At 54.3% G+C, this 244,952-nt stretch overlaps 1 protein-coding gene and 1 long non-coding RNA gene across 12 annotated transcripts; one reads left to right on the top strand and one right to left on the bottom strand.

The window, feature by feature from the left end:
- Positions 1–11,133: 11,133 nt before the first annotated feature.
- DAB2IP (DAB2 interacting protein) lies at positions 11,134–199,647 on the bottom strand. Of its 11 annotated transcripts, XM_047699368.1 has the most exons (17): positions 136,319–136,572; positions 113,949–114,052; positions 95,129–95,274; positions 38,537–38,690; positions 36,584–36,682; positions 35,236–35,790; positions 32,169–32,313; positions 31,941–32,085; positions 29,482–29,718; positions 27,686–27,887; positions 25,889–26,067; positions 23,164–24,052; positions 22,314–22,466; positions 20,011–20,204; positions 15,038–15,125; positions 14,167–14,237; positions 11,134–13,087 (listed from the first exon to the last, which is right to left on the bottom strand). In XM_047699368.1, exons 1-17 carry the CDS (start codon positions 136,440–136,442, stop codon positions 13,078–13,080), a joined length of 3,495 nt encoding a protein of 1,164 aa, XP_047555324.1. In that variant the 5' UTR covers positions 136,443–136,572; the 3' UTR covers positions 11,134–13,077. The 11 variants fall into 11 exon arrangements, with proteins under 11 accessions (XP_047555324.1, XP_047555322.1, XP_047555320.1 ...); XM_047699366.1 differs by lacking the exons at positions 11,134–13,087; positions 136,319–136,572 and adding an exon at positions 199,446–199,647 and having other exon boundaries at positions 13,791–14,237; XM_047699364.1 differs by lacking the exons at positions 11,134–13,087; positions 136,319–136,572 and adding an exon at positions 178,138–178,551 and having other exon boundaries at positions 13,791–14,237.
- Positions 177,301–179,506, top strand: LOC125083235 (uncharacterized). The gene is made up of 3 exons (XR_007122217.1): positions 177,301–177,691; positions 177,898–177,975; positions 178,741–179,506. It is a non-coding gene; the product is annotated as an uncharacterized LOC125083235 (long non-coding RNA).
- Positions 199,648–244,952: the final 45,305 nt, after the last annotated feature.

Below are 244,952 nucleotides of genomic sequence, written 5' to 3'. Positions count from 1 at the left end.
GAACCCACTCCTTGTGTACAGGTTGAGAACAAGAGGGAATGATGAGCAATGGAGCACGTGGGGGCCAGTGCTGGGCGCTGGGGGCTGAGCTCGGGTGCTGCTTGCAGAGACATGATACCAGGCCCCCTGCTGTCCTCCTGTCCTGCCCTCTGCCCTGGGTCTGTCTGCTCATCGCCCTGTCCCTGGCTTCCCTGGCCCTCGCGCACGACCACAGAAGGACCTGGAGCCAGGCCAGCCAGGGGCTCAGCCCCCGGAGCTCACAACCTGGCCGCACCCCAGGAGCCACAGGCCAGGGCTTCTCCCTTCAGTACGGGCCACACACAGTGGCCACGGCTCTACACCAACCAAGACGGGGAACACACCCATGTGGGTGTGCAAGCCACAGGGGACAGAGTCACACACGGAGACACGCCCACAGACAACCCCTCGCATCCCGGCGTGTAGGGTACACGTAGCCCACATGGACACACAGCACACCTCTCACAGCAGGCACACCTGATACACACTCACACACACACGTATAGTCACATACACACTTCCATACACATTTTTGATTTTTAAGCAGCAGATTAACTTTGTTTTTTATTGAAGGCTAATTGACAGACAATACCCGATGAGTCTCGGGTGTACATCATGGGGATTCGATATTTTTTATACAATACGAAATGATCCCCTGGCTAAGGCCAGGGACCATCTGTCACCATACAAAGTTATTACAATATTATTGACTATATTCCCCATGTTGTACATTATATCCCCATAAACTTTTGTTATTAATTCCTGTTTTAGTTGCTCTGTGGTCAAGAAACATGACTTCCTTTTTTGAACCTACCCTGTGCCAAGCACTATGTCCGTGCTAATTACGGAAAGTTGAATAAATTTGGACTCCAGAGCCTAATAATGGAAAAGACAAATCCACATGGACAATTTGATGCATGGATGGCAGAGGGAATGCCAGAACATATATTTTCTTTAATGTATCATATATTTTTTTTCTACTTGGGTTGATTCCTTTTTTCGTTAATTACCTAACCACTTCTAGGCAAAAAAGAGGGAGAGAGAGAGAGATTTCAGTATCACACCCATTTGCTTTTCTTGAATCATCAGCGTCGATGGCCACATTTGCATTTATTGCTGTTTGTATTCCTTCTTTGCAGCTTGCTGTTTTTCTGCTGGGATTAATTGTTCAATTCTTCAAATCTCCAGTTATTTGTCTTTTGCAATATTCTCGGATAAGACCCCAAGCCGATATTCTGGGATGAAGCATGACTTTGACTTTCAAGCACGTGCGTTCTGGGTTTTGCTGTCGGCAATGATATTTTATACCCCCAAGGTTTTTTTTCTGGCTGCACCCACTCCTTAACGACACACTCCTGTGGACTGACGAAGCATTATTTGAATCATCTGAGAGTTCATTCAGGATGGCTGAGGCTCTTGTGCAATCCTGACGCGCTAAGGCTTGGGGCACCGTCGGGGGCAACGCAGGACTCTCCCTTGCCCTGTGGAGAGGACTGAGAGCGAATCTCCCCGAGGATCTGCGTACCATGCTGGCAGGCTCAGCCATTCCCTCCACTCAGTCTGAGCCTGTGCCCCCCGCCCACTGGGGGGGGGGGGCGGGATGGGGAGCAGCTCCGTTTCCCCCGCTGCAGGTGTCTCCCTTCTGCTCAGCCTACGGTGGCTCTTCCTGCCCACCTGATGCGGAGGCCCCCTGACAGCTGCTACACTTCGGATTCCGTGAAATCAGAGACTTATGTGCCAACTCCTGATACCTGGAAGGTGACTATGTATGTTTGTGCGCACATGTGTATGCGTATGGGTGCATATTTGTACTGTACGTGCATGTGCATACATACACACATATTTACACACACATACACAGATGTTTATTTGTTTCCTGGCTCTGCCTGCTGAAAAGGTAAAAAAGAAAGGATGTTCTAGTGGCTCTCAGGTCTTGGTCCGTAATTCCAATCTCCAGAGTTGCTCAGGGAGATGACTGATCCAGAGCTGGAGGAGAGGGTACAAGGTAAGCCTGCTCCTCTTATGATGCTAAAAATAAGGCAATGGTTCAAAAAGACATTGAGGGTGTCAGGGGACATGGGCACCAGCGTGAAGGGCTTCCTGTGGCCAAATCTGGGATTGTCTGAACACCAAAATAATTAAGCAATGACTTATAAACCCTTAAAAATAGGACTTCATGTATCCATATACCGATAATAAATAAATACCTGAAGAGAAAGGAGATCCTTTGTTGGCAGCAAAATTCTGAGCGTCAACTGGTAAGGGAAAAGGGGTGCTGGCATTGGAAAATCATCCTTTGTAGCCATCCTAGTAAAGGCTGAGTCAATCAAGAATCGTTAATGGTTGCTAAATCTAGGGGGACAGTTTGATGAATAGCAAGATATTTGCATGGTCTCAAAATGTCTCCCCCGTAGGCTGCTTATTAGTTGGAACCAAGACGGAAGGAAAAAAAAAAACCAGTAATTACACGATGGAGAAATAGGACCATACCTTGATCAGATGATCAAAATGAACATCACCCGTGAGGGAGAGACGGGTATCATGTGCTTTCAGATGGAACAGAATATGCTCCCTGCATTATTTTGGCCAAGAATGAATAACCAGAAACTAGCCACAAGGAAATATCAGACAAATTGCAGCATTATATTTCTATTAAAGAAGGAGGAGGGAATAGTTTGCCGCAGTCTTCCAAAACATGGTAAAATAGAGAAAAGCCATGGAAATATTCTAGATTAGCAGAGATTAAAGGCACAATACCTAAACACAGTCTCGACCCTCCACTGGATCCCGTGCTGGAGGGGAAAATACTATAAAAGAACATCACTGGTTCAACACAGAAGATTGGAATGTGATGTCGGATTACAGTATGGACTGATGCGAAACTGACTGAGGTTGATGACTATCCCTCGATTATGCAACAGAGGATCTCCAATCTTACTGAATGCACGTGGGAGTACTTAGGGGTAAAGGACCATGACGTATGTCACTTATCTTCAAAGAGTTCAGAAAAAAATTGTGGGGGGGAGGTGGGGAGGAGAGAGACCAAATGATAAGGCAAATGGGGTAACAGCGTTACTAGGAGAATCTGGGTGTTCTTTGTATTATTGATTTCAGTATTATTGATTTCAGGGGGGCCGACAAGGACAGCTTAGGAAAAGGTTTGTATCTGTCATGAATTGTTTGGTGTCCATGATATACTGCCAAGTGTAAAAAGCAAACTGTCCATTGGTGGGGAGTGTGATTGCATTTTTGTCTTAAAGATATTAGTTTGTGTGCTCAGGAGTAAAGTCTGTCAGAAATCTCAGTCAACGGTTCACAAACGATTTCCATCAAGAAGGGGATTTGTGAAGGAGGAAATCCCTTTTAACTTTAGAGGTTTCTGTTTGTTGTGGTTGTTTTTCACAGGTGTCAGGAAAATTAGTGAAAGACTTCAAAATAGGGAACAAGGATTACCCGACTCCTGGACCCAGAAACTGCTTTTCATTATCCTTGAGCTACTTTTCAGCTCCTTCGATCACAAAAACCTGATGAAAAGGCATATGATTTGGGCAGGCGGGGGCCTCAGTTGGCTCAGACTGCCATCAGCTCAGGTCCTGATCCCAGGGTCCTGGGATCGAGCCCCACATCCGGCTTCCTGCTCAGTGGGGAGCCTGCTTCTCCCTCTGCCCCTGCCCCCGCCTCTCATGAATAAATAAACAAAATCTAAAAAAAAAAAAAAAAAAAAAAAAAAAGTCATGTGATTCTTATCCCTATTTGTAGGTAGAAACACAAATAGATCTTGCCCAGTGGAATGCCCTTGATTATGGCCCAGTGGACAGACTAGTTTCACAGCTATTTGTAACATTTGTTCAGCATTTGTGATTTCCTATATAAATGTGGCTCTTTAAATTCTCCTCCGAATGGGTTGTGACAACTGGCGGGTTTCCTCATTAATTAATGAGTTTTAAAAATGCTAAACATACGTTCATTTTATTTGCGTGAGAGGCATGGTTTCATCATTTTAATAAAACGTGTCTTTTAACACAAGCATTTGTCACTTTCATACCGAAAGGTAAAATCTAGAAACATTTTAAAAGAAAGGCAGTCCAGAGATTCTCCAGAGAGCCAAATCAGAATCCTGGGGAAGGGTGGGAGGGGGTGCTTCTTTTTTTTTTTTTTTTTTAAATATTTTATTTATTTATTTGTCAGACAGAGAGAGAGAGCACACAGGCAGGCAGAGTGGCAGGGAGAGGCAGAGAGAGAAGCAGGCTCCCTGCTGAGCAAGGAGCCCGATGTGGGACTCGATCCCAGGACCCCAGGATCACAACCCAAGCCGAAGGCAGTAGCTTAACCCACTGAGCCACCCAGGCACCCGGGAGGGGGTGCTTCTGATCTCAGTGCTGGATTCCCTGATGGGCAAGAAGCCCAACTTCATGCACCAGCAAAGTGTAAACACCAAGTGTGCGCACCCCAATCCCGGGACCCCACCCAGCCTTCCCCGGGGATCCTGTGCCCCCCAGTGAGTGGGGCTTCCGGGCCCCTCATTGTCACTGACCCAGAGTCACTGGCTGGCCGGGAGGACGTGGCCAAAGTCAGACCACCGTCCTCTGGGAAAGGGATTCTTTCTGTTTCCGACTGACTAGGCGTCTCAGAGAGCAAGACATCCTCGGTTAATTTGTTTTCTGGGCATTTCAAGGATATATAAAAACAAAGAAATGCCAAAAGAGAGTCACAAAAATAGAGTAAATTTTAAACATTTATGTTGCATACATGAATGTTTTAATACGAATTCAACAAACAGTGCTGCGTAGTTGTCCTGCTCATCAGAAAATGAGACCAGGATCTGGTGTGTGATTGGGGTGTGCTCTGGAGACGGCCTCTTCCCCTTGCCGGGGGTCCGGGCACCACCCAGACCATGTGGACCACCTCTCTGGGGGATCCAGGTATGAGCGCCCATGGAGAAGCAGTTTCAATTTTGTATATTTATTGCATACGTAGACACTTTACTGAATTGTGACCAGTTTTTAGCTGACCCCCAGGGAAATCCTAAGACAACCCTGTCTTTTGTCTTCTCTTGCGCGGTGGTTATAGTTGGCTGCTGGCATGTGCCGCTGACAGGGCAGTCCTACAACCGAATCTTAACTTCTTACCTCATCAGGTATGTTTCACTCTTGAGGGCGATCTTGGCTATTGGCTTGAGGTAGTCTTTCTTTTTTTTTTTAATATGCTTTTATTAAAAAGCAAAAATATGCTCAGAAAATACTGATAAGCACGGGGGGGTAGAATACAAGTCCTTGCCCCCTCTCTGTCCGTGTTTTGCGATCAGCTCAGTGTACGTCTTTAGTAATAGTAATTATTATTTTAAGATCTTTTTTTAAAAGATTTTATTTATTTATTTGACAGAGATCACAAGTAGGCAGAGAGGCAGGCAGAGAGAGAGAGGAGGAAGCAGGCTCCCTGCTGAGCAGAGAGCCCAATGCAGGGCTCGACCCCAGGACCCTGGGATCATGACCCGAGCCGAAGGCAGAGGCTTTAACCCACTGAGCCACCCAGACGCCCCTTATCTTAAGATCTTTATGAGAATGATTATTATTGCTCCCAGAGCAGGTAATGTTCATTTCCGCATCAGCACCTGTGGACGGACAGGGGTGACAAACAGCATCTCTGCGGACAGTTGCAGAGACGGTCAGTCCCACCTAGAGTCGGGGCCGTTAAGACGAAGCAGACTTGCCCCAATCCCCTAAGCTCACATATCAGCAGACATCAGACTGAAGCCCAGGGTCCCTTACACCCTGGCTCAAGGTCTTACTTACCCTCCACTGCCTCTTAATCCAGATTTGCTTTTGCAAATAGATTTTAGAAACTAAACTCCAATCCTCCTGGACATACGGTCCTGTTATCAGCTTTTACACCCGATGTAGTGTTAATAGCTCTAGCCATCCCTTGTTATTCCATAGATTTAATGGCTGTCCAGCTTTTTATTACATGGATATGTTTTATTTGTTCCTAAAGGGCTCCGAACCAAAACAAGCAATGAAGACTGGTTGGGAAGTACGGACACAATAATAGTATGAAGCAGAAAGGGCCCGTCCTCCTGTCCCACCCTGCTGAGCCCCGCACAGCGGAGGAAATCATCGCTAGTTAGTAACATGTTTGTTTCCACGGCTCGGCCGTGTCACTCACTGTGTAATTTGTTTTCCTTTAAAGGTTGGGGGGCATGTGGATTTACTTCCTGCCATTCACACCCACTAGATCGTGAACACCATTCCAGAACCATCTGTCCTTTTTCATGCACGAGAATCAAGAAGTCTCCCCTGGCTCCTGGTGACAGCGACGGGGAGGATGGCAGTGCCGTTTTGGGGTCGGAAAAGTCCGGAGCTCGGTTTCGGGCACGTGGAGCCGGATGCCAACTGGCGACGCTAAGTGGGCCCATGACCCTGGGAACGTGGAGCTCAGAGAGAGGTAGAGCTGGGTATGGAAACGTGCAGGTCCATCAGAAAAGCCACGGTATGGAAATCCGCGGCTGTGTGCCCTGCTGGGGGGAGCCACGCCTGCAGGAAGGGCAAGTGCTCGGCAGTTCACCCCAGGCCCCACCTGCTGCTCTGGTGACAGTCGTCGCAGGTGGCCCTGCTTCCGTCACTCACATTGCCTGCCCGCTCACTGAGGCCTTGCGTTTTGCATTGTCAGAGAACATTCAGAAAAATCATCCAACTTTGCAATTAAGGCAAAAGAGGCCAGCTCATCGTTCCAGGGTCCCCTAGAGTATTGGGGTTTGTTTGTTGTTTATCTTTTTAAAGTTTTATTCTTTTTTCCCTTTCTTTTTCTTTCTTTCTTTCTTTTTTTTTTTTTTCTAGAGTGAGCCCCCACTCTGCATGCGTGAGCGGGGGCGTGCAGACGGAGGGAAGAGAGACTTTTTAAAAAGTATTTTTATTTCTTTATTTTTTTTGCATGCATGATAGAGACAGCGAGAGAGCGAGCATGGGGGGAGGCAGAGAGAGAAGCAGAGTTCCCACTGAGCAGGGAGCCCGATGCGGGACTCGATCTAGGACCCTGGGATCATGACCTGAACCAAAGGCAGCCGCTTAACCAAGTGAACCACCCAGGCACCCCTGGGGGAGAGAGAGACTTAAGTAGGCTCCACGCTCAAGCCCCGTCCCCATGGGGCTCATCCCCAACCTGAGCAGAAGTGGAGTGGGACGCCCAGCCAACAGGGCCACCCAGGTCTCCTTTTTCCTCTTTCCCCTCCTTCAGGAATTCCCAGTAGTTAGATGTTGGGATGAGCTGGATTGAGCTTCTAGATTTTTTTCCCCTCGCTCCATCCCATTCTCTGCTTGTTTATTTTGTTGTACTTTCTGGAAGCGCACCCCAACTTTGTATTCCATCACTTCTACTGGATATTCTGTTTTTGTGAAGAATCTAATAGTCTTTTCTTTTTTTTTTTTTTAAGATTTTATTTATTTATTTGACAGAGGGAGAGAGAGATCACAAGCAGGCAGAGAAGCAGGCAGAGAGAGAGGGGGAAGCAGGTTCCCTGCCGAGCAGAGAACCCGACGTGGGGCTCGATACCAGGACCCTGGGATCATGACCTGAGCCGAAGGCAGAGGCTTAACCCACTGAGCCACCCAGGCGCCCCTAATAGTCTTTTTTCTTGATCCTGGTTTCTTTTTCGTGGCACCTGTTCTTGTTTTAGCTCCATAACGATATTAGAGTTTGGGATTATTACTGTTTTTTTGTTTTTTTGTTTTTTGTTTTTTTTTAATGATCCTCTCTTTCCTGCATTGTCTCTCTCTTTCCTGTTTCCTCTCTTTGGCTGGTTGGTTTCATCTCTCTTTCACGTTAGAAGATTTGTTTCTTTCTTTTCTTCTCCTCCCTCCTTCTCTCCTTGCTTTCCTTCATTCTTTCTTGAGCTGTTATATTTGCAAATAGGGGCTTTATTGCCATATTGAAGCAAAGGCCCAGAGAAATTCATATCCAGTTCCTTTTACTCACTGGAAGCTTTCCTTAGTCTGGGGGGCGGGGGTGGGGCGTTCCTGGGATGTCCATGCTCTTCCCACTCCCACGCACGCACACAGAACATGTTGATTGCTGGGTGACGTTATGGGATGCTGGGACAGAGATGCAGTCTTGGCATTGGGGAATCTTGGCATTGGGGCATCTGGGGGTCTTTTCTCCAAAGCCAGTTTTCCAAAGAATGTTCCAGTCGGGCTGCCTGGGGGGATGGGCTCCGGGCATTCTGGGAGCAGTGCAGGTGAGTGTGGGGCAAGCACTACTGGGGGCAGAAGCTCACTTTACCCCCTGCCACCAGCTCGCAGACCTATACCTCACAGAGCCCTCTGCTCTGCCTTGTGTCCCCAGGTCTGGAGCATGCCTGGTTTGATTCCTCCATAGAATAAATGTCCAGTTCCTTCCAAGGAGATGAGACGATAAAGAGAAATTTCCTGGTTGTGCAGAGCAGGGGAGGAAGCTGGGGCCTGGTTCTCCTTTTTCCCACCTGGTGTCTTGGCTCAGTCCCATCATGCTGGGACCTCTCACTCCCCAGCCTCTCGGGCGGGGCTGCTCAGCGCACCCCAATTTGTCTGTCTCCCTCCTCAGCTTCCATCTGCCAAGGCTTTTCAAATTCTCCTGTCTACTGAGTCTCCTCCCACATTCACTGCTGATCATCTTTACAGTCCTTTCCCTGTCAGGGTGGCATTTAGGGAGTTAAAGAGATAAATGAGTGTGGTCCTTACGCTTTAATGAGAAGACGTTTCTTTCGAAAATCTAATTCTATTGATTCAATATTTATTTTTTTAAACTTCCTGATGGTAGCTTTTTTTTTTCTTGTTTAAACATTTATTACTGATTTTTAGTTTTATTGCTTCGAGGCACAGAATATGGCCCCAGCTGTGTCTTTGGGTACCTTTCTGAGGATTTCATGTCTCAATATATAGTTGACTTTGGGTCATGTTCCAAGCATACTCAGAAAGAAGGTATGCTCTCTGGGGCAAGAGTAAGGTATCCCTGCTTATTAAACGTTATGAATTATTAAAAGCCTCGGGGTTCTTATTGTCTTCTTCATCCATAATAAACCAAAAGCAGTGGTGTGTTAGTCTCGAAGGTAATTGTGTTTCTGTTGATTTTTTTCCTTTGCATTCCCAGTTTTCGCTTTCTGTTTGATGCTACTTAATGCACACATGGAGGTCATGGCTTCCGGACGTTAGATGAGAGACGCCCTTTGTCAACATGATTTATCTCCTTTGCAGCTACTTCCTTGCCTCCTGTGGTGTTTACGTGGTCCTGCCCAGCGGAGGAATGGTGGTCCTTGATCTTGAGGACCAAGGACAGCGGGATGGAAGCGCTAAGGGGGCCCAGGGGTTTGGCAACGAGGCGGTAGAGGTGTGGGAGGTGAAGCCCGGTGGAACTGGGCAGGGGGAGGAGCGGAGGTGACAAGGTGGAGACAGGGTCCCTGGGGCAGCATACCTTAAAGGTTGGCTGAAGGGGGAGGGAAGAAAAGCCAGCCTGGAGCAGGTGAGCACTTCTGGTGCCGTGGGAAAGAGCAGTGGGGCTGGTTTTAGGAGCGATGCAGATGGTGAGGGTAGGGCCCTGGCCAGGGGCTGCCTCAGGAAGAGGGTCCCCTCCTTCCCTGTGGCTGCAGGCAGTGAGGGCTGGGAGTGAGCCCGGGAAGGGTCAGAGGGTCAACGATGGAGCCCTCTCCCCGCAGGCAGGACGGCCCTCTGAGCAGGCGGGCGTCTGGCTGGGAGATGGGAAAAGAGGGGCGGGACACAGGAACCCACAGGGGCTCGGTGCGAACTGGGGTGTTTTTCGTCTGCCGTGCTCAGCCACCCAGAGAGCATAGGTCATGGGTAGACTCAGGGCTGAGGTGATCCAAGGAGATTGTCAAAAAGGGGGCCCGAGAAAAGAGGGAGACCACAGGGGCTAAGCTGGGTGGCGAAGGCAGCAAAGACACAGCAAAGACACCTGGGAGGGAAGGGGGTCTAAGGCCGGGGTACTAATGTAGACAATGGGGAGGGGTCTTCACAGGAGACCAGAGGGCTCTGGTGACCCAGGCTGATGGCCGGAGGGATGGTGGAGGGGCAGAGTCTGAGGGGCGCTGGGCAGGCAGGCAGCGGTGTGGGGCAGGGGCCGAGCCAGGAGAAGCACAGGTCTGGGAGGTGGGAGGCAGCCCCTCCCCCAACCAAAGCCCCTGGGTTTCGAGGCACCCACGGCCGAGAGGGACACAGGCGGGCTGGTGTAGGTGGGCAGCGACATGGGGCTCTGCTACACCATGCCACGCTGTTCTCGAACCAGGCCTCCCACTGTTTTCAAAGACAAGCACAGGCCCTGGGGTTTCTCTCTGGGAATGCTGGACAGCCGGGGTCCAAGTCCCTGGCAGGAGCCAGAGATACCTGTGCAGGTGACAGACGGGAGGTCTCCATCGGGGATCTGATGAGACACATCCCTGCCCCCTATTGTATCTGGTCCCCCTTCCGAGGGGATGGACTGAGGCTTGGCCATGCCCCCTCTCAGGCAGGTGTGAGTAGGACCGGCACTGACCCCTTGGGGTTACTGGGCGGGGCCTGGCTCCTGCTGAGTTAGCCCCCCGCTGCAATGCCCCCCCTCTATCTGCATGGGTGCAGCCGAAGGGGTTTGGGGGCTGCTTGGTTTCAGAGACCCTGGGTGGGGCCTTGCAAACGGGTCCGGCTCGTTGAGAGCCACATGCATTTCGGCCTTCCAGGCACTGGAAGCTTGGTTTAGCCAGCTCAGCCTTGACCTGCTGGTGACACAGACCAAACTCCTGCCCCGCGCCTGGAGAAAGCATCTGAGCTTGGCAGGAGATGGTGTCTGCCACAGGATGTGCAGGAGCCATGCCATCCCCCGGAGCTGTGGGACCAGCAAAGAACTCCCTTTGGAGCTTCTTGGGGCAGGAAGGGCCCTGCAGACGGCACCAGTCCACTCCCTAAGTGGAGACCCCCACCTGCTGGAGGTGGCGCTCACTCGGTATGCTGAGACCGCTGCTCCCCGTGCTCCGGGAGTCTCCCCTGTCCACGACTACTGCCAGGGTGAACCCCACACTGCCGCCCCTAGGTAAAGCCCACAACTCAAGAGTCACCCCTGGAAAATCTCCTGAGACACAGCTGAAGGGAGGTGAGTCAGGCTTAAAATAGCTAAATAAATCTTTAATATTTCTAATTGCAAATGTACAGAAATTGCACAGCCACACAGTTGTAGAACACCAACAACTTTCTCTGTACATTATTACATGGTTAAAAGTCATAGCTGGAAGGAGGACCTCCAGCCAAGACTCCGACGTTTGCATTTTTTCTTTTTCACATACTTACAAAAGGGGGAGCAAGGAGGTGGTTGTGGGGCTGGGGATGGCTTTGGGGCCAAAGGTGTAGAAAAGAGGGTCTGTTTCCCTGGACAGCCTGCCTTCCGCGGATGGGCGGGGGGGCAGGGAGAGAGGCGTACCCCGGGGCAGATGCTCTGGGGGGGGGGGCGGAGCTCTGGTCTCGGTTCCCCACCCCCCTTTCTGGGCAGTCGGAAAAAAGTCTTCACTTATAGGAAGTTTGGCAGTTTCCTTCACCCTAAACGTAAGAGTTAAGCAAAAAAGTCAGGCCTCTCTGTGTTGGCAGGGGAGGAGAGCTAGCTGTCTCCAGCAGACTCTGGGCTTGGGGCCCCATTGGGCCTGGGGCCTTACCTTCCCAGAGCAGGGCCTGCCTTCCCTCCCTCCCCTTCCCTCTGGCCCTCAGGCAAACCGGCCCAACACTGGGACGAGGGTTCTGCGTGGCTGGGACAGAAGCCACTTTGCTGGTCCCGTCAGGGTGCATGTCCCCAGCAACCCACCCAGACCGCGTGCTGCGAAGCCAGCAAGTACATGCCGTGGGTAGGGAAAACCCCAACACCCAAATCGCAAACCTCTTCCTCCTGCCCAATACTGTTCTCTAGATTAAAAAATAAAATACACACCATCGGAGAGCAGCGGTCCCGGGCAGCCCTCTGCAGCACCAGGACTAAAGACTATGTACAACCATTAGGTGAAATAGTTACATTACAGTCGAACACCAAGAACATTTACAAAAATTGTCAGACTTGCAATTCAGATAAAAATCTGTGAAGAGTCTGTACACTTTTACAGTTTTTGCACTAAGTAAATAAGGCTCTCGGCCTGAGAGCTCACAACCCACGCCAAGGGCCGCCAGCACCAGACCAGCGCTGGCCTCCTCCACCCGGGGCCCCGGGAACCTCCCCGGTATTGCTAAGAGGCGCTCAGTCCGAGGTTGCTCTACGAGGCATCGAGGCATTGGTGGGAGAGGGGTGGGGGGAAGAGGGGAGGAGACCGAACCAGAGGATGTCACTGGGGCTGGGCCCTGCCTGTGTGGGCAAGAGTGGGGGCAGCGCCATAGCCCCCACGGCCTTCCTTCCTGAGGTCTGTGACCCTTGGGGGGCCTGCCCTCTCCTCACCGGCCGATCTCTGGCCACACCGAACTGCAGGCTGCATCTGAGAGGCCCCTCCTGGGGCACGGGCCAGGACAGGGTGCTGCACGATCTGGGCCACCCTTCCCGCACTCCCCGACCCGGCGGGCTCTGCGGGGACCTTGGCCCCTGGCAGCGGCAGGCCTCCAGTCCCAGGGCCGGGAAGGGCTCAGGCTCTTTCCGAGGGTCTCCCCGGCTTCCCGAGGCTGAGGCGGAGGGGGTGGCTCCGCGGCCCTGTGGCTGGGCAAACGACCAGCTCTGGCCCAAGATTACCCAGGGCTAGGGGCAGGGACAGGGAGGGACCGAGACAGACCCAAGCTCCTGCCCACCTATGTCCCACAAGAGGGGGGGAGCAGGGAGGGCTGAGAAGCCACAGAACAGCCTAGAGCTGGGGAAAGCCAGCCCCAGCCGTGCCCCTGTCCTGTCTGCAGCGCCTGGGTCCTCGGCTGGGGGCCCGGGAAGGGTGAGGAGGCGGCTGGCCGCACACACGGGGCCTGGTGCAGGCCGCTGCTGTCTTGGAGAGGGAGCAAGGCTAACATCCTCCAGGGCTGCTATTTCCCATGCAGTGCGCACGCTCAATTTAAAAGGCCCCTGTGTTCCAGCAAGCGAGCAAGCGGGCTTTTGTTTCTAATGCATACTGTGAAAGGAAAAAAAATCACAGTTATCCACCTTCTCAGGGCCTGCTGGCATCAGACTTTCTTTCCACCATCCATCAGGGAAGGTCGGCCTTTCTTTCGGGGTGAGCACCAGCTGGCCACTCCCCGCGCGGCCACCACGTCCTGGCGTGCCAGCCCCGGGAGAAGGGCGGGTACCAGGCACAGGGCCATCTGGGCTGGCTCCGCCCAGATCTTTGGCTTTGGGGAGGCCAGGAGGGTCAACCTGGGCCAGGGGGCAAGTGAGGGAGGCTCTGGATCCTCTCCACAGAGATGAGGGCCCAGAAGAGCGAGCCAGGATCCTCACTGGGTCTATTTGGCCACATGAATGGGGGGGAGGGTAGGGAATCTGGGGACAGGTATGGGGGAAGTCCTCGGTTCCTCACAGCCAGGAAGGGTCCCCCGGCGGACTGCATGCAGGAGCAGGTTCTGAGGGCGGAGCCCTGCAGGGACAGGAACTCTGATGGCTCCATCCCTCCCACCCTCTCCCTGCCTGCCAACTGGCCGGGCAGCCCTGGGAAGCGACCGGGAAGCAATGGGCAAGCCCCCCAGGGCAGGGGCCGGGGCCCCCGCCTCTTCAGTCCTCCACCTCTGCGGTGCTCCCCTCTGCACTGCTCCCTCCCAAGGGAGGGTATAGGGGCTACATGCACTTGGCCAGGTCAAGAAAGAAAGGTGACACACACCAAATTCAATAACCAACAGAGACATATTTTGGCAGGCCGCTGCTCCCACCAGGCCATCCCCCCCACAGCGTGCAGTCTCCTTGGCCTGCACCGAACTCGCTTCTCGGGCCAGAAAAGAGGGGAGCAGGCCCATGCCGCGTCAGTCTGTCGAGGCTCCCTCCGTGGCACCTCCTGGACCGCAGGTGGAGGGAAAGGGGGGGAGCCTGGGCCTCCCGCCCCCGCGCTGGGGCTCCCCGGGCTGAGGTCTGCCCCGCACCACCACAGTCCTCCCTCCTCGGGCAGGTTAACAGTGGCTGCTGTTTCGGAACTCGCCGTTCTCGGTAATCTGCAATTTGGTGGGGTTGGTGGGGGAGACGCCGTTACGGGCTTGCATGCTGTACCTCTCTTTCAGCTGCGTCAGGGCGCTCATGAGGCGGGCGTTGGCGGCGTCCAGCGAGGCGATGCGCTTCTCCTGGGGGCAAAGAGGGCATTAGTTGGGGCCACAGGGGGCTGTGCTGGGACAGGGGTCTTCCCAGGGCTGACGGGGGGAGGATCGGGAGCCCACGGCATGCGAAGGGCGGGAAAGGGGCTGAGGTCATGGGGCTGTGGGTGTGTGGGGAGGAGGCCGGGAAGCAGGCGGTCTCAGCGCCGTGGCCCGAGACCTCAAGCCTGCCTTCCTGGGTCTCTCACATTATTGCTTCTCCCCAGAGTGGCCTAGTGGTGTTGTCCATCAGGTACAAGGGTACGAGGTCTGTGCCCTCGCTCACATACATGTATGTGACACAGAGGTCACAGCTCCTGGCTGGCCCGTGCTGCTCATAATCTGAGCAAGGCCTGGCCCTATTCCTGGGTGAGTGAGAGGGGAGGAGAGCAGGGAAGGTGAATGGAGGCCAGAGTGTCTTCTGTGCCTCCTCTCTCAGTCCCCCGGGAAGCCACAGTTCTGAACTAGAGCCCCTCTGCTCTGTCAGCCCAGCTTGCTGTCACCCCATGCCATCCCCAGTCCCCTCCTGAAAGCTTTCCCTCTTGGGTCAGTACCCACCAAGTTGCCCCGGTAGGGCAGGAGGTGCCCCACCCTTTCCAGAGCCTGTGCTAGTGAGCTTGTGATCCACTGAGACCTCGAAGCCAGACTTCTCAGATCAGAGAGCGTGGCCTCCTGTCCCTCCTCAGCTTTTACAGTGGGGGTATGACTGGGGATGTGGAGATGTCAAAATCAGCCCGCTCCTTCCCCCAGGTCCCTCAATACCTCTGGCTGACCAAAGGGCCAGAACCCACCTGGGCGTCGATGATCTTCTGTTTGGAGTCTACCGCTGCCTGCATCTCAGCATGGTCCTTCTTCAGCTCCTCCTCCACTGACATCAGCCTGTGACCAGACAGAAGGACAGTCCAGCTGGCACTCAAGGGAGCAGCTAAGGAGGTGGGGCGGGGGGAGGGGGCTCGTGGGAAGAAGCCATCACACGGGCACAGAGGGCACATACTAGGAGAGCCCGTCCAGCGGGCCTCCAACCACTGACAAGAGATGGGTCTGTTCCTTCTTATACTTAACCTGCTCCAGAGTCTGTTCCCAAATCCCCCAAAAGCCCTTGGAGGTGCCCATTTCTGGATGTTCTTCCAGGAGCCAAGGTAGGTGGGGAGAGGGTTAGATCTTCACCGCCCCCCAGAGCAAGGCAGGGGGTGTAGCGTCAGAAGATCCGATCTATGGCATGGGGGGAGGATGAAAACTCTGCAAGGCTCTAGGGCTTTCTCCACCTACCCGCATTCACCAAGGCTACGCTAAGACAGGTGCAGCACTCGACATAGTGAGATGAATAGAGATCTCCATCACTCAAAAAGTTACAAGGTGGCAGGGACATAGACAGGCAGACAGCAGCCATGCCCTGCACGGGAGGCCTGGAGGCCATGGGAACGAGAATAGGGAGTAGATAACTGTCCTGGAGGGTGGGGTGGGGTATCAACAAGGTCTGAAGGTACGGTAATCAGTAGGGAAGACGGGAGGAAAGCCATGTGCAGAAGCCCAGAGCTAAGGCACGTGTGTGTCTGTCACCAGCTGCTCCTTCCCTGAAACCCCTCCTGGCCTCACCTCGTGGTGCACCTATCAATCACAGTGGCTCACACCTACCTTCTGATGCTCTTGCATTAGCTTCTGGACTCCACACTCTCTGGGTCTGCCTCCTAGCTGGCAGGCCACTGCTCTGCCGATGCCTGTTTCCCCTGCCCCCAGCATGTCAGGGCCCTGCGGGGTCAGTCCCAGTGCCCGTTGTTCTTGTTCCCCATGCTCTTCTCAGACAAGCTCACCTGGCTTCGTGCCCACTGCTACCTGCACAACTTCTCCAGGCCTGCAGAGCTGTAACCTAACCCTCGGGTGGGCCCTGAGCCCCTGATGCAGAAGGAGCACGGGGAGGTCAACTGTGCTGGGGCAAGTACCCATGTTCGAAGTCAACAGGATTAGCAGTCAGGGAGCACTGATCAGGAGGAAGGGGTGAAGGGCCATGCCAAGGAGGGGGCTTCCGTGTCACAGTAAGATCAGACACTGAGTAAAGTCTGTAAGAAGCAGGGAGGGAAGACCAGGGAGCAGAGGGGCTCTGAATGGCGTCAATCCGAAGGGAAATTACACTAGGGGAGAGAGACTTGGGCTTCCAGTTGGTGGGAAAACAGGGACTGGGTTTACCCTCCTGCCATCAAACAATAATACTAAGAAACTAGAAAACCAAATGAAAAATATGGGAAAAAAAAAAAAAAAAAAAGGCTTCCCGACAATGAACAACAGGCAGCGCATCCTAAGGAAAGGGAATGCATGAGCTGAACCCCCCGCTGACGGCCTGGAGTGTCCAGGTCAAACAAAAGGGAAGTAATGTCATGGAGTTGAGGAGAGCCAGGGAAGCAGTGCCCAAGAAGAAGACACAGGGAAAAGTCCACGTATCTCCTTAGAGTTCCCCTTGAGTCTTCAGCTGGGGATGGGTCTGCAGGCCTGTGAGAACACAGGCTGGGGCAGGAACCACGGGAACATTAGAATAAACAACCCCAAGGAGAGCTCACACTCCTACCTGGCAGAGTAGAAAGAAATACTAACATGGGGACATAAAGTAGACTCCCCAGAAGGAAAGTGGAGCCAGATTAGGTTAAATTAGAGGCTGTCCAGACCCACCCCAACAAAGCTTAAACATAAGCCTCCAAAGAATCAAACTAATTCCAAATAACCTCACTGTGTCCCAGAACAAAGCCTCAGAAATATTTAAAAGAACACAAAATATCCCACACCTACTAAAAGTCACAATGTCTGGCATCCAACCCCAAATCAACAAGCATAAGAGAAAGAGAAAAACAGAATCAATAACCAGGAAGAAAATTAATAAAAACAGACTCAGAAATGTCACAGATGACAGAATTAGCAGACGTTGAAACAGCTATTGTAAATATATTCCACATGTTTGAGAAAATATAGAGGAAAGCATAAGTATGATGAGAAGAGAAATGGACAGAATTTAAACCGAGCTGAAAGTCTGAAAGTGAAAAATACAGTATCTGAAATGAAATGAAAAAATACTAGGTAGGATTAATAGCAGATTAGACGCTGAAGAATAAATGATTATTAATCTTGTAGACACAGAGATAGAAATCACCTGATACATAATGGGGGGAAAAAGAATAAAAAGGGAGCCCCTGGGTGACTCAGTGGGTTACACCTCTGCCTTTGGCTCAGGTCAGGGTCTCAGGGTCCTGGGATAGAGCCCCACATCCAATCCTGTATCCAGCCCTGCATCAGGCTTTCCACTCGGCGGGGAGCCTGCTTCCCTGTCTCCCACTGCCTGCCTCTGCCTACATGTGATCTCTCTCTCTCTCTCACTTTGTCAAATAAATAAATAAAGTCTTTTAAAAAAAAAAGTTTAAAAAGGACACAATGGAGCTTCAGAGTAATGTGGGACAATATAAAGCAGCCTAATGTATGTGGGATGGGATTCCTAGAGGAAGGATGGCATACCTACAGATTCAAGAGCTCAAACCCAAGAAACATGAAGAAAACCATGCCAAGGATCATCATAATCAAATTATCGGCAATTAATGATAAAAAAAATCTTAAAAAGAACCAAAGAATAAAGACAGTTTAAATACAAAGGAACAAAAGTAATGACAGAATCCCTACTATTACAGTCTGACAGGGCCCAACTAGGCCCACTGCCTGTTTTTGTAAATAGCCATACCACACGCACAGCTCTGCTCGAATAGCGTGGCTGAACACTTACAGAGGCCATATGGTCTTGCAAGGCCTAAAATATTTATTATCTGCCCCTTTACGGGACGTCACCAACTCTTGCCCTAAAGTGACAGAGATATAGCTAATAAGCCAGTAAGAGATAAAATGCATCATAAAAATGCTCAATCCAAAAGAATGCAGGAAAAAAGGGAACAGAACAGATGGTAGGAATAGAAAACAGTAGCAAGATAAAGAGATTTAAACCTAATTATATTATAATTACATTAAATGTAAATGGTCTAAACACTCCAATTAAAAGGCAAAATAACTGCCAGATTAGATAAAAAGCAAAAACTAAAAAGGTGTCTACAAAAGAAACTCATTTATATAGAAAGACACAGATTGGTTCAAAGTATAAGAACAAGAAAGGATATACCTCGCTAACACTAATCAGAATAAAGTTGGTGTATCTATAATCAACATCAAAGTAGATTTCAAAGCAAAAAGTATTATGAGAGATAAAGAAGGTGATTTTATAACAATAAAGATGCCAGTTCATCACCAGCACATAACAGTCCTAGATGTGGATGCATAGTTTCAGTGTACACGAAGCAAAAACAAAAGAAAAAAGAAATACACAAATCCACAATTACGATTAAAACCTTCAATATTCTTTTCTCAGTAAGTAATAGAACAATGAGCACTTAACAAGTAGGCAAAAAACTAGTAATAACATAGAAGGATTCAAACCATGCTACCAACAGAATCGATAAGCGACATTTCCATTAGGGAGGAAAAACAGCGGGATGGGTTAGTAGAAATAAATGTATTAAGCAAGCCAGTGAATTCAGAGACCACGCACCCTTCAGAGAAGAGACATGATGAGGAGGTGGTGGTTAGTTTGAGAAGCATGTCCATTCTTGAAACCACACACATGAAGAGAGCTGAGAACAGAGCTGGCTGTCAAGTGAACGGTGGATTTCTAGTCAGCCCGGTTACAGGCCCTCTGCTCATGCTAACCATTTTACAACGAACAAACCCGTAGGTAAGCGAAGCAAACAATAATTAGGAGCAGAGAAACAGGCAGCCTAAAGAGGAAGCACCTGGGAAGGGTTACTGTAGTGGATGAAGGCCGGGTGGGGAAACCTGCTGGCTCTGGCAGTCCTGCGAAGCCTGCCCAGACGACGGACTTGAATCATGCAAATAACAAGCGGCAAAACCCACAACGTGTCCTCCTCAACCTACTACTGTCGTGAAGAAGTGAACGTCACGACCGGGACACCATGGGACGGCCAGGATGCTACACCTTCACTGCACTCCCCGCCTACAGACACGCACGAGGGTGTACCCGCCCCACCCATGGGTGCAGACAGAGAGAGACAGAGAATGAGAGAGAGAGAAAAGCACCACAGCATGTGATATCCAAGCCATCAACAGAGATGAGAGTCAGCATCGAAGCCAACGGAGATCTTTGCTAGATCCCTCACCTTCCAACTCAACAGATCCCAAACTGGCATGGCTGCGACGCCTAAACACCCAAGGACCCTAATCTCAGCAACTGGCACCGAGACACCCCGATGCTCTTGGTAGAAATCTGGGGTCATTCTGCCTCCTTCTCCTTCACCCACTGAATGTAACTGACTTATCCCTACTTTTCCTACCCTGAGTTGGGTCCTCACTGTGTTTCCTGGCACCTCCAATCCTACCTCCCCTGACAGGGCTCACCAAGAGCACAGGACTCCTTCCAGGGGTCACAGGCCATGTCAGCTGGCCTTGGCTGACCTTCTGCTGGGCCCAAATCTGCATTCTACCATCAGTACACACTGATGGCAGGGCTCCCCACGCCCCAGGCTGCTTCCCACCTCCTGGCCTGTGCCACACTGTCTCTGTCCCCTGGGGCACTCTCCTCCTTCCACTCTCATCTCCCCCTGCAGCTGATCAGCCCTTCCTCCCTTTAGGAGGGCGGTGCAAAGGTCTGCCCACTGTGTCGGGTGGGGGGGAGGGGAGAGGGAGACAGGACCAGTTCTGGCCCAGAGCAGGAGAAGGCTGTCCTCACCTGCTGATGATGCCCTTCATCTGGATGTCCTTGTCTTCCTGCTGCCGCCGGAGCCGCTCCTCACCCTCCTCCAGCCGTGCCTGGTACTCCAGCACCAGCTTCTGCGTCGTCTCCTCCTGGCACTTGAACAGGGTCTCATACTCTTCCAGCTTCTTGGTAGAGATTCGCAGCTTGTCCTGCAGCACTGCCAGGTCCTACCAGGAGGGCAGCGTGCCACGGGCACAGCACCCAGGACAGAGAGCACAGCCTCATGAGCCCGAGCAGGAGCACAGGGTGGGAGGGAGCCCAGCTCGGGATGTACCAGGGGTCTTCACCACTTCAGCCCACTTGACACAGTGAGGAGATGCCTTCGGGGCCCAGCCGGAAGGGCCAGGGTGAGACTCCAAGCCTGTCCCCGTCCAGGGCTCCTCCCCTCCAAACTCCCACCCCTGCAGCCTAATCTTACAGCTATGAGGGAATGAAGATTCAAACCTAAATCTCAAAAGTAAGGATTGAACTAGAGTACTGAGTTTTTTAAAATAATAAACAAATGTTAAAACACACTCTTGAATATATTAAGATCTGACAGCGCCCTGAGAGATAGGGACTCCATAGGAGGGGGAACCGAGGCCCCAGAAGGTTCCCCAGTCCCATGGTGACTGACCCGTGGGGTGAGATCCTAGCCTCCCAGCCTCTACTCGACTGTAAAGCAAGGGTAGTGGCATGGGGAAGTGAGGGGGCAGAGAGGCTAAAGGTAAGGTGGGGTTGACACCAAGGGGTTGGGGTCCAGGGTGCTGTGACAATATGGGACTGGGGAAGCAGGGGGAGCCTCTCCTGGAGTCCTAGGCAATGCAAGCCTAGTACACTTTGGCAAAGGACCACCTGAAAGTTAGAAGGCAGCAAGTCCAGACGCTGATGAGAGGCCCAGCCCCAGCCCATGCTAAGCTCCTGAAGCAAAGTTGGACCCACAGGAGAGCCTGGCTCTGGGACAGATGACCCCGGCCCGTCCCAAGTCCTGCTCAGCCACCAGAGCTGGGTAGAGAGCTTCCTTCCTGACAGAGGCAGTGCCATGTCTCTAGGGAGCTCGAGAGAAAAAGGTCTCCCTCGGACCCGCCTGTGGGGGTTAGCAGCAGAGAGGATAAGAGAAGCAGTAGCTCGTTCAGCCATGGAACGGCAAGGAAAGAGGGCACTCCAGCTGCAGCCTGACCCCTGCAAGTCATGAACGGGACTCTGGGTCTCCGAGAGGTGAGAGCCTAGCCCCAGGCTCACAAAGGGAGTCAGGGCTAAGGCTGGCCCAACTTGCCGCCCAACCAAACTCTGGCTCTTGGAGCACCGAGCCCCATGCCCCTGCCCCCTTCACGTAATTATGGTGAAAGCCGGTGGACGCAGCGGACTAGGGGATGGTGGAGGGTGGCGGAATGCAGCATGGACGTGAACCTCGCCCTAGGCCAGGGGGAGGGAGAGCTGCCTCCCTGACCTCCGTGCCCTTGCCTAAGAGGCTGCTAATGGCTTTCCTAGGGCCGAGGCGAGGGCATCTCGGGGAGTGGAAGAAGTGGCTGCCGTTCTGAGGTGGCTTTGCGCTGGGTCCTGCGTCTTCCAGGCTCTGGCCCGCAGGAGGACACAAGAACCAGCCATGGAACCACGGCAGTTGCCATAACAACAGGACAGAAGCCCCCCCCACTGCCCCACTAATTGCGAGATGTGTGTGGTGGGTGGAGTCTGGGTATTTCAGAACCGCTTCCCCCGGGGGAAGAAAACCTCTCAGTAGCAGTCGGACCCTTTACCTGGCTCTTTCTCTCTCATGTCCTGCTGGAGACAGGAACTGGGCAAGAGCCAGGCTCTGGATAGGCGCAAACCCAGAGTGGGGGGCCTGGTTGGGGACAGCCCTCCCCGCTGTCTCGGGGAACCACACCTCTCTGCCTCCTCATGCACGAAACTCCCTATGACGGTCTCCATGTGCCTCTCTGGCACCCCCAGCCCTCAAGTCCCAGCCTCACAGAAGCTCGGTGGCCTGGTCACTCAGGGAAGGGTTTCCAGAGGTCTGAGGACTAGGAACCAGAATCTGGATTCTGTACAATCTCCAGCTGAGCCTCATGTGCAGCCGGTACAGGAATTCTTAGCTCTAAGCGAAATTCCTCTTGCTGCTCTTTTTCCAGAGTCCACGGCTGATGTCCATATGGGGCCCAGGGGTGGAGAGGGGACTGACTGGCCATACGCAGGGAACAAGCAGCACCTCTCACTCAGGGCTCGAGGGGAGAGAACGTTGCCAATGGCCATAGGCAGGCAGCCCCGCCCTACCCCGAAATGCCAGGGTCCAGCTTTACCTTTTCTGCTTGGCTGAGCTCCTCCTTACTCCTTAGCCTATCCCTGTGGGGGGGATCTGGGCCCAGGCCCTCGTCTTCTAACAACTGCGCGTTCATGGTCAAGAGCCAAGCGGCTGTGCGGTCCAGGGCATTGGGGCTCACGGGTGAAGGGCCCTACAATGAAACACAGCTGTGAGGGTCTGGAGGGAGGCAGGAGGGTGGCACCAGGTGAGTCACAGGGACAAGTGGCTCAGGGACATTGCAAGGGTAGGGGACCTCCAACTGGCCAGATAGTTACTGATACAGTCCCTGACTCAGGAATTCCCACTCCTGATGGCAGCCTGGGCAGAGTCAGGAGCCCAGGTGGCCTGAGTGCCCCTCTCTGCCACCCAGGTGACAGCAAGTGAGCTCGGCCAGGCAGGTGGGCGGGCATTCAACCCAGAGCACATCTGTCCCACGTACTGTGTGTGGCCCCAGGGTGACACGAAAGTCCCGGAGGCCAGCTCAGAGCATAAAGGTGGGGGTGCTGGGGGTCTGGTCGACTCCTAACCTGGGTGGGGCCTGGAACTGAAGATGGATGGACCCCTCCCCTCTCTCCCTGACCCCAGCTGCCCCTGGGAGAACTGGCAGAGAGACCCTAAGGCCACACTGTTCCTGGTTCAAAGGATTCCGGCAGGGACCGGTGGGCCTCAGGGGAGAGGAGAGGTGGTATGCGTGGCAGGTTGGTGGGATGGGGCCACGTGTGGCCTTGTTCAGCATGGGATGGCAGCTGAGGACAGGTGAAATGACCCAGAGGAGCAGCACGACACGGGTGGGGTATGCTGGCCTGGCGGCCCGAGAGCACGGCCTGCCCTTGGACAGCACCACTGACCTGCTTGTGCACTGCACGAGGCTTCAGCTCCGGGCTGTCACCCTTGGACGAGGATGAGGGCTGCCGAAGCCGGGCTCCGGGGCCAGCCCAGTCAGGCGAGGCTGACGCCAGGGTCCCACTCGAGGGCCGCGGGTACTGCAGGGTGCTCAGCAGGGTGGGTGGTGTCCGGCCGCGGGGCGCGGGAGGTGGCGGCGGGGGCGGCGGCGGCGGCTGGTCGATCCTCCGCTGGGGGCCGGCACTGTTCTGCCGTGGCACGGTGGGCGGCCCGCCCTTCTCAGTCAGTGACATCTGCCGCCGCGCCAGCTCCCCGGGCCGCCGCGCCAGGTCCTCGGCGGCACCGCTGAAACCTCCCAGCTTGGCGGCAGCTGCCAACTCCTCGCTGTTGCTGTGGGAGCTCAAGGAGCTGTGGCCCTCCGAGCCCGAGTCGCCCAGGCCACGAGGCGAAAGCGGCAGGCCAGCCGCCATCTGGTACACGGGGTTCTGGAAGGAGAGTGGCGCCAGTAGCTGGGGCCGGCCTGGGGCGCCCTCGGAGCTACCCGGCGTGGTCGGCGTCTGGCCGGCCCGCCTCACCGTGGCCAGCCCCGCCAGGCTCGCTGGGGCTGCCCGAGCCGGCCACCCGGCCACCAGCTGTGATGCCGGTGCCTGCCCATCGGCGGTGAGGGCGTCGGGGCCCGCCGGGGAGCCCGCCTCCCCGTCCAGCGTGCGGGCATCTTGGAGGTCCACCATAGACAGGCTCTTGCCACCATTGGCCATCTGAAGATCAGGCTCGTTGGCTTCCGAGTAACTCGAGCTGCGGGCAGGTGAGGGCTGGACCCCGGAGGACCTTGTGACAAAAAACAAGTCCTTGTTTTCGGGGGTTGGAGACGGTAACCGGGTGAAATCTATGAGACTGTAGGGAGACAAGCACACACAGGGAAAGAAGGGGGAAGAGAAGAGCTGTGAGTGCGGCCAAGGCGGCTCCAAACCGAGAGCCCCGCCAGCCTGCCGGGGCCTGGCAGCCTGAGCACGAGCCGGGGCTGCGGGGGGAGAGGGAGGCAGGGCAGGGGAGAGGAGGTGCGCGGGCTGCGGAAGTGGGGTGGTCTTGCGACCAGTGGCCTGGCTGCAGCACCAAACCACAGCCCCGGCCGCAGCCCCGGGTGGAGGCCACCTCAGGGACCGGGAGGCCAGGAAAGCCGCTCCTGCACAGCACCTCCCTTCTAGGGGCCGGTGCTGCTAGTTCCAGGCTAGGCAGCCCGGCACATCCGTTCCTGGTTGAGCTACACCTTGGGACATTGGGTGCCGCGGCCTGGAGTGTTCTGGAAAATTCCCCCTAGCTAAACCCAAACCCACAACGCAGTGGCTTTCTGCTATCCAAGGGTCTGACTTCAAAGCCAAAGGGGCTCCCGCAGCCTCTTCCCTCTTGTTCCTCCCCAGACTGACAACCAGAATGGGGACCTAGTGAAGCCTTCCCCCCCCACCCCCACCCCTACCCCGCCCAGCCTCCTGCTGCCACCTTTGTCTGACTGGCAGGCGGGGGCTGCTGTTCCTGGCAAAAACAGGGAATCAGAGGAGGTATGACTCAGGCAGGAAGGTCTGCACCTGCAGAGGCAGGCTGTACCCTTTCCCCAGTCCCCCAGCCTCTCCCTGGCCCATCCCAGGAAGCCAGCTCCTTAGAAAGCACAATGTGGTAGGTCAAGTGGGCTTCGGAGGGGAGGTTGTAGGGGTGGTGTAAAGAGAGCTCTGAGCAGGCGGGGGCTCAACTATGGGGGGCTGGAGTTGGCCCAGCCTGAGATGGAGAGGTGCCTGGCTCCCTCTCAGCCTGAACTGAACTCTACCTGAACTGCTTTGTCTCGCTCAGCAGCTTGTATGAATGGATGCCCAAGGCTCACAGAGAGCTGGGAAGTGGCGTCCAGTCCTTTGCACCACTGGCCTCCTCCCCGGCCTCCAGTCCGGCACACCACACCCCTGAGGTTCCTGATCTCAGTGCCCTTGCCTGCTTATAGGCCTGCCGCCGCCTCAAGACAGGACCCGACTCCCAGCTCTGCTGTCCAGCCTTGTCCTTACGAGTTGGCCCAAAACGGCTGCTAAAGGGGAAGGCATGAGTGTGGCAGAAACAGTTCCCCATAAACCCAAGTCTTTCAAAGGAACATCCTCATTTTGATATTAACATTCGAGAACGTTCTGCCTCCCTGTCCACCAACTGCTTTATTTACAGGTCACTGTGCCTTTGGGCCGAGGGCTCAGACTGTGGTCTGGACCTCAACACCTCCCCTAGTTTCTGGAGCTCCCAGACTCGGAGCCTTGCAGTCAGTCACCCCGGCGCTTGCTGAAAACACACATGCCTGAGTGCTACTCCTGGAGGTTGATTCAGACGCCGGAAATACCAACAGAGTATTCTGAACACACGACTGGGTAACCTAGAGGTATTTGGGACCAAATAGTTCTTCACAGAGCGTATTTCTCCAAGTCTTTGTGTTAGTTCCTCTATGTAGAAGGCCTTTTCCACCAATGGAAATATTCCTTTTCCTAACGAGCCCCAAACTATGGCACCACCTTCTCCAAGAAGCCTTCCCTGATTTTTCCCAAATGGAGGTTCACTGCCTACAGTCTGCATAACACATTTCAAGTCTCATCTAGCTTACTTTATAAACATTTGTGTAGACCTCCTCCCCAACTGGGGCTGTAGACTGCCGCACCTTGCCTTCGTGCGTACCCTACAACACCCGGTATGCCTAGCAGGTCTTACCCAGAGAGGTCGTTCTCTATCACCATTTTCTGCAGTCCAGCCGAGATGCTGCTACTGCCAGAGCCAGGAGTGGAAGCCAAGTCGTTGGTCCCTGGGAGCTGCCCACTGCCTGGGGTGCTCAGTGCTGTGTGGACATCCCTCAGGATTCGAGGCAGGGGCCCCAGTTTGGATATGATGCTCTGCAAACACACAGTAAGAGGCAGGTGTGATCTGTGGGGGCCCATTGGGAAGGCCAAGTGCTTTGCAGCTGCAGAGGAGCCCCTTGGAAAGGCAGGCCCTGCCCTCCCCCACCTGTCAGATCCAGGAGGTCTGGGAAGCGGCTGGGAAGGCCAGGAATCTGCACATGAACATTTTTCCAGGCCTCTCAGCTATTTCTGGGAATGAGGGAGGGGCGCAAAGCCCAAAGGGAGAAATGGTGACCTAGCCCAAGCCTTCAACCCGGGTTTGTCCTATCCCTGTGCCCCAGAGAGGGGAGCCCAGGGGGTACCCCAGAATCTGCCACAGTGACACCTCCTTCTCTGAGAGGCTTCTGGGATGTCCTCTACTTATACACTGGCTTCCAGGACTTTGTGCAGAAGGAAAGTGTGAAACTCATGTTGTCAACACAGCACAGACTTGAGAAGCGGAAGCTCAATTTCAAATCCTGGCTGCACCGGCATCAGCCGTGACGGCAGCGGCCACCAGCCATGCTTCCACCTGCTGGAGCAGATGTAGCGGTCGGAGGCCAGCTCAGGGACTCGGTGGGCAGTGGCCCTTAGGGCATGACCCCTCTGGTGCCTCTTGCAGCCAAAGGGCAGTGGACTCCCGCAAGCAGAAGGGAGTGCAGCAGCAGAGCGCTGGGACGAACCTGAGTGTCCAGCGACAGTACGGTGGCCTGTGTGCTCCTGTGCCAGACAGCGTGCAGCCATCAGGCCACAGCGGTGATGCGGCAGGACTGACAACAGTGAGACAGAAATGCATACTGTGGGCCCACCAAAGTTCCTGCTTGACCACGAACAAGAGGAAAAGAACTCTGTGCCTGTGTGTGTACTTCACCCACGAGCAGAGGAATCCGGAGAGCTGCACACCAGAGGGCCCTGAGTGGGACTGTGACAGCAGCAGGGAGGCCTTCCAGCCCTGTCTAGCAGTAACTACTTTAGCCAGGCGGTCTCGTGAGGTCCCGGAAAGCAGGAGATATTCTGGAAGCAGATCCTGCAGGCCTGGCCCTTGCCGCCAGGAACCTGTCCACTGTGTGGGCTGGGGCTGCGGGGTCAATGGGGGGACCCCAGGTCACAGAGGGCGCCTGCCAGGTGGCTGCAGCAGGGTCAGAGGTGGCTGGGGAGTAAGATTTTCAACTGACGGTCAAGAGCAGCTCTGGAAAGGTCTACGCCTTCCTGCCTGACATGGGGAGGTACCATATCTTCAGTCTACATTTTTCATGTCAGTAGCCTTAAACCCTGAAGCAAGGACATTTCTGGAGAAGCAGCAAAAGATGATCACATTTCTCACAGGCAGGGAGCACACCGTCATGCACAAACCCATCCACTCACTGCTGAGTGTGCCCAGGCAGAGCGAGAGCCCTGGTACACAGAGTGGGCTCCCGTGGCAGGAGCTGGCCAAGTGAATGGGACACGCCCCTCCCAGGAAATGGGGCCCAGAGCCCCCCAGTGCATGACAAGGCCTGGGCTGGCACCTCCGGCTCCAGCACCTGGGTGAGCAAACACTTTTGCTCCCCGAATTAGTCTGGAGGAGAACTCTTCAGCGCTGTAGCAGCCTCTGGCCCAGCCTGACCCCCTGCAGCCCCATGGGGCCAGGCACCTGCTCCAGCTGGCTGACGGCCTCCCAGAGCAGCGAGTGCAGACTAGAGAGCTCCCGGCCCAGGTCAATGTAGCCCTCGAAGCCGGCCGTGTTGGAGACGGTCTCAGGGTTGGAGATCTCCAACAGGAAGCGCTGCATGTTGGTCCACTCGTGCTCCAGGAACTGGTTCATGAATGACATGTACTCCTCCTTGCTGCCAAACCTGGACAGAGAGCAGGCAGGGTAAGAGCTCCGGGGCCCCGCCCAGGAGCCTCCCTTCTCTGAGGCACTCTGCCTCCTCAACTCCCATCCCTCCTAGCCCACTGCAGCTGCCTCCCCTGCCGCTCACTCCCCTAGCTGACCCATCTGTTCTGATTCAGGGCCCTCGTTCCTGGCTAAGCCCAGAGACCCTTTTCGGGACCTCTTCTCACAGCACATAGAACACTCTGTGGCCCTCACTCCCCATTCACTGCTGGTCAGTCTCCTTCTTCTTTTCCGCCAGGTTCCGAAGGCTTGGCGTCTAGATGCCTTTCAGTTTGTGTCTGGCAGGCCTCTCTGCTGAGCTTTTGGACGTGCACATCCACACGCCCCTCCCCTGCCCCTGGCCTGGCCAAGTGACATCCGCTCTGTTGCCCCAGACCCATGCCCTGCCACCAAGCTGCCTATCCTCGGGGGGACCATCCCCCAGATAGCTGAGCCAGAAGCCTGGTGGTGTCCGGCTTCTCACTTTCTCACCGGTGAGACCTGCTGACTTTATCTTCCAGTAACTCCAGACCCCACAGCCACTGCCTCCTGTACCGCCACCCCGTGCCCCCAACACTTCTGCCACAGTTTCTTTTGTGGGTGGGAACCACGGCTTCCAGCTGCCTGCTGTGCTCCCTCCACGTGCCCCTGACTTTCGGGCTAATGGGTTTAGGACCCCGAACGGAGGACAGCCAACCTCCCTCTTGCTTCAGGCTGTCCAGTGGCTCTCGCTGCCCCACCTGCACCTCAAGTCCCTGAGACCTCTCACATCTCGCCTCCCACTCCCCCTGGCCTGGCGCATGATGAGTCGGGGATGCCGGGGTCCTCATCCTGCCAGCACATGGCCCTCCCGGGGCCTGCCACACCTCTGCTCCTGCTTGCCTCGTCCTGACACGCAGCAGGGGCACGTCTCCCAGGACCACCAGCCCAGGCCCCTCCTAAGAGGCCTGCGCGTCTCTCTCACTGCTCTACTGCTTCTCCCACATCCCTCTCCCTGGGGAAGCATGGGTCCGGCAGGCTGGGGCCAGATGTGACTCAGAGCCCCGCACAGAGATGCCTACATAGGGCCCCATCCACACTGCAAACGAGCCCTTCCGTTTCCACCCACTGGCTCCAAGGGACAGCTAAGAACACTGAAGTGCTTTCTGAGCAAAGACCTCCTTCACGGCATCAAACAAGGGCAGTCTGTAACAACCTGAGAGCCCAGCCGGCCAGGCGGGTTACGGAAACACGGGCCATTCTCCCTGGAAGGCATATTAGTCATTCATTGCAAAATGAGGCTTATGAATGTTAAGTACACGGGATAATCCTTATGATAAAATGTTAATTCAAAAAAGCAGAAGGAAAAAATATCTCCTCTTCTCACCTTTGAAAAATGAAGGAAACGTACCCAAATGCCATGTACTTTCTGTAGGGGGAGGATGAGGGGTGGAGATTTTGTTGTGAACAACGGGGACAGGAAGAACTGAGGACAGCGGGGCCATACATGGGGACTGTGCACCACCCAACTCCAACTCATCCCGGCGGCTCCAGCCGGCGCCCAGACTCCGTCCCGAGGGGCGCCCGGCACTCACTTGGCGAAGTTGGCCAGGTTCTGGGTGACCTTGGCGATGAGGGTGAGGGTGCGGGCGGTGCGGTCGTCAGGGTACTCCTGCAGCAGGTTGAAGAGTGAGGGCGACATGATGGCCGGGCAGAGGAAGCGCAGGAACAGGGAGGCACTGATGAGCCGCTCGCTGATGTCAGGCCGGCCGCGGCTGCTACACTCCTGCCGCCACGAGGCAAACACCTCTTTCAGCTCCCGTGGGAAGACACTGAGGGGACAGAGGACGGGGGGCCAGTCATCGGGCAGGGTGCCAGGGCAGGAGGGTGCACAGCAGGGACCCAGTTCTGGGCCTGGGAGCGGGGGAGGTGGGCTGCGGGGGAGCTAGCCAGCACAGGGGAGCATGGCGCAGCGAGGGCCAAGGGAAAGCTTGGTGGAAGGAGCAGGACAGTTGAGCTCCAGGCAGGGCGGTAGACTCTCCACAAAGGGGCCAAGAGGGGAGGGGCACGGGCACAGAAAGGCCAGGTCTCTGTCCCAACAAGAACCAGTGGCAGTGGCTAGCCTGCCCCGGGGCTTCACTCTCCGCTTCCAACACCAGGCACGAGGCACAGGGAGGAGAACACAACTGGAACCGGTTACTGCTCCCTAAAGCCATCACTGGCTGCTGAGACTCACTCCCTTCGCTTGAATCATGTGCAGGAATTGGACGGCCTCAGCAGAGCTCAGAATGATCAAGATGGGATGAGAAGACAGCTTTCCCCTTTCTCGGCGGGAAGGCAAATGGAGGGAGTGCACCCCCACCCACCCATGGGGGGCCAGTGGGGATGGACAGGGTTCCTAGCACCCAGCTGGGGGCTCTCTCTGCTGAGCATCCACTGCCTGCTCCAGTCAGGCCCCACTGGCCAATCTTGAAGTGGTTTCCCTAACCTTTACCCAGAAAAGAGATGCTTCCCACCCCAGGAAAGACCAGGCCCAGCCCTGCGTAGACTCTACGCCTGGCTCCATCACTGGCTCTGTCACTGGCTCCATTGCTAGCTCTGTCGCTGGCTCAGGGTGTTCTGAGCAAGTGCCCAGCCCTCCCTGACCTTCAGTTCCCTCACTCTTACAATGAGAATAGGGCCTGCCCTGCCAAGTTCACACGACCATCTCAAGGACCATCTCAAGGCCGTAGGAAGCCTTAATCAACTCACAAGGCTTTTGCCCAACAAGCCCAGCACCTGCCCAGCAGGCTCTCCACAGTGAATGAGGCTGAACCGGCAAAAGCATGCTGGAGAGACAGCGACAGGGGAGCAGGCCAAGGATCCTTAGTCCTGGCCCTCGAAATGCCTGACCAAGACCAGGCAGGGGGCGGCTGTGGAGCAATGATATCTGTGGAAGGCCTGTCCAGAAGGGTGCCTCTGGGCGTCTGACAAATGTCAGAAAGAGGAAATGGGAAATTGTCCACGGGTGTTTCCCTGTGTCCCACACCCAGTCTACCCTGGGAAGGTGCCGGAGGGTGAAAGCACAGCCCAGCCCAAGGGCGGGAGGTATGTTCCCAAAGCGTTCAGGGCTGTGTCTCTACCACCAGGTCCCGTGATCACTTCTGGCCCAGCCCAGGGGGCCAGGCTGACCCTAGGTGGGTACCCTGTGCAGCCCAGGGGCAGAGGACATAGTAGGGAAACATCCATTCTGCGGTCTCTGGCTGTTCCCTCTGCTCCCTGCCCGCGGCTCTCACTCACCGAGCAGGCCTATCTCTGCTAGTCTTTCAGGAGCAGCAAGCCATTCCTGGGCCCTCCTAGGTCCAGCCCTGAGCTGGCGGATCAAACTACCCCAGGGAGTTCCAAGTATATGCAGGAAAGATCTGGACACAGGCACAATCTCCCTCTGACAGAAGTGCCCAGGAGGGGTGAGACAACCATGTTTGATACCATGAAGGGGGGCCGCTGAGGGGAGGCAGGCATAAGGCCTTAAAACAGGAAGGGAGGTGGCATGTGGTGGTGGGGCTGCGGCGGGGGAGGGAGGTCCTGCCCAAGAAAGGAGTGAGGTATGGCGCGGGGGACAGGTGGTGGCGGCAACCCTGTGGACAGTGGAGAGGCCTCGCATGAAGCCATCTGCCTGGCCCTGGAGGGTGCCTGGACAGGGCCTTACCCACCTCGCTCCCCGCGCTGCGGCTCTGACACCTGCGACAGCGGCCGGCCCACGGACGGGGCCCGCTAAGAGACTCAGTGACGCGCTGCCCCATCGATTCTCCACCCCGTGTCCTGCACAGATTCTGGGACCCTCTTCTACATCGGAGAGCCCACCAAGGACCAGGACAGGGGGCCAGGCAGGAGGGAGGTCCCCTCCCAGAGCCACTACTTGGGAGCTACGTGAGGCTACAGCTGGGCCACCAGTGCCCTCATCAACCCTCCGCTCTATCATGTAGGAGTCATGGAGGATGGAGCCCGAGGGCCTTGCCCAGCACCCTGTGGACACACTGACAGGAGCAGGGCCAGGGGCGCCGGCGGCACTGACCAGTAGGAGTTGATGATCTTGCAGAAGGCCAGCTCGCAGCACATCTTGAGGTTGCCCTGGTGCTCAGGGAGGTCGGCGGCCGAGCACTTGCTCGGGTCTACTTCGCAGTTCTCGTCCGACTCATACAGTGCTTTGATGAACTCACCTGGGGCAGGAGGCAGCGAGAGGGCGTAAGGACTGGCGAGGGCGGGCCTCCCACCGCCCGCAGCTAGCCTGCATGCTCCCTACCTAGCGCGTCCTGCAGGTACTTCTGGCCCACCAGCTTGAGGTACTCCTCGATGGCCTTAGTGGCCAGGGTGTTCTCCCGGAAAATAAGGTGTTCATTGTCCCCGCAGCGGTCTACCTCTGACATCATCAGGTCGGTCAGGAAGTCCTGGGAAGGCAGGTGAGAAGAGCGGATGTGAGCAGGCCCGAATCGCAGGACCCAAGGATCCCCACCCCCACTCCCCAGCCAGAAGGACCCCCTCCTTGCAGCTGGCCGCTGTGGTGCCCACCTCCGAGAGCCTCGGGCGGGTGAGCATGGGCGGCCCATGGAGGGTAGACACCTGGAGGAGGTAACATGAGAGCTGGGTCCAGCTGCCACATGGATCCCGGAGCCAACTGCACTGTGGTCAGCCCCGCCTGACTCAAACCCTGACCAGGCCTGGCCAGGAGACTGGAGCAGATCTCCCTTCCCGTCGCCAACAGCGCTGAAGAGGACACATAGGCCACCTCCCTCCACTGTATTAACAGCCGCCACGATCCTCCTGCCCATGACTCTGGCAGGGTCTCCCACACCAGACAGACTTGTTTTGTGCCGCCCCACGGGGGAAGCTGTCCAGACGCCCTGGAAGGCCGTGGACCAGGGCTCAGATGGCGAGAACACAGTCCTCGGCTTGAGTGGTGAGGCAGCCCCTCACCGCTGTGGGTCCCAGGCTTCTGGAAGGCAGCTATGAACCTGAGGATACTACAGGTCCCCTACACAGTGTCACAGGGCGACCCTGGAAGGAGCCTGAGCCTATGCCCTCTCTCCTGACTGCGAAGATGAGGTACGGTGAGCCTGCCTCCCTTGGGAGCCCCTGCCTCCTCAAGCCCTCAGCCAACCCTGTGACCTGGGGGAGGGGAAGAGAGGGAATCAGAGACCTAGCGGAGGGAGACAGAGGTGGCAAGGCAGCCAGCATGGGCCAGGGTTTCTGGTGCCCTGGAAATCCCTCACACTAATACGCACCGCTTTGGGCCCTTTGAAATCACAAGTGGCCCCTGAAATAGAGAAATCAGTTCTAGGTGGAGGAGACCTACCGGCCAAAGGGGGAGAGGGGGAGTGGCTGATGCCTCTCTGGGTATCACACAGCCCAAGTACCCCTTCCTGCCCTACGGATGAGATGGAGGGCCCCCTTCTCTGAGGACACAGAAGCAGAGGCAAGTACTGCCATGGGGCCTTGCAGCTCCACTGGGCTCTGGCTCCCGGTCACAGGTCTTCCTCAACTCCTGGGGTGGGCGCGAGGCCCAGGCTGGGACGAGAAGCTCTCTTTAGAGCTAAAACCCAATGAAGGGAAACAGGCACAGAATAGTAAAGTGACCTGTCCAAGTCCACACACAGCTACCTGGGCCAGATCTGGAGTGGGGATGGCAGGGAGAAACCCTGGAGTCCAAGGGCAGGAAATCTACAAAGTCACCGCCCTGGAGGGCAGAGCCTGGGGAGAGGGCAGAAAGGTGCTGAGATGCCCACTCCCACAACCTTTATCTCAGGATTGCAGGGCCCTTATTAGACACTCTGCTTCTCCCCCAGAATGCCCCATTAGTTCCCAAGTGTTCAGAGAGAAGAAGCTCACAGGCACATCACCCCAGCTCAAGTTACTTTCCATGGTTCTAATGATCCCCCAGGCCCACTGAGGGCAGCTAGAGCCGGGCGTCCAACTCCCTCCACGGTGGGGACCACAAGCCTTATAAACAAAGGTCACCGCAGAAGGAAGTCGGATTGCCAGGCCAGCCCAGCCCAGCCCTTGCGGTCGGGTCTTGAAAGAACAGACACAGCAGCAGAAGAGGCCTCGCTCACTCCCTCTCTGGGGGCTAGGGGCTCCCTCAGTTCATTCGGTTTCCCAGCAGCCTACCAACACTGACCAGAGCCTGTCCAGCCTAGTCAGGTCCAAAGGCTGGGGGGGGGAGGAAACTCAGCACTCCCTCCCCGCACATAGACCATGCTGAGGAAGTCCCTCTCCTTGAGGGGGGCCACCAGTCCAATAGGTGGGGGGCTCTAGAGGGCCCAAAGGGGGCCAAAGACTTCTGGGAACAGGTAAGGGAATAAGGGGCCCTGATGGGAGTTATGAGCCTGGGCCCCCACCCCACATCTACCCCTGTCCCAGACTGTGAGGACTCAGGACCTTGACACATGGCGGTCCCTCACCTCCATCACAGGCCACTTGGCTCTCAAACCACACCATGTCCAGAGCACAGAGGCCCAGCTCCTTCTTTTTACTTCGTAAATGTGGATAAGACATTCATGTTTTATTCTCCTATGACACGGGCCAGCACCCGCGGCCTTCCGCACTGTCCAGTCCTTCTCCACTGAACCCCCTTCAGGTAGCTCTCCACCAACGGAAAGGGCAGGGTGGAGGGGTAGGGGTCCACCTCTGAAGCCCACAGAACCACGCTCCACTGTGCTGGGCAGCTGGGCAGTGGGGGCCTTCCTGAAAGAGCCTACTTGTCTCCAGTCAGGTGCGAGGGGCTGAGTGCAGCCTGGAAGATGAAAGCGGGGAGCAGGCAGAGAGATGGGGCCCTCCAACCCTACAGGAGGGCCTGTCGGATGGCTCTGGGACAATCCCCGTTCCGTGGGCTGTGCGGCCAGGAACAGCTGTCACCATAGCAGGCTGACTGCTGAACGGCACAGGCACTGTGTGCACCGTGTATGTGAGCCTGGCTGTGAGCCTGTGTGTCTTACGTGGGAGGGGGAGGCTGGGGGCTAGGACAAGCTGTCACACGTCGGGGATGTCATCCCTCACTGGATGTGTGTCTAGGAGAAGCCAGCCCTCGAGGGCCGCGGAGAGGCCCCTCAAACCTGCTCCTTCGCTCTACGCCGCGACCCCATCCCTCGGCTCCATGCGTGCATTACCAACCAACCGTGGAGGAGGGACACAAAGGCCCCCATTCTGTGACGCAACTCTGGGGCTTAAGGGGCCCACCTGGCTGTGATGGTGCCTCTGTGAGAGCTAAACACCGTGACTCGGACACGGGGGACAGTGGGTAACCTAGTACGCACCACCAGGCCTCCCTGTGGGCCGCACAATGTGCAAAGACCCACCTGTGCCCACACACGCACCTTGACCTTGCCCGTGCTCTGCAGAATGTGCACCAGGGCCGATGCCATCTCCTCCTTAGTCTTGGCACTGAGGATTGGCTCGAGGGCCGCACAGAGCCCCAGGTAGTGGTTGGTGATGTGCTCGGCAAACTCCTTGTACATCTCCATGGGCAGGATGGTGATGGTCTGGTAGCGCGCCTTGATGCGGATCATGGGCCCGGGGCCCTTGCCACCCTTGGGGTTGGGCGTCACCACCGGGTACCACTTCTCCACAAACTGTCGCCCGGCCACGGAGGCAGCCGGCAGGCTCACCAGGCCCAGGTAACTGTTGCGCTCCTTCTTCTTCTTCTTGTCCGTCTCCCGGTACAGGTGGACGGTGACAGTGCGCAGGGGCGGCAGGTTGTGGAACTCAAAGTGCTCCCCCCAGAAGACATTGTCGGTCTTGAGCTTGCCCGTGGTGCGGGCGTAGAGCACGTCGTCCAGGCACAACTCGCACAGGTACTTCTTCTTGGCCGGCAGGTCCTTGGCCTCAATCACCCACAGCTTCAGGATGTGCTCCACACGCCGGCTGTTGTCCTGCACATGTACAAGGGGGCCACGCTCACTGTGGGGGCTGCGGAGAGCTCTCAGACCCGGGAGGGGCCCAGCCCCGACATGGGATCGGGAGGAGGCAGGGACAGCTCTGGAGTCTGGCGGACAAGGGGCTGGGTCTCTGCTCTGCCTTGCGCTAGCCCACTGACCTTAAGCCCGTGACTTAAGCTAAGCCTCGGGTCCCTTTTCTGTGAAATGGGAACAAAATGGAGTGACAGGCCAAGTAAGAGGGCAGCACAAGGCAGAAAACTGTGCCATTTCCCAGCTCTTCTGCATTTGCTGGTCTGTAAAGTCTGTAAAGTCACTTAGAGGTGACCGCTGCTAAGTCCCCTTCTTTAGTGAGGTCACGGCGACCAGGACTCTGCCCAGGCCCTGCAGGCAGGCCATGGAAGCAGGCACAGAAGTGGCCAGTTATAGGAGAGGGATCCATGAATCTGATGGGAGGAGCTGGGGGCCCACCAGCCTAGGCCAGTGGTGCTCCTCTGAAGGAACAGCCGTCCAAGCTGGAACTGGATGCATATGGAACCAGCCATATGCATGGTTAGGGGGCAGGGTGGGGACAGGAAATTCAGGCAGCAGGGCACCAGCACCCAAGTCCTTAATGGCCCCATACTCCGTCCTCTGGCCCGCGTCAGCCTGGCCAAATGGAGCTCCTACTTCAGGGGCCAACACCACTGCCCACTCGGGCGCCGCCTCCACCCCCCATCACGGCCTACACCAGAGAACCCTATTCCGTCCTCCTTGCCAGAGTCTGTGTGTGGTCTGGGTCTAGGCTTACCTTGTTGGGGTGTACCGCTCGCCGGAGGTTCTCCATCCACTTATCCCGCTCGGCTGCCGATCGGCAGGAGAAGCACTTGCTTCCCGACGATGTCGTCACCTGAGGGACGGGCAGGATAGTGTCACAGGAGGGGAGCACAGCAAGGCTGGTATGACGGAAGACCTCTGGGCTCTGGGGACTTCAGCTGCCGGGTCTGCGCCACAGCCACAGAGAGGAGGCAGAACAAGGCTCACAAAGACCTCGTTTGCAGGTGACTCGCTGAGACCCAAGGTCCCAGAGCAGGTCAGCAACAGCAGGACAGCCCAAGCCTATACCAGTTGGTGCCTGGCCCCGGCTCCCCACCCTTGTCTCAGCACCCTTGTCCATAGGAAAGCATCTTTCTGGCTCCAGTCTCTCCCCCAGAGATGGCAGGAGAGAAGGTGAGGGGCCCCCTGTCCAGGTCAGAGGGCAATGCTTACCCAGAACCTCCCTCTATAGGTAAAACCACAGGCACCAAGGAGACAACCACCGGTGAACACAAAGGATCACCTAAGTCCTCAGTTGATGCCTTCTGACAGTTCTTTTCCCAAGTGGCAGTGACAACAGTGATGGTCACAGAAACTTAGCATTTTGGGGCCCACACTGGAGAAATAAGAATTGGGCTATCTAGGGGTGCCTGGGTGGCTCAGAGGGTTAAGCCTCTGCCTTTGGCTCAGGTCATGATCTCAGGGTCCTGGGATCGAGCCCCGCATCGGGCTCTCTGCTCAGCAGGGAGCCTGCTTCCCCACCTCTCTCTGCCTGCCTCTCTGCCTGCTTGTGATCTCTCTCTCTGTCAAATAAATAAATAAAATCTTTAAAAAAAGAAAAAAAAGAATTGGGCTATCTAGGCCTGCTGGGCCCTGGGGTGTTTCTGTCTGAAACCGTTCCCCTCCCCTGTCTTCCTCATCCTTCGGTCTCCTCCAGATGAGGGGACCTAACCCAAGCAGCTCCTACTCTGTTCCTGCTGTCCCCAGCACCAGGCCTAGGGCTCTACAGGGGGAAAGCAGAGTCCTCATCCAGCCACTCAAGGGCCTGCACAAAACAGCACCCCCTGCTGTGGACAAGCCGACAGGCATCAACTTCAGTCTATCCCAAGCAAAGACATCAGAGCCCGCTGGACCAGGAGCCTGGAGCAAGAGGTGGCACCCAGTGAGCACAGAGCGCGCAGCAGGTGCCAGGCTGCACTCCGTTCTTTCCCCAGGGCAGGAGCGCTTGGAGGTTGTCCCTGAGTAGCTGATTTTCATTACCAGGCTCATTCCTCTATCAGAGAGCTCCCCTAATCATGCAAGATTGTTAGGGGTGGGAAGCCTCCCAGAAACAGAGGTGGGAAGAGAATACGAATAATTGGAGAAGCTATTAGGAACTCCCAGGACACCTGCAACATTAGCTACCCTGGCCCTGGTTTGGCCTCGGGCTGCCGTGTGACGGCTGACATCTTCTTGATCACTCTGGGCCTCGGCTTCCCCATCTACAGTGATGGACTGCGCAGGTCACAGCCTTGCACACCCTGCATATGTTGGGTGGCTGTCCCTCTGCTCTCAAACCTTGGGTCACAGAAAGCTAGAAGAAGAAAGGCTCTGGCTCTCATTATGCACAAGGGGAGACAAAGCCCCAAAAGGCAATGGCCTCTCCTACCCCACAATGCGTTTGGGGGGTTTCTGAGGAGTGAGCAGGCTCTGGGGCTTAAGCGATTCTATACAGGCTTTCTCTCCCTCACCCACTGGGACCTTGTGCCCTGCACATGGAGGACAGTGCTGGCCCATTTTCAAGGAGCCCACGGAGCAGAAACAAGCACCCTGTTTCTGGTTTCTTAGGGGCCAAAAGCTATGAGATTTCCAGCCTTGCCCCAAAGCAATCCAGAGAGTGTCTGGATGCAAACCGGCCTGACCAAGAGAGGACACCCATGCCCCACCCCACCCATGCAGGGGGACCCACCTCGAAGCAGTAGTCCTGGCCTAGGATGCTGCTGTGCACCGGCTTGATGACCACCTCCTCCTCCATGCTGAGGTCCAGCGCTTCCACCGCGTTGCTGGGGCTGAGCAGGGACTCGTGGGAGCGAGACTCCTTCAGCCTGGGCATCAGATGGGACCTGGGGGGGGGGGGGGGGCGGGGGTGGCTCTTGCATCAGGCCCAGCCTGCCACGCCCCTCCCTTCCCCCTTTCTCCAGGAAGTCTGCCCAGACCTCCCAGCTAGAGGCAATCACTCCTCCCAAGAAGGGGCATTACAGTCCTGGAGTTACAGGGACCCACCAGGCCCTCTTCCCCACTGGGGGACTCTGGGGAAGTGGCTCAGCCTCTCAGGGAGCAAACTGCTGAGGATGAGGCCACCACGCAGGAGCTGAACATCAGCACCGGGTCTGGGGCAGGGTCCTGGCCTTGGAGACTCACAGCACCCAGGCAACCTTCCCCACCTTCCTTTCCTTGGCCCTGGTCTTCCTCCAAGACCTACGGAGTCAGCCATTTGTCCAGAACGTCATTGTCAACAGAGCCCTTTCACAGAGAGCATCACAGTCCGCGCAGCAGCTCAGGGAGGACAGCAACAGGACTTCCGCCTCTCCCCAGCTACATACAAGGACACGAGGCTCAAACCAGGAAGGATGCAGCAGTCTCTGCTCGGTCCCTGAGATACTGAAACTCGGACAGGGCCCATGTACTGGAGCTTGGGCCCAAGGCCAGGGTCAGTGGGCCCCATGTGGACACAAAGAGCAGAGGTAGAGGGCCACCTGGTGCCCAAATGGAGCCCAGACCAGGATGGGCTCTGAGAGACCTGTGCACACTGCTTACTTACTGTGTGGCCCTGAGGAAGTCAATTCCCCTCTCTGAGCCTAGGTTTCCTCAGCATATCACATGGAAAGCACCTCAGATGGCACATGTACCAGAGCTTGGTGGAGTCCTCAGAGAGGTGAATGTCCCTTCCAGAGCCAATGGCACAGAGCAGAGCCCTACCGCAGCCCCCTCCCACAGCTGGGACCTGAGGACTAGCAGGCCTGCCAAGCCCTCCCCTGGCATGGAAGCTGGGCAAGCCTTGCTCCTACTGTTGTCCATAGCCCACACCCCTGCAACCAGCACAGAACCCACCCTGGGCTTAGCCCACCCAGACTTCCTTCCCCCAACAACTTCTGCCTTTCAGCTCCTGGCCTCTAATGGCCCAAGGCCCAAGCTATCATTCTCTCCCTGTCTCAGCAAAGATCCCACCTCAGGCAGGAAGATCTGGCAGGGACACCAGACACTTCCCACAGGTCACAATGCTGTAGCCCTTATCTCTACGACCATTGGAGGTAAGGGGGAACTGAGGCCCACAATGTGGGGGCTCAGGAATCCAGAGATGAGCCAACAGGCCCTGCCCAGAGGCTTCACAGGCTTCAAGAAGCCACTCTCCACCCTCTAGACTCTCCATGTCCATGGCAGCAGCCTTCTCTAACATGGAGTCCTGTGCTAGGCACTCCATGGGAGTCAGAGCCCGAAGTGGGACCCCAGCCCTAGGGAGCCCCAGAGCTTGACCCAAGAGACCCAGTGAGCCTCCCTGCAACTGCTCCCCACCATGCCCAGCATGAAGCTGGCACAGGGTAAGGCTCAGATCACTCAAGCTGAACAGATGCGTTCACGTAGGACTCCTGAGAGCCCAAGGGGAATGCGCAGACCAGAGGGAAGCTGTGGGGCAGGCTGAGGTCAGGTTAGAGCCTGTGAGCTCACACGTAGAGCCTAGCGAGACTCCAGGCCAGTAGCATACACAGCTACACTGGCTCCGCTTCTCTGGCACCCTGTCCCTGGGAAGTGGCTTTCCCAAACATGCACAGTGGCCCACCACACCACCTGCCCTTAACCAGTTCCCCAGGTCCTGCTCCAGTGGCCCGTTCCCCACCCTCATCACAGCACTGGCCTGGGCTGGGGGTAGGTTTGTAGTCCCTGCAGCTGCAATAGGCCACCCTGGGCTGTCCACCACATGGGGCAGACTCCAGGCCTCCCTCCCAGGATGGGGCTTCACAGCTCAGTGCAAGAGAGGCCCTGCCCCAGAGGCAGGAAAAGTCACCCCACCCAGGAAGGGCTGGGACCCACCACGCCTACACTTGCTGTCTGGGACTAGAAACCCAGCCGGCAGGCCAGGATCAAGCTGCTTTCTGACCCAGCCTGGAAACTCCTGCCAGGTAAGGATGCTGGGAGGGCGGAGTATGGACCCAGGAAGTGCAAAGGGAGTCACGGTTCAACAGACTGGTCCTACCCAGGGAGAGCTAGGGGGCTCTGGTTTTATAGCCCAGGAGCCCCGCAGTCCAGGTCAGACCTCAAAGCAGCCAGAGCCTGGAACCTATGGCTGCAGAACCCTCCTCTTCCTTCCTCATCATCCTGCTCCATAAATACGCCCCAGCTGGCCCAGGCCTCCTTGAGAAGGTTCCTGGCTGAACAGAGGCGGTGGGCAAACTCACAGCTAGGGCAACCTGGCTGCAGCTGGGCAGCCGTGACCCTCCCAACCTCCCGGGGGCTTCTCTAGGCTGGGGGACTGGAGCAGAGGCCACACCTGGGCCAGCCAGTAGCTACTCCGAGGTGTGCCAGTCTGTTTCTGCACAGGAAAGGGCCAGGCTCAAAGTGCTGCCCCATTGGGTAGGGACAGAACCAGAGGGGCGGGGCTCCTGATTCGCAGGCAGACACATATCCTTCCCACTCAGCCTGAGTCCACCTGTTCCCCTCCTCCCCAAAAGGCTCCTGGTGGGAGAGAAAAGGGTCACAAGAGGCCCAGAGGGAGCTGTTCTGCTGTGACCCCGCCAGGGTGAAAGGTCCTGGCAGAGGCTGAGTGTGTCCCTGGTGGTGGCTGATAAAATGACTAGGGCTTGGGAAGGAAAAATTGTCACTTGGTCACTTCCTGAAACCAGAAGTATCACCAAATGGCTTAGGAACCACCTCATCCAGGAAGCCAGCCCTGTCCTAGGCCTGCAGGACCCCCTAATACTCTACACCAGCCCGTGCCATCAATGAGTCAAAGTATGCCTTCACCCAGCCCTGCCTTTGCCTTCGAACAGCATCTTAGGGTGGTGTTTTGCTCACCTAAAGCTCACCTATAAACTGCCCAAAAAGCCCAACGAGGCAGGGAGAAGGGTGGAGGGCACCGCAGACCGCCCAGGCTCCCAGCAGGCAGCAGGAGGCTCAGTCTCCCGACCTAAGAAGCTCCGGAAAAGGAGACCAGCTGCCAGCTACTGCCTTGCTCCCAACTCCATTGCCGGGAGGTACTCCACCCAGAAGCACCCGCCTCCATCAGGTGCAGGACACCCAGCTGCTCACTTCTACATCCCTTTCACCAGCAACATTCATCTACCCATTTACAGAAAGGTAAGGGGCTCAGGGAGCAGCAGTGACCTGATCTGCCCAAGGCCCCTGCTGCAATGGGGCCCTGGTTGGTCTGGGAGCCCTGCCCACGGTTGCCTTGTATGGTACAGGGGTCTGGAGCCTGATGCCATTGTGTACAGGTCTCTGTGACCCCTAACCCCACATCAGGTCCCTCCCTGCCACTCCACGGCTAGCGTAAGAGAGAAGGTGGCCCAAGAGTCCCACTGCATGGCCTCCTCCAGCGCCCAGATTTGTCCCATGATGGCTTACCCCAATGACCTCCTGTGGTCCCTGGAGACCAGAGCTACCACACTAAAGGGAGCAAAAGCCTTCACATTGCTGCAGCCCAGGTCCGAGCTCATTCTCACAACAACCCTGCCAGGGATGCCATGGGACTGCACTGGGCTCAGATCTCAGTCCAGACTGCGGGCTCCGTGCGCCTGGCCCTCCTCACCAGAGCAGAGCTGGCAGCTCTGGGCTGTGCCCACAGGAAATGTTACATATATCCCTTTGCTGAAACCTCACATGGCCGAGAAGCAAATACTGAGCTCACCCCCACTTCACCAGGGAGAGACAAGCCTGCTCCGAGAGGGCAGGCCCAGGGGCTGGTCTTCCTCCTAGTGTCACCTCCATACCTCAACCCCCTGGGGGCCACTTCTTTATCTGAAAAAGAAGGGCCTTGCTTCAAACAAAATCCAACAGAAACAAGCAGACACTGAAGTGTATAAAGAGAATTTTCAGAGAGAGGCGATTCTCAGGGCCTGGAGCAGAAGAGGGGTTCCCGGCCAGGAATGCATGGAATTCAGTACCAGCCCCGCTTGCTGGGGTCCCTCTGCCTGCTCTCCCTCACCCTGGTCTGCTCTTCCCCAGGACTCACAGCTCCCTCAGGCAGGCCTCCAGGGATATGTCGTCCCCTCGTCCTATCCAAATTCAACACTCAACATCAGCACACCCTCCTCCGTGAAGCCTTCCCAGAGTTCCCGGAGACAGTAACCTTGCAATGGTCCCAACCCCTGACAGTCATCAGGCTATGCTAGGAAGGTCTGTCACAGACCATCTTCCTGTCTGGCTGGGGGCTCCTGGTGGGTAGGGCTGGATATGTCTCAGAAAGAAGATTCTGGGCCCCTGGGGTTCCCAGACCAAAGCCACAGTATCCTAGCAGCCAAGGTCAGCTAAGCTCTGGGAAGGGGGAGGAGCTCAGCTGGGATCGGAGCAATCCTCCCTGAGCTGGTTGGGTTACCTCAACCCCAGTGACTGGGAAAAGGGACAAAGACAACCCAAGCGTTGATCACAGTGGTTGTCTGCTTGACGTCAGGTCCCAGGAGCAGCGCCCCAGGACTCCCCCAGAATTTGAGAGATGCCCCTGTTCTGGCACTGTCCAGTTATGGGGAGCTCCCTCCACCTCTCCCAAGGCCAGATGGCTCATCGTACCCTCCATGGCCACACCCCACCACGACCACACCCCCCACGACTGCCCCACCCTCTGAGACGTCTCTGAGTCCTAGACACAATGGATTCTCTAGACCATCATCAGACCCCAAGGACCAAAAGCCCCGTGTCCCCTCCTCAGCTGAGGCCGTCTGCTCAGGCCTTTATCTCCATGGCATGGAATCCTCGTACTTCCTGAGAAGGGGAGGGTACCACGGTTCCCAGGTCACAGATGGGAGTGCCACGGGCCACAGGGGAGGGAGACCTGCCCTGGACTCCTCCGCTTCAGCAGTCTTGGCCAGGGCCTGGGGGGCAGTGCGGGGGGCCTCCCACCAGCCTTCTCCATCTGACCACAGCAGCACCATCCTACCAGATGGGCCCCTCCACCCAACGCAGCGTGACCCCCATCCCTCTGCTGTCCCCTCACATCCCGAAGAGAAACACGTCACTGTGCCTTAACCTGGCACTGAAGCCCTCCCCGAAACGCCTTCTCTATCTCCCCTCACACCACACCCCGACAAGTGACCTAGACTCTCCTCCTGATTCGTCCCCCTTTGGGGCCCTTTGCCCATGCTATTTCCTCCGCCTAACGAATTCTCTCTTTCTCAGCTGTCGAAGCCCAGCCCAAATGCTGCTGCCACCAGCCTGCCGCCTGGCGTCCCCAGGCAGACAGAGCTCACGCCCAGGCCACGCGGCTGAGACCCACATCCCGTACCGCTCTCCCACCTGTCTCCTCGGGACAACCCACCAGGGCCGAGGTGTTGCACCCCGGAAGGGCCGGGAAACTCACCCAAGATCGCATGGGTGGTGAGCAGCCAAGTGAGATCTGAACCCGTTCAGCAGAGTCTAAGGCTAGCTCCATCCGTGCCTCGTTCAACCTTCCATCGCCCCACAGCCAGCTGAGCCACCGAGGGCCATGGCCAGCTGACTTGCTCACCATGACCCACTCATTCCACGTCCAGAGGGAAGAACCAGGGGGGCTGGTGAGGGTGGGACAGCCCCTGCCCAAGAAACGTGGGCCCGGCACAGGCACGGGCATGGGCGGAGCCACGGCTGGAGACAGAGCCAAGCCCCAACCGCAGCTCATTGTGAGGGCCAGGGAGCAGGACAAGAGGACATTGTCCCAGCTCTGGGGCCACAGTCTTATCTGATAGCCTTCCAGCCAACCCACGAGCTGTTTTTCAACTCCAGCTTTTTTTTGCTTCAAAGGTTACTAACACAGAAGTTTAGCAAATACCCCATTATTTCAAGAAGGGAGGAGACCCAAAAACAAGACTTGCGATAATTAAGAAGCCCTTTCTGACAGGGGAGGATGTTCCCAGCGGACAGGGTGAGTTGAGAGGTTATATAGCTTGGAAAACGAGAGATTCAAAATTCCCTTCAAAGTCTTAAAGGGGCAGAGGGAGCTGCCCTGCATGCCCCCAGAGGGCAGAGCTGGGACCAGGAGAGGCCAGTCACTACTCAGGCACAGGCTGGTTTGGTTTAAAGGAGTGAGCACCCTATCTGTGGGAGTGTGCAAGCAGGAGCTGGTAGCCCCTTTAGGCATGCGCAGAGGGGACGCCTGCCCTACCGGAGGACGGCTGGGCACCAGGCTATGCAGGCAGGCGGTGGAGTGAGCCCCGGGGCAAAGGCATGCACGCCCTCCCCACTCACAGCCGGGAACAGGGAGGAGGGTAGGAGGGCCTAGTGTCAATGGTGCCCAGCCACCGCGGCAAAGTTAGTCTCCATTCCTTAAAAACCACTCAACCACAATCACTTGAAAGTCATTCAACTCTCCGGGCCTCAGTTTCTGCACCCATAAATAGGGAGAATGGCCTACCTCCCCTACAGGGCTGTTAGAAGGATCAAGTAAGATGGTGCGGGTGAGTGCCAGATACCACTGTGAGTGCAGGGGTGCAGCTACGAGCAAGGCCAACACAGGACCTACCTGTCTGTCTGAAGGCTTTTTCCAAGGTGGGTGATGCTCCTGACATTTGGGGTGATGAGATAAGGACTTCTCTGGCCATTTTCTGTTCCTTTCCTCTGACCACTCTAGTCTTTTCACCTTCTCCACGCCTCAATTTTCCCCATCTATAAAATGGGGACAAACTACATCTACCCAAATGTTCTGGGATACCTCAAAAAAAAAAAAAAAAAGGCCCTTAATTTCCTGAATGAAAGGAACGGGTGGTCAGTAGACCCCTCGAGGGGCCACTTTAGCCCCTGTGCCTGTGACTCCCAAGCACAGCATCCCCTGACCCAGGCTCCCACTCATGCTGGTGTGGTCCGCTGCCGCTGCCCACGACCACAACCAGGCCTGGAAGGGGTAGAAATCCTGGATGAAGGTTGGTCTCCATGGAGGAGGTGCCCGCCTGAGGGCTGGCGGGAACTGTGGACTCTGGAGTCAGGTCAGAACATGCCAAACTCACTTCTGCCTGTCACAGCCAGGCGGTCCAGACAGCTGTGCTGGAAAACTCTGCCCTCCAAAACTGGAGCACAGTCGGGGTGTGGGCGCCAACGTCCTGGGAATCGAGCAGCAGGACACAAACAGGGCAGCACCCCACCCAGAACACCCAGCAGAGCCATATCTCCCCACACCCAGCCTTGCCCAGTTGGCCTGGGAACCCGATGCTGAGAAGGCCAGTGCTTACTCCTGGCCCAGCTGCGGTCCCAGGAGAGGGGAGAAGAATGCAGCTGCCTAGCGGCTCCCAGGGCCCAGGGGAGACAGAGCCTGTCCTTAAAAGGCAAGGAGGCTGGCTGCCCTGCCTGGGAAGTCTTCCTGGGATGACAGGGCCTGGAAGCATGGTCCCTCTCAGCCTGGGGTTCTCTCATCCAAGGCCAGGGGACAGGCCCTAGCAGTCACTGGAACCAGTGTGACCCCATCTCTATCCACATGCTGAGCCCTGGGCTGGGCAGGGCTGGTCTCCAGCCTTCACCCGACCCCTGGGAGTCCGTGCTTCCCTTCCACGCCGCAGGGCCAAGCTGGCAAAGGAGGTCTACACCACTACAACAACAACAGGCTTATCGTGTGCTATGGCTATGGCGCAGCCCGAGGCCTGGCTCCTAAGAAGTGCCCCATAGGTGCTGATTTAATGATCAACACTGTGGCTGCCTGGACTTAACAGCCACTTACTAATAAGCACCTACTGTGTACCCAACTGTGGGACAGGAATGCCTATTAAGGTGCACACATCACAGCACAGCCTTCTCCCAATAGCCCCGCACAAAAGGCAGCATCGCCCTAGCAGAAACAGGGAACATGAACTCAAATAGGTCCGCAGAGCCCTACCTCATGGGGCAACTTTCCCCCTACATACCCCAGTTAATCTGAAGGATCTGATGAAGGAAGCTTTAAGACAGCAGAGGAGGGGCACCTGGGTGGCTCAGTGGGTTAAAGCCTCTGCCTTCGGCTCAGGTCATGATCCCAGGGTCCTGGGATCGAGCCCGGTGTCAGGCTCTCTGCTCAGTGGTGAGCTTGCTTCCTCTTCTCTCTCTGCCTGCCTCTCTGCCTACTTGTGATCTCTGTCAAATAAATAAACTCTTAAAAAAAAAAAAGACAGCAGAGGAAACAGGCTAGGAGAACGGAGTGCCTCGGCCCGGTGACACAGGGCAGAATGGATGCTGAGAGCCAAAGGGCTTCATCACCCTCAGGGGGCCAGTGCTGGTACTCAGCTCACACTGTGTGGCCAGGCCACACAGGAGGCTCTCACAGAGAGGGAGATGAGAAACCTTTCCAGGAGGGCTCCTGTCCTGGACAACCCTGCCCCCCCACCCCATCCCTCGGACCCCTGGACTTGCTGCATAGCAGCCCCAAACCAGCTCCCTCCTCTCTCTGGGGTGCAGTGCCTCACCCGCTAGGCCACTTCCAAGGGTGCCACAGAAACCCCACCATGTTGACAACCCAAGAGTGCAAGGGACCAGACACAAAAGAGCACACCGCCTCCCCCCGCTGCCACCACCTCCAGCGCCTTCCCAGGGCACCTCACTGCTGCCTGCCGCGGAGCTGGAGCCCAGACGGGGGACGTGAGGGGTGATCCCCATCCCCACCCTCTCCAGTGCCATTCCGCAGCCTAATGGAGTTTTCAAAAAACATTTGGGAACACATTTACCTCCCACCTCTTATGTCTTTTCGGGGGGTGGGAGGGCAAGGGGCACACAGAGTGAGAAGAAACAAAAAACTTTCCATCTAATCCCCCAAGTCATCCTGCAGCCTGAATAATTTCAGGTTTTTAATCAATAGCTGTCAGACTTGTCAAATTACTTTGGGGACCGCAAAGCAGTTTTTAAACATTCATAAACCTCAGTAGAACAGCGAAGTGCCCTGAATTTTAAAAGAAGAGAATCTGAGGAACACTCGTTGAATGGGATGAGATCTGGACAAATCGAAAGTGAGTTGAGGGCCGAGTGCCCCTCCTGCTTCGGAGCGGGGACAGCTTTCCGGCCCCCTCGCTGTTCCACAGGACAAACAGCCAAGAGCCTGGCCAGGGCACTCCGAAAGACTAAAGAGGGTGACGCCCCTAAAGCTTAAGCCCCACACTCCCAGCCCCAGGAGCACTGCCCCCAGCCTCGTGTGCGGCAACCCTGACACTACAGGTCTCCCAGGACCCAGACTGCAACCCACGGCACACACGCTGGGTCCCTGCCGGATGCCCTTCCCACCTTCTCCCTCGGACAACTCTCGAGAATGGTTCCCTCACCGAGCTGCTCCCACCCTGAGGCGGTCTGTACCCTCTCCTTCTCACACACGTGAACGCACCCATCCATCCCCTTGGTCCCACGGATCACACCACCGAGTGTGGGACTGGTTTCTGACTGGTTCCCCAGCAACCCCGCCACCCCCCGGGGCAGCAACCATAAATACCGCCAACAGCTACCTCAGGCCCTGGGGACTCATGACCCAAGTGGGGTGAAAGATGATGAAATAAAAAAACAAATGAATTGAAAACCAAGGACTTCCGTCCCCCAAGAAAGCCACTTTTCCCTCTGGCTAATCTAATTCCTCCCAGCTCTTCACCTCCGGGAAGTCATCCTAGGTTCAGGTTGCCCCTCCAAGAAATGTGAGGATGGGGACAGAGACAGGACCTTCTCCCCTCCTAACACCCGAGGGCCATGCCATGTCCCCTCCTGTTCTGTGCAAGCTGTTCATGTTAGGGTGACAAAGCTATGTGTGGACTATCTTCCCCATCCCTGGTCACCAAGCTTCCTGCTTCAACCAAGGACCAGCCCCTTGTCAACACAGCCTCAGCTCCCGGCACTGTGCTGGCTGATGACTGGTCAATGTGGAGAAGACTCCTTCCTTAAAAACAAACACACGTGAGAATAAAGCTCTAGGACTTTGCTCACATTAGTTACTCCCTATGTCTCCGTTTGTCATCTGTAAAATGGGGGTGACACCACCTCTGACACGCAGTGAGCCCTATGATCAGGCCTGGTTCTGCCTTTGCCTGGACACTCCGCCCCTTCCCTACCCAGCAGCACTGCTCTGCAGGTTCCTGGCTTCTCCCTGGGCACACAGTTATTTCCAAGACGCCTCTCACTCTGCCCAGCATGCAGGGCCCGCCCGGCCCTCCCTGTACGGGGGCTCTTGAAGAGCCTCTCTGCCATCTGAGCCCGGAGAACCTTGGCCATTCCACATACCACCCCCAACAGCAAGGTTGAGAGTGCTGTCATTTTAAGCAGGCACCTCAAGCCCCCATTTGAAGAGAGATGGACAGACATCTGGGAACAAACACAGACACCCTAGGTTCCAGCCCCAGTGCTCATCTCCAGCCCTGCTGTCTTTTTAATTCCAGCCACAATTTGGGACAGAGCAGCTTTGTGGTCTCAGGGAGACAAGAATCAAAGATGGGAACAGGCACTGGGCCAAGAGAGCAGAGTTCTCAAGTTGGCCTCTCCTGCACCTCGGCCTCTTTACCTGACAAATGGGCTGCCCTTCCCTCCTGCCAGAGCCTGCTGGAGGCTCCTTGTGCTCACAAACCTCATTATGCCCCCCACTCCCGGTTTGAGTTAATCCAGCACCCCAGCAGAGAGCTACCAGGTGCCTCCAATACGCCGACACAGCCTGGAGGCCTTGGGACCTGGCCTTCCTAGTCGTCCCTAAGCCTGGTATCTGGGAGTCTCAGTGGGACATCAGAGCTCTGCTTCCCAGACTGTAACTAGCAGGAGACTGCCTGGGTCATTCAACAGCAGCAAACTAGCAGGAGAGGGTGGCCACCAGTGAGCCGCAGGTTCCCAGGCCACCAACAAAGACAGGAATCTAGACGTCAAAGGAAAGTGGGGTGTAGCTGCTGAGTTCCTCCTGCTCCTAGTGACCATAAGCCACAGCCATCTGTGGTTCTACAGTGCCTACCTCACCCATAACATCTCACACCTGGGAAGTGTAATGGGTCCACTAAATGTGGGCTTCTGATGCTCATAAAACCCAGCCCCCTGACTACAGTTAAGGAAACTGAGGCTCGAGACCTCAAGCGGCTTCCCAAGCCCAGACAGTATGCCAGACTCCGAGAGCTCACCAACTCTCCCCACCAACCCCCCACACTGGCTGCCTCTAGGATAAACTAGCCCAATCTGTCATTTGCCACCTGGCCCATGGGATTCCAACCAATAATGCCAAATACTTTTAAATATAGCATCAAGGTGGGTCCCAACCCAGCAGCTATGTCTGCTTTATCCATGAATCCTAGCTCAAAGACCCTCTACCTCCATGTATGTGCCCCAGCAAAACCGAGAACTCCCTCCAGGGTTTGACCCACGCACCCCACCCCCTCAGACACTGGGATGTGGAGGCGAGGAGAGGTCCAGCAGCTTGTCCAAGGTCACCATTCCCAGGTATGGGGCAGAGCTGGAGGCCTAGCATTTGGGCTCCAGCTCCAAACTATCTTCACTGCTTGTCAAAGCCTCAGGCTTTCACCAAAACTACAGAAATCATGTGAGCCCATGCACCAGCTTTCAGAGAACTTACAGAAATTCTGGATCGCCAGACCTGTACCCTGAGCTCTGCCTTTGTCACCTCTGGTGTGACCCTGTCTAGAAAATGGTGAGAAGGACACCCTGCTGGTAGGAGTCGGATCCACCACCAGCCCCCCGGAAACGGCAGTGAGGGTGGCTGGGACCAAGGCTGGAACACGCCCGGCACAGCGCTTGGCGCTTCGCGGCACTGGCTCATTTAATCCTCACAAGCCCTCCACTAACAAGCTGGATCCCTGCCTTCCCTGGAGACAGAGGTACTTCCCCAGGAAAGGCTGCCACATCACAGTGACCCGGCTCCTAACACGGTTTCAGATGTGTACGCGGGAGCAGAACACACTCCAGGCCCGGAGCAGCCTTCCTGATCTTCCACCGCCCGCAGTCCCAGGGATCAGGGAACAGATCCAGGAAGGGAGGGGGGAATATAAAAGAGCCCTACTGGGGGGCTGGGGAGCTGGGGTGGAGATGACATGGCCCCCAAACCCCAGGGCAGCCCCACCCAGTCCAGCCCAGGGTTGGGCCACCCAGAGCAAAGGCCAAGATCCCCAGCTCAGAAAACTTTTCAGCCATTCCTAGCCTTTCCTGGTTCTCAAAGGGGTAGGCCATCAAGGCTTGGCTGTAAAAACGAAAACCAGGAGCAACACTTCTCAGTTTCTCGCTTTTTGGCGCGGCTAATCTAACTGTTTCCACATTTTGGGCAGGCGGGAGATGTCTGCATGAGACACGGAATCCCTCCCAAGACTGAGTACCTGTGACAGCCCCTCCCTACCAGCCTGCTCCCACCTATCTCACTGGGGCTCCCTGGGCCCAGGAGGCTGGTCAGGGGCCCTGGGGCTGGCAACCACCCACATTCCAGCTTCTGCTCAGGCAAATCAGAACAATCAGGCCACTTACCATCCCTCAGCACGGCCACCAGGGTCCCTAAGCCACCAGAATCACCAGGCCGGGGGAAAGCGAGGGGCCAGGCCAGCCACCGGTCAGCCCGCTGTCCCTCAGTGGGCCCAGCCAGTCAGCAGCACTCCGGTCTGGTCCTAGACATACCACTCCAGCCCTGTCCGCTGGGACTAATCACTGCTAGTTAAACAAAGGCTAAGTTCCAACTCTCTGTAATGTGCTTTTAAAGGGCCAGTGTCCCACTCGGGGCTGTCGGCGCCTTAAAGGCACAGATCCCTTTTTCAGTGCAGGAGACAAGACAGCAAAACCCAAAAAAACTCCCCACAAATCATGATCAGAATGGAGGGCTTGGCCTTCTCAGGAAATCTAGACAAAATACACAACAGTAAAAATTCAAATTTCACCCGAAGAGCGCCAAACACCCCCAAACGCAGCTACCTCTGAAGCAGGAAGAGCAGAAAGCATAGCTCTCTTTGGCACTCAGTATGGGCCGGACACGGTGCTCAGCATGGCTAACACTGCCGGGCATTGCTCACAGCCCTCCACAGGCACGTGTCCTCACACCCCATCTCACAGATGAGGAAGCCAGGCTTCTGGCTCCCACCTGCCCCCTCTGGAGGCCCGCTTTCCCTACCCTGACCTGCAGGCCCTACCTGTTCCGCCTTCACGGGGAGAATGTGGAGGGTAGATGGGGACTCACTTATTACAAGTGCCCAGCCACTGGGCTTTCAGTTTGGGCCTCAAAACCCTGTGGGGTCTCTTCTATTGTTTCCCCCTTATAGATGGAAACACTGGGAATCACGCCTGGACACAACACAGCAGGAAACAGACAGATGCTAGGTAAGGGTGAGATACAGGAAAAGGAGAGAGGAGGAGGGAGAGGGACATGAGGCAGGTCTGCAGCCCTGCAGAAGGACTGCTTGACACTCAGGCCCTCATCCCTTTCTGGAAAGGATGTATGGCCAGAGGAAGGGACAGGTGAGGAGAGCCGTCCTTCCAAGCTCAGTGGCCGAAGCCCTTCCACTGTCCAAGAGAAAGGAGAAGGCAGGGCTGCAGGGCTGAGTGCTCTCCAGAGGCCCTGAGGCTCCAAGGGTAGGCAGGGCCTGCCGAGCTGCTAGAACAGGAGTGGGCAGAGGTGAGGAAAGGAGACTTACAGCCTGGACCTTGGTACCTGGTCTAACAAACTCCAAGAGAGGTGGACTGTTTCCTGGCATCTGGAGTGGCTGGGCACGTTGGAAGTGGCCATCCTCCATGAGAACGGCCAAGGCCAGGCAGTGTCCTCGGACCTAACTCTTCGAGGGCCAGGTCCTTCAAGGGTTGACCATTTTGTTTTTGTTTCTGATTCTAGAGAACCCAGCAACCACATAAGTTTGAAGCTGGGTAGGCTGCTGGTTAAGAAGAGACTGAGTTCAAATGTGGGCCATGTGACTTGCAACCCAGGTGGTCGAGGACAAGCCCCTCTCTGTAAAATGGGCAATAACAGTACTTAACCCCCCAACGGGGTGGCTATGAAGAACTGACGATACAGAACAAGGCCCGGCTCAGAGCGAGCACTTTACAAAGAGCAGTCAGATAAGCTAGGCTGCAGGAGGTTGCCCCCCATGATATGCTGGGAATCAAAGTAGGAAACCAGCTCACTGGGTAGTGATCCTGAACAAGTCACTTCTTCCTCGGGTCCTCAGATGCCCACTGTAAAGAGGGGGGATCCACCTGGAACCCTCAGGGGCTACCACACAAGACTACTCTGTAGCTCTTCCCAGGTGCCTGCCCTCCCCAAGAAACATCCAGGCCAGAAAGCCATGGAGACAGTGGGGCGGGGGGGGGGGGGGGGGCAGGCGGCTGTCGCCCAAATCCTTAGAAACCTGGAAAGAACCTGCCTCTGTCCTGCACCTGCCCCAGGCTAACTGGAGTCTACCGGGTAGGAGGAGGGAAGCAAGAGTGCAGAGGCACCTGGCCCATGGGGAGAGGGAGCACAAGAGCCACCCCTCCAGGGGCAGCCTAGCCCCACCCCTGCCGTCTCTGAGTCTCCTCAGTCTCCCCAGTCCCCAGTGATGGGGAAGGCCCTGTCCTGCTCGGGTGTCTCCCCAGGGATGCTGTGCACCTGAGCTGGCTTTCCTGTGGGGATTTCTACAACAGCCATATAAGCCACACACAAACAGCCTCCCAGAAGCTGGGGACCCCCCAAGGCTTGACCCAGTTCAAGGCTACCTCATCCTATCTTCCTGGAGCCTGGAGCCAGGGATGGGAGGGTCTGGACTGCCACAGGAAACAGGTGGTCAGGAGGAATGCCCTACAGCCCGGCATAGCAAATGGCCACTGCTCTGAACGGGCAGGAGGAGACCGTGCGCCCTGCACCCCACCATCCATGCCGCACCCCCGAGGCTGGTCCCTAAGGGCAGCCTCATGGGAGGTCTGCAGGCTTGGTGTGCAATTCTGGTGATGTTACCTAGCAACTGTGATCTCTGGGCAAGACCTTTCACTTTCCTGGGCCACAGTTTCTTCAGGTATGAAATGAAGAAACACCCCCTGCAGATAAGAGATGTGAAAACACTGGTTAACCAGCAGAGGAAGCATTTAACCAAACAACCTGGGAGCCCAAACACGCAAATATCTGAGTGTCATTCATTTGACAGTTACTGAGAACCCCCACCTGAGGACCATTAGAATTTAGGCTGTCCCCAACCCTACCCTGTCCACCCACAAGCCAAACACATTCTAAACTCCCCACACAGCCAGCCACGCCTTGGGGGAGGTCCAGGTTCTGGCCACCAAAATACCTTGAAAAAGACTTCAAACTTCTCTGAATGCCCAACACATAAAGGAGCTTTCCAGAGCAACGTTACCAGTGTAAATGAAGTCCAGCGTGCTCTGACAAAGAAGGAAAGACCCTCCAAGCAAACCCAGTTCCACAATGCTCTCCTCTAGGGGCCTTGGACCCAGAGAGAGACGAAGTAGGGAGATGGGGAAGAACAGGGGTCAGGTGGTCCCACGAACCAGAAAAAGTGAGCCACTACAGGGCGGTGAGCGAGCTCTGCTGAGAAAGGGAGAGAGGAGCCCAGACAGGGGTTCAAGAGCACGTTAGGGCACCCCTCCAGCCCTCTCCATCAGCCTCCAAGGATTCTGCTCAGAGGATTTGGATGGGGTGCAGGGTTGAGATGAATGGGCAAGACCCTGGTAAACCCAAAGAAGAGAGAGGAGGGTCTGAGCCCTTACCCCATCCTCCCCAACTTCCCAGATTGGCTGGTGCTTCCTGCCCTTCCCTGACACCACTGCCTCCTCCTCTACTATCCAACTCACCTATCCTGACCCCAGTGGTTCTCCTCATGGTCCCCAAGAGCCTTCATGGGGCCAAGGCCAACCACAGTTTCTATCCTCTCTTCACTGAGAGAAGACAGCCCACACCCTCCCTGAAACCCAGGCCACCAGACCCTCTGGTGTTCCTCCTCCCTCCCTGCCACCAATACCTAAGGTTCTCCCATCTCCTTTCCTGCTACCTCGGCCCCTTCCCTGGGTTGGGGGGGGGATTGGAGTTGCTCAGGCTCTAACCTGGGGGCACTCCCTTTCAGTAGAGCACCTTGCTTTGGGAATTTCATCTGTTCCTTTGCTTTCATCAACTCTAGTGTGCCCAAGGCCCCTCTGAGTTCTATCCCCAGCCCTCCTCTCCTCTGAGCTCCAGACTCACAAAGGACATGCTGGGCTGACATCTTCTCTTGGATGCCTCAAGGAATCTCAAGTCCGAAATGTCCAAAGTGAAGACTCAGGAGCCAGGACACCCCCCCACCCCAGCCTTCAGAATCCAATCCATCAGCAAAACCTGCCACCCCTCTAACATCTCCCTTGCACGCCCCAGCCCGGAGCCTCACTCCCACCCCTACCAGGGAGCCAGAGGGACAGACAGAAATGTAAATTGGATTATTTAACGCTGGAGTGAGAAACTCCTCCAATACTCCCTACAGCACTCTGAATAAATCCACACTCCTCCCCAAGTGGAAGAAGTAGGCAGGTGCCTACCCTCTGACCTCATCCACCAAACCCAACCCCCACCCACCCCCGCAGCTTCTGCTTTCCCGCCTTGGGGACTACAGCCTTGGGGACTTTGTACTAGCTGCTGCCTCGGTGGGCGGTGGGCGTTCTCCTTTTACCTCCGCAAGGGAAAGGCCTCAGGGAAACGCCAGCGTCTGGAGCTCAGTTGTTCCCCATGGATAGCCCCTGGATAGCTATCATAGGTCCTGCCACACCCCATTACTCCCCACTGAGACACTTGTTTTCTTCAGAGTGTTTGGCTCATCCAGCCAGCAAATATTTATTTAGTGCAAACTCTGTGCCAGGCACTATTTTAGGCACTGGGAAACAAGGTGCCGAACAGAGGAGACAAACATCCCTGACTTACATGTCAGGAGGACAACTTTCCCCAGTCCGAATTACTCTGCTTTCCCACTTATTTACGAGCATCTGTCTCTCCTGACAGAAGGCAAGCTCTGCAAGGCCGCGGCCGCATCTTCTATTTCTGCGTCGGAAGGGAGGCTACAGCAGGGTGTTGGAGCTCAGGAAGTGTTTAGGAAATGAAGAACAAGGCAGCAAAAGAACCAAACCCAAAAAGCCTGAGAAGTGGGGGGCCTGGGTGGCTCAGTGGGTTAAGCCTCTGCCTTCGGCTCAGGTCATGATCTCAGGGTCCTGGGATCGAGCCCCGCATCGGGCTCTCTGCTCAGCAGGGAGCCTGCTTCCTCCTCTCTCTCTCTGCCTAGGTGTGATCTGTCAAATAAATAAATAAAATCTTTAAAAAAAAAAAAAAGAAAAAAAAAAAGAAAAAGCCTGAGAAGTCAAGAGCAAGCCTTCCCTATCTCCAAGGGCAGATGCCCTTCACTGCCCTCGGGGTCTCAGGCTTCTGTAAGCCCTACCCTCGACCCTACTGGGGAACAGACCAGATGCGCAATGGCAGCTCCGATGAACTACTGGCAAACAGAGGAGTGACCACAAGGCCAGTACAGCCCAGGCAAGACTTACTGAAGAGGGGAAAGCTGAACAAGGCCAAATCCCACCCCCAGCCCTAAATCTAGGGAGAGGAAGGAAAACAGATTTGTGTTTTAGGGCTCTGGTGTTCTTTGCTCCAGTAGGAAAAAAGGAAAAAAAAAAAACAAAAACAAAAAACCTTGCTCCAAAAAACCTTTTACTTTTTATTAGTGTCTTGATCAATAAAAGTTTTAGGAGTAAAGCTTCTCTCCTGCAACACTAACCGCCTGAGAGACAGGCACAGATTATTAAATCTGTCTCCAAGAGGCCTGCTGGGAGCCCCAGGCTAAGGGAACAGCAGCCCGGGGCCCTCACTGACTCCTCACCAGGCAGCATGGGGTCAAAGCCCACTTCTCACCGCCCACCTCGGCAACCCTGCCAGTCCTTGGGCCTAGGTTACCTTCCAGGCACCCCAGAGTATTCCTGCTTTGGCCTCCTTGGTCCTGTGCTCCTGGGCCTCTCTCCACCCTGCCACCCAGACTTGATGTTCCCTCAGAAGAGCTCCTGAGTCCCAGGAGAGGAGCCAGCCTAGCAACCCCGGCCCCACCTTCACTCTTCCCAAGCTCTTGGGGAAGCCTCCCATTCAGTGCCCGTGGGCCAGTCAGAGGTAAGAGAAAGGGTTGCTGTTGTAGACCTCCTCAGCACACCAAGGAGGCCCTGGACCCAGGTGAGGGGGATGTCCCAGGGCTGGGCCTCCTTGGAGAAATAGCCCCACACCTTCCAGCTAGATCCGTGCCCACCCACCAGGGAGTAAGTTTCCTGTGCCCCTTTCCTCCCACGGAGCCCCCCACAGACCTTGGCAGTGGAATCGCAGTTTTCTCGAATGACCCCAGTCTGCGCACTGGGAGCCTGGGAGCCAGATCTGGTTTGCGAGGTTGACCGGGTCTCCACAGAGCTGGTGCTCTGGCCCGGCCCAGAATCTTGCCAAGATTGTCACCAAGGAGTCCGAGGCCACAGAGGCCCATTCCTGAGAATGGCCTGCAGCCAAGTGCCTCTCCCAGCCAGATCAGGGGGCCTCTCCACTCGGGCCAGCATCTAAGAGGTGTGTTCAGGCGTGCCTCCCCTTCCCGCAAAGCACATGCTGAATCTGTCTTCCAAGTTGAAATTTCAAAAATGACTTAAAAAAAAAAAAAAAAAACAAACAACACAGCGGTGACAACATCTAGAGATTTCCGGGTCCTTCAGAGAACAAGTGGAAAATTACAGTCTTCCATACAGGTAACCACAAGGCACAACATCCAAGAAGTCTAGAAAGACTCCTGAAAACCAACAATTGCTTCCGCCACAGGCAAGTCTTCCTCCCAGAGCACGGGGGCAGGGTGCAGACCTGGCGCCAAGCTCTGGGTCCAGGAAGCTGGAGAAACCTCGGCCAGAGAGGTCCGTTGCAGGCTCCTCCCATGAAGCGCTGACTCCGCCCCGGGTCATATCTTGCCCCAGTCCCGCCTCTGGGCCTTTGCACTTGCTATTCCCTCTGAGCGGCCCTGGCTCTAGGCAAGGCTGGTTTCGCCTCATTCCGGTCTCATATCAAGTCTCATATCAAGTGTCCTAGGAGAGGCCGTCCCTGGCCACTCTAGCTAAAGGGGGCAGGCAGCTAAAGGTGTAACTTCCACCCCAACCCCCAAGTTACACCCCGGCTTCACTTTCCTCTAGCCCTGATCTTAAATCATCTTATTCTCTCTCCCACCATAGGAAAGGTTTGTTAAGAACAGGGACCTGTTCACCCTGGTAAGCCCGAACACCTCCGACCAGTGTCTGGCAAAAAGCAGGCAGCGGCACATGTGCTGAGGAATATCTTTCGGTACCTTCCTGGCTGGCCTGTCACAGACCTGTCATAGCTCGGGAAGCTGAGCGGGGTAACTCGGGGGATGCGCCAAAGCGCCTCTCCGCCAGCGGCTCCCGGCGCATTCCTTCGGGCGGGTCCACGCCCCATTCCCCCAGGCCGGAAGCTGCCGGCCCCGCCCCAGCCGCTGTCCCAGGAGCCCGCCCACTGGGAGCCGCACGTCCCTCCCTTCCCAGGCCCCGCGGCGGCGCCGGTCTGCGTGGCCAGCTGTCCGCAGCTGCAACCGCTTTCCGCTCCTGCCCGGCCGCTGCCGCCAGATCCGCCGCCGCGGTGGCCACACCCGGGCTCCCCAGCTCGGAGCCGCAGCCCGGAGCTTTCCCACTCCCCTGCCACCTCGCACTTCCATTCAAACATTTCCAAAGTGTGAACGAAGGCGAAGGTACCGGCACAGCCAGGGATTTGCTTACCCAAGTCACTGGCGCAGACCCCTGCGCAGCAGTCCTGAGCTCAAGTTCCTTCTCCCGCCCGGTTCATCTGTAGGGGAAGCACCCACACACCCACATCGTGGATGGGGCCACGATGACAGGAGTAGGTTTAACTACCAGGACGGAGGAGGCGCTTGGGTGAGCAAGGGCAGCTGCCCAGGTTTGGGAAGGATATGGGGGGCAGGCAGACCCAGTCTGACCCACGGGCCCAAATGCCACCCCACTCTCTGGCGTAGAGATTCATCTTCAGGTCACACCAAAACACAAATCCCTCTGGGAAGGGCACACCCAATCAACTCAACATTTTGGCCTGGAGTCACCCCTTTTCCATTACACTTGAGCCGGCTACATAGTGAGCCTCTGCCACACAGGGAACACCTTCTCTTACAGCCACCACCCTGAGGGTTAATCAAGCTGGGGTCCAGCACCCAGAAGCCTCCACTGGCTTGGCCGCCGCACAGCTTTCTGAGACAATGAGATAACGGCATCCAATCCCACCATGTAAATATGGATAGAGAAGTGGGGGTCGGGGAGAGTATACAGCCCTTGCTGGGGGTCCTGCCTACTCCTTGGCTTCTATATCCAGAGACATCACAAGCCCCCGTTCAGCTCACAGTGGTTTCAGCTTGCTCCAGTCCCTCGGCAAACATCTGAGCTCCTATCAAGTGCCAGACTGTCTAGCACCTACTGTGTGCAGACAGCCAGGACTCTGGCTGGAGCACTAAAGGCTGGTGAAGAGGTCTGACTGTGGCCCCAAAGCAACCCCTAAACTGGGAAGTCTGTAATTCACTCCATCCCCTGCAGTGTCCTCACTTTGGCTCAGCTCCATTTAGGCAACGGTGACCCTGACCACTGGTGGAGAAGGCCTGCAGCCCCCAACATCTCCATCAGCCCACACCCACAGCCCAGAGGGCTCCAAGCCCAAGATCCCAATGTCCTAGGGGAAATTTCAGAAGAGGGGAGAAGTGAGGCTATAAGCAGAGAGAGAGAGAGATGTCTTAGGGCAGAAGCAAGCCCCTGGTGACAGAAGGAGGGCCAGAGAACACTTCCCAAGCACCTCCACTAGGTGCAGGCCCTACAAGATCTCCTACTTGAGCTTAGTCTGGCAACAAACAGGCAAGGCCAAGACTGTGACCCCTTTACAGATGAAGAAATCAAGCCCAGAGAAGCTCAGTCACTTGCACAAGTTGACCTAGCTTCATCTGAAAGCAGATATGCCTCACTCCAGACAACCATCTGTACCTACTACCCATCTGGTCCTCTCAGTCTCCCTCTCCAATTCTGTAACAACCCCTTTCTCCTGGAGGCCTTCCCAGATTACCCCCAGGCAGGAAGCCACCCTGCTGGTGGGTCCTCTCAGTTTTAAGCTTTTGTTCTACAAAAGAGGCCCCTATGACACCGGCTTCTCAATATGACAGCTACCACAGGAGGGGGTCAAAAGCTAAAAAGAAACAAGTTTTTTCATATATGTAACTGTCAAATCATGTTGTACACCTAAAACCAATATAATATTGTACATCAACTATACTTCAATTTAAGAAAATAAGATAAAAGTAAGAAAGAAGCCCATATTTGGGGTCAGAAAATGTACATCCCGGAGTCAGGCTCCCACACTCACCAGCTGCTTGACCTTGAATAAGTTCCCTCCTCCATACCCTTCCAGCCTTAGATCAGAGGGCTAAATAACCTCCTGTAAGTTCCTTTCAGAGTCAACTTGAACAATATGTGAAAGTACAGAACACACAGTGACTTGGCCACAGATAGCTGGGGGGAATTCCGGAGGCTGCCAGGATCCAGTCACTCCTGCCGGGTTCCAGCACCTTAGGAGAACCAGGCCTCCCTGATCACTAGGCCCCACCTACCCACCAAGGCACTCCTCACCCTCACAGGAGCAACCAGCCACAGGCTCTCCTTTTTCACTCTGCCCCAGGCCTGCCCTGCCCTTCCTCCACACCACACCTTTGCTCCCACTGATCTCACCCCTCCTCCCCCTACTCCTAATTCTCATTCAAATTTTCAGACCCAGCTTAATTGTCCCCACCTGGGGGAAGGCTATCCCACTGTCCCTAGGCACAGGAAGTATGAAATCACCCCTTCCTCTTCCTGAATTCCCAGCCTGCCTCATGCAGCATCCCCCTCCCCGGGGGAGTCCTGCTGACTCCCCTGTCAGGCCCTCCTTGGGATCTATTCATCTCCCATTCTTCAAGTCCTGGGATTCAAATAAATGTGTGATGAACACATACACCCTGTAGGTCAGTCTCCTACCAAAAGTTCAGAGCCCAGATGTGGCATCATCTTTCAGATCTGAAGATGTCTCGCCAACTGGGCTAGGCTCTCTGGAGAACTCTGGAACCATCCTTCCTCAAGCACCTTCCCATTTCTTGATGTGCAAAAGCCAGCCCCAACATTGTCAAGGCACAGCCCCCTGGGAGGGGAACCTATCTTGTGGCCATGGATCTCTTCTTCCTAGAAGCTGCAGAAGATGGAGGCCCTCTCTGACCTGCCCAGAGCTGTCTCAGCTAGAGGACAGAGGTGGGCACAGGACCAGATGCCTTACAGGAGAGTCAGCCCCAGGGACCAGCTGTTCATGGACAAGAGCTTCTAAAGAGACAGCTGCTGTATTTGCTGAAGGTGAGAATCAAACTTGATATTAGACTGAGGGCCAACTCTGGAGAGCAGTTTCAGTGCACTCCAGCTGTTAATTTATGTGCACACATCCATGCTTATGTGGTTTTATCATCACCAACAAACAACAAATGTGTCCTGGGACCTGCTATGTGCCAGGCCCAGTGTTAGGCATTCTACATACATTATCTCCATGAATCCTCCAGAGAGTCATAAGCTGTGGGCATCCACTGCTACATTTTACTACAATGAAGCTAAAGAACAGAGATGTTGGGAAAGCTGCCCAAGGTCACACAGCTTGTTAGTGGTGGGAGCTGGGATTCCAGGCCCCTCAACAATCTGGCCCCAACCTGTCCTTCTGGTCTAAGCTGCTAGTGTTCACCATTCCAGAGCCTCTGTTCTTTGTCCCTGTCTCTGTGCTCCCTACTCACCTTGTTTTGTGATGGGGGGGGGGGGGGGCGTTTAATGTACACTGTCAGCCCACAACCTCCCAACTCCCTCCCTCCTCTCCACTTGCTCAGAGACCTGGCCCCCCTTACCCCGGCCCAGCTCCAAGGTCCTCCGGCCTCCCATCAGGCCAGCCAGACTCCCCACTTGGCCACCTCCTCACCCTCCACTGGCCTATTTGTATCACCCCCATCTGCCAGGCCCCCAACCAGTGCCTTGTGGTAATGACTTCAGCTGGCAGAGAATCCTGGAACCTTTTCCCCCACAGTGATGTTGACACATGTTCACTCAAAAAAATGCAATGTTTCCATCAAAACACTGTGTATGTATAGGGGGTGGGTAAATTCCCACCCACGTGATGCCTCCTTAGAAAAATAGTAAATTTACTCTCGAACTTTCAATAAGACCTGGTCAGCATTTCTTTCTTGGTTGTCCCGGTGCCAAGTGCTGGGCAAACACTCAGCATGGTGTTCCAGGGACTGACTGCTACAAGGGGCAAGGGGGAGGGAGAGATGGCTACAGTTTCGAGCCTGTGGCTGCTAGAGCCCTATGACAGTATGTTGGGGTTGGCTGGTGGTCAGGCCCCCCATCCCTAAGTCCTGCCCCCAAAGGCTCAAGTTCCATTCACTGTGCTCTACCAGGGTCTAGCTTCTGTGTCTCTGACTAGGTCATCTGCTGCCCAGTCCCCAAGTTCTGTCCCCACCCCACAAGAGTGGAGCCCTGCTCTCATAGCCATCGCCACCACAGGTCTACACCGGCCCGATGCCCCAGTTCACAGACACGCCCTCTGATTTCACCAAGTCCCTAAAAGGTCAAGGAATCCAAACCTCCCTGAACTGTCCCCTTACCCACCCCCATGCCTCTGGGACCAGCAACAATATCATGGGAATGGACTGGGGGACCCTGTTCTACCTCCAGACTCAACACGGCCAAAACAAAGTCCCAATGCCAGGCACTGGGACCTGGTGCCTTCCTGGAAGTCAGCGGCGGCTGGCTAGGTCCTAATTCATCCCAGCCCCACCACTGGACAATGGGAGGTATGGCTCTCTGAGACCAGAGCAGCTCGAGCAGCCCGAGCTTGGGAAAGACCCAGCCCTCAGAGCAGAGAAGATGGAGGGGATGAGGGGAGGCCCACAGACTACACCCCGTCCACACTGCTCCACATAAGGAAGCAACTCTGCAACAAGACGGCACTCACAGCCCTTCCCAGGATCTCCCAGAGCCCCGATCTTAGATATTCCAGGCTTCAAGAGGGTGGAACAGAAGCATCTGATCGGACTTCCCCCAAATGTCTCCCGAGAGTTTTTGCAGGTGTCTACGCACAAAGCTGCCAGTAGCCTCTTTCTGGGTGTCACAGGGAGACACTACTGTCTCATTTTACAGAAGAGAAAATAGGCCCACCAGTCCAAGGTCACCCAGCTAGAAAGGGCGTGACATCAGCATACGAGCAAGTGAACAAGACACGTGCTCTCTGCCCTCAGGAAACTGGCAGTCCAGCGCGCGGGGGGGGGGGGGGGGGGGGGGGGGGGGGGGCACATACAGACATCATTGCCAAACAAAAGCACGCCTAGCCACAGGTCCAGGAGAGGCTGCGCGAGTATCCACTGCAGGGCCTGTCCCAACAGGCAACCTGTAATGACTGCAGAAACATTTCCAGTTGATTGCAGAGGATCAGGAACGGTTCACAGAGAGGACGGCCGCCCAGCCTGTACGCCTTCTGAGATCTCGGTCCCCTACCATGCTCTGTGCCTTGCACACAGTGCAAGGGAATGAGTGTGGATGGGTGGGTTAACTGTCCACACAGCACGTCACGTTTCCAGTATGACAGCCTGGCCCCCAGAGGTATGTCGAGTACTCATGCCTCATTTACAGATGAGATGGAGTGCCTAGCAGTCAGCTCTCTGCTCCAAGTCATACACCTAGTAAGGTCCCAGTTGCATCTGATTCCAAGGCCTGCCTCTCCAACAAGCACCCGATTTCTCCGGACCTCAGGTTCCTTGTCTGTAAAACTCCACTGTCAGAAGCACATCTACTGCAGACAGGGGTTGGACATGAAATGCGCCAAACCTGCAGCCTGGGTCCAGGAGGTGGTGACCACGCACTCCAGACCCTGCTCCTGTGGCCTGCTCGGTGAAGGAGCACAGGGTGTTCCTCTGTTCCCAAACCAAGCACGCTAAGGAACGGCCACTGGTATGGAGTTATAATTGGTGAGCCCAGGAGCACGGGGCCCAGCAACACGCCCGGTGGGCGCTGGCGGTACAGGGGAAATAGCTGAGCACAGCAAATATAGCCGCTGACCCAATTCAGTTCAGTTCTGTCTTCGAGAAAATAATTGAGTTTAAATGAATAGGTTTCCCATGTCCCCTCCGGCCTCAGGAGGGTGGAAAGGGAGAAGGGGAGACAGGAACAGTTCCCCAGGCTCACTGTTGGTTAGTTTTGAGTCATTAGGCCCGTGAAAGGTTTCTTTCTTTCCAGGGTGGCCAGTGGGGCTCAGACACATCTGGAGGGCAGTGAGGATGAAGTTTAAGTCCCAGCCTCCCCAACTCCAGCTTGTGGCGGCGGGGTCCAGTGATCCCGTTAGGCCCCAAGCTCCTTGTCTACAGAATGGGAACATTATTCCCCTCCCCTGCCCCCAACACACAGGGCCACTGGGAAGAGCTAAGGCGGGCTACACCAACTTGAAGGCCTTCCAGGGAGAAAAGGATGGGATGAGCTGTAGCGGCCAGTTCTTTGCCCTACAGGGATACAGGCTCAATGCTGCCACATCTGTTTGCTCGGGAAAAGCCAGAAACCCTGATTTTTCCCGTGAATGTTTTGTGGGTGTTTCAGTGTTGGTAACTGATTTTTTTAAAAACACCAAGAAACACCTCTGCAACTTCTCAGACCCAGGGAAACCTGTCTGTGGCCGACGTATGGCCACAAGAGACCTGGGGGCAACCTCCGATTTAATGACAACAAATGTACGGCGATTTATGGTGCACTTGGTGTCCTCCCACCTGTTTATGGCCTTACAATTTTCTTGGGCTGTGACACCAAGCCCAGCACTGGTTGAGTGGGAGAGGCAAGACACCATCCTCTCAAGCTGGGACTCAAGACCCCAGGGAAGGACAAGGAGGGGCAGCCCTCCCTCCGCTGTGGGAAGTGGTTGAGTGAGCTGGGCCCGGTGTCACCCGAGAAATGAGGGGACCCAGTCACGCCTCCTGCACTGCCCTCAATTCCTTGTTACGGTCTCAGTTTCCTCTGCAGCCACAAGGGAGTTTCTGCGAGGACCAAACAAGAAAGGGAAAGTTTCGACAGAAAAAGTGAGCACATGTGCCAAATCTCCCCAGAGAGGCAGAGCTGCACAGAGTAGAAAGAACGTGAGTTAGCAAAGAACTTGGGCCATGTCCCCAGCTACCAGCTCTTGGCTGTGGGATCCCAGGGACATTACCTAACCTCCCGGTACATCAATCTCACCCTGTGTACACAGTGGGTAGGAATCTTCGGGGCACAAAGCTGTTGTGAAGATGAGATGAGATCATTGTCAAATGGCCGGTAAGATGCCTGGCACAGAGCAAGGGATCAAACATGATAGGAGTTATTACTCGTGTTATTTTTGGTGAAAAGCATGCCAGAAATTTTGACTGAGTGATTACAATAATGTAGCACAACCAGGCAAACTTGTTGTTAACAGATGAGGCCACCTATAATTAGCACAATCATTACATATGCAAATGGGGTGGCTTAGATGCTGGAAAAGGGTGTTCTTTGAAGTGTGTTTAAATAACCCCTCTCCTCTGGCTGCCTGCCCTCCCCAAATCTTGTTTACACTATTAATTTCATTAGCAAACATGTTCTTCTTAAATCGAGACAGAATTCCAAACCAGTATTATATTCAAATCAAGGAGGTTTTAAACCATTTGAACCCCAACGAGGGGCTCTCCCTGGAGGGAGATTTGTTTGTGGGTACCCATGCTAGGTCTCCTCAGTTAGCTGTAGGCCTCTGCTGTAGGGCGGGGGTGGGGGGTGGGGGGGTGGAGGAACTGCCTGTTCTGCTTCCACAGCCTCCTCCCCGCGGAGAGTCCCGCTATGGAACATGCAGAGCTGGGAAGAGGGGCCGAGAAGGGTGTTGGAGGGGCACGTTCTTGGTGTGGAGCAGGTGCCTGATTTGAGGAGGGGAGGTATTCAGCAGCTTTAATGAATGAGTTCCTATGGGCCAGGCCCTGTGGTATCAGGCATACCATAATACTCATTTACATCCCCCCCAAAAAAAGTCTCAAAGGAATTCAAGGAAGGATTTTGTCCAAAGACATATAAATAGTACGTTGCAGAGCTGGCTTCACCGTGGTTCAGTGCACTGCCTCGAGTCTGCTCTTCCAGCTTTGTGCTTAAAGTGCACTTAGCCCAGCCTTCTACCTGGAGAGGACAGAGTGAAGTTAATAATCCAAAACTGATCCCAGACCCTTTGAACTGGGAGGGATCATCAGGGACTGACCTGGGTTTTGAGCTGAAAATACCGAGACTCAGAGAGGTGATGTAATTTGCAGGGGTCCCAAGGCAGAAAGCAGAAGAACCTAGGGCCCAGGGCCTCTTGCCCCAGCCTTGCTGCTTTTGCATTCAGATGTTTAAACACAAGACAATTCAACAATCTTCCTCCCCTTAATACCTGGGTCAGTATCTTAACCATCTCTGTATCCCCTAGGCCCAACATAGACCTAAGCAGAATAAAGATGCTCAGGAAATGATCGCTGGTTTGCCGAACAGTTTTCTTACCAAAAAAGACGATGCTGAACAGCAGGAACAGTGAAGGCAAGCAAAGGAAGATGGGTGGTGGCCCAGGGACAAGGGCGACAGCAGACCATCCTCTGTGGGAAAAATAACACAGAAGCAGGAGAACGTGGCCACCCTTAGCTTGGAAAAGGCCCGTCTGAAAACATTTCCTGCCGGTGCCTGCTTGGGGCAGGGAGTTAGCGGACTTTCAGTATGGGGAAATGAATTGAAGTCTTAACAGGTATGTCAGCCCCTCACCTGCCCCCTGCTGGCTCCAACCACCATCAATCCTTTCCTTATTCCTTCCTTGGTCCCAGAAATTGAGGCTAAGAGAGACTTGCCTGAGGTCAGCAGCGGTGGAAGCTAGGGCCCAGACTTCTCTGCTCCTTCAGCCAGGCTCTCTCATCACCCTCCCCACTCCTGGCCCTGGGAACCTAAGGGAGCCTTGGTAAGGATGGTGACCATAAGTGCCCTCCCCCTTGCCCCTACCCCCATGGCCCTTTTGCTACAGCTAAGGCAAACTGGGCCCCTCCTATGTGTGGATGCTCTGTTAGGCCCCTTCCCCCCTTATTTTTATCTTTTTAAGATTTTATTTTTTTATTTGAGAGAGAACACAAGCAGGGGTGGGGGGGAGGGGCAGACAGAGAGGGAGAAGCAGACTCCCCACTGAGCAGGGAGCCCACCATGGAGCTTGACCCCATGACCCTGAGATCATGACCTGAACCGAAGGCAGACACTTAACCAACTGAGTTACCCCAGTAACCACCCCCACTTTAAAAACAAATAATCCGGGGCGCCTGGGTGGCTCAGTGGGTTAAGCCTCTGCCTTCGGCTCAGGTCATGATCCCAGTGTCCTGGGATGGAGCCCCACATCGGGCTCTCTGCTCCGCGGGGAGCCTGCTTCCTCCTCTCTCTCTGCCTGCCTCTCTGCCTCTTTGTGATTTCTGTCAAATAAATAAATAAATCTTAAAAAAAAAATTTAAAAAAATAAAAACAAATAATCCTCAGAAATACCCTGGGAAGCAGGTACAATTATTGTCCCCATTAATAGAGGCGGACACTGAAGCTCAGACAGGGCAAGCAACCTGCTCAAGGCCACAGAGCGGGGAAGTGGGCCAGATGAGACTGGACGCCCGGCAGTCTGACCCCCAGCAGGGGCCTGCACTATTGGCTCTGCTCCGAGGTACGGCCCAGGGAACCCCCAGATGGGGAGCTGGTGGGGGCATGAGTGTTCTGGCACCACATCCTGCCCGGTGTCCTTCAAGTCCTCCCCCTGCCTCCAGGAGAAAATGTAAATAAACCTGGGCTAAAGATGTGCCTTCTGGGATTCTGGGGCCTTCCAGATCCACACCAAGTCCAGCTGAAAGATTTTTGGGGGATCACTCTAAAGTTGGGACTTCCCACTATCTCCGGTTCCTAGCCCACAAGGAGTCCAGGGATGGGGACTGGCATTGCAGGCAGTGTGGGGGAGGGACAGGGGAGGAGACTCCCCTACCCTGGAGGATGAAGGGGAGTCCACTGCTGGTGTCCACCCCCTCCTCGAAGACAGCCTCCCATACCCACCCTCACACACAGCCAGGGAGCTGCTTCTAAAACCACAGCCCTCAGCAGGCCCCATCCCCTCTGAAAATCCAGCCAGCTACAAGGTCAAGTCCAAACCCTGCCTTATCATCTTCCACTCTATCCCCCACCACAGCCCAGCCCAACACGCTGCCACGGTGGCTCACGACACCCAGATGCCAGGCCCATCAGCCAGCCCTTCCCTTACCCTCCACAGGGAGATCTTCCACCAGCCTTCGCCTTTCCTCTGTGGCCCAGACAACTCTTTGGTGCCTTCCCTGAGCCCAAGTGGGGTCCCCACTCCCTTCCCTGTCCCACACAGCCCCTCTAATGCAGGCAGGGTCCACCTACTCCAAGGAGCCCTTGGAGCCCTTGAGGGTGGACACTGGGTGTGACTGCCCCGGCCCCCAACACAGGCCGTGTGCCGGCCAGCCGGCTGGCATTTGCTGCACCGGGCTCCCTAGGGTCAACAAGGCCAGATCTGCGGGAGATCACTGGAAGGGGAGTCTCCTGGAGGCAGACCTGACCGTAAGCCCCTGTCCCAGGTCAGGTTAGGGCCTGCCAAATGGCTCTCCTAACTTGGCTCATCAGGAGAACGTGGATGGTGCCAGGCCGTCTTTCCATGGATGCCTGACAATGGTTGTGTCGAGAATCGCAGGAGATGAAGTCATTGCTCCCAGAAATAGGCTGATTGAGAAGACGTGACAACAACGCAAACAGCAAGGCTGGAGTCTCAGTCTCTCTCTCTCCATGTGTTTCTCTGCCCTGGGAAGCTGGGCCAGGCCTGAGCTCCTCTGGGAAAGAAATCATGCCAGGAACCAGAGCCAGCACAAGGGGCCTCTGGGAGCCATGGTGCCCCAGGGCTGCTCTCTTCAGGGACTACGTTGCAGAGACTCTCTGTCCTGAGCCTCAGTGAAGTGTCCGACCTGCTCCCTGGCCCTCTCTGGCCTCCTCCCACCAGTTTTCCTCACTCCCTCCTGTCTTCTCAGGGTACAATACCCACAGTTCTCAGCCCCTCACATTCTCATCCTCTCCTGGAGAGCAGGCCTGCCTAGATTTCGGGGAGGTAAGCTTCTACTGGCTAAGACAAGACTCTGGGCTACAGACATCTGGCTCATTAAATCTTAGTTTTGTCATGTTGCAAATGTGACCATGAGCTAGTCAGTCCCCCTCTCTGAGCTCGCCTTCCTCGTCTGTAAAAGCGCACAGCAATGTGCCTACCTCATGGGGTAAGAGTAAATGAAATCCATTGATTTGTTCATTCACCAACCTTGGGGCAGGCCCTGTTCTAGAGGCTGGAGACACTACAGGGAACAAGACAGCCACTACCTGCTCCCCTGGGGCTTATAGTCTGCTGTGGGAGAAGTACACAGTGATAATCTCAAGTGAACTCAAGTGCAAGAAAGAAACACAGGGTAGGGTCCAGGCTAGAGGGAGAGGAGGCTGCTTCACGCATGGCTGGATGAAGTGAGGGAGTGGGTCACAGACACCTGGGCAGAGTGATCAAGGATAAGGGAACAACAGAGGCAGAGACCGTGGGCGAGGGTACTTGAGGTGCAGGGGATAGGGATGGGTCAGTAAAGTAAAATCAACAAGGCAGGCAGGAGGGAGCCTGGAGTCCAGTGGGAAGGGGTGGGCCATACGGGGTTGGGGGAGCACTAAAGGGGAGCAAAGCTGGAGGTAGAGACCAGCCTAGGGGTGGGCCGCAGGGTCCTGGCACAAAGTAAGCCTTCCTTCACTCTTCTTGTCCCTATCCTTATCACCATCAATACCCCCATCACCCGGACACGGGCATCAAAGCCAAAGGCCATCAGGCAGACCTCTGTACCCCATCTTAACAGGTGACCAAGTACTCAGTGCCGTTCAATATCCCCAGAGCAGCGACAAGAGCCAACACTTGGCCCAGACAGGGCTCTCCAGCCTAAGCAGACGGGTCTTCCCCCACCCAGGGCCCAGTCCTCAACCAGCTCTGTGCCTCAATCCACACAGGGCCCCCAATCCACACAGGGGGCAGGAAACAGGGGACCCCACACAAAATAACAGCACCAACATTTGCACCTCACCGATCTTTCCAGTTCCTTTCTACCCAGTTTCTCCCTTGTTGCGCTGGAGGTACTTCGAGCCCCATCAGATGATGGACCAGAGTTGAGAAAATCCCTTTTGAATCCTAGGTTATTCCAATGCCTCCAGAAGCTTCCCTGAGCCCAGGCAAACAGTCTTCCCTGGGCTCAGCTGCCCCCAGCCCCAAACAGTCCCTTAGGGTCAGGCTCCAGGGTCTGTGCCTGGTGGCCCACCTGGGCCCAGAGGGAGAGGCCAAGTGACAGTCCCCAGCTAGATAGTCTCACTAAGGCTGCACACATCTCTCCTACCCAAGGCTGGGAGCACCTCCAGGGCATACAGGGACCATAGCTGACTCCTGTGTCCGTCCCCGGGGCTGGGCACAGGTGGGCAAAACCAGAAATGACTCAGTCCCTGGGGGAGTCCTGTCTGCACGAGAAGCCCTATGCAGCTGTCTCTTCCCCCCTCTAGAAGCCTGAGTTTGGAGCCCACACCACGGCCCCACCTGGGGAGCCACACCACCTCCAGAGCTGTGTGGCTAGAGGGCTGAACGAGGTGAGGGACAGGGGTGGAGGGTGGGAGGTCTTCTTCTGGGCCAGAACAGCCAGCTTTCCCCTCCTCCCCTCTCTACAGGCCAAGGAGGAAGGATTATGCTAGCTGACATGTCTTCAGCACATAGACACAGACACTGTTTTTTTTATTTGCCACAAAAAGTCTACAGAAAAAGCCCCCGCCAACAGTCAGCCGTGGTTTTTGTGGGGTGAGGAGGCTCTATGGTGACAGTGGTATAGAAGAAAAAATGTCACTTTCCGCTTGACACTCCCCTGTATGGCTGGAATTTGGTACTCTGTGCTTGTACTTTTAATTACCTTTACACTAAAAAGACTTAAAAGTAAAGTGAAGGATGTGAACGAGAGGGTATCCAGCAAGGAATCTGGCAAAAAATGGCACGTGCTCTGCCCAGAAGGCCAGGAGCCTCCTTATGTTTGGTTTCTTCTGCCTGCGCCTCACTCAGGCGGGCTGCTGCCGCCCCACAGGCTGAGGACAGAGCGCGAGTGGGAGGAGGCAAGGCTGGGAAAGCAGCCAGGAGTCCCTGGCCTCAGACACAGGCATCTGGGGATCACAGGGTCACCTCACCTCTTCCCTGACTGCCCCTTCCCGCTTTGCTGTCTCGCTACCCTTCACCCAGACCCTGGAGCTGACCCCGCCACGGTCCGTGGGTTGAGTCTGTCCACGCCATCCGTTCCTGGCCATATCAGGTCCCTGGGCTTCAATCACCTCTGTTTCTCTACCCCAAGGTCCTGCACACAGCCGGTGCTCAATGCCAGTCTGCTAGACATATTGCCAGGACAATCTGAAGGACCCTTGCAGCAGGTGATCACTTAGAAGGAAACGAAAATATGGATTGTGGAGGGCGTGGCAGACAGGGTGGAGAAACAAAGGAAAGTTATGCCTGCAGGCCTGAACAGGAAGACAACCAGACAGGCTCTGGCCAGAGCAGTTCAAACCCTTTGAAGAATGCAGGACCCCTGCAGGGGTGGGGAGAAGTGAGCCCCTTCTGAGGGTTTAGGACTTCCGGTGCCTGAAGGAGCTACAGGGCCAGCAGGAGAGCAAATGCAAAGGGCAGGGGGAGGTCCTATGCACACACGGACACGCAGACAGATGGACAGTCCCCCCAGAGCTGTGTAATTATACCTCTGCTAAAGATCCAGATACCAGGTGTCCCAGGGCCTTCTCTGAAATACCACTTCCCTGACCAAAGATTCTCATTCACTGTGCCAATGATGGGCAGAAACCCCCAGCTAGAGGGACGGGGCAGAGCCGTTGCTGGCTCAGGGTAGCCAGGGTCAGGCTGCCACTTTTCCACTCCGCTGGGGCAGCATTTCACGCCAGCTAGGGTCGGTCCCTCTCCAGGCAGCACGGCTTCCACAGTCCGCATGACACCCCACCCAGTCTGCCACTCCAGGCCGCTTTGCTGGGCTCCCCAGACTGTCCTGAAAACACGGGTGCAGATTCGACCAGCCACACCTCTGCCCATGTGGCTCTTCCTCCAAAGGGCCTTGCCTACTCCCCCCACTGCCCACCTGGGTTCTATCCGACACTTAGATAAAGGTCTCTAAACTAAAGAGTATGGGCTGTATTTGGTCAACATTCATGTTTTGTTAAGCCCACATAGCGTTTGACATTTTTCAGTTTTGAATCAATTGCCAACATTTAAAGATGTGAAATTTTAAAATGTCACCCAAAACGCTCTAGATTTCTGGCTTCTCTTATACATCCGAAGACCTGGTGACATAGTATAGAGGCTGCCCCCTCCCCTTAGCAGGGCACCCACTCTCCAAGTTACATAGTGCCCCCCCATCCGTGGACTGCCTCAGCCAGGGGCTCTTTTCACAGCTGGCAAGACAGGGGCAGGTCCCACCACGCATCTCTCCAGGGACAGAGTCAGCACCGGGCACAGAGTAGGGACTTGCCTATTGTCTGTGGAATAATGAGCAAAGATGCAATGCCTCACTGTGCCCAGGATCTCCTGACCACTATCCACTTCCCTGCAAGACCCCAAGCACTCCTGGGGACCCCCTCCCACAGCTAGGCACACATGCAAAGGGGCACTGGGGTAAGCCTTGGAAGCTGGGTCCAGAGTCCCACGTCTGTAAGTTGTGTCTTCTAGAGCCCAGGCAAAGCAGAGCAGCGATCCTGGCATGGCCCCGCCTTCTGGAGAAGTGGCAAGATTCCAGGCCAGCCCACAGACACTGATCCCCAGGACTTCTGTTAACCTGAAAAGGAGAAATCCGGCAGCAAGAACTGACAAAGCCAAGGCTTCCTCAATGTCCGCCCGCAGGAGGCCTGCCCCCCTTTGAAGCCTGCAGCCAACTCTTCCCTTTTTCTGGGTTTCCAAGGTCAGAGTCACATTGGCAGGAAGGGTTCTCTTTGTTCTCCTGCCTCTGACTTACCCCAAACACAGTCACTGTCCCAGACAGCCAGTTCCTCAGCAGTGGCAGAGGGGGCCCCTGCTCCTGCTGGGGCAGAGCAATGAGGAGTCAGGTGCTGGCTGTGCCCCCAGGGGCCCTGCTCCTGGGATCCAGAGTCTCTGTGGGCCCGGCTTCCCTGCTGGCCCAGGAGCACCATCTCTGGTCCCCGGTTCCAGAGTTCAGCGAAGCTGGTGGCAGAGAAACAGCTGACGGCCCCCAAGACGCACTCTTAGCCCAGGGGGTGGGCACCCACTTGGAGGATGGGCTCAGCCTGGCTCTGGCCCTCACCGGTTCACGATGTGACTCCAGGCTACTTGCCTCTTCTCTGTGCTTTGGTTTCCTCATTTGGAAAATGGGGAGAGGAATACCTGATCCAAGACAACTGACCTAAAAGGAGCCAGAGGAGCTCTGGGGGTCACAAAGTGCCACACCGGAGACCATTACCCCAGCACCCGGTGGAGTTCCTGGCATGCAGTAGGTGCTCAATGTATCATTCATAGTACAAGCATTTATCAGGCCCCTGTGCTAGGCTGGACTGCGGGCAAGGTACCAGAGGTCCAGAATGGAGGCCTGTCCCTCAGTGAGGCCCACAGACAACTGTCCTACCCTGAGAACTGCCAGGAAATAAGATCAGGATAGTTGTGAGACCTACGGGGGGGGGTCACGGGCTCCCCAAGGAAAGGGTGAGGGACCCAGGTCTTCTAAGAGCCCTATCTCTCGCCTGCTGGGCGGCAGAGGCCAGAGTTGGGGCTGCCCAGCCAGAGGCCACCTGGCACTGGTCTCATTTCCCAAAAGGCCTAGCTCAAAGAAAGAGCAGCCAGGCCCTCTGAGCAGTGACCCCATCCTCGGAAGGTGCCCACTGTGTCGTGTGCACCCGCACACATGTGCTGGGCGACTCACAGTGACACCGCATCTCTGTGGCCCAGAACCAGGGCCACCCCTTTCAGGTACACTCTCCTCATGGTTCCCACACCTGGCTGGGGAGCAGCTAAAATAAGAGTTCGGGCCCCGGCCCTAGAGAGGAGGCACTGCACCAGCCCCAGCAGGCAGTGCTCAGCAGAACCTGGAGGCTCATGAGGCCCAGGATGCCACTCTGGCTGTGCCCCTTACTAGCCCAGGAAGCCCAGGTCAAGTCACCAAACCTCTGGGCACCTGGTTTCCCCACCTCTCAGGTCACAGTGAACATCTAGGAGAAAAGGCAAGGATGCCCATCCTCCCCTAACTCAATCCAACACATGGGTGGGGGTGGGGGGGCTGCTCACCTCTCTGCACCCACATCTCCTCACCTCCCACTCCCTAAGCTCCAAGCCCTTTCTCACCTCCCACGGCGGCCTCACATCCCAAGAGGACAGGAAGATTCTGACCTCTGAGCATTTGCTCGCGGGGTCCCTCTGCCTAACCACCCTTCTCCCCCATCCCTCTGATGGGCTGCTCCTCTCTCAAACCATAGCTCCTGTCACTTCTGTGAAGTCCTCCCCAGTTCCTCCCAGGAAGGCCCAACTCTGACCGGCAGAGCCTCCGGCTCCTGTATGCCTGCAGATGTTCCTGCCCCACTCGTGGCCTCAGCCTCCCCACCTGTGACAGGATCTCGGACTACTTCTCACTCTAGAGCCTTACGAATGAGTTTGGTCACGCGCTCCACTGGGGGAGGGGAGGACCTCCAAGTTCACCCCAAGGTTCTGGGGGACTGTGAAGGAGCTAGACTCTACTTGTTCTGCCGAGAACGGCAGGACAAGGACAGTTCAGGAGACCCGAGCCAGTACCCTCAGAAGACCCCAATTGCAGAGCAGACAATAATCACAAAGCACAGAAAGCAGGTGGGGAAACACGGAGCAAAGTGAAATCTGCCGGAGACCGGAGCAAGAGGCTGTGGGCGGGCTCCAGGCAGCAGTAGCCAGGACTAGACAGATGGGCAGTGTCCACGCAGGAAGAGCAGGGGCAGGGAAGGAGGCACTCCAGAGAGGGGAGCGGCCTGAGACAGGGACACCTGCCGCTTGCCAGGGCTCAGGTGTCTCAGCGTTGCTGTGCGTGTCTCAAGGTGCTCCACCCAGCACCTGGCCACAGATCCCATTTACTCCCCATGACCTCCCTGTGAGACAGGAAGTGCCCGCATCCCCATTTTACAGAGTGAGGCGAGTTCCCTGAAGTCAGAGTTGACGAGAGGGGAGCTGAGATTTGAACCCAGGCATCCACCTGCAGAGGGAATTTGTCTGAGTAACATGAATAAACAGGGATGACCCAGGCAGAGAGTCTCAGGGGAGCAGGGGTGCAGCAGGATGACAGTCTGGGGACTCCCAAGAGACTTGTTAAGACCTGGAAGTCGGGCTTTGTTTTCCTGCAGCCGGGTATTGAGCGGCACCCAACCAAGGCCACTGCTGCCGATGAAGTCTCTCAAGGGTGACACACCCCCCGCCCCCCGCCCCCCACCAATGCTCGGGAGAGTCCAAAGACCCCAGCCCAGCACCTGCCCTGCGCCATCGGCCTAGAGGACGCAGGAGCGCGGCTGCTAATGGGTGCAGGGGTGTGAGGAGCAGGGGGGCCACGGGCGAGCGCAGCCACTCAGCAGCCAGAGCTGTCAGCGGCCACGCGACAGGCTGGCGCGGAGCTGTTGCCAGGGCAGCCCGGAGATTCTGCCTTCGCAGGCAGAGTGATTTAGAACCCGAAGGGCTCTTCTAGGCCACTAGTTTGGCCAGCTGGGGGCTCCCCATCAAGTGCCTGCCCTCCTGAAACCAGAACACAAAATGTCAGGGGCCCCCTGCAGGGGGGCTACCAGCATGAAAGGCCATCAAGACAGAATGGGCGGACATCACATGGTGGAAATAAGTCCCTCATCACAACACAACCCAAACAGGGACCCCGGCTGGGGGCTTGAGGGTCCTGAGCCAGCATTTCCAACAACCCAAGTTTATCTTGTAGGACGCCCAGCATGACCGGCGGTGGTCCCCCACCCCCACCCCGGTCCTCCCAGGTGCCCGGCAGCAGCAGGTGGCCCACACGGGACCGGGGTGGAGGCAGGACCAGGAAAGGCAGGGGAGGAGGGGAAGCTGAGAGCGGACCAGTGCAAGGAAAGCAGGACCCTGACTTCAGTGCCCGCCCCTGCCCCGACCTCCCTCTGGGGCCAGTAGAGAGCTGCCATCCAGCAGGATCTGACACAGAAGCCAGAAAAGCTCGGGTAGGGAGGGGTGACCATGCCTGGAAGGGCAAGGTGATGTTCAATTACGAATGCCCACGTACTGCGAAGTAGAATGTGGTCTGTACTGAAACACATTAAGGTAAATGGCTGACAGTGGGATAAATACATGTGTGAAACTTAAGTGAATCCACCCAAAGGCAGGTTTGCAGACCCCTCATCAGGACCCCAGTGTGCTAGGGGTGGCCACAGGAAGCCTGTTAACTAGTTTTCTGTACACCTGAAACCAGAGAGGATGCCATGTTTCCTCTCATTTAGAAATGTGTTTTCAGGGGCGCCTGGGTGGCTCAGTGGGTTAAGCCTCTGCCTTCGGCTCAGGTCATGATCTCAGGGTCCTGGGATCGAGCCCCACATCAGGTCTCTCTGCTCAGCAGGGAGCCTGCTTCCCCCTCTCTCTCTGCCTGCCTCTCTGCCTACCTGTGATCTCCATCAGTCAAACAAATAAATAAAATCTTTAAGAAAAAAAGAAATGTGTTTCCAGTAGTGTAATGAGTGGCTTCCAATGTGACTGGACAAAAAAAGAGCATTGGGCATCGCCATCCTGTCCATACCTGCCCCACAATTCAGGTGAGCTTAGCAAGCCAACCCTTCACATATGGCCGCTTGGTCCAAGAATTCTTTAGATCCTGACTCCCACTACTCAGCGGAGAACCCCGGTCTCAAGCTGATAAGGAGGTGCCTGCCATGGCACTGGCACGAGAAAGCACTGGGCCATGAGGACCCTGCAGCATCACCTGGGAGTGACTCTGTGGTGCGAGGTGCTTCTCCAGGGCAGAAGGACAAAGCTGGGGGTGGCCAGGCTTACCGGACACCATGGGGCTGTCTGAGAGTTTGCTAAAATGTGCGTGCACAGGGCAGGTGCTCTATGAAACATGTCTGCCCTGAAACACTCTTCCTGGTAGTAGCTGGACACAAACGAGATGGAGTCCCACCACCACTAACAGTTATAGGCCACAGACATTTACGGAAGGAACCCCATGACAGCTACGCAGCCACCTTGACTTAGGAGAGAGAGAAGCAGGGATGACCAATCGGAAATGGATGGTGACAAATCATTAGGCTTGCTGCTGAGCTGCCTGGGTTCCCCAGGGTGGACAGGGGACAGTCCACTGTCTCCCTGCAAACAACAGAGCACCATGAAAACAAGCAGGAGAAGAGAGTGCCTGAGCGGGGGCAGAATTGGAGGGATGCAAGACTCTGGAATCCACCCATGGCCCAAGTGGAAGAAAAAGTGTGTGGGACAAGGCTTGATCCAGCTACTTCTGCTTCCCATCTGCCTGGGCTCAGGTTAGCCTGACTCTGCCACCACGGGAGAACAAAGACTGACTAGGAGGAGACTCCAGATTGGGTCCCCAGAGTCAGGGCTGTTGTGGTGACCCAAAAATACCACCATGAGTAGGTCTGGCTTGCTTGGTTTTCTAAGAGAGCGACTGGCTCCCTGAGAAGAAGGAACAAGAACAGAAGGCAGACTTCAGGGCACCAACTCTGGGGGGCCACTGATAACTCCCTCTGGCAGCACAACGGGGTGCTGGGATGGGACTAGATCCCCTCTGTATCCTCAGGGCCAGCCACAGACCTGTCCCAAACCCCACAAGAGATGCCCTGCTGTTTATCTGAAGAACTCAGCAGAATTCTTTTGGAAGTGGAATCTGAGCAGGACAAAGAAAGGGCCCTCAGCTGGGGCTCTTCTACCAGACCAAATAAACCTCGGCCTCTGCCAGGGGGGCTGTGGTTTATACTTGGAGAGGGGTAGGGAGGAGTCAATCCAATCTGAGTTTGGGCTGAAAAGTGGGCTTTCAGCCAATAGCAGTAGCAAAGCACCATAGGCCGAGTTCCTATCTCCTCCGGGGCTCAGGTACCCATGGTGCTTCGTCCTGCTAGTGTCCCTTGGGGCAGTGAGGCCTGGCTCCCCAAACTGGAGCAGGCGGTGGTACATGCGGCACCAAGTTCGCTCTGCAGCCTGATAACCCGGTACCTCCACCACCGACAGCCCTCAGAGGCCTGGGACCCTTCCAGAGAGTGAAGAATCCACGGCTACTAGCTTGGGACCTCAGTGCTTCAGTGGGTCTCAGAATCACACCGGGGCTCGTCAAGAATTCAGAATCTGGGGCCAACTCTAGTCTTATGGCTCTGACCCTCCCATGTAAGACTCTGGAAGGTTTTTACCAGACTCCTTGGTACCATGATGCTCTGTTGTCATCAGGGACCAAGAAAAGGTGAGATGACCTCTGATGGCCCCATCCCAGTGCTCAAAGTGAATACTTGATTACTCCCCATTCGCAGCTGCTACTTCCTAAAACTCTGGGGAGGTCATAGGTTCCCAAGCACCTTAAACGGACCACACCTCCATCCCACTGCTACAGGAGGCTCCTAGGCTCCACCTAAAGACAGGCCAGCAGAGATTAATGGCAGGGAATAAATCAACCCATTTCATGGGGAGAGAAGTGTGTTAGAGAACTTTTTTCAAAAAGGAGTCATTAGTTGACTTGGCATTTTGATCAACAGAAAATTACACAAGTCATGTTGCCACCAGGAGGAAGCAAAGCCCCCCAAAGGCAGAGGCCTGGCTTTGGGACAATGGGGCTCCCTCTCCCCAGAATCTGGAATCTTGGGAGTTCAGGAAAGTCTTAGGCCCCCTGCCCTATAGGAGTACGGGCCTGGCCCTGGCTGTGGAGACTCCTGAGAGGGCAGAAGGCGCCTAGAGCATCTCTCAGGCCAGGCACACGATGAGTCACAGAGGCCTGGGTTCCAATCTGCTCTGCCGGGGAAGGCCGCGTGATCTCTGGCAAGTCTCTTAAGCATCTTCAGCCCTAGTTTCCTCACTTGCAAGGTGAGGAAGTATCCACTTCTTAGGATTGCTGTGAGGGTTAAAGCCACACAAGCCCTTTTAGCTCCTTGCTCCCAGACCACTGGGTCTGCACAAGTTCTTCCCTCTGCCCAGAAGCCTCTTCCCTAAGAGCTCAGCTCACTCCTCCCTTCCTTGGGGAGGCTGTTCCCACCATCCCCGCCAGATCAGACCCACTAGTTCTAGGCTCTCCTGCCTCTCCCGGCCCTCAGGACACAGGCCTCAACCATAAAGACACCTTTACCTGTGGGTGAGTTTCACTGCAGTCTGTCTCCTCCACCCAGGGAGGGGCTGGGGCTGGCTGTGCTCACCACCGCATCCCCGGAGCACTGCCCAGAATGTAGGGTAACTGAAGAGTATCCCCTCACCTTGGGGCCAGACCATCGGAGCTCCCTGTCCCACCACAGACTCCAGATCTGATCCCCAGTAACTCCTGATTCCAACCCCTATGATACTCAAATCAGAGCTCTGCCCTAAAAGGACCCTCTTGGACCATCCACTACCTCTGCAGCCTCACAATGCTACCAGCTGCGTCTGGAGATTCAGCCTCACATGGCTCTCCAGATTTTTCATAGTAACACCTTCTCAGAGTTTCGGAAGCAAACCAAAGAAAGTCATTTGCCAACTATTTTCTCCCATTAATCTCACAATGCATTTGCTAGTCTCCCTCCATAATGACTCATTTAGCAGCAACAGAACAATTAGGCAGACCACAGAATATTGATTTTCTAAGTGGGAGAAATGTCCACACAGACATCTCTTCCTGCCTGTCTTGGGCTGTCTCCTGCTGCATGATGTGGTGGGCCCTGGGAAGGCGAGGCCGCATCTGCTGGCAGGGCGCTGGGGTTTCACATGGAAGCTCAAAAGCATGGCATGTGCTGGGGCCCCTGCATGGCTCAGTCAGTTAAGCGTCTGACTCTTGATTTTGGCTCAGGTTCTGATCTCGAGGTTGTGGGAGCCCCGCATCAGGCTCTGCACTCAGCAGGGAGTCTGCTTTCTCTCTCTCTCTCTCTCACCCCCCTCCTTCTGCCCCTCCTCCTGCCCATGCTGGCGTGCACACACTCTCTCTCTCTCGAAATACTAATAAATAAATCTTAAAAAAAAAAAAAAAAAAAAAAAGCACGGCGAGTGCAAATGTGAGAGATGGTAAAATGATAATGTGAAAAAGATGATCCCATATAATCGGAGAACACTGGAAGACGGGCACCGTTATCACACTCATTTTAAAGATGAGGAGTCTAGGTTCAGAGCTTAGGGCACTTGGCCCAGGTCGCACAGGAGGTTAGGAAGCCAGGTCCACACCTCAGTCGTGTGTCAGCAGAGCAAACTTCAGTTCATCAGGGTACTCGGGTGGTGTCTTCTCTCTAAGGGAACAGGTGGCCTTGCCACTTGGGGGCAATACAGTCCCTTCCACCATGCGACCCAAGGAGACTCCTGAGACATAAAACAGTTGGCCTAGGTCCAGGATTCACACCTGAGCTTCCGTGCAGCCTCTTAGCCTAGGTGCTGCCAACGAGTTCGCCCCAGGCTGCCCCTGGCCACCCAGGCAGCAGCTCTCAGAAACACCTAGAACAAGAGATGGCAGCAGGACTTGCCTGGCCTCCGCCACCCCCTGACCACCACCACCAGCCTGAGACAAGTGGCTACCTAGCTCCTGGGGTACTTCTAATGTCCCCAGCCTATAAAAGGAGAGCTCAGAAGAAAAAAGAGAGTCCGGAATGGCTTGATGAGTGGGACACCTAGTAGTTTTATGCCCATCTCTGCATGTGGCTCCAAACGCAGGCCCTGCCGCTGGGATACTGTTAAACAGGGTTTTGGCGAACCTCCTACTTCCCACTCCCGGAAACTCGGAACCAAGCTGGGATGGGGGCTATGGGAGGAACAGGTCCCCAGTGGCCCAAGGACCAATGCCAGCCAACATACTGACCTTCATTTAGGAACAAATGGTTTCTTTGTGGCCAAGGGGAAATAACTGAAGGTCCAGCTAGCAGACATGGGTTTAAATGCCAACTCTACCACCCATCTACATGCCCTGGGGTGAGATAATTACCCTCGAGTCTCAGCTTCCTCATCTGTAAAATGGGATAATCCCTGCCACCTCCCTAGCCAGTATGAGGGCCAAATGGTAATGATGGAGTGCCGCACACACACTGACAAGAGCAGCTCAACAGAGGACAGGGTTTCCAAGAGCTGACACTGCCCAGCAGTGGCATGGACACCTCCCCACACCTGGAGATGAGCAAGCAGGCCCCAGAAGAGTCTGTGCGGGGGGGGGGTGAGGGGGCATTCTATATATCCTCTTGGACACCCAGATGCATAAATTAGCATATTCAAGGCTCCCAGGACTCAAGCATTGAAGAAACTTACTTGCTTTGGTTCACTGGATGCTTCCCTGACCTGCTGGCACTATGGAATCCCCTTATCTCTTAATGAGTCAAGCACTCATTAACAGAACATGGTATTCTGTGGGAACCAGTTTGAGAAACACTCTTACAAAAGCTTCTGACAATGATGAGAGGAAGTAGGGCCGAGACCAAGGCCTTTCAAGGACAACCCTGGCTTGGAGAGACTATAGGATCTTCCCTAGTGTCAGTAAGGCACAAGCAGACCCAGCCCTCAACCTCCCTTCCTAGCATGGCAGGCGGGCAAGACCACATCTACGAGGGAAAATTCACTTCTTCCATGAAACAACATAAAAAAGGGACTTAGAAGCCTCAGATGCAAGGCACTCTCAAGCCACTCCTGACCTCAAGAAACCCAGAAACTTAGAGGAACAGAAAAAGAAGAAAGGCCTTGAGCAGAAATGCCCGCTTGTCCCCTGCTCCTGCCTGCAAACTCACCACCACTGCCCTTACCTCTGAATCAACAGGGGTCCCTCCAGGCCACCAGAAAAGGGAGCTAAGTCTCTACAACAGTCGATCATACTTCAAAGAAGAGTTAATTTGTAGGACCACAGAAAGCAGGAGAATAAAGAATCCCAAATCGTTTGTGTGTTCGAGACCCCATTTGTGGGTCCTGGAAGAAAGGAGCAAATGTATTACCAGCCCTGCCCATTATGATGCTATTGGCATCACGTGGACACGGACACACACACACACACACCCTGCACACACATAACCCAGTGCTCTCTCCTCTCTCCTGGGGCACTCCATGCCAGGAAAAGCCAAGGAGTCTGGGAACTGGCTCCTGGAAGAGCTCCGGCAAACCCATCCATGGCAAACCCATCCATAATGGTGCAGTCTTTGCTCCCAGCAAGGACAGAGCTTTATTAATTATTCAGGGGACGGTGCAATTATGCAAATCAGTGGGTAGCCTCTGCCCGGCTGCTGCCTTCTGCGGGAGTCCAGAGGGGGATGGGGACGCCCAGAGCCCAAGCTGCTAGGTACAAGAAGGGAACCATCCAGCCTGCAAAAGGGGAAATAAATCCCCCACATGCTGGGCCCACAGAAAACTCAGACCAGAACCAGCCCCAGCCCACATAGGAGAGGGGGTACCTGCTCCGGGGAATGATTCTGAAGACCTGGGGATGCCTTTTTCCAAACCAACATACCCCCATACCACCTGCTGGGCTAGCAAGGCCATCATTCAAAGCTTACTCCTGCAGGTCCTCAAGGCATGGAATACTTCCAAAGATTCCTCTTAAAAGCATGCTTCTAAGGAGAGGTAACATCTCAAATTAGTGTTTACTAAAGAATGTTTGGCGAATGGCTGCTGCTCCACGGATGCTCCTGGGGTGCGTGTGGGGACAGGAAGCCCTGCATTAATCACGATGAAACTGGTTTCTTTACTTCAAGGCCTCTCCCGCCGTCAATGTTCTGGATCAAAGAATGAGTCCCCAAGAGCGGGGATGCCCGCGACCCCGGTGGAGGAGAACACCTAGCCTTACCTCTAGGAACCTCAGAAACCGAGTTTGAGAAACTCCGGCTAGATTGCTCACTAAGTCCCCTGCCAGCTCCAACAGCCCTGGACTCTGAAAACCCCTAAGAAGCGTGGACTTCACATCCCAGGGCAACTGGACAAGACCACCTCGGGCAGCTTGCGTGGGCCGCCGGCAGAACACCCGACCCTGTCCGGCCACTGCCCCACACCAACTTGCAGCTCCCTCCCAGTTCGGGGAGCTGGGATGAGCACCACCTCAGGTCTGCAACGGCCTCACAGCCCTCACCAGTCAGGAGTGCGGCCCCAGCTGTGATTAGCGGCCCCATGGGTGCCAGGCTTCCCCATCTCCCCAGCGGTCCACAACAAAGGCTGGCTGGGAGTCCCTGCCGCCATCACCACTGCTTTCCCTTCGCCCACCTGGGCAATGAGGAAAGTCACCTCTGTGTGCTGACCCTGGGAAGAAAGGGAGGTGCTGCACAACGCCAGTTAGCCAGCGCATAACCTCTTCCACCTGCCCGATCTCACCCAGCATTACAAATCAATAGATCTAAATGCAGCCACAGCTCATCAGCTCTGCCAAGAGAAAAAGAAATATGGGAGCCCAGAACCCTGAGGGGCCCATGGAACTAGACACGTATAATCACTGATTAAGTACAAATGCCGGGAACAGTCACTCTCCACATCCTGGAGAGGAGGACAGGAGAAGGGCTCACCTCCACGCCACGACGGCCTCAGGACCTGAGCACTCATAACAGCCTCTAGTAGCCCCCACAGGCGGCTCTCCTGTTGTCTCAGCAGGAAGACAGTAAACCAGTCCAGAAAGATCTAAGAGCGAATCCCACCTCTGCTGTGCATATGCTGTCTGATGCAGGGCAAGGAGCTTTTTTACGTGACAGAGCCTGGGCTTCCTCACCTGGAGAACAGGGAGAAGGACGATAACTGGGCAGCGAGCAGTTAAGAGCACAAACGTGGGAGCCGGACTACTTGGGTTCAAACCCGGCTCTGCCGTTCTAGCTGTGCAATGGCGGTTTCCCGGCTGTAAACCTGGGATGACAAGAGCATGAAGCACGAGGGCCGGTGTGAGGGAGGTGACCCTAGGACGTGCCCGTTGTGTCAGCTGTTGCGCTAGAAAGGGCCCGGACTTTGAATCTAAAGAGACCTAGATTCTAAATCCATCAGGAGGGTAATCCCCGATAAGTGATTTTACCCCTCGGAGGCCAGTTTCGTCACCCAGAAGACGGGCGGAGGATAAAACCAGGGGAGTCAAGAGGATTAGAGATGACGCCTACGCGACACACAATTCCTGGCAAGAGACAAGACGCTTCATAAAGGCAGGTGGCTGACTGATGATATTACTGACCGGGCATGCCTTCTGTAGAACGAGCGTGTGAACACAGACCACGCAGAACAGGACTTCATATAACGCAGCCCCATAGCCTGGGTTGGAATCCCAGTTCTGCCACTTGTGAGCCATCGGACTCTGGCAAGCTGCTCAGTAGCTCTGGGCCTCAATTTTCTTCTCCGCAGATGAGGATAGTAACAGCACCTATCCCCCATAGTGTGTTGGAAGGCTGGAATGAGAGAATGCAGGCAAAGGCACCGGGCAAGGAGCCTGGCCCCTCCTGAGTGGCCACGTGAGGCAGCCCAGCACCAAGAGAAGCTCGCTGTGAAGGGTGCAAAGATGGAAGGCGCCCGTCCACCTGGCTGCTATGGCTCCGCTCCAGGAGATTTCCAGGGGCCTCAGGACCTTGAGGAGGTACAGCAAAGCCCAGGAAAGATGATATACCACCCTGTACTAACTGCTTTCCTTCCAGGAATCCTAGAATCCTGAGAACTGGGACATTAGCTTTTGTTTTTGTTTTGTTGAAATGGGGAAACTGAGGCTCAGAGAGAAGCAGCAGGTCGGCTGGGCCTTGAACCGACTCTGGGTGACTGCCTCCGGCACACACACTACTGACCTCCTCAGCTACGTGGCCCAGAACATGGGACTTTACAGCAGTCCTGGGTTCAAATTCCAGTTCCAGGCCCACAGGCCCAGACTCCCCCTGCCCTTTCATCCTTCTCCCACAACTTCCAGTGGGTGCCTTGCCTCCTGGGTGAAGAGCGCAGACCAGCCTACCCCACCCCACCAGGCCTGGCCTCTGCATAGACAGCCACGGATCCCTGAGCAGAGACCCTCCAGGCTGTGCTCAAAGACCTCCACTCTCAGCTGGGGACCAAAGGCACGTGGTCCAGTCCTGAAATGGTGACTCATCCTATTCTATGGGCTCTGACTCGGTGCACTTGGGCTTGAATTACATGACTGCCACCTGCTTGATCCTGGTAGTGATTACCCCTCTGTGGACCTCCGTTTCCGCACCTGTAACTGGAGAGCTGGCAAGACGAATGGGCCTTGGTGGCATGGGGAGGCTGAGCACTGGGCCTGGAGTGAGAAGACACATTATAGCTCCACCTGTGCAAGCCTCACCTGCTTCACCCCTATAATGCCGATCATAGACACACGTGCCCTAACTGCTCGACGTGCCCCTGGGAGAGCAGGGACACCAGTGTGAGAGCTTTTTACAGAGGGGAGCCCTGCGCAAGCACAAGAGGGAGCTGCAGCACTTCTCTAGGAGGGGAAGGTTCATTCCAAAAACATCATTAAGCTTAGAAAGAGGGGGCATGGCATGATAATGGGGGGATTCTAGGCATGAATCAGGGAACGGATTCCCGGGCAAGGAGGTCCCCCAATGTGTGACTCTGGGCTAGCTATGCTCCACTCTTGGAGTTTCGGTTTCTACATCTAAGAAATGGGAGACGAAAAACCCTCTCACTATGAGGAATCAATAAGGATACAGCACAGGCAGTGCCTAGGCAGGTCGCTGGCACACCGCTGGGGCACAATTCCTGCGCCCCTGCAAAAGAAACAAACTCTGGGCAGTGTTTCTCAAGCTGGGTGAAACGTGATCACTCCACCAGAATCTGACTCTGGAAGGGCTGGGCTAGGTCCCAAGAATATGCATTGTATCAGGGGCCCCAGGCAATTCCTCTTCATCACACAGGTCCTCCCTGGGGTGGGCTGGTCTGTCCTGCTACCGAGCCAGGCCCAGGCGTGAGTGGGGCTTCAATCAGAGCCTGTTCTGGGGCCCAGTTTCCGAATGAAATGTGGGTAAATTGGAAAACGAGGAAGAAGACAGGAAGGAGTCTAAGGAGTAGGGAGTGGGGCTGTGAACAATCTAATAATCAATCTCCTCCCTCGCCAGAAACAATAATTGAGGCTCATACATCCTTCACGTGCTAACGGTCCGCAGCTGCAAAACAAAGCTTTGATTACAAATGTCAAAAAGACAGGGCATGAAATTAACTTCCCCTTAGTCCGTGGGCACAGGGAGACGCTGCACTAATTCACTGCCCTCGGTACGAAAACTCCCCAAGACAACGTCGCATCCAATTAGGGCCTGCACAGCCAGGGTGGCATCTGTATCTGCCCAGTGTGCTCTGTTACAAGTAGGCCGGGCCTGTGAACAAGGGCCCTGAGGGTGTGAGAGAGGTCAGGCCAACAGGCAGGTGGCAGGGGCAGTCAACTGGCAGGTGGCCAGAGCCAGCCTGGAGAGCGGGCCGGAGAAGGGCTCTTCAGCTCCCCCGAGGAGGGCTGCCCACCAGAAAAGGGAGGTGGGGGAAAGCGTTGTGACAAGAAATAACTCACCCCACAGGGCATCTGATGCAGAGAAATGTTAAGCCCCTTCTACCTGGACCGACTCCTGCCCCCCCAGCCTCACTGGAGGGATGGAGCAGACTGAGGGCTCCAGTGGCTTTTCTGAGGCTGATCATGTGGAGTTAGCAGTCGAGCCCGGCCTAGGAACCAAGTTCCCACAATTGGTGCCCTCTGTCCACTCTGGCCTGGTTTGGGGCAGTGAAGGTACAAGAGGCAGAAGGAGGCTGGAGATGGCAAAGCCCTGCTCAGGCTGCCTTTGCAAGAACCTTTAAGGCGCAGGGTTCAGGGGCTACCCTCCCCACACCCCCACCCCCCGCTTAGAAGACTGACGCTCATGCAATTATTCACTGGGCAAACCCAGAGCACCAACAACATGCAGGGTACAAAGTGCTCTGTCCACCCCACGCCGCCACCATCGGCTGAGGTCTTGGAGGCGACAAGCCCAGGAGTCAGCATGCAGGCTTCCTGAGCGGGTGCAAGTGGGGGTAGGAGGGGAAGACCTATTCTTGGCATACCCCCAGGACTGGGCTTGACCTCTAGCCTTGGGGTCCCTTCCTACCCTTCCCCAAGAATGCCCAAGGTATTCCCAGGCAGACTGCCAGGGACCTTGTGGCAGGAGACCCTGTCTCCCTCTCTTCCTGGCCCTCATTCCACCACCCACCTGGCTCAGAGGGGACCTGTGGCACACAAATAGTGGCTTCCACAAGGTTTGCCTTCCAAATGCCAGGGAAGGCTCTTCTGTGTGCATGCCCAGGTGTGGCACGTGGTGTGAGCTACAGACACGACATGGCAGGCAGCCAGCCAAGGCTGTGTCCCGTGCTACGTGCGAGACACTGTGTGTCTTCCCATAAACTCCCGCCCACACGTGCCCACAAAGAACAGAGATTCTCTCTATCTCATGAGCGGACAGTAACACAGGCCACCCCTCCTGGCACTGCCAGCTGGAAGGGGGAAACTCCCACACGGTTTCCATCACAATAATCTCCCCTGAGTTTTCGGTCTGTCCTTTGAGGTAGATGAGCAGGCTGGATCACAGGTGACTTCACCAGAGCAGAGGGGGAGCACACAGAGAAGGGAGCTGGCCCCTGGTGGAGGTTTGGCCCTGGAGGAAGCTGCCTCAGGCTCTCAGGCTCTTGGAAGGGGCAGGGGTCGGAGGACTGCAGGAAGCAGCCCGAAGGCACTGGAGAAGCAGGGAAGGGTTACTCTTTAAGCAGAGTGGCCAGTGACTGTCCATTCCACAGCTCAGGTCTGGGCAATGTTACCTGGCTGCTCAGAGGTTTCAGAGGGCTGGGGCTTGGGTTGGGCCTCCACAGCTATCCACAGCTCCTCTCACGCCCCACCCCCAGGCTGGGAATGCGGCCCAGGCCATTCCTCATAGATGGACAGGCTGATGGCCAGAAGACCAGAGTATCTTCATACAAGGGGGCTCTCTTTCACTCACCCACAGCCGACCACCACAGGATGGTGAGCTGGCAGGTCAGGGTAGGGAAAGAGCTAAGTGTGCCCTGCCACCTGGGACAGAGTCGCCAAGCCAGCCAGGGGCACTGAATATTTTCCTTCTTGCCTTTTTGGTCCCCCTATGATCTCCAGCTCTTTTCTGTGGCCTTCTAAAATAGCCATTAATTAAAGCCTGGTAATTAACTTTCTGGTTCAAGTAATATTTTGCAAAGGAATTCCATTAAAGAGTCAATTTGCATATCCTCAGACATAGGGCCCTGGAAATAGGCAGGTTACTTGTGGAGAAGATGACAGGCTCCTTGGCACCCCAGGCGTGGGCTCTGCTAGCACCTGAAGGCACAGGGGATTAAGAACACAGCTGTCCTGTGGCGCCTGGAGGCACCTGGGTGGCTCAGTCGGTTAAGCATCTGCCTTCATCTCAGGTCATGATCCCAAGGTCCTAGGATCCAGCCCTGCATCAGGCTCCCCTCCACAGCATAAGGCTCCCTGATCGGCAGGAATCTTGCTTCTCCCTCCCCACTCCCCTGCGTATTTGTCCTCTTTCGCTGTGTTTCTCTTTGTCAAATAAATAAATAAATAAAAATTTTTTTTTAAAGTGGCAGCTGTTCTGATGGGCAGGTATATATATGCCAAACCCTGAGGTTCTCCCCAAGCAGGCGGGCAGTTTGTTCACGAAATTGGCCACCTCAAGGGCACACACTTAGACTGAGACTGCACACAGATGTGCACGTGTGAGAGCTCAAACACAGAACACACTCTACACACAGTGTATGCAAATGCACACACACAGTGGTAGCCACGTACACATAAGAAAACAGACAACAATAAGGATAGCAGTCAACCCTTAGTGAGCACTTACTAGACTGAACCATGTCTGTATGCGACCTACAAAAACAGCCACTTCATATGGTCCAGCCCAGAATGAAGCACCGGGCACTGTTCCAAACACTTTACATGTCATCAGTCATTTCAAACGCACACTCGTGCGTAAGGACGTTTACATATAATGCACACACACCTTCATGAAGGCAGGTACATACTTGCAAGACATACAAAAACATGCGTGCACAGATGTACACATGCTTACAAGCCTCTGCAAAAGAAAGGCTTCTCCAGCCTTTGAAAGCCCAGCCTGGGGCTGATCACATTCCCACTAGCTAATTTCCACCATTCCTAAAAATAATGCCCAGCTCCGATCTCTGGAAGATACACGAGGGAGCCACTGATCTAAAAGAAGGGCGATAAAAATGAGAAAGCAAAAAATAAATTGGTTCTTCCCTATGTCCAGGTCATGTTCTGTGGCTTTCCCCTCCCTCTCCAGAGATGAGGCTCAGAATCACGTGCTTATGTGCATGGCCTTGGTCAGCCCTGCCTCCACAAAAGTGCCCATGGGCTCCAAGTACAATGTAGCAGACGGGCTGGGACCTGGTCACCAGGCCCGGCTTCTGTGATGGTCCCACCTCCATGCCTCTGACTGCATGCCTCAGTTTCCATCAACCTAATAGCCCTTTCATTGCCCACCTACCTTGCGGGGCAGAAGACCTTGCAAAGTGCTGTGTAAATGCCAGGCCTCCTTATGATAATTATCAGATTAAGAATTAAACCTGATTCTCTTCTGGAGGGGAGGGAAGAAGGGAGAGGAGCGCTGGCTGAGTCCTTCTTGAGGGTAATTAATGAATTCCCTACAATACTCCTTAGAAGGCAGGAGCCCATTTAACAAAGATCCACCTACATGGGGCCTCTGAGAGCTGAGGGAGGCCACAGAGGGCAACTAAGAATGCTTCAAGGGGCTTGTTTAAGAATGTTCAGAAGGCAAAGACAGGATTAGGTAAGACTCAAAAGAAGAACAACAACTACTGGCCACTAAACTCCAGAAAATAATATTCAATCCCTAACAAGCAATGAAATGCAAATAACAAAGAAATGCCATTTTTCTGCCTATTTGAAAGACAAAGATTGTTTTAATGACACCCAATGTTTTTTTTTTTTTAAAGATTTTATTTATTTATTTGACAGAGAGAAATCACAAGTAGGCAGAGAGGCAGGCAGAGAGAGAGGAGGAAGCAGGCTCCCTGCTGAGCAGAAAGCCTGATGTGGGGCTCGAACCCAGGACCTGGGATCATGACCTGAGCCGAAGGCAGCGGCTTAACCCACTGAGCCACCCAGGCGCCCCGACACCCAATGTTTTTAAAGATGTGAGGAAACAGGTGGGCACTCTCAAAAATCATTGGGGAATATAAATTACTACAGGCTTTTTCGTGGGGGGCATTTTTTATCAAAAACCTGAAACTGTTTATCTTCTTTGACCTAGTAATTCCATTTCTAAAAACTGACCCAGAGGAAAAAGAGACATGAACAAAGATAAATATTTGAATACCAGCATCATTTTTAATTAGGAAAAAAAAAAAAAAAACACTGGATATAACCTAAACATTTAAATTATTAAAAACAAGTATGGTCCAAACATAAATGGAACAATGGACTTTTTTTTTCTATATTTTATTTACTTATCAGAGAGAGAGAGAAAGAGACCACAAGCAGGTGGAGAGGCAGAGGCAAAGGGAGAAGTAGACTCCCCACTGAGCAAGGAGTCCAATGTAGGACTCGATCCCAGGACCCTGGCATCATGACCCGAGCCAAAGGTAGACGTTTAACCAACTGAGCCACCCCGGCATCCCCAGAACAGTGGACTTTTGAAATACACAGAGGAAAAGTTTGTCAGCCCCACCCCCTATGGTATAGACAGGAATGAGGGTCATTCTATTTCTTATATTCAAGGTAATAATGATTTTCTGCACAACCCTTTTCACCTTTCCAGAGACAGCAACATCCAGTTTCTCTCTTGAACCTCAAAAGAACACAGCATGATTGCCTGATATTAGTCCCACGTTGTAGATAAGAAAACAGAGGCTTATCTAAAATGAAGTGACTTTTTCCCACTGATGGTAACTCTCACTTACTGAAAATGCTAGTCTAGCCTCTTTCACATATTATTATTTATTTAATAACATTTAAGAAACATTTAAGAAATGTGCAAGACCTGGTGTTAGTTGCCTAGGAAACAGCACCAAATGGGACACTTTCTATTAAACACGTGCCGAATATATTAATGTTTCCAATCATATTATCATCATGAGACCCATTTTGCAGATGTGCAAACTGAGGCTCAGGAAGGTTACACTACTTGCCCAAAGAATGCCTGGCTTCAAAGCCAAAGATCACACACTTCCCATTATTCCCAGAGACTGTCTAAATTGCACAATCATCTCGACATCACCCAGGGGAAGGGAGAGGACCAGACACTCCCTGTCTATGGAACGGGAGGGAGAGAGGCAAGAAAGGCCAGGCCCCATCAGCTCCTCCTGCACCTACTGTCAATAACTAGAGCAGGAAAATGGATCTCCGTTTCCCATTAAGCTTCCCCTCCCCTCCCCAGGGATTGCCTCACCCAGAGGGACTGAACTGACTGCTGCCTCCTCTGGGCCAGTTGAGAGTTCCTGAAGGCCCCCACCCCCACTTCCAAGTATCTCCCTCCCTAGCTTTACTCTGCCTGGAATCCCACCATTAGAAACTTTCGGGTGTGGGAACTCCAGGCAACACACATATTCCTGAGAAGGGGTCATCAATCTCTTAACTCTGCACACAGCAGCCCTGCATGCCTGCGCCTGGCTTGCCCACGTTTACAGGATCAGCTCTGCACCAGGCCAGCTGGGAAGAATGGGAAGTGGGGGTGCAGCCACTTCAGAGTAACTACAGGGGTAGGGGGATGGGTTGAGAGCCAGAGAGGGCATACTCTCAGCACCCGCGGGGGGGCCAGAGTCACACAGAAACAGTAGCACCGAGGAAGTGTAATATTGCCAGCTGACCCTCCTAGCTACTGAGGAACATTAATAAACGAGTGACTTGGAAATTATCTTCTGGGAAGATAGAACCACCACATCCTAGATGGCTTTTACCAACATTAAGACAGCTTGTAAATGAAGCAGCAACATTTCCAGCCTACAAAACAAAAACGCTTCTGCCAACACGCCTTTCACCTGGAAAATCCCTGAGCAGCATTCATTTCCCTCATCCAGGAGACATGATTACCTGTCCGTGGTGCTTACTTCCAAAACATCCAAAGAAATCAGTGTCTAAGGGGGCCAGGGATTTTGCAGACCAGTTGGAAACGTCCCCTAAGCCATTTCAGGAGAATAAGTACAAAGGCTCAAGCCTGTCCTGTGGCCCTCAAGACTCCCAGGACCCAGCTGTGCCCCCAAGTCCTGGCTGGCCTGACCCCGGCCTCACAATCAGGACACAGGCCCTCTTCCTTAACCAGCAGAACTCAGAGGCCAGACTCCTTTCCCAGGGAGCCAAAAGATCCCAGCACAGAACCAACTGATTTCTAGCCTCCAGATGAGAGAATTCCAGCACAAAAAATAGCCTCCACAACACAGCAGTTTGCAGAGCACAGCAGACGGCATGCAATGAAGCCGCTTCAGCGGCTCTAAGACAGCGTTATCCAAAGTCTGAATCCAAGTGGCCACCCCAGAATGCCCCCACACTGTTCACTGACAGGAGGAAGCCATGGGGACCAGGGCTCACACTTGCTACCCTAGAAGCTCCTGCCCTCCTTCCAATGCCTATCTCCTCACTGAGGCTGCACTCACCCCCTCCCCGGCCAGAAACGCGGCAGCCCCCATGGGGGTCCCAGGGAACTAGGATCCAAACCCCTCCTCACTGTAAGGCCAAGCCAAAGGCAGCCCGTTCTGTCCTCCCAGCCTTCAACGGCACAACCAAAGCACATCGGAGTGGAGGGAGGCTCCTCTCCACTCACCCAGGTTTGACCATGAGCGTTTGGGGAGGGGGGTTCCACCAGTTGGTTTTACTCAGTAAACTCCACACAGGACGACTCCAGGGACTGCCCCAGAGAAGCATCTACCGGAGAGAAATATCTGCCCATCCATCCCCAAAGCAGCTGAGAAAGCCATTATTTCTAAGCAAAGCAGTAAAGCAGGAGATCCCAGTCTCCTGACAAAGCCTATTTTAGCTCCAAGGCTGGGTCCAGGGATTTCAAACTCGGTCTCTCTGCCTATCCGTGAGAAATCCGGGCTCCCTTCCTGTGCCAGAGAAGCCACCGAACCAGATTTTGTTTATAGAAAATTAATAAGACAATCCCACACCACTGCCAGTGACATTCTGCTCCAACAGCTACTGTTAACACCGTTTCTAGAAACAGGCTTAGAGTTTCCCTCCCGAACCCCCACCCCCCCCAACCCCTCACCCCGCAGGCATGTGGCAAGGCTGACCTGACCTGAGACCAAGCTGGGCAGGACCTGTTAGAGGTCATCTGGGCCATGCCCCGACCTCCAGCCCGGAGCCCGGGTTGCCAGCCAACACTTGCCGGCTTCTTGGTCGGCTTCTTGGTGCAGGCTTCCCGCTGGAGGGAGGTAAACATGGCATGCGTGCTGTCTGCTCCCGGGAGGACAGACACACTCAGAGGCCGGACCGCCTGCTGTCTCTCCTGCTCCCCGGACAACCGACACATGCACACAAAACGGGGTACGTACACAAGCCCCCGCATGCGGGTGCAGAGGGTCCTGACCCCCGCCAAGGAAAGCGCAGAGAAGGGCATGTTCCTGGGGGAGAAAGCCGGAGGCAGGGGCCGGGCGGAGGGAGGAAAGCAGCAAACCGGGTGGCCTGCCGCCCAGACAATAACAAAGATGGGAAGCGAGATTTTCAAAGACGCAGTGGCTGCACCCAGCGCTGAGCTCCGGCCTGGCTGCATGCTCCTGCCAGGGCACGCCTGGTCCCCTGGGGCACCACGGCCATCAGAGAAAGGCTGAGGGTCCTGCCTCAGGCTGGGCTTGGTGGCTGGGGCAAGGAAACCAGCCGCAGGCAGCGGTGGGGACGCAATGGAGAGAGCCCCTCTGGGCTGATGGAAATTAAAGGTCTAGTAATTCTCCCCGGGGATGGGAGGGGTGCTCTCCAGGAAGATGCTAGGGGTCAGTTAAACAGCCACTCAACCTTGGGCAGGAGTTGGGCTGTAACTTGTACTCCTCTGCCTGCTGGAACCAACGGGGAGGAGAGACATTTTTATTCTACCTGTGCCTCCCCTACAGGGAGTGCCAACTTGCCAATCATACACAGGGGCACAGCCCTATGAGGGCAGATGCCAGGGGCCTGAGATGTCGGGGCTGAATGCTGAAAAGGCTCCTTGGTGCCTGCCTGTTCTTTCACCTCCGCTAGCTGAGCAGGGGCACGTTCTAACTGGCACCGGAATCTATCACAGTACCTGTGCCCAAGCAGAAAGGTGCCGTGGCTGGTACAGCTCAAGGAGGGGGACCCCGGTGGAGAGACTGTATCCGCCCAGTGCCCCCGCACGCGGACAGGATGGCTTGCCCTTGCGAGCTGAAGCCTGCTCTGTTGCTGGTGACTGGGAGCAGGCTGAACCACCTCCTCCCTCTCCTCCTCTGCCCCACAAGCCACCTCCCCCTGGAATTTCCACACCTGCTCCTGGCTTGCCCAGGAAAAGGAAACAGGGAACAGGAGACACCCCTGGGAGTAGAGAGGTAAAGGAGGGAAGCAGCTGCCCCGGCTGGGAGAGGATGAGGCCCTTCTTCCCTAGCCTCAGGCAATGCCCCAGAGCTCCAAGTCCCTGGTACTGCCCCCTCGGCTCACCCCAGCCCCCAGCGGAGCACGCGCCCTACTTAGAGCAGATGTGCCCCCTAAGCGGCCCAGCCCCCTGCTCCTCCCCTCCAGATGTTCACCCTTTTCCTCACCACTGGGTCTCAGCAAAACCCAGCCGAAAATGCCTTTTGTATCGGACACCCGGGGGCTCCAGAGGCAGGGGGATGGGTCCTGGGGGTGGAGGCGCCACTTCGGTCCCCAGCTCCGGGCACTGCACCGCCCGGGAAACAATGCCCACCTCGGCGAGACGAGGCAGGACTTCTCGGCGAGGGCACTTCCCGCCCGGCCTCGCCCCGGGCCGCGGGCACCCCCCCTCGCCCCGCGGGGAGAGAGAAAGGTCCTCCCGCCGTGCACCGCCCCCCGTCCGAGGTGGCCCCACAAGTTGCCGGAGGGCGGCGTGCGGTGTCCTCCCGCTTCCAGCGCGCCCCAGCCCCGGCTCTCGCTTTGTCCCCGCGCCCTCCGGGGCGCATCCCGGGGCGGCGGCGCGCGGAGGCCGGGCCGGGCGCTGGTGGCGGCGGGCTCACCTCTCATTGTCCGCGGCGGCGGCGGCGGTGGCGGCGGCGGCGCTCCGGAACCCCGGCAGGATGTGGCGGAAGCTGTGGTTGCGGTCCAGCTTGGGCTGGCTCTTGGTGCGCTTGATGGAGCCCTTGAGGCGGCGGCTGAGGAAGCCCTGCGCGCGGGGCGACAAGAGGGAGAAGGGGAGGCGGGGTTAGCGCGGCGGCGGCGGCGGCGGCGGGCCCGGGACCCGCGCGGGACCCGCGCCCTGGCTCGGGCGGCCGCGCGGCCGAGGGCGGGCGCGGGCTCGGGCTCGGCCCCAGCTGCTCGCGGCCCGCGCCGCCCGCCCGCCGACCGAGCGCCGACGGCCCGGCCCGCGCAGCGCGGCCCAGCCCACCCCGCGCCGCCCGCCGCCCGGCCCAGCCCGCCACGTCGCCCCCGCCCCCTAAGCCGCTGTTGCCATGGCGACGGCGAGCCGAGCCGCGCCGGCCGCGGCCGAGGCAGCCCGAGCCCCCCGAGCGCGGGGGTTGGTTGGGGGTGTGCTGGGGGCGAGGGGGCGGGGCTGCGAAGGGGCAGGGATTCCCCCCTCCCTGCGCCGGGGCCGGGGACGTGGCGGGCCCCCTCACCCCTTCCCTCGACGAGGGCACGCCCCCACCCACCCACAGGAATCCACGGCCCGCACCCCGTCCCGGCTTGACACTGTGTCGTCCTCCACTCATGAGGTCCTACAGATGAGGAAAACTAAGGCTCTGAGGGAAGGCGTGTGATCGGTCCTCTGGGGCCAGCGCCTGGTAGTACCCTGGCCACCTGGCCCCCTAGCCTGTGTGCCATTCCTTCAGTAGGCGACCCTCAGGGAGAAGCCGCTTGCCTGGAACCTTGGTATTTCAGCGGGGGCAACCACCTCAGGGACAGGGTCCCTAGCACCTAACTCAGGCAAGGGGCAGAGGCTGAAGGGTTTGCTGAGTATGCCTAGTGCCTGCTGCAAGATTAGCAGCCACGCCTGAGAGAAGGCTGGGCCTTTGCTTGGCAGGCTGCTGCAGACCCCCATTCATGACCCATGGTGGGTAAAGGTCCGCTCCTAGGAGGAGTATGGCAAACCTCAGCCAGGGCCCCCATTCAGGCCATTTCATCTGTCCATCTTCACAGGACAGAGCTTAATCCCATCCCCAAACCCCAGGAGCTACTGGTCCCATGGAAGACACAAGGAAGAGACAGCAGGCAGGTTGACTAGTGCTTCCTTTATAGGGGAGGGAAGATTTAGGGGCTCAGAGCCACAGCCTGGGGTGTCCAGGACTTGCAACTACAGAAGGCTGGAGGAAGAGGAAAACTCGTGGAAAGCAAGAATTCCCTTGGGGAGGAATTGCAAGGAGTTCTGGGGTCTCACCCCGCCACCCCAGCCTCAATTCCAGGTGGTATAAGGACAGAAGCAAAGGGGAGAGCAACTCATTTTGAAATCAAGTACGCGAGCTGATCACATTTCATCTGTCATACAATAAAGAATTCAGAGGTAGACCTTTGCTATAGGCCAAGCCCTATGCTGGATCTGTCCATCTCTGCACCCCAGCACCCTAGTCATGATGAGGTGAACCCTTAGCTGGACACATCATCTCATGTCCCCCACACAAACAAGAAAATGACAGAAACCCATTACCTCTTTCTGCAAATGAAGAAATCCTGCTCAGCAGAGAGGTAAGATGACTTGCCCAAGGACACACCATTTCCAGGCCAGCCTACTGCCAGAGTTTTTTCCAGAGAACCCCCACCCCCACCCTGCCCATTCTCTTCAGGCTTTCCCTTAACTCTTCCTCTCCCTCGGTTTCTCCCATCCAGAGGAGACCTATCCCTGTGGCACCCACCAGAACTCCGCACATCCTCCAGGGCCGCCGCCAATCACCACCTCATCTAGGCCTTCTCAGGCAGTGGGGTCCAAATGCCTCTTTACTTGGCAGCTCGGTGTCACCCAAGCTACTCTAATCAGCTGTAGTTCAGCAAATATCTCTTAGGTGTCAGGGACCACAGGAGGGACCCTCCTCCAGAGAGCGAACCCCAATGGAGAGGGACCACAAAGGGTGGCAGGCCCAGGAGCAGTAGGCTCTCCGGGAGCCTCGGCATGAGGCAGGAATCTGCACTTCTGTGTAAGCTCTGGGCGCCCCCAACCTTGGCCTCATGCCGGTTCGGCGGGGAGGGGAGATGCACCTGGCAAACTTGGAGGGGTTCTTCTCTCACAGGTGTTGTCAAGCAAGTTCCCCAATGGGTTTGTACTTTGTCTTGGTTTTTATTTTCTACACCGAGAAAAATTTCACAATTTTTACACTCTTGTAGTACAAAGGACCATGAGGCATTTTCCACAATTTATGTAGTCATTAGGTAGCTATTGACAGCTTTATCCTATTTCTGAGTTTTTGGGTGTTTTTTTTTTTTTTTTAAACCTTCTTCCTTCTAGGAGGTTGAGTGGGATGAGTGTCACTTCCTCTTCCCCACCTCTCCCACTAGGGCTAGACTTAAGGCTCCTCTGACAAGCTGCCTCCACCCTGAAGACTACCATCCCCCACCAAACCAAGCATGACCTTGGGGTCTCAGACTCTCTGTAACATTCATTAACTCATTCATTCATATTTATCCAGAGCCTACTATGTGCTAGACACAGTAACCAACTATAAGGAAGCAGTGTGCAGATTAATAAGAGGACAGGGGGCTCCTATCCATTGGGAGAGTGATTCTTTAGGGGAATGGGGAAGGTCCCTGTTAACCCTTCGTCACACCCTGAAGGACCCTGTTTCCACTAGAGGACCCAACTCAGCGCTCTGCACGTAGCGGGCTTAGCAAATGCTCATCATCCCAGAAAGCCACAGTTGGAAGGGGACTCAGATCCAGAAGACCGGATAAAAGGGTGAATGAGACCCAGAGAGGGGCGAGGACTTTCCCAAAATCACACAGCAAGGCTAATTAAAGACCCCAGACTCCCAACTCTGCCCAGCCTCACAGCTTGCTTACTGACCTCTTTCCTGGGGTGGAGGGTCAAGGACGGCTTCTCAGCCAGCCCTGGCCTTGGATGAAGAGAGACGAGCTTTTTCTCCCTTCCCTTCATGGGCAGGTCCAGGGATGTGATTTCTGGAGGCGGCTGCAGTTCCAAATTCAAGAAGCATCTTCAAGTCAGAAAATCTTATTCTAAACCCAAGCCAACCTTAGTGAGAGGGAGTAAGCAAACTGTGTCCCTTCTTTCAGAAAAGCAAGGTTCTTGAGGTCCACTTTCTAGGACTGCCACGGAGCCAGTTCTGAGCCCTGGTTTGCCTACCCACCCCCACCTCCGCTCCCCATTCTCAGCTAGCGGCCTACTCCCAGACTCAGTGTCCCTCTCTGTAAAACAGACTTATGATGATCCTACTTTATAGGGTTGTGGGAAGGATCAAATGAGGCAAGCTATCGCCGGTAAAATAGCAAATATTCAGCCACTACACGCAATCATTGCCAGTTTTACTATTATCATTACTGATGTTGGCGGGAGCACAGACAACGACTTTTGCCCTGAGAAGGCACATGACCACCATGGGTGGGAGTCTGTCTGGGCTCCCCCAGGGGCCTGAAGGCTGTCTCGCAGCAGGGACAGGCTGGTGTCATGCCTTGTGGATGAATGGACACACTTGCAAAATGATCCTGGAGCCACGGAATGTCATCCTGCTTGGTAGTTTTGAACGCTTTTAAACAAGCACTTTTTTCTACAGCAACCTCACAGAGACTCCCAGTGTACAAAGTGTGTGAGCCGGGGGCGGCCGGGGCTGCTCAGAGGGAGGCCTCAGCTTTCATTCACCAGAGCAGGGACTGAAAGCTCAGCGAGCGCCAGCGCGCTCTGCGAGGACGGAACCTGCCAGATGGGATGTACAGCCTCTACGAACCCAGCCCATGGCCACGGTCCCCTGTGCCCGAGGCTGCTGCCCTCGAGACTGGGCGGGGACGGCTATGTAGCCTCTGCCCCTCTCTGTGACAGCCAGCTGCCCTTTCCAGCCAATCCCCACGAGTCCCCTGGGTTCCCTGGAGGGAAGGACCCCAGTTCTCGGCAGCTCCCCCACCCATTTCCTGCCACATGCCCCCATCCTAACATCCGGCCCTAACCTTGCTCACCCCTTCCTCGGGATTTTCTGAGAAACTTTCTCAAGGGCCTGAAAGAATTCCAGACACAGGATTTGTTCATTCCCCCATTTCAGTCGATTCCAAGTGAGGCCGATGGAGAGAGAGGACCAAGTTGTAGATATCCTACTCTGCTGGGTCACTGCCTCGGAGCACCCAGCAGACCCCTCCCAAGCCCTCGGAGGGAGGCCCAGAAGGGCCCCATGCCTGTTATTGGGAACGCAGGGAGGAGGTGTGCTGCCGAATGCAGGTGGGGAAACAGAGGCTCGGAGAAGTTATGCCACTTGCTGGAAGTGACAGAGCTCTTAGGTGGTCCAGCTGGGGGCTCTGCTCTAGCCCCTGGGGTGGGCAGGGTGGGGGCCCTCTCATACGCCCCCGCATACAGGCCCCGAAAGCCAGACTGGGAACTGACAGCTCAGCCCCAACCACCCAGGACCACAGGCCAGACCAGAGGAGAGAAGGGAAGTGCCCTCTCTCCCTGACCACAGGGGAGGGGATGGCTGCTCAGGGCGGGGACGCCTTGCCCAGGCCCAGCCTCACATATGCCTCACGCAAGAGTCACCTAGGCAGTATAGAGGAGACCATGGGTTTGCATTCCAGAGCCACCACTTGGCAACCCAGAGGTGGCATGTCACCGCTGGTGTTGGAGCCATCTTTGAACCTGAGTGTGAAGCGCCAGGCCCTGTGCCTGGCAGATAGTAGGCGCTCTGTCAAGGGTGAGTCCCTCCCCCCAACTCCACCATCTCTTTGGGGCTGCATCCACCATCTTGTCTTCACTGCCCTCTCCCCTTCCTGACCTGCCTTTGACTCCCACTGAGACCTCGCTCCGAATGGAGGCAGAACCCAGTGGGTTCTCCCTCGGCCCAGGCCCCGCTCCTCCCCCAGCAGCTGTCTCTAAGGCCTGTGCCCAAACAGCCTTCAAGGAAGGAAGCTGTTTTAACAGGTGTGTCTCTCAGGATCTTTCTGCAGCTTTGCACGAATGCCAAAATCACACCCAAAGCACAAGAAAGGGAGGGGAAGACCTCATCTAGATAGTTCCGCCTCTCTCAGCCCCAGGAGAGGAGACTGGCGGGGGACACTGGCTGGCAGGCCATCCCGACGCCTCAGCAGGCTCAGGCTCCAGGAAGAGGTGCCGCTTCCAGAGTCACAGGGAGAGCTGCAGGGCCCAGATCTGGCCCCCAGGCCAAGGTCCGCACCGTACGGACAAGGCACCCAAGGCGCGGGGGGCAGGGCACTTGCTCAGAGTCACTGAGCAAAGCAGTGGCAGAGCACGGCAGAATCTTGGTGCCCTGTCTCCCTACCCAGTGCTCTCTGCAGCACCCCAGCCTTCAAGAACCTCTCAGCCTCCCCACATTTCCTCTCTCCAGGCCTCAGTCTTCCCTTCTGTATCGTAAGGGCTGGCTTGGGTGATCACCAAGCTCCATTCCGGCACAGACACTCGGGAAGTCTAAGAAACTGAAGCTGGGGCGCCTGGGTGGCTCAGTGGGTTAAAGCCTCTGCCTTCGGCTCAGGTCATGATCCCAGGGTCCTGGGATCAAGCCCCATGTCGGGCTCTCTGCTCAGCAGGGAGCCTGCTTCCCCCTCTCTCTCTCTCTGCCTGCCTCTCTGCCTACTCGTGATCTCTGTCAAGTAAATAAAATATTTTTTTAAAAAGATTAAGTAAATAAAAAAAATAAAAAACTGAACTGTGGGGTGCCGGGTGGCTCGGTCAGTGAAGTGTGTGCCTTCAGCTCAGGTCGTGATCCCGGGATCCTGGGATCGAACCCCACATCGGGCTCCCTCCCTGCTCGGTGGGGAGCCTGGTTCTCCCTCTCTCCCATCCCTGTTCATGCTCTCTCTCAAAAAAATAAATAAATATAAGAAACGGAAGCTAGAGCAGCTGCCTTCCACAGCTGGGATCTCCCAGGCCAGGCACTAACAGCACCAGCGACTTCTCTGGCTATGCCTGAGTCCTTCAGATGCACAGTTCCTCCTGCCTTCCTGGCTTCCTTCCCTGTTTCTGGGGCTCAGCCCTCAGCAGGCTGCCGGGCTTCTGGGAGGTATGGATCCCTCCAAGAGGGTCCCAGCGGGGAATGACTCACTAATGGAGAAGGTCAGACATCTTGACAAGGAACAGAAGGGAGGCACCCGAAGCCAGGATTAAGTCAGCGCCTTCCTGGTAGCCACTGACTCGAAGGCCACCCTCTGCCCACATGACACATAGCCACTACCTGCTCCTTTGAACCTCAGACCTCCACGCTCCAGCTTACCCAGTGAGGGCAGCCAGATTACTTGGGTCACACAAAAAAGAACCAATTCATGAGCCATGAGTCAGCAGGGGGCTAGACCTTGGCACATAAGGGTCACTCTTGCATTAAACACTCATCGGTTAACCACACTTAAACACGTGCACACGGAGAACTGCACACGGTCAGAAACGCACACGGACTCAAGGGCATGCATGCATACAAAGACACATAAGGGGGGTGTGCCCACGAAGAAACACACACCTCTCCTCACCACCACCACCCACAGATACACACACATCGGCGAGCACACATACAAATACACACATGCAGTCGTGAAACATGCAAATAAAGATAAAAATACACATACATACTCAGCTTTTACCAGGCACACACAGAATGACACACAAGCCAAGGGAAAGTGGCCCAAAGAGCCAGGTTCAAAGAGCTAGGAGCCCAAATCTCAGGTCCAAGGGCAGAAAATGCTGCTGCTACCATAGTTCCCCTGATCCCTGTGAGGGATCTTACTTTGTTCCAGAATCCCAGAACATCCTATTTGCTCCTCTCACACCCTAAAAACTGGCCTTTCTAGCTCCCTGAACATGTGCTTTCTTGGGAGTCCTGTAGCCCAGCACATTGTTCCTCAGTAGCCCAGCCCTACCCAGAGCCGGAGACCCATGCCCCAAACATTTCTCCTTCTGCCATCACCATGCCTAAAACTCCAGGAATGCGCAGGTAAAATGAAAATACTTTTCGCCCGCCCTCCCCCAAGGGGCATGGTAGCAAAGGGTTCCACCGCTTAATGGCTATGGGCTTAAGCTATGGGCCCAAGGCCAGTGACCTAACCATCCGAGTCTGTTTCAATTTCTATAGAATGAGGACAACGGTAGCCACCTCAAGGTTGTTGTAACAAGTCCATGAGATCATGCATGTAAAGAACTTAGCCCATTTCCCGGCACTTGTAAACATTAGCTACTAACATCATCATGGTCATTGTCATGGTTTTTATTGCTTGGACTTTGACCACCAGGGGACAGCCCTGCCCTTAGCCAGAAGGAAAGAGAGGGCAGGAGTTTACCAAAGCAAACTGTGGAACACAAATTGCTTTTGATGGGGGAAGACTGCTGGTCAAGTCTTGTTCGTGGTGTATTCCCTGGGCCTCCCCATGTGTTGAGTCCTGGAAGGGACTTTCCTCCCACAAGGATCCCATTGTCCAGCTGGAGAGGTGGCACTGGCCCTTCCTAGACACTCCCAGGAGCCCCTGCAGCTTTGCTATCTCCAGTCTTGCCACCCTTTCCTTGTCCATTCTCCAAGGGCATCCAGAGGGGTCCTTGAAAAAGCAGATCAGATCTTGCACTGACCAGCTCTACCCCCTTTCACAGCTCCTAGGGCTTGGGGATAAAAGCCTAGTTCCTTGGTAAGGCCCCTATGGCCTCTCATGATCCATCCTCTGGGCTCCAACCGCAGTGTCTTCAGTGAGACTTTCAGAATTACCAGTCCCTCCTGCCACAGGGCCTTGGCATAGGCTGTTCCCACTGCCTGGAATGGAGGCCCCCTTTGCCAAGGGGATCCTGCACACCCTCAGTCTCTCCTCACAGTCTCTCCTCAGAAGCCTATCAGATGCCCTCAGATTAGGCCAGGTCACTCTGCAGACTTATCATAGTCGTATTTATACAGGTGTTTATTTCACACCTCCCTTCCTCACAGGATTGGGGGGCCGTGGGGGCCTGGGTTGCCAGAGCAGGACATCTGGCAGGTATTCCTAAACACTTTCTGAGTTAATTAACAAATATTTATGATATGCAAGAGAAAGCAGAAAGGTGAGAATATGCTCTGGGAAGTCTTTTAATGGTCAATCTGGGAGGGCTTGCTGGAGGAGGCAGCTTTTGAAAGCCTAATAGAAACACTGAAAGTGAGGCAGTGGGGGATCCTGCTGAGATTATCTGGAATAGGGAAGCCACATTCCAGACAGAACTACAGCACAGGCAACGGCACAGAGGTAGGAAAGCTGTAAGGCCGACGGAGGGATCACAGGTCCATCTGACCTCCAGTTACACACCACCACCTGAGCCCAGGCTGATAACATGGGGCCTAACTTCCTGCCTCCCCCCGCCCACACAGAGTGCAGAGGACACCCAGGTCCAGGGGTCCCCTAAGGAACTCTGCGAGGAAGGAGGAAGGGAACACCCAGTCGGGTAGAGGGTGAGCGTGTGCAGGTAGGAGGGGGGAATGAGGACAAGAGAGGCTCTCCTGACTCGTGCCAGGGCCTAGGACCTGCCAGTGCCCAGGACCGAGTGGCATCAGTGAACAGAAATCGGACACACATTTCTGAGGTCTCCGGAAAGGACGTGATAACCCAGAGCAGTCAGAGAGTGACTCACTGCCCCATAAATCCTCCGGCTAGCCGACACTTGCCTTAGCATAATCAGCCTGTTCCAGAGGTCTGGACAGCTACAAACACTCCATCAGCTCTTTAAGCCCTTGGCCAGCTCTGACCTCGGGGTAGGGAGTCCGGCACTGAGGGCCGCCTGGCTGCAGGGAGGCCGACTCCATCAGGGAGTCTCACCCCTGCCGCAGGGTCTCCACTTTCTCCCTCTGCCTCCCTCCAGGCCCTGCCTGAGGTCCCAGCACCAAGCCAGTCTTCCTGGGTGACTCACTGACGTCGGTGTTTAGTCGCCCGGTCCTCTGCTCTGCACGCTCCGTGTGAGCAAACACTCTCAGCAGAGGCCGCCTGGCAGAGTGGCAAGAAAACCACGTTCAGGGTCAAGAAATGTGAGTCCAAAACCCAGCTCTGCTATTAATGATAATGAGGGATGTTCCAACATGCTAATAAGAGTAAACCAAATGTACTTATTCAGCCCTGTCTAAGCTTCAGGCGCTGAATTAGAGATTTACAGGATTTACCTCATTAATTCTCACAATCCGACGTGCAGATGAGAGAAAGGAGGCTCAGAAAGGTCAAGCAACTTTCACGGGGTCACACAGCTAGGAAGTGGCAGAGCTGGAGTCAATCCAGTCTGTGTAAGAGCCCAAGCTCTTCCATAATCCCATTACCACACTCTGAGGCTCTCTGTGACTCGCTTTCCCCATCTGTACAATGAGGGGATTGGTCTAGCTGAGGTCTAAATCCTTCCCAGGGTGGGCATATGGCATCTCTCCCCTCCCTGGTGACCCACTTTTGCAGGTGACAACAAATGGGAGGGATCTTCTGGAGACCACAGCTTTCACGAAGGAAGGGTGTCAATGGGGCACTCCAGCTCTGTGCTGGACCACAGGGAGCTTCTGGAAAGTGGGATCCTCTCTCTGGTCGGCCCCCAAGCCTCCAGCTGGCCTGGAGTAGCCCCTAAGCAACAAGGCAGGGAAGAGGTGGTATCCTGTTTCTCCCTGTGCCAAGAGCCACCGAGGAGGACCAGGACCCCAGGGTGCCCCAGCCCCAGGGACAAGTAAATGTTAGTGGCAGGGAGGGGCAAGAGGTGGGTGGCAGGCCCGTAAATCCACCTGAGTGAACAATGCTTTTTAAAGCCCTTTTCACTACAGGATACAAAACGCACCGTTTTGGGAGAGGATTTTATAGGCTCTCTCTCTTCCTGGGTGATTTACCATCTGTAGGCCTGCCTCACCTGGGAGTCCTGCCCCTGAGGGATCATGGGAACCCAGGAGGCGGAGTCAAGGTCAATTTCACAACAAGGGCCGGTGTCCTTGCCAGGGCTCTGTGGTGGTCTGGGTGACTTGTCCTGACCTCTCCTCCCAAGAAGAGTGGCCATTCGGCCCCAGAGACACCAAGTGGGGCTCTCAGAAGCCAAAAGATCTCTACTCCCCTCCCCTTCCCCAACCTGCACTCACTCACCAAATTCATTCTCTGCCTCTGTCTCTCTCACACACCTTCACTGCACAAGCCCATCCAGGTGCCCACCACAAATGAGGCCCCGTCTCAATGCCCAGGGTTCAGATAATCAGAAACAGTCGCTGCCCTTGAGAAAGTCACAGTCTGGTAGATGGTTAAGTCACAGTCTGTGCTCTGAAGCTTAGGGGAGGGGATGCCTGCTGGAGTGAGGGGAGTGTGGAGGAGGGAAGCAGCTCTCAAGAAGGGATATGAGGAGGACAGGACCAGCCTATAGAAAGGCCCTGAGGCTGGGACAGGACTAGGGGTGCCAGTGGTGGGGAGAGGGAGCGGATCCCACTCCCCAAACCATCTAAGATGCTAGAGCAGGGCAGTAACAATCATGGCTTGGTTTAAGCATTCTTTAAGCAATTCCACAGGATAAGTAACTCATCCCAGTGTGGGGCCTTGTATAGGAAACAGATGTCATTGCTGCCACCTCCAAAGAGGGCCTCCTGGCTTTGGAAACAATTCCCACCCAAAGACTCAGAGATAATTATGTCTATAATCCAACCCAAATGCCACTTGATGTGACAGAGGCAACTGCTTCATTTTCATACCATGAGAGGGTGGGGAAGTGAAGGCATCTGAGCCCTGCCCCCCATAGCCAGTCTCCTGTCCCCCCCCCCCACCCAGAAGAGAGCCTGTAGGGGCCACAGGATGCGGTGGGAGGAGGGGAGCAGTTCCAAGCCTGGAGTGTTGGCCCTACACAGACACCTCTTGACCCTTGGGGGCCACGCTGGCTGGAGGCAGGGCCAAGACCAGATGAGGCAGGGAGATGTGGAGCCCCAGGTTCTAATACCAGCACTGTCCCCAATTCGCTATGTGACCTGGGACAAGGCACCTTCCCTCTCTGAGCCTCAGTGTTCTCATCTATAAAATGGAGAGAACAGCAGCATGGTTGGCAGAGCCTGGGCTGCTGCTGTGGGCCAGGCTCTGCAAGGACTTCATCACTGTCCAAATGGCCAGGGGCTGGCAGAGCTGGGATGCGAACCCACATCAGTGGGACTTTCAGCCCAGGCTCTGACCGCCACCCGCCTCTACCAGAAGACCAGCCTTGCTCCCTTCCGAAGTCCTGGTAAGAATGGAACAGGACACTGCAAACCTGGGAAGAATGGCCACAATGGAGAGTCTGCTCGCCGGCTTGGCAGACAGCGGCCCTCAGGAAAGCCGGCCTCAGCCTGCACCTCTGCTCCTGCTGGAAGGCTGCGTTTGCCCCAGGCCTTGACCCGCTACGATTGTCCTAATTAGGATCCTCTTTCCTGGGTCCCCCAGCTCTCCGGTCAACCTGGGTGCAGTCGGCTCAGCCACCAGCGCCAGGCCCAGCTGTCCATAGGTGCTCCTTGATTTGAGTTCTTCCCTCCACCCAGTGGTGAGCTTTGTGGCTAGTAGTTCAGTTCAGCTGGGCCCCTGCAGCCCTGGGGGGGCACACAAACCCCTGGGACTTCAACGCTCCTCTGGGCGTGGTTGTCCAGGCGGCCACTCGCTGCCCTCTGCTGCCCCCAACTGGTAGGAGGTGGCCCTGCACAGACACCTCTGGCTCCCTGGATCCATGCTCAGGACCTGGGATCTTGGTCTCCGGCCCCTTAGGTATCATTTTACCCACCTCCACCTCCTGGTGCCTGGGCCGAGCCCTAGAAGCTCTGCCAAAGGCAATGTCGCACTGGGGCAGCAGACGATGGGTGGGGTGGGAGTCTGTCTGTCTGACTACCTGAGGATTTGGGGGAAGGGGTATGGCAGGAGTGAGCCCCATCCACCAGAATGGGGGACAGAATGGGAGGCTGAATACCTCCCCATTGCCAGGCACCGGACCCTCACAGCCACTCTGTGAGTAAGGGGCTCCTGTGCCCATTTACAGATGGGGAAACAGAGACTCAGTGTCAGGCAATGATACCATTATTAATGGGGCCAGCAGCCTCTAAGCCCTACCAAATATCACAGCCCGCCCAGGGCCCCAGGCCTGACTTCAGGTTCAGGAGGTTCCAAACAGCCCCGAGTCCAACATCCCTGGCCCGAAGAGCATTCCAGTCACCCCGGGCTGCCCTGGCCAGCTCTTTCTGTCTGGTTGTCTGTGACAATGTCCCCAGCTCCTGCATTCCCGCTGCAGGAAAGGAGTCTCTCCCTGTGGATGGTGGACACAGACCAAAATGATAGTAATTTTCCTTTTGCGTGTGAACAGTTTAATAACAATTAGGCTCCATGAATGGCAGGGGTGGAGGAAGGCTCTCCCCACCACCCTCTCATCTGGGGAACACTTGCCGGATGCTGGGCTCACAGGGCACCACGGAGCAGGATATTGTGAGGAGAGGCATGCAGCACCCATCTGTGGGACCCTGATCCGGGTCCAGTGCCACCGTCCCATCACAGTCAACCACGGCTGCACAGCTGACCTCCCTACGCCGGCTGGGGGACCACAGACATAGATGTGTCCCACGTGAACGCACGTTTGATGTGGGCCAAGGGCAGCCAGGAATGAAGGAGCGAGTGAGCCCCGACAGATATTCCAGGCAAGCCTCCCCTCTCTGGGCCTTCGTTTTGAAGCATGTGTAATGACAGTGTTGGCTCATCTTATCTGTGACCCTGACCGGCTTTTCTGCCCACTCCTCACCCAAGGCCTACTGGAGTGGCCCTCGCAGAGAAGGGGCACTCGCAGACCCAAAGAGGCAGCCCTGGAGGTGGCAGTGTGCTGGTAGGTGGGCAGGAGCCACAGACCGCCCCTTCCTTCAGCCTCTCCTCCCAGGAAACCTGATGGAGGCAGGGAGAAGGTCTCAACTGCAGGGGAGAGAGGGCTGGAGAGAGCAAAGCTAAACGCTAAAGAGCGCTAAACGGAGGGAACGGGGAGACCTAGGCTCAATTCCAGGCCCAGATATGCTGTGTGGCTTCGGGAAAGGACCCTCCCCCTCTGAGCTTCAGTCCTTCCTCTGTCCAAGGAAGGCTTCATGATCATTTCCAACAGCCCTCAAGGGTGGGGTGGAAGGGGTGCCTCCCAGGCCTGCAAGGTTATGTCCACGTGCCTGTTACTATGGGTGTGACAGGAAGACAGCTGACCTGTGGGGAAGGTGCAGAGAAGCTGCAGGAGTGGGAAGGGGGCAAGGGGCTGGGGAATCCTGAAGTCTACACCCCAGAGATCCTCTGGCTCCACTCTCACCCAGCGTCTCTGGCAGCTCCTATGTCCCGCAGGGAAAGTTCAGAGCCTTCACTCACTCTCTTTCCTCCCCAGCTACCTACCCCCCACTTCAAGCCTCCAACTCACCCAACACTCTAATCCCCTGGGGCCATTGGCTTGTTCCAATTCGCTTCTGTCTCCCCCAACTGGGATACTCTTCTCCCTTTGTTCCTGACAAACTCCTACACATCCCTCAAAGCTCAGCATCTCTGAGCCTCCCTAAGATGCCTCCTCTAGGAATCCTTCCCTGCCCTTCCTAGCCAACAGTGACTGCCCCTGGTTCTGGGTGCCCACAGCACCCCAGCAACACCTCCATCACGGCTCCAGGACCCAGCGAGGGTGCGCACGAATGAGCATCCAGTAAAAGTGGGTGATTGAGGGACGCCTGGGTGGCTCAGTTGGTTGGACGACTGTGTTCGGCTCAGGTCATGATCCTGGAGTCCCAGGATCGAGTCCCACGTCGGGCTCCCGGCTCCGCGGGGAGTCCGCTTCTCTCTCTGACCTTCTCCTCGCTCATGCTCTCTCTCAACTGTTTCTCTCTCAAATAAATAAATAAAATCTTTAAAAAAAAAAAAAAAAGTGGGTGATTGAAAGGAATGAAGACCCCCTTCTAGAAGCATCTGCAATCAAGCCGGCACTGAGTTTATCTGCAGCTTCCGCCAACCCCCTGGGCCTTCCCCTCCCTGACACTTCTCCTTCTCCATCTTGCAAAAAATAGCCCTGAGACCTAATTTCAGCTAAACCTTCAAACACGATTCTCTACTTTCAACTTCCCGAGGAGGAATCAATTGGCTGTCAAGTTTCCCAGAGCCTCTGCCACCTCCCACACCCCAGCCCTGCCAGCTCTCCTCAAGGTCGAAGGGAGGGGTGGGTGGTTGGGGGGCAGAGGCGGGAGAGGGGAAGGACCCAGCCTACACCAGGGCAAGTTGGGTCTGGGGAAGGTGGTGGGCTGAGGGGACCTGTGGGGAGACCAGGAACCATCACCACTGCTTTCCCCCCAAATCAAACCATGACTTCCCAACACGGGGTGGCCGGTGACAGGGGCAGCACACTACTATGCTAAGGGTGCCTGGGCTTCGGAAAGGGAGATGGGCCCATGCAGAGCCTCTGGACTCTGCCTGACAGTCTGTGCCGATATGGGCCCCCCCGGCTTGCTGCCTGCCTGCCCTATCTGCCCCTCTCTCCTTTCCAGGATTCCCTACTGGTCCAGAGAAAACAGATCTGGGTTTGAATCTTGGCCTCAGCACCTCTTTGGAGCCCGAGAGCTGACAGCCCAAGATGGGCAGGAGGTCCATCTGGTCACCTACTTCCAGTTTCCTTTCCCATCCTACCCTCATCCGGGGTCCTCCACAGCCCTCAGGGCACACACGAGCCCCCCAGCCCCATGCGGTCCTAGTGGCCCACTCCCAGCTGGACAGTGAGATTGCACAAGCCCAGGCCCTCCCAGGCTCTAGTCTTCATGGAGGAAGTCAAGACGATAACAACACAACATGTTGCTTCTTCATTAAACTACTGGTAGAAAAGGGGCACTTCTGTAAGAGGTGGTGACATCTGTCATCCGAGTTTCAGATGGCAGCGAAGACACCAGTTATTCAATATATCCTATGCTGTCTCCCCTGTCTCCCCCAGGCAAAACCATGTTCCCTGAGTTCCCTCGGGGGGCTGCATAGAGCAGCAGTCAGCCAAGCACGAGGGATGTGGCTTGTGGGAGCGCCTGTGAGCAAGTGTAAGCCGGGGTAGGGGGAGAGGGTAGGCTTTGGGTCCTTCACAGGGTCTGGGTACAAGAGTGTCCCCAATACTCAAGCCAGGCACACTGCCCACCCTCCCCCAAACACCCTGTCCTCTGCTTTCCATCCTGACTCTCCCTAGATCTATACTGTTCTAAAGCCAAAGAGGGAAACACAATTCCAAAGACAGCAGTGGATTTTTTGTATTAAGTGTCTACTGTGGGTCAGACTTGGGCCTGTATGCGCCAGGACTCACGAAGGTCCACCACAGTCCTCCAAGGAAGGGTGGACATTCCACACTTGACTGATAAGGACGCAAAGCTCAGAGAGGCTGAGTGACTGACGAGGTCACAGAAGAGCCAGGATTTGAACACAGATCCCTACCTCTGAGCTCTCCAACACTTTCAAACTGTGAACACCAACCCAGGATAGAAACTCATATCCCTTGCGGTGCCTGATGGCTCAGTCAGTTAAGCGTCCGACTCTTGATTTTGGGCTCAGATCATGATCTTAGGGTTGTGGGATCGAGCCCCATTTCAGGCTCTGCTCTCAGTGTGGAGTGTACTTGAAATTTCTCTCTCCCTCTGTCTCCCTCTCCCCTCTGTCCCTCCCCACTGCTCACATGCATGCTCTCTCTAATAAATAAATAAATCTTAAAAAAAAAAAAAAGGAGGGAAAGAAACTCCCATCTCTTTACTTAACTGCCGCACACAGAAAAGGACCAAAGTGCATAGAGAAGGACACAATACACGAGCGTCCAACAGTACTGGCATCCATGCCTGGCTCCTTCCCTTGGAGCGGTGTGACAAGGGGCAAACAACTTCACGTCCCTCAACCTCAGTCCCCTCATCTGTGCAATGGAGCTGCTCGTGGTCCCTCCCCTCGGGGCTGCTGTGAGAAGTGGGGAAGATGGCAAGGGACTATGTCTCCAGGCCTGCAGAGCCTGGCAGAGCAGGTAGGACAATGACTCCTGGGCCTGGGGGGCTCAGAGGGCTGGGGCTGGCTCTGCCCACATGTGGGCTCCGCACCAGGACACAGAGCGAAAAGGCCACTGCAGGGAAGACAACAAGGCTACCCAACAGTTAAAGACCTGTGAGTGACAGCCACGTCAAGGTGGGATGATGCCTCTATCGGAGCAGCCAAACAAGGGGACACAGGGAAAAGGCCACACTGAGAGGTTCCAGGAGGGCGCGGGGGAAACAGCTCTCCTCCTCACAGCACGCTCGCACTCTGCCGTCAGACAGGCTGGGTCCCAATCTTGGCTCGACCATTTATTAGCATGTGGGGCTTGGCTGAGTGACTTCCCCTCTCTGAGCCTCAGTTTTCTTGACTGTGAAATGGGGTGATCAAAGTGTCAGCTTGAGGGCTGTCTCAAGGATTAAAAGAGATCACAAATGTGAGACCGGAAGCACAGGGCAGGTGGCCACGTTATTATTAGTCATTGTTCCCTCAGGCCCCTGAAGGCTCGGCCCCAGTGGCTGTAGCCCCCAAGGGCCTGGGGAAGGCAGGACTTAGCCTCAGCTGCGGTTGACCGGAGTCAGAGTCACCCAGGTGTCAGCGTCCTGGTCCTCCCTGCAAGCTGGAGACCCTCTCCCAGCCCCCCCCCTCGCCACACCCAGGGGAGGGACCCTGAACGTACTCTCGGCCTGGGCTTCCCTTTCCTCCTTGTGGCCCAAGGTTGATTCAGAGCCTGAAGCTCTCAACCACCACCTGGGGATGCTTGTGAAAATGCAGATATCCAGGTTCTGCCCCTGGCCCCCTGCTCTGAGATCTTGAAGGGACCTAAAAATGTATTTTGCAAGCATTTCTATAGCACACAGACAGGTGGGAGAATCAGTTGCCCTGGGGACACACCCATCCCTTAGCCTGGCACTTGACACTCCACCTAAGCCAGACTCCACCCAGCTTCCCAGCTTCACCCCCTAACCTGTCCTCCACACCCCTCAACTCCAGTCCCACCAAACATTTCGCCGGTCCACAAACACATCCATTTCTCGTGTGCCTCTGTGCCTTTGCAACTGCTGCTCCCCCTACCTGGAACTCCCTCTCTCACTGTCCCTGACTATCCAAATTCCACTGACCCTTCAGGACGCAGGTGAAAAGTCAGCCTCTGGGGTGCCTGGGTGGCTCAGTTGGTTAAGCAACTGCCTTCAGCTCAGGTCATGATCCTGGAGTCCAGGGATTGAGCCCCGCATTGGGCTCTCTGCTTATTAGGGAGCCTGCTTCTCCCTTTGACCCTCCCCCCTCTCATGCTCTCTCTCTCAAATAAATAAATAAAATCTTAAAAAAAAAAAAAAAAAAGTCAGCCTCTGGGGGAAACCCTTCCCAATGCACAGGGAATAGCTAGTCATTCTTAACTCACCTGGAACCCTGATATTACACTCACCGTGATAGCTGGGCCTGTGCCCTCTCTGTTCCTTCCACCCAAAACCCTCTTCCCCCTGCTCCCTGTAGGACTGGCTCCTCATCCACTGGGCCTCAGCACAAATACCACCTCTCGATCATACCACCTCCAGGAAGCCCTCCTGTTTTCCTCTATCACAGCAGCATGTTTTTCATCACAGCACATAACCTGAACATCAGAATGTGAGCCCATAAGTTCAGGAACTTTGTCTACCTGGTGCTCTCATGGCCATTCTTGGGAGTGTGCCCCACTCCCAAGAATGGTGACTGGCAGGACGCCAGGGCTGCTCAGGGGGTTAAGCCGCTGCCTTCAGCCCAGGTCATGATCCCAGGGTCCTGGGATCGAGTCCTGCATCAGGCTCCTTGCTCGGTGGGGAGCTTGCTTCTCTCTCTGCTTCTGCCTGCCTCTCTGCCTGCTTGTGCTTTCTTTCTCTCTCTCTCTCTGACAAATAAATAAATAAATAAAATCATTTTTAAAAAGGGGGGGGGCCTGGCACACAGCTGGCAGGCCATAAAACTGCTGAATGAATGGACGGATGAGCTCACGATCAAACATCCAGCTTCGCTACAGACCATGAGCCCCCAGGAGAAGAGACCACGGCTTCTACTCTCCCGGCTCTACTCCTCCTCCAGGGGCTGACGGAGCTCGGGACAGAGGAGCACATGGTAACACGCTGAACGGGGAAGAAAAGGCATGTGAAACCGTACGTGCTGGGCAAGGACACAGAGAGTCAGACATCAAGGGTCACCGCGTTCTATCTCCACAAAGTTATTTAGGTTTGTAAGAAAAAGGTGCGTGCCGGTGGGCCTATGAGAATCAACAACTAAAGTATGTATGTTGTGTTTTGTCAATTCCAAGACATCATCAGTTTTAAGATACAGCATTCTTTTATGTCTCTCCAAGAAAGAAAAAAACACAGCAATGAAATTGTGACACACCGCAGGCTGTAACATGAGAGAGATATTCCCATGTAAAAATGAAAACCGTCCTAAGAGTCAAGAAAGCATGGTGCGCGCGTGCACAGGGGAGGCTGTGTTTATCTGGCCTCACACAACTCTCTCTCTCTCTCCCCCGGCCAGCTTGCTCCAGGCCCCACAGCTGCAGGGTTGTCTGTCCTCTGTGTCTGCCCCCTCCCTCACAGGATGGGACCCCCACGTGGCCCGCAGGCTGAGCCACCGAGAGTGGGAGCAGCTGAGCGATCGGATACCTAGAACGAGGGAGGCTGGATGCTCTCCCGGTCCGTGAGGCTCCAGGAAGGGGGCCCGCGGGGTCGCAGAGCAGCACCCCAGGCCAGGTGGCGGTGGTGACGCAGAGATAGTTACCGTGACCCGGAACGGTGTAGCGGCCGAGGGCTCCATGCTGGGGCTCTTCTCTGACAGGCTCCGGGCAGACCTGCGCCGGGAGCCTGGCCTTTCCTGGGGCGACTCTGTCAAACAGAGGGAGAGAGGGGGTGAGGACGGACATACAAGGCCACTTAGTCAGGCCCTCCTGTCATTCCCAAGTGGTCCCCATAAAATGGTACAGTCACTGTGGAAAGTAGTTTGGCGGCGCCCCCAGAAAGTGAAAGACAGAATGACTGCATGACCTAGGAATTCTGCTCCCGGATATATACCCAAAGCCTTGAAAACAAGGACACAGACACATACGCAGACTTGTATGCAAATGTGCAGAACAGTGTTATTCCTAACAGCCAAAGGCAGAAGCAAGCCAACCACGCATCCACAGGTGAATGGATGCATGTGGTGTGGGAGGTCTGTACCACGGAATGTGGCTCCAGCATAAAAAGGAATAAAAGTGGGGCGCCTGGGTGGCTCAGTGGGTTAAGCCGCTGCCTTCGGCTCAGGTCATGATCTCAGGGTCCTGGGATCGAGTCCCGCATCGGGCTCTCTGCTCAGCGGAGAACCTGCTTCCTCCTCTCTCTCTCTCTCTCTCTCTCTGCCTGCCTCTCTGCCTACTTGTGATCTCTCTCTCTGTGAAATAAATAAATAAATAAATAAAATCTTAAAAAAAAAAAAAAGGAACAAAAGTTCTGATACACGCTGCAATATGGACAAACCTTGATAACAAGTTGAGTGACAAAAGCTGGACACAAATATTGTATGAGTCCACTTAGACAAAACACCTCTTAGGCAAACTCCTAGAGATGGAAAGCGGAACTAGAGGTGACCGGAGGCTGAGGGCGGAGGGTACGGCTAATGATAAGAGTTTCTGTTTGGAGTGATGGGAAAGAGAGGGAAATGGACAGTGCTGATGGTCTCACAACATATAATATACAGCACATGAATATACTTAATGCCATTAAGTTGTACATTTAAAAATGATTAAAATGACAACTTTTATGTAATATATATATGTATCCCAATTTTTTTTTAAGATTTTATTTATCTAGGGCACCTGGGTGGCTCAGTGGGTTAAGCCGCTGCTTTCGGCTCAGGTCATGGTCTCAGGGTTCTGGGATCGAGTCCCGCGTCGGGCTTCTGCTCAGCAGAGAGTCTGCTTCCCTTCCTCTCTTTCTGCCTGCCTCTCTGCCTACTTGTGATCTCTCTCTGTCAAATAAATAAATAAAATCTTTTAAAAAAGATTTTCTTTTTTTAAAGATTTTATTTATTTATTTGAGAGAGCAAGGGAGAGCACAGAGAGAGAGAAAGAGGGAGAAGCAGACTCCCCGCTGAGCAAAGAGCCAGACGTGGGGCTCAATCCCAGGACCCTGAGATCACGATCCAAGCTGAAGGCAGACGCCCAACCGACTGAACCACCCAGGTATCCTACCCCATTTTTTTTTTTAAAGGTCTCCTAAAACCTGCACTTCAAATCATATATCTTGTGACATAAGGAGCTGCCTGTTACTGGAGGTATACAAGTAGTCCCTACAAACACGAGAATCCGTGATCCCTGGCTTCCAATTCGGACCTACTTTTCCAGAGGCCTTACACTTGATGGCAGTGCAGGGCTGGCAGTTTCCAGGATCAAGGGTAGCAGCCTCCTGGTTGTTCAGTGTAGCCACAGGGGGCCCAGGGCAGCCACAGCTTCCCATGATTCAAGAGAAGCTGGAAATCTGAGTTTTTTTAAAATATAAAAGATTCTGATTTTTAAATGGTGATGGCTCATTTAAAACTTATGGCCATGACCTGAGCATGTCTGTTCAAAAGCTCCCAGGTCAGTGCAAGGCATCCGCTTTCCCGGCTGGCTCTTCCCCACACCAGGCTCGCCATGCTCAGCTCCAAGTGCCTCTTTCCCAGGCCTCTGGCTGGGACCCCCACAGAGGACTCCGGCTCTTCCCATCCTGCAGGCCCCAGAGGAGACCCTTGGAGACCCTTGTGCACCTCACTGTGCGCCCCTTCCGGCTCCTACAGGCAACAGCCACGCCAAGCCAATCTATGTTCTCACGTTTGCACCCAGTGCATGTGTCTGTGTGTCTGTGTGTGTGTCCCCCCTTGCTTGACCGTGGAACTCCTAAGGCCCATGCCCAATCTGCCTGTACCTCCATGTCCCCAGTGCCCTGCGTGGAGCCTGGCATGTGGCGGTGCTCAGGAAAGGCCTGTTGGTTCGCAAGGAAGAATAAGGACAGGGCGGAGATTTCCCTGGTTTGCACGCACACACAGGCATTCATCGTGTGCACTCTCACTCCACACGCGCACGGCCACATCGATGTGTGTACGTACCACACAGACTCATCCCCCAGGGACACGTCCACGTGAGGACAGGTGGACGTGTGCACATACACAGGACAGATGACAGCGAGGAGCAGGCTTTCCCAGAAGGGAGGAAAGGGCTACTGGGACAATGTCTACACCTTCCAGTCCATTCTTCTCATTGCAGCCAGATTAGGCAGAGGTCTTCAGACATGTGGAAGGCCAGAGTTGAGCCCATCACCCCCCAAGGAAGGGCACCAGTACCAAGCCCTGGCTGATGGCCCAGCAGGCAATGCCACCCTGGGCCTGGGGGAGGTGGACCACCCACAGGGATGAGTCTAAGCACGGTAGACCTAAGGCAAGGGTCGATACCAGGCCCAGATGTGCACAGCCAGCCCGGGCCACCTCCTCCAGGAAGCTTCCTCCACCGGTTCCTCCTCAGCCCAGTGACTACAATCTCTGAGGGCCTCGGTGTCTCGCTTGTGGTGCTTCCTGCTGAGAACCTTCCTCCCTCCTCCATGGTCCCAGCCAGTCACACTCTAGGAGACACCCACTCTTTCTGGAGGTTTCCCTAGGAAATCTCTTATGCTCCCCAGTCTACCTTCACCTCCCCCCACCCCGAGCACCTCCCCCCCCATCACCTGCACCTGCGTGTCCACCTTAACTGCTGTGTCCCACCCACATGTGAGGCACTGTGGTCAGCCTCCAGAAGCCCCTCGGGAATGTCCTTCCCTCCCCAACACACACACACACACACACACACACACATACACACACACACACAGAGTTACAGCTCCACGGCCCCTTCCTGGGCACGTGGGCCATCGTGGCTCCAAGCAAGACATGCACAGAGTCCCCTGTAGGCCCAAGGAGCCCAGCAAGGCTGCCTCCCTTCTGAGAGTGATGTCCCCGCAACCTGGACAGAATACCGCCTCTTGCCTCCTGGGCCAGGAGGTTCTCAGGGCTTGCTTGAGCCAACCACGTATTTTACAGATGAGAAAGCTGAGCGCAGAGGAAAGGAACTTGTCTGTTAGCCCCTAACCCAATAGGTCTAGAGCAAAGACTCTCTCAGGTGCTCCCAAAATAACCTTAAACTTCATTCAGAAGACTTGGCCATGCCCCCTCCCTGTCAGAAGGTAGAAATGCAAGCCGAGGGCCTCAGGACAGGACCAGGACAGGAGTCAGCTCTCCCTCCTGCAGAAAGTGGCCAGTTCTGCCTGACCTCTCAAGCCTCCCGGCCCTCCAGAGGACACTGAAGGGGACTTTTGTACCTTTCCAGGTAGCTTCTACTGGGCCCAGCTCCATTCTCCACTTTTCTCCACCCTGCCTTCTGCTCCAGGGGACCCACCAACCGAGCTTCTGGGTCCCCCAACTTCTATAGTTGGGCTAGGCCAGGGGGGGAGGGAGGCCCTGGCGGGGAGATCAGGGGAGGGAGAGTGGCCCAGGCTGGCTGGCTGCCTCCCTCTACTGATGGCCCCAGCTACTATCAAGATGAGCCTGTCTCCTGAGCGCTTGCTTTCCTCCCCTCCCTAAGCCTCGGTAGATCACCCCCAGTTATCATGAGTTCTGGGGTCCTGCACTCCTTTCCGTGAGCCCCCACGCCCGCTCACACTTCCAATCATCCTAGCATAAGTGCCATCTGCTTCTTGCTGGACCCTGACTGATGCTCCGGGCGGGATCTCAGCTGCCCAAGCCCCAGCCTCCGCTTGTAGAGGGATGGGGAGGTCAGGCCAGAAAAGAAGCCATGTTGTACATCCGGTCCTCAGGGGCACGGTCTGGGCCAGCCCGGCAGGGCTGCCTCTCAATCCCTCACCCCAAACGGCTTTCCCGAGCCCGCCACAGGCTCGAAACCCCAAGTTAAAAACCTCGTGGACCACTGAGTTCGGAGCCAGCATCTCTCAACCTTCTCTTCATTACCATTTCTCCTGGGGGGTCTTTTTAGACATTTTTTTCCCTAGTTCTCCCCCCCCATAAAACTTTAACACCACATATCCAGTAGCTATCTTTCTGTATTGTACGTATACTGGGCTTCATACAGAGAATGAGTGAGAATTTTTTTGCCCCCTCCCTTTCAAGAACCAATTTTTCCCCCCATTTTGGACAGTATCACTCCCCACTAAGAAGGCAAGTTCTGGACCCATTCCAATAGTCCCCACATAACAACTTGCACAGCTATGGTCAGTTCCATTCTCCAGATGAGGAGACTGAGCTTGCAGGGGCAAAATGACTTCCTCTAAAGTTCCGCCTGGTCAGAAGTAAGAGTACGTGCTGAAGCTCCTTAAACTGCCCCCCTAAAACCACACTGAGGACTTCACAGAAGACTAAGATTGCCAGAGCCGGGGGCAGGGGAGGAGCGCAAGGCTGTCACTAGGAGACAGGATTCAACCTGGCCTTTGCTGTGTGACTCCAGGCCAGCCACTTTCCATCTCTGAGCTCCTGATTTATCAGCAATCCAATGAGTCAGGGAGGGTTAGAGCAGTGACAATCTCCATTTCTCAGCCACCAAAACAAGAGCAAAGACAAAAAAACAAACCCTTTTATTTTACACCGGCAAAGAATATAGAAAGTTGACTGTCTGCCCCCATCCCAATTCTGCCTACGATTAGCCTGACCCTTGACCAAAAACATAGATGCCTCTGACTTTTGATTTAGCAGACTTTCTTTTTAATCTGGGGAAGCAGACACTGGGAGGCTCAGGTCCTGTGCTCCCCAAAGGTCTAAGCAACATAGCTGGTACAGAATCCCGGACAGGGTAAGTGACCTAACACTGTGCAGCATGAAGCTGGCATCCCTAGACCTTGGAGCACTGGTCCAGGAGTCTCCCCTCAGCTCAGACTCCCACTGTGACCTCCACATGACCTCAGGGCTCCCAACCTACAAAACCAGGCCACAGGACAAGCGGATCCTCAACCCCCTTTCCACCACGAGGTCAAGAGAATCTCCATTTTACCAGGAAAGCCAGGCTGTCTTCCCATTCCTGGAAGCCACAGCCAGAGAAATGCATTTTAACCTTGATGCGTTTGCAAAAAATAAATAAAATAAAATCGGTTTCATTCAAATGCTGCTGGCTTGGTTGCCATGGATACCACCTAATCATGAAGGATGACTGTTACTTGTTCCCATGGAAACACGGAGGCCTGAGGAACATCCTGTAATTTCAGACAAGACACCAAATTTCAGTTGTCGGGTTGCACTGCCCAGATCTTAATGCTTAAAAACAGGGGGAGGCAGCAACCTCTAATATTGGTGTTAGGAGAAAAGAAGTCAGCACGAGTATAGAAAAAGGAGACAGGAGACAGGGGGATATGTGTGTGCTGGACCTCAAAGGTGACCAGGAAAATGCAAATTAAAACTACCAGATTCCATTTCACACCATTCAGACATGCAAAAATAAAAAAGAACAGTGACTCCGAATGTTGACAGGGATGTACGGCACTCTTTCATCCCTGCTGGTGGAGTGGAATGGGTCTGAAGAACAGTTAGACAAGAGCTAGTGGAAACTGACACACGCACACGCTCTAGGACCAGAACTCCCTCCCCCACGTCCAATCTAGAACTACTTCATCCTCGCACAAGGAGATCCGCTCACAGATGTCTCCTGCCACACTGTTTGTAGCAGCAAAATGTTGGCAGCAACCTAAGTGTCCACCAGTAGGGGAGTGGATGATCCCACCCCAGGACAGTCATTTGGTGGGATACGACAGAGCCAGGAAGAAGGTATGATTAAGGGGGTTCAGTTCACATGGCACACAGTGACACTACGAAGGACCTGGTTCTGTAAGATCCACATGAAGCACACCCAGAAACATGGCACTGAGTGAAAAAAAGTATGCCGTCCAAGGAAATGGAGCATAATCCACTTTTACACATTTTTGTACCAATGTTCATAACATGCATAATAGCCAAAAACCAGAAACAGTCAAAATGTCCTTCAATAGGTGAACGGTGAAACTGTGGTCCATCCACAGTGTGTGAGGCGGAAAATAGCCCCCCAAAGACGTCCACACTTTTTCCTAATGCCTAGAGCCTGTGAATACGTTACCTTACATGCGAACTCTGCGGACAGAATCAAGGGTAAGGAAATGGGCATTTATCCTGCATTATCCAGGGGAAATAGTCTTCAATGAGGAAGAGGAAGCAGAAGGGTACAACGATGGAAGGGGCAAGAGACATTCTAAGCATGAAAGGAACGACTGAAGAAGAGATCGCAAACCAAGAAATGTGGGTGACTTCTAACTTGAAACTGGGAACATGCTTCCGCTAACAGCCAGCAAGAAAAGGGGGCCTCAGTCCTACAACCACAGGGAACAGAGTTCAGCCAATGAAACGGATTTTTCCCTAGAGCCTTCCGAAAAGAACTCAACCTGTTAACATCTCAGTTTTAGTGCTGCAAGACCCATGACCCATGGCAGACTTCCGACCTACGGAACTGTCCGATGGCAGCTCTGTGTTATATGAGCTGTTCAATTTTTTTAAGTTCATTTATTTTTCTTTTTAAGGAAGCTCTGCACTCAACGTGGGGCTTGAACTCACGACCCTAAGAGTCATATGCTCTTCTGACTAAGCTGGTCAGATAGACCTAAGCTGCTAAATTTTCATTTGTTGTGGCAACAACAGGAAATAAACACACATACCATGAAATGCTACACAACAATAAAAAAAAGAATGCACTATTGACTGATTTCCACAACTTGGGTGGATCTCAAGGGCATTATGTTGCGGGGGGTGGGGGGAGCAAGTAGCAAAAGGCCACATGGAGTATGATTCCATTGATATGGCGTTCTTAAAGTGGCAAAGTTCTAGAGATGGAAAACAGAATAGCGGTTGCCAGGGGTTAGGGATGGTAGTGGGGGGTGAGGCATGTCAGGTGGGTGTGGCTATAAAGGGGCAGCACGAGAGCTCTTGGTGTTGATAGAGTCTTGTGTCTTGATGGTGGTGGTGGTTACGTGAATGTACACATGTGATAAAATGGCATAGAACTGGGGCACCTGGGTGGCTCCGTCACTAAGCATCTGCCTTTAGCTCAAGTCATGATCCCAGGGTCCTGGGATCGAGCCCCATATCAGGCTCTCTGCTCAGCAGGAAGCCTGCTTCTCCCTCTCCCACTCCCCCTGCTTGTGTTCCCTCTCTCGCTGTCACTCTCTCTCTCTCTCTTTTTTAAAAAGGCACGGAATCATACATACACAGGTACCAGGTTGCAGAAAAGGAGAGAAAAGAGTGGATGACAGCAGCCCTTGGCATCCAGAATCCAACCTGGCATTCACAGACGTGCCACGTTATTCTCCTTTTGGACATACAGAATCTTCTAGGGTACCAGCCTCAGACAAGTTTACCGGGTTAAAGTGAGACAAAACAAGGCCATGTCATAATTTTGCCTAAGCAAGTGGCCAAAGTCAAGTCGCTGTGCCATCCACAAAATACCAATACACCCTCCTGCCTTGGCTGAAATGACTGACTGCTGCTTCCCTACAATGACAGCTTTATGTTCGTGCTTGCCTCCTCTCCCTAAAGACACGTGTGGAGATCCCTCATCATAAAATCGCTCCACATTCTAACAGCAGCCAAGCTAGAGTGAACCTCACTTCCTTAGGCTTCCCCCCAAAGCACCCCCATCAAAGCCTAAATCCTATAGCAGGTATTTTTTCTACCATATTCATGAAGACTGAGATGTCCTGTGGTTCCCGGTGGTGTATGTTCTCCCTCACTGGCATAATAAAAAATAAATTCACCCTGTCTAACTAGAGGCGTGCTCCCCGTGGGTTTATGGCTGGAGGGTATCGATGCTGGAGGATATCACAAAATAGTAACCTTGAGACGTAACTATCAGGGAAACTAGGTGAAGGGTACAGGGAGACCTCCCTGTACTCTTTTTGCAACTGCTTATATATCCGTGATGATTTCAAAATGGAAAAGTAATAAACAGCCTATTTGAAATACATGGAATCATATCTGTGTGTAAATAATTGAGATTTTCCATCCCAAGAAACTAACTGCAGAAATGGATTGGTATCCCGTGTTACCTAATAGAGGAGTTAGCAATCTAGAGGTAAGAGGCCCAGAAATATAAACCCTCACCACACAGGCTTACCCTAGACGCCTTAGGCTGAAGTACATTTGTTGTCTATGTGATTAAACCGATATACTGTTTTACCTTCTGTGTGTGTGTGTGTGTGTGTGTGCGTGTGTGTGCGCAAACTCATATAGAAAAAAAATCATCAGTAGTTCTCGAAACATTTATCATCAGACGTTCTCGTTGAAGAAGGGGATGGGCTAGGGGTGGACACAGATGACCGCACTATTTACCAAATGAAGAATAATTGTGACAACCAAAAACTAACAGAAAAATTAAAATATAAATAGGTGGTATGAGAATTCAGCATGAATTGTGCCCCCTGAACACATAGGAAAGGAGGAGGAAATAAAAAAATAAGTCAGAAAATGAAACCAATAAATCAGAAACGGCGGCCCAAATTACCAGATGGCTACAGAGAGTGAATCGGAAAAGTTCAAAAAGTGGACCTAGTAACAAATCAGTGGTGAGGGAACATAGCCCCCCATCCTGGAGGGCCAAAAGACTGGTCCCCGCCATCCCCCCTGCCCATCCCCACCACGGGAGTGGCCAGGTAAACAGCAGGAAGAGCCAAAGGTAAAATCACCATGGCAACAGGCCATGGAATCTTCACACTGTTAGAACTTTCCAGACGCAGCAGTCCAACTATGATGGCTCTGTGTCTATCTTCGTGTGTGTTAATGAAGCACATCCGTACTCTTATTATCTGCTCGTAACAGTGAGCTAAATAAAGAGTGAGTTTGCCAAAATATTGCACTGATAAGTTGGTAGGTCTCCTGCCTCCCACTGGGTACTTTTTCCAGTTCAGTTCTTGGTCATCTGTCTTTGGGAGAAGGGGGACAGGTGTTCCTTAGAAATGACTGAGCCTTACCCACCGGTGGTAGGCAGAATAACGGGCCCCAAAGAGTCCAGGTCTCAATCCCTCAAACCTCTCAAGAGGTCATATGTGTGGTGAAAGGGACTTTGCAGGCAAGATGAAATCAAGAGCCCTGAGATGGGGAGTTTACATTGGATGACCTGGTGGGTCCAATGTAATCCCAAGAAGGAGACAGGAGGGTTAGAGAAGGCAGAGCTGGTGCTGTGGTGAAGGGAGCAAGGGGGCGTGGGCCATGGGTCAAAGACTTCTAGAAGCCAGGAAAGTCCAGGAGACTGAGCCTGCCCTGGAGCCTCCACGAGGAATAGTGTCCTGCTGACACCTTGATTCTAGCCCAGGGACACAGGTTTCATCAGACTCTTGACCTCCAGAACTGTAAAATAATAAATCTGTGTTGTGTTAAGACACCGAATTTATGGTCATTTGTTACAGTAGCAACAGGAAACCCATACAGCCCCTGATAAAAGCACAACGGACTCTAATTACATTAAAGTAAAGATAGAGGGATAGCGCCGTCAGACCGTCAGCCGATGCAGACAGGGGACGCTCAAGGTCTCCCATCTCTCGCTTACAGCTGCTTTAAAAAAGGAGTCGAGCTTCCTTCTAGAAAGACAGTGTTCATCACCATGTATAACGTAAGCCTCTTTCTCTCTCCACAATGCACCTGGTATCAGAGGACACACGTGATAGCCACAGACCTGAAAACCACAAGCGCATAGGGTACATTTGCTGGTTATTTCGCAATATAACTTAGAGATGTTTTCACATCTGTGCCTGGAGAACGTTTCATCTTTTCGTACTCAGCACTCTGTGTATTTATCCTCAGTACAGATACTATTTACATCAATCATACTTCTCTAGGGTATATAAGTTCTAATGATAGCACTCCAGAGGGAACCGTGATTATCTAAACCTAAATATTCTGATGTATTATTAGATTCATCCTATTTTTTATTTCATTCAAAAAATACAAGCTATTTCTTTTTTCCCAAAAATTTGACCTCAGGACTTAAGGTTCTGCACATTTAAGAACCGTATTATTAAATTAGTACAGGGCTATATGACATAACAGCCTTCATTTTTTTTCCCTCAACAAATTAAAAGGGGCATAAAGCTTTAAGTGTGTATCTATTTGATACACATAACTTGAAAACTCCCTTTACCTTTCGGTACTTGACAACTTGGAATTCAAATTCTAAATGATCTCCCAGCTTCTAACTTAACGGTTTAATGCTAAAGCAAACTGAATTCCAGTTCTTTGTGTAATTTTTAGCCTACAGAACAGCTGACCCCTAGATTATATATTAGATCCTGTCAGGGACATGAAGCTGTAATTTGGAAACACAAGGGAATGATCATTTTATGTTCTAAAACAGACCATCTGTGACTACCCTAGGAACTTGAGGGGAAAGGGGGCCCATGTAGACATGAAGCTCCAGCTTCATGTGTGCATAATCCTTTGTCTCTGACCCTTGGGTCTCCTATCTTCTACCGGCACCCATGAAACTACCAGGCTAGGCTCTTAGCTTGCAAGTAGGGTAATAGTCCCACCCTGCATGGTAATTAACAAAGAGCATCAAAACTACTTTTAATAAAGGAGGTACAAGACTAATAGCTAAAAATATGTCACTGAGAGACTTGGTTAAAAAAAAAAAATCTAAATAAATGAAGAAGAGATATACCATATTCAAGGATTGGGAAGACTCGGTGTTGTTAAGATGGATTTCTCCCAAACCCATCTCCAAATTTAATGCGATCCCAAACAAAATCCTAGCAGGCTTTCTGAAGACAATGACAAGCTCAATTTTAAATTTAGGTGGCTAGGCAAAAGACGCAAAAGAACCAGACGATCTAGAGTAAGAAGAAACAGGTTGGGAGACTTACATTATCTGGTTTCAAGGCAAAGTTTATAGTCTTGAAATAGAGCTAAAGTAATCAAGACAGCGTAGTATTAGCATTAGGACATAGATCAATGAACAGAAGAGCATGCAGAAATAGTACCCCACATAGATGGTCAATTGATTTTGGGGAAAAAAAAAGTGCAAAAGTAAATTGATGGTGCAAAAGATAGTTATTTCAACAAATAGCACTAGAACTGGATATCTGTATGTAATTAAAAAATGGACCATCAGGAAATGCAGAGAAACAGATCTGGGGATGGTGACTGTGCCATATACTGTATTTTTATCCTAAGGCTGTTTTCCAAAGTAGGAAACAATTCTAACAGGAAGAAACAGGTTCAGAACCCTGACTACACACCTAGGAATGCAGAAGGCAGGATTCGGGCCCGTCATCTGTGAACCTAAGGGTTGCCCCACGGTGGGAACCTCCACGCACAGAGCAGGGAGAAAACAACGGGTCCAAGTCAACAAGGAAGCTGAGTTTCCTCCCTGCCCTTGGCCTCTCTCTCCATTTCCAGGTCCCCTCGCAGCCCCATCAACAAGGCACAAAGAGATGAGGGAGGCCTCGCTTGGTATCACATTTTGTTCCCATGATGCTGGGTGTGGGGAAGGGAAGGAGTCCTGAGACCTAGAACTGTGATAACCCATTGTCTCTCAAATAGAATTGGGATCAGAGTTCAAGTGGTCATTAAGTTCAGGACGTGGTGCAGAATCAGGGGAGGGTACCCACTGTTCCTGGGGGTGGGTCTGCTGGGAGAGGGGCACCGCCAGGGCACCCATCACCACCCACCCAGAGCATTTGGTAGGGGGCACAGCCACTCTCCAGAGGGGCCATGGAGGGGTCAGGCTGCTGGCACTCAGGAGCTGGAGGGAAGAGCCAAGGACATGCGCTCCCCTCACTTAGATCCCGGGAGGGGCCTCTCAGAAAGCAGAGTGTGGGGGTCTGTCCCCTGGCCCCTGGCTGGCCTCAGCAGCCATCCAAGGGAAGTCCTACAAACTTGCCAGCATCTGTAAAGTGTCACCGGCTCTTGTTGAGGCCCCTCTTCTCGAGCCCCCTCCACAACTGCCTTGATAATTTACGCTTCCTATCCCTCACCCCGTGCACCTTGCTTTCAAGGAATTCCCAGGCTTCCAGAAAACTCTGGATTTTTTTTTTTAAGATTTTTTATTTATTTATTTGACAGACAGAGATCACAAGTAGGCAGAGAGGCAGGCAGAGAGGAGGAAGCAGGTTCCCTGCTGAGCAGAGAGCCCGATGTGGGGCTCAATCCCAGGACCCTGGGATCATAACCTGAGCCAAAGGCAGAGGCTTTAACCCACTGAGCCACCCAGGCGCCCCAAACTCTGGATTTCTTGCTCACTCCAAGGACTCATGAACTGGCCTGAAGTCCCCTCTTGTCCCCAAGTCTCTTTGCTCCTTTGATCTCTGAGGATTTCTAGGAACTTGGGTGTGCGATGTTTCTATTCCAGCATTTCCCCCTGCGGCCCTTTGCTCTGTGGCTGCAGGGCCCACCCTAGGGCCCACAGAGGGCGGCCATTTTTACTGTGCTGCTGGAGTGGGGTTGGGGGGGCAGTTCCACAGTACAGGCATGTGTGCAGTTTCTCCACATCCATCCCTTGTCTGAAACAATGCCTTATTATGCATTTAGAAGCCTTTGCATATGTAGGAAAAGCATAAAAGCACAGGTGGGCAGGACACACCCAGCCTTCAGGAGGCCGGCTCTCCCTGGGGACAGGGCAGGTCCCTTTAGCCATTCAGCAAACTTTTCCCCTAAAAGGGCCAGTGAACAAATATTTAAGGCTTCTCTCGACTACTCAACTTCTCTCAAAGTAGCTTGAAAAAGGCCACAGACAATATATACATGAATAAGCATGGCTGTGTGTTCCAGTTAACTTTACTTAGGGACACAGAGACATGAATTTCATAGAATGTTCACATTATAAAACATCACTCCTCTTTTGATTTCTGTGTCCACCACAGAAAAAAAGCTCTTCCTCGCGCCCAGATTGTACACAAACAGGGGGCAGGCTGGGTTTGGCCTGTGGCCTGTACTTTCCTGGCCCCTGTTGTACCTGGATCATTTTATTTCTAGGGGAAAAAAAGAGAGAGAGAAAAAGAAAAGAGAAGGAAAGAGAAGCAAATAGGATCATGTTACCATATATGTTACATTGAGAAGCGAGTGCATGGGTGTCTGCGATTTTGTTTCCCACACTTTCTATACTTCCAAACATTTTAGAATATTTTTTAAAAATTCAAAAACAGAAAAAAAAAAATTCAAGAGCAGGAAAAGACCTGGAAGTAACCCCTACATGCTCCCAGAGCTTATCACTGGGTGCTGAGATTAAAGGTGATTTTCTTACTTGCTCTGCTGGCTCCCCAAACCACTCCAAGGGCTCCCACTCACCTAGATCTTTCCAAAGGCCATATGCCACCACCTTCTTGCAGGACCTCTCTCTCCTGAGTGCCAGGTTCTCGTCAATTTGGAATTTCGGGAACCCATTCAATTTTCATCCATAAAAACAACACGGTAGCATAATATGGAAACAGGCACAGTAAATAGGACCTCTGACCTCTTGTCTTGCCAAATACAATGTTAAAACAATTACCACCCCTTGCATCTCATAAAAGGAATGTTCTAACCCCCGGAAGAGTCCAAAAACCATCATCTCAGACTAAAGAAACGTTAAAGAACGTTAAAAAACGAAGATGGATTACATCGAAATGGACGTCATGGGCCACTCAGTGCACTGGCCTTACTTTTCTTATTTTGCTGTCGGTCAGGGAGCAAATGTGGACAGTCTGTCCAGCACTGCTCCTCAGATGGGAATGGCATTCCCTGTACCACCTCCCCCAGCCTTGTCAGCTTCTCTCAACCTGCCCTCCACTTCCCTAGACCCCACACCGATTGGCCTCCCTCTGAATTCTCCAGGAAGCATGAATGACCTCCTTACTGGGCCTCTGAACCCTGCATCACATCTGAGTCCTTCGGGAAACCTCCTCCCTCACTCCCCCAAACTGATCTGGTCCTTCTCACCCTCTCCCAGCTCAGACCCACTGCCTCCTCCTTCAGGACAGCCAACACTGTCACCTCTGTTCACGGATACCCACTCTCCCCCCACCCTCTCCCTGTACCACACCGACCTAGCTTTCTGGCTGCTAAAAAGCATATTCCCAATCACAGCTCTGGTAAGAAATGTGAGGGTTAAACACCCTGATCTCTGCCCCTCCACAGCTGGGTCATGCCGAGCAGGTACTGAACCCATCACAGACTCAGTTCTCACATCTGCAAAATGAAGCCGATCAGGGTACCAGAGAGAAAGAGGATTTAATAAAAGGGTACACTGAAAGGACTTAGCAGAGCCCCTGGCAGACCGGAAGTCATTTTCATAATTACCATTATTTTCAAAACCTTTCCTTTGATTCCCTGTGGCTTGCTAGGGTGAGTGCCAACCTCTTGGTCACCGTTCAAGGCCCTGACCAACCTTCCAGTCACATGGTCTGCTAACCTGATTCCAGGAGACCTTCCCCCAGGCTCAGCTCCCTGAGGTTAGAGACTGGCTCTATCTTCCACAGCAGCCCCTGGCACAGGGTGTGCAAACAGTAGGTGGCTCATTAAAGCTCTGCTGCTCTGAACAAGTACAAGTGACTCTTATAGCAGCCTCTGGGGGAAGGGATGCCAAGGAACCATCTAGATGGTTCCAATCCCCATAGGCATCACATTTTATTTCTAGATCAGCCCTAATAAAGGTGTAATTAACCCCTCAGGCTTTGGATGAACAGATAATGACAATTCACCCAGCCTATAATAATACTCTATGCTGTGTCACACCTATTTGCTGGAAGTGCTTCTGAGCCCAGAGACGTTTAGTCATTTGTCTGAGATCACACAGCATTTATGCTGCGGTCAGGACTCCTGCCCTGGCCACACTCCTAAGCCAAACCCAGTCCCCAGAACAGGAGTATAAATGGATGGGAAACCATTTTTTCCTAAGACTCTCCCTGACCAATTTATTGGTCTCCCCTCCAAGAGGGACAGCAAGGAGCACGCATCGCTGGCTACCCAGCTCCTCTGGCCCTTCTCCTTCCTCTTCCCTCTGCTCCTTCATCCGCCAGGGGCTGAGGGGGAGGGCACAGAGCCTCCCAGCCCCACATTTTCCTCCCCATCCTCCCTGCATTCTGCCTTTTTCATTTCATAGCCGTGTCAACTCATCACCTCTAAGGGCCAAGAAAAAGAAAGAACATGGCCCAGATCGGAAAGTGCTCTCCGGTTTGTCAGGGAGAAGAGAGGAGGGAAATAAGAGCTAACAAGGCTTCTAAAAGCAAAATCCCCAAACCACCTCTTGGGTACCCAGCAGCTGTCAAAGTCAACACAGGATCCCGGCAACGGGGAGGAAAGCCCATCCCAGCTACAACCGAGGCGGCTGCTTAGGCTGGGATTCACAGACCAAGCCCGGCTGCCTTTCCAAGGGCGTGATGGGAGTCCTCGGCCGCCCTTCCTGCTAACGTACAGGTGGGTCTGTCTAGACTGCGGAACCGAGCCGGTCTTTTCTGAGTACCGAGACTCCGGGGATTCTTTTTTTTTTTTTTTTCATTATCATTATTTGGAGGGTGATTGAGATTCCCCTCGCTTCCTTATTTATGCAGTCAGAGGAAATCACAGCACAGAGAGCCGCTTCCAAACTCAAGGCCACGTGGGCCAATTTCGGATGGATAATTAAATATTGAACAAACGCTGCGATGCCTCTGTTGGATCGGGATGGCTAAAAATAGCCAGCCAGCCCCTCCACCCGATAACCACCCTGCCACTCGGCGAGGCAGCTCCCCGCTCATTCTCAAATCCCTCCTCCCAGCAACTGTCAAACACAGCCTTGCAGAGGGGTGGGAGGGAGGTAGTGGGGGGCCTAGGGGGCTGGGGTGCTGTCGGGGCTGAGGACTGACTGTCCAAGTTCCCACTCAACGCAAAACAAAACTTCACCTCCCTGCAAGCTCCGAATGTTCCTGACCAGGAAATACTCTCCCTTTCCTGACATTTAAACGGAGTGGCCTGGAGAGGAAGGTGCAGGGGAAGTATCCCAGCCGTGGCTTTTCTTTTTAAAAACAGTCAAAAGGCTTCAGGTCATTTCTAAGCAAAACACGTATGGGATGTGAGCGTGGTGGCATCAGGTGATACAAGAGCTCAAGCCCTCTTCTCTCCCCCAGGAACACCCAAGGAGGAGCCCAGCTGCCTCGGTTTCCCTTCCTGCGCAACAACAACAAAAAAAACCAATGTGGAAATAGAATGGAAGAGTCAGAATTCTGGACCTGGTTCTCTTATCAACTTCTTTATATTGCCTTGAGCAAGTGGCCTTGGCTCTGAAGGTCTCAGTTTCCCCAGCTGTCAAGGGGAAGAGTTAGCTCCCTGCCACGGTGCTGGAGATCCAAGAGGCCCCTGCAACCGGGCCCAGTAGGATGGTCCCCCATCCCAGCAGGTTTTGGTAAGCACAGACGGCAGCGGGGCAGAGACTGAGTGGCAGACCTGACTCACTGAGCTCAAGAGGGCATTCCTGTGTCCTCCACCCACTGACTGCAGAAAAGAGGGAGCACTGAGCTCCCAGGCCTGGTTCTAAGTGGAAATGGGCTTTGGAGCCTAGTGGCCTCAGTTCAGACCTTGCCTCACACTTATCACCATGAAGCTCGATTTCCCAACCCGGCAAAGGGAAGTGATAATGAGGTCCCCTATTACCTTAGGAGGGTGGAAGGGTCAAAATAAGATATGACATGATCAGGACAAGCTCTTGGCCCCCGGCCTGGCACACATTCAGCCATTATCTTCCTTGTTATTGAAGGTGATAAGGACAAGCCAGGAACACAAAGGCTAAGAGGCTGACATTCTGGCAGATTAATGGGGACCTTCTGGCCTCCCTCAGGAACCTAGATAGCCCTGGGGAGTGGGCCTCAAGCTGTCTGCCTGTCTTTAGGGACCTCATTCCAGAGGACCCTGAACCCTTTGCACAAAGAGACTTGGTGAAGAGACAAGGGCTGAGGCTGTTTGACCTGTGACCTTCCCAGGGAAAGCACATGGTTGGCAGAACGCAAATGACAGTGGGATATAGGGGTGGGGGTAAAACCAGACCTAAGGGGTCACCTGAGTGGTCTCAGGCAGGCAGACAAGCCAACCGAGAAGACTGACCTCCCACAGATGCCAATGGAATCATTTCCCTGACTCTTTCCCAAGTTATGGCCAGGATTTGGGGAGATGATGGCCAAGAACACTTGGTAGAGTCGTTGACTGTGCAAATCAGATAGGAGGAGGAGGCCTTATCAAAGCCAAGGCCTGATCACAGAAAGATCTGCCTGCCCACAGAATAGTGAGGTGGTACATTTATCAGCTCAGGATCCGGGGTCTTGCAGAACTGGACTCCAGCACTTCTGAGATGTGTGATGCTGGATATGGCTCCCACTCTCTGGGCTTCAGCTTCCTCCCCCTTAATATTAGGATAACACCAGTATCATCTCACAAAGTTGTTATGAGCATTAAATGAGATAAGGCAAATACAAAATTAAGCTCACTGCTGGGCACTGAGAAAGCACTCAACAAACAAAAGCTATTTTAACTTCCTTACCTGCCATGAGAAGAACTGAGTCTCTCAGCTCCTGGGGTATGTAAGGATGAGGAGAGCCTGCAGAAGCTGGGGTTAAACCCTGAAGGAAGGATCGTGTCTCAGCAGGGACAAACGAAGAGATGAGGCAGGAAAAGATAAATGTACGATTTCAGAGGTTGCATCCAAGTTGGTGACAGAGACTTGGGCCTTGGGCCTTTGGGAGTACATTTGAAGATGAGGGTATGAGGGAACAAAAGACACAACCGGCCCCCATCCTCAGGGTCTCGCCAGCCCACAGGGCATCTCGGCAGGGCTCAGTAAAATCAGGGTCCATATGGAGTAGTCCCAGCCCTTGCCCTTCCCTAAGGGGTACACAGGCCCTTCCCTAACCATCATCCCCGTTGGGAAGCAGCTGTGTCAAACCAACACCCTCCCCAGCCACATCACCATTCTCCTGGGGGGCCAGCAGCCCCGGGTTCCACACCTAGTTCTATGAAGGTCCCTCTGTGCCTCAGTGTCCTCATCTGAACCACAGGGGGTTCACTCAGCTGCCATGTTCTAAGCACTGGGAGGGGACCGTCACCTCAGGAGGTCAGGTCCAGCCTTCCTAGGCACCACCACCACTCTTGCCTGCATTCCTCCAAGTGTGCTGGGATGTTCCTGGGAAACCCCTCCAGAGGCCCCTCAAACAGACTCCAGCACACCCTGAAACGAAAGGAGCCTGGGGAGAGGGGAGACGAATCACACAGCAACCAAAATATCGGGCCAAGCAATGGGGCTATGTATGGATGTGGAGGAGGAACCGACCATCTCAGGGGAATACATCCACCAAGGCCCTGTTGCGCAGGCGGTAAGGATTAGCCCCTGGAGAAACTCAGGTGCAAACAGAAAGAAAAGAATCAGAGCCTCCAATGAGTATGAGGATGGGCATTCCAGGTCTCCTGACCTGTCAGGCAGCAGCGCATGATAAGCCCTGCTTGACAGACGGAGAAACTGGGGCCCTGGGAGGTGCCTAGAGTCACACAACCAGTCACACAAGCAGCTCACTGCTGAGCTGGGAGTAGAACCTGTCTCCCACTAACTACTGCTCTGCACCCTGAAAAGGGCTCTGTGCCTCAAGTGAACCTCAACAAGTCAGCTTCCTCAACCATCTGAGGGCTTGGGGAGGGGTGGGAACACGTGCCATTCATCCCCATGGGCCCCCAGGGCCCTGGCTGGAGCCCAGCACATAGTAGGTGCTCAAGACATGTCTGCTAGTTGGGTAAATGGGCCAGACTTTATCCAGAGTGAGGGGAAAACTTGCATTTCCCCCCAGCAGCCCTGGGGGGATAGATAGGTCAGACAAACAAAACTTTTCTTGAGCTGGTGTGGGGGAAGGAGGGAAGGAACCTTGGCTGGTGACATTCTAGTTGGGACAGGCCCCCCCCCTCATATCTATAAGCCATACCTAGCCTTCAAGCAGACTCAGGATCGCAAAACCGATTGTGAAATGGCCAGCTGACCCTTGCCATCTAAAGGTCACTGTTTCTACCATGCTTCTGGTGATTGTCAATGGCGGATCTCACTCTGTTTCTCAGATGGGGAGATGGGGGGCCTGAGAAGGAATAGCCCTGCTTAGTGCCTCCACTTTCCTCAAAGCTGGGGGGGATGAGACTGTGGACACTGTCTGTCACTTGCAGCCCTAGGCAAGGACCAAGTCCTGCTCTCAAGTTCACAGGGCGCCACCCACTACCACTCCACAGGGCAGTGGGGGCAACGGGCAGGGGGCTTCCTCAGAGGTGGCAGCCTGGCCACAATCCTCCCCAAGACCCAGCCAGCTGCGAACCTGCCTCCAGCCACCTCTTCCCTGCACTTTTCTGTTTCTAAACAAACATCCCCCCCCCCCGCCCCGGCCCGCCCAGAGTTCTCAGTCACTGTCCTTCCTCACAAGTGGCAGAAGCCAGAATGGGTATAGAGCAAGGGCTGTGAGTGGTTGGGGCTGGGGTACTGGATATCACCCCCTCTTCCAGGATCTGACATCAGCACTATGGGACCAAGCCCCCACACAGATGGGAAGACTGTGCAGCCTGTGGTCCAGCAGGGACCCGCCCAAGGCCACAGCGTGGCTCCCCCCAACATGAGTTACCACCTGGGTTGGGGCACTGGCCTCAGGAAGTACCGTGGCCCTGGGGGCAGAGGCTGGGATCTGGGTCTTCAGGGAGGGGGAGGTCAATGGCTGCTCTAGCTGTGCCACGGGCCCCCAGCCTCCACCATACACCCTGCCAGGCAGCTCTCATCCCCAGCCATGACTCCCCAAAACTCAAGGCCCTTTCTCCAGCCCCAACTACTGCTCCCCACTACACTCCTCCCAATCCCTTCTCCTCCACCCCAGAAGGAACTCTGTCCACCATGTCCAAGACAATTCCCTTCTGTCTTTCCACAGGCAGTTCCTCCGCTCGGAGTAAGAACACCAATAGCTCAGCCCAACTGTAGCCCAAGTGCCAGACAACACAAGCTTCTAGCTTTCTATGCACTTGCTCTCATCCTTAAAGGACCCAGCGGTCACCGCACCTGTCACTATACCTGTCTACCAGACTAGGCCAAAGGGAAGTGACTGGCCAAAGGACAGTTTTGTGCAGAGCTGGGGCCTGGACACACATCTGACTCAACCACTCCCTGTGCTGAGGGAAATCACAGCCACCTGGTGACACCCTGTCCAAAAGTCACTTCCTTGGTGAAGCGCTCCCTGCTTTCCCAGATGTAACTTCTGTACAGTGACAGTCTCCTCCCCACTCCCTGCACGCTTTGAGCTCCTTCAAGGCTGGGACACAAAGCAAGGGCTCCTGCCTAGGCGGGTCCTGGAAGCTGGGGCTCAGGTGACCGCTGGACACACTGTCGCCTGCCCAGTTGGCAGAGCAGGAAGAGGACTTCCGTTTCTCTCGGGGCCTCTGCAGTCAGGAGCAGAAGGGCACCAAAGTGCAGGGGAGGTCATGCAGGGCATCTGCAAGGAGAGGGGAGGGCAGGAGGGCTCAGGGTGCCCTGAGCATTACTGGGCATTTGTACAACTCCCATTTCTCCCAGCAGGAACCCATTTCCTCACTGAGTCCTACGAGTCCTGCTAGCCCCCTTTACAGCTCAAGAAACTGAGGCTCAGAAAAGACAAGTGACTTGCCCAAAGTCTCTGTGCTCAAACCCACATCTCTGGTCTTTCAGGCTAAGCCTGGAATGGGGCACCGGGGGCAGGGGAGAAGAGCCAGAAGCCACTTCAAGGAAGGCAAGGGGAGGTGGACCCCAGGCATTGAGAGTCTCTTGAGGACTGAACTCGCAGCACACACCTGTGCACACTTCCAGTCTCAGCTTGAACCCATCCATGCATGGGGAACTCACTACTTCAGGAACTCACTACTTCCTGAGGAAGCCTTGTACATTGTTATTCAGCCCTGACTGTGGGAAAAAATCTTCCCTGTTCTAAGGAGAAGCAGATGAACGCCTACTGCCTGATTTACCCGCAAGCTGATTTACCCTCAAGCTGATAAAACTGAGGTCCAGAGGCAGCATCTGCAGGGCCTGAGCCACACAACCTGCACCATGGAGGGTGGGGATCTGACCTCAGGTCTACCAGGTCCAGGCATGGATCTGTTCATACCGCAGCCCAATCAAGCTCAGCCCTGGACCAGACTTCCCATTTCCCAAAGCAAACCAACGAGGCCCAGGTCCCGCTGGGCACTACTGACCACCCTCCTCCCTCTCACCCACTGCCCACTGGTGTTTCAGCGGTCCTGAGCCCCTTGACAGGGACCCTGGCCTCCCCAGAACCCCCTCTGGCCTCCCTCTTCCAGGAGCTCCATCCCACCCAACCTCGGAAGGAAGGCCCTGCTTCCACCAGGCCCAAAAGCCAGCCTCCTGGATCACATGCCCTTCCAACCAAGGATCTTGTTACTGGAAAAAAGAAAACGCTGCTTCCATTTCCCCTCCTCCCTGTCCTGCCTGCCGCATTGAAAGATAAACTTTTCAAAGGCAGTGGGCCCATCCACCAGGAGGGGTCCCAGGCAGATCTAAAAGCCCTGGCTCCTTTGGAGCCAAGGACTCCTGGGACAGGACCCTCTAAAGTCCAGCCACCTGTCCCTCCATCCAAGAGGTGGGGAATGGAAGCCTGTTAAGTCCCTGGGGAAAGGTGGGGGGGGAGGGGCTGAGATGGGCCCCCCCACCCTGCGCTGGGAGCCTAGGGCCCTGCAGGCAAAGTAAGGAAAGGCCAAATCCACTCAGGATGACTTCATTGCTAGGCGGTGGAGTAAACTGAGGCACGGGGGAATAGGAAGTGGCATCTGAGAAACGAATAAAGAGAACCCCGAACTGCAATCTCCCCCTTCCCTGCGCAAGGCACTAGGGGAGGTACCAGGGGAGACTAGAGCTTCGGATTCCCCAGGACGCTGGCAGAGGAGGGAGAAGCTGGGGGGAATGCAGATCAAGCAGACACAGTAGGGGGCAGCCACATAAGGGCGATGTCGGGGGGGGGGGGGGGGGGGGGGGCCGGCGGGGAGACACCCGGCTAAGTAAACTGAAGGAAGATCCAGGGTCCCCAGCATTCCCCGGCATCAGAGGGCAAGGTGGAGGTAAGGGGAGCCCAGGGGTCGGGGGTCGGAGTGGCGCCTACCCCTGGTGGGCCGGGTCCGGCTGCGGGAGCGGCTCCTCTGTCGCTGCAGCCGGGGCCGCCGCAGCAGCCGGTAGTAGTAGGAGGGCCTCCCGGTGCTCTTCCTGGCGCTGCCGCCCGCGGACATGCTGCCGCTCGCCGGGCACCGGGCTGGGCCTGGGCGCGCTCACACGGGCCCCATCGCCCGCTCCGGAGCGCCCGGCGGGCGTCCCTGTCTTCTCCCGCGCGCTGGTGCGGGCGCCGCTGAGGCCAAGGCTGCCCCACAAAGTCGCTCAAACTCCTCCTCCCGCCCCCGCCCTCCCAGAGCAGCCGGCCCCGCCGCGGGGGCCGGGGACCGGGAGGCCGGGCTGGCACCGGCCCGGAAAGTCAGTGCGGGAGAAATCCCGGCCTGGAGTTGGAGGGGCGAGGCGGCCCGGAGTGCCCCGGGACCCCAGGCAGGTCCCCAGGAAGGTCACCGTCTGCACCCCTCGTGCCCGAGAGCCGTGGCCGGACCTCAGGGCGCACGAGGCACTCCAGCCCGCCAGCGGGTGTAAACGGTGCACACCCGCGTGCGCGCGATCGCGGGCACCGGACAGGGCGCACGCCAGGCAGCCAGGCGGGCACCGCGCTACGAATCCAGTCACCTTTTTAGGGGCCGAATGAGGCTGACACCGCAGGGTGCCTTTCAGCCCCAAGCTCTCTGAATTGAGTCTGGAGCCGCAAACACACCGCCTGGCGAGCTCATGGCCCTAGCCCCCTAACCGGCTTGAAAAGACTTCCCTTTCACGCAGAAAAGTTGCCGGTTCTTTGCATTTTAAAAATTGCTCCGTTGGATACACATATTCTTTGTATATAATTACAAATGCAGCGTGTATCTCCAAGCGCACAGAAAGGTGAGAGAGGTAATGAACACCTGTGTATCTCGCAGGCTTTGCCAAATCTGAACATTTTGCCCCTGGCGATCGGGACCACCCCCCAAATACACCACCACAGACGCGATGGGCTCTTCCTCCCCCTGGGCGTTCAGGGCAGCTCTGGCAAGCCTGCAGAAGAATCTCCAGGAGGTGGAAAAGGGAGGCGGGGAGGAGAGAGATGCCCGCTCCCTCTACTGCCCTCCTGCTGTAAGACTTCCCCAAGTCACTCCCCAGCTCAAGAACTTTTCATGGCTCCCCAAGTCCAAACAACCTTCCTTGGTATTTAAGGTTCCAACCATCTGGCCCCAACCATTCTCCAGCCTCACACACTAGTTCCCCCCTTCTCACTCCTCTTTGTGCTCCTTCCAGAAGGGGCTGCCCTGCCAAAGGCCATCCTTCTAAGGCCCAAATTCTATAGCCTTTCCTGACCATCCTGGCCCTTCGTGGTCTCTCTCTCTCTCTCCTCCTACTTGCCCCAGCAGCAGCATTTATCTTTTAAATTATGCAGTCACCTGCCTGAGCTTCATTCCCTCAAATATAGAAGGGGAAACTGAGGCCCTGACAGGGAGGACTGACTGGCCTCAGTCACACAGAAAACGGCAGAGGCAAGTGGTCTCAGCCTGGGGCTCCCAACACACAGTCTTAGGGGTGTGCTTGAGGGAGGGTCATCCGTGAGCGCTGGAGACAGTCTGGAAGTTCTCCAGAACAGCTGGAAAGGTGTGGCCCTGGAGGGGGCGGGGCAATCTCGGCAGAAATCCAGGCCGGGTTTTGCACCTCACAAAGAGAGCCCCCCTCCTTGGCTCCCTCAGCCCAGGGGGGAGGGCCCCCAGGTCAGGAGGAGCCTGGATCACAGCTGGAAGCCAGGCGCCTTCCTAGGACCAGGGGGGAGGGGCAGGAGGGGTACTGCTCCTATGAACCCAATCTGGGTTGTCCAAAGACACCCCCCACACACACACCCCGTGCTGGCCCCTCTCCCCAGAGTGGCTGCCAGTCCCTGCGGCAGATGGAAAGCCACCGTGCCTGCAAGGACACCACTGACCTCCTTTGGGTTAAGCATTGCTCTAGCTCATTCCCCATGGCAGTCACTGCCCAGGAGCCTCCCTTGCCAGAGCAGAGGCCCCAGAGAAAAGCTGTAGGCACCCTCCCCTGACCTCCCCACTCAGGTGGGGATCCTGCAGCCACCGGACAGGGCGCACGCCAGGCAGCCAGGCGGGCACCGCGCTACGAATCGGGTCACCTTTTTAGGGGCCGAATGAGGCTGACACCGCAGGGTGCCTTTCAGCCCCAAGCTCTCTGAACTGAGTCTGGAGCCGCAAACACACCGCCTGGCGAGCTCATGGCCCTAGCCCCCTAACCGGCTTGAAAAGACGTCCCTTTCACGCAGAAAAGTTGCCCACCAGTTTCGGTGGGTAGAAGCCTCCCAGAAGTCCAGCTCAGGGTTGGGGCATCGGTCCTGTACAAGAGCCTGGAGTTCATCAGGCCCAGTTTCCTTCCCAAAGCAGGAATGCCCTGATCAGCCAGAGTCTGGCCTCCCCTTGAGGGGATGAGACATTCCCTGCCAAAAGACTGTCAGTGGCTAAGACAAGTGGTCTTGGCCTGGCATCCTCAACCAGTAGATTTCGTTTGTACGTGTGTAGAGGAAGGGGGGAAGCAGCCAGGAGTTCAGGGCCTGGCCAGTAAACACAGCTGGGCTCCAAGACCTGGCAGAGTCTCTCTGTTTATGCTTGGGCCTCTCAAGCTCTCTGTGCCTCAGTTTCCCCACCTGCGAGGAGAAGCGATGGACCCCCTCAGCCTATCTACCTAGTGCAAGGAGGAGGGTCAGCTATTAAAGAGGAAGAAGCTTCCGCATTCCTGGCGTTGGGATGGGGCGGACATTGCCCACCGGCCCAGCTGAACACCTCCCCAGGCCTCGGGAGGGTCTGGAATAGGAGCCAGCTGGGGTACAGAGGAGGCAGGGGGCCCTGCCCCTCCTCCTGTCCCAGGCCTCCCAGGGCGGCAGGGCGGCAGACAAAGGCTGCTCCCTGTACACCCCAGCAGAGCATCTGGAATCAATCCCACTTGGGAGCAAGCCACCCACCCCCTTTCACTGCCCCTGTGGCCTCCTCCCTGTAAACAGGAGCAGTCCTCTTTCTGGAGGCCACCTAGAGGAGAAGAGGGGCATTTGAAAACACCCTCCCCACCACCATTTCCTGCAATAGTCCCCCTCCAAGGGGAAGCCCTCTGTGATTGCCCCCCGCCAGCAGGGGCTTCCCAGGCCCTGCTGATCTGTGAGCTGGAGCCCCACAGGGCTGGCAGCCTGTCAGTGGTCTGTTCTCCACTGCTCTTTGGACCCCAGAGGGGCTCCTGGATAGGCCCAGCGCCCACCTCCTCAGCCTGCTGCTTTGGGTCAGGGTCAAAGCTGCGGCTTCCACACCCCTGAGCCTCCAAATCACCCCAGTACATTAAACACTTATATTTCTGGGTTCCCCCAAAACACCTGATCCCATGGTTCCAGATGGGGCCTGGGAACCTTCACGATTAGTAAGTGCAGGCAGGGGGACAGGGGTCAGCTAAATCAGATCTGGTCCCCCTCACCCCCTTCACCTGCCCTTAACAGCCCCCAAAAGTGAACCCACGGAGTACTGAAAAGGACTCAGGTTTGTCACAAACTGGCCCCCCCTGCCCACTCCAGCCCCTTATCTAGCAAAGTCTCCCCTCTCATTTCCACCCTGCCTTGGCCCCATTGGTCAGAGGATCTTCCTTCTACACCTGGTGAACTCGTCCTTACCCCTTGACCCAGCTCAAACATCATCTCATTAAAGCAGTCTGAGTCCCATAGAGAGACCCTCCCCACCCTCCACCCCATCCCACCAGTTGGGTTGTATAATGAGGACATGGGAGAAGATCAAGGAGAGAAGGCCCCAGACAATCTGCCTCTGGGCAGAGAAACCATCCCTGTCTGGGTGTCCCGAGAAGAATTACACCCTGCTGGGCAGAGGGGGTGGGAGGCCTAAGAGCTGGGCTGTAAATCCAGGTAAACCCCAGGCCAGGGGGTGGCGGGGGTCGCTTAGGGGGTCGCTCAGCACCAGATGCAGAGCGAGGGGGCCAGCCCAGTGCAGTTCCCATCCTACTGGGGTGTTAGGTTTAAAGTCAGTGAGGGAGGAACAAAAATGCGTATTGTCAGAATTACCCCTGAAAAGCCTTCAATTGCCCATAAAGGACACTGCTTCCTGCGGTGTTAGGACAGAGGGGAGCCCGAGGTGGAAGGGCTTGGCCTTTATTGAGGGGCCATCTGGCACAGGAGGAAACAAGAGCAACAAGAACCGGTCTCCTAATGCTAGATTCCATCTGGGGAGGAGAGGGGGTTCACGCTCAGAGGGGACCCCAGAAGTCCAGGACTTTCCATGGAGCAGGGCTAGAAGTTTGTCCTGGAGCGGTCTGTCTGAAGATGAAGTTGGATCTAATACTGATAAGCTGTATTCAGCATTTGCTGTGCGCCAGACCCTGTCTGGGGCGTTCAACGCACAAGATCTCATTAAATCTCACAACAAGCTTAAGAGCCAGTGGTTACCATCTTCATCTTACAGAAAATGTTGGTGGCCCAGAGAGGGAAGTTCTCTAATGTTATACAGCTGGCACCAGGAGTCAAGATTTGAACCCAGGCAAGCTCTTAAGGCTGAGCAGGACTTTAATGCACGGAGGAGGAGGGCAACAGTCTGGAACTTTCCATAGAAGCCAGCTTTGACAAGGAACAGGAGGAGGTGAAGAGGGTTAGGAGTCTTGACAGGGGAAACATTGGAGCCCACGCCAGGCCCCACACAATGGGTGTCGGAGGGCTCAGACCTGTCGGGTTTCCTGTCGGGACGAGGGTAGGCAGCAGTGACCAGGGGAAGTCCCTAACCGGGCAGCCCAGCACACATCCGCCTCCCGGGCCAGCCTCGACCCATGAATGGCTGAAGATCCGGGCAGGGGTGTGGATGGGGGTGTCGTGGGGGGCGCTGGTGGTCAGGGTCATTGGCCTTGGTCTGGAGAGGTGGCCTGTCTGGCCAGAGTGTCTAGTATGCGTCCAGGAGCAAGGCTGAACCAGGAGCAGGACCTTCATCAGGATGTGGGGGAGCGGGGACTCTCCCCCACTCAGTGGAAAGTGCAAACGGGCTCTGTGAGGTTACATTCAGGCCCAGCCAGCTGTCCACCACCTCCACTTCCCCCCAGACTTCCTTCCGAAAGCCACCAACAAATTTATTAACATCCTTCCCAGAAAATGACCCCATCAGGGCCATGCCGGCCCCAGACTTGAAGGACTCTGCCCCTCTCAACACAGGTGGAACTGGGGTCCTGGTCAAGTATGAATATTTGAACACACACAGCCCTTGGGGAGTATATCTCCTAAATGAAATCACCCAAAGCTGGGCTGAGGGTGAGCCTTGGGAGACAACAGGGCCCTAACAGGAGCAGAAGGCCAGTTGTCCGGGTCACTGTGTTTTGCTTTGTTTTTTGTTTTTTTTTTTTTTAAGATTTTATTTATTTATTTGACAGACAGAGGTCACAAGTAGGCAGAGAAGCAGGCAGAGAGAAAGGGGGAGGCAGGCTCCCGCCGAGCAGAAAGACCGATGCGGGGCTCGATCCCAGGACCCTGGGATCATGACCTGAGCCGAAGGCAGAGGCTTTAACACACTGAGCCACCCAGGCACCCCAGGGTCACTGTGTTTCTTTGGGTGCTGTGTGACTTAAAGGAAGGCTCTTGACATCTCTGGCCTCAGATTCCCACGTGCGATATAGAGATGGGACATCTCCATCTCCTCCCAGCCCACCTCCATAGGATTCCATCAGGATCTAGAAATTTTCCCCAGTCTCAATGCAACACCTGTGTGTTCCTTTCTGTCCTCCAAAAGCCCAGAGAAGATGTAGTTCCTTTGTACATGTCAACAACCTGTCATAAAATCCTGGAATGTCAGAGCCAGAAGGACCTGCAGAGCGAAGTGATAGAGCCGGAGAAGCCGAGGCCTCACGGAACAGCCACTTGCCCGGGGGACACTGCCTAATTCATTGCATGCCCAGATCTGGTATCAATTCCCCAAACACAGGGGTCTGATTGCCCCTCACCCCTCAGCACAGAGCAGTCAAGGTAGGGTAGAGTCACTCCCTGCAGATGGGAAAGGGAGGCCGAGACAGGGTGTGACTTGCCCAATGTCATACATGAGTGTTGGGGCAAGGCCACCTAGGCACGTAAACAGAACTGCCAAGACCACCCTTTCCACTCTTATTCCTTGGGCGCCCCCCCACCCCCAGAATGCCTGCTGGCTTCTGCCCACAGGAGCCCTGGGTTTCCGGTCCAGGACGACTGTCCCCGAAGCTCAGGGCTCCAATCCCAGGGCTGGGGGAGGCTGGGATCCACTCTCCAGGCCCCAGCCCCAGCCCTCCTTCCTCGCCCCCACCCTAGCAGCCAGCATTTCAACCCAGATGGTCAGGCCTGAAGCAACTCTCTCCCTGTACTTCCTCTCCCTGCCCTGACCCAGAAATGCTGCCAAGCTCCAGGTGGGCCCCCAGCCCCTCCTTCTCCGGGCCCAGGCCTGGGGCTGAGGCTCCAGGTCTCCGGGCTTCTTCCTCCCCTTCCAGTTGATGGGCCCAGACAGCTCCACACCAACTGGGTGACCAGAGGGGGTGGCATATGGTCCCAGTATGAGGTCAGAAAGCCCCCTCCCTTCCCAGGCAGGCCTGCCTGGTCATCTGTGAACCACTTCATGGCTGGCACTGGCCTGGGTTCCCATCGGGAGGGGCCTCGCTCAATCCTTGCAGATCCCACTGCGGAGGACAGACGAACTGGCCCAGGAGCCAGCTCCGAGGAAGCTCCCATCTAAGCGGGGTGTTGAAAGAGTATGGGATTTGGGGTGAGGAACCAGCCCTTCTTGGCTGTGTGACCCCAGATTAGTGCCTTCAGTTCCTCAACTCCAGAATGGGTTTAATGATACTTACACTTTGTGAGGTTGTAGAAGGTCAAATAGCACAGGGAATCAAAACCCCGTATGTAAGCTGACGAACATCTGCTCCTCTGGGCTATTCCTTTTCTCACTCATCTGGGCTCCTCAGAGCAAGATAGCCAGACCTTGTCAGCAGAGTTACCAGCCCAGAGAAGGCTCCCAGGAAGACTGACTAGGAGAGATGGTAGCAGCATTCAGGAAAAGTGGCTGACCCCATCTGATCTGAAGTCAGCACTAAAGGATTCAAAGGAGGGAGAAGTCCTAGAAGAAGAGTCTGACATTAAGCCAGAGGACTGAGTAGGGATTGCCTGGGTAGAGAGCAGAGGACTATATTCTTGGAGGGGGAGACAGCATGAGCAAAGGCCCTGAGGTAGAAACTAGCAAGGCTTATGCTGGGGGCAATGTGTAGAAATGTGAGGCTGGAACAGAGGATGGGGGGAGGGGTCTCGGGGGCAGGCTGTATGGGGTGTAGACCCAAGCGGCAGTGAAGCCTAAGCAGCCCCTCCATAAGGGGAGAAATGAAGTGATAAAGAAAGAACCCTAAGCAGGGAGGCAGAGGATCAGGCTCTAGGCCTAGCTCTGCAGCTATGTGGTTGTCAGACTTTGATAAGTCATAGACCTCTCTGATCCCCATTCTGCAACTATAAGGGATGGCCTGGCTTTAGAAGTCAGGCCTGCACGTGGAGGGCAGGGCCTGCAGGTGACCACAAACTACACCGAAGCATTCAGAAACAGATTCTAGGGCACCACTCTCAACATCACTGAATCCAATTTTGGTGCGGAGGGCCAAAGAATCCATATTCTTCAAGGTTTCTAGCAGCTTTCTTGGGGAGCCACTAGCTAAGATGGTTGTAGACTCGGCTGGAGAGCTTTCTGATCCCTGAGCATGCCAAACACAGTGCTGCCTCAGGACCTTTGCATGTGCTCTTCCTTCTTCCTCATCCACAAACCCCAGACCTTCAGATGTCCAGCTCCTTCCTGTCTTTCAGGCCTCAGCTCAAATTCACACCACCAGAGGCCTTCCCTGGCCACCTGATCTCAGTGCCTCTGCCCCAATCCCCACACCCTGTCCCATTGCCCGTTTTATTTTCTTCAACTTCCTGCTTCCTAAAACTATCTTATCTGTGTATTTGGTTGTTCACTAATTGTCTTCCCCTCAACTGTAATGAGGGAAGGGGCCTTGCTAGTCCTGTCACAGCCATGTCCCCCATGCCCTCGGTCACTACTTGGTGAATGAGGGAACAGAGGGAGCTGGGATCAAAGGCCCCATTCTTTTCTCAAGAAGGGCGGCTGTGGGACAAGGGGCAAGTCACTTCCCCTCTCTGGGCCTGGCTCTCCTCCGCGGATATGCAGACAGCAGGCTGCAAAGTTTGCTTTCAGGCAGTAGCCTGGAGCTGATCGGGACAATCCTAGAGCTGGCACAGAAGAAAGGGACAGATGAGTACATGCCTTTGCTCTGCCTGGTGCCTCTCAGCAAATCCCCACGCATCTGCAGCCCTGACCCTTCTTCCCCTCCTGTAAAATGGGCTTGGCCTGGGGGATCCCTTGGGCACTTACATGCAGAGCTTCTGTGCCCAGTCCAGAACATAAGTGGGACCCACGGCAGGTGTTAGAGGAGGGGCAGGTTGGGCCAGAACCATGGTTCTCACACTTACCGGCCTTTCCTGGGGATCCCACCCAGCCCAAAGCTGGTGTCCCAGGCCCACATAGGTGAAAATTAAGTGTGGCTTGTGTAACCTGTCACCCCTGGGCTCTGGAGAGCAAGAACAATGCCGGCCCTGCCCCCATCCTGGGAACAGCATTTTGTCTGGAAATTCCACCAAGAGGAGGAGGAAGGGCTGGGGCCCTAGAATTTCTGTGCCTGCTCAAACAGGAAGTAGCTAAAGTTTGGGGCCAAGGAAAACAAGTTCAGGGTCATCCTGGAAATCAGCAGTCCCCTTGGCAGGGACTTGCCCCTCTCACAGGTGGGGCTCTCCTCCTGATTAATGATTAACATAGACAGACAGACGGTGTGTGAAAGGGGGATGGTCCAGGACCACAGGCAAAGGCCTAAAAGGAAGCAAAATTCACCCAGTCTAATTTGGCATATCTGATGATTTGACATGACACGTCAGCAAATATGACAAATATTTGTCATATTTGATGACGGGGAGCTCACTACCAAATGACTCTCCCCGCCCCACCCCATCAGCCAGCCCCCTCCTCAGAAAATCTACAAGTGACAGCGCCTTCCCACAAGCAGGAATTGCAGAAGGCCTTCAGGGATCTAGTGGTCAGCCCACCCTTGACCCAGGGCTCAAAGGGCTTGGGACTTGCCCAGGGTCCTCCCTCAGTTCCCAGGAACAGAGGAAGCTCTTCCAGGCACAGTAAGGAGGAGCCAATAGGAGCTTCAGCCCCACCCCCAAATGCCTCCTGGCTAAAATGTCTAGCTCCCCTAGGTTGGGGGGCTGACATCTGGCTGACCTTTATTAAAAGGCCCAGAGGACCAGAGGACGCTGGGAGGAGGCAAACTGAGACAGTGTGGAGGTGACCTAGGGTACAAGGGCCCCTCTGTAGCCTGTCTGACCCACAGCCCCTATCCTCTTCCCTGTAGCCTCTGCCTCAGGAAGCTGCAAGAGGGCTTTAGAATTTTCTAGACCTGCTTTCTCAGCCCTTGTGTTTCTTACATCCTCATGTTGTCCCTCTCTCCCCCAGCCCCCTTGCACAGGCTCCCAGGCACACACAGACCCAGCTTCCTACGGAGGCCCAGGTCTCCCCCATCCCCAGTGGGTTCTGTCTAGGCCCCGCCAGCCCCAGGGCCCACAGAGCAGCCTGGGGCCCTCTGGAAAAGCCCATGGTGCTGCCCCCTGCTGGGCTGAAGAGCTCTAGGACTAAGTCCTGGGCTCTGGTACCACCACAGGGAGAGCTGTATCCCTTGAGATCCCCAGGCTGGCATGGCAAAGGGTTCCAGTCTGCTGGGTGACGTGGACTGGCCCTCGCCCCAAACCCCGCTGGGCCCCTATGCCCACTGGAGCAAAGGGGATGGCTTGGAACCTCGGTTCTCAGGTGCTTCAGTCCCGTGGAGAGCAGGTTAAAATGCAGATGCCCAGGCTCACTGGGGAGCTTTTGGTTTAGCCAGCTGTGAAGAGCCCAGGAGTCCTCATTCTTAACCAGCCGGAAGTGAGCTCACCCTGGCCACACACCCCCCTTCTGCTCCTCCTCTCTCAGTTCCCCAGCTCTGTATGGGTTCTGGGACTCCAGCCCCCAACAGTGTCATAACCCTTTTCCAAACTGCCACCAGTCTCCTGTCCCTTTCTCAGCACTCCACGTGTGGCAGCCAGGCAGGGAGTCCAAGCCTTACAGTACAGATGGGGAAACTGAGGCTCAGAATGGAGAACAACAAAGTCCCACAGTCCTCATCCTTTGGAGAAGCCCCCAGCTTCCACTACCCTCTCCAGCTCTCCAAAGACAATCTAGATTCTGGGGCCAAGCAGGTCAGTTCAGGTCAGCGGCTGCCCTGACTGGCCCTCTTTGTCCTGGTCTGTGTGCCCTGAGACTGTACCAGGTCCTGGGCTGATTCAAATATCCCCTTACTGCTCCAGTAGACCCAGTGTCCCTTTACAGGTCTGGGAGGGACACGGTTCCGTCGGAGGTGACACTGGCAGCTTGGTGCCACACTTGGGCCACCCTCAGGAGCTGGACACTTAACAGCACCACAGAGATGAGAGAGAGCTTTCACCTGACGTGTTTGCAGAGACTGGCCAGGAGAAACTAAGGCCCGGAGAGGGGACCTTGCCCAAGGTCACACAGGACCCAGTTACTAACCCCAACACAGAGCTTCCTCTCTGCCAGGCGGTATTGTCACTGAGCCCATATAATTCCCCTAAGAGGTGGACAGTATTATTCTCCCGCCATACAAGGACAAAAAGGTGGCTGTGGCAGACCCGGGACTTGACCTCACGTAGCCTGGCTCCTACAAAGGATCCCTTTCTGCCCCAAAAGATCTCCCCTTTCCTGTCCTTGGGTCCTTTTCTTTGTAAAAGAGTGTGCTATGGCAATGAGCTGGGGCCCTTGGCTTCTACTCCCAGCCCAGGGGGTGGTCCCCAGGTGTTGCCTCAGTCCCCGACCTCACCTCTCACCACCACCTACACCTCCCCGTTCCTCAGCCACACTGGTCCCCAGTCCTCCAGCCCCCAGTTCTCTCCTTGTGCCTTTGTTCCCATTGTTCCCACCCGGAGGACACAGGGCAGGCTTCCGAGTCCCGGAGCCCCTCTGTGAAGCAGGCTACCACCAGCTCCGAAGAATAACTCGAGTCTGTCCAGCTCTCTCCACTACCATGACTCAAACCCAGGTCACCACCATCTCTAGCTTTGGGAACAACCACAGTCCCTGACTCGTCTTCCCAAATCCTCCCCGAGCTGATTTTCCACAAAGCAGCCCTCTGCTCCAGCCACGCCAGACCTCACTTACCTGCGGACCCCAGTTCCCATTCATCCCACCACCCCAGCCCTCCTGAGCCGCCTGGCCCCACTCCCACTGCCTCTTCATTTCAGTAGAAACAACCTTCCTGGCACACTGACCCCACTGCTTCCCCCCCAAGGCCTGCACACCCCATTTTCTCCAGGCCCCCCTGCCCCACACCTTTCCTCCAGGAAGCCTTCCACATCGTGCAATGATAATCTGTGTTTCGGTGATTCATCTCGCATTTGCCTCTCCTGGCGTGCCGCCCTCCCCAAGGATAAGGTCCTGCCCGCCGGCTCCCATCATAAACCCGGTGCCCGGCCCGGTGCCGTCACGTGGCTGCTCCCAGTCAAGAGGGGAAGGGGGTCACGGTCAAGAATGCTGGCAAGCACCACACACAGACCTCAGAGCCTCTGAGCATCATGAAGCCCAAGGGGGCCAGATGCCCTCTGCCCCGCCCCAAATAAGTCATAGGTCAGGACTTGGTAATTTTCCTCCCCGCAGGTTTTGGTGCTTTCATTCTGTGATTTAGGGCCAATCCGATGAATTTCCCCAATTATCTTTCACACGCAGCACGCTGCCTTTCTGCCAGTTCATAACACATTTGGCTCACTGGCCTCCCCCCGGAAAAATCTAAGGCTTGGCTCCAATTCGGGGGCGGGCCCACGAGGCCACATGGGATTCCAAGAGCTTGTTTGAGACTCAAACCTCCAGCAGGTAGAGCCTCACGCTCAGGACTAACCGGGTTGGTCCCCAGCTCCCCTCCCGCCCTCCTGCCCTCCCTCTAGCAGGGCGCCTGGCAAAGACAACATAAGCTGCGTTGTCCAGCACCCACGGGGGCCCTGGTGGCTGGTTTGAAGGCTGGGCTGCAGATTCTATGCTTCTCCCACCCAGCCTCCGTGGTTTCCAAAGACTCCACAGCCAGGACCTTAATCTGCCGCTCTACCTCCCCGAGGAAGGCAGGAACTCATCAGACCCGTCTTGCAGTTAAAGAAACTTCTCTGAAATACAGGAGATCACAGGCCAGGCCTGCTTGCCCCACTGGATACTCGCCAGGTTCAAGTGCAGCCAGCAGAGATTTCCAAGGGTAGCCTCTGTGCCAGGCATTGTGCCAAGCGCTTGACTGGAGCATTCCCAGCCACCTTTAAAGGCCAAAGGTACTATAAAAGCCCATTTTACAGGTGGGGAAACCAAGTCCCAGAGAGAAGCAACTTTCCTAAGTTTATACAGGAAGCGAATGACAATAACCCAGAGGAAATACTACTAATGTGAGGGATGAGAAAGGTCTAGAAGCTACAGGGAGCACACAGCTTAAGGCAGCGCTACCCACTCAAAAAAAAAAAAAAAAAAAAAAGTGGCAGGGACACAGGGAGAGCTCAGAATGTTAGGGTTGGAATCGCACTGCTAAGAGGGCCCGGCTATGCGACCAGGGGCAAATCCCTTCCCCTCTCTGGATCTCATCTCCCCCACCCTGGAGAACAGAGTGCTGTCCTACCCCGGACGATCACGGGGCTTGCATGAGGCAGCACGCAGGAAGTTGCCTTGTAAACTGTCCAGCGCGGGGCCGAGTCATTCCTGCGTGTTGGAACAGCGAAGGCAGACACCATGCAAAGACCTGCAGGGAACCTCGGTGCAGCTCTGGGCTAAGTCTGCCAGCTGCCTCAGAACCGTGCCGGGATCTGGACAGAAGACCCGGGCTCCTCCTCGGATCACGAGCTGCTTACCTCGCCCTGGGCCCAGGCACCTCACCCCGAGGCGTGGGAGCCACCAGGCAGCCCCCTGCTCCCGTGTGCACAGATCCCAGCTGGGCAGTGCAGGGTGTGGAACAGAGGGCATGGCTCCAATGGCCTGGCCCCGGTCCCCATCCCCCTCCCTGATGCCCACGGCCCTCGGGGCCACTAAGTCTGCTGTATTCCCCGGTCCAGCTCCTGGAAGTTTCTGCTTCTGCTTTAGAGTTTCCGTGGCAACCACCTCTCTCCCTCCAACTGCCTTCCTCTCCTCAGTCACTTTACCATCTGAAGAGGCAAGTTTCTCTCTTCTTTATATGGCCAGGCAAATAAAAGTGGGCTGGGGCAAGAGGTCGGGCCGGGAGAACGGGGACAGAGAGTGGACCTCCGGGATGCAGCCAGGGGATGGTGCAGCCACGATGTGTCCCCCCAGAGACCTCTGCACCCAGGACTGCCCACAAGGTCCTCCACAGCAAGCATCTCCAGATGTGACTGTCCTTCTCACAGGGCCTGCCAGGCCCTGCAGGAGAGGCTCAGGCTGGCGGAGTGGGGTGTCTGGGCTTGGCAAGCTGGCTAGGCCCAAATCTGCTTGCCCCTGTCTGTCTTCACCCACCAGCGCCCTGGGTTTGGACCACATCCACCCCTGCCCTGCCCCCACGCTCTCTGCTTGTAGGAATCCTTCTTTTTCCAAGGCCTGGCTGCAAAGTAGCCCCACAGAAAGTCCCCACCCCTTCAGAACTCCCCACTACATCCCCACATCTGGTCCTCCACCATCCAACCATCCCCCTCCACCAACAGCCTTCTGCCCTGCAAGCTGAGCCGATGTCCCCTCACTCCGTGTCCCAGCAGGGCCACAAGAGGCCACATGGAACCTGGGGCCACAGAGTCGGGCTCCAGCCCACGTTCCATCGCCAGCCGGCCTCCGGCTCTCCATAAATTTGTTCTAGAACTCTATCTTCCCTGTGGTCACATAAGAATGGCACTCACTTCCTCCCAGGCTGTTGGAGACTGAAATGAGTTTGCAGGTCTGAAAGAGCTTGGAAAATTCTGAAATGCTGTGGGGAGTCCGGGATTATTTTTAGGCACTGAATTAGTGCCATCCGGTGAATAGCCCCAAGGCTGCCTTGACCCCACGGGTCTCACGGCTCTCTTTCTCCACCTGCTGACCTCCTGAGGCATTGACTCCACACCAAGTCATGGGCCACCAGCTTCCCTCACATACACACATACACACACACACACACACACACACACAGAGCCCCTGAAACACGTGGGCCCCCGCCTGCTCAGCCAGGGCCAGATATTGGCGGAGGGGACTGAGGGTATCTTGGAGGCCCAAGTCAACAGGGAGAGGCCCAGGCCCTGAGGTAGGGGCAAGGTGGAGGGATAGCTTCTTCCTAGCCTGTGGGGGCTGGGGGATGGGGCCAGAGGCAGCCGCAGAAAGGACTCCCCCACCCACTGGGCTGTCTGCTGCCTTCTCCTGTTCCAGCGGGACTCACCCCCTCCCCTAATGGTCTGGCGGGTTCCCTAAGAACACCTCCCAAATGTGCTCTCCCCAGAGCAAGATCTCTCCCTCCCCCAACCAGAGCCTCCCTCCTTTCTCTGGTGCTGACATTGAACTTCACCCCCACTGCCCGCCCTGCCTCAGACCTACACGTCACCCCTTCCAAAAGCTCACAGAGGCTGCACCTGCCCAGGCTTGTGCGAGGACAGGGCTGGTTTCCACGTGCAAGGGGATGCCTGGGGCTGTGGCCGCTCCTGTGTACACTTGAGGGCCATTTCGCTTCCCTCCGAAGGGCTGCAGAATCAGAGGGCTTTAAGCAGTCTCAGAGAAAACGAATAGACTTGTGAAATGTCAGGACCAAGTAAGTGAAGACAGGGTCAGCCACGGCCTGCCAGGACTCCCTCCTGTGCCTGCCCTTCTGTCTCCCTCTGCTCCCTGTTCAAGAGCCCAGGAGTCCCACAGCTGGCACTGGGAAGCCAGGCCATTCCACCCCCACACAGGATGCTTAACAGACACTTTCCAGGAGCTGGCATGTGAAAACCCATGCAAATACCAGCACGGTCCTGAGCCCCCCAAGGGGGCTCAGACACAGTCCCTGTTCTCAGGGAGCCAACAGTCTGGTAGGACACACGAACTCCCCCAGGGAACGACCAACAAGTGCCCAAGGCAGAGGAAGCATAACGAAGGCAAGGCAGGAACCGATTCTGACTGGTGGGCCAGGTGGAGATCAGGAAGGCTTCACAGAGAGGGTGGCATCTGGGCCAGGACTTTGAGTAGGACTCCAATAGGCAGAGGACATGACAGAAGGGAGGGGACCCACTAAGGTTTCACAGCAGCCTAGGAACCACAGAGAGACTTAACTTGACTTCCCTTTTCCAAAGGCCATGTGGTTAGACCATGGTGAGGATTTGGGTCTGGAGAATGTTGGCCTCGTGTCTAATCAGCTGGGGCTCTTCGGCCAGCCAGGTGATAAATGCAGAAAGAGGCCCAGAAAGAGGCACTTTCTAACCTGGCTCCTGACACCAGACCCTGGGGCAATGTCTGTTCTGGTCATTGCTATCACAGGGAAGTGGCCCCAGAGTGCCACCGGGAGACAGGGCCTGCCAGGTCTTAAAAGCTCTAAAGAAAAGAATCTCCTTGAGTTCCCTGAGCAACCCATTCCGGGATTTCACACCACCTCATGGCTGGCCAGGAAGTTCTTCCCCCTATCTAACCTATATCTCTCTTGCTGAAATGTACACCCACCTTGCTTTGGAGACACAGGAATAACAAAGCACAGAAGCTAAAAGGCCTCACCAGGAGCTCTGTTTGCAGCAGAGGTGGGAGTGGGGGTGGGTCAGTGGGCACAGACGCCACCCCCCGGGCCGTGACAAGAGAGGACAAGGCCCTCTTTGTGTGCATGATTAATTTATAGGCCTGGGGAGGGCCAAGTGAGCAGGAATGTCCTCTCTCTAGGCCTTGGAGGCTTCCCTGACCCAATTTAGAAGCTGCGTTTATTGTGTTGTTCATGTCAAACTTTCCCGATGAGGTCTCTATTCCCAGCGTGCTCATGAATTTTCCAGGGGTTTAATAGTATACGATCTGAGAACGATTTATTAAGAAGATTAAACCCCCCAAATATGCTTCCGCATGCTCTATAAAACACAGCAAATTTATCCTCCAGCATTAGTGGGCTCCCACTGCCCAGAGAAGCACAATCACTCACGGAAGCGAACGCTGGAACCCCTCGCCCTGGGGAGGCAGGGAAGCCGCCTGGGGTGTGGGGATGCCCAGTGAGGGTCCGGGGGGAGTGTGCGAAGGTGCATGTTTGAAGACCCTGTCCTGGCCCCCTGCCCACTTTGCCTTCATCCCCGTGCCACCCCTCACCCCGCCCCCCACCCGGCTTCCATGCTCAGTGAGGGCTCCAGGATGCTAGATGCAGGATGCGGGTCTAGACGCTTCCTGCTCTGGGACTTAGAATCAAAAAAGAGCTCCTAAGTTCATGTCTCTGGGCACCCGTCTCATTCTCCACACCTTCTGTCCCTGGGAACTCCTGGAGAGAAGACCCGGGTCAGACCCGGCCAGACAGGGAAAGAGAAACAGTTTTTGCTTGACCCTTCCTGGGGAAGGATGGGGGGCTACACTTGAGGGGCCAGAGGAAGCCTTGCCGAGAGGTTGGAGAGGAGGCTGCCCTGCCTGGCCCTTGGGACAAGGGGGAAGACAGCAGCACCCAGGGCCCACGTGGGGCAGATCTGGTCTCAAATGCTCGTACGGAGGCCCAGGCCTCAAGTGTCGATCTGAGACTGCTGACTGGCCTCTCTTCTCCCTGCAGGCCCTCGAGTCCAATGGGTCCCCAGAACCATCTATTTTATCACCAGTGATAAAAAACCATCCTGGTGGGGCGCCTGGGTGGCTCAGTCAGCTAAGCATCTGCCTTCGGCTCAGGTCATGATCCCGGGATCCTGGGTTCCAGTCCCGCATCTGGCTCCTTGCTCAGCGGGGAGCCTCCTTCTCCCTCTCTCTGCTGCTCCCCCTGCCTGTGCTTCTCTCTCTCTCTCTGACAAATAAGTAAACAAAATCTTAAAAAACAAAACCAAAAAACAAAACAAAACAAAAAACCTGTCATGGCGAGAGCATGTCCACCACTTACTCTGTGCCAGGCAGGGTGCTAAGCTTTAAACACATCGTCCCTTGTCACACCCACACCACTCTGCCAATGGGTGCTATTACCATCAGGTGCCTCGGAGGAGGGAGGGAGCTTTTGAGAGTGTAACCCACACACCTGGGCCAAGCAGCCAACAACCGACAGAACCAGGATTCAACCAGTTTGAACCAGAGTTTGAACCAGGATTCAAACTCTGCTGGTCAGCCTCTAGGGTCTGAGGTGTCAAGGTCCTCCCATGCCACCTAATTCCACGGCTGGGACAACTCCCGCTCCTACCGCCCTGAAGCCCCTCTGTTTGTGTTCAGTTTAGACCTCTGCATCCACTGGAAGACCACCCAGTCCCCCTGATGGCCACCCAGCCTCCATCCCCATCCTCTCCAGCCTTCCCTCCACCCAGCAGCCAGAGGGACTGTCCCAGATCCTGAACCTGATCATCACGTCCCTCGGCTACCGAAACCCTCACCATGGTCCCCAGGGCTGACTGTGCAGAATGCAAGGTCCCCTCCCACCACCAGCTCCACATTCACCACCTGTGCCCCAGGCATCCTGTCTCCACGCCTTTGCTCGCACTGCTCCCTTTGCCTGATGTGCTTTCCCCAAATCTAAAGCCACTTTCTGCTGAAGCTGTCCCAGGATCAGGACCCTACAGTAGAAATGGCTGCTCCCTCCTTGGAGGGAGTTTTTCTCCCCTCCCCGCAACCCCCAACAAGCCCAGGAGCCCCTGGGTGCAGGGTCTCCTCCTTCTAGAAGCTCCTTCCTCTGATCTCTTCATACAGCTGGGCATGAGAATTAGGTTGGTTCAGTGCAGATGTGGTCAACTTGACAACATGACACCTTGCCCTTGTGAGTGAGAAGAAGCAAAAGTGGCCTGAGTGCCCAGTCCATGAGTCCTTTACCTTTTGGGGGGCCATGGACCCCTGTGGCCTCTAGAAGGTCTAAGATTCCCTTCTCAGAAAAATGTTTTTAAATGCATAACATAAAATACCAGGGATTACAAAGGAAACCAATTACACTGAAATACAGCTATCAAAATATTATAAAAAAGGCATAACAACATACATGCTTTTTATTAATGCTTTAAATAATAAGATCTAGTTCTAATAACTACTGTTACTTTGAAGTATGAACAAATATATTATTTCAAGACCCCTACAAAACTATACTATGATGTGATCGTGTCTGTGATTTCTATGATTTCTGCAAAATCACTGAAGGGCTAATACCATTGCGGTTTATCACCCACATTTGCAATTGGAAGAATTAGAATTTGTAACCATAATCAGAGGTCAGAGAAAATAAAGGTGGGATTTTTTTTTTCCTGTCCACATTCTGAGATTCCACCCAGAGACTCCTGGGGTCCTTGGTTGAGAACCCCTGGCCTAGAGGTTGGGGAGGGGGGCTGTGGTATAAGGGAAAACAGTAGGCTTTGTCCTGGAGCCCAGCGTTTGGCTGTGTGCTGCCCAGCACATCACCGACCGTCTCAGAGCCCCATCTTCGTCCACCTGCCTCAGTGTGACCATGGAGGAACCAGGGCCCGTGCCCACAGTCTTGTTGTTCGGGCATATCCCAAAGCCCTCCAGTGAGATAGGCTTCACAGAGGCCCCCTTGGAGCCGCTATGCCCCCAGACAGCCCAGCTCAGGGCCTCAAGGCCCCTGGCTGCCTCCCAGGAAACTTGTTTTATGTCCCGAAAGACCAGGGCTGACAGGTGATAAATTGCCAAGGAAGGCTGGAGTGGGCTCACGTCTGCCCGGCGCCCGACCAGCCACCCTGCTACCCACCACCACCCTCTCAGAGAGGATAAAAGCACATTAATTACCGGGGAAGAAAGGGCGCCATGAGGACGTGCCCAAAGGCTGCTCAGAAATCATCTTTGGCCACATTTTCTGAGTGTAGTGCCAAGCCCAGGGGCCGACTGTCAACCCTTCCCGCCCTCTGTCCCCGGCAGGCTGGGCTCTCCCCCTTCTGGGATTCCCACCCCACAGGGCCACCTTTTTACCTGGGTCATTTCCCCAGAAACCCCTGACCTATCCACTGTCTGTGAATGGATTGCTCTTTGCAGACAGGGCCCCCAAACAGTGCCCCCCGGCTGGGGCCAGGGCGTGATAATGAAAGGGAATCAACCTGTCGCCTCTGTTGCCTTCACCAGCATAAGTCCGCCAGCAAGTCCTATGGACTCCACTAGGGAAGTGTCTCGAGCCTCACCCAGACCCCACTGCCAACGCCAGCTATCACTCCCCTCCTAGGAGACTGAGTCACCTGTATGGTAGCCCCCCAGTTACTTTGGGCAGGCTGTGCCTACAACTGTCCAGGCAAGAGGTCAGACCTGTTATTACCCCATTTTATAGATACAGTAAGTGAGGCTCAGAGAGGTTAAGTGACTGGCCCAAGGAGGCACAGCTGGAAACTGACAGAACCAGGGTTGGAGACCAGTCTGTCTGGCCCAAATCTCCCTATTAACAGCTTTTCAGCCCCCACACAGTGCCCCCTGCAATCACAGGTGGCCAGAGAGTCTCTCTAACAGAGGTTTTTAAGGCCCCTCCCTCCCTTTCCTATTCCTGCCCCGGGGCTCCCTCAGAGACTTGTCTCTAAACCCAAATGGTCCCAGTCTCACCTCCTCCAGGAAGCCTTCCCTGACCACCCACCTCTGTGGAGTCAGAAGTCTTCCAGTGCTTAGCAGAAGCTGCCAGGGATACCACTAGCACTGCCTCTCGGGCTAAGCGAGTCTTTTTCTTCATCACCTCTACCACCATATGCTCAGCCAGAACCATATACCCCACAGGGGCTCTTCCAAGAGGAAAAATGAGGAAAATCATGCAGCAGATGAATGAACGAGCCGTGGCTCATGCCAACTTTCCACCAGCAACAGATCTGTTCACAGGCATCATCAGAAAGGGGGCCCACGAGACAAGGTAACCAAGATGGCCACGGGGCTAGGAGAGTTGACTTTGCAGCTACTCTGAGCAGAGAAGAGCCCAGGGCTGGAGAAACTCAGTCAGCAGATGCACTGGACCCACACATTGCCCTCGAAGAGCCCACAGAAGGTTCAGACCCATTTTCAAAGCCAAGGCAAAACCATGACTTCTGCTCCAAGCTCACAGCAGGAATAACATCAGTGCCGTTCCCGGCAACAAGCACTTTCCTGGGAAACGTGCTTACCCCAGACAGAGGGATGCTGGCACCTGAGCCTGAGAGCCTGTGGAAAGCTCCATGCAGTAGATAGAAACAGAGAGGCAGAGGTCCATGTCCTGACCAGGAAAACCTTCTGAAAATATCTTCGCAAAAGAAGCAAATTGCAAAATGATAAATGATTAAAAAAAAAAAACTGTTAAACAGAATCATAGACGTATTATGGATACATCTGTGTAGATGAGGGCATAGAAGAAGCCTGAGAAAAGGGTACTCCAAAGGCCCCCATCCCAGCTGCCCCAAAGAACACACCTAAACTCTACCCCAGCTCTTGATGTCCCAAAGATCATGAGCAAACCAGTGTCAACCCACAGTAGGCAGGAGCCTTCACTGCCCCACCCTTTGTGGAGGGCAACTCAGCCATGTGGATCAAAAGTCAAGATCCAGGGTGCCTGGGTGGCTCAGTTGGGTTAAGCCTCTGCCTTCAGCTCAGGTCATGATTTCAGAGTCCTGGGATCGAGCCCTGCATCAGGTTCTCTGCTTGGCAGGGAGCCTGCTTCCCCCTCTCTCTCTGTCTGCCTCTCTGCCTACTTGTGATCTCTGTGTGTCAAATAAATAAATAAAGTCTTTAAAAAAAAAAAAGTCAAGATCCATACAATGTCTATTTTAAATTCATATATTCTCCTTCTGCAATCCTGTCCCTCAGATAAACTCTCACAAGCGTGCAAGAAATGTAGAAGGATGTTTACACACCGGTTTGCAGCAGGAAAAAACAGACAAACAAACAAACCCATAAACAGCATCTGTGTCCATCACAGAGGACCCGGCTGAATTAATTATGGTCCCTTCTGAACAGGGAATTCCGGGGAGCTCTTGTGCAGTGTGTGACAGAGACGTGCGTACCGATATGGTACGCTCCAGATGAGGAGACAGGAGATGTGGGGCAACCCCCCAGGGCAGACATGGAAGCATGCAGGGAAACAGGTTCTTGCATATTCTTAAAAAAAAAAAAAAAAAAAAAAAAAAAAAACAGTGGTTACTCCAGAGAGTGGTGTGTGTGTGTGTGTGTGTGTGTGTGTGTGTTGAGTGGGGCAGGGGCAAGAAAGGGGACAGGTTTAGTCTTTTCTCTATACCCTTCTGTACCACTTTCTTTTTAAGTCCCGGAGTATACCAATTTTACATATTAGAACACAGATCCTGGTACGGACGGATGTGATGGATGTGGGTGGCGGAGGAGGCTGTGCGTAGCCAGGAGCAGGGGGTCTATGGAAAGCTCTGCTTGTCCCACTCATTTTTGCTGTGAACCTAAAACTGCTCTCAGAAATAACGTCTGTCTAAAAAAAGAAAGAAGAACTGAGTAAAAGCCCTTGGAAATAAAAAACACACAGAACTTCCTCCCACCGCCTGCACTCCTCCTGGCTGAGGCTCCCTGTGCCTTCATCACTCTCGGGTGAGTCCTAAGTCCCAGCCTATTCTTACATCGTCCTGAAAGAAAGGGGGTGAAGCTCACGCCCGGGGAGCCCCACGGAGGTCCTAGCCCCGAACCTCTGCTCACACCCTCTCCTCTAACCAGGGTGTCCCTGTACCTTCACAGTTCAAACACCACCCTCCCCGAAAGCACGAAAGCCCCCTCTCCTTTGGCCCTCTGACCACGCTCCTGATGAGACAGGGAATGACAAGCCTCAGAGTGGCCCCCAGAGGCCTTTCACAGATGCATGCCCTTCTCCAAAACCACCACATTCCTCAAATAACAGAAATCAGCACTCACAGGGCACTTAGTACCTACCAGGTGCCATGTTAAATGCTTCCAGTAAGTTCCTGTCATTTCACTTTCTCAACAATCCCAGAAGGTAATTATTATTATTACCTCCCCATTTTATAGATGAGTAAACTGAGACTCAGAGAATTGACCTGACTTGTTCAAGGCACCTAGTCAGTGGTCCAGCCTGGATTTGGCTATAGACAGTTCTATTACAGCTGTCTCAGCCAGCACCCCTTCCTGCTTCCTTTGCACAAATCTTTGTGATTCCCAGTGTGCCAGTGCCGACCAAGTCTGGGGACTACCAGGAACCAGACCAGCTCCTGCTCCGGGCAGCCTGGGGCACAGAGGCTCTGCCCAGAAGAGCTGCGTCAAAGCTGAGAAGTGAGGAGAAGCAAAGCCAGAGGTGCGCAGGTGAGCCCTGGGCTAGTTGCACCGGGAGCGAACCCAAGACACCTCAAGCTTTGAGGCCAGAGGCTGGGAACTGCAGTCCAGACAGAACCAACAAGGCTTGACTCAGGGCAGGTAAGAGAATGGAAGGCTAGCTTCTCTCTTGAAGGAATATGCAAATACGGAAGAAAAATGAATGAGCTAAACATGACGGAGGTGAAAAAAAACTCAAAACCTTAAAGCTTAAAACCTACTTTTGGGGACCCTCCCCCTCCCAGCCCGCGAGAAGAGGAGACCTCTTGCCAGGGGAAAGGTCCACTGCTTTGGCACCATCACCGCCTTAGCTGCCATCCTTGTGGGGAGACAGTGTCACTCAGGCCTAGGGCTGAAATGGGTTCCTTTAAAATTCACTTGTTAACGTTCCAATCCCTAGAACCTCAGAAGGAAACCATATTTGGAAATAAGGGTTTTAAAGAGACGATTAGGTAAAATAAAGCCACTAGGTGGGCCTTCATCTAAACTGACTGGTGTCATTATAAGAAGAGGAAATTAGACACACAACAAGGACACCGGGTCCCATGTCCCCAGAGGACAGCCGTGTGAATAGGATGCAAGAGGGTGGCCATCCACGAGTCAAGGAGAGAGGCCTCGCTGGAACCATCCTGCTGACACTGTGATCTTGGGCTTTCAGCCTCGAGAATTATAAGACAATAACTGTCCCCCAGGAATAGACACTGGGGTCAGGGGCGGTGTGGTCAGCTCATCTTGGTTTCCCTGTAACTGTCCTGGTTTAAAATAGAAAGTCCCAGATCCTGGGAACACCCCCTACCCAAGTCCTAAGCAAACCGAGACGGTTGGTCACCCTAGCCAAAGGCTGGACCTTTCCTGACTCCTCCATGTACTTACTCCCGCACGCATCAGAAAAATGCTCATGAAGTTTCTACTACGAACCAGAAACTGTGTCAGGGGCTAACGGTGGAAAGCCAGCCAGGGAGCCTCTCCGCCCCTCATGGCCTTTCAGGCCACTGGAAAGACACAGAAAACAAGCATTCAGAAACTATAAACACACTACCACATACGTGTACCTATAAAACTCTGAGCCAGGCGGGCCCAGCAGGACCTTGGGGCCAAGGCCGGGCTAGCCGCAGCTGTAAGGGCCGTGGGAATTGGGAGCAACACGAACCAGTCTCTGGGAAATTGAAACAGCACACGCACATTGGCTACAGAGTAAAGAGCAGAAGGGAAGCAAACATGAAGGACCGAGTCCCGTTAGCAGCACCCCGCCGTCAAGCAGGAGACGGGCCGGCAGCCCGGATCCGGGGGACCCAGACAGCCTGCACAATGGACAGATTCATATGCTCCCCGAGTATCCCTCTGATCTTGCCCTTTAACTCTGCAGACCCTGTCCTCACCCCAAGAAAACTCGCAGGAATCAAAGTAAGTCAAAGCCCGGCAGCCGTGCCAATGGCACTGACCCCTGCCCCCTGCCCCACACACCCCAAGGTACCTGTCCCTCTCTCGGCCAAGACTGTCCCAAGCTGGCTGTGAATCAGTCCCTTCCAAGGGGCCAAGGGACTGTGTGCTTCCCTTCCCGGGGGTGGGGGTGGAGTGCTGGTGGTATTTTTAAGCTATTAACAATTGACATCTGTTAATTATTACTTTGTTCACCTCTGTTTTTTCACCCACACCATTGCTCAATCCATCAGCAGCCAAGGCCCTGAGAAGGGGAAATGTTCCCTCCCAGGCCGAAGCTGGGGAAGCAGAGGCCCCTCGCCCTAGTAGGGGGTAGGGCTCACAGTCCCTGGGCCCTAAGCATCCAACAAACCCACGTGAACTTCTAGATCCGGAATCACAGCAAGGGCAGCTAGATCTGTGCCTGGTACTGGGGGTCCCCATTCTGGCCCCCTTCAAGCCCTCTACTTTCATAGGCACCCGTTGCCTCTAGGGAGGTAGACCCTTCTGTTGTAGACCCCAGAGGTTTCCAGGCTGACCCCCATCAATCAAGCTACACATACTATAGACTCTATGAAAGGAACATTCCCCAGGAGCCAAGGGAAGGGTAAAAAGCACAAATAACCATGCTATTCTGGTTGGAGGCAGGGGACTGGCCTGCAATAGGGAGCCCCTGAAGACCCCTGAGCAGAGGAGTGACTGGTCAGACCAAGGTTTAGAAAGCTCCCCTGGAAGTGGAGTCGAGGGGGATCAGGGATGGGGAGGCAAGCCGTGTGACAGGAGCCTGCAGCCTGCTTATCCCCAGGGGACAGTGGGGCTGGGAGAGAGACAGGAGCCAGTGCTAAGGGGAGCTACTAGTCTGGCACGAAGCAGGAAGGAAGGAAGGGAGGGAAACTGCCAGGCTGGGATTCTCTGGCTCCGGGGCTGGCCAAGGCGACACACCTGAGAAAGAAGGATGTCGGGGAAGGGGGAGGGGTGAGGAGGATGGGGATGCTGTTTTAGCGGAAAGAAAAGGACTTCCCTGTTGGGCAGTTGATGTGACTTTAGAGCATCTGGTGATAATCACTTCTCCATCTGGAACTCAGGAAAGAGGATCAGGGTAAGAGATTTCCAATCGGGAATGGGAGTGGCTCAGGTTCAGGAGTCTCTGACACCCCAGGAGGAAGGGGGCTCCCAGGTGAGAGCTAGCAGGTGAAAAGAGGAGCACACCCAGGTGGGAGGGGGGGCCACCGGTGAGGAGCCCGGAGAGGGCGGAGTCTGGGAAGACAAGAGTCATGTGGCTGGAGACCCGGTACTGACCGCAGGAAGGCTGGCCAAAGCCCTGAGCAATAGCGAGATAGTATAATCCTCAAAGATCCACATACTGAGTCCCTTTTACATGCAAGGCCTTGAACTTGGGGCTTGACCCGCAGCATCTACCTCACTGACACCTCCTAGACCCCTTGGAGCTAGTACAGTTATCCCATTTTAAAGATGAGAAAGTCAGCGAAGAGTGGCTCAGTCCCCAGCTGGTCAAGCCTGGTCCTGAATGCAGCCAGACTCCAGAACCCACACACCATTTTAACCTCTATAAGGTATAGGGGGAGATCAGTATTTGCTGACCGGTCGCTGTCTGATATTTTCATGGGGGAAGGGGTTCCTAGAGGCCAGAAGGTGACCAGCTGGAAAGGGTGGGAGGGCGGCTCTAGCAGCTTCCTCCAGCAGCTGGCCCAGACGGCTGGAGCAGGAGCCGCCCATCGGAGCGGAAGGATCTGCAAGACGGCAGCAGGGAGCCAGAGCCGGGAAGGACCTTTAGTTCTTGTTCTGCCTTTAGGATCCAAACTTGGAAAACAATGACCACTAAAAGTGATCTGATGACTAAAATTTTTGACTGTTGCTAAGTTTAGCACTCAGGGTGGGGTAGTCACAATGATGTACCATGCGCAAACCTTGACTTCCGCCCCCAACCCTGTGTTGTATCCCAGTCCCCTGTTTAACTCCTCTATTTCCACATTTCCAAATAATAACTTGTAAGCCAAGGGAGGCTTAGAGATGAATGAGGTCCCCAATCACTATCTCCTCAGTACCTAACACCCAAGTTAAAAAGTACAATGCTTAACCCAAAGGAATAAATCACTAATGGTGGAATTTCAGGCACCAGAGGTGGTTTAGGAGTTTCTGAAATCGTATCAGTTCTCAGCCTCCACTGAAACAGTGCCTGGGACATGGCAGATGCTCAGTAAATTCCTGCCCCTCCAGGCAAGAGCTTTGTAGTTCACTAGTGGGACAAGAAGTCCTCCCTGGAGCCTCAGAGAACCAAAAGCCACACTCTTCAGCAATCACTCCTTCATCATGTCCCATCACCTTATAATTTACCCATCGGTTCTATAGGATAGTATTATATCTGGCCAGAAAGGGCTTCTAAGTTTTTTTAATAAACATATAATGTATTATTTGTTTCAGGGGTACTGTGAATCATCAGTCTTACACAATTCACAGCAGTCACCATAGCACATACCCTTCCCCATGTCCATCCCCCAGCTACCCCATCCCTCCCACGCCCTCTCTTCTCCAGCAACCCTCAGTTTGTTTCCTGAGATTAAGTGTCTCTCATGGTTTGTCTCCCTCTCTGGTTTCATTTTATTTTTCTTTCCCTCTCCCTATGATCCTCTGTCTTATCTCTCAAATTCCTCCTATCAGGGAGATCACATGGAATTGTCTTTCTCTGACTGACTTATTTCACTCAGCATAATACCCTCTAGTTCATCCATGTCGTTGCAAATGGCAAGACTTCGGTTTTTGATGGCTGCATAGTATTCCATCATATAGATATACCACATCTTTATCCATTCATCTGTTGATGGACTTCTGGGCTCTTTCCATAGTTTGGCTGTTGTAGGCATTGCTCTAAGCACATTTATTTGACCTTTTATAGTTTGGAGGAGTCTTTCAAAATCATTTAGGTTGAACCCAATTGTTTTCAATCCTTGAAAGCCCTTCTGTAATACCAAAACTCAGACCAGACTAGGGACGGTAAACAGGCCAACACCTAACTAATTCATTTTGTCAGGATTCCCTGGGCCTCCTGGATTCTTTACATACATAAGCTCACAAAATACGTCTAACTTTGGCCAGTTTGAGGGGGAGAGGGCTTTGTTTCTTGTACCTGAAGGAGTCCCGAGGCATGATCCCAAGATAACAAAGGGTCCTTGCCCTTCAGGAGCTTCCCAGTGTAGCAGGTGGTCGGACAGACTCAAGTAACCCTTTCCAGTGTCAACGGCTACGAGCCATGATAGAACCAGAGAAACCCCCCCGCCCCTCCTCCACTGGGCTGCTGACGAGCTCCCACCCCCACCACAGCCCACAGAGGTCCCAGACTGGGAGTCAGGAGAACACTGTGAGACCCAGCCCTGCTATTAACTCACTGTGGGGACTCAGACAGATCGCCCTGGGCCTTGATTTTCTCATCAGCAAAATAGGGTGGAAATGCCTCATGACACCCAGGCTGCAGGCCAGGGAAGGAAGCAGCAGCGTCCAAGCCTCCCAGGGGAGGGTGGTGGTTAGGACGACCGACTCTGGGTCTGGAGGTTCCTTTCTCTTGGGTGAGGGTGGGAAGGGGTGGGGAGGTGGGCACGGGAGGAGAGAGACTCCCCGGAGACCCCCCACACCGGGCTGCCTCCTCCATACAAGCCCCAGAGGAGAGGGACCCGAGGAACCTTCTAGTCCCAGCTTTTCTTCCCATTTCCAGCACTCACTCACTGGAAATCCGGTCTTCCCTAAACCTTTGTCAGGGGACAACACTGCTTTCTATCCACTGAGCAGATAAATCTCCCAGTCTCATTGGAGCTCCCCACACTAAGGCCCTCCCTTCCTGCTGCTTCTCAGGCGCCCTGGGGAAGCAGGGTCCAGAGCCAACACCTCTGTCTGCCCGGGGGAAAGGTCAGACCAGTTCACAGCAGCTGCCCTCCCTAAAGGCTCTCCCTCACCCTCGAGGAGGCCAGAGGGTGAGGGCCAGGGTCAGGGTCAGGTCAGGGCCAATGCCCAGGACTGAACAGCCTGCGGTGAGCAGTGACCAAACCCATTATAGCTGACCCCTGTCTTTCTGCTCCTCATTTTCCTACAATAAGCCTGTCCCAGTTCCACAGTCAGGTGGGCTCCCGTGCAACTCACGCGTCTTCAGGAGGAGAAGGGCAGCCCACGTGTCTTCAGTGCGAGAGGGGACAAATTCAAAGGTATGAGACACCAGATAGGTTGTCTCCAGGCACCTCCCCGCCCCTACCATCACCATCACCAGGAGCCGCTGGCTGCAAGACCACCTCTGAAAATGTCTTTTTGGGCATCCCCCTGCCTCTGCCTCAGCACCCTCCCCTAGAACAACATTCAACAGCTCGGAATTACCCAAATCAATTACTCCAAGAAGAAGCTCAGGCAGACAGGCATTAGAATAAAGACACAGATAATTCCCACCGTCTGGTAATTGCTCCCCAGAGAATTTCAGATAATAAAAGAGGAATCAAAAAGAGAGCATTTTTTCTCCCAGAAAGGAAGGGGAGATTGTGCACTGATAAACAGAAAGCTATTCTCTTCCCTTCTGCCCTCCCTACCCTTCTTTGGCTGTGCTCCCTCAGGACCAAACCACAATGTCTCGGAAATCCACAGAGATGGGGATGGGAGGTGGGCAGGCGAGGTCCAGGGTCCTGGGCCCTAGAGACAGTGCTGTGTTCTCAGAGGACATTTGACTCTTGTGTCCTTCCTTGAGCGGGGACACAGACAGGGACAGGGCTCCAGTTACCCAGAGGCACAGCGATCCATGAGTGGGCAGTTAATCTCTTTCTCCACGTGTCCAGCTCATCCCCTCAACAAGGACAGAAGCTCTTTGACAGCAGGTCCTTGACTGACACTACCAGCCTCTCCTTGCCACCTGGCTGCAGATGCCCATTGATCCAGGCGGCGATGGAGATGCGCCACACAGGTTTTCCCGAGGCCCATTACTTGGTTTTCCTGATTGTAAAATGCAGAAGGAGCACCAAACTCGCATACAGATGTCTACAACATCACAGCCCCAAGAATATCACAAAGCCCTGTGAAGAGGTATTCCAAGAGGAAACGTGTCCTCTGGTTAGAGGCTTAGGAGTCCAGGGGGAAACAGAGCTTAACTGATTCCTTCACTGCAGAACTTCTCAGAGCCTTCATAATTGCTAATGTGGACTGGTCCTGTATGAATGCACCTACAGTATGCAGCCTTTTTCAAAACTCTTTTTCTACTACATGTCTCCCCAGACTGCTGTTCCATAGACCACACTAAGGCCAGCAGTGGGTACAGAAAGAAGGCATAATAAAGAAGGGGCGGTAGTAAGGCATTTAAAGGGGACTGGTTAGGGAGCTGTAAGAAAAACTCATGGAGAGCATGGAGCTTGAGATACATTCTAAAGGAGAAAGGAGGGGCAAAGACAGGGAGAGGACGTCCCCCACAGAAGAGACTGCCTAACCAAGAACCCTAGGTGTGGGAGAGCCCTGGGCATGCTGGGTCCAACTGTTTGCCTTACCTGCCTTCTGGAGAGGAGGGAGGGCTAGAAAGGTGGGGTGGGGAGGGTCTTGGGGTAAGAAACAGAGTGAGGCTATTTTGAAGGTCCTTGAGTTGATGCTGGCTTGCTCACCAGTGGCTACCGTGGGCAGCACAGCGCGAAGTACAATTCTGACAACAGCACTAGGAAGCAGGTTCTAGGGTATCTGTCTCTTCAGAGCCAAGGACAAGTTAAAGGGCTATCCCAGTTCATGCAGCTACTGAGTGCTGGGCGGGGATCCGAAGCCCCCAGCATCTCAACCAGAGAACCCACGCCCTTAACCACTGAGCTTCCCCACCCCAGAGCTGCAAGGGACAGGGCTAAACCCAGTGCCACCAACACCATCAAAGTGTGGAGAAGCGCCAGTCATTCCTTGCTGTGGGAAGCTTTGTCCCTATGCCTTGGTTTCTGATTTATATTCCATCAGCTGACGCTCCCCAAATATATACACAGGTCATTAGTTCTAAATATTTAAAGGGAGCCTTTCCAATCATCCTTCTGGGAATAGACAAGAAAGTGCCAAAACACAGCTTGGCACTGACAGAAACGTGCGACCGAGCCCATTGACATCCTCAACAAGATTTATGTTTCCCAAACACGTGGCTGCCACTTGATTTACGGGGCCTGTGGAGCTATCCCGGGGTGGGGGAGGTGTGGGGGGGAGCAGACCTCTCAAGGGAGGGAGGCATCATCATCATCATCAAATATTTTGATAATCATCTCCATCACAGTAAAGAAGGCACCAGGCCCCTTCCTGCCCTTGCCCGGGAAAGGAAATGAAATTGTTTGCCTTAATTCAATTAGGTAATTAACCGGACAATGCAAAGAGAAATTCCAGCAAGGATATAAATACTTGAAATCCTTGCACTGGATTTCAACAACAGGAACCCTGGCGGTGGGGAGAGGTGAAGGTGGAGAGAGGTGTGTCTCAAGCTAAAAACAACAGTGGGCAGGCAGCAGGTCATAATGATAGGCACTTACCCTGGGCCGGCTCTCTGATAAGCACTTTACATGCATTACCTAACTCATGCCCCAAAACAACTCCGTGACGTAGGTGTCACTATTATCCTCATTTGACAGAGGAGGAGATGGAGGTGCAGGGACACGTTGGAGAGCACACAGCGCAACTGACAAACCCAGGTCAGATTTCAAACCCACCTCTTCAGCCATAGCCCTCTGCTCCCTCTCCAAAGGCATGCCTATGATAAAGGGCCTCTAGAGATGGTTCCAATCTAAATCGGGAAACTGAGGCAGGATTGGGCACCTCCCTCCTCCCCAAGCATCTAGACCGCCTGGCCCCGGGTCTCCCAGCTGACCTGGCTGCTGGGCTGCCCCAGAGAAGCAGTCAAGCTTGGGCGAAGCGATTTTGCAATCCTATTTGCAGAAACCTGGATAGCTGCCCTCCTAGGGCCTCCTCCAACCTCACTTCCTCCAGGAAGCCTCCCTGACTTCTCACCCTCCCCAACACATGAGCCTGTGGGCTCTCCAAAGACTGGGCACGCTTTCTCTCTAGGACTGAACCCCAGAGGCTCTCGAGAGGGAAGGAAAAGCAGAACCTCACACTGGTTGAGTCCCTTCCACCTTGACCAGGCAAGCCTGTTCCAACAAACACGCACCCCTGTGGTTTCAATGGCAGAAACAAGCTCTAGTGGAATGTGAACGCCGTGCAAAAGATAAAACTTCAACACCTTAAAGAAATCTTTTCCTCTATTATCCCCTGTATCTATTCATCACTGCGGCTCACTTAAAAGCCCATATTTGAAAATCTTTTTGTTTGGGCAATTTGAAGCGCTGTGTATCTTTACAAGAGAAATAAATAAGCAATCCATATAGTCTCTTTAATTCAGACTTCTCCATACCCAGAACTGCCTTCACCAGAGGCAGTAAGTTCTGGAAAGGAGCACTGGCCAGAGTGTCCCAAGACCAGTGTGAAGGTGACGGAGAAGGCCCTCGGTATCACAGTGCAAATACTGGTGAGTCATAACGAAACACTAGCACTCGACCAGGATTTCAGCTCCATGCCTAACTTTTAACCTAACAACAATCCCGGGAGCAGGTATTGTTGTTAAGCCCAATTTACAGATGGAAATACTGAGGATCTGAGACGTGAGGTAGCTTTATCGGAGTCACACAGCTGGTAGGTGAGCCAGCCAGGACTCCAGTTTCAGGGTTCCCAGACCACTCCCCACCCTTGGCCTCTCTGCAAGACCAGGCCCTTCTGGGGTGGGAACAAGCTACTTGGCCCTGCCCCCACCCCCCACCCCAAACCCAGGACTCAGTAGCCAACACAGACCCCTGGTCTGAATCAATACTTCATTGGTCACTCCACTCAAAGGGAAATGGCCCCAACAACTGCCCTTCCTTCAGGGGACCTTCTGGGGACAGAGGGGAATGGAATTAACACCAACATCGAAAAGGCCAAGAGCTAAAGGAGGTGGAAAGAGACAGGACCAGGACTGACTGTCTGTGAGAGCATGGCTTCTAATGCACCCTTCCCTGGTAGAGCCTGGAAACAGCCATACCTGCTCTCCTCTGTTCCCCCTATGACTTGCTCAAGGCCAGTGTTTGAGGGAGAACATGGGGGATGATGTCAAACTAGAAAAGGACTCCTCATTCACCCCTTTTATGCTCCTCGTCAGCTTAATCACACCTAATTTCTTCATACTTATACTCTCACAGCAGCTGGAGGGCAGAGAAGCACAGTGCCGGACACTTTGGGCCATGGGGTGGTGAAAACTTTCATTCAAACTCTAGCTCTGCTCCTTCCTGGCTAGGTGATCTTAAGCAAGTCACTTCTCTTCTTTGGGCCTCAGTCTCCTCATCTGCAAACCAGAAATGATGACAGGAGCTCATGGGACTGCCGTGAGAACCAGATGTGCTAATATTGGAAAGTCCTGAGTCCTGAGCCCAGCGCCTGGCCCAGGGTAGTACTCAGTAAGTGTGGGCTGCTAGGAATCATTACAGCCCAGAAAGGTCCTGCACCTTGCACAGAGCCAGTGTAAGGCAAGCAAACACTAACGCCGTGTTCTGGCTCCTGGTTCAAGATCTTTCTCAACACTGAGCCACTGAGGAATATGAGAGGGCCCAGCCCAGGAGCTCTCATGGCCCCGTGGTCTCCCCACATCTGCAATTCCCAGGCCAAGTACAAAGTCCCAACCAACAGGTTTGTTTTTCACAACACATGCGCGCACACACACACACACTCAAGTGGCTCAGAGTGAAAGTTCCCAAACCTTGGCATCCTCCTCCATGCAGAGGTGAGTAGTGACCTCATCCCTGTGACTAAGCCAACACCGATGCCAAAAGCCCTCTCTGGGAACCCGCGGGCTTGGCACTGCTGGCTCCCAGCCCCAGGAGGAGCCAAGGCTGTGAGACTGGGATTCACACAGAGCTGGGAATCCCTGCTCTCGGAGCTGAGAATCCAAGCGGCTTTGAAAAGCAGGGCCGTGTTGCAGCCAAAGACCAGGATGGGCCAGGAGATCTGAGTTCGAGTCACAGATCTGCCATGAACTTCTCACACAGTTTTAATATGCAAACTCGGGCCTCTGTCTTTCCAACCCTAATATGGGTGGATTACAGGTTTCCAATGGTCCATCCAGCTCAGATCTGGTTTCACTCCCTTCCTGCCCACCAGAGACCCCTGGCCTAGAGCTAATAAAGATACAGGTTAGAGGAAGTGGACACTACAATGCATGAAAGAAGCCACTGTTGTTGGAGTGGACGGTGCAAGCCGCAGGAGAAGCTGGGCGGGATTAGCGGGTGGGGGTAGGGGGGTCAGAAGGCTGGGAGGAGGTGAAGAAGAGAAAACCAGTCCTTGTGGTCTGCAGGCTGGTCAGGGGCAAGGAGCGCAGTGCCAGAGACCAGAGCAGCCTATCAAGCATTCCAGGGAATCAGGACAGGAGCGGAAAAGAGCCTTCCCCTAGAACTTCAGCCCCCGCCTCCTCCTTCTCACTTAATTCCTCCCACCATGGCGAAGACAGGCAATCAGGAGAACCTAGATTACAACTAGGAAAAAGCCGAGAAACCCAGATACAGACTCTGCGGCAGAGCTGGTTCCTCCAGAACCCCGAGGCAGCAGGAAGTGAGGTCCCCCCTCTTCCACAGCGCCGGGGTCCAGGAGAGGTGGGGACAGACAGGTTGTCTTCTGAGAGTTTCTCTGAAATCCGCTCTACCACATCCCATAAGATGTCCCCAAGCCAGGGGAGCCCGCCACTGCAGGGCACTGTTGATGAAGCACGTAGCTGCTGTGTGCTAGAAGCTTCCAGGCCTCCCCTTTGCCCACAGCGTCCTGTTCACACTCCTTATTATGGCCTTGAAGGTGTTCAGTTTGGGCTCCCAAGGGGACCTGTTCACCCCCATCCCTGCCCCGCCCTCCCCACCCCTGCATTGCTGCCCTCCCGTTCTATATTCCCATCAGGAGCCTTTGCCCCCCGGGGCCTTGATCTGTCCTCAGGCTTCCCACTGCCCTTGCTGTTTTGCTTAATAATCTGCCCCCGGACAAACCAGAAGTGACTCTTAACTCTAAGGAACACACTGAGGGCTGCTGGAGGGGAAGCGGGCGGGGGGGCTGGGGTCCCCGGGTGATGGGCTTTAAGGAGGGCATGTGATATAATGACCCTGGGTGTTATAGGCAACTAATGAATCACTAAACTCTACCCTTGACACTAAGAATACACTGTATGTTAACTCATTGCGTTTAAGTTAAACCATCATCATCATCATCATCATCATCATCATCTGTGCCTGTTGGTTTGAGGGACCCCCTTTCCTCTTGTCTTCTGTTGACTTCTGGACTGTCACTGGGCTCCTTGAGAGAATAAAGAAGGCAGGCAGAGGGAACAGACCGAGGTTCAGCCACCAGATCGCAGGTACAGGCTCAAGCGAGGAAGTGTGGCCGCACCTGCCTCCACATGCCCACCGACAAGGCGAGTGGCTCGACCTCTGCCTGCATCACCGGCTGCAGAGCTGCGAGCCACGCCGGCCAGCTCATGGAGCCAAAGGGCTCTGCACAGCCTCAAGTGTGACACGAACCCAAGGGATTAGGATGTCTATTTTTAACTCCCCACATCCTGGCCGAAAAACAAATCCCTCACACGCCTTCAGATCCCTATCAGGGGGGCTGGCAGAGCCCTTTGGGAATTGTCTCCTCCCGGAAGCAGCACCAGCTCTGATGGCTTCGCCTCTGCCGGGAAGGGCTCGGAGAGACGGGGCCAGCTGCCCTGATGTCTGGCTGGGTCCCCGCTGCCCCTGTCAAATAGCCGTTCCCTGGTGGACTCAGTTGTCACGGATCCTCCAGCCAGTGACAGCCAGATGGGGTCACCAGCAATGCTAAGGGGGGTATCCATTCGTACCCTCACACACCCTCCTGGCCCTCTGAGGAGCCGGGGCCAGCGAGCCTCCCCCAGAAGGGTTGGGATTTGGGGCTCCCGGGCTAGGATGCTCTGTCTGAGGGCAGAGGCAGGGCTGGAGGCAGGTAAACCAGTAAGGTGGACCTGAGTAGGATGTTTAGTAACAAAGGCTCTGTGCGAGGCCACAGGACTCCAAAGGCCCTGCCAGACTCCAACCAGAAAGGGGCTGGAGCAGCATGGGAAAGGGAAACCAGACCATTACCAATCTCGGTTGATCGTCTCCCCTCCTCCGGGCACCTCTGGCATCCCTCAGACCTCACTCCAAGATGGGTCTTTAATAGGGGATCAGCCACTGGGACCTGCAAGGAGACAGGAGCTTCCTACTTCAGGGAGAGAGAACACCTCCCCAGTCCCTGGCCCGCCTGTGGGTATTGATCAAGTTCATAAGGACGTTGCCCATTCTCCCTGGTCCCACCTCACCCACTTGCCACTGCCTAAGTTCATTCTCAGCAAACACCAGTAGAGAAAGTGACCCCAACACATGAGTTTCAAAGACAAAAAAGCCTTATTCCAAATAGAGACGTTTCAAGCTGGTCAGCCTTCTCCTGGCACAGCAACCCTCGTTGACCTCAGGGACAGACCATTTCCCTGAAGGTTCGGACCACAAATAATGGTAAAACCCTAGAAAAATCATATGACCCCTAACTGCCTCTGGGGCCACATCTGTGAGCCCCCAGCACAATCCCAACGACCCCACGGACCCTCTGTAAATACTTTACACACTCCCTCAGGAATTCTAAAGAATCTTGGCAACGCTCATTTGAGACCCGAAGTTCAGCCTGCAGGCGGGGTTGCAGGGGGAGGGCGGGCAGGAAATGATGTGCCCTTTTCAGACCTTTCGCCGGGCTTCTCTGTCTTTGATGCCACAAAGCAGAATAGATTTTTTAAAAAAGCAGATCAAGAACAATCCAAAGGAGTCAGGGAAGTCTTTCTGCAAACCAAAGGCATCTCTGGGTCCGTCCCTCACCTGCAGGCAGCCTAGCACAGAGCACACACAGGACCCAGGCAGTTTGCACAGGGAAGCAGGGTTCCCGAAAAATGCTCTGAGGCAGGAACAGAAAAACTAAGTCCAATGACAAGTCAGTCCAACCCTACAAGGCTTTATGAACCTTTACTAGACCAAGGAAGGCCCTGGCCAGGCTCCACCCCCCTCTGTGGGCACTGAGACGAGAAGTAAGGCCCAAGGCTTGCCCTTAAGAAGCTCAGAGCCGTCTTGGAAGACAGGCAAGCTGGCAACCAGATATGAGGCAAGGCGGCTGGTAGGAGCTACAAGCCAGGCCTGCACAGCGGGAGGGCTCACCCTTAGTGGAGTGATGAGACCAAGTGGAGGTGACATTTGGGCCAGACCCAGAGGGGCAGGAAGAATTGGCGCAGTGAAGCAGTGGCCGTGAGAGAAGGACATCCAGGAGTCACGGGCAGAGACCGGGACAGGCAGCCTGGAGAGCAGAGGCAGAAGAGGCAGGGAGGAGAGTTGGAGCAGGCACGGAACGTGGGTTTGATCCTGCAGGTGGGTAACAGGGAGCCCCCCAACCCAGGGAGGGAGGAAGAAACAGGATGGAGAGAAGCTGAGGGCAGGAGGCTGGTGGAGGCTGGAGTTAACAAGACCCCACTTTAGGAAGCTGGGCTGCTGGGGGCTCCCCCGGGCGTGGAGAACAGGCAACCAGATCCCCTGAGCCAGCCGCTCTGCCCCAGAGTGAGCCTCAACCAGGCTGGCACAGACCCCAGCTGGGAGGGGCTGGCCTCAAGGAATGCTGGGGACGCCCAGGGGAGAGACACATGGTGGCTTGGGAGGGAAGCAAGAGACCACTCCACACCATCCTGGCCTCTCAGCAAAGGCTCTGGGGGGCCGAGGTGGGGTTCTGCTGGGCTGAGGGGCCCCCATGCTCCCGCTTGGCTCCCTCTCACAGGCCCAGCCATCATCACCCTCCTGCAATGCTCAGAGTGCTGATTACAGTTTCATTCCCGAGGTGAGCACCCTGACCACACCTGGGGCTCCCTCCTGCTGCCCGTGCCCCCGCCCCAGCTCCCTGAGCCCCCTGGGACATGAGCCCACAGAGCCTCGTTGACTGGTTTCACAGCAAGCCAGTGTACCCCTCCAACCTAACCCAACATCTCACTTGCCCCCAGCCTGTCATGGAAACCCCTCCCCAGAAAGGCGGAAAAGAAAAGAGTCACCCATGAGTATCGAGACTAGAAGGAATCTCAGCGATGTCATTGACCATCCCCACCCCGCGCCCCTCGCCTCACCTTTACAGACAAGGAAACTAAAAGTTTAAGAGATGACCAGCTCTGTCCAGGATCACACGGCCCAATGGTGGCCCAGCCAGGACACAGATCTTCAAGCTCCCGGGAGGGCTCTGCACCGAAGCCAGGACCAGGTGAGGCGGTAGAACCGGGGTATGTCGGATACAGTGCACACGAAAGGCCTATGCTTCTTGTCAAGGGGCCTAGGTTCGAGTTCTGGCTTTATCACCTTCCCTTACGCATGCAGACATCAGAGCCTGGGACGTGTCACTGCAGTTTCCTGGACTCTAGCGACTCTTGCATAAAATGGGTGTTCGGTAAGTCCGAGCTCTCAGCAGGATCAAACAGAACCAAGGTGGAACAAGAGCTCTGTGTGCAGCCGAGCGAGGCAGTTAGGACTGGGACACCGCTGCAGACTACTGGTTTACCTTCACCCCTCCCGGAAGCCAGCCCAGCCCAGCCAGCCCTAAGTCAGACATCTCCCCAGAACTGCCCACCAGCCGGTAGAGCAGCCCTCCAGGGAAAGGGGTGGATGGCTACTGGATTTACAACCCAGATGAACGCATGGCAGACCCACCACTCTCCCCTTCCCAAGAGGTCCCCCAGCTCCTCCTGCCTGAGGTCATCATGGGGCCATGGAGGATGAAGGGGATGTGTGTGTGTGTGTGTGTGTGTTGTGGGGGGGATCCTGCCCACCTCTCCACCCCAGCTAAGAAATATGAGCACAAGGTCCTCACCCAAGGTACACTAATCCTTCTAGAAAGCAGAGGTCACAGGCCTTGAGGGGAGGGAGGTGGGGTGAGCAGGAACCTGGGAGCCACAGGCTTGCTGCCATGCTCCTCTTCCTGTGGCAGGAGTGGCCTCAGTCCTCCAAGGGCCGCCCCGTAATGCCTGAAACCCACCCAGACAGTCATCGCCCCACCAGTGGGCATAACATCCTGTCCGTTTTACAATCGGGAGAAAGCCCCAGAAAGGAAAACTAACCAGCTGAAGAGAGTAGAGCCAAGGCTTGACTTTAGATCACCTGGGACCCATATCCCACGTCTCTCCTGAAGCACACCTGAGAGGCCAGGTTTCCAGGCTGTGGGGTGCATGAGAACGGCTCTGCGAATTTTTCAAAGTGCAGCTGCCTAGCCCTGGAGTGGAGATGTGGAATCTGCATTTTAACAGGTGCCCCAGGTAGTTGTGAGGAAACACCATCAGCACTCACCACAGGCCCGGGGGAACACCGGCACGTGCACACACTCATGGGTGCACACGACACAGACCAGCACAGGACAACAAGGACCAGTAGGAGCGCAGGCTCCGAAGGCAGATGCCAGGTTTGGGGAGCACCTCGGCTCCTTATGGGTGTATGACTTCAGGCAAATTTCGTGACCTCTCTCAACCAAAATGAGGGCAAGAAAAGAATCAGCTTCAAGGTGTTGTCTTAAGGATGCAAGGAAATAATATGTGTAAAGCGCTCAGCACGGGATCTAGCACGTCATAAACACTCAAAAAACGGTGTCACGGGGCACCTGGGTGGCTCAGAGGTTAAGCCTCTGCCTTCAGCTCAGGTCATGATCTCAGGGTCCTGGGATCAAGCCCCACATCGGGCTCTCTCCTCCGCAGGGAGCCTGCTTCCTCCTCCCTCTCTGCCTGCCTCTCTGCCTGCTTGTGATCTCTCTCTCTCTCTCTGTGTCAAGTAAATAAATAAAATCTTTAAAAAAAAAACAAAAACAAAAAACGGTGTCACCATCACGGCCAAACTCAGTTCCGTGTATCAAATGCCTAAGGGAAGGAACCGAGCGCCAGGCACCAGGGGACCTCAGGGCATCGCTGAGCCAGGAAGAGACACCTAAAGGGTTGTACCAGAACCAGTGGGTAGAAGTAACAGGGACACAGATCTCTGCTCCAAACTGGAAGAATTTGTTATCAGACTAAAGTTGGCCCATCATGAAACCAGCTGCCTACTGGGGTGTCACTAGAGGATAGTGGCTAAGAAGACACCAAGATGTTCACCAGGAGATGCCACATCAGGCAAGGAAGAAGGGAGGGGGTGGCCTGGCGCTCTTGAAGGTGACTTTGGGTTAGGTTCTACAGGTCAGTCCCTCTCTCTATAATGCTGGTTAATTTGGACATTTGCACTGTCCTGTCCTTTACGACCTTTACCTCCACAAATCCAAAAGGGATAGGGAGAGGTCAGTGGTGGATAGAAAGGCTTTTGCCTTCTGAGTAGTTCCTGGGAAAGAGGGAGATGGATGGGGCTGTCTTAAATCGAGGCCTGCAAACATACTGAAATCATATGCCTCAGAGGATATGTGCATCTGTGCACTTTTCTCAGAAGAGCTGGTTAAGAGGGGGCTGGTTCATACCAACTTTTGAGTGGAGGGATACTGAGGCACAATGGGGTCTGGGTGATCAGGCTGCAAGAGGGCCCAAGCTCCGGGATATGGACTGGAGCCCAAGGCTGTTGTCCTATGAGCCACGTGCTTTCCATGCCTTATCTTTCAAAAGCCTCACTACATCCCCATGGGGTGAGACCTTTGAGCTCAGAGAGGTTAGGTAAACTCCCCAAGAACACACAGCTAGTGAGTGGCAGGACTGGGCTTTACACCCAAGTTCTCTGGGCCTCAGAGCTGGTGCCTGATTTGGTTTGAGCTCTTGGCTACATAGTCTTAGGTCAAGAAAAGATGTTTGGTTTTGACAGAGGGGAAATAATGTTAAAGATGATGATTCATGTAGGTGATAAGCTACCTACTCACCCAGCCTCAATTAAAATTAAATTCGAATCAAAACTAATTTCACCCCTAAATAGCAGAAGGGGGGTCGATCAGTTTCCATATGACTCAAGCCAGACAGCTCAGAAGAATGAAGCATCTGGAAACCAGAAAACCCAATCGTTTCCACCAGGCTGGGAACTGGAACCTAAGTGCCTTTGGTCCCTCTTCCTACCCTGTTTAGCTCACCGGTCAGGGCAGCCCAGGAAACCAAAACAGACCTTTCCTCAATGACCCCGCCCCCTCAACACCGAGGAGTGGCTACTGGTTGAACAAAACAACACCTCAAACTTGGGTGCCCCGGGGTGACTGGCTCTGGGATGGGAGGAGTTGCTGTTCAACCACCAGCCCCCAGGGTGAGCTGAGGAGGGTCTTAAGTCTGGGGAGACCACTGGAAGCGCTCGGGTGGGGAGGCTGGAGAAAACCGCCGCCCTAACCCCTGCGGGCTGCAGGCCCCTGACGGGGACGGGGAGCCTTCCCTGTTAGAGCGCGCCGTTCTCCCCCCCCCCCCCCCCCAGGATCCAATGATCTAGGCAGGGCGCCCTGGGAAGTTTAAAGGGTCAACGCACCTCGCAAAGGCCGTTTGGCGGCACAAGGGGACTGTAGGGTAGAAAAGCAAAGTCGCAGCCCACTCCTCAGTCTGGTACCCCCATACCTCCCGTTAGGTCCCCAGATCCTCTCGAACCTCAAGTGCCTCTGGGACCCCTGCAAGCCCCGGGGACCCCCGTCTACCGGCTCGGGAGCCCCAGCTCTTACCTCTATGCGCCGGCCGGGCCACTGTGCTCTGCCATCCCGAAGGCGCCGGAGCCCCAGCTGCACGCCGGACCAGGGTCACGAGGTGGCGGGGTCGCGGGGACGCAGGAAAGTTTCCGTAGCGCCAGGCAAGCGGAGCGGGCCAAGCAGGCGGCGGGGCCGGGCAGGAGCGCACTCCCGCGGGCTCCGTGCCTCCGCCTGCGCGGCGGTGCTCTGGCGGCAGGGCTCCCCCAGGCCACCCGGCCGGCCCAGCCCCGCCAATCGCAGGCCCCGCCACCCGCAGCTCCGCCCGCCGGGCCAAGACCGAGCGGAGGCGGTGAGGGGCGGGGCGGGGGCGCACCTGTTTGGCCAATCGACCCCACTACAAACCACCTCGCCCCGGCCACACTGCCACACTGAACAGAGCGATCCCCTCGGCTCTCGGCACAGTCCGCCCATTCCCCGCTTGGACCAGGGATCTAGGCTGGGCACCCCACCCCCAACCCCGACCCGGCCGGGTCGAGCGCGCTGCTGTTTCCTCCAGCCTGCGGAGGCCCTCTGTGCGCCCGGACCGCGCTCCCTCCCTAGCCCCTAGGATGTCAAAGACAAAATCCTGGCTTTAGCCTGGGGACTATACGGGTGCAGGTTTGAGGAGTGGACTGCGACTCTGCTTGGTTCACCCCTTTTCTACTCCACATCCTCTTCTCCCTCAAGAATTTTCGCGCGTCCTCTGACCCCGTAAACTTCGCGGCGAGCTTGCCTCGGTCTCCGACCGCGGGGCCGCGGGCTGATGCTAGGTGCAGAGCTCTGGGCGGATGGCAGGGTGAGGGAAGGTCACAGGCAAGGCGCTTCCAGCCCTCCCACCAACATAAACCCTCGAGAATCCAGTCGGATTCGGGCAAACTTCTCCAGGGCCCTTGCGATCCGCTGCAGCGGACCCCCCAACTTCTCTTGGGGTCACAACACTATTAAAGCTTGGAGATCCTATTGTTCCATTTTCCAGATGGGAAGACTGAGAGGCCAAAAGGAGATGAAACCTTCTCGGTCGTGGTGGCGAGACTGCGACTTTTTCAAACCAAAGGTGAGTTTGCGGAGGGCGCCTGGCTCCCCTCCAGAGCCCGGCGCCGACGCCAGGGTTCTCCCTCGCTCGCCCCCCGCGGCGGACCTGCGGTGGGGAAGGAGAAAGAGGCGCCGGCAAGTGCCGGGAAGAGGGGGAGCACGCCGGCAGCCCGCCCTGCCTTACCTCGGCAGCAAAGCGTGTCCTCGCAGAGCGCGCCGGCCGGAGGCCCCAGCAGGGGCAGGGAGGCCCAGGCGAACGCGCGGGAGGCCGCGCCGCCCGCTCCCATCCCGCACGGCCGGGGCCGCTCCTTCGCCCGCCGGCCTTCCACCCTCGGCGGCACCTGTGCGGACAGCGCTGTGCTGGCGGCCTCCGCCGCGGCCTCAGGGGTTGGGACGGGGCCAGGCCCGGGGTGGGGCGTCCGGGGCTCCCCGGGCTCCTTGGACTGTCGCGGCCCGGACTCCCACGGTCGCGGCCCCGGCTCCCGGCGACCAGCGCAGGGCAGGGCGCTATTTTTAGCTGGAGCTGTTCTCCCAGTTGGACAGACAGAACCAGTTAATTCGGCCGCTCGGGAAGGGCCTGCACCGGGAGCTCCCGGGAAAGGCAGCCGCAGCTCTGCTGAAAGCTGATCCTTCGCATTCCTGCCTCTCGAGGCGGGAGGGCGGGAGGACGCCTCTAATTCCCCGGGAAGCAGGCGTCCTCTCTGAAGGCAGCCCTGGGCCCCAAGTGCACGCCCAGCGTGGGGCTCTTTAAATCGACTCTGAAACTCCACCTGACTTCCTTCTGCAGGCTTTGCCGATTTCCCATAAAATGCCCACCCTTCCTACTGGTGTCCAGCACTGGGAGGAGCCCCCCAGCAATGCGATCTGGTCCCCAGCACCGACACAATCTGGCACACTCCCGGGACTCAGGAGCTACTTTGCTGGAAAAAGGAAAAGTGAAAATCCCGTATCAGATTAGCCAGAGGGTCAAGTAGAGGTCTTCAGAGCCTAGGCAAGATGGGATAGGTGGACGGGGTGGCTTCGATATCCTACAGAAACCCTCACCCAACACCTTCTGATTGTATGACCTTGGCAAGTCTTCTCACCTCTGTGCCTGTTTCCTTTCTGCATAAAGGAATCTGAGAAGCCCCAGAGATAGCATCTGAGAAAGGCTTTGTAAAACAACAACAAAACAAAAACAAAAACCTGAGGGGCATGCCCCGGTAACAAGAAATGAAGAAATTCAAAGAGGAAGATGACAGAGATCTGCTCTCACAAAGCCACTAGCTCTTCTAATTCAAGGGAGAAGTTGCGCCTTAGCCCCTGATAAGGTACAGCTAGACTGTGTGATACTAGCCCAGGGAGAGAGGGCTGGGCTAGAGGCTGGTGGACCAGAACAAGGGTTGCCAAAATAGACTCACACATGTATGGAAACCTGGTATGCGGCAAGAGTGGTGCTACACGTCACTGGGAAAAGGGTGGGCTTTTCTATAAAGGATGTTTTTTAGAGTAACTGGATATCCACATTGCGGAAAAAAGATACGAAATCCCTACCTCACACCTTCCATTAAAAAACCCAGTTCCAGGGGCGCCTGGGGTGCCTGGGTGGCTCAGTGGGTTAAAGCCTCTGCCTTCGGCTCAGGTCATGATCCCGGTGTCCTGGGCTCTCTGCTCAGTGGGGAGCCTGCTTCCTCCTCTCTCTCTGCCTGCCTCTCTGCCTACTTGTGATCTCTGTCTGTCAAATAAATAAATAAAATATTAAAAAAAAAAAACAGTTCCAGGTGGATTAAAGACTTAAACACAAAGACCCTGTGTAATAGGGGAAGATTTCTTAAAGATCCCAAAAGCATGGGGCGTTTGGGTGGCTCAGTCGTTAAGCATCTGTCTTCAGGTCAGGTCATGATTGCAGGGTGCTGGGATCGAGCCCCGCAACAGGCTCCCCAGAATCTGCTTCTCCTTCTCCCTCTGGCTGCTGCTCTCCCTATTTGTGCTCACTCTCTCTCTCTCTCTGTCAAATAAATAAATCTTTAAAAAAAAAAGACCTCAAAAGAACAAACTATCAAGGAAAAGATTGATACACTTAATTGAAGGATAAAACTCAGGGCACCTGGGTGGCTCAGTTGGTTGGGTTTCCAACTCGTGGTTTTGGCTCAGATCATGATCTCAGTGTGCTGCGATCAAGCCCATGACGGGCTCCACCACTCAGCACTGAGTCTGTTTGGGATCCTCTCCTCCTTCTACCCTCCCCCAGCTCATGAGCTCTCTCTCTCTCTCTCTCAAATAAATGAATAAATAAAATCTTTTTTTTTTAAGTGTAAAATTCAAGGGGCGCCTGGGTGGCTCAGTGGGTTAAGCCTCTGCCTTCAGCTCAGGTCATGGTCTCAGGGTCCTGGGATCGAGCCCCACATCTGGCTCTCTGCTCTCTGTCTGCCTCTCTGCTTACTTGTGATCTCTCTCTCTCTCTCTGTCAAATAAATAAATAAAATCTTTTTTTAAAAAAAAAAAGTGTAAAATTCCTGTCTGTCAAAAGAAGATATTTGAAACAATCTCCAAAACATACAAAGATCTTCTACAAATCAATTTTCAAAAGAAACAAGAGAAAATGGAGTAAAATGTATGAACAGGCAATTTGAGGAAGGGAAACCATGAATGGCTAATAAACATATGAAAAGACATTCAGCCTCACTCTTCATCAGGGAAATGCAAAGTCAAACCCCAGAGACACGCCCTTGCACACCTGTGGGATTGGCAAAAACCAAAGAGGCAGGAAGGCAGAATGTGGATGAAGATATAGGGCACAGGGAACTCTCTCATACACCGTGGGGGCGGGGAGGGGAAATGAGTGCCCCATTCTGGGGAATAATCTGACAGTGTCTAGATACGTTGAAGATGGCATTACGTACCCCAGCGACCCAGAGAACTTGGCTTCTGGGATAAACCTGGGACTTTCTCACGGCCACAGTGTTTACCCTCGTAAAGAATCTTAGGCAGCCTTGATGTCCAACAGCAGAAGACATAAAGAAATGGTGGACCAGTCCATGAAATTCTGTACAGCCGTGAACATCGGTGGGGGTTCCTTATGGATCCTAAGTTGATGGGGGGATGGGAAGCATATCGGAGAAGACCACGTTGGAAGACAGCATTCCTAAAGATTATTAAAACATGCGAAACAGAATGATACCACATATTGCTGGGAATGCACATGTTTGGTAACAGTCTGAAGAAATTCAGAGGAATGACAAATACACCATTTAGTGAGGTGTTTGCCTGGTGGGGGGCGGGGAGGGAGACATGAAGGGTGGGGGGACGGGGCTTTGTTGATATTGGTAAGGTTTTATTTCTTGACCTGGGTCAGGGGTGTTTGTTTTACTCTTCAGAACCTTTTTTAAAGATACAGAACAAGCAGGAGAGTATAAAACATAAAATCCCCATAAAATGCAGTCATGCTCTGAACTTCAGTTTCTTCATTTCAATAATATGACCATCATGTCTGTGAAGTGATCAGACCAAAGTCTGACTCACGGCGAAGTGCTCAGTAAGACTTGAGAACATGTATATCCTGTTCCTCAAACTCCCCAGGGATCCTGCGTTCCCTGGTCCCAGCCAGCGGAGACTGCTCCACTCCATGCAACAGGATCTCCCAAGCCCCCCAGCCTCTGTCCTTCCTCCGTGCCTTTGCACAGACTGTTAACTTTTCCTAGAGCGTCCGTCCTCCCCCTGTCTTCTGTTGTCATCCAGCACTGGCCTTTCAGCCCATGGGGAACCCCTGCGAGGTCCTCGTCCACTCTCCAGGCAGACGACTCTCACCGCATCCACCCACCCCGCTGTCGGTGTCTGTCATGTTGTACCCTGTTGCACCTGGTTATGGCTCTGTGTCCTCCCTGAATGGACTGGGAGCTCCTCTGGGTCACCAACCTTGTCTGAGCCACCCCTGCAGCCTGACTACCTAACTAAGGCCTGGCCTAGGGATGGCTGGATGAATGAATAAAGGGGGCAAGTGGACCCAAATGCTCATAGACAAGAAAGGGTCATGCCAAACTCTCAAAAAGAGAGCAATCCCACTTTGCAGATGGACTGCCTGGTCCTCATGGAGTGTTTTGGGGATGCAATGTGACCTTTGGGGTCAGAGAGACCCGGGATCCCCTCTCCATTGAGCCACTTGTCCACTGGAAGGGAAACGGCAGGCTGCTACCTCCCTCTGAGCCCTAGTTTCTGTGTCTGCACAGCCAGGATGGTGTCTAGGTCTGACTGCAAGGGGTTCTCATGAAGAGTCAATGAGGTAATAGAGGCAAAATGCATGACCCCATTTTTGGGAACAGGTAGCAATTATGTGACTGCTGGCCAAGAGGAAGATATTTGCGGGGGAAGGTGAAAAGGACCCAACTGGGCTACCTACCACAGAAGAAGGAGGCTAGAAATAAATGCAAGGGAGTGTCCTCCGGCTCTGCACAAAAGCAAGCACCCGGGAGTCCACCCAGGAGGTAGGAGGGTCAGAAGTGTGCCCCAGGTTAGTGCCTCTGGTGCTCCTTCCTCCGGTCCTTTGCACTACCCTGGGGTGGGGGGCTGCACAGCATTTCAGTACCGCAGCCCTCCTCCCTGTCTCTCCACGTCCACTCTGGCCCCCTCCAATCTGTTCACGTACGTAGCCCAGGGATCTCAATCTGGACCCGTCTTTTCCTTGCCAGCTTCCATCTGCAGGGGCGACAGAGCCTGCGGCACCTTCCCCAGGGACGCGTCTGAGACTACCAAATGCATCGTCTACAGCATATACGCAAAATCCACATATGTCCACTTGTCGGGAGCTTCCATCAAGGCGACATACAGGATGGCAAATTGCTTATGGTCCACACCCTAGAAGATGCATTGGCCAGTGTTACATGCTGTGGGAGAAACAAATACACAGAGTTGGCGGGGCAGTACGGTCCTTGGAAAAGAGCCGCACTCTGCGCTTCACGGGCTCAGATGAGATTTTCTGAACTAATGAGCCGATCCTCTTTGATCCAGATCACACTGGATGACGTCATATTACCCCGGTGATGTGGACATGGGCTACTGCTGCCACTTTGTCCCATGCAAATGACCACGCGAGGTGGGAATCCTGCCCAGTTTAAGGTCTGCCTTAGCATGGATCGTGTGATGAAGCCCCAGACCCCCAGGAACTCGGGGCAGGGGTGCTGTGAATGGAGGGAGAGGAGGGCACCAAGGGGAGCTCTGTTCCTGTGTGCATGCGGGGCACTGAGGTACAGGGAGCCACAGCGGCGATGTGCAAACCTCACTCCAGCTCTGGGGTGTTTGAAGATTTAGATACCTCGAGAGAATGCAGCTGGAGTGGGACACTGTGCGTGGAAGAAAGTTGATGATGCTGAAAGGGAGAAAGGCTCTGGTTCCCAGGGTGGCACTGTTCCAAGGGGCACAGCCCTGCCCGGTGTGGTTGGCCTGGAAGCTATGGTTCCCTCTCTGTGGTTTCTGGCACACCCTCTCTGCCTTTCGAGAATTCCCGGAGTGCCCAGGCTGCTCATGGACCCTGGGGCCTGCACGTGAGGAGCTCCCAGAGTGCTCCTGACTGCCGGAGGTGGGTGGGTGGCTGAGGGGGTGCGGGGGGAGGGCTGGGCTGGTGGGCCAGAGCAGTGGCTCCAGAAAAGTCTTCTAAGGAGATGACCTCAGAGCGTGTCTTAACAGAGCAGAGAGAGACATGAGCCAGGCAAAGAGGGAAGAGCCCAGGCAAAGAGAAGGGCAAGGTGAAGCCACCCAGCACGCCCCGGGAACTCCAAGCAAGTGGCTGTGAGACAGGTTGGAGGCAAAGGAAGTGGGGCTGGGGCATGAGGGGCCTGAATGCTGCGCCCGGGAGCTTGGAATGTTTTGCGGGTGGGGGACTGGTGGATGCTGGGACATGCCGCCCAGACCCCCACTTCCAGAATGCAGGACTCACTCCCCCAGGCATGTGGAGGTTGTTACAAAATGGCCCTCAGCTCTCAGTTCCCTTTGGGGGTGGCCTCTGCCAAAGGAAACCACTGCAACCCGAGATGACACTCCTTTCCTAGGGTGTCCTGCGTCCCGTGATGGATCATCTGAGGGTTGAGCCCCTTGATGCTACCCAGGACAACTCTGGAGGGCCAGCCCTGCTCCAGGCCCTCCCCAGGCCCCACACAGGGCAGCTCATCTTTCCTTCTGCCCCGCCTCGCTGCTGGCCCCTCTGTCCCCAGGTGCCGAGCCTCAGAACAGTCTCTGAGCCGGCTCCCCAGGAAACCCACCCTGCGACAAGGAGAAAGGGAAGCACTTGCTGAATATCCCACTGGTGGGAGGGACCCAGGAGACCCTGTGACTTTGTCAGAGCCAATGAGAGAGGTGAATGCTACTCACAGAAGCAGGAAGGTTCTCAGGAGGGGCAGAGAGGCTGGCTCATCTGGAGACAGAAACAGAAATTGGAGGCAGTTGGGGGTGGGGATGGGGTCAAGAAGTGGAGCGAGTCATGACCTTAACTTTTTTTTTTTCTTATGCTGCTGGAAGTGAGGTTGGTTCCTCAAAAGAGGAATAGATATTAGAATCGCATAAGAAATTAATGACCAGAGTGCATGATAAATGTTGCCACAGGAATAGTAAGGAGCACAGGGCTTCAAAGGGTGGATAGGAGTTCGCCAGGAGGTGTGCCCGTAAGGGAAAGTCACATAAGGCAGAGGAAACAGCTTGTGCCCAGAACCCAGCTGGGCTAGGATACCCAGAAGACAGCCAGGATGCCCAATAAAATGTCAATTTCACATAACTGATGAATGATTTTTTTTTTAAGATTTTATTTATTTATTTGACAGACAGAGTTCACAAGTAGGCAGAGAGGCAGGCAGAGAGAGAGAGAAGGAAGCAGGCTCCCTGCTGAGCAGAGAGCCCGATGCGGGACTCGATCCCAGGACCCTGAGATCATGACCTGAGCCGAAGGCAGCAGCTTAACCCACTGAGCCACCCAGGCACCTGAATGATTTTTTTTTTTTTTTAAGATTTTATTCACTCACTTGACACAGAGAGAGAGATCACAAGCAGGCAGAGTCAGGCAGAGAGAAAGGGGGAAGCAGGTACCCTGCCGAGCAGAGAGCCCGATGCAGAGCCTGATCCCAGGATCCCGAGACCACGACCTGAGCCGAAGGCTGAAGTCCAACCCAATGAGCCACCAAGGCGCCCCTGAATGATTTTTTTAGTACACGTTTGTCTTATGCAATATTTGGGACATACTTATCCCAAAGAATTATCCATTACTTACTTTCACCTTCTTATCCTGGTCCTGCCAGCAGCCCACTAGTGGTCCCCACCAAATTGCAGCTCGGTACTGCTCGGAACGGATTCTGTGGTATCCCTCCCATTATCCAAACCCTCAGCTGTCATTGGGGATCCTCTACTGTGTGACCCTCAGCCATTCCATCTACCATCTTTGAAAACCCCCTTTAATCTCCTGCCTCTGAGTATTTGCCCTACTATATCCTCTGCCTCCCCACTATGCCCTCCCCGTGTCCACTACTCCAGGAAGCCTCCCAGATTTCTCTGAGGGAATGGAAGTAATCATGTCCACCGATCAGTAGCAGAAGGACCTTCGGCAAGTCACTTCATGTTTCTGAACCTTCATTTCCTTGTCTCTGCACTGGGGAACATACCACCTCTGCCAGGTTGCTGAGAGCACCAGACACACTCTCAAATGTTGGCATGTTCCCCCTGGGCATGCCTAGATCATAGCCTGGCACCCAGTGGGCACAGATACACATTAGCCGAACGGAACCAACTGCAAAGGTCCTGAGCTTTTACAGCTTAATTTGCGTCTAGGAACTGCCGTGCCCAACAGTGGAACTTAGACAAATTCAATTTCCTATATTAAGATGATCCGAAACGAGATGAATAATGAAGCCACTGCAATTCCGATTGCATAACAGGTTTCTCCCCTGGTTGAGAAGGGAGCAAACCAGCTCCCCAGAAATGGCCCGTTTTAGCACCAAACATGGCGCCTGGCCACTTTGGATCAAAGCAGGTAATCTCCGCCCCACATATTTCTGCCTCAAGCCCTCCCAATCCCAGACCACAGAAGGTGATTTCTTATAACCATTAGCATAATTACCTGACTGCAACGCTACAGAGAAGCGATGAGATGAGCCTGTAATTTCTGCACAGTTATTTGTCTCAAGTAAGTCACCTGAAGTTCGCCTGCCATCAGGATTCATGGCTGCATTCTGTAATCATCGGGAATTATTTTGCTAATAACAGAGGTACCTTGATCTAATTTAGTTTTAATGCCAGGAGGTTCCCCCCCAGAATAATCAGCTCCAGGGCAATTCCAATTTCCAGGTCTGTTACACGTTCTGGAGAGAAGATTCAATTCAAAGAGGCTGAAGTTACTTCTTTATCACCCAAAGTCATCGAGGGGCGGAATGGGAATCCTACCTCTACGGGTTTGCAGAAAAATGCAGGGCGAGGCTGAGCCACAGGGAGCGGGGTGGCAGGGAGGTCGTAGCCAAGAGCAGCAGCTGGAAGACACCACTAATGGGTGAGGACCCGGAGGCATTTGCAGGGGAACCCTGATTTTTCTTGTATTCATTCATTATTTCATTGATTCCTTGACTCCGTTTCTGGCTCTCTCCTCAGCAAGACCTGGTCTCCGTTGTTACTTGAATACAACTATTGATAGCAAACGTACGCAGCCCTGTTCTGGGTACTTCGTGCTTATACACTCATTACTTCCCGTGAGGCAGGTGGGTGCGACTATGATCCCCATTTTGCAGATGGGAAAGCCGAGGCAGAGAGGTTAACTTGCATCGAGTCACACATTTAGTAAGAGGCGTAGCTGGGATTTGAACCTTGAACTGTGAACTCCCTCGAGTTCATGGACAATGGACAACAATTCCTGAGCCCACCAGGAATTGTTGAGCCCCTCCTCCGTGTTCTCGTGCACCCCTCCCAACAACGCTGGTATGGGAGTGTCGTCCTATTTTACTGAGGAAGACATGGAGTCTCAAAAGGGGTTAATTCAGCCAAGGTCAAGTGAGGAAATGGAGTTAAGTCTTCACCTCTGAACTCCCATTCTCTACCCTCCTGCTGCTCTGGCTGGAGCCAGGAAGTCTGAGCAGCGACTCTGAACCCCTTTGGAGATGGGCTGGGTAAGGTGTGATAAAACTGCGAGCAAGCATGGGGACCAGCCGCCCAGCTCTGCTCTTTCCTTTCCACTCCGGAGCGGTTCCTCTTTCCCACCCCCATCCCAGAAACCAAATGTCCTTTGCTGTCCTTCACTGTCACCAAACAAAACCTACTTCCAGATTCCAATCACTCGCTCATATTTAGGCTTCCAGCCAAGGGCCGAGCCCTCCTTCGGGAAGGGCCAGGAGGTCGACGCGCCTCGGCCTGTCTGCCCCTCACCGGGCCTGGGCCTTCCCATCTCTTTGAGAAGGTGGGTTCTTTATAAACGTGTGGCGTCACAGAACCCTCATTTCTAATGAAAAATTTCAGGCAAGCCCAATAGTTAGATGACAGCCAGCTGCTCCAGGCAGAGCTGTGCTGGGGCAAAGGCGGGGAGTCTCTCTGACTTGGCAATCTTTTGGCATCTCCGTGGGACCCCAGGACTCTTTCGACGATTTGGAAACCACTGGTCTGGACAGAGTCTATTGGCTTGGGGTTCGTAGGACCAAGGAATCTGAGCTCCACTGAGTGCTGGCGATACTCAACGACGTGCAGGGTGGGCCCCTCCCCCTGAACACCTGTCCGGCCTTATTAGGGGCATCAAGGGGCCAAATCCAAGAGCGGCACATCAGCAAGACCTGGTTGTGCCTCTCTGCACAGGCTTCAGGGCCAGCCCATCCCGGCACACTCTGTCGGTGGCCGTGAAGACTGGTCACTCCCCTCCCACTGCTGTCTATTTGTTTCCTCTCTTCTGTCTTGCCCCTTCTCTAAAAACGTGTTTGGGTTTTTTTATTTTTTTTTTTAATACCTCCCCCATCCTTCCTTCTAAAATGCTCAGGAACTGCTGTGTTCTGGAGGAATCAGTGCTCCCAATCACCAGGCCCATCACTCATGACGCCTGGGAATGCCTCCTGGAGGCTTTGGTTACCCCTGGGCACCAACGTATGTGTAGGAGTTAGCCCAGGTTGGGGACACTGCATTGGGAGCAGGTGGGCGTTCCAGAATCAGAAGAGAGCCCGGGGAGGCTGGCCATCACTTGCATGGCTGAAGTGTGGACTTGGTGGTTGGGGGGCGGGCAGGGGTTGGGGCATGGCAGGTGGAGTGAGAAAAGCATCCTTGAAAGGCTGTCCTAAGAGCGGCGTGCTGGTTCCTGAGGGTCGAGCAGTCTCAGGAGCCATAAGAGGGATCAGATGCACATTTTAGATCATCTGGCTGCATACATGGTTGGGGAAGGGGTAGACCGTGAAGATGGGGCTTTCCCCCTCCCACCCACCCACCCCACCCCCCCCCCCCGCCTCCACCTGCCCTCAACACCCTCCAGGGAGCCCTGCTTCCCTCGGACACACTGCATGCGCACAGGAGGGAAGAGGGGTTTCAGGCTGCAGGGAGTTCCCACCTTGGCCAGGCCCCCAGCCTGGAACACAGCCCTTGACCCCTTCACCCTCAGGACCATGGGGTCAAGATGGGTTAGAAAGTTGGAAATTCCATCCCAGTTGGCTGGGATGCTTTGATTTTAGGGTTTCTGTTTGTGAACAGGAACCCAGGCAGAAAGTTAGCCTCCCCGCCCCATTCTAGTCCCTTCTATCCAACTCTTGGCTCTGACAAGCCCCTGCCCCAGCCTTGCAGCCCCTCTTGGCTCTTGGATCACTGCCTCCCCACCCCCCATGCTGCGGTGGGAGAGGAGGAGTTTCCTTCCCCAAACACAAGCCCTATTGTTCCACCACTCAGCTGGGCACCTGTCTTGGCATCTGCACTCACTTGGCCTCAGGTCAGCCATGGGATAAGGCTGAACTAGTGGGCACTGAGGGTCCAGGACCCGGAGCAGGCATGCAGGCCATCGCTGGTGGCAGTTTGGACCCTGTCCCTCCCTGGCTCCCTTCCAGGGCTCCTGATTACTCTGGGGCACTGGTTCTTAACCAGAAGGGATTTTATCCCCCAGGGAACGGTTTGCAATGTGTGGAGACATTCTCGGTTGTCACAGCTTGCCCTGGGGTGAGGGGCAGGTATGCTGCTGGGGGAGGCCTGGGATGCTACTTGGCATCCTTCAGGGCCCAGGACAGTCTGCTCGACAGTGCTCTGGCCCCAAGAGGCACCAGTGCCAAGGTCAGAGGCCCTGCCTGAGGTTAAAACCCCCATCCCATGCTTCAGGCTGGGATACTCCAGACACTCACTCCCACCTCAGCCCCTCTGCTTCTGCTGTTTCTCCTGTCGGGGAGCCCTCCCTGCTGCCCTCCACTTACTAAATCTCAGTTCTCTCCAGCCCCTCTGCCCGTGGGGGCTCCCCGCTGCTGCCACACCCGCCCCAGCTTCCCCTTCCAGAAGCCATCTGACTACATGGCCCCCTGATTTCTCTCTTTGCCCGGTCAGCTCCCGTGGCTTGGGCCCTCCCGAGTCTCAGCTGGCTCATCTACATAATGGGGGGGCGAGGTGAGTGGAGACCCCAGCCCCCCCAATAGCACAGACACAGCCCCTCCTGTTTCTCCCCGGGATGCTAGGCACATGGGACACTCAGAGTTGGCACACAGTGGGACCCATGTGACTTTGGAGCCCGTGGGCCAGGGTTCGAATCCTGATTCTACCACTTCCTAGTAGTTGGACAGAAGTTAATCACCAAACATGTCTGCACCTCAGTTTCCTCCTTTATAAAATAGGTTTTCCAGCGAGAGTTCCATGAGCTGTGCGGTGTCCTGTCCCTGTCCTTGTTCCCTGTCTGGCTGGTCTCTCCTGTCAAGGTGCGCCTGGACAGCCATCTACTCTTGGGGCCGAGAAGACAAGGATTAATTGCCCTCTTACTTCTCCCTAGAAGCTGAGCTTGCACTGGGCTGCCAAGGACTTTGGGGAATGGAGACCCCTGAGGCCATAGCACCAGAAACCGGAAGCTGAGCAGGCCCGGCTGAGCGGCCCCCGCCACAAGAGTGACCACCCTCTTGGCTCCCGGCCTTTTTGGCTTCCCCTCTCAGCATTCCAATCACTGCCTGGGCTCAGCTTCTCCTGCTGGTACCGTGACCTCCCCCAGGTGGGCGTCCACCCCGACTTAGCCGAACTGGCTCAGGGGATGGGGCACTGCGTTGAGCAGAGGGGTGGCTTGGGATCTTAGGAATTCTGGGGAGACAGCACAGAGACAGACTCATAAACCCAGAGGATGAACAGGTGGTTGGAGTGGGGTGAGGGTGGGCAAAACAGGTGTAGAGGATCAGAGGTGCAAACTTCCAGTTATCCAAGAAATAAGTCACAGGGATGAAAAGTATAGCGTGGGAGATACAGTCAAGAATGTTGTGATTATTTTGTTTGGTGACAGATGGTAAGTACACTTCTCATGGTGAGCATTTTGTAATGTATGTAATTGTTAAGTCACTATGTCGTACACCTGAAATCAATATAACATTGTTCGTCAACTTCAGTAAGAGCTAGAGAGAGAGAGAGAGAGAGAACAAACATGAGCTCCCAGGCTCCATGGCCCTCCAACTTCAGCGGTTGTCACCCCTTAGAATCACAAGGAGGCAGAGAGACAGAGGGACAGTGAGAGACAGAGAGATGGAAAGAGACAGTGAGAGACAGAGACAAGAGACAGAGCGCAACAGAGATACAGCAAGAGAGAGAGAGAGAGACTGAGGGGGGCCCTGTCCCTCCCCTCCAAGCTATCAGAGGCCCAGTATGGGGGAAGAGCCCCAGAAGAGAAAGCATGGGCACCCCTCCTCGCCCACCACAGAGCTGGCAAGAGGAAAGACTAAAAGCTGTCCTAGCAGACACCCTCCCAGGCACCCTGGCTTCTGGGCCATGGAGTTGGCATGGTCATTCGGTCAAAGACGGGCCTCACCTTTCTAGTCCCACTCCCAGTTCTGGAGAGGAAGCAGTGACAGATCTGGGCCAGCCCCCAGAAGGCTCCTGAGTCAGGCCCTGAAGGCAACCCCCCCACTTCAGCTTCTGCTGGGGAGCCCACCCACCCTCCTGCCCTCTCGACCTCTCTGGTACCATCTGGTACAGCCGCACGCTGTCTCCCCTCCCTCCACTGCCGCTCCTCCTAGCAGCCGCCCTCCACCCCATCATTAGCTACAGCAAGGGAGGCCCTTTGTCTAAGATTTGGGTCAAGGGAGAGAGAGAGTCCAGGGCAGAAGTAGGGGTGGGGGCTGGGGGGACAGACACCCCAGCTGCCACTTCAGGAACCGTGCAACCTCGAGCTGGCTTTTTTGGAGCACAGACCCACGCGTTCTGGTGCAGAGTCGGTGGGAGCTGGGGGTGCACATGTGGGACCCCCACAGCCAGCCAAGACAGAGGCCCCCTCGCAGGCATTCTGTCCTGCTCACACGTGCTTACGCCCTCCACATGCTTTCATACATGTGCGTCCACGCACACACAGGCACACCGGGATGTAGGTCACTGGCTGCAGGGCCTCGGGGCCGGGGGTTATGAGGATCTAGTCACCCGGCACACGCTTCCGGATTGGACAGAAAGCCACCCCTCCCGCCTCTCACCTCCCCCTTCAGCTCGCCTGTGTCCATCTGACCCAAAGCCTCTCTAGGCTTCCATTCAGTTTTCCCTAGAATCCCACTGGCTGAGACTGCTGGGAAGCAATTCTGTCCGGGGTGCGCCACATGCCTTTTATTCTGTGTGGGGGGGCCCTGTGCAGGACAATGTGGAGACTCCAAGAGACAGAGGGTTGTGACCCCATCGTGAAGACTTCCAGGGCATAGCTCATGGGATGCCTTAGGACTAGATGCGGTAATGGCCAAGAGGGTACGGTAAAGGAGAAAACCAAGCAGCTTCAGCCAAACTGATCAAGGCTGGCTTCCTGGAGGAGGTGGCAAGACCTTGGCTGGGCAGATGAGTAAGGTTTCAAAAAGCCTGGGAATGGGAGTGGAACTTACACAGCTGGGAAGACCTCAGCTACTCCTGTCCTCTACCCAGAGCTGGGGCCTCTCCCAAGGTCACATCTGGAAGGACCATCACAGACCCTTCTACGGAAAACCCCCAGATGGTCCCGCAGGCCTTTCAGACACAGCAAGCCCAGGACATCACTCCCACTGAGAAGCTGCTCTTCCACTCACGTCCCCCACTGGTGTGGACACCAACATTCCTGCCACGGGCCAGAGGCAAAGTCATCCTGACCTCTTTTTCCACCCCACCGGTCTCAGCCTCCAAGTTTGCAGTCTGGTTCCTGAAGCAGCTCACAGCCCAGAGGTGGAGACAAGCAGAAAGCAAATGGACTGTACTCATCAGTGTGTGACAGGACAGCAGAAAGTTCAGGGTGCCTTTGAGCACAGTAAGGTAGTCAGAGAGGGCTTCCTGGAGGAGATGATGCCTGAGCTGAGAGCTCAGGATGAGTGAGAGTGGCCAGGTTGGGGGAGAAGTAATAGGGAAAGCTGTATTGCAAGACTGGTCCAGGCAGGGGGCACAGCAAGGGCAAAGGTGAGGGAGGAGGAGAAGGACAGAGCATTCAAGGCAGCGAATAATTCATGGAGATGGGGGTGGGGAGAAAGAAGGGGTGTGGCGGGAGACAAGGGCAGAGGCACCGACCTGGGGTCAGGTGGTGGACCTCCTGGAGGCCGTGTCAATGAGTTTACACTTTATCCGACTCCAGTGAGTGGGTGCCCTGTGGGACTTTAAGATGCCTGTGAGTGGTCCCCTCGGCTGCACATCGAGGATGAGTTTGGGGCATGGACTGAGATGGGAGACCCAGGATGGGGTGAGGCAGCCTCTAGGAGTCCAAAGGGGGGCCTGGCCTGAGGTGGGGGCTGGGAGCTGGAGCTAGGGTAGGTCTCAGGGTCCACAGGAGGTAGGCTGGACCCTGAGTGTTTCCTTGTTCCTCCTCACTCGGGGGGCCCCCACCTGCCCATTGGACTGCATAAGAAGGCATGATCTATTGGCGTGGTCCTCTCAAGAGTGGGAGCCATGGGAGGTGGCTACTAGTTTCCCCAGCCCTCTGATGAGCAGAGCCAAGTAGCCCAGGACAGAAGCCGAGGCCTGGGCGTGCTTGCCAAGAGCAGCTCGGGAGGAAGCCCACCAGAAATCTGTGGAGAGGAGGGAGGGGGGATGTCTTTGCTTTCTAAACAATAGGAGATGGGGCGCCTGGGTGGCTCAGTGGGTTAAGCCGCTGCCTTCGGCTCAGGTCATGATCTCGGAGTCCTGGGATCGAGCCCCGCATCGGGTTCTCTGCTCAGCAGGGAGCCTGCTTCCTCCTCTCTCTGCCTGCCTCTCTGCCTGCTTGTGATCTCTCTGTCAAATAAATAAATAAAATCTTAAAAAAAAAAAAAAAAAAAGCACACGTATAAAAAAAAATAAATAAATAAACAATAGGAGCTCCTCCCTCCTCCCACCAGGAGCCTCCCTCCCTGGGGGACAGGAGCTCCTTTCTCCTGAGCTTTCTCCTGGCTCTGCCTGGCCCAGCTCCAGACCTGGGGCTGCCCTCTGCGTCCCCCTCCCTGGGCCCCACTTCCTAGCCTTCTCATGCAGCCAGCTGCTAAGGCTTGGGCACATAAATGATTTAAGCCCCTCCCGACCATCCTCATTGTTCTTCTTTATTGACTATTTTTTCCTGATTTAGCCTTTCCCCAGACTCCCATGAGGCAATGGGGCAAGAAGGCGGGGGCTCCACCCCCGTCCACCTGCCCGACGGGGGAGGGTCAGAGGCCCAGGCATGGCTGGCCAGCAGGACCAAGCCTTCCTGGGCATGGGAAGGGCTTTGGATTGGGGGCCAAACAGCCTAGAATGTGGAAAAAGGCCCAGGAGTCTTGGAGTCCTGCACTTGAATTGAGTGCCCCCACTAGAGCCTGTGTCTGTGGGCCCTTCTAAGCCTCGATTATCTCGTGTGCGCAATGAGGTCGCTCCTTCCTCTGCCAGGAGCCGGTAACTCCGTGTGGAACACATCACAGAGCTGGCATGTACTAGGTGCTCAGTAAATGGGGTCCCCACTCTGCCTCACTGACCTCGCTCGTCCACCTGGGAAAGGGCCCCGGGTAGGAGCGTGGCTATTCCTGTTCCTTCGGTGGCCAGCAGGCCCAGGGCAGAGCCCCAGGGCAGGATGGAAGGAATCAGGGTCTGGCATTCTTTCCCCAGCCCAGGTAGGCCAGCCTGGCATCACTACCCAGTTCCCCAGACGGGGAAGCTAAAGCTTGCTGAGGGCCCACCCAGGTCCTTGCCCAAGACCTGTTGGGTTAGCCAAGTGGCAGAGCAAGAGGAGGTCCCAGGCTCTTGTCCTGAGAGGCAGGCCAGGACTGAACATCCTCCCCAAGAGGTCCACCTGCATAGACACAGCCTTAGAGAAGGACCTAGTGGGCACGGGTTCAGAGTATGTGCTGTGGGGTGGGACAAACCTACATGACTCTCAGCCTTGCCACTCACTAGCTGTGTGATCTGGGTGAGTCACTCAGCCTCTCTGAGCTGGTTTCCCCATCTCTAACACGAAAATGCTAGCTCCCACCCCACGGGGTGCTGGTGAGGGGAAGCCAGATGATGAAAGGGAGGCGCATGGCCGGACATGCAGCTGTTCTTTTACGGGTTTTGTCTATCTGTTACCAGCTGAGGCAAACCCGCTTCTGACATCTTCGGTTCCTCCTCTCACGGGAAGGGCTGGAGAGTGGTGACATCAGACCCCCGACAGCTTCTAGCCCAAAATAACCTTCTCTTTAGACTGACCCTGTCCCATCACAGCTGCTTCTGCTCGCCGTTCCCAGCTGGGTGGGTATGGCCTTCGGTTATGGCTGCTGCCGAATCGGGCTCCTCCCAAGAGCTGTGCCAACAAACCCTCCCAGGAGGCAGGATTTGCCTGGGGGAAATGAAGGGGCCGCCCAGAGGGGCAATGATACAGCTCTCAGACAGTGCCCCAAAGTCAAGGTCCTGAGCTGTAGAGCAACCAGGGTTCAAATCACCTTGTATGACCTTGGCCATCACTTAACTTCCCAGAGCCTCAGTTGTCTCATCTGGAAAATGGAACTAATGGCAACGGATCTATGGTGTTGAGGACTTGAGCAGACAAAGTCCATGAAGGACCTTGCATGGAGTCTCAGCCGGAAAAGGGCCTCAGTAAATAGGCCTGGTTGTTGTACCTGCAGCACTGGGAAGTTTATAAAATCGCTTCTGTCTGCCAGCCTACTGGCAGCCTACTGCTCAACAGGGGCAGATGTCCCCGCTGGTTATCACCAGGAAGAAACTGGAGCCTCTTCTGCCCCCAGGATTTCCGAGCAACCAGCCCCTTCCGGAACACTGATCCCGGCTGTCTGTCCAAGCCCAACTCCCTCTGGGAATCACAGATCCCCCCCACCCCCCCTCCAGGTGTCCAGTCTCATGAGATTTTACCTTGTCATTCCCCGAGACAGCCAGGGAGGCGGGCAGGGCCCTGCTAAGTCTGCCCATTTGTCAGACAAAGAAGCCAAGGCTGAGCGAGGAGCAGGGACCTGGTCCAGGGCGCCCGAAGGCGAAGGGAGCCAGGATGAAGCTCGGGCCGCAGGGAGGGGACAGGGTGCCAAGTGCTGAGTCGGATTTAGAATCTTAGATGGTCAGAGCCAGATCATTCCGGGGTGTGGGGTGTAAACGACCACGAAGGGAACATCATGCCCAGAGTGGGGGATGATGCCTGAGGACACAGAGCACGTCCGGGGCAGGATCCAGCAGGTGCCATTCACTCATTCACTTGTTCATTCATCCATTCATTCATTCATACAGCGAATGCAGTAGCAACCAAGGCACAGCTCTGCCCTCAAGGACCTTATGGTCTTAAATGGGAGTCAGACTAGCGACGAGGCGATCAAAACATGCCCTCATCAGGGAAGCACCAAGGTGTGCCACAGGGCAGGGGTGGGAGGCCACGTCGGCAAAGTGGAGGAGTGGCAGGATGGCATGAGAACCCGACCAGACAATGTTCTACAGGGTGAGAAAACAGGGTCCTCCTGTTTTCTTCCTCAGCAACTGGAAAGATGGGAAGGAAGAGCTTCTCTGAGCCAGACTTGTCAGGCAGTCAGAGGGGGTCAGCCAGATCTTGTCTGACCCTTGCCTCGATTTACACACAGGGAAACTGAGGCCTGCCCAGGAAGGGCTTCTGCTCCCTGCCTTCCCGCTTCTGATTGTTGTGTAAAGAAACCCCTGCTCCTGTGTTTGCCACTCCCCCAGCCACCTCAGCCCTCACTGGCCTTGCTGGAAAGGTCTCTCACCTCAAGACCATCCAATAGGGCACCGCTCAGCCCCGTCGTCCGAGAACCCCTCAACACGGCACCGCCCTCCAGAGCATTTGAGCCAGTGGCTGGGATGTGGCCGAAATCCCTTCATTCCTGGAGCACCGGGTGGACGGAATCAAAGCTCAGGCTCTCCACCAGACAGAAGGAGAGAGTCTTGCTTGATCTGAGCCATGGAAGGGGGCCCAGAGCCCCACTCCCAGCCATGCCTCTCCCAACCCTGTACCCACTGAAGTTTCTGAGTCCCCCCAAGGAGCTCAGCCTGTCAACCCCGACCCAAAGCACCACCCTCCTTGGAAGTATTGGGGAACCCTCAGAAGTTTCTCCGGCCTTTGCACCTGCTGTCCTATCTGCCTGGAATGCCTTTCCTCACCTCTTTGCCTGGGCCAGCAGAATTTGTTCACTCACTCATTCGACATGTGTGCTGGATGCTTACTCTGGGCCAGGCAGAGAGTTATGCTCAGGGGATAACAGCTGTCTGAGAGCTCAGAGACTTGGGGATACATTAAGTTCAAGCACACACGCGCGCACACACAATAACGTCCTGTACAGATAGGAGCAGACCATATCAAGGAAAAGAGAAAGTAAGAGTGAGATCTCATTTGATGGATCGCGGGAACATGGTCTAGGGAAGGCTTCTCTGAGGAGGTGACTTTTCAGTTGAGTTTGGGAACAAGAGGGGGAGGAGGAATTAGCTTACTGAAGAGTGAGAGGAAGAGTGTTCCCGGAAAAGCAAACAGCATGTGCAAAGGCCCTGGGCTGACAATGACTTTGATGATTGTGAGCAAGTTCAGATCAGTAGGACCAGAGTCTAAGGAGTGGGTGCGTGAAGGAGAAAGAGTTAGATCATGCAGGGAGGCAGAAGCAGCAGATCTTGGTCAAGGGACTGTGTGGGTAGCAGGAAAAAGTAAGGATTCAAGAGAAGAAGCCAGAAGAAGAGACTGAGAAATAGGTGGGAGAAAATCAGGAGAGTGACCTCTCCCAGCAGCCAGGTGAAGAAAGGGTTTCATGAAGGAAAGAGTCGTCAACTTCTTTAGTGGAGGAGTCATCTCCTCCAGGAAGCCTTCCTGGACTCCACATGTGGGGTGAGGGGTTCCACAGTGCCTTGATCTCCCCCACCAGGGTGCTCTCCTTTCTCCCAGCCTAACCTAGAAATGTCATGAAGGCAAAGATAAGGTCTCACTTGCCATTCCAACCCCAAAACTTAACACAGGACCTGAAAGTAGTTAGCTACATAGAGAGGAAGTGACTCTGAGCCCATGGTTTTCCTTCGTTGGCGTGGTCCAGGAGGCTCCTTCTGCTCTGGGCCTCCCAGGCATGCTGGAGCCAGACCCCTCTCGGCTGGACCTGAGATCACTTGCAAAAGCCTGAGCTCTCCTCCATTCCTGCCTAACTCCTTCCTAAGGCTCCCTCTGTCCTTTAGCCTCTTCCTCTTGGCTCCTCGGAACCTTACGACCTGACCAGCTTCCAGAAGACCAGCAACAGTCTCCCAAAACAGGTAAAGACAAGGTGCCCCCTCATGCATGGGGCCCTTTAGTTAGGTGCACACTGTTTCCAGGGCACCAGCCTCGCCCTGCCCAGAGGCTGCTGCTCGCAAACCAGGAAACAGCAGTTCGGGGCTCTGGGTCCCAGGTGGGGAGATGGAGCCCTGGGAGAAGTAAGAGAGCCTCTCTTGGCCATGGGTTGGTCCCCCAGCGAAGGGTCTGTAGAGTCGCATTCAGGCAAGGCTATACCAAGTTTCAGGTGAGCACTTCCGGGGGCATAGCTCAGACTGTCTGTGCCCCACTCCCCAGGGAACTCATCACTCAATCCAGCCTCATTTCATTCGTCTGTCTGTCTCCCATTCGAGGCTGGGAGTTCTTCCAGGTCAGGGGCCTCTCTTTGTCCCTTCCTCCTTCCCCCCTCCCTCCCTCCCTCTCTTTCTCTCTTTCGTCCCTCCATTCAGTAAGCACAAACTATTTCTGCCTCGCGAGCTAGCTCATCATTTCTGCACCCGTGCCCGTGGCACACAGCTGGGCACCGGGGGGTCACTCAGCAGACATCCTCTAGTCCCCTGACTGCCCAGCAGTGCCAGGTCCATGGGTTGGGCCTTGCCAGATCTCCCTGGAGGATCACAGCCCCGAACATGGCAAAGGGCCCCTCTCCCTGGAAAGAGCTGAGCTCCTGCAGAAGGAAGGAAATTTGGCCTTGAGTCTGTATGGAGGCCAGCCCTGGCTGGGGTAGGGGTGGGAGCGGGGTCCAGAGGGAGAACTCCGTTTTCTTCGCAGGAACTGTGGTCCCAGGAGGACCTGGGCCCCCAAAGGCAGCTCCAAGCTGGAGTGAGGCCACTTCTCAATGCCCCCTTTTTGGCCAACAGGGCCTTCTCCCTGCTGAACCCCCAAAGCTGCTGCCCCCCCCCCGCCTCGGCCCCTCAGGCACCCTGGCCCTCCTGCGTTTTTCAGGCACACATTGCCCAGAGACAGCCGGGGCACCCCGGCATGCCAGCCGACGGGCAGCAACCTGGCCAGGCTGAGCAGGGGTTCCTGTTCCCTGCGTCCCTGGAGCTCCAAGCCTGCAGAACCTAACCCCGGCCAAGCCATTCCGAGTCTGACAAGTCCTGTCCCAGGCTCGCAACAAGAGCTCCGTCCTGGCAACTGTCCCCCGGCAATCTTCCCTGGGGTTTCCAGCCACCCCAAAGGCTGCAGCAGGGACAGCAGGAGCAGCCCCCCAGTGGTAGCCCCTGGGGGCCTGCAAAGTGGGGCGTGCCTTCAGCCCGGCGTTAATTACAGGGTGCGTTCCTGAAGCCTGGTCCATCTATATTTATCTGTAGGATCTCACTCATTAAATTCCCCACAGCAGCCGGCAGGCTTGGGGACCAGAGCGAGGCAGACAGGCAGGGGGGCTGCAAACTTCCTTCCTTTCCTTCTTGGCCAAGAGCAAAACAGAAGCAGCCCAAACTCCCTCTCCCTCCCCTGACCCTACTCTTGTCCAGAGTCTAAGGGGCTGCCCCCGGCTCTGCCCCGGGGGAAAGCTTCGGCCTTGTGCCCCCTCCCCCGGAGCACCCGTGCCCACCCACAGGCCCCAGGACCAGACGGTGCCCAGCCGCCTGCCGGCCTCCCCGCATCAACTCGGATTCCTGCAGCGAGCAGAGAAAAGTCTGCGAGCAGCGGAGCAGCGCGGCCAAAGCCCCAACTCTGCCACTTCGCAGGGGCCGGGGCCCTCTTACCGTAGGAGTCGTCTTGGTCCAGGAGGGAATCGGGCTCCATGGCGAATGGGCCCCCAGCCCCTGGCCCCACCTGATTTATGAACCAAGGCTGTCTCCATGAGCGTCTGGGTTTCTCCTTTTGTATTCCATCTGGCGGCTTTTCCAACTAGATGACTGGGTATTCCTGCAAGCAGGCCCCTCTCCAGCCCTCGCCTTCATACAGTACATTTAAAGTAGCAGTAACCTCTTTTTCCTCCCCCCGCAGCCGGGCTGGAAACATTAGAAGGGACCGAGGCAGCGAGATGTCTAAAATAGGAAGACGCCGGTACGATTGGCCTGGCTGCCTGCGACGCTGGCTGCAGGGTCTGGCCGGGGCTATGCAGATGGAAAAGCTAAGAGGTGAGGCTGAGCTGGGGCTTAGCATCTGGAAGCTGGCTCTGGGGCCCCCGGGTCTGTGGGGGGTGGTGCCGGCTGACCCTCCCGTGGGAGGGGTTGGGGAGGGGGGCTCGGCTCTGTTTGCCACCCAGCGCCCAAACCCCAGGGGCTTCTCCCAGGCCCTGCTGGAACCTCCCACTCAAATCTGTTCTACAGACATTTCCTGCAGTGTGGGGGATGCAGAACTGACTCATCCCTCCATTCAGTTAGTCATTAACTTTTTTCTGAGCATCTACTCCACGCCAGACACTGCCAGGTGCTGGCTTAACAGTGCCGAGCAAGGCACGGCGGCGTCTGGCCTCGTGGAGCCCGAAGGTAAGCAGGTCACGGCCAGGTGGGAGGGAGGGGGAAGTGCTGCAGAAACAGAGCCGGGATGTCTCCCCTGGCCGTGGGAGGTGGTCAGGGAAGGCTTCCTGGAAACTGGCACCTAAGGCTGAGTAAGAGTCAGTCGGGTGAAGGAGGGAGCGAGGGGGAAAGGTGAGCCAGGCAAAAGGAGGGACCTGCGCGAGAGCCTTGAGCGGACAGCGTATGTGGGGTCTGCAGAGCCCCCCGATAAGTTCTGGGTGGTGGGAACAGAGCCTGAACGAGGAGGTGGTGCCAGGAGATGGAACCAGGGAGGGAAACAGGTGAGAGCCAGGCAGGGCCTCAGGGGGCTGTTCTCGGGCCAGACCCCGAGGATGGTCTGTGGGAGTGATGCATTCCAAGCCATCTTTCGAAAGGCCTCTCTGGCTCCTGTAGCCACTGGAGTGGCTGGAACGCTGGGTACCACTCAGGGAGCGGCCACAGGGGCCGGCCGCCATTCTGAGCATTTACGCACGTGGTCTCATGCACTGCCCAGCGGTCCCTCACAGAAGCTCTGCTGTCCTGTTTTACAGATGAGGACAGTGCAGCCTGGACAGAAGTGACTCGTCCAAGGTGGCAGGTGGCCTCAAGGGCAGGCCTGGGCCCCAGGGAAGTGACAGCCTTGGTGCTGGGGGACAGCAGGGAGGACAGAGATGCAGTAATTCATTCAATCTACATTCAACCCAGAATACAGACCAATGCCATAGGCTTGTGGGAGAAGTGCATCATTTTGGCCCAATCAGGGAAGGCTGCCTGGGTGAGGAGCCATGTGAACTGGACAGCAAGAGAAGACCAGGATTTGCATGGGCTGAGCAGGGGAAGGTAAGGGCATTCCAGGCAGAGGGAATGGCACAGGCAGAGGCATGGAAGGTGGCATTGCAGTGGGAATGACAAGACACTGGAAGAAGGTCAGGGAGATGGGCTGGTTGGGGCTGGAGTGAGGAGGACCTGGAACCACAGTCTTGGAGCTGGTGTCAGGTAGCCTCAGAAGGCATTCTAGAGTCCTCCTTTCTAAGGAATGCCTGGGAATTCCTGCTAGCAGCTCCTTCCCAGGCTTTTGTAATGCTCTGCACTAAAAGCAGGAGAGAGATCTCTGACATAAACACACAGGGGCGCCTGGGTGGCTCAGTGGGTTAAGCCTCTGCCTTCAGCTCAGGTCATGATCTCAGGGTCCTGGGATCGACCCCCACATAGGGCTCTCTGCTCCCTCAGCAGGGAGCCTGCCTCCCCCTCCCTCTCTGCCTGCCTCTCTGCCTACTTGTGATCTCTGTCTGTCAAATAAATAAAAAATCTTTAAAAAAATCATATTGGCAAACATATATAGAAGTTAATAGTATTAAAAAAAAAATACACACACACACAAAAAAACACACAAAGCAGGAGAAAGCTTTCTGCCCCACAGCACTGTGAGAACATTACAAGCTACACCTTTGCGACTAGCTTTTTGGAGACATGCCCTGGTTCTGGTGCCCAGGCAGAGGGGACAGCAAGAGGAGGGAGCTGGGAGGACAGGGGGACAAGCTGGGAGGCTGGCAGGACAAGTGGGGAGGGCAGGAAGCAAATACCCGTCTGGGCCCCTCCAGCCACCTTGTGCGGCCCAGCTGCTCCCAGAGCAGCCAGTGGATGCTGACGTGGTCGGCCCAGCCTCGGGGTCACACTTCACCCCTCCCTCCAACCTCGGCTGCCAGATCTCCCAGCTTCCAGCCTCCCGCTGCCTTAATTACAGGGAGGCCAGGCCCTACCCAGGCAACTGCGGGCATCCAGCTCTCAGACTCTCCTCTCGGCCGGCGGGCGTGGGGTGGCAAGCTGCCATGTGGGGAGGCATCTAGGCATGAAGGGTTGGGCCCTGGGACCATCAGTCAACAAGTGAGCTCAGGTCCAGCTCTCCTGTCAGCTCTCCGGGGCCCTGAAGCTTTTGGGGGTTTTGGGGTCACATTCTAGATAGAGTGGGGGCATTACTAAAGTAGACCCTCTGGGCTTCTAACCCGACTCTGCCACTTACTAACTGGGTGACACGAGCCAGCCTCCTTGGGAGTCTCACTGGTAGAATGGTGTTCCTCGTAGTGTTTCCTCATGGGGGTGTCTGAGCCGTAAGGCAGGACCAGACCAGGCACCTGTGAAGTACTCCGGGAAGGGTAATTCTTCTCTTTGATCATCCTAACAGCCTCAATGTGGGGAAGGCAGGTGGCAGAGAATAGGAGCCCATTGTACAGTCAAGGAAGCTGAGACTTTGAAAGAAGGGACTTGCCTCGAGGGGCTTGGCAGGGAGGCAGGATGCATTCTTCCCCAGGCTGTGCCCCAGGGCCCCACTGAGAGCAGGAGGCGTGGCTCAGTGGGAAGGGGGCCTGGGCTCCAGGTCCCACTGGGACCCCAGGCAACGGTGTGAGCCAGAGCCAGGCACTTCCTTCCCAGGCCAGTGCTTTCTCACAGGTCAAGATCAGAGCTGGATGAACCTGGCGGCTCCCACACTTTCCCAACTCATTTCTCTGTTTTTATGAATTAGCTATGTTTCCGTGCTCCAGACCTCGGAGCTCAGGGATTCATTTGCAATAAATGCGTCTGGAGCACGGGTCTCCAGGTCCTTCCCTTGACGACACAGTGATGCCAAACAGATTGGCCTCCTTCTTGGCAGCTCCGTGGGAGCTGGGCTGTACCTGCTTTGAGCCAGTGCCCTACTGATGGACACCCAGGTTGTCGCCAGTCATTCAGGGTGAGAACCAATACTGGGATGGGTATCGCGAACATTCTCTGTGCGCATCTGTCTCATGACCTCCCTAAGGTAAAAACCTAGATGTGAATTCTCGGGGTCCAAAAGTGCCAGCATGTGTACATTCCTGGAGTGACAACAAGGGGCATCCAAGCCCCATCTGGTTCTTTGACTCATTCTCCTGCTCATGCACTGCTTTTGTGCATGGCTCTGTTAGGGCCTGGGATGACCTTATCCCTACTCTTGCGGCAGTGACGTCCTAGCCACGGGGAGACACGTATGGTGTCACTCAGAGAGGAATGCTTATCAGGGCCACATGACAGAGCATGACAGAGCCCTGCTTGTAGCTCGGTGGTCAGGGAAGTCACCTCCGAGGGGGTGACATCTGACCGGTGACCTGGCTGCCATGTGCAGGGAAAGCAACCAGCACTGGGCAAAGCTACTGCAAAGGCCCTGAGGTGGGCGTGAGCTTGGTGGATGGGAGGGAAAGGACAATGACCGGTATGACTGGGCCTGGGTGGACAGTCAGGGGAATGGTCCCAGAGCAGAGAAAGGGCACAGAGGCGACTTCATGGAGGGGCTTGTGGCAGGGGAAGATGGGAGCTACTGCAGACTAAAGCAGGAGAGGGACATGAAAGGCTGCTGTGGGCAAGGTGGCTCCAGGAGGGCCAGAGTGGACAGAGAAAGGCAGATGCATTCAGGATACCTGTAGGGCCCTAGGTGCTGCAGGCCAATCAGACGTGGAGAAAGTGATGAGAGAGGTCCAGGCAGATGCCAAGTCTTGCAGATTGGTTTATGGAGCTGGGGGAGACCCAGGAGCTGTGTTGCAGGAAATTCACACGGACACATGGAGGCATCTATGAGGCCATGGCGACAGGCTGGAGTGGAGTGGAGTTGGGGTAGGGGGCAGTGAGTCTAGAAGGGGTCGCTAGAGCACCGGGTGTAGCCCAGCGCGCCAACCCGATGCACGCCCCAGCCCCAGCGGTGGCAGGAATCCCCCGGTTCCAGACAGGACTTGTTTCTCTGTGTAAAGACAGGGAACCAGGAGTCACTGATGGCAGCTGGCCCCAAGCTGTGGCTCTGTGGAGAGAAGCCAGCAGGAAGGAGCAGGGAGAAGGGGAGCCTGGCCCCGCGGTCAGGCTAGCTCCCCGTGGTCAGCTAGTCCACTGTCTTCCCTGCTGGGGACGATGCGTTCTTGGCACCACTCTCTCTCTCTGCCCCTGCCACACCCCAGACTGGACTGAGCCAGGGAGCCAGAGACCTAAGGGGAGAACAGAAACCCAAGGGTGTGAAGGCTAGAAGAGCATATGTACAGGGAGCCATCTGGTCAGCAGAATCAGGAAAGCCTTGCAGAGGAGGGTCCAGCTGAATGGGACTGGGAGGGATGAAGAGGAGTTCGCCAGGCAGATGCAAGGAGTAAGACCAGGCGATGCTATCCTATCACACGAACGGCCCACATTCCGCGCTGTGAGAGCTTTCAAGCCCTTCTCTGCCCTGAGTGCTGGTTTTCTAGCTAAATCCTGCTGTTCAAGTCCAAATGGAGCCCGTGGGGGGCCCACAGTGTCTGGCTCTTCCGGGGTCCCTGAGCTGACCCTGCACGGCCCCTCTCCAGAACACAAGCCAGTGTGGGCCAGAGCCCACTCAGGAGCCTCCTGGCTGAGTTTCCGGGGCGAGGACAGGTAATCCCAGCTCCTCATTTACCGGCTGGGCCACCCTGGGCAAGTGATTCCACTTCTCAGAGCTTCGGTTTCCTTGAATGTTTTTGTAGGGTAAGGACAGTCCCCGGAGGCCTGGCAGGAGAGGGAGTTCATGCAGACAGAACTTAGAACAGGGCCTGGGGAAGCATTCCCCCCTCCTCCCCTCCTCTCTCCCTCCCCTTTCTTCCTTCCTTCCCCCTCTCCCTCTCCCCTCCCTCCTCCTGGGCTCCTCCTTTCCTCTCTCCTTCCCCTACAACCCCACCACCTGGCTTTTCTTACTGCCCCTTCCACTCTCCCCCTGAGGCCTGGTCATTTTCTCTGCTTGGACCAAGATTCCCCCAGAGCCTCACCCCATCTATGGTAAGGTCTCTGGTCAATTACCACCTCCCTGACCACCTTCTCTAAGATATCATGCCGCCCCCCCGCCCCGCCTCCGCTGCCCCTCTCATCACTCTCTAGCCATCCCTGTCCCTCCCCCCAACTTTTGGGTTTTCTTCCCAACACTTTAGCATCCCATGTGACGTTGTCTTATATATTTGTGTCCTGTCTGTTGGCCCTGGCTTCCATGCGAGCTCTGTGCTGTACCCCCAGCACCTAGAACTGTGCCCAGTGCCCCGGGCCCCCAGTAAATATGCATGGGACGAAATCTTTGTGGAGGAACTAAGCGTCTGCTGTAATGGTCATCCTTCCCCTACTGCCTCTGGCCTTGATCTACAAGCACACAATCTGGGGTCTCCCACTGAGCCCCAGGGCACCTCATGTGCAGACTCCTATGTGTCTCCCTGTCTCTTAATGCCTATCTGGTTGGACCAGTCCTCCCTTCTCATCACAGGCTGGGCCCAGTGGGGAGAACAGAGATTCTCCCCCTCGGGGGTCATGCAAGTACCGTGAATCACGTGTTCTCTGCATCTCACTCATCGGCTCTCCATGGCAGGTTTTCTGAGTCCCATTTCACAGATGGGAACACTGAGAGGCTGCTCCAAGCTGGGGCTTGAGGCCGTGTCAGCCCAGCTGGAAGTCCCCACTGGCCCCACAGTAGCACCTGGTGGGGCTTCCTAGGGTGTGTCTGGGTGCAGGATGCAGGGAGGCTCAAAGATGGGACAGGCCAGCCTTTGGTGGCTCGATTTCCCTCCCGGCCGCCCCCTTCCTCTCCAAACAACTGTCCTTCATCATCTCCTATATTTAAGGAGAGGGGTGGCTCTGTTTCTGTGGCTCACTGAAAGGCCTCAGAACTGAGGGTTGGCAACTTTGGACAAGTCGTGAGGCAGCCAGCGGGGCATGAGGGCGTGTCCCGGGCTGGCCCTGTCGTCACCTCCACCGGGGAAGAAGGGGCTGGGCTCCTTCCAATGACGGCAGCCCTGGGTGTGCACTGGGCCCCTGTGGGGCCCTCGTGAGCTCCCATGTGCTCTACGAGAATCCTAACCACTGAGCACAGCAGGACACAGGGGCCAGAGACGCTCATCGGCCTCACACGGCCAAGAGATGGCCGAAGCGGGTCCCAAAAATCTGGGGCCAGATGAGAAATTCAAGTCGTCCACAGCCCTGTTGGGAAGGTTGGTAACTTGCCCCTGGTGGCCGCAGCAGGCTCCAAGGCCTGGACTCTGAACCACAGAGTGCCGTGGCTTCCTCCTGCGGTAAAAATGTGAGGCCGGATTCTCATTAAGGAACCTCAGATCTTTCCCGGAAGGAGGCGCGCTCTAGGTCAGTGCCAGGAGTTCGGGGATTTCCAGGGTTGAGAGGATGGGGACAGTGGTCATGGTCCCCAGGATTCTGTGAAGTCATCAATTTCGTGATGAACCATGTGTCCATCAAGAAATCCCGGCTGCCGGGTCCCAGGGCCCTGCCTTGAGGTCCGTCTGAGAAGTCCTGCTGATGTTGGCAGGCCCCACATGTGGGCAGCAGGGTTGAGACACAGGCTGGCATGAAGGGAGGGGGGGATCTTCACCAGCTGACAAGGATAGTCCTCTCCATCTTCTCCCCAAACCCCCAGATCTCGGCCCTATGCCTGGCCCCAAAGTGCCTGATCTTCACCCTGAGAGGACCCCAGGCTTCTAAGAGCCCCAGGTTGGAGGCTTATCCAGTGCAGTCCCCTGAGAGGGCAGGAATCTCTTCTATAACATTCTTGATCCAAACTCTGCGTGCTTACCTTCAGAGATGGGGAACTCACTCTCTGTCAGGAGGTCAATTCCCTCTGACTCCAAAGTAAGGTCCCTACTCAGTGGAGTCAGGCTATGTCCTCCGGCTACTGCTCTGCGCTGGTCTGCTTTGCTCTCCATGGTCGCACCACGTGATTTTGCCCTGGGAAGAGCCCCTATGATCATCAGAACACCCCCCGCCTCCTGCCTCCCATGAGCTCAGCTCACTGCACTCCCCCTGAACCTCACCCCCCACTCCCACCCATGCTTCCTGGCTAGCTTTCAGGTTTTGTGGTGAGTCAGGGTTAAAACCATGAAGCCTGGAAGCACTTTACCCACAAAGCAATGACAGCATTCATGCCACTTGGCCAACAGGAGCCAGAGACCGAGTCAAGAGCCGAAGACCCAGAAATGAATCAGTCCCTGCCCCTGAGGATCCCCACTGGAACAGGGGTGGGATGGTGCAAAGGCGGCTGTACCTGTACCTGGGCATCAGCCGGAAGCAGGGACCACCAGAGGGAGTTCTCCCCGCTGGTTGCTGGTGGGTTTGCAAGGATAATTCAGGATGGCTAGTTTTCCAGCAGGTAGAAAAAGGCAGGTGGCAGAGAGAGAGAGAGAGAGAGAGCCTGGAGGGGGCACAGACCCGAGAGCAAAGGCCAAGCCGTGGGGCCACTTAGCCCACTGATTTGCTTGGGACAGAAGCTATCAGGGATCCACACGCTTTGTCTGCAAAGGGCCAGACAGTAAATACCGGGTTCTGCAGGCCATTCGGCCTCCGTCCCACTTTCTCAGCTCTACCGTTGGAGCTCGGAAGTGGCCGGAGAGGATGCCTACATGAACAGGCATGGCTCTGTTCCAACAAAACTTTATTTGGTGACACTGAAATTTGATTGTCACATAATTATCCTGTGTCATGAAATGGCATTCTCCTTTTGATTACTTCCCAGCCATTTACAAATGTAAAAAGTATCCTTAGCCGAGGGGCTATGCAGAAACAGCTGTTGGGCAGGATCTGGCCTGCAGGCCGCAGTTTGCTGACCCCCCCGCCCCCCCCACTATATGTGTTTGGGAATCCTGGGAGATTGTGCTCATAGTTGGGTAGGAGTGAGCCTTGAAAGCCAAGGGGAGGCTTGGTCAGCGCTTGGTTACACATCCCACACCCACCGCCCTGGGGGAACTCGCCACTCACCCATCTACCCACCTTCCCACCCAACCCAACGGCCATCAAGTCAAGTGTTGAAAGGTACAGTGGGACGATTTCTTTAAACATGCATGTCCAATGACAGGACTACAAGCTTACTGTTACAGGAAAAGTTGGTGTGGTAGAGAGACTAGTAAAGAAATTGCCTTTCCAATCCCACTGTATACCCCGGGGGTGACCATGGTTAGGAGGTGGGTGAGTGTGAGCCCAACCTCTTTCCTGTGCACAAGGACACACACACACACACACACAGTGTGTTTATTCACACCACGCGTAGCGCATCCTATATAACTATGCTCTTGTCACTTAGCAACTCAACCCCGCATCTTCCCTCCTCGGCACACGGATGTGTCCTCTGGACCCTCGCACCAGCTGCCGAGCAAACCTCGCCAGCAGTGGCCCAATGACGAACCGCTGGTCCCTCAGTTGGTCCCCGTGTCACAGGATTACAAGCAGTCCTGCCATGACCTTCTCGACACCGTAACTATTTCTGTGTCCCCGTGCTGGCAGTCCTGATGGAGAGATCCTCAGAAGCGGAAATGCTATGTCAAAAAGTACCAGAACTTAAAATGTGGATCAGTGTGGCATTCTAGAGCACTTTCTCCTCACCACTGGGAATAAGCAGAGCAAATCCTCTGGGGCCTGGAGAGGCCTACGGGGGCCAGTCAGGATCTGGGACCGCAGCCTCTCAAGCACTCCTAGAGGACTGTGGGTTCCAGAGGCACACTTGCACGTCAACGCCTTCATCCATCCCTCCATATTCACCCAGCCCCCCACCTGGCCCCCCTACTCACCCATCCCTCCCTCCCTCCCTCTCTCCATCCACCCACCCGTCCCCTCATTCAGTGCTTGTTGAAAACTAATGGTGGCGTGGGCTGGACTTCGGGGTTGGAAGGGACCTCCCTGTGCAGGGAGGACGCTGGGCAGAGCTGGGTGGAGCTGAGCCCCTCACCCATCCCTTTCTTTGCCGCATAGACTGGTGGTCGTGGTGAATACAGCCATATCCCTGCCTTTTTAGTCTTCACCATCTCACGAAGGAGAGTGTCTACATGCCAGATACTGACCATAGAGCAGGAACAGAAGACAAAAAACCCTTCCCTCCACCCCCTGAACTTACATTCTAGTGGAGGAGACATAATAAACACATACGATATGGTGGGGAGTTGATGAGGCAGAATGAAGGGGTTAGGGAGTCCTGGGAGTCAGGCTGTGCTCTCTGAGCAGAGATCGTCGGGCAGTGAGCGGAGGAGCAGGACAGATATGGTGGGTGTGAGTGTCAAAGGCAGAGGGAACAGCCAGTGCTAAGGCCAGTAGGCAGGGATGTTCAGGGAACAGCATTGAGGTGGTGGAAGAGCAGGTCGTCTCCTGAAGGGCTCCTTGGCAAGGAAGGGCTTGGCTGTTGCTCCGAGTAAGGAGGGGCCTGCGAAAGTTCTGGGAGGTGGGGGGGTAACCGGACTTACGGTTGGCGGCTGGGTTGGGAATAGACAAAGGGGGCCAGCGCTGAACTGGGGAGTTGGGTCAGGAGGCCACTGAACCTGACCCAATAACAGATACCAGGCCAGGTGGCTGGGCGGAGGTGGCGAGAGGGTGGGACTTGGGTGTGTTTGGAAGGTAGCCATGAGCCTTCCTGATGGATTGGTCGTGGAGTCATAAAAAGGAAAAAGGATGACAGCAAGCCTTAGGGCTTCAGGAACTGGAAGAATGGGGCTATGGAAGAGCAAGGGGTTGGGGGGAGGGAGTTGAACTGAGAGCTTGACTGAACTTGATAAGTTGCCGCTGGGCACTAGCCATCAAGTGCAGAGGGGATAAGCAGGTCAGAGGGTGGAGACAGACCCGGGAGCAGGCAGGTGGATTTAAAGCCCCGCACCAGCATCAGAGGAGAGGAGGTTGAGGAGAGAGGAGTCCTGGGACGAGCTGACACTGGCAGGCAGGAAGATGAGGAAGAGCTTGTCGAGGGACCTGAGAAGGAGCGGCCTGTGAGCAAAGGAGGTCCCAGAGAGCCGGGACCTGGGAGCCCAGGGCAAAAGGGGTTTTGGCAAGGAGGACAGGACCAGCTGGGTCAGGTGGTACTGAGCAGCCCAGCGAGCTGGGGACACAACAGTGACCACCAGGTTTGACAACACAGCACAAGCTGGGCAGAGACAGGAAAGCCCACGTAACCGTGGGACCCCTAAGGAAGAGCACCTGACCTGGGAGGGCTTCCTGGAGGAAGAGCATCTATGCAGGAACCAGAGGGACACAGACACGTTTGCCACGTAGAAAGGGGGTGTCCAGGCTGAAGGGTCAGCCCAAGGTCAAGAGGAGAGAGCAGTCAGCTTGTTTGAGGAACTGAAAGGAAGAAAGTCTGGCTGTAATGTGGAGCGCGGGAGGGGCAGATGCGGAGGGAGCGCTGTCCTCACAGGACCCTGGAGAGATGGCAAAGCAGATGGTGGGGTCCTTGATTAGAGACCAGGCTCTGGGGCTGGGTGAGTGGTGGGGGTGCAGTGTGGGGAGTGAGGAGCCAGCGGGAGAAGCAATTTGGAGACGGGTGATTAATTCGATGAGTTTAGGGTGCGGAGGGTGTTCAAGGGGAGATGTCCAATGTCAGTGTGCACGTGGGCTGGGCGTCGGGGTTGGAAGGGACCTCCCTGTGCAGGGAGGACGCTGGGCAGAGCTGGGTGGAGCTGAGCCCCTCACCCATCCCTTTCTTTGCTGCAGCTCGAGGCCCGCCTGTGTCCAGCCACACGCTGCGTGCTGGGGAGGGGCCCAGCAGCTTCTAGCTGTTGTGGTTTTTCTTGCCTGGCAGCAGGAGCCCAGGGGGAACCCAGCGGTTCCTCTCAATGAGCTGTTGTAACTATGGCTGTTCCTCCCATGTCCCTCCCCCTCTGCAGCCCACAGAGCGCCTTTGCCATACCCCTCAGGCACCCAGGAAGGAAGGGGCCCCCGCCATTCCATGTGCGCTCTTGAACATTCAAGGGGCCGTGATTTACGGAGCACCTAGTAGATGCCACCCTAGCCGTGGGAGAGCAGGCTAGGTAGACCCAGGCAGACTGGCTTTTGTCCTCAAGGTGTCACCAGGGGAGGCAAACAGTAAATGTATAATTCAAGTCCAGTGTGGTATTTGGAGAAAGAAGCTTGGTGGGGGGCGACGGGGTGGTGGGCAGCTGGGATCCGGGGGGCTTCTTGGAGGAGGCAAAATTGAAACTCTAGGTCTGAAGGATGAGTCAGAGTTAGACAAGAAAAAAATGGGGGGGGGGTGGAAAAGTATTTGAGCAGATGGGAACAGCCTGCTGAAGGCTCAGAGATGAGAAAGCGTGCCAGGTGGGACGGAATGGAAGCAGTCAGTGTATTAGAACCCAGGACACGCTGCCTCCAGGTGGCAGTGGTTTGGAGGGGGGTGTGGTGACAGGAAAGAAATTCAGGAGTCAGTCTCAGGAGTTTGGACTTTCTCCGGAGGGCAGTGGGGAGCCATGGAATGTCTTAAGCAGGCAGTGCTCTGCTCAGATTTACATGTGGGAGAACTCACAGACAGAAATTGGAAACACCCAGTCTCAGCCCAGAGAGACCCAGGATCATCTCATCCGAGGCAAGATCCCCTCCACCTTCGTGTAGGTCCCTTCACAGGTGAGGTGGGTCAGTAGGGCTTGCACACCTCCAGGGACCTAGACCTCACTACCTCTGGAGGCGGGCCCCAACGATGATGTGACAAGCCCTGTCAGAGCCCCACAGGCACGTTCCGAGAATCCAGTCTTGTCACCGGGATACCCCGCGGCGTTTAACACGCGCCGCGGTTAACACGCGAGGTGGGTTGGGCCGCACCACGGCGTGGAAAATGGCCCGGCAGCTGGCGCTGGAATGCAGCGCCGCCACCTACGGGGGCGATTGACTTGTTGCGTGCGAGCGCTCCGGACGCCACCTGGTAAGGCTGTCGGCAGGATGCTGAAGAAATAAATCTGTTCATGAAGATGCGCCGCCCCCTCCCCGCCGCGACATCACCCCCCTCCCTCCCACCCCTGCTCCCACCCGGGCCGGGAGCTGCTGCGCCTGCCCCGCAGCGCCACCGTGTGGGCGAGGCGGGTCACCGCGGAAGGTCTGTCGCTCAACTCCCAAGTACTAAGCGCTGGGCCAGGGAAGGAACGGGATGGGTCACTGGCCTTCCAGGCTGCAAGGCACAGCAGGTCCTTTTCTCATTAGATTTTTAAAATTTATTTTCCGGAATGGACGTATATTTGCAGGCTGTTTAAAATTATTTAAAGAGTATATGTTTACTGAAAGAGATAGGCAAACTCGATAGACCATACAAAGCTGCGATGGAGTTTCCTCCCAGCATTCAGGCCGTCCACCCCCGCAGACATCCGCGGATTGCATCCTGGCTAATAGGCTTCGAAATTTTCCTCTACTGAAAAAAATTCCTGTATACATTTCCCTTTGTCCCATCTGTTTTCCGTTTCCTTTTCCTTATTTTTTCCCTATGTATACATAAACAAATGAGATCCTATTCTATGTGCCTAGTTTCTGCCAATTCCTTTGCTTTTTTAAAAAAGATTTATTTATTTATTTATTTATTTGTTTGTTTGTTTGTTTGTTTGTTTGACAGACAGAGATCACAAGTAGGCAGAGAGGCAGGCAGAGAGAGAGGAAGGGAAGCAGGCTCCCTGCTGAGCAGAGAGCCCGAAGACCCCGCGGGGCTCAATCCCAGGACCCTGGGATCATGACCCCAGCCGAATGCAGAGGCTTTAACCCACTGAGCCACCCAGGCGCCCCTGCTTTGCTTTTTAAATTTATTTTTATTGGGGCACCTGGGTGGCTTAGTGGGTTAAGCATCTGCCTTCAGCTCAGGTCATGATCCAGGGGTCCTGGGATCAATCCCCAGGGAGCCTGCCTCTCCCTGCTTGTGCTCTCTCTCTCTCTCTCTCTAACAAATAAATAAAATCCTTAAAAATAAATAAATTTATTTTTATTAATTATAGAGTAGAGAAAAAATAATACTTACCTAATGTATGTAAAGGATGTGAATCAGGTTGAAGTGAACACTACGTGCTCCCTACCCAATCTAAAATTTTTATTACCTCTGAAGTTTCTTCTATGTTACTTTATTTTTCAGTTAAAAAAATACATTTATTTTCTCTCCTTTCTCACTTAACTCTGGATTGATTTGGTATTTTTTATTACTACCTGTTATTTCTTTATTAGCTTGCCAGTTTTCTATTCTTTTAGTGCTTCCCCTAGAGATGACAATACGCATCCTTGACTTACTAAAGTCTAGCATAAATTAGTACTCTTACCACTTGCAGGAAAATGCAGGAACCTTAAGCCACTTAAAACTCCATTTACCTCCTCCTGACTTACATGCTATTGTCATCTGGTGCCATTTGGTATTTTAATTCTTTATATATTTCAAATTCCACAAGAGGATATTATTATTGTTTTATGCAGACAATATTGGTTTAGATTAACCACATATTTTCTCTCTCTATTGGCCTTCATTTCTTCCTGCATCTCCAAGTTTCTGTCTGGGATCCATTTTCTCCTGCCTGGAAACCATCTCTTCCTAATTCCTTTGATGGGGTTGAGCTGCTGACAAATTATTATGGTTTTTATTTGCCTGGAATACCTCTGCTTCATTTTCATTTTCAAAAGAGTAGCTTTTGTTGGGTATGTACTTTCAGGTTGGCAAGAGAGGGCAAGAAAGGAGACAAAAGCAACAGAGAAGAAGTGGGACAAACAGAGAACAAACAGGAAAGTGGGAGACATAAAGCCAAATATGTCAGCAATTATATTAAATGTAAGCAGATTAAATACTCCAATTGGAAGATAAGCATGGATACATTGGATAAAAATTGAATAAAACCCAATCATATGCTACTTATGAAACAGACATGTCCAATACAAGGATACAGAAATGAAAAGAGGAAAAGGATGGAAAAAATTATATATAAAATACTAACCCAAAGTAAACTGATGTAGTTACACTAATGTCAGCAAAAGTAGAGTTTACAGTGAAAAGAAAGCAATGCTAAAGATAAAGAGAGCTATTCACAGTGGGAAAAATATGTTCAATTCATCAAGCAGATACAATAATTCCAAGCTTGTATGCAACTAATAAGGTAGCTTCAAAATATAGAAAGCAGAATTTAGGAGAACGAAAAGGAGAAACAGCTAAACCCACAATCCTTCTTCCAGTAATTGATAGCACACGCAGATAAAAAATTAGGGAAAACTTCATATATCCACACGGGGATCCTGCATTCTTTTCATTGCATCTTAACAGGTGATTCCAGATTGTCACTTGTGTCATTTCTGGTAGCCTGATTTAAGATGGTGTCTGCTAGGCAACCCCACTGTAAAATTACTCTTTTCCCATTTATAATTCAAGAACATTTTTGTGGGGGAGTCACCTTGAATATATAAATATCCAACTCTTTATCAAGCTTTCAACATACTCATTTATTTATTGCTATCGGTATACAGCCATGGATTCCTGTTTCATTCAATGGGTTATATCAATATGATCAATACTGGTTTATTAATGTCAATACTTTGACACTTAGATGTTTTCAGATGTGGCCAGGGGGCACTCCTTTAGATTTGTTTCCTTATTCTTTGTACACTTGCTTACTTTTGGTTGCAATTTCACATTTCAGGCTCATTTTTTTTTTCCCTGCCCTGAAATCAGTCATTTCCCTAAGGAGACTTGATTCTTGTTAATGGAGAATGAAATTTTCAAATTTATTTTTTAATTAATTGGTTTACTTACTAGATTTTATTTATTTGAGAGAGAGAGAGAGCAAGGCGGAGGGTAGAGGTAGAGGGAGAAGCAGGCTCCTTGCTCAATCCCAGGATCCTGGGATCATGACCTGAGCCTAAGGCAGATGCTTAACTAACTGAGCCAGCCCTTCCTCTACCCACCCCCATGCTCTTGCATGCTCTCTCCCTCTCAAATAATTAAATACAATCTTTTTTTTTTAATTTAAAGATTTATTCGAGAGAGCGTGCATGGGCCAGGCCAGAGGGAGAGAGAGAGAATCCTCAAGCCCACTGAGGGCAGAGCCCAACACAGGGCTTGATCCCAGGACCCTGAGATCATGATCTGAGCCAAAATCAAGTCATACGCTTAACGGACTAAACCACCCCTAATAGAAAATTGTATTTAAAAACGCACTAAGAGGGGCACCTGGATGGCTCAGTGGGTTAAAGCCTCTGCCTTCGGCTCAGGTCATGATCCCAGGGTCCTGGGATTGAGCCCCGCATCGGGCTTTCAGCTCAGCAGGAAGCCTGCTTCCCCACCCCTCTCTGCCTGCCTCTCTGCCTACTTGTGATCTGTCTGTCAAATAAATAAATAAAATCTTTTTTAAAAAACCCACTAAGAAAAAAATAAAAATAAAAAAACCCCACTAAGTGTGCCTACAACCTTTGGTATGTCACCGTTCTGCTGTTTTCTCAGTGGACAGAGCTGGGAGTACCTGTGTGTTTATACACGTGTATCTACACATCCTCCCCACCCCACACACTCACATCTATATCCATTCAACATCTATGTACAGATACGAACAACCAAGAGCTTGAATTTCTATCTGACACCGCGAGGTCTTTCTAATTTTCTCCTTTTCCATATTTGCATTTCTTTTCTCCAGTGATGAGAAATCTGGCTTCCATTAGTTGGTAATATCTTTGCTTCTCTTTATATATTGGATCAATCCCGGGATATTAGTGACCTGTTGCTGTATAAAAAACTCTCCCAAAACTCTGCAACTTAAAACAATAAAAACCACTTATTCCACTGTTCCTGCGGGTCCAGAATTTGGGAAGAGCTTAGCTGGGGATTCTGGCTTGGGTCTTACATGAGTTTGCAATCATCATCCAGGCTGTAGTGAGGGGCCGGAGAATTTGATTCTGAGATGGCTCCACAATCCTTCTTTCAGTAATCGATAGAGCAAGCAGATAAAAAGTTAGTAAAAACTTCAAGTTGGTGCCGGCTACTGGCAAGAGGGCTCAGTTGAGGGTTGTGTAGCCTTCTCCTTAGGGACAATGAGTGTGGCAGCTGGCTTTCCCAGAATGAGTGATCCAAGAGAGAGCAAAGGGGACAAAAGAATTTATTTCAGAGCAGTGGGGTCTTAGGTCCCTCCCAGGTCTGGGTTCTCAGATCCCGCCCTCAGGACTCCCATCCTTCTCTGTCTTCCCCAATGGAGCCCAAAATGGGCAGAGCCCACCACGCCCATGATGCCCAAAAGTTGTTGATGTTCATTTACTCTTTTGTTCCAAGTCATTCTTCCCACTAGATTATGAGCTCCTGGGCCTAGGTCTGCGTCCAGGGGGGCTGGGAGGAGGCCAGGCACATAGTAGATGCTCAGTAGGTATGAGTGGATGGGATGGATGACCAAGTGCTCTGACCTTGGGGTGGAAGTCAGGCAAGGGGTCTCTGAGACCTTGACCTTTGGAAGCCTGCACCCTCCCTCCACATTCCCACCCTAGGCGGAAAGAATTCAAACCTCAGGAAATGTCCGCCTCCCTCTCAGCTTCAGTCACCTTCTAAGGGGGCAGCCAGAACTGCGTCCCAAAGGCTGGGGCTGGAGAGGAAAAGGGTGGGGTCAGTGTGAGCCCTGGGTGTGACAGCACATTCACAGGAGGCAGGTTCTCTGGGGCCTGGAGACCCAGAGCCAGGGATGGGAGTGGACTCCCTCCCCAGCTGAGGGAGCCTGGGCCATGGAGTCAGAGGAGCCCTTGGAAGCATCCTTGCAGAGTCTTTGGGGGAGGAAAGCAGAGAGTTGCCATGGAAACCATCCCACAACCACCCACTCCACTTGGAGCTTGCGGAGGTTCCCCGAAATAAGACCTGTCATCTCAGGGCGCCCGGCCGGCTCAGACACCAGAGCAGCCAATTCTTGACCTCGGGGTTGTGGGTTCAAGCCCTACGTTGGGTGTAGAACTTACTTTTAAAAGAAAAGAAGAGGGACGCCTGGGTGGCTCAGTTGGTTGGACGACTGCCTTCGGCTCAGGTCATGATCCTGGAGTCCCGGGATCGAGTCCCGCATCGGGCTCCCAGCTCCACGGGGAGTCTGCTTCTCTCTCTGACCTTCTCCTAGCTCATGCTCTCTCTCACTGTCTCTCTCTCAAATAAATAAATAAAATCTTTAAAAAAAAAAAAAAAAAGAAGAGAAGAGAATCATCATCCCTTTGATGATGCTGCCTCTTACCCCCAAGCGGCGTGTGTGCTGGCTGGCGCGTTGGCTTTGTACACCTGCGTGTCACCCTCACCGCACATGTCACTTTGGGAAGCCTGATTCTCTCTTCTCCAGGCCTTTGCACGTGCATTTCCTCTGCTTGGAACATGCTCTCCCTTCCTCAGCCTCACCTTGGTCTGGTGCCCTCTTGCCCACTCATTTATTTATTTATTTATTTATTTTTTTAAAGATTTTATTTATTTATTTGACAGACAGAGATCACAAGCAGGCAGAGAGGCAGGCAGAGAGAGAGGAGGAAGCAGGCTCCCTGCTGAGCAGAGAGCCCGATGCGGGGCTCGATCCCAGGACCCTGAGATCATGACCCGAGCCGAAGGCAGCGGCTTAACCCACTGAGCCACCCGGGCGCCCCTTGCCCACTCATTTAGAGTAGGTGAAGGAATCTTCTCCTTTGGGAAGCCTTCACTGATCCCCGCACTGTCTGGCCAGGGGCCGCTCTGGTGTTCCCACAACCCCCACCCCGGGCTTCCTTCTCCTACCAGCACTGGGCATGCGAGGCTGGACTTACTGCATCTTGTATCCATGAGTTCCGCAGGATGGGCCCAGAAAGTGCTTGTGGAAGGGAGGAAGGGAGGAAGGGAGGAAAGAAGGAGCGAATGTGGAAACAGCAACTGCTGCAGAAGGGTTTGGAACACTAGCCTGGCTTCTCCGCTCAACTCAAAAAACCAAAGTGCTGGGGCGCCTGGCTGGCTCCGTTGGTAGAGCACGCAACGCTTGATCTTGGGGTCGTGAGTTTGAGCCCCACGTTTGGTGTGGAAATCACTTAAAAATAAAGCCTTAAAAGAAATCAAACCCAGGGATACCTGGGTGGCTCAGTGGGTTAAGCCTCTGCCTTCGGCTCGGGTCATGATCTCAGAGTCCTGGGATAGAGCCCCGCATCGCATCGCATCGGGCTCTCTGCTCTGTGGGGAGCCTGCTTCTTCCTCTCTCTCTGCCTGCCTCTCTGCCTGCTTGTGATCTCTCTCTCTGTGTCAAATAAATAAACAAAATCTTTAAAATCTGTTTAAAAAAAAAAAAAAGAAATCGAACCCTGTCAGGGCACCTGGCTGGCTGGGTCAGTGGAGCATGCAACTTGACCTCGGGGTCGAGTTGGTGCCCCACGTTGGATGTGGAGCCTACTTGGAATTAAAGCAAGCAAACAAAACCTGTCATCAAAGGTGATGATCTCAGGTCTCCCAGAGATAAATCCAAGAACCAGCCGTATGGGCACTCCCCCAACCTCAGGCTTGTTAGAAATGCAGCTTCCCAGGCCCTACCCCGGACACACTGGTTCAGAATCTGCCTCTTATAAAAAGGCAGGTGATTCAAACGCACGTTAAAAGTCGAGAAGCGCGCTTTGGGGACCCCCAATTCCCATTTTATGGACCAGGAAAGCAGAAGGTTATAACAGGAAAAATGAGGCTTGCAGAGGGGAGGGTGCCTTGCAAGGCAGTGGCTGCGCTGGGACTTCGAGCCAGGTGGCCTGGTCCCAGGTGTCAGGCTCCTGCCTCCACCGCCGCCGCTTCAGCTTGCAAACACCTCCTTTCCAGCTGGCAGACCTCAGAGTCCCCACCCCTCCCTTTTCGCCTCCTGAGGTCTTTGCAAGGAGCATGTGCTCCCCCTAGTGGAAGCCGGCCACAGTGGCCCGGGAGGCTTGACTCCCCATCTACCAATTAGGAATGGAGACAGAGGTGGAGGGTACATGTCAGATGCCAAGCTCTGTGCTCAGTCTTCTTCCTCTTTTTTTTTTTTTTTTAAGATCATATACTTTTTTATCTAAAAATTATTCTTTTTTTTTAAGATTTTATTTATTTATTTGTCAGAGAGAGAGAGGGAGAGAGAGCAAGCACAGGCAGACAGAATGGCAGGCAGAGGCAGAGAGAGAAGCAGGCTCCCTGATGAGCAAGGAGCCCGATGTGGGACTCGATCCCAGGACGCTGGGATCATGACCTGAGCTGAAGGCAGCTGCTTAACCAACTGAGCCACCCAGGCGTCCCTAAAAATTATTCTTAATTTACCATACCAGCTGTTTGTAAGTGCACCATTCCGGGGCATTAATTATATTCACAGCGTTGGACAACCATCACCGCTACCCACCTCCAGAACTCATCATCTCAAACAAAAACTGTACCCATTCAATGGGAACTCCCCGTCGCTCTCTGCCCTCTGCCCTGTAACCTCTGCTCTCCTCTCTGTCCCAATGAACTTGACTGTTCTAGGGACCTCACCTACGTGGAAACATACACTATTTGTCCTGCTGTGTCTGGTTTATTTCACTTAGCACAGTGGTTCCAAGGTTTGTCCGTGTTGTCATGGGTCAAAATTTTATTCCATTTTAATTAAGACTGAATAATATCCCATTGCGTAGACACACCACATTTTGTCTCTGCGTTCATCTGCTGGGGAATGCTTGGGTTATTTCCACCTCCTGATGATTGTGAATAATGGCACTATGACCACAGGTGGACAGGTATCTGTCCCTGCTGGGAATTCTTTGGGGTGCACCCCTGTGAGTGGAATTGCTGTGTCCTATGGTGATTCTGAGTGCTTTCCACAACAGCTGTGCTAAGTGTTCTTTGTGCCTTATCTCAGGAAATTTCTAGAAGCACCACCTGGGAGGCTGGACCTGTCCCTGAGATCCGGATGGACAAAGTAAAGGGTCCTGTGTCCCTCAGCTAATAAGTGCAGAGCCATGACTAAAGCCCAGGTGGTATCGGGCACAACACTCCGTGAAGTGACTCAAGGGGAGGCTGTCACAGAGAACACCGCTCATCTGAACTCTGTCTTCTCCCTTCGGGAGCCCTCACCCAGCCCCAGAGCAAATCATTCCCATTTAGCACCAAAGTCATGCTTTTCCTGAGCCATGGGTGTGTCTGCGTTCAAAGACTTTGGGATTGTGTAAGCGGCTGCGATGGACCCCCTTTTGTGCTACTTGCTAGAAGCTGAGAGCCAAGGAGTGACCCTCCACAGCAAGATACAGTGATGGCGGAACCCAGTCCCCTTGTAGCAAGAGAATGTCTCACCATGTAGCCCAAAAGCTAAGCATTCACCTGACAGAAATATCTTCAACACTTAATCTTTTAAAACTATATTCCCTTTGTTATTTTTTCAAGAATATTGTCTTTTCAAATGGATGTCTAGATCTTTTTCATGGGAATAGCTTTTTTTGTTTACTGTAACTCCTTGTTTACAAAATGTATCATTTTTCAAATGTACATTATAAGGGCCTCTCTCCCTAGTACAAGAGGATGTGGTGAGCTGTGTGTGTGTGTGTGTGTGTGTTCACGCCTGCGAGCTCTGTACCCTGGTGTAGAGAAACCTATGAACTGATCGGACAGAACAAAGATGAGTTATCTCTTCGCCATGGCTGCTGATTGCTTCCTGCATTTCTCTATGCCTTTAGGAGATGACAGAAGCCAATTTCTAATTTTCTGAGCCTGTGGTCTTATTTCCAGAACAGTCAATCCTTATAGTCTGTATTTTAACTTCCTTCCCGCCTCCTCCGTGTTCCCATTCTTGTGCTTCCTTCTCTTTTGCCCACACCCTTATTCCCCGCTCTGGGAGTGCATTTTGCCTCCTTGGAAGTTGCCCGAGATCTTTTCTGCAGCAAATCAACACTTGGCCTAGTTGCTGCAGGGCTGCTGGGCTCCTAGGCCAGGCTCCTTGTCCTTCCAGCACTAGCCAGAAGGTGGCACTAGGATGCTCCCAAATTTCCCACCAGGGTCAGGGCCAGGGGGACCTCAGGTATTGCATGGACCGACCTCAGGTATTGGGTGGACCGTGGAGGCCCTGAGGACTGCAGAGGGAAGAGGCTGGGCCGGAAGAGAGATGAGACATGGCAGCAGCAATCAGCCTCCCACAGGCTGGGCTGATTTTCAGGCCTCCCAGGCTAAGTATTCCAGGTCAATGTCAGGAGTGAATGAGAGGTGCTCAGGAAATGTCCATGATGTCCTGCAGGAACGAGTAGCTTTGCTCCTTATAGGACTGGTGTCTGGGGCCCAACCCAGGACCACACTGCCACCAGGTGTTCGCCACTGGTGCTGGGAGCCCCTCTCTCCTGGGAATTTCCATGGTGAAATTCAGGGGGTAGAGAGAGATGGTAAGTAAGAACAGCGGCAGCTTGTCCCACTTCCCCTTGTTCTTCTGGTTCTTCTCCCAGAAGAGGAAGCCAGCGGGAGGGGCACTTTGCCAGCAGCCCATGGGTCCCCAGCAATGAGCCTCAGGGGAAGAATAACAGAAAGAACTCGAAAATTGGAGTTTATAACCATCGGCCTGGTGAAAAGCCCGGACTTCAGTGCCAGTCAGAGCTCAGACGGGAGCAGGCATCCAGATGTTCCTGCCTTGCACACTTTCTGACCTGGGGCTGATTACTTACTCTCCCCAAGCCTCAGTTTCCTCATCTTGAAAATGGAGAGAAGAACCATTGTGTTGATTCCATGAATTAATGTTAGTAGGATGCTGGTCCTGGCACCTGGGCTCCCATCCCAGTCAACGTGCGTATCACCGTGGCCACCTTTCAAGGAGCGACCTGGGCAAGGACCTTGGTCCTGGGGAGCCTCCATTTCCTTACTTGATAAATGGGGGGCTATAGATAACTCCCTCCCTGGGTTGTTGGGAGAATGAAGGGAGTCAGCATGTGTCGGCCCCTTGGACAGTGGTCAGCACTTGGAAGATGTCCTGTCACCATGGGCTGGATTGGAATCCTAAGAATCCAGGAATAGACGGAAGTACTCTTTCTAGTCCTTAGTCCCCTCTAACTGTGTGCCCTGTGTCTGCTTGAATGCTTCTGGTGATGGGAGGATCACCACTTCTGAGGAAGCTCTACCTTTTCTGTTAAGCTCTGGCTTTGACCACACCCTTCTTTGTGTAGGGCTGGGACTCATCTCCCAGCAGCTTTCCACCCAGGAGTTCAATGTATTCCAAACCTTGATCTCTGGGGGCCATCACTAACCCCTCACTTCCCTTCCCCATGACTTCTGCTAAATAGATTAGTCCTCCAGCCAGTGCAAAATTAGATTCTGGATCTGGCAAGCCAGAGAGGGGGTGGGGTACAGCTGAAGTTGTCCTGTGGTTTAGGAGGACAATTAACTAATTCCATGCCAGGCCTGGGATCATCCTGCAGAGCTGGTGACCAATGGGGGAGGCTGTTTCTTCTGGGACCAGGGATGTCCACAGTTAGAGTTCATGTTCATGGAGCCATTGGACACATTGCCATGGCTGCCTGATGCCCAGGGTAGCGCCCACTGCAGATGGGGAAACTGAGGCTCAGAAGTAAGTGGCCAAACTGGAGGGTCTGTCTGTAGATGAGTTTATTTGTTAGTTCAATTGTTCTCTGAGCCCTTACTCTATGCCAGGTCCTGTGTGGGGCCCTAGGGGTACTGCAGAGCACAAGACAAAGGTGATTTTATGCTTGGCTGGTGTAAGGCTAAGTAAAGAGGGAGCTACAGAGGGAAATAATTTATCCTCCCTGGGAGCTGGAAAGATGCTTTCATCTGACTATCTGTCTGTCTGTCCATTCACCCATCCATTCACCACAGAAACATGTACTGAGTGCCTAGAATCAGGGGTTCCCCAGAATTCAGGGGTTCCCCAGAATTAGTGACAGAGATATCAGTTACGATCCTCTTTCTTCTTGGGACAGTAGTTCCCTGATTTGCCTTTGGCGGACCCAGCCCACATGCTTCATAGTTGCCAACTCCCGTTTCCAGTCCTGGGGGTGGAACACATGACCTAGGCTAAAACCATCAGTGCTGTCTACGATTCTGGCCGTGATGACCCATTCGGGGATGGGCCCTTGACCTAGGTCAGGCCAATCAGGACCAAGAGGGCTCTTTCCCAGGACTCTGGTTTGAGAGAAGGAGGAAGAGCATTGTCCCTTCCCCCGGACTTGGTGTTGAGGTCATGGGAGCTGCTGGGGGTCTCCTGACAGAGCCGGAGAATGGAGCCAACCCTGATAAAGGAGGCTGGGGTCAGCCACTCGGGCGATGTCGTTTGAGTCCTGAATCTACTTACGCGGGGGCCAGATGTGTATAAGATGGGCATCATTTTGTGGGTAAGCCAGTCTGGGCTTGGGGTCACTTACAACGGAAGAGGCTGCAGGATTCAGGCCCTGCCCTCCTCCATGCTGACCCTGGGAGGACATCATGATCCTCAGTTTCTGTGGCCACATTACCACCTCTTACCTCCCTGACAGCTCGTGACCCTGCTCCCTGAGATGAAGGACACCCTCCTCTGCCAGCCTCCCAGAGTAGGGCTTCCCAACCAAGTTCAGTTCTCCTTGGGGCTCCTCCCAGCGGCCTAGCTCCACCCTCAGCTCTCACCTTTGCCCCCAAACTTGGAGCAAACCCCTTGTCACTGAAGAATTCTTTCTTGGGCCATTCCCTGAGGATCCTGCCTGGGATGACGTTTTCTGTGCTGGGAAATGGCCCCTTAGTCCTCACAAGGATCTGTCTCTAGAAGTCATCCCCCCACCACATCCCCGCACTAATTTTGCTTCCTAAATTATCTCCAGAGCCCCTCGCCACCCCCCACTCCTGCCATTGCAGTTGCCCGGGTCCAGGCTGGACCTCCCATCAGCCTTCTCCCCCTGGCATCTTGGCTTCCAGCCACTGTCATCAATGGAGGCACAGCCTTTGGGACACAGTAGCTTAAGAGATAATTCTTGCAACCTCTTGCTTGGGGTAGAGCATGGTGGGCATTCCAGGAGGAGCTTATCTTTCCGTTGGGGCTCCCCACGTCCAAAGCTGGACTTGGCCTCTGGCTCTCCCCAAACCTGCCCGTCCTTTTTGCTTCTAGCTTGGGAAAGTTCACCACCATCACTCTAGTCGCCCTGAAAGGTGGATATCAACCTTGACGGCCCCATTTTCTCATAATTTCCACACTCAGTCAGTCACCGAGGCCCACTGGCTTAACCTCTGGGATGACTCCCTGCCTGCCTACTTCCCTCTTCATCCTGCCGGCTTCTCTCTTGGCTGGCCTCCCTGCCTTTAATCCAGCCCTCTTCATGCTGCATGCTGGTCATCTCCTGTTAAAATGCAAATCCCATCATGTCCTCCCCTCCCGAAAAGCCTTTGATGGCTCCCTATTACCTAGGAATTAAGTCCAAATTGTCCCAAGGCTGGAATAGCCAGATTTAGCAAAAAATAAAATAAAATAAAAATAAAAAACGAAAAACAACAACAGGATGTCCAGTTCATTTGAATTTCAGATAAACAATGACTCTGTGTGTGTGTTGAGTATGTCCTCATCCATGCAATATTTCACATCTGGACCCTTTCCATACACCTAACTTCATTTCTTGCTATGCTTTATCTCACATCTGACCCTCAAGAGGGACTGAACTGCTTAACGATGAACTTCCCCAAATGGGTCAGACATGTTCTTGCTCATAGGCTCCTCTTATCTGCTGTTCCTTCCACCAGAGGGGCCATGTCCCCCTTATATCCTGGCCAACCTGTGCTCATCTCTTGCGTTTCGGCGCACTGGGCCCCCTCCTCCAGGGAGCCTCTGATCTCCTTCGTCGTGGATTGGGTGACCAGAGGCCCCTGTGTTTCCCTGGTTGGCAGCTTTACGCTCTGGATCGTCATTCAGTTTGCTCTTTGTCTCTCTCCCCTGCAGACAGGGAGCCACCAGCCTTGCCCGGCCTGCATCTGGCTGGGCCCGCATGGCCGCGTCCAGCTAGATGCTCCCAAGGTCCCAGAGCCTCAGCCAAGCCTCCGTGCTCTTCTCTCTCTCTTGGCCTGGGTCCCGGCGTGATGGTTCACACTCCCTGCTCGCCTGAGTTCCCAGGAAAAGTGGCCTCCACCCCTAGCCCCTTACCCGGGGCCAGATTACAACATGCTGAGACAATGGAGGCTCCAAGCCAAACTTCCAACAGGCCTGCCGTTAAATCCCCCACAGCATCTGCGTATAAATCTGGGGACAGATGCTGGCAGCTGAAGCCGTGGCTCTCTCACAGTGGGTACTCCTGGGCCTTTGCAAGGGTGGAGGGGAGGGAGCTTAGGCCCGAAGTCAGGACACCCGGGTTTGAATCCCAGCCCTGACCCTTTCTAGCTTCCTGGAGCCCGGGCAAATGACCACCCCCTGAGCCTCAGATTTCTTGTCTGTAAAATGGATATAAAAATGCTTACCTCACAGGCTCTGCTGTCAAAGAAAAGCACCTAACACACCCAAGGACATCCCACAACAAACAGGATGCTGGCTCTCACCTCCGGTGGCGATTCTCGAAGTTGATGGTAACAACTGGAGGCCAGAGCTCTCCTGGTGGGTTCTTCTCCCGGAATCACTAACTTCTCCTGCCCTCGCCGTCCAGCTTTATTCAGATAAGCAGGGGGAGTATTACCAGACCCGCAGCATAGGGTCTAGACAGCAGCTTTACTGGGAAAACCACCTCCAAACCAACAGCCCAGCCGACCTCCATAGAGCTGATGAAGAAAGCTGAAGGCCCAGGTGAGTGAGGAGGGAGGAATTAAGGACAGAAGTTAAGGGCCAGGAGGCAGAAAAGCTAGGTGTGCTCTCTCCTTGAGGCTGTCCCCTGCCACCTCTCTCTGCCCAGCGCCCTCAGACCCCGGCTGAACCACCCCCAGCCCTCCCTCATAGACATTCCTGGGGTGCTTCTCAGACCCCCCTCACCATTTAGGTCCTTTACTTCCCACACCATTATTTACATCCCAAATTGAAATGCCATGAGGAAAAAAAGAAAACAAAGGAACAACATATCAAAACAGTGGGACAATTTAAAGGTACAACATATGTGTCCTGGGAACACCAGAAGGAGGAGAAAGAGAGAAAGGAGCAGAAGACATTTTGGAAGTAATAACGGCCGAGATTTTTCCAAAATTAGTGACGGCCACTCCTCCCTGCCTCCCCCTCCAAATGCTAGGGGCCCTAAGGGCAGGAGTCTGTCAGCTTGCTCATAACAATAACCAAAAATGTTGATGACATTTACTAAATGTTTTTAAGAAAATCATACACACACACACACACACACACACACACACACACAGAGACTTCCAGTTCCAATGCCAGCACACACAGAGCTCAGAAATCATCCCTTCCATCCTCCATAAGAAAAAGCCAGAACTGCAAATCTCAGATCCATCAGAAAGTTGAGGTCACAGGGCAAACCCCGAACACTGGTGACACCAGGAATACAGAGAATCACTTGCAGATTAGCTCCTCGGGGAACGGAAACCCCTGGACTGTAACTGGCAGGAGCGCTTCCGATGGTAACTGATAGACGGCTCCATGCTCGGTGTAGACTAAGTGGAGAGTTAAACAAAACTCCCAGGGGCCCAGTCTTCAGGACCCCATGTGTTTGAGGGTAGCATCTCCAGCACCCCACCGGGGGCTCACGTTGAAGACTGGAGAGAAATCCCACCATGCTTCCAGCACCGACAGCCAAAGAGGAACCACTTTGAGAAACCATCCAGAAGGTTGTCTGTAACAAAGGCCTGCCCGCCAGGAAAACTGCTTCACTCCAGCGTCTTATCTGATCTGGGCAAAGGGCAATTAGACAGCTTTAGCTGCTTCCAGCCTTCCCGTCTCACAGGCAGAGAGGGTGGGGGGAGCTAAGAAAGGCCTCTGAAGGTCACAGTCCCGTAGGGACTCAGGCCGGAGAAAACCAAGCAAAGCAAAACAAAGCACAATTGAGATTTAATCATAAGATTATAGAAAGCTTCCCCTCCCCAAAACTGTACCAACACATCAAGGGGTCTAATCACAGTAGATTACCATGCAGAAAGCTGGAAGACAAATACATTATTTAAGAAAGACTTGCGGGGTGGGGGCGGGGGGACGGGGGGGCGGGGGGGGGGGGGAACCTGGCTGGCTCAGTGGGTAGAGCATGTGACTCTTGCTTCTGGCGTTGTGGGTTTGAGTCCCACACTGGGTGGGGAGATTAACTTAAAAATAAAATCTTTTAAAAAAGAAAGAAAGAAAGACTTTTTAAGGAAAACCAAAGACAACTAGAGAGAAAATAGCAAGGAACTAGAAGAAAACCCAGAGCCTCTGGCACCAACAGTTATAACAAACATGAAAGACAGTCCTGCTCCTAGCCAGGTTCATATAGAAACTCACACTAGAAGCCTGATTGGGCACCTGGGTGGCTCAGTGGGCTAAGCCGCTGCCTTCGGCTCAGGTCATGATCTCAGGGTCCCGGGATCGAGCCCCCCACTGGGCTCCCCGGTCAGTGGGAAGTCCACTTCTCCCCCTGCTCGTGTGCCTTCCCCAGATAAATAATTTTTTTAAAATCTTTTTTAAAAAAGAAATAGAAATAAATCAAGCTCTGATTACCTCGGTTTTTAGCACCAGATATAGCACAGCCAGCTTTCAACACAAAATTATAAGACATGCTAAAGACCAAAAAAAAAGTGTGAAGAGACAAAGCAAGCATCAGAAGAAGACTCAGATACAATGCAGCTTTTATAATTATCAGATAAAGAATGTAAAATAACTATGGCTATTATGTTCAGGCCCTAATGGAAAAAGTGTACAGCATGCAGGAACAGATGGATAACAGCTCAGAGACAGAAACTCTAAGAATCAGAAGAAAGTGCTAGATGTCAGAAACACTGAGGCAAAAGTGAAGAATGCCTTTGATGGGCTTATTAGTAGAGGAGACCCAGCCAAGGAAAGAATCAGTGAGCTCAAAGCTATGTCAATAAAAACATCCCGAACTGAAATGCAAAGAGAAAAGAGAATGGGGAGGGGGGTGGGGTGGGGTGGGGGGACAGAGAAGAGAAGGAACAGAAGGTGAAACACTGTGAGATGGTTACAAAAGGTGTAACGTATGTGTCCCGGGAACACCAGAAGGAGAAGGAAGAGAGGAAGGAGCAGAAGAAATTTTGGAAGTAATACTGGCTGAGAATTTTCCAAAATTAATGACAGACACCAAACCTCAGATCCAAGATGCTCAGAGACTAGTAAGCAGATCAATGCCAAAAATAGAGCAAAACAAAACACAAACAAACAAACGACAGCAAAGGCATATTATGTTCCAACTATAGAAACCCAGAGATAAAAAGAAAAATCTTGAGAGAGGCCAGAAATGGAAAGCACCTTCCCTATAGAGGAACAAGGATGACGGTCACATTTGACTTTGGTCAGAACCATGCAGGCGACAGGAGAATAGAATGGAATAGTTACTGAAAGAAAAAAGACAGCCCACCCAGAGTTCTGGATAAAGCGAAATTATCCTTTAGAAGCAAAAGAGAAATAAAGTCTTCCAGGGCACTTGGGTGGTTCAGGCGGGTGAGCGTCCAACTCTCGATTTCAGCTCAGGTCATGATCTCAGGGTCGTAGGATGGAGCCCCATGTGGGGCCCCGCATTCAGCATACAGTTGGCTTGAGGTTCTTGGTCCCTCTTCCTCTGCTACTCCCCTGTTCACTCATGCTCTCTCCCTCTCTCTCTAAAATAAACAAATCTTTCTCAGACTAACAAAAACAGGGGATTTGTGGCCAGAAGTCCTGCTTGCAAGAAATGATCACAGAAACTCTTCAGAAAGAAGGGAAATGATGCAAGTGGCAACTGGAATCTGTGTGAAGAAAGAGCATCAGAGAAGGTGTTTCTCCATCTTTTGGGGGGGCAGTCAGGTGTGGCTGCAAGAAAGGACACAGGAGAGGTCAGGAAAACAAAGTTTATGACACTCCCAGGCCCTAGAGATGGGAGGCACTGAGCAGAGGGTAGGCAGTGCCCCTTGGGAAGGACTCCCCACCCCCCCGGTGGTCAGGAGCCAGAAGACTAGGGAGGGCATGGTTAGGCCATGGCCTTCACTGGCGGTCCTATGTGGCAGAATGAACAGCTTATGATTGGCTGGTTTGAATAATTGGGTGGGGGGTGGCTTTGGGCTATAGAGGTGCCCTCTAGTTGCCTGCCACCTTGCCCTGGGATGATTGAAGCAGAGGGGTGCTGTCTCCTGGGGTGTATGGATCAGATGGGGTGGGGGGAATCGGGGGCTCTGAATTACAGTATTATAGGGTGACTTCATCACCCTGTTATTTGAAAGCTGATTTAGATTCGTTGTGAATGTATGTTGTAAACTCTAGGGTAACCACCAAAGAAAAAATAAATTAAAGCATAATTGATACGCTAAGAGAAGATGGACAATGGAAGCAGAGTAGATGCTCAATTAAAACTAGAGAAGTCAGATAAAGAGGGCAAGATTTTAAGTATATATATATGTGTGTGTGTGTGTCTCAAACACAAAGAAATATAGAGATAGGTAAAATGACCCATAATCCTACCTTCAGACAATCATTGTTGAAACCATATTTGAAAAATCAGATCAGAAAATGCAAACTAGGGGCACCTAGGTGGCTCAGTCGTTAAGTGTCTGCCTCTGGCTCAGGTCATGATCCCAGGGTCCTGGGATCGAGCCCCGCATGGAGCTTCCTGCTCCTTAGGAAGCCTGCTTTTCCCTCTCCCACTCCCCCTGCTTGTGCTCCCTCTCTCGCTGTGTCTCTCTCTGTCAAATAAATAAATAACATCTTAAAAAAAAAAAAAGTGCAAAACTGTACAGACAGCAATGGAATGAAATTCAACACTCTCTCCCCCAAAATCTTTCTTCTACTGTTAGTTTCTTGTGATTCTTTCTAAGGTTAAAAAAAAATATATGCACAAAAATAAATATTGCTTACCAGTGACCTCTCTTCTTGTTTATAGTTTTTCACTACTGTAAATGATGCTGCAAGGAACATTCTTCTTATCTTTTCAAAAACTTTTTTCTTTGGAAATAAGTGTCAGCTTAGAGGGAAGTTGCCCAAAAAATAGTCCACTCCTCACGGAGCTTCCCCTAATGTTGACATCTTACGTGGTCGTAGTCCAGTTACCCCCATTAGGAAATTAACCTCATACACCTGATGGCAGCCAGCGGTTTCCCCATCAGTGCCCTTTCTCTAGGTAGATTCAACCCAGGATCCCACGTGACATTCCCTTGTCAGGCCTCCTCCGCCTCTTCCGAACCACGACAGCTCTTCCTCTTCCTTGACCTTGACACCTTGGCAGAGTTTTAGCCAGCGGTTTCCCAGAATGTACCTCCATGGGTGTTTATCTGATGGGCTGTCATGATTAAATTGTGTGCTGGGAGCAAGAATACCATGGAGCCATATTGTGTCCATTCTCAGCGCCTCCTATCAGAAGGTTCATGACGTCTGCCGATGCTCATTTTGCTTATTTGGCTCAGGAAGTGTCTGTCGTAGTAAATGATACTATTTCTCATTTGTGATTAATAAGTGTCTTGTGGGGAGATACTGTAATATGATGCAAATATATATATTTATACACACACATACACACACACACAGAGATGCCTCTGATGTCCGGCCAACACCACAGAATTCATTCCAACCTTCCTCCTCTGCTTTTTTCTGACTCTTCCCTCTAACACCACAAAGCCTGGCCCCACAGTGCGTGGCCCAACTTGCTCAGTCCCAGTACATGCATGGGATATACAGACCGGCTGCCCCATACTACTGCGAAAAAACAGATTTACTCACTGGAACATGGTCTTGGTGCACAGTTAGTTGACTTTCGACTCACAGACGTTTTGTCTCTATCCGGTCAAAACAACGGCTTTCAAAGTCACTCAAGTTGGTTCTTTTCTTCCCTGTGACTTTCAGTGAGGCGATGTTATTGGTATGTCACGCTGTCGTATTTGTCTGTTACTGTTTGGACAACATTTGGGGCTCCCACTATATGCTGGTGGCTTCTGTACTATTTGGACAATATTTTGGGGCTCCCCCTACATCCTGGTGGCTTCTGTTTAACCAGTTAGTTTGGGGGATTGTAGAAGGTTACCAAGGCTCCAAGGCAGAGGTGTACATGAGTGGATGCCCAGAAACGTCATTCGTCCTATCTCTCCCATCCTGTTTCCATTTCCCCCCTCTTCCCATTCTGCCCTCACCTACACCCTGCGGATAACCAATCCCATTGGCGCACATTGATCCTTCCTGTGTCTCTTCTGCTCAAGTGAATTGATGCATGTGTATTTTCTTATGCTCCTTTAAAAAAATACATCTATCTCGAAAACATTTGGCAAAAGTTCATTTCAGGGAAATTCCAAGCATGAGATTTCTGGTGTGCGCTGCATTCGTTGCTTAGATTATACCAATTGCTTCCATACGGTCGAGTAGGTGCTTAGTAAATTGCTGACAAATGAATGAATTCTTGCTTTGAGACTAACTCATAGTGTAATCTGGGGGAAAATCTCTTCGTCTTTCTGGACTTCAGCTGTCTTAGGTTTATGAGCGAAGGACGGCTCTTCCAGCTCTGACCTTGGAGGACACACAACAAAGACAGCAAGCTAGATGTGTACTTGACCGCTTCTCAGCTCACCTTTCACGGTTCCTCCCACCTCTTGCTGTCTGCCTCTCCATTCCCTCTCCACCAACAATAATAAACACACAGCAAGGACAATAACAGCCAGGACTTCTTTTTTTTCCCCTAAGATTTTATATATTTATTTGAGAGTGGAAGAAAGAGAGCACAAACGGGGGGAGCGGCCAGCAGAGGGAAAGAGAGAGAAGCAGACTCCCCGGTGAGCAGGGAGCCCAATGTGGGACTCGATCCCAGGTCCGTGCGATCATGACCTGAGCCGAAAGCAGTTGCTTTAACCGACTGAGCCACCCGGGGGCCCCTCGCCAGGATTATTTACCAGTCGCTTGCCTATGCGTTACCTCATGTCATCCTCACAAAAACCACCTCCCATGGGGACTTTTATCATTCCTACTTTAAAGATGAAGAACTGAGTCTGGGAGTGTCGGTTGCTTGCCCAAGGCTGCGTGGTTCTAACTCATGGAGCACGATTCGAACTCAGATCTGCCCGACCTCTGAATCCACATGGTTATGACCTCGGCAGAACCTTCTCCCTGCTCCCCCGGGCATGTTTCTGTGAGCCTGGCTGTTAATGGATTGTTGACCACATCTCCTATGTCCAGCATTTCCCGTCCCCGCTGCATATAAATAGTGTTTTGTGCTCAAATTAGCCAAAGCCGCTTTCCCCCAGGACTCCAGCGCTGCGGAGCGCTCCGTGACTTTCCACAGAGCGTCTGCAGCTGCCCAGATGCTGAGTTGCCCAAACTCGTGGAAGCACGAAACATTTTCCTTTGCATCGTCTGCTTACGTCCCACGTATATTGGGCTGAACCTTAATATCACCCTTGAGTTTTCAGGGGCAATGTGACCCGAGGGTTTCTCTTTTTGGGGGTAATTACGTGTCCCCAGGAGGCTTGCAGCCTCGAAACCATCCAGGGGCCAGAAGGGTGACTCTGGCAATGGGGACGCCAGACCCTGGAATTTTGCCAGAGAAGCGGGTGAGGGCATCAGGACCCGCCTGGCCCCCTGCATGTCAAAGGCAGTCAACGCTGCTTCTTTTGTTCCCTTGGCTGGTTCTGGTTTCGAGATGCTCCTTCCCCTTTAACCCGGGGTGGGGGAGTTTGGCCTCAGCTGCATTTGCCCTGGTTTGCCTGTAATCAGAAAGTTGCAATCACACCAACCGCCCCAGAGATAAGGAGGCTCTAGAAGAACACCTCTTTTTGATAAGAAATGCTGCCCGGGGCTGCCGCCTCCCACAATCCCAAGAGGCACTGCTCAGAGAACATGGGGAACACAACAGATCTGCCTCTCCAGAGTCCACGCCGGCAGAGCCCCCTGAAATGGATCTAGGATCAGCGTTGATCCCAATGCTGCCTCTTTCCCTCTCCTGAGCTAAAAATTAAGAACTTGTTCCACTTAAAATAAGGCAAAGGGCAAATTTCAGGCAAGATTATGCCTCCAAATTCTTGAAATTTCATTTCCTGAAATGTCTTCACACAAGCTGTGATCCCCCCAAAGACATTATTTTTAAAAATGAGAAAGAAATGTCCCAAACAGATATTTTCAGGAAATTCCAGGTTAAGTAAAAGGTAGCAACTCCCTCTGCAATAGGACTTGTCAGAGCCTTTAATACACTGATTCAGACCCTGCCTAAGAGGCAGAAATGAGCTCTGACTCTTTCTCAAACTTATTTCACTAATGAAATCCCCCCCCCACTTTTTTTTTTTTTTTTTGCAAATAAGGATTTAGGAAAACACACTTTGGGAAACTCTGGCGCCAAAGGGTGTGTTTTCCCCCCAAAAGCCAAACTTGCCCTAACCACGTGTAGAAAGTATCTTTTATCCCCCTCCTGTCCCTCCCAGCTTAAATCCCATTCCATCCCTGAGACTGCTGGGACCCTGGCACAGCTCAGCCCACCAGCCTGTGGGCCCTGGAATGAACTGTGGTATTTGTTGAAGTCCTAGGATTTGTGGTTGCTCGGCCCTGGAATGCTGTTCTCTGCCACCCCTCGTCCCCTCCCTGTCCCCTGCAGCCTCCCACTACTTTCGCTCAGGCTTTAGCATTAAACAGAAGTAGGTTCCCCCTTTGAATCTGCCACTCCGCTGCTATGTAAAGCTGGGCCAGTGATAAGACCCCTTTTTTGGGTTAACTATGCCTACATCCTAAGGAAGCTACAAGACCTATGGTAGGTAAAGGATGTAACGAGCTTAGGCCAGTGCCAGGCACACAGTATGTCTTTGGGCTCTCTGGTTGAGTGATCCCAGCTGTGCTGCTTCCTGGCCGTGTGAACTTGTCCGATATACTTCTTGACCCCGAACTTCAGTTTTCTAGTTCCTAAAGTAAGAATAATCATGCATATTTCAGCGAGTCATTGGGGAAATTGAATAAGATAATGCATGAAAATGCTCTTTGGAAGCTGCAAAGCCCTATGGTAGCTACAGTAACCATGGTAACGACAATGAGTTCCTGAGATGTAAAGCGGATGTCCCAACCTCCAGGAACCCATTCTAAATCCCTGAGGAATTCTGTGTACTTGGCAGTGACTCCTACAGGACTGACAACCACCATTCCTCCCGTGGATATTCTGGACCGCTAACAGTATGCCAGGTTCCAAGCTAAGTCTGGGGATGCCTATCAAGACTTGGGAAGGGGCATGACATTCTGCCCTACGTGCTAACTAATTTGGACATTGGCAGAAGACACGGAACTCTAGGATCAGAGAAAGGACTTTATTTCCCACACCACAAGCATCAGCGTATTCAGACCAGTTTCTCTTTCCCCCAGGTCCTTGGGGGTAGAGTCACCCAGCTTCGAAAATAAACACATAGGGCACCCCATTAAAGTTGAATTTCAGATAAGCAATGAATGAGACTTTTTGGTGTGTAAGTCTCAAATATTGCATAGGACATGCTTGCATTACAAGAGGATTCATTGCCCATCTGAAACTCAAACTTAACTGGTGTCCTATAATTTAACGGGCAAGTCTACTCGGGGATGGCACAGAGGGGTCCAGCTGGATGCCTGGCACGCAGTGGATTGTAATACAAGAGAAACCAAACTTTTATAACGGACCCGTTGATTCAGAGAAAGGTCCCTCTTCCAAGGCTGTTCGTTATGTAAACATCCTTGGAAGAATCGTCTAGAACGAGGGGCTGTCACAGGCTCTGCTCGTGACAGTTGAAAGGCCCAGGGAGAGAGGTCTCCCCCCAATATCTTGGTGGAACAGGTGTGGGGAAGAGGTGAGGGCTGGGGTCTCGGCCCCCTGGAGTCTGTACCTAGAGGCGGAGTCCCATCCCTGACCCACCCCTGGCCTCCGTCCCCCCATCCACCCATGACAGTCCAGCTCCCTTGCAGGGGGAGAGCAGACTGTACAGCAATCCAGGAGCAGTTCTGCCAAAATAAGAGATGGACAAGAATACATCTCCTTCCCCTTCCAGCTCATTTAGTGTCTGGTGCCTACGAGGCTAGGTCCAGGCACGAGGGCAGGCCATGACCTCATCTTGCCCTCATGAAGCTTGCAGTCTGTGGGATTTGTAAAAGGGTCCCCGAGAAAAGTGGCTGCTCCTTTCTGTAAGGGAAAGACTCCAGCTGTGACGCCCGCAGGAGGTTCTCTGCCTGGAGGCCTCCGCTACAGCCCCACGATCCCCCTGTCGCTCTCTGTCTGGCCTGTGTCTCTACTTCCCTGCCTTGGCTCGAACCACAGCGGCCTGGCGGTGCCTTCCCCTCCCCCCACTCCTCCCACTCATACCTTGCTTTTCCCTGGAAAACTGCAGCTCAGATCCCGCCCCCTCCAAAAACCTTTCTCAGAATGGCGCTTGCTTTCTTCCCGCTCTGGCTGCAGATTACAGCTTCACTCTGAGCACCAGTGAGCACCAGCTTTCCATCCCCAGTATGGGAACCGACCGCCCGGGACCTGGACGCTGGGGTCAGACTACCTGGGCTTCAGGCTAGGCTTGGGCACTTGGAAGCCGAGCAATGCTGGGAAAACTGCGCTGCCTCTCGGTGTCATCTGTGGAGAGTGGTCACAGAGAGGACTGAAGGAGATAATTAAGGGAAAAGGCCTGGCACAGAGCAAATGCTCACTCTGTAAGTCCCAGCGAGAATGATTATGACAGATCGTGTTCGTGTTGATCTTCTTGCTGATTCCCCAACACGGCCCTACTGCGCAAGTGTCATAATCCCCAATTTACAGATACGGAACTGAGATTCGGGGATACGAAGTGATTTTTCTGGAGCCTTGATAGGCGAGCAGGAATTATTCTTGAGGAGAATGGGGAAGAACATTCTAGGCCAAGGAAACGGGCTGGGGAAGTATGTGTCTGGTCAAATTTAGCTGAGCTGGAACTACGTCTTCTGGAATTTCCTTTGGGTTGGGGTTGGCCATGAGAGAAATCTGCCTGAGGTTTGGAAAGGGGAAATGAACGCAGCCGTGCTTGTGCTCTCAGACTGTCAGCAGACACGCCTGTAGCTTGTCCATACGGCGCAGATGTGCTGGTTCTCTGTTTCTGTGTGTGTGTGTGTATGGGTGTGTGCAAGCGTGTAAGGCAGGGGAGAGAGGAAGGGGTGTGGTAGCTGCTCGCACCTTCTCTAGCTCCTGCTGGACCTTCTCCTTCAGTGTCTTCATCTCTTGGACCAATTTTGCCAACAAAGTCTCCAGCCTCTGCCGCAGGGCGGTGGCACGAGGGAAGCTAGAGGCTTGGACGCAAGGCGAGACAGGTGTGGGTTCTAGTTTGTTTTCATCACACTCTCCCCAACTCCTGACCATTCTCCTTCTCTGTTGCCCGCCCTGCTGGACTCACAGCGGCCCTGGGTGCAGAGGTCACAGCTGGGCAGGAGCCACTGGCACAGCCGTTCTGCTCCTAGGATTGCATACGGTTGGCCCCGCTCTCTGCCCCTCCTGGTGGTTCTGCTTCTCCAAATGAACCCCAGCAGATGCCCCGAGTCCTGTGTGATTGGGGGGGGCGGTGTGATGGGAAATGAGGATAGAGAGGTGGGCTGGGCCCCCAGACCTAAAAGTCATGAAGGTCTGACCAAAGGCTTACAGTTTAGCCTGCTGTTAATGAGGAAGCACTGAAGGTTTTTGAGCAGAGAAGTGACATGGCCAGATCCCAGATGTCTTTTTCCTTTTCCAACGTCCTTGATTCCTATGATTGTGTGTTTATTATGGGCCAAGCCCTGGGCTGGGTCCTGGGAGAGACCCAAAGGGTCAAACATGGATCCTGCCCTCCAGGCGCTGAGCACACATGTGCACACATGCGCGCGTGCGTGTGTGCGCGCACACACACACACACACACACACACACACACACACTCACGCGCAAAGTCTCTCCCATCAAGGAGGGACTCTGAGGCAGATGGTGGTCAGAACCACGGAAAGAGAAATGGCGAAACTGCATTTCCTCAGCAGGAATGTGGCTTCCTCAACCCAAATTTCTTCTGTGCTCCTCCCCCCACCCACCGCCCCGCCCCGGGGCCCGAGGGAGTTTACAGCCTTGCTTCTTGGATTGATGGCTTTCAGATCAATGCTAATCTCTCTTTATCAGAAGAAGCTGGAACATGCTTAGGGGCTTATACTAAACAAACAGAAGTTTCAGAAATTATCTTTTCTCCTCTTGTCTTCAATTACCCAAAACTGTGGGTGGATTGGCTTATCAGCAGGGGCTAGGACATGGGGACACCAGGAGTGCTCAATGGGCAGAGCTGAGACTCTGACACCTTTGTACTTGTGCCCCTTTAGGGGATACCCGCCATCCAGCCTTGGGCTACCTGTGCCCACGGATTTACATGAGGGCTGAGGAGCTCCCTGGGAGGAGACCCATGGCCACAATCAAAGCTCTGACAGAAGCAGGTGTGTGTGGCAGAGGGAGGGAGAAGGAGGAAGGAGGAAGGGAGCCACTGGCAAGGCACTCAGCATTTCTCCCAGAGGGTAAGGGATTTGGCATGGCATCGCGGACTCCCCAACAAGGCCAGGAAGGGGGACACAAGGATTAGTGGCTGCTGTTGGAACCTGCCTTCATCCTGGTGGTCCTTGTGGGAACCACAGGAGTTGGCTCGCAGATGGCTAATGTGGCCTTGCCGTGGGGCTCCTAGACCGTGTGTCATCCAGTGCCCAGCGAGCCTTCTCATCTGCAGACACGTGACAAGCGGTGGCAGCCCTGGGAGGTCCGCCTGCACACGCGGCAATGCAACAGCCCGAGCTCCACGGCAGAGCCTCGGAGAGGCAGAGGGACAGCTGTGTCAGATGCTGTCTCCTGCTCAGTGAGATGCCATCAGCATCTCTCACTTTCTAATGGCCAGAGCACTGGCCATGGCTGTGACAGGAAGTGGCACCCACGGCTGACTCAGGAGTGATCATATCACACGCCTGGGGACAGGGAATCCTGTGTGAGCAGGGGGAGGGTTTCCAACTCTCAGCACTGAAGATTAACTGTTAGCGGGACATTGTCCATTTCCGTAGTTGGCAAGACCCGAGAACATTGGATTAGACTAAAATAAGATTGGAGCTGGTGCCAGATAGCGATTGGAAGCGTGGAGAACTGGAAATCTGGTCTTGTGGGAGGGGAGGGCGTGGGGTTTGGTGGAACCTGGGGAGAGAGTGGGGGTGTGCGTAGGGTGCGGGGCTAGGAGTGGGAGAGAACTAGTTCCCTCTTTTGTATGGCTGTCATGGTGCAGAAGGGGCAGATGGTTCTGCAGGGAGGGGCAGCAGGGAGGAAGCAGGACCGATGAGGGAAAGCCTTGGGAAAGAACTTTCTAGCAGGACTGTAGCAAAGGCCAGATGACTGAATGATGCAGACGCTGAGGACCAGTGGTCTCTGGCCTCTGAAGTCTCGCGAACCAATAAAATTAAAATTTAAAAACAATTCTGGCTGTCAACAGAAGTTTAACACCAGATGAGCAAGGAAGAACGTACTCACAGCCCTCCCTAAAACAGGATTTATTGTTCACATTCCAAGAAGAAGAAGGAAAAAACAAAACAAAACAAAACAAAACAGAAGAAAAGATCACAATGTATGCCTTCGGTTTCTGTTCCCATGATGGGCTGTGATGCATCAGTGGCCAGGAAGAAGTCTCACCTGGAAACACGATGCGGATGAACCTGAGAAACACAGCGTCGAGGGAAAGAGATAAGAGACAAATCACAGGGCGCCTGGGTGGCTCAGTGGGTTAAGCCTCTGCCTTCGGCTCAGGTCATGATCTCAGGGTCCTGGGATCGAGTCCCGCATCGGGCTCTCTGCTCAGCAGGGAGCCTGTTTCCTCCTCTCTCTGCTTGCCCCTCTGTCTACTTGTGATCTCTGTCAAATAAATAAATAAAGTCTTTAAAAAAAAATTAAAAAAAAAATAAAAAAGAGACAAATCACAGAACGGGTAAACCACCACACTCTGCCTCTAAAAAGGTTCAAAATCAAGCACAGCCCCAAAATATATTGTGTAGGGGCAGATATAGCTGTGGTAAAACTATTTTTGAAAAGTGAGGGGATTGGAAATACAACTTTAGGTGGTGGTTACAGCTGCAGAGAGGTGGGGGAGGGGGGACAGTCTGCGGGAACCCCCAGGTGGCTCTGACAGCATTGGTCACTTTCGGGTCCAGCACAGGTGGCCTAAGTGCAGGTGTTTGCCTTATGACTTCGTAACATGACATGTATTTTTGTCTGTATGAAATATGAAATACAAATTAAAAAAAAAAAAAACCCAAAGGACATATGCAGAATTACACCAAAAAAGAATGCATCTATTTAAAAAAAAATTTTTTTTTTGGCAATTTCACGGTTATGTCATTGTTGTCTATCCAGAATCCTTTTCATTTAGGCACCTAGACCCACAGTAACACAGAAGTGGAGCTCATACGGCCAACTTGTTCCAGAATTTCCCATCCTTTTCCCCAATCCAGCGTCACATGGGAGTTTGAAGGCCATTCTGTCACTTGTGCAAAGGCAGGAAGTGGAGGGATGGTAGCTCTGGGGGGCAGGGCTTGGGGGAGGCGGGCAGCTGGGCTGGCTGGGAATGCGGTGGGACCAGGAAACGTGCAGATACAATCTGGAATTTGGAAACCAGGCAGAGGTAGGAGGGAAGGGTGTGGTGTGGAGGGCGGCGGGGGAAGGGAGGGCTGTAAGCAGCCTTTGAGAAGGTGAGAGTCCCTTGTGGGGCTGCTCTTAGACCAGAGATGGATTCCCAGTGACACTTTGGCCCTCCTCCAGCTGTGCCCTCTCTGTGCAGGGAGGAGTCCTAGGTCCAAAGGGACGTACCTTCTCAGAGCTTCCCTTGCCCTCTCCTTGGACCCACACCCTGCAACCTGGGAGTTCTCTGCTCGGTGGTCCTGGGCCTGCTTCCTGAGGACAGATGGTGCTGCCCCAGGTGCCCAGGACAGTCACGCACAGGGAGAGTGGGGACCAGCCCCTGTCGCGGTGTGTGTCCAATTCTGAAACAACTATGCCTTCCCTGTGAGGGGCTGTCTCTTGCTCTCAGCTGACCCTTTGTGAGCTGCTCTGTGGGGAGGCCCATGAGGGAAAGGGGCTCAGGGACCCATCCAGCAACCAGCAGGGAGGAACTAAGACCCTCAGTCCACAGCTCCTGAGAAACCGAATCCTGAGTGAGCTTGGAAATGGGTCCTCCCCCACGGGAGGCTTCAGTGGAAAGTACAGCTTAGTGCCAGGACAGATCTGAGCCAGAGGCACCCCACCTAAGCCGTGCCCAGCTTTCCGACCCGGGAAACTGGAAGATAATGAATGTTTGCTGTTTCAAGGCCCTAAATGCTGGCATAATGCATTAAGCCACGATAGATAACTAAGCCAGTGGCTTCCCTCTTCCCTCACCAGCCCCGATGGTTCCTGGTTCCTCTGTCTTCTGCTTTGCTTGCAGTCAGTAGACCTGTTCTCCAACCATCTGTCCCTCGATTTTCTAGGCTCTTCTGGGGCGGGGCAGTGCCTGTCCATCCCATGGGGTCTCTAGGGGAGGGGGGTTCTCTCTTTGTGCCATCCGCTGAGTCTGGGGCATCTCCCTTGGACAGAGGGTGATGGCTCAGCCCAGAGTTGGATCCTGGCAGGTACTAGTTCTGCAAAATTCTGTAGGTTTGCTCTGTGACTCTGGGTGGCCATTTGAGCCCCCTCTGGCTCCCTCCCAGGACGGCCAGGGACGCAGAGCGTGCGCTCTCTCAGGATCACTGCTGCAAAACAGGAAGAGTGACTACAGCTTCTCCTCCCTGGAAAGGAGCCTCTGGTTCGCTTGTCTCCTGGGCCAGCTGCTTCCACCGTTGCCATGGAAAATGAGGATGGTCAGGGGAAGCTCAGAGAAGCTGTCAAGTTGTGGGGGTGGGAGAAAGACAGCCAGACCCTAGCCTCCCACTTTTGGCCGGCACATGACCTCGAAGCTAAGTGCTGTTCCCTCACAAATGCTTCCGCAAGACTGCCTCAGCCTTATTTTTCTACCCCTTCCTCCACTTTTCTGTGCGGGAAGTCCAGGGTCTCCCCCAGAGGAGATGCTCCTGAAGGACACTTGGAAAGAGCAGAGCATAGATAGTGGGAGAACCCGACCTTGGCTTGAGAATCAGACCTTGGTGCAAATCCCAGCTCTGCTTTTCTCTAGCTACCGCGATGTGGGGCAAGTCAATTAATCTGTTTGAGCCTCAGTTTCCTCATCTGTAAAATGGGGCAAGTCATCGATCCTTGAGAGTGTTTTCAAAAACGTTTACTGCGGTTAACATATATATAACAAAAAACTCACCACTGTAACCATTTTTGTGCACAGCTCGGGGGCATTCAAACGTTCACACTGTTGCACAACCATCGCGACCATCCTTATCGGGGCACTGTTATCAGCCCAAACCCCCACTCTGTACCCATGAAGTGGTAACTCCCTGCTTTCCCTTCCCATCAGCCCCGATTATCCGCCTTCTCCTCCCTGTCTCTTTGAACATGACTCCTCTGAGTTCCTCGTGCAAGTGGAATCAGATGGTGTTTGCGCTCTGTGTCTAGCTCTGCTCGCAGAACGGCTGCGGGATGTTGGAGGCGGAAATGCGCGTGTGACAGCTGCAGCTGGAGGAGGCACGTCCTGGGTGCTAAGCTGTTTGTGGATGAGCGACTATCAGGACAGCCCCCTCTGGCTCTGGGTCCCCGAGGCAGAAGGAAGAGGACAGAAAAGGAGGGGTCCGCCTTACATGTGGGGAATCCAAGCCCTGGGAAGGGAAGCAGCTTGCCCAGGGCACGTAAGGCTGGGACTCCAGATTGTCCCGTCCCAAGGCAGGCCATAAGGTTGATGACGGAACCCAGAAGGTCTCTTGTGTCTTCATTGCCACTGCCGCCAGGGACAAATATTCTGTCACTGGGACTTGGTTATTCCCGGGTCTTCATGGGGTCTTCAGTTCCCAGTTCGTTCACACATCTATTCTCTGCTCCTGCCCATCAGCTCCTCAAAAGCTGGGTCCCTTGCTTCTTCATCACTGTGTCCCTCGAACCTTCGGAGCAACAGCATGATGAATAGCTCCCAACTTTAACAGGTGCGCATGGTGCTATAACAGAAAGCAAGTCCATCGGGGCCCCCAGAGCGGGATGTCCTCAAAACCAGAGGCCTCTTTCCCCCAGCCTGCCTCCGCCTGGGCTAGACAGTTGCCTTCCTACAGCCGAGGCTGGGCTGGATCTGGGCTGGCCCCGGGAAGCCTGGCACCTCCCAGACCACGTGCCACCATTGCCAGGACCCCGGGGTGGGGGGATTAGTTATCTACCGTGGCTGTGACAATTATCAAACACTTGGTGACTTAAAACACATGTGTTAATTATCTCATCGTTCTGAACTCAGAAGTCGGACAGCCTGGCCTCAATGACCTAAAACCAAACTGTCAGCAGGGCCGTGTTCCTTTCTGGAAGCTGCAGGCAGCATCTGCTTCCTGGCCTTTTCCGGTTCCAGAGGCTGCTCATGGTGCCTGTGTCCTCAGAGCCACCAGGGAGGGACCGAGTCCTGGCATCACACCACTCCAACCTCTGCTCCTTCTGGGATCCTTCTGTCTCTGTCTTTTGCTGTTAAAGACTCTTGTCTTGGGCTCACCCAGATAATCCAGAATTTTACATTTTATTTTTAAGGTTGGCTGACTAGCCAATTGATGGGCTCAGTTCCTTTTGCCATGTGACATAACACACTCAGGTTTGGGAAGTTGGAATGGGGACGTGCTGGAGTCCCAGTATTCTGCTCCCACGCCTTGTTACAGTCCCCTCCCTGCCCCCGCAGAGATGGATGCGATCACTTTCTGGGGCTCAGGAGTCTGCATTTTACACCTGGGTCAGGGGAGCAGGAAGTGGGGACTAGAATTTCATAGCAGGTGAATGAAAACCCAGGTCTGAAGTGTGGGTGTGGGTTTGTATAATGAAGGTGGGGAGGCAGTCAGGGTACCCCAAAAAAGAGCCCCAGGCTTCTCAGGTGGGTTCTAGTGACTCCTGGAAACTTTCTTTTTCCTGTGCCATCCTGGTCCTTACAGGCTGTGGATGAGTCCCTGGTCACAGATGGAGCTTGTGGTGACAACAGATATTTCCAGGTGTGTCTCTGAGATCCTGAAATGCCTGCATCCTGAGTCAGTCAGGGCGGGCAGGGGGCCCGCTGGAACACGCAGAGGAATCCTGGTGGGAGAGGCGTGTCGCAACCATTTGGAGAGGCGTCATTTTGTCAGAAGACGAGCCGGAAAGCAAGACTCAGAAGATTGGAGGGGGAGGGCCCTGCCTGAAACCCTCTGTCTCCACCGCTCTCAGGAGAACAGAGTTTGAACCCCGTAGCACCTCCCGGCTGCACATTACCCAGTCCCCCCTTGCCTGTTTCTGACCTGCCTCATCAGCTTGCCCTTAACCCCACATGTGTGCCCTTCTGTCCTACCTGCCTCAGGCCTTTTGCACATGCTGTTCCCTCCTTGAATGCCTTTCCCTCTCTCAGCCCCTTGTTACCTTTTACTCATCCTTCAGAAGCCAGCTTCCTGATCATGTTCTCAGGAAAGCTTTCCCGGCCTCCCTAGAGGAGTCTTGATTTCCCCCACGCGAAGCCCTCAAGGGCAGGCTATATTGTCTCTGACAACACTTTTCATGGTTGCATTTCTCTCCCAACAGTCTGTAAGCTCCCTGAGGGCAGGGGCTGCTGTGCCGGCTTAGCATCATGCCTGGTACACAGTGGGTTCTTAAAAATATTTGCCCACTGAATGAAAAAAGACAGATGACTACATTGTCCAAAAGTAGAAGATGCTTCTTTGGAGGAAGTGAGCCCTCCATCTATGAGGAGCATTCAAATGCAACTCGATATTTGCCTGGAAAGAATATCTGTGTAGGGGGTAGTTAAACGTGGGATGAGTGTCTCAGATGAGTTCTCTCGTCCCCTTGGATCCCAAGAAGCTAGAGGGATGGGGGAAATGGTATGAAGCAGCCAAAGTTGACAACTCAACTCTAAAAATTTTACTGTTTATTATTTCACTTTTTTTCCCCTCCACTAAGAAAGCTAAGGAAGGCTGTGGTCTGGGAGGACGATCAGCTTAGCCTGAGCCTAGCGGAGCTCTAGAGTGTGGATCACATCATGGAGATGGTTTCATCTTGAGATAATGGGCGAACTTTCTATATAGGCCATGGCAGTCAGTAGTCCTCGGTGGCTGGGCACTCTGGAGGAGTGACAGGACCTCCCAGGCAAACAGCATCCATTTGGGTGAGGTCAAGAAGAGGGCAGCTGTGACCTGAGGAGCCGATATTCACAGAGGCGGGAGCTGGGTGCACCAACCGGGGGGAAGGAGACGTGGACAGCCCCAGCGGCATCCACCACTCACGTTCAGCATCTCCGTTCGGACCTCCTGGAATCAGCGGGGTCACCCTTGGTATCAGGCACCTCATTTTGCCAGTGAGAAAGTGGAGGCTCAGAGGGTTTCAGTTACTTGTTCAAAGCCTCCCACTCCCCCCCCTAGGGTGGGAGCAGGACCTGAACCCAGCTTATCAACCCCCAGATCTCTTGACCCTTCATTCTTGCTGCCAGTACTGAGGCTCCCCTGCCTGGGGCAGAGCCCTGCCATGCAGCCCAGCAGGGGAGGTGAGGGCATCATGGGAGAGGGGCACGGCGATGGGGGGGGTGTCCCTCCCTTGGGGCCAGAGCCACGGTGTTCCTCCAGACCCTCAGCATTGGGGCCTATGGGAACCAGCTTCAGCTGAGCTCTTGCAAATTTGTCCTCTCTGGTACCCACAAAGGAAACAGAAATAAATGAGTGGGTGAGAGGCTGTCAGGTGCCCTTTGGGGCCCCGTCGGTGTGAAAGGGGAACTGCCCAATCGTACACACCATGGGACGTTTCCTGACGTGGGGAAGGGACAAGCAGCCCAGGACTGCCAGGCTCACCTGCCAGTGCCCAGGAGCCCACCCACCCAGCACACATGCATACACACACATGAACACACTCACGCACACACGCACACACTTGCAGCACGCACCAAGAGGCACGCGCACAAACCACCCTTGCAGACAAGCTCGCAGATGCACATAAGCACTGTCTCGCTCACACACAGC

This window comes from Lutra lutra, chromosome 13 (assembly GCF_902655055.1).
Source record: "Lutra lutra chromosome 13, mLutLut1.2, whole genome shotgun sequence".
NCBI lineage: Eukaryota > Metazoa > Chordata > Mammalia > Carnivora > Mustelidae > Lutra > Lutra lutra.
The sequence above is the reverse complement of the archived record's forward strand: the minus strand, read 5'-3'. Positions and strand labels throughout refer to the sequence as shown.

What these genes read in the sequence shown, in the direction of transcription:
- DAB2IP (XM_047699363.1), bottom strand. Translation starts at nt 136,442, where the DNA reads ATGTCCGCGGGCGGCAGCGCCAGGAAGAGCACCGGGAGGCCCTCCTAC. An exon ending in GTACCTGCAGGACGCGCTAG is followed by an intron (nt 32,086 to 32,168) that starts GTAGGGAGCATG and finishes CTCCTGCCCCAG; the next exon opens with GTGAGTTCATCAAAGCACTG. An exon ending in AAGATCATCAACTCCTACTG is followed by an intron (nt 29,719 to 31,940) that starts GTCAGTGCCGCC and finishes CTGTCCCCTCAG; the next exon opens with TGTCTTCCCACGGGAGCTGA.